Here is a 288,358-nt window from a genome sequence, read left to right on the forward strand (position 1 = left end):
AACAGTGAGGGATGAGTGGAAAATGAAGTGATGTCAAAGTGGATTTTGAAAAAATAGAAAAGGAGGTTTAAAAGAGGTGGGAATGAACTATGGAGAGCTAATGAAAATGAATGGAAATGCAAAGGAGGAATGATCTGCTTGTGATTAGGAAAAACGGAGTTTGTAGTGAAAGTGCCCAAAAACCCCTAGGAATGAACTAGGGTTTCACTTTTGGAGAGGTAAAATTATGTTTTGAGGTTGATTGAGTGTTTAAAATAGCGTAAAAAACATGTATATAGGTGTAGGGAAACATTTTACATGTTTAAAAACCAAGAAGTAAAAATGGCCATCATCAACCTATCATTTTTCATGAAAATTTAACTACAAAACCCTAATTGGAAAAAGCATTGGCATGAGATGATTTTGAAAAGAGAATAAGGAATAATAATGGTGTACTTGTTTCTTGGCTTAGGAAGCAATGAAATCAGGTTATCAAGCCAAAAAATTGAATTTGGGAGAGATTTGGGTGTTTTTAGGGCACTCTGGCCAGTGTGCGGTGCAGTTAGGCTGTGCGCAGCGCCATCTTAAAAACCACTTTTGGAGGACTTAAACTGCTCCAAATTGAGAACTTGAAATCATGTTGGAATGATATCAAAGTCTGCTATAATATGGACTCTCAAGAATGTAATTTTGACACTCCATTAGGGAGAACAAATGATTTTCCCAAGGTCTCTCCACAAACTCAGGGTTTCTCTAACAAAAGCGCAACGCCAACTTGAAAATCACTTTCGGATGCCTTCCACTAATCCAAATTACAAGATGAAGATACCATTGGAAAAATTAGGATGTTTGCTACACAATAGAGTCCTTAAGTACTGCCAAAACTTGCTCCAAACCCCTGCAAATTGTCTTGAATTAAAGTAGTCCACAAGTGGAGCAACTCTCCCGTAGCAAGTGTAGTTTGGGTATTTATTTCCAATCATAATACCTGTGCATAAAATGAAGGTGGTTTTTGTTCCTTGGACTATAATGGACAAAAACTACTTTTCCTTTTGTAAAATTCTTCTGCATTTGGTCAAAAACATATTTTGAAGCAAACATGTCCCTATGAGAAATGATGAGGTGCAGTAGTGTACTGCGACATTGTCTTATTTGAAATAAAACATTACCTTTACCTTTATTTTTCTTTCCCTAAGATGCTAACTCCATTTATCGACTGAATCACATGATGGACATGTTTTTGTTTTAACATATGGTATATTGATTACACATGGAGTGAAACCCTAGACCATGACCTAAAATGAGGAATATAACCATTTCATGACCCAAGAAGCTTGAAGGAAGATATGATACCTCGAAGAAGACAATGACCAAGATGAGTGATGAAGACCATGAGTAAGTGAAGGGAGCAACAGTGACCTAGACACAACAACCAGTGACCAAATTTTCCTTTGGAGACTCACTGAAATGACAAAAATTTGACCTGGCATGCTAACAACACCTTGTAAGAGCATATTTGGTCACTGATGGCAGGCTGAACTGACTGACACTAACATTGGCTCCAACATGGGATGGCAGCTCCTTGGAGGTGTAAAGAACACCATAGACCAAGTAGCCTCATCCATTGGGCATGGAGTCAAACTGCAAAGACTAAATTGAAACCAAAAACTGACTAACTAATTTACCTTGACAAAACTCTAAAACTAAATAAACTTACTTATGGACGCAGACCATTGGGATCTTAGGGCCTTAATCTCAGGCTTCAAATCCTGATGATAATCGCCTTGTTGCTAAAGATCTATATACAATCATGTGTAATGATCCCTCCAGTGTAACCAATCCAGCAAATGGATACTTACTTGAATCCTACTCACACTTTCCTTGTGTAGGCAGACAAAAGAAAAGCTAGGTAACTCCAAATTCCATATGGATTCAACACCTGTATTGACAAACTTGAAAAATTATTCCTCTACTGATGACTGCAATAAACTCACCAGAGGATCATGTAAAGCATACAACATATGCTTTTATGGATGATTTAAAATAGGAAAACAAACCTCATTCCAAACTATTGATTTGTCTATGTGCTAAAACTGATCACCTTCATCAGTGAATGTTGCAACATTGACCTTCATTACTGGTTGTAACGAATATGCCATAGGATCCTAAGAATCATGAAAAATTGAGTCTTGTTTATTTGGAGGAATAAAGAAACATCCTTCTATTGTAATTAGTTGCTCTTCGTGATGAATTTTGGGAATAGTGTGCTCTTGGTCTTCAAAAAACTCTGAACATATAGATGGACAAGTTTCATATTGAAACAAAAATTCAAGAAATTAAATATTTGGAGAGAAATATGATTGACACTCCTCATCAATGTATTTGTCTCCTGAACACTGATGAATACCTTCATATAATTCAAGGGAATGAATGTGACCTTCATCAATTGATTGCTGATCAATATTATCTTCAGTCAAAGAAGACATTGTTTGCTGGAAGTTTTCCTGAATACAATTCTCTTCTGCAATATGCTTTAGAACAAACTCTTCTCTTTCACTGCTCTTTTCTTGATCCTTGACAATATGATCAGTTTCATTTTTAGCTGCATAAATCGTTGTCTCTTGGAGATGTTCTTGTGGATCATAAGATTGTTGAAAATCAACAAATGATTCTTCAATGATATGCTCAATTAATTTTTCCGGATGATTGGCAAGAGAACTTTGTTCGACAGCCACAGTGCTAAGGTATACACCCACAAGATCTAAAATAACCTGTTCTTTTTTATTATTCTCCTCTTCTTGATTAGTTTCAGGCTGTTGAATTTCTTCCTTTACCTCTAGCTAATCAGTCCGTTGTGTCACTTCCAGAATTGTTTCATGTGGGGAATATTTATGAGCATCTTGGCAATATTCATCATCTGATTCTTCATCAATCAAAGGGGAGGCTACCATGTGCTAGGTTTTATCTCATGTATCAAAGTGATTAGCTTCTTCAGATTTTTGTTGGGAATAAAAATCATAAAGGGCCTCTATGATTTCATAATCTAGACATTCTTCATCACCAAAAGCATTTTCAAGGTATTGAATGAATTTTTCACAGGATTCACAACAATCTTCGAACAACAAAAATGAATCATGAAATTTTCCATAAAAATCAAAGAATGTTGTGTGGAAATATTTAAGAGAGTATAAGCTACCTGTCTTCAATCCTTCATACCAAGATCTTGCTTTTCCTTCTAGGGTAGCCGTAAACATTTTCATCAAACAATCCTGATGAAACCTGATCTCGATCTTATGTATATGCCAATGAAATTTGATTAGATGCAGAATAGCCTCATCTTGGCCATCCTGACCTTTAAACTTTGACAGCCCTGTTTTCCAATATATGCAAGGAATACAATTCAAAAAACCAAGAATATGAGCTCGATTGATAGGAGAATACATTCGAGCAGTTGAATCCATTTTGAAAATAGTTAATTCACCAAGAAGTTCTTCAAACTACCGGTTTTGAACAGTGGAGTCACCATGAGAATTCTAATTCTTTGGATTCTTCGACATTGGAGTCGCGAGGTGAAAGATGCACAACCTTTCCTGTGTCTAATCACTATTCACTATCAACGATCATATCTGATCCTTGTTGTTCTTTCCAAGGGAAGATATGATCTTTCGTTCCTCGGCAATGGCACCAAAAATGTTATTCCTTACAATTTCCTAGGCTGGAAAGGAGATTGAGAAGGGTAACCTGTTGGGGCCTTAATTTAATTTTGAAAGGTTTTGACCAGTTTTGACTGACTGAAGGGTGGGAAAGAGACATATGGTAGTAACGGTTGGTTGGCGGAACGAACAATTGTGGAGGAGTGGTGGCAAGGGGGTAGCAGAAAGCAAAGGCAGCCGAGGAGGCAGGAAGGCGCAGAAGCAGCCAAGGGAGAAAACAACCGAGCGATAATTGGTAGTCCAGGTAGCCGAGAAGGACATAAAAGGGAAGACAAGAGAGGAAAAAGGTTGTTGCTAGACCCACTAGCAGAAGAAGGAGTCAGTTGCAGGTGAAGGGATACACAGTTGCAGAGGCTGAAGGATAGAGAGATGGGATCAGAGGGACTTGGTTGCGGAACCAATCCGAACCCGAGCGACTCAGCTGGGTACTTTATGTAATGTTTATGTCAAATGTCAGATCATGCTATAATATTTTATGTTAAGTTTAATATAAGACAGATCCAATGTTGGTTGCGACCTCTGGTGTATTTGGACCTGATGCTTCCCGTGTCTATTAAAATTTTGAATAGCCTATCAGTTGCATGTAGATGGTAATTCATAGATTGATTCAAGGATGTTGTTATCTCTGTGTTCTCTATAATGGATATATGTGTATGATTCAAGGATGTTGTTATCTATGTTTCTCATATAATGTATATATTTGTTTGTCATTGACTATGCTCGATTGATACTTCTTCGACCCCATGTTGAACCCTTCTCCCTTTTGGTCGCAGCGCACCTCGGGTGAGACTCCTTGCCTTTTGGGGTAAGGTGAAAATGTTGGTGCTATCCTAGACTACAGTGGACCACTCACCTACTGTGCCCAAACCCAAGGTCTTCCCCCTCATGACTCTTTTGAGCCAAAAAATGGTTCCGTTGCCGGGACCCGAAGTTGCAAGAACTGGTTCATAATATGGTATCAAGGGTATTTAAAAGAGAAATCAGAGATTGGTGGAATCATAAAGTAGATCAATTTGTGGAAGATAAATCTACCTACAGGAATCAAATGATCGACAAGGTAAGTGAAGGGATTTTATACGCCGGTGGCATCAATGACCAGTATGAAATTTTCTAGTGCAAGTTCCTCGAGGACCTATACAATTGGTTGAGGGAGCTGAAGAGGTAGAGTCAGTCATGTGGATCAGCACCAGTTTGCCATAATTGGAGTTCTTCTGATATTTCACTGCTACAATAGCTGGATAACGATTAGATGAGAGCTATCGATTTTTGGGTGAAGACTACGGTGGAAGGGTATGTGGTAGAGTTTACTGCGGAGAGCTACCAGTTTTTCTCAAAAGTGGAAGTTGTGTTTGACTCTGGGCTAAGAGGGGAATTGATAAGAGAAGTCCCGATGTGGATTAAGATGTTTATGGTAGAGGAAGGACTGCTGCCTTTACCCACTACTGGGATGGAAGCGTAAAACCCCAGTACCGGGGGAAGGAATTAAAGGGGGAGATGCTGCCTACTGAGGGATAGGGATGCTACTGCGGGGATGGATGTGGAAGGATTGAGAAGAGCTAGGGATGTTAGAGCATAGAGGAGGTCATTGCTAGTAGACAAGTGGCAGGAAAGAGTGGCTCAGGCTCTAGGGAAGAGAAGGAGGGGTCCCCACCAAATAGGAGTGGTGATGGGAAAACCCCGAGTTGAAGAAGAGGGAGAAGACGGTGCTAGGAAACCCAAGTGCAGGAGAGAGGGATGTCAGAGTTGGGGAAATGAAGAAGGACATTCCCTACATTTTGTGGAACTAGGATCGCAAGAGGGACCCGAAGGAGAACCGTCTCGAAATGTTTCTGAAGTAGAGTCACAACATGGGATGGACGGGGGACATTCCCTACTGTTACAAGGAAAAGTGTCTACATAGAACTGTTTATCCCACTAAGGTGTGGTAGCTACCTTAGAAACAAAAAAAGTAAAGCTACTTTCGTTTTTCCTTTATGAAATATAGATGAGAGAAGAACAAAGAAGACCAACCTCTGTCTTGCGCTTATCTCCCAGTTCAATTCCTCTCTCTCTTGATAGTCTTTCGCTACTTGCTCCCTTTTACGTCCAGCTTCACAGAGTACCTGTAGGATCACAGTAGCATAACACTATACAAGAACATGGATCTATAATCATTAACAATCTAGGATCAAATGTAAATTGACCATACAGATGCATAAAACATAAATGACACAAGAGTATGGAGGAAAAACTTGAATATCTTTTATTAATAATCAAGAAAGAGCCAAGGGAGCTACAACCAGTTGTTCTGACCCAGCATCATCCTCTCAGCAGGTAAGCCCTTCTTCACCTCATACAAAGCTTAGATCACCCAACACTATGATGTTGTCTCAAGAAACTAACAACAATTCCTTACAAGATGCAAAATTCCAGCCTCTGGATCTCTGGGATGAGGGATCCATATATAGATATCTGTAAGGGAGATGAGTCAGCTTGTGATTTGATTAGTTTCTTCCCTCTGATAGTTCTTGCTTCCACTTGGATATTGATGATCTGTTACTCATCCTTGGTCGAATTCAGAGAGGCAAGTGTCACAAGAGAAGTTTCTGGAAGATTCCATGCCTCTCCACCTCGTGGATTGACACTGCCATTTGTCACTTCTTGCCCATCGCACCCCATAGAAGGGCTTTTTGAAATGAAACGCACCCACAGAGTGTACTTAGGTGAGATGCAACGCACTTTGCCTATGGAGTAGCTGAAATGATCCTGTTTTGACCAGTTCTGAGCAGTTTTTCATGGAGAACTTCTGGGAGAAGCTGTAATCAGCTGACCTTGTTCCTTTAGGGGTTAGAACAAAACTTTTAGGGACTTAGGAACCCTTGGTTTATGGACATTTTATGTCTGGGGTTGCAGTGCCCAAAAATGTCTATAACAGTTTCCCCCTAAAGCATGAGGTCGTTAATCTTCTGATGTCGGGTGAAATGCTTTACTATGAGGATCCGAAGTTCTTTCAAGCTGGGAGGAGACCTGTAATAAGATACAATACAATACATTATCTTCATAATATTTTCATGATCTAGCTGAGGTGGGAATTCCCATGCTCAGCTTTATAAATTCATTTTCATGTACATAGGACAAACAATCGTCTGAGTGTAGACTGATGATTCTGGTAGAGCCATCATCCCTTTGATTGGATGATTATCTGTGCAGCAATGATGTACATTTGATGTCTTTATTTCCCTGAATATATATCGTAGCCCGGATGGATGAAACTAGATCCAGGTTCTTCAATCTCATTCGATCTTCACTCGAAGTACAAGTCTATCCATGTGAGAGATATTCTGGAGTCGAACATGGAAAGACATCGCCTGATTACCGGCCAATGATGTAAGCTGTTAACAGGCGCGAGAGGAATCACCAATAATGATAATGACCCTCAAGGTATTGCAGTACAATTCACATGGTGTGAATAAAGGACTTGGCATCGAACACCACGCAAAATCTTTCGATCGAAGGCCATTGATGTAAACCTGTCGCCGGAAGTGAGAAACTTGCCATTGAGGCATGCAAGCTTCAAAGTACTGAACGGGGTGTTCCTAGATCAAATTCTTGGATAATGAGTTGATGTTGACAAGAAGAGATCTGTCACAGGAGGGCCTTAATGAATCCCACATCAATGACACGGAACGGAGCAAATGATTTTAATGGAGGTGAAAACGATCTGACGACATAAGGTTCGGGATGGCGGTCATGAAAGAATGGAGTGTAAATGTATTGTAGCGGGTGAGACACAAGTGAATTCTCTGAATGACTTCTCTTGAACATATCGGCGACACTGATGTGATGGATTGGTAGCATTAACCCCAAATGTGGATGGTGTGATGGGACCATGGGGATGTGGCCGGTGAATGAAACAACCCCACCCGACTTGGATGTGGAGTGAAAGTTTCATGTTTAAGAGTGACTTGCTACCAACAAAGTTTCTTCAAGTTTTCTTCCCAATTTTTCCCCAGTCATTGCTGACCAGTACCTCTTTATTTTTGTCAAGCTTGAGGAGGATAACATATGCTTGTTCTATAATTTTCCCTTTGGGTAAACCCATCGCTATGTTTTAACGAGCCTAGCGATAGTGAAACTCTTTCTTGTCCGCTATGGACAAGTTTGTTGCTATTAAGTTTTAACGAGTTTAACGACAAAGATAACTCGTTCCTTTTAAATTTTAGAGAGTCTGAGAAGGGACGTAAAGGAAACTCCAAAATTCCTTTTTCGTCATCTAATCCCTTAAGTCCGAAAAAGTATAAAACAATATAGAAGGGATGAATTTTCGATACTTTTAACGAGCCGAACAAAACAAGCACACAATCTTTTTGTGTAATAATCCCTCAGGTCCAAAAAGATTAAAATCTAAAGGAGGGATAGCACTTTCAGTCCTTTAACGAGCTGGAGAGGCCAATGGCTCGGAAATCGTTTCATATTTTACGAGTCAGTTGAAAAGAGCTTAAAGGAGACTCGGCTTTTGAGGAACGAGTGATAAAATTGGGTAGCAACTGATTCCAGGTAAGGTTTGGAATTTTCCAATCACGGCAGTGTTACAAGGATGGCTAGTTGGATCACTCTTCACAGCTGTTCCTCAAAAGGGGTAAACAACCAAATGGAAGTGAATGATAGGCCAATACAGAGTGGAGGTGATGATGAGAACATGACCAAGGCTTTAAAGGCTGAAGTACTACATTCACGATGGTTATTTACCGGGAAATAGTTCATTTTTTAATGAGCTTAAACGTGGGGAGAAACATTTTCTCATGACTTATGTTTATTTTTTAACGAGCTTGAACTATGTGCTAAAACTGCTCGATTAATCCAGTCGTATAATAAGAATGTCTCATATATGAAAACGACAATTTTTAGAGTTTTTCCCCACATCCTTTCTTTATGCAAGTTAGGAAACGACCAATCCTACGAGTTTAAAGGGTTAGAGGACCTACAAATTTAAAAAATAAATAGTCGCTCTTCGCTTGCATGCCAAAAGGTTTGCATGCCCCCAGGTATAAAACAGAGTTTCAAGGTCACCTTTCAAATCTCCAACAAAACATTTGTTTTATCAGGAAAGGTCTACCTCTTTCAGGCTACCAAAGATTTTTCTATTCACAGCGCAAACAAAACACTTCTTTGGCGATGTCTACTGAAATATACAAAGGTGAGACAATCCACTCACATAACTTTGACGAGGGAATCTTATTCTAGTGTAACCCCCTTTTCCAATCATGGACAGGAGTACAGACTAGTCATATATCTCTCGCGGAAACCTACCCTATACCCAAAGTTTTCCTGCAAAAGAAGACCAGGGTGCATGCCCCCTGGGTTTCAGTCATGTCCTCGAAATCACTCGCGCTCATCAAGTGGACAGACTGGAGATTGTTGAGACATTCCTTGTATGAAAAGACCATTCAGGGATGGCATATGACTATTTGCTCTATGTGATCCGGGAAATGAAAGCTGTTCTACGAGCTTGACCACTCTTCCTTCATGCGGAAAACACATTACTCTAAAGAGTGATGAGACAATGGCTCCCATGCAATAAATATAGTCTCGCCCAAGGAGTAGATTATAATCCAGGGGCCCTTGAACTACCATTATGTTCATGTGAACGGTTTTCCCTCTCAATGTTATGGGCACATTGGGAAGGATCCCTAACGGTCGACTGGTTCCTCTGTCAAAGCTTGTTGGATTTCTCATCTCAGGCAAAAGCGATGGCAAACCAAGCGCTTTCCAAGCAGTCGAGGAAAAGATACTCACAGAAGCCCCTTCATCTATGATGGTACCAGCCATAACCATTCTATATATTTGAGCAATAATTCGGAATGGTACACTAGCCGGTAAACGAGGTCTGCCTAGTTGATTCTAGTCTAAGGAAACAACTAGGTTGCTTGGAGGTGGGACCGAATAGATGGCCGGGTATGACTCTGACGAACTTCCTTCCTGCGGTAAAGGAATGGGTAAATTTCCCCCATGTTCATCGGAGTCTGTGCCTACGAAAAGATAATTGGATGGTGTCATCCTTATTCTCTTCTGTGACTGTATCATCTGAAGATGGAACCTCTGAAGGCAAGACTGGGTCAACTGCCGCCTCGACCTTTTGACTTTCATCTGGTATGGGTTCAGATGGTTTGTCTTTAATGATAGACGCTTCGGCTGAACACCTGGGCGGGTCAGCTGGATTTTCAACTAGTGACGGACTCGGCAAGATTTTTTTATATCTAGGAGGAAGTCATAACGGTGAAACCAGACGATCGTCCAAAACTCTTTTAGTCTCGTCTAAGAAGGGACAACGGTGGATGGCATGATCACCTTCGCACAGTTTACAAGGAAATCAATATTTTCCTTTTTGTCCTGGGGCTTCACTTTCACTAGTCGACGGTGTGTTTTCAACATGATCATCAGAGGTTGATGACATCGGGTTGTGCAAACGAGGAGACCAGTCCCTTAAGATCTAAGGGATGCAGGGAAAATCTCTATGATAGTGGTCTCCTTTGCAAATGACACATGGCGATTTAGGCCTGGTCGGTGCAGTGTGTGGATTTTCACTAGACGACGCTTGGTTTCCCCCTTTCGCTTTTGGCTCCTTCTTCTTCTTCTCTTTCTTCTTCTTTTCCTTCTTCTTCTCAATACTTCATTTTTCGCTTTACCAACCCCATCATGCGAAGAGGAAGGAGGAGAGGAAGAATTGGAGGAAGTAGAAGGTTGGTGGGTAACTCTGGATTCGTCTAGTTGCTGACTCGATTGTTTAGGAATTGCGGTGTTTGAATGACAGAGGTTGAGAAGAGCCATACGGGCAAGCCGATTGTCAATCCTGGAAGCGACAATGTGGCCATATGGGGTGCACCAACATCTCCCCAAGAGGAGAAGGGACTAGGATTTCCTCCAAGGGGAATTCCTTGGTTGGTGGATTCCATTTTCTCAACCTAAGATCAATGTAAGAAAGGATGATGATTATTCCGTTTAAAACAAATTTTAGACGCTTTGACACAACTTGTTTTTTCAATTTTAAAGAGTCGAGAGAAAACAAAAGATGACTCTAGTCGCCTTCGATTTTTAATGAGCCTGAAGTGACAAGTGCTCAGATGGACCTTTTCCGTTAAGGAGTCTGAAAAGGAATGAAAAGGACTGCTCTGGAAATCTAGGTAGAGGGATTACCAAACCAATCGCAAAACTGTAGAATACTTTTTACGGTATGGCAATCAATCTTCCCGAATGTTGTGTTCAGTGCATTGCCGATCGATAGGGCGGCAGACACGGCTTCCTATGGATAAAGGATTAAGCCTATTGTGGTCTCCCAAAATATACTCAATGGTACATGGGAGCACAAGTCCGTACTGGCACTTATCATCTCAAAGTGGAGGAATCACCCAACCATCAGTGAGAACAACAGTTACCAGGCTTTACGACGCCGGAATACATCTCTAGCCTAGACTTCTAGATGTTGTGCGTTAGGTTCCAAAGCGTTGTTAGATTCATTAAATTTATTTTATAGTTGATCTTGCTTAAGAAATTTGCCTTTCAGGTTCACCGTGAGATGTAGATGTACTATTCCTAAAATGCAATCTAAGATGATAAACAGTCTTTTATCTTCTTTGTGCAATGAAAATCCTAGTTACTAAGGAAAGAGAGACAGTATTCTTTCACAAAGAGCAAAGAGCACACACTAAATGCACTGTCCTAGATCAAACCAATCAAACAGTCTAAATGAAAATGCACATGCATGTATTTGTTTTCAGCTTTCCTAGTATGTGAATGGTAAAAAGAAAGCTAATGCACAAATCTGAATTACTTTTCAAGAGACAATTACTAACAAGTTTCTTTTCAAAATAAAAAATGGAGACAATCACAACACTTTACGATTTGGAAATGAATACTTGCTTTCGACACTAGAAAAACTACAAATTCAGACCAAATACAATAGTAACAGGGTAATCAACTATCAATAGCAACCAAACTCTTTCCTATGACTGAAAACGACACTTGCGACACTTTCAAATCAAGGGACGACAGTACAATTACGTTACTTTTTGCAAAGGAGAACTGAAAATGACTCAACAAATACACAAAAACATTTACAGTTATTTTTCACAATGGAGGCAGAATATCAGCAAGGAAAGGGGTTTCAAATAGAAATATACTGATTACAAACAGCAAAACTCATGAATGGAACTGAAAAGCATGAACACAGAAACCAAAATTGAGGAACAATGCCTAGTCTGATCAGTGCACCTATAACACAGGGAACTTGAAATGCAGCGCACCTACTACACTCGGGAAGTGCGCTGAATTTTAGATTCACAGAACACAGCCTGCGTTGGGCTAGAGACGAGACTTTGCTTGGGTTCCGGGTCACAATTTGCAGTTCAGTTCAGGGGTTTTGGCCGAGCAAATGGTAATCAGTAAACCAACAATCAGGGGTAGATCTAAGGAGGATCCAAGAGATACCATGAGGGCAATTAGAGAGTTTGTGAATCAGTTGTTTAATGCATAAGCAAATCCCAGAGATTGATTGAAGTTGCATTTATCTACTTTGAATTTGCATAGCAAATGCAGTTCGAAAGATACCTGGCTTGACTTCAGGCTCCGTCTGTAAGTTTATAAAATAAAAAAGAAAGAAGATAAACAAACGACCTAGTCGCTCCCTAGTGGAGTCACCATTTTGTTACAGGGAAAAGTATCTACACAGAACTGCTTATCCCACTAAGGTGTGGTAGCTACCTTAGAAACAAACAAAGTAAAGCTACTTTTGTTTTTCCTTTATGAAATATAGATGAGAGAAGAACAAAGAAGACCAACCTCTATCTTGTGCTTATCTCCTAGTTCGATTCCTCTCTCTCTTGATAGTCTTTCGCTACTTGATCCCTTGTACGCCCAGCTTCACAGAGTACCTGTAGGATCACAGTATCATTAATACAAGAACATGGATCTATAATCATAAACAATCTAGGATCAGATGTAAATTGACCATACAGATGCATAAAACATAAATGGCACAAGAGTATGGAGGAAAAACTTGAATAGCTTTTATTGATAATCAAGAAAGAGCCAAGGGAGTTACAACTAGTTGTTCTGACCCAGCATCATCCTCTCATCAAGTAAGCCCTTCTTCACCTCATACAAAGCTTAGATCACCCAACACTATGATGTTGTCTCAAGAAACCAACAACAATTCCTTACAAGATGCAAAATTCCAGCCTCTGGATCTCTGGGATGAGGGATCCATATATAGATATCTGTAAGGGAGATGAGTCAGCTTGTGATTTGATTAGTGTCTTCCCTCTAATAGTTCTTGCTTCCACTTGGAGATTGATGATCTCTTACTCATCCTTGGTCAAATTCAGAGAGGCAAGTGTCATAGGAGAAGTTTCTGGAAGATTCCATGCCTCTCCACCTCGCGGATTGACACTGCCATTTGTCACTTCTCGCCCATCGCACCCTATAGAAGGGATTTTTGAAATGAAACGCACCCACAGAGTGTACTTAGGTGAGATGCAAAGCACTTTGCCTATGGAGCAGCTGAAATGATCCTGTTTTGACCAGTTCTGAGCAGTTTTTCATGGAGAACTTTTGGGAGAAACTGTAATCAACTGACCTTGTTCCTTTATGGGTTAGAAAAACACTTTTAGGGACTTAGGAGCCCCTTGTTTATGGAAATTTTATGCTTGGGGTTGTAGTGCCCAAAAATGTCTATAACACCTCCAGGTTGCGGAAGTAGAATTGAAACATCAGAAACCATATCGGCATGAGAAAAGAGATGACAATAATGTGGGTGATGGGATAAGGAGGTTGTTCGATGAGGAAGAAGCATCCATCAAAATTCAGCAGCCCCAACCCCGAAACATAAGTGGCATTTTCCCCAACCTTCCTTTGGTACGTTATCACAAACCGGAGGAATTTGTCATTAGTTTAGCCAAGGTAGCTCGAGTATATAGTGCGCGTGAGAAATATAGGGCCAGTCTCAAAATTGGAAGTAACACAAGAACCAACTATAGCAGTAACTTAGGACTACAGGGATCTCGAAAGCCGGGAAGCAAAGGTTTTGTGTTGTTAGCCCATACTTAAAGTAGTATGGCGAGGTCATTTACTAGATACCCGGAATTTGTAGGAAGGGGGACGAGGATGTGGAGCAACATTGGTACTTGTACGAAGCCATATAGAGGGCCCGTCAGACTCGAGATAACGTCCGGGAGGGGAATTCTAGACCATGCTAGGAGAAAGGGCTCTACGCTGGTTCATAAAGTGGGCAGAGAAGAACCAGAATCCCACAATAGATGATATTAAGAGTGGATTCATGCAAGAATTCATGGTGTCGCAGATAGACTAGCAGGGGTTATCAAAGCTATGGGAAATTAAGTAGAGGGAGGTTGAGATGGCTTGGGAGCTCATGCAAAGGTTTAAGGATTCCATCGCTAAGTTGAGTTACACCCTGGACCCAAATCACCAGTAGGACTGGTTTATCAAGGCACTCTTGCCTTTGACCAAAACACCGCTAACACAACAAAAGATAGGAACCCTGCAGGATGCATTGGAGCAAGCATCCCGAATAGAAGCTATGGTGGGATACCCCCATGAATACTAGGGAGGCATGGGCCTATAAGATCTGGCAATCACAGGCTTGCAAATCCAGATCAAAAACTTGACCGAGAAGCTGAGGGATCTCCAGCCTGTACGACTTGCCAGGCCCAATGTTTGGTGCACCCACTGCCTGGTGGAAGGGCATGCTGTGACAGAGTGCCCATAGTTACGGGGAGTTAATCACCCTAGGTGGGTGGCGGGGTCATTAGGGGCCCCTCCCACTGTAGGGCTTGTGGCAGTTGGACTATAAGGACCCTTCCCAGGAAGGAATAACTAGGATTTTTGCGAGATTTGTAAGGCATATGGCCACCTGCCAAGGATGTGCCTAATTCTACAAAAATACTCTAATGTCCCCAATAACAATTAATGTGATTTATATGCATCAACAACTCATCAGACAGATCAGTACTAATCGTTGGACGCTCTACTAGAAAGACTGGACAGATCCACGTTCAGGGTCAATGAAGCGAGTCGAGGAGGGTGATGAGGAAATGGATGCGAAGGAAGAACGGGAGGAAGAGGACCCTTAAGGTGTTACAGTTGCGACTAGGAAGGACATGTCGCCAAATAATTCCGATTCCCGAGGAGACCCTGGTGTTCACAGTGCAGGGTTAACACCCATGCGACGGAGGACTACCTAGAGCTCCTTGTGAAGTGGGAAGAGAGAACTCGATAGTGGGGGGCCAACTTGGTGAATGTTGAGGCTCGGACCGACGATGGCCTCCCCACAACCAATATCAATATAGTCACCCGAGGAGGGAAGAAGACAAGGGAGGACCACTATGCAGAGGACCCCCCTTCGATCGTTAAAGCGGCGTCACCACAAAGGGCATATTAGCCCGATATGGACACCCAAAGATCACAAGTCCACATGCCCGATCACACCCAGCCAATTGGGGAGTGGTTTAAGTTGTTCTTGAAAATTTTTGAGGATGATGCCATGCTGAAGGTATTGTGGAAAATCTTAAAGGTCGCAGTATCCATGGAGGAAGGGGAACAAGGAAAATTGTGTGCAACCTTTCCAGAGAGAGCCTCCAGGAGAGTGAAGCGGAATAAGAAAAGGAGTAGAAAGGAGTTTCGAATCAATGCACAAGTGGCAGGGTTCCAAATAAGGGACACCATGCTAGACTTAGGGTCAGATGTAAACATCTTACCCAGGAAGACTTGGGAGGCAATGGGGAAGCCACAGCTGAAGTACTCACCAATTCAATTAAGAATGGAGAATCAGTACTGCATACTGCCCATCGAGAGATTGGAAAATGTATAGGTTGATGTAGTAGGGGTGAAAACGCACACCGAGTTCGAAGTAATTGACATTATGGGGGATAAAGACCTGTATCCAGCACTCTTGGGGATTGACTGGGCATATGAAAACTACGCTGTCATAGATTTTAAGAAGGAGCTGATGATTTTTGAAGTATATGGGCTAAGGGTGATCTAGCTGTTAGACCCATACTAAGGACCTAGGTTTATAGAGCCAATAGATGACAAGGATGAACCAGGGACGTTTGACCAGCTATATATGCTCACAGTGGGAAAACGGGAGGACTGCATAAATCCTACAACTGGAGGATTAGTTAGCTAGAGAAGCATTCAAAGCTCGGATATTGGTTTAGAAGTTGCATGGGATGCATGGCAACATGGTGGATATGAACTGACAACTCGACGATGTGCAATGATAAGCCAAGCAAACTGGGGAGACATGGGAATGGTCAACTACCCAAAGTACTATGGCCTTGAGCTGGTAGATCATTTTTTAGACAGGGTGGACCAGGACATACCAGAAGACCAAAGGATTCCCTTTCTAGACATCATGCTTATGGCAACGCTAGAGAGATGGTGGAAGGCGCACTGCAAAGTATTAAAAGACTGGAGGGACACTAAGCAAGCAATGAAGGAGAGGTTTGGCAGGGAGGCAGATCGGCCACAAGATGAAGGGAAATACACGGGAGATTCAAGTCCCGAGAAGCACATCAAAGACTGCACGACCAACTGGGAAAGCTAGGGACTGCTAAGGAATTAGTGGGTACATGCGTTTATACATACCCTCAGCACTGTCCCTCGAGCTTGGTATATCCAGGAGGAGCTATGACGATAGACAACTAGTTGGGGTACCTTGGAGGCATAGTTCGTCAACAATTTTTCATTCAAGGGAAATGAGGCACAAATGACAGAGGTACTCTAGGCAGTAAGAGGGGTTTTGTTCACCTCAGAGACGTTAGTTGATGGGGGGAAAAAAGGAAACTTTCTGTAATGCTTGTACAATATGGAACTATCAGGATTTGTGACCTGCGACAAAATAGATGTGGAACCAGAGGAAGACGGATTGGAAGGGTTCAGACACCTGGCCATTGAAGAAACAGGAGGGGGAAGAGGTATTTGGGAGAACCCTTCGATAGAAGGTGCCCATCTCCTACTAGTGAAGCTGAGAAAATATCATGTGGGGACGGACGATAAGCCCAAGATAGCATCGGTGGGAGATTACTGGGACGAACAAACCACCAAAGAAATTTTTGACTTATTGCAAGAATATTAGGACCCATTCCCAGCGTCAGTGGCAGAACTCAAGGGGATAAAAGGTAACTTGGGAGAAATGAAGATTGTTTTGAAACCAGGTGTCAGGCCAGTAAAGCACAGACCATACTGACTGAACCCAAGGGTAAAAGAGAAAGTTCAAAGGGAAATTGACAAAATGTTGGCTGCAAGAATCATATTTCCGGTAGATGAATCCGACTTGATAAGCCCCATAGTTATTCAGAACAAGAAATATGCAACCGAAATCAGTGTATGCATCGACTACAGAAGCCTGAACAATGCATGCGTGCATGACCCGTTCCCCACGCCATTTAGCAACAAAGTCCTAGACAATGTTGTGGGGAATGAAGCATAATCCTTCACAGATGGGTTCTCAGGTTACCACCAACTTCGAATAGCTGAAGAGGACAAAAGGAAAAAAACTTTCATGATTGAGTGGGGGTCGTACACATACAATGTAATGCCATTTAGATTGAAGAATGCACCACCAGTCTTCTCAAATATTGTCATAGCTGCATTCTAGGATTATATTCATAAGTTCCTAGAAGTTTTTATGGACGACTGGACAATATACAGCCTCTTGAAGAAGCATACTAGCTTATTAAGGGTGATTTTCGAGAGGTGTAGGCAGTTGTAGATTTCCTTAAATCTAAAAAAATACATTTTTGCAGTTCCCTTTGGGACTCTACTGGGCCATATCGTCTGCAAGGATGGAGTTTGTGTAGACCCCGTCAAGTTTGTAGTGATTTCCCACATGGATCCACCGCGTAATGTGAAGCAACTAGGGGAAACTCTGGTTCACACAGGGTACTACAGACGGTTCATCAAGAATTACACATCCATAACAGCCCCGATGGAAAAAATTCTAAAGAAGATGGAAGAATTCATCTAGACTGCAGACTGTCAAGCAGCTCTGAATAAACTGAAGGAAATATTAGTAAGTGCTTGTTATAGACATATTTGGGCACTGCAAACCCAAGCACATATGTCCATAAACCAAGTGCTTCTAAACCCCTAAAAGTGTTGTTTCATACCCTAAAGGAACAAGGTCAGCTGATTACATCATTTCCCAGAAGTTCTCCCTGAAAAAATTGCTCAGAACTGGTCAAAACTGGACCATACACACTGTTCCATGCTGAGGGTGCGATGCATCTCACCTATTACACACGGGGGGTGCGATGCATATTGGAAATCCCTTCTGTAGGGTGCGATGAGTGAGAGTAGACAAATGGCAAAAGAAGTTTTCTAGGTGGAAACTCAAAGAATCTTCTAGAAGCTGCTCATATGACACTTGCCTCTCTGAATTCACCTAGGGATGAGTAAGAGATCATGAAATCTCCAAGTGGAACCAAGAACTATCAGAGAAATGACACTAATCAAAATCCCAGAAGCTGACTCACTCTCCTGAAAATATCTATATATGGATCCCTCATCCCAGAGATCCAAAGGTTCGAATTTTGTAATTTGTAAGGAAATGTTGTTGGTTTCTCTTTGAGACATTGTATTGTTGGGTGATCTTGCTTTGTATGAGGTGAAGAGAGATTTCATGCTAGGAGGATGATGCTGGATCAGACAGCTTGGTTGTAATCCTTTCTTCTACTACTTCTATCAATAAATCTATTTGAGTTTTCCTCCATATGCTTGTATATCTTTGAATCTTGTATTTGTATATGCATTTATATGGTTAATGTACATCTGATCCTACATTGTTTATGGTTATAGATCTCTATGCTTTGATGGTATTTTGCTGCTTTGACTCTATAGGTGTTCTTTGAAGTAGGACAATTGAGAAAGGAGTGGTGAAGGCTCTATCAAAGGAGAGAGGAAACTGTAAGGAGACTAGCGAAAGACTGATGTTGGTACTCTTTGCTTCTCTCTCATCTATCTCTCATAAAGGAAAACACAAGAAACTTTAGTTTGTTTTTTTCTAAGATAGCTACCCATCTTAGTGGGACTAACAGCTCTGAATGGACACTAGTTTTCCTGATAACAACATCCCCATATTAGTGTACCTTGACTGGAACAAAATGTTCCACGTACACATTGACACATCTGGAATAGCCCTGGGAGTGGTCTTAGCGCCAGGAGAAAGGATGGACCATCCAGTATACTATGCTATCAGAAATCTCTCTACGACAGAAAGGAACTACACAACAACAAAATGGGAAGCTTTGGCGATGGTCTGCTCTCTCCAAAAGTTCAGGCACTACTTACTTGGTGCGTCGTTCAAATTATTTACAGACCATTCCGCACTGAAGTACTTAGTAAACATGACAATACTAGAAGGAAGAATATTCAGGTGGCTTTTACTATTCTAGGAATTCACGTTTGAAGTGGTTGTTAAACCTGACAGATTGAATGTAGGACCAAACCACCTGTCGTGTCTGGATACAGGGGAGAATGAAGGAGAAGTACATGATTGGTTGCCGATGCCGAAATATTTAGGATAGAGGTGATTCCCGACCACCTAGAAGAGATTGCTACATTGCTAACAACAAGTTGTTGCCTAGAGGGATACACGACAACACAGAGATGACACTTGGTGGTCAGAGAAGCAGATTACCATCTCATCGTGAGACACCTCTACAAAATGGGGTTGGACCAAATTCTCAGCTGCTATTTACTGCAGCATGAAAGAAAGGACGTCCTATGGGAGTACCACGTAGGAATCGCGGGAGGCCATGTAGGAGGCAAGGCCATTGCAAGAAAGATACTACATGAAGGATTATGGTGGCCCACTATCCATAAGGATTCCAAAGTATTTTCCAAGGGGTGCGATGTCTGTCAAAGGGTTGGTAAGCCTTCGCGACGCGATGACCTACCACTAGACCTGGTCCATATAGTGCATATCTTTGATAAGTGGGTAGTAGACTCCATTCGACCAATCTCTCCACCAGCAAGACACTCGCAAGCCCGATACATAATTACAGTGACAGAATCCCTCACCAGATGGGCAAAGGCCACGCCAGTGAAAGACTGCACAACAGAAAAAGCAGCAAGGTTCATTTTTGAAAATATTATTTCAAGGTTCGGATGCCCAAGGAGCCTCACAAGTGACTAGGGAACCCACTTTTTGAATCAAACCATTGAGACTCTACTAACGAATTTTATGGTTCAACATAATAAGAGTAGTCCTTATCATCCGCAAGCCAAGGGTGCAATAGAAGCACTTAACAAAATACTAGAGAAAGGGCTAACAAAAGTCATATCTGCTAATCGGGACAACTCGGATGAGAGAATTCCAGTGAGTCTATGGGCATATAAGACAACAGTAAAAAGACTACAGAAGCAAACTCCATTTTAGCTTATGTATGGCAGAGAAGCAGTGGTACTAGTAGAATTTATACTACCCAGCATGCTCATTTCAGAATCTACAGGAATGACGGATAGCAGTGCCTTATGGGACAGGCTAAGCAAGCTGAAGGAAGTCGATGAAACCCGGTTCCTAGAAAAGTTCCATAAATCACTTGAGAAATGAAGAAAAAAGGCTTGGCACGATAGGCACATCAAGAAGAAGTCATTTGAAGTCAAAGACTAGGTGCTTCTTTATGACAGCAAGTTCCAGAAGTTCCCAGGAAAACTGCAGATGCACTGGTTAGGTCCATTCATAATCGTCGAAATAAGAGAATCGGGTGTGGTAAGACTCGCACAACTGGATGGAGTCCTACTACAGGGATGGGTGAATGGCACGCGCTTGAAGCCCTTCCATAAGTAAAAAAAATAAAATCAAGATAATAAGGTTACGGCAAAGATTAGGATTCTACAACCCATTTGTGGTTGGAGGGGGGGTAGTCTTAGTGGTCACATTGGTATTCCTAGTCAGTAGAGACAGTGTCCACACATTTCATCCTAATCAATAGAATACGTGTAGGTCTGAACCTTTTCCAGAATTGATGACCAAACAAGTACTTGTCCCATCCACCGTAGTAGTAGTTATTTCCCGATTAAGTAATTAATAAGGAAACTGTCAATATAGGGTCACAAAATCTTTCCCATTAAGCATAGAATTAGTTAATAAATAAACCCATCATGGCAAAATTGCCATGCAGACCACTCTGTACTTTCCAGACCACGTCATAGTTGTCACGTCCAAGCTGGCCAATGGTGACAAGATATAGCTAGAATACATGGAAAGGTCGCTAGAGTAATTAGTTGATTAAAGCCTCATTAGTCAGGGGATGTCATGTCATATTTGGCTACTTAAATTGCAGTAGGATGCAGGGGACTCTAGAATTTCAAATCACAAAAGAATTCTAGGATCGCTCTGAAGAACAGGAGCAGAGGACAAGAAACAAGAAACCTCTAGTACAAATAGTTTACTGCAGAAGAGAAGAGATAGAAAAAGGAATAACATCAATCCCATAGAAACTCTCTTGATGTATGAATTGAAGTAGTGGATGACTTGTATGGGAAGTATGATAGGTTGAATTTGATCGATAATGACTTCATAGATGGTTTCCAGTTTCTGGCAATGAAAAGGGAGATGTATGTGGAAGTATTTCAAAGGGAGGATGGCACCAGGACCTCGAGAATCAGAGAAGAATTCATGGGGATACAAAGGTCCACGCTCTTCCACTTGAGAAATTTTCCCGTATTTGGCACCCAATTTGCTGCCATGTAGTGCACAAAATTGCTAGAAAGCAGGATGCATGGAGGGTCGCTATGGTTGGACAAGGAATATCCCATCCATGTGGAGGATATCAATCGACTCACCGGGCTGGCCGAAGTTGGAAACGTAGTCAGCACAGCATTCTAGGTCAGGGTCAAGTGGGGAAGAAGCAGACGTAGGACAACATCTATGCCAGATATAGGACAAAGTGAGGTGGGAGGCGTGCAAAATTGGACAAGATTAACAAGGATAATATCAGTTTTTCTTGCTATCTCATTGCAGGTAAAACAATGAGGCATTTAAAAAGGAACGAGTGCACCTTGGATACCATTTTAGTTGCAGAACAATGTTGCCAAGGAGAAGTACACAACTGGTCAGCTTTCGTGCTCAGTGAACTATTCAAGGCTTGTGAAGATGTGTACAGGAGGAGCACTAGGTTTGTGTTCGGGTACCTTTTAATGGAAGTTGCAATGTGGAAATGGAGGCCACCACCAGAGAGGAAAATGCAACCATTATCAAAGACCATCCAATTGCGCTCAGGTATGAATCGTGGAAGGGATCAGGGGATCCCAACACAAAGAAAATCAATGAGAAAGCATTCAAGCGCTGGTATGAGTAGATGTTGGACACCATTTGGTCCACTAAGAGGATACCCACGGTTCTATTTGATGAATTCTCAGACGAGTTCTGTTTTGGAGCCTTCCACGCACACACTTACCTAAGACCATTGTGTGTCAACCTGAGCATGTTTAAGTTGAAGCCATAGAGGTTTAGCATGACAGAGGAAGCGTTGCGTAGAGAGGTGGAGTCTTGGCCAGGAGTGGCCTACGAGGTAAGGGAAGGGAAACCCAAGTACCTTTTCGGAGCCATGATGCCATAGGGCTGAGAGGGAGATGGGGCAGAAAGCAGTTGGAAGTGGGCAGCTGATGAAGTACTCCAGCCGATGCTGCTCTAAATGGAAGAAAAGATGTTCGAACTAAGATGGACAGTCACCAGCTTCAAACCAGGTGAGAGTAACTATCCTAAGCACTTTCAAGGTTCCACCATGGTTTCCCCCATTATAATGCCACCACTCCCTATGATGCTTCCCTTGGGAGTAGCTTAGGCTCCCTCCCAGATCACGGTCACCAAACCTCAGAAAAATAGAGTCATCGGAACCCCAGCTACCAAAAATTCGGCTAATAAAAAGTCGAAAATTAACCTGCCAACTCTAATTGTCGACCTCACTGTTGAGGTTGAGTAGTCAATCCTCACAACCACCACAGTTGAATAAATCCATGCCACTACATCCTCCACATTGGATCAGTCACGGGAGTTGTCCCTACAAACTGCTTCCACTTCCACAACCCTATTTGAGATCCTTCTATTCGGTCACCAAAGGACTATTGCAGAAGCAGAAGTTTAGTCGGCTGGCCGGATAGAGGGCACCACCTCGATCATGGGAATGCCACCAATGGAGAGTACATCACCAATGCTTGGGTTGGACCGAATAGCATGGAGACACTTGGATACCATTTGGTAGGGGGAAAGGACTGAACCATACTTGCCAACTCTCCCTATAAATCTCACAGTGCCGCCAAACCCTAGCATTATTCCAAGCACCCCATAGTTCACTCCACCATCACAACAAGTCCACTCACCTGCCTCCCATCTTGACAAATCCATTTCGAGTGGCCTACCCCTATAGCAGTAGTTCCCGGAACCAAGCACAATGCAGGTTGATACACTCCATCACTGCTCATCGACCCAATTATTTTCATTCATTCAGTAAACAGCACACAAGGACGAGAGCCTCCATGAGGACATGACTAAAGAGCACGAACAATAGATGAAGCAGTTGCATATGGTGACGAAGGAGCGAGATCGCCTACGGGAAGCAAACATGAAAATGCAAGCCAAGGTTGATCAGATTACACAACTGTTTAGATCAATATGGTCGATCGTCACCGAGGCCAACACTGAAGCACCAACGCATATGACTGCTTGCATGTTGTTCGACTGATACGATCACATATAGGCAGTGTGCACGTGCCTGGCAGCCACCAATGCTGAGATGAGGCAAAAGCTAGAGACCATAAGGTCCACATTGCCAGATCTAGTAGAAATTTACACGCGGATGGTTGAGGGAAAGGTCAGAGAACTGGAAGTGAAAAAACAAGCCTTGGCCGAGGTCCTCACCAACGGATATGCCCTAATGGAAAAGTTTGACGACTGGTCAGGCAGTTTAGCAATAAAGAACCACTTGGTTTACCTTTTAAGAGAACAAATTCAATCACTATTCACTAGCACAAGGGATTGTACAGACCATACTCAGCTACAACAGATCAATGAGAAAATCGAAATCCTCGAGGCCCAGGTTGACAACATTGAGGACGAGCTAGAAAAGACAAAACGGATAATGAGAGATTTGCGGCCTCCTGTTCGAATGCAAGTTCTACTCTTGAAGGAGGCATGTGACTCCAGTGGCTACCAATGAAATGATGCATAGAGCAAACGGCCAACAAACCTAACATCACAATCGGCTGAGGCGTTCACTGAAGGCGGTGATGCAATTCTCACCAACTGGGACCTGGCCCTTCAAATATACACTGACTTTAGGAAACAAACAACAGCCTTAGTCCCAGAGTTGGAGCATTCATTTGCAACAAGGGAACCACAAGGGCAAGAAGGGGCCACAGGAACAAATGCCATGCCGCAAGTCGGGATTGAGGAAGAAGAGGCACCCACTCCGAAAGCAATGATGAAAGCAGTAGAAGTGTTAGTAAAACAAACACCAGAGACAACACCGGTAGTAACGTAGCCACCACTTGTAGAGCACATGGAAGTAACATCAGGACTGCTAGAGGTCAAAATGACTTTACATGGGGACGAGTCAAGAAATTGTGGTCGGGGCCTGTTGGGGCATTCATTTAATTTTGAAAGGTTTTGACCAGTTTTGACTATTCGAAGGGTGGGAAAGAGACAGATGGAAGCAACGGTTGGGTGGCGGAACAAACAGTTTCGGAGGAGTGGTGGCAAGGTGGCAGTGGAAAGAAAAGGTAATCGAGGAGTTGGGAAGGCGTACAAGCATCCAAGGGAGAAAACAACCAAGTGATAACTGGCAGTATAAGTAGCCGAGAAGGACATAAAAGGGAAGACCAAAGAGGAAAAAGGTTGTTGCTAGACCCGCTAGTGGAAGAAGGAGTCAGTTCCAGGTGAAGGGATACACAATTGTAGAGGCTAAATGATAAAGAGCTGGGATCAGAGGGACTTGGTTGCGGAACCGATCCGAACCTGAGCAACTGAGTCGGGTACTTTATGTAATGTTTATGGCAAATGCCGAATCATGCTATAATATTTTATGTTAAGTTTAATATAAGATAGAGCCAATGTTGGTATATAGTGTGTATTTTAAAATTTTGAATAGCCTATCAGTTGCATATAGATGGTAATTCATAGATTGATTCATGAATGTTGTTATCTTTCTTTCCTCTATAATGGGTATATGTGTATGATTCAAGGATTCTTTTATCTCTATTTCCCGTATAATGGATATATGTGTTTGTGATCAATTGTGCCCGATTGATATTCCTTCGACCCCATGCTAAACCCTTCTCCCTTTTGGTTGTGGCACACCTCGGGTGAGAGTCCTTGCCCTTCAGGGTAAGGTGAAAATGTCGGTGCTGTCCTAGACTACAACAGACCACTGTTGTCCTCCTATGCCCGAACCCAAGGTCTTCCCCCTGATGAGTCTTTCGAGCCAACATAACCTCAAGCCACTTCAGCTCAGTAGCTAACCCTACTGAGCATGAGAGGGATCCCTCTAAGTCTCTTATCAGTGATATGACTTTAAAGCAAATGAGTTTTAGGATATATATATATATATATATATATATATATATATAGATATATATATATATATATATATATATATATATATATATATATATATATATATATATATATATATATATATATATATATATATATATATATATATATATATATTTGTTTGTTTGTTTGTGAAAATTTGGGTTTTAGGGTTTGCTGAACTTAGGGTTTGGAGCCACAAATAGGTCTAGGTTGCAGGAGTGTAGGAGAAAATATGAGAAGGACCTAGATATCGAAAGCCATGGTATATTTAGAATATTGTCAGTGTAGTATAGAAGAGAAAATTGAGAAGAAACTAATGAGCATAAGTAAACATGATTTCATTAGCTTAGGAAGAAATAAAAATAACTATGAAAACCAGATAACAAAGCTTGAGAAACAGGAATTCTGTATATTTCACTGTAAGGTATGCATAGAAAGAAGAGGTATCATGTAGATAAAGATGTTTCAACCTTTATAAAACAAATAGATGAAGAAAAAACACCATGAACTCACTGGGCTAGAGTTCCTTGAAAATAGCTGCAACTGTCTTTGTATTAGCTAAAAAGATGATTACATGCAAGCTTCCTCCAAAAAAGGTCCAACCATTTTCTCTGAAAGAGAAATGATGCATATAGACTGTCTTAGACCACTTTCCCACATTCACGAGTTGAATTCCTTGGTGGAGGAAATGACTCCAAGATTCTCTCAACAATAGGTGAGAGTGAGAAAGTGAAACTCAAACAATTCTTGGAGAGTTTGTTTAGGAGTTTGCTTCCTTTATGAGGCCTAATAAACATCAAAAAAACCTATGATGTACATTTATTCATGCCTACATCACCTAGCCTCGAAACTAGTGCCATTACATAAAGAGGTTGGACTTTGACTAAGTCAAACTAGAAACTATAAATTTTCCACAGTGAAATTTACAAATTAAAACACAGAAAAGTGTAGAAGCGCAACGCCGAATTTGAGATGAATTTTAGGTGACTTCCAGAGGTGAAAATGAAAATATGAGAGAACGGTAAACTAGCCCTTCAAGTCTAGTTTCCAGAAACGTTTTAATTTTTGAATTTTTACTAGGGGAAGGCTTTCACACGTCCATTCTCCCATGGTCATCCCAGGTGCGCAGTGCTTGTCAAAAAAGGGTCTAGAATGCTAGTTTTCGCCACTTTTTTGCACTTTTCTCCAAACCTGAGCCACCTCTATAAAATATCAGAAAATGGGTTTTTAGAGGATGACAAGATATTTCCAAAAATATAAACTTTTCTTGAAATATATGCCTGAGGGAAAACTGCAGTGCTGCTGTTGGTTTTCTGAATTTAGCTCCAAAAGTCACAAAAAACCAAAAGTGTTCAGAATTTGCACAAAATTGGCTAGGAGCTGTAAAATTATGTATGATAAACCTTCATAGATTCTTTAGTAAGCATCTCCAAGTTTCCCTCATCCTTTTGGTCCTTTTTGGCTTCTTTGAGCTTGTTTTCAAGCTGTTTGACCTTGACATTGGCGATCATGTTTTTAGCCTGGTAGTGGTGCACCATATGTCTAAGAAACTGATTATCCTTGTTTTCCTTCTCAAGGAGCTTCTCCAAGTGTTCATTCACCCTATTGAGCCAATACTCCTTGTATTGATTGACCTCAAGAGAAATTCTATCCTCTAGGTCTATGTCTTCATTCAACAAAATGTGTTCTTCCTCTTCTTGCAATGCCTTATTTAGGCTCTTTGTTCTTGGCCTTTTCCTCTTACCTATCCCTTTCACTCCTTCAGGCTCACTTGACTCTATGATTTATTTGCCCTTGCCAACCTGTTGCAATAACTTAGTTTGTTCTTTTTCCATGATCAATTCCTTTGCTTTGAGCTGACTATTCTCCTGTTCAAGGAATGAAATGATGTATCTAGCTCACACCATGTTGACTGTAAGCTCCTTGATCTAATAGTCTTTATCTTTGACTGTCTATTGCATACTTGAAGTCTGATCCTCTACCTCTAAATCAGCTAGCTCAAACTCATGCTCAACTGTGTCTCTATCTTTTTCTGCAGATCCCTGTTTTGTTGATGAGGAAGGCTTGGCCCCTTTCTCACCATGAGAAGCAAACTCAAGCCTCTTTCCTCTCTTGTACATTCTGGTCACCTCAGACTTATGTGCTTTGGTTCTTTCAACTGATTTGTTTGATAACTCTACTTCCATAGGATGTGCTGATGTGTCTTGGTGATGGCTTGGTGAAGTAATCTCATTTCATTTTTGAAGCCCTAGATGATAGGAGAGGGGAAAAAATAGTGAGGGATGAGTGGAAAATGAAGTGATTTGAAAGTGTAGTTTGAAAAAATGGCAAAGGAGGTTTGAAAGATGTGGGAATGAGCTTTGGAGATCTGATGAAAATGAGTGGAAAAGAAATGGAGGAATGATATGCTTGTGAGAACGAAACACAAAGTTTGTAGTGAAAGTGCCTAAAAACCTGTAGGAATGAACTAGGGTGAAACTTTTGGAGAGGTAAAATTATATTTTGAGGTTGATTAAGTGTTTAAAATATCTTAACAAACATGTATATAGGTTCAGGAAAACATTTTACATGTTTAAAAACCAAGAAGTAAAAATGGCCATCATCAACCTATAATTTTTCATGAAAACTTCACTACAAAACCCTAATTGGAAAAATCATTGGCATGAGATGATTTTGAAAAGCGAAGAAGGAAGAATAATGGTGTACTTATTGTTTCTTGGCTTAGGAAGCAATGAAATAAGGTTAACAAGCCAAAAAATTGAATTTGGGAGAGATTTGGGCATTTTCTGGACACTCTGCCCCATGCGCAGCGCAGTTAGGTTGTACGTAGTGCAGTGTCTCTCTATGCAGTACCATCTTAAAAACCACCTTTGGAAGACTTAAAATCCTCCTAATTGAGAACTTGATAGTGCGTTGGAATGAACTCGAAGTATGCTATATGATGGACTCCTCAAGAATGTAATTTGGACACTCCATCAGGGAGAAAATTTGATATTTTCCAAGGTCACTCCAAAAACTTAGGGTTTCTCTAACAAACGCACAACGCGAAGTTGCAGAGAACTTTTGGATGCCTTCCCCTAATCCAAATCACAAGATGAAGGTAAAATTGGAAAGCTTAGTATGTCGACTACATAGTAGAGTCCTTAATCACTGCCAAACCAGATTCCAAACCTCTGAAAAATTGCCTTGAAGTCAAGTTGTCCAGAAGTGCAGGAACTCTCCCGTAGAAAGTGTAGTTTGGGCATGTATTCCCAATAATAATACACGTGCATAAAATATAGGAGGTTTTTGTTCCTTGGAATATAATTCACAAAAACCTCTTTCACTTTTGTAAAATTCTTCTCCATTTGGTCAAAAGCATATTTTGAAGCAAACATGTCCCTATGAGAAATGATGAGGCATGGTAGAGTACTGCAACATTGTCTTATTTGAAATAAAACAATACCTTTACCTTTATTTTGCTTTCACTAAGCTGCTAACTCCCCTTACCTACTAAATCACATGATGGACATGTTTTTGTTTTGACATATGGTATATTGATGACACATGGAGTGAAACCCTAGACCATGAGGAATTTAACCATTTCATGACCCAAGACACTTAAATGAAGATATAATACCTCGTAGAAGACAATGACCATGATGAGTGATGAAGACCATGAGTAAGTGAAGGGAGCAACAGTGACCTAGACATAACCACCAGTGACCAAACGTTTATTTGAAGACTCATTAAAATGACAAAAATTTGACCTGACACCCTAACAACACCTTGTAAGAGCATAATTGATCACTGGTGACAGGCTGAACTAAATGACACTAACATTGGCTCCAACTGGGGATGGCATCTCCTTGGAGGTGTTAAGAACACCGTAGACTAAGTAGCCTTATCCATTGGGCATGGAGTCAAAATGCAAAGACTAAATTCAAACTAAAAATTGACTGACTAACTGACCTTGACAAAACACTAAAACTCACTAAACTTACTTATGGTGGCAGACCATCCGGATCTTAGGGCCTTCACCTCGGGCTTCAAATCCTGATGATAACCACCCTCTTGTTGAAGATGTATATACAATCATGTGTAATGATCCGTCCAGTGTAACCAGTCCAGCTAATGGCTACTTACTTTAATCATACTCACACTTTCCTTGAGGAGGCAGGCAAAAAAAAAGCTAGGCAACTCTATATTCCATATGGATTCAACACCTGTATTGAAAAACTTGAAAAATTCTTCCTCTACTGATGATTACAATAAACTCGGCAGAGGATCATGGAAAGCATGGAACATATGCTTTTCTGGATGATTTAAAATAGGAAAACAAACCTCATTCCAAACTATTGATTTTCCTATGTGTTGAAATTGATCACCTTCATCAGTGAATGCTGCAACATTGACCTTCATTACTGGCTATAACGAATTTGACACAAGACCTTGAAAATCATGAAAAATTGGGTCTTACTGATTTGGAGGAATCAAGAAGCATCCTTCTATTGTAACTAGTCTCTCTTCATGATGAATTTTGGGAAGAGTGTTCTCTTGGTATTCAAAACATTCTGAACATATAGATGGACAAGTTTCATCTTGAAACAAAAATTCAAGAATTTTAATATTTGAAGAGAAATATGATTGACACTCCTCATCAATGACTTTGTCTCCTGAAAACTACTGAATACCTTCATATAATTCGAGGGAATGAATGTGACCTTCATCAATTTATTGTTGATCAATATTATCTTCAGTCAAAGAAGACATTGTCTGCTGGAAGTTTTCCTGAATACAATTCTCTTCTGCAATATGCTTTAGAACAAACTCTTCTATTTCACTGTTCTTTTCTTGATCCTTGAAAATCTAATCAGTTTCATTTTTAGTTGCATAAATCACTGTCCCTTGGAGATGTTCTTGTGGATCATAAGATTGCTACAATTAAATAAATGATTCTTCAATGATATGCTCAATTACTTTTGCCTAATGATTGGCAAGAGAACTTTGTTTGATAGCCACAGTGCCAAGGTATACACCCACAAGATTGTTCTTTTTCATTATTCTCCTTTTCTTGATTAGTTTTAGGTTGTTGAATTTCTTCCTTTACCTCTAGCTGATCAATCTGTTGTGTTTCTTCCAGAATTGTTTCATGCGGGGAATATTTATGAGCATCTTGACAATATTCATCATCTGATTCTTCATCAATTATAGAGGAGGCTACTGTGTGTCAAGTTTGATCTCGTGTATCAAAGTGATTAGCTTATTTAGATTGTTGTTGGGAAGAAAAATCATAAAGGGCCTCTATGATTTCATAATTCTAGACATTCTTCATCACCAAAATCCTCTTCAAGGTATTGAATGAAGTTTTCACATGATTCACAACAATCTTCGAAAAACAAAAATGAATCATGAAATTTTCCATAAAAATAAAAGAATGTTGTGTGGAAATCTTTAAGAGAGTATAAGCTACCTGGCTTTAATCCTTCATACCAAGATCTTTCTTTTCCTTCTAGGGTAGCCATAAACATTTTCATCAAACAATCCTCATGAAACATGATCCTGATCTTATGTATATGCCAATGAAATTTGATTAGATGCAGAATAGCCTCATCTTGGCCATCCTGAACTTTTAACTTTGGCAGCTTTGTTTGCAAATCTATACAAGGAATACGATTCAGAAAACTAAGAATATGAGCTCGACTGATAGGAGCATACCTTCGAGTAGTTGAATCCATTTTGAAAATAGTTAATTCACCAAGAAGTTCTTCAAACTACTAGTTTTTAACAGTGGAGTCACCATGAGAATTCTAATTCTTTCGATTCTTCGACACTGGAGTTGCCAGGTGAAATATGCACAACCTTTCTTGTGTTTGATAATTTTTCACCATCACCAATCAGATCTGATCCTTGTCGATCTTTCACAGGGAAGATATGATGTTTCATTCCTCGAAAACAGTGCAAAAAATGTTAGTCCTTAAAATTTCCTAGGCTGGAAACGAAATCGAGAAGGGTAACGTCAAACCACTTCAACTCAGTAGCTAGCCCTACTGAGCATAAGAGGGATCTCTCTAAGTCTCTTATTAGTGATATGACTTTAAATAAAATTAGTTTTAGGCTAGATATGTATATGTTTTTGTTTGTTTGTGAAAATTTGGGTTTTAGGGTTTGCTGAACTTAGGGTTTGGAGCCACAAATAGGTCTAGGATGTAAGAGTGCAGGAGAAAATATGAGAAGGAGCTAGATATCAGAAGCCATAGTGTATTTAGAATATTTTTAGTGTAGTATAGAAGAAAAAATGTATAAGAAACTAATGAGCATAAGTAAACATTATTTCATCAGCTTAGGAAGACATAAACATAACTATGAAAACAATATAATAGAGCTTGAGAAACAAGAGTTTTGTATATTTCACTGTAAGGCATCCATAGAAAGAAGAGATATCATGTAGATAAAGATGTTTTAACCTTTAGAAAACAAATAGAGTGAAGAAAAAACACCATGAACTCATTTGGCTAGAGTTCCTTGAAATTAGCTGCAATTATCTCTGTATTAGCTGAAAAGATGATTACATGCAAGCCTCCTCCACAAAACGTCCAACCCTTCTCTCTGAAAGAGAAATGATACATATAGACTCTCTTAGAGCACTTTTCCACCTTTAGTATTCGAATACCTTGGTGGAGAAAATGACTCCAAGATTCTCTCAACTAATAGGTGAGAGTGAGAAGGTGAAAATCAAACACTTCTTGGAGAGTTTGTTTAGGCGTTTGCTTCCTTTATAAGGCCTAATAAACATAAAAACAACCTATGATGTACATTTATTCATTCCTACATCACCTAGCCTCGAAAATAGTGTCATTACATAAAAAGTTTTGACTTTGATGAAGTCAAACGCGAAACTAGAAATTTTACACAGTGAAATTTACAAATTAAAACACAGAAAAGTGCAGAAGTGCAACGCCGAATTTGAGCTGATTCTTAGGTACCTTCCAGAGATCCAAATGAAAATATGAGAGAAAGATCAACTAGCCCTTGAAGTCTTGTTTCCATAACGGTTTTAATTTTTGAATTTGGACCATGGGAAGGCCTTCAAATGTCCGTTCTTCCATGGTCACTCCAAGTGCGAAGCGCCTGTCAAAAAAGTGTCCAAAATGCTAGTTTTTTACCACCTTTTTGCACTTTTTTCCAAAACTGGGCCACCTCTATAAATCTGAGCAAATGGGCTTTTAGAGGATGGGAAGATCTTTCAAAAAATATCAACTTTTCCTAAAATATACGCTTAAGGAAAAAGCGCAACACCAAGGCGTTGCATTTCTGGAGCTGCTGATTTTTTGAATTTAGCTCCAAAAGTCATTGTGAACCAAAAGTGTTCAGAATTTGCTCAATATTGGCTAGGAGCTATAAAAGTATGTATGTTAAACCTTCATAGATGCTTGAGAAAGCATCTCCAAGTTTCCCTCATCCTTTTGGTCCTTTTTGGCTTCTTTGAGCTTGTTTTCAAGTTGCTTGACCTTGACATTGGTGATCATGTTTTGAGCCTGGTAGTGGTGTGCCATATGTCTAAGCAACTGATTATCCATGTTTTCCTTCTCAAGGAGGTCCTCCAAGTGTTCATTCACCATTTTGAGCCAATACTCCTTGTCTTGATTGACTTCAAGAGTAATTTTGTCCTCTAGTTCTATGTCTTCATTCAACATAATGTGTTCTTCCTCTTCTTGCAATGCCTTCTTTAGGCCCTATTAGCCTTATCGGAATGTGGCCTAAAATGGATCCAAAACACTACCAAAGTCTTCAAAATTTTCTTAAGGATCATTCAAAGATCAAAACCAGCGTAAGAGAAGAACCCTTCGTAGGGTGGAAAAACACTATCAGGAGGCAAAAACCCACGAAAATAGTGAAAAAACAGAGCTATCAGTGGTGGCAATAGTCAAAGCACAGTAGCCGTCAGATTTGGCCGATTAACAGCCCAGATCTAATTGGAAAATCGCAATCGGCCAACACAGAGGAGGACTTAAGGTTGGGAGGAAGACACCCTCGATCAACGATCTCCGATGATCGGATCGGCGGGTCGCAATATGCGAAGGAAGCTTGCGGATTAAGGGCAGACCGAGTGGAACTTGCGATGGCGATCAACGATGCAATGTGGATTGTCAATCAAGCGTGTAGATTGACAGCCCACGTCACATCATAGGATCAGTATCAGAGATTAACAAATCGCGGTAGCAATGGCCCTAGGCATGATCGATATGCGATTACGATCAGATCGCATCGCTATATCGTAGAGGAACAATACCATGGGGCGGGGCCTATGCACAGGTGTATGTGTGACCCAACGAATCGGACCCGATGGTATTATAAGTATTATTTCATAAGATTTCAGGTCCGTAGGAAGGCCATTTTCAATGCGTTTTCGTAGTTTGACGTATTTTAACGAAATACAAAGGGAACCTTGAAGTAGCCCAAATGCGATAAGACCCAGACCAGAAAGGGTTCGGAAAAGGGAAATATATAATATTTGAAGTCTGGAGGGAGCCATTTTCATGTTATTTTCATGATTTTTGTATTTCTAGAATACAAAGAAAATACACAGGGAACAGGTCATGTGCGACATGTGATAATGACCCAAAGGGTGGACCCGATAGATGAATAGACCATATTTGAGGACTTTTGAAGTCTGAAATGTTGAGGGCTTGGCGGGATTTATCACATTTGCAGCTTTTTCTGTTTAAAACAAAAAACAGTCATTGTTCACATTTAAAAGGATTATAGAGGCCCAAAGACCCATTCCATCACGAAACAGAGGCCAGGAAACAGTTGCTGGGAGATAGAGTCCGAGAAGCGATCATGGGGCATCAACAGCACAGCTCATCCAAGCCAACAAATTATCATGGAGCATCGCTTGCATGAGCGAGCTCCCAGACAGCGCAATAAACTAACAGAATGCAGTTACTCTGCTGTTAGAAGAAGAAACCCCCGAGCCCACACTTGCACAGTCAGGGCATCAAACAGTTAAAGAGACATAGGGATAGATTAAGACCTCTTGAGCCTCAAAAGGCTTGGGAGCATTGTAAAAAGGCCTATAAATATTTGAAAGTTCAGAGTAATAGAGGTTCAACTTCTGGAGACTGTGGAGACTTTGCGATTCAAGCTTCTCATCTTCACTCTAGCAATATAAGCTTCTTTTGCTGTTATATGTTCAATATCCATTTCTCTTCTATTCTAAGCTTGCACTTGGATAGTCTATTCATGATTTCTTCTATGTCTAATGCCAGATAACTGTCATCTTATCTTTGCATTGATAAATTGGATTTGCAATTGAATAGGTTATTCGTGTTTCTTTTGTGTCTAATGCTAGATAATTGTCATCTTATCTCTGCGTTGATAAACTAGATTTGAAAGCTTCATTTACTGCCTATAGTTAGCCATTAATATGTGTTTATATACGCATCTGATGGTACGGTTAGTATTCTCCATCTATCCATTGAATCTAAAAACTATTGAGCACTATTGGTCTAAAGCCTTGTAAAGCTTAGGGTGTTCATGCATGTCTTGAGTAAAAATAGGGTTGAAATGGTTATCTGGCTTGATCCAAACCATCATCCATTCCAATAGTTCAGAGAACAATATTGAAGATTATATGTTACCAGGCATCTCCGAGCTGCAACCTAGGAGAGTTTCCTGGAGTAATAACATAATTGGTGTTGTTGCCAGGGAGAGGAGACTGAAGCTCAGCTTCCCTGGGAGATGACAAAGATCCAGCTTTGATGATAGACAAAGTCTGGACACTTTTTCGGTTGTAATCATCTATCTGGTGACTCTACTGAAGGATGAACCTCTTGGCAACTCCACTTCATAGTTCTGGCTTAGTTTGTGAGGCATACTTAGAGAAATCCTCAGAAGCCACAAGCTGACCCAGTACCTGATCCGATGCAGGAAAGTGTTCCCTTTACGGACAAAGGAAACCCCTTTAGCCATAGAGTGGGTCTAGTCACAAACAAGGACAAATCAACAATAACTTTCCTTAAACAGTCACAGTTGGAGGCCTACCTCAACCGGTGGTCGATGGAGTTCCATTGCGCTGCTCCAACTTCCGCTTCCTTCTCCTAATGAGTAATCAACCTGAAACAATGCAAAGGAAATACAACAAAGCACGTAACTGGAACAACAATGATCTATTTACTCACAAAGTCAAGAAGTCATGAGCTATCAAGTACATTACATACAAGACATAGGAAAACATCATTGATTGCATTAATAATGAAATAAGAGTAAGCTTACAACCAAAGTCTTGACGTCACAAGCCTTCTCAGAGGGATCTAGCTAGTATGTTCCTCAAGCATTCACTCTTTGAAGATGGATCTTCCAACACAGAAATCTCTCTCACTCACAAGTTTTACACAAGATTAAGAGCACTTCACAACCTTCCTCAATCTATCAACAATCCCACATTTGTCACACTCACACCAGCTATTTAGCAAACTCACAAATACTAACAGCACTGCTCCACAAGCTAACTATCAGCAACCATTCCAAAAGCTAGCAGTGAACAACAATGGTGAGAGTTTAAATAGGAGAAGGAGTCTCCATGAAAGGTGGAAGAGTGAGCTTATCTCCAAGGAAGGTAGCACAAATGACAGAACAACCATGCCAGAGAAAGGAGGGCTATACAAACTATGCCAACAACTAGGTCCGGAGTCATCTAGAAGGCCGAATGTTGGAACAAATTTTCCCAATCTGGATCATTGCGGGTACATAACTAATCTTCTACGCTGACATCGCTATTGAATAACGTAGCTAATCAGGTCATCACTGAAGATTACAAGCGACCTCGCGCTGGCACATAAAATCGGACCATCGCAGGAATCAGGTGTACTTCCACAATGGCAATGCTTCTTGACTGTTTAGGAGTGCCCTTCAACGCATTTATTTAGCTAACAGACGTGATGAGGCAGATAACTTAGGAAAAGTGGGTCATTTGGCAACATCAGAGAGCATTTGTCTAATATGAGCATGTATGATTTGGACACATGACATAGTAGGAAGACTGGAGTGAAGACAGTGAAAAATTACTATGTAACATATGCCCCCCTAAGGTATGAAGCCCAAGAGAGAGGGAGGGGTGAAATGCTTTACGAAACTGATTGAGCTAGAACACCATCTGGAAGAACCTGCATGCAAGTACAACTGATATCTCTGATAATGAAGTACTTGCAGTCTAGGCATGGGCACATCCATCCAAAAGACATATGAAATAGGTCTGTGGTATGGACGTAGCCATCTAGCTAATGAGACCATGATAATGATAAAGGTATGGTCGCAGCCATCCATGAAGACTCAAGTATGGACGCAACCATCCATCAATGAGTCATGCAATCATAAAACAATCCACGCAGCCCGAACATATGTAATCTAAGTTCGGGGTCTTGAACCCATCCTATCATAGTACAAATTCTAGCATGCGAATAGATGTGCTGAAGTCGAGCATGATATAAAATCGCTTGATTACTGGTCAATGATGGAAACCGTTAACACGTGCGAGAGAAACCACCAATGATGCCAATGGTTCTCAAGGTACTGTCTAGCACAATCCATGAAGTGTGAAGAAGGAGCTGAAGTCAAACACTCATGGAATCACCCAATCGTTGACCAATAATGAAAGTCAACCGTCAGGTGCGAAGAACTTGCCATTGAGGCATGCAAGCTCTAAGGTACCAAAGGGGATCTCTAGATCAATCTCCTGGATAATGAGCTGATGTCGATAGGAGATGACCCATTACAGGAGGGCCAAAATGTTTCCCCCATTAATGACATGAGATAAGGAACAAGTGGTAGATGGTGAAACAGAGTATCAGAGGAGAAGGTGAGGGTGTAAACTGTAGAAGGATTATACTCTTGAACATGTTGGCAACACGACTCCGGAGGGTGGCAACATTCAGATACCAAGGGATCAGAGGCTTGATGGAGACGGTGTGAATCAGATGGAATGAGGCTAAATGACAACCCAAAACCGCGGAAGGCCAAATGACGATGTGTGGATGTCCCAACCCAACAAAAAGCAAAAGTGTTGATGTTCAAGAGTGACTAGCTGCCATAGACAATCAATGATAAACCTGTTGTTGAGTCCAACCTAGTAATAATTTTAATGAGTCCTAGGAAGGAAAAGCTCGAGTCTTGTCATGGTGATGAGTCCAATGTCATCAGGGTTTAACGAGTCTGACATAGGTGAAACTCAGAGTCTTTTTCATGTTTAGAGAGTTTGAAAAAGACACGGAAAAGAAAACTCTAGGGGGGTCCTTTTTCGTAAATTTGTGTCTCTCGAGCCTGAAAAAGTATAAAATGATACTTGAAAGAACCACTTGACCATTATGATTGATGAGTACTTTTCATAACTAGTGACTTCAACTTGAAAACGAAAAAAGCGGTCATAATCACGTCGTTTCAGAACCGATAACGAGCTTGAAACGACGAAGGCCCAACAATCTTTTCGTTTTTTACACGGTTGGAAAAGAGCTTAAAGGCGACCGCCTATTACTTCTTTTAATGAGTCAAGAGGAACAACTCGGCTATCTTTTCATTTTTCAAGTCGAAAAAGAGCTTAAAAATGACTTTTCGGATCAAGTGCTCACGAAGCTGACATAATTCCACTACCTGAAGCTCTGCACAAAGTACATCAAACGTGAACCCATTCGATATAAAATGAACAATATACATAGAAACATAGTTAAAAAACCATATTTTGACTCACCATGTGACAAAAATGAGAAAAAACCCACATTTACAAAATATAATTTTTAAATTCCAAAAAATTACTATAAAAAGGGGTTAATCCAACCATTTTTACCATAGTTACTGTTCATTGCACTGTGGAGCATTTTGGAGCACCAGAGTTGGCGAGCTAAATTTGGCTTTTTTCGTCCATCATTCACCCCGAAACCTGTTCCAGGTAATTAGTCCTTGTCCTGCGCTTCAATTCCATACCTTTTTCATGCATTTTGAACGTTAAATGTGTTGGTTTAGGCAGTTTTTTGGACCAAGCTCTGTCGTTCGGTCATGGCGGGTATAGCCTTCGGGTCCGCAATGGCCCAAAAAATTAACACATAACGTGCTTCGATCATCATGGAAAAGTGATGTACTTCTGCAATGACCATGAAAAATACAACTAGCGACCTCACGTCATCATGTCTGTTTTAATAACAGACGTGATGACGATGTGAACTTATTTTTTATGCAAATTACGCGTTGAATTTGGTAAACGAAGTGCTAATTCGATTTTTCTCGTCATGTAGGTGATGATGGTGTTTGTCTAGCAAGAACAAACACATGATGAGAATGACATAGAAGCTTTCGCCGATGTGGGGTGCCAAAATTCATTACGAGCATGTGGATTTCTCAAATTCTTCCTAACTCCGCATCTCTGATCACAACCTAATTTATTGGAGGTACTAATCCGGGCCTAGAAACCCATAGATGGGAAATTCATCATCCGAGGCCAGGATATCAAGTTTGACGCTACAAACATATATTTTTTGACCGGGTTGTCCCGTCGAGGTGAGAGGCCCATTCTAGAGGGGCAGCGACTCAGGGGTGATTCCTTAGAGATGCTGATGGCTCAAGTGTACCCACGGGCATGCAAGACGAGGAGTGGGAAGGTGGCAATCCTAACAGTGGACGACGTATTCCTTCATGCTATGCTTTTCATGGTGACATGGGCAACGAGCTCCCAAGCCCAACATGAGGCTTCGAAGACCCATCTCCGGCTGGCTCTCGAATGTCTCAATCCAACCATGTTTAACTGGGCAGAAACAGTGACGACGAACATGAAGAGGCAACTCACCAACTGCCGTCGAGGAGAGACGAAGCAGTTTGGTTATGGATCCATCTTAGTCTTGCTCATGCTAGAGCGGGTGCTGGCATTGCAATTACAGGACATGGATTTGGATTTGCCCAGACCACGTGAGACTAGGGCCACATGGTGGGCACATGTCATGCCACGAGGAGGTGGCAGATGACTAGTGGCATGGAGGACTCTGTTCCGAGAGTGGCTGGAGTGCCAGATGATCTTCGTGAAAGATTGGCCATATGCCGGCATGGGCTTCTACGGAGATCCTGGCATGCAGCTGCCCGCTGGAGAGCAGTGGGATGACGGTGGTAAGACACTTGATCACATTTTTTGCATTATTATTTTTATGATGTTTTTTGAATTTTCATGTATATGTCCTAATGACGAATGCTATGGTATGCAGATGTAGGACTAGTGAGACCCATCAGGCTGGCTCCAGAGGCACAGAGGGATGTGCAGGGCATTGCAGCACTAGCCTTGGCTCCTCCAGCTGATGATACGGTGGAGACAGTGGCCCGGAACCTTGAGGGCCTAACAGAAGGGATTCTAGATTACATGGGGATCGAGGAGGTCCCCATAGCATTCCAAATCCACACAGTAGGAGTGTAACCCAGGGTACATCGCCTGTTGAGGCGGGTAGCATGGGTGGTGGTGTGCTATAGAGAGCACAACCCACCTTAGTAGTTGCCTAGGTTTTTATTTCCTGCTGGTGATTTTTTGAGAGACATGTGTCTCAGATGTATGGAGAACACAGACTCTATTTTGACATGTACACTTATTTTTTGAGCGCTTCGGTGTGCCACACGAGATATATATACATATTCATATGGTTATTATTGTGTTTTACATGCTTCTTTTATGTTGTTTTGATTATATGTTACGCAAATGTCTGTCTAATACATGATTAGCCAATGCATCAGTTAGCGTGTTTAATCATCATGGAATATGCTGATATGTAATGAAATCAAAGTTCCTCTCTAACAATTTAACATGTAAATACAACCTTAAAATCCAATGGTCTCTAACATAATATCACCCATTGAGCTGGTGGATGACAAGCTGAGAGTTTAGGTTCACAACCAATGTGGGAATACTGAGATTAATTGCCTCAGCCAGTAACTCAATAACAACACTATATTCAGCGACATTGTTCGTGGTACAACCTAAAAAAACACCTTGAAGGTCTATCAACTCACCATGAGGATCATAGATCACGCATGCCACAGAAGACAGGTTGCGGTACTACGACAGGCACCATCAACAAAACCAACGTAAGGTGCACCAGACATCTGCACAAGAAGCAAGAGACACAATAAGCGGCAATCACACCTACACACCAAGCGAAAACATGAAAACACTCACACAACACACCTGCTAAAACACACGTATGTACAAACCAAAGTGCATGAAATTCATGCATAATACTTTTTCAAGTAAAGCCCATTTCAGGGCTTATCGAGAGGATTCGCTTCATAATCAATTAGCTCGTAGGACCCTTTCTGCAAAACTCACTTTACAATATAAGGCCCGTGCTACATGGGCTCAAATTTTCCTACCCCCAGCTTATCATTCGCTTGATCGTAGAGTAGGACTAAATCTACTTCAACAAAAGAATGAGGATGGACAGTATGATCGAAGTGAGTTTTCACTCCTTCTGTGCTTCAATAGCTAGAGAGGCTAGCCGACGGGTCTCGTCCAACTGCTCTAGGTAGAGAAGGCATTCTTCTACGGAGTAGTGTTGGGGAGTAATTCGATGGCTAATTTCAAAGAAGGGATCTCACACTCGATGGGAAGGGTAGCCTCTAGTCCGTAAAGTAATTGAAATGGAGTGAAACCGGTGGCATCCTTCATGGAAGTTTGGTAGGCCCACAAGGCGGAGAACAACATCAAGTGCCAGTTAGAATTGTTCATGCCAACGGTACGTTGAAGCATCGTAACTAGAACCTTGTTGACGGCTTCTACTTGGCCATTGGCCTGAGGATAGTAGTCAAGATATCATGCCGTAAGCCTAGCTGGGTTGTTAGCTCAGTCATCATGTGATTACGGAAATGCTTCCCGTGATCATTGACGATAACCTGAGGGACTTTGAACGATGAGATAACATGATTAAAAAATAATTGCGATGCGGCGTGACCATCTTTAGATAGTGTGGGCATCGCCTCGACCCATTTTGTGAAGTAATCAGTGGCAATGATGATATCCCCATGGCCCCCGGCCGAGCGAGGGTTACAGGTCATATAATCAATGCCCCATTTTGCAAAAGGGCCGACGGTAACAACAGGGTGCAATGGAGCAGGAGGCGCACGCATCTTCTGCTGGTAGATCTGGCACTCATGACAGGAACAGACGGCAAGAATGCAATCCTTGAAGATGGAGGGCCAAAAATAACTGGTGCGGAGGATCTTTTGAGCAGTAGCATATCCGGACATGTGACCACCACAGGCACCAGAATGGTAGTCGTTTAAAACTCTCTTAGCTTCGTCGAATTTTAAGCAATGGCAGAGAACAGAGTTGGTGCTGAGATGGTACAAAGTGTCCCCAATAATATGATAGGGCTAAGACTGATGACAAATCCATTGCAGGCATCCTTAGACACTTTGGGATGGAAAGAAGACGTCTGCAGATAGACAATGATATCCCTGTATCAGGGATTGAGGGTGCTAATTAGGAACAGAGTTTCATCCAGGATATGGTCCTCTGACCGAGAGGGCACGGTAGAAGATGGAAATGAGCAAACAAACTCAGAAAGACTTTGCAATTGCTGCAAAGAATCAGGGGGAGGAAGATTCAGAATAGCCTCGACTTTAAGGGGATCCAAACGGATGCCCTCTCGGGAGATGATAAACCCGAGAAGTCTGCCTGACTCAATGTAGAAGACACACTTATGAGGATTAAGCCTGATGCGGTAGTGTCGACAACATAGAAAGATTTCACGAAGATGAGCGGGATGGTATTGTCATTTTGCTAAATGAGCTGGTAGGTCATCTAGGTACGGTTGCACAATGTGTCGAATATCATGGAATGTGTAGGACATTGCGCGTTGGAAGGTAGCACCGGCGTTTTTCAAACTGAAAGGGAGCTTTTTGTAGGCAAAAGTGCCCCACAGACAGATAAAGGCAGTCTTGTGCTGATCTGCGGGCGCAATATTAATTTGGTTATATCCAGAAAAACCATCCATGAATGAATACATTTCACTCCCGGCACACTCATCAATGAGCTGGTCAATGAAGGGTGTGGGGAAGTTATCCTTGCGACAGGTTCGATTAATATCTCAGTAATCAACACGGATTCAGATAGTACCCTATTTTTTAGTCATAGGGATGATATTGGAGACCCAATCTGTGAGTGGGATGGGGTAAATAAAACCAGCCTTAAGAAGTTTTTCAACTTCCGCTTTAATAGTCACAGCCTTTCGGGGGTGCACGGGGTGTAGATGCTGGCGGACAGGCTTAGCACCTAGACATGTAGGTATCTCATGCACCACGATGCTAGGATCGATGCCAGGCATTTCTTCGTAGGACCAAGCAAAGACATCACGAAATTCACGAAAAAGATTAGTATAGAGCTAAATCTCCTCCAGAGTACAAGTGACTTCGACATGGATATGCTCAACAATCCCTGGTTTAATAGAGATGTTGATCCTCTGGGTTTGCATGTTGTTTCCCATGTTCCCTTCAGAAGACACTTGATAGACTTGAACAGGTGTCTGAAGGGGTTGGGATGGGAGACAAGGAGCAAACCGCTCGAGACAGGTAAGCATTTCCTGGTGGGCAGGGAGAAACGAGGAATGATGGTGATGATCGGACCAAGGGGGTTCCTCAAGAGACATGATCTCGATAATAGCTTCATCAGAAGGAAATATTTCCTTTAAAGGGTCTCAAGAAGTGTCTTCTCCAAGCCAAGGGGAATGCGCGTACAAGTTAAGAGCTCTGCTCAAAAGAGAAGGTTCAGAAGGTGGAGCCGATGTAGTAACAATTTCGACGTAGTTGAGCTCGACAAGACTCAATGGAATCTCATCGCCCCATGAGTCTATCTAATCAGCGAGAGGAAGGACCCAAGGATTAGAGCGAACAGAGATCATATTAATAGGAGCGACGTTAGGAGGTGGGAGTGAAAAAAAACCCATAAGGGCAGGATCTTTAAAAAGTCCGGTTCCCACACTCTCACATGGGATAGAGGTATGCTCCACAAAGGGCACATTGCCTTCAGAAGGGGAGGCGAAGAAAGACAGCTAGTCTACTGTGACAATCTTCCCCTGATGAGGGAAACGAATGACGCAAAATAGAGATGAAGCCAAGGCTCGCATGGCGTATGTCTAGTTGTGTCCCAGAAGGAGGTTGTAGGTAAGATTAGCATCAACAACTTCAAATTCCACTTCGACCGTCTTCCCTTCCAAAGTAATGGGCAAACATTGGAGTATATCGTAAGGGCGAGATTCTCTCCCATCAAAGGCTTCCAAGGTCGTAGGAGACTGGCTCAGAGTCCGAGAACCAATATCTTTCCAACAAGAAACAGACATGATACAAGTCGAAGCGCCTTCATTAATGACTGCATGATGAATCGTTTTGGAATTGATGATGACCTGAATAAGGAAGTCAATTTGGTGAGGCAGTCTCGGTATATGGCTTTCTAGGTCAAAAGTAATCAGATCTGAGTCAGTCGGGTCAATGCCACCGATGGTTGATAGCAAGGACTTCCTCTAAGAGGGGCAGCTCTGGAGAACTTCTAAAGTGAACATAGCTGAAGGAGCCTGGGCTAAGTCCTCAACGATGCTATAGTGCTAAAAATCACGAGCATTAGGGTTGTAAGAAGATTTCCAGAGTACACCTTTAAGAGGGGGTCGGACGGACACCTTGGTGCTAGGTCTCTCGATATGGAGTGGACCAGAACTGGGTGGAGGAGTGCTAGAGGGAACCTCAGGCTCTTTCCTGGCAGGCGACGGATACTCTTTTGCGCAAGTACTAATGTGGACGGGAATCGTCCCAGCCATAAATACTTGAGAACCAAAGGGAGAAGAGGATTGGGATGGATCAACCACCATTTTCATTTGCTACGAGGGAAAAGGCTCTTTAAGCACAGCAGGAGTCTCGAGAGTACCTTTCAATAAACGACTAACTTCAGACTGCATTGGACAGTTTTGGTATAGTGATCCTCGTCATAGATAAGACAAGGATACTTGGGCTTGCATTTGGCACCCTCCTCGGGTGGAGGTTTAGGGGAATCTTGCTTAGGTTGATCAGCTTTATTCTTTCCTTTTCCCTTCTTCTTTCCTTTTGAGGCTTTGTCCGTCATGGTGGACCGGATGATGTTAACCGTGGAAGAATTACCAGAGTTGGATACAGCATGAGAAGTATTTTCATTCGGAGAATTCGACTTTTGCTTCCCAGGGTTCGTGGAAGATTTCTTAGAAGGCAGATTAACAGAACCAATGACACCATCAACGGATGGTGTTGGCGGGGCTTTGGAAGTTCCAGATCTTGAGGCATCAAGCAAATAATCATATAGCATACCAGACTGGGAGTAAAACAATTCAAGGTACTGAGCACGTGTAATAGCCTGCTCTTCAGTTACACATGCCCCCATAGCAATGTCCAATGCTATCGGACCGACAAGTGAGGTTGTGAACCAGTCGGTGAGAAGCTGATCGGGAATCCAAAACTTAATCAAACGACAATGCTGTCTCCATTCATGGATATGATTAGAGATATGCGTAGCCATTGTTTGTTTCAAGGATGTCAGGAGGTGTGTGCCCGTTTCATATCGAATCGGCAACTAAAAATGAGTTAAAAATGCCATAGCCAATGGGTTAAAATCCTGAAAAGATCCATGAGCTAACTGAATATACCATTTAGCAGCAGAGCCAGTGAGGGTCCTTTGAAAAAGGCGGAGCCAGATGGAATCATCAAGCCATGGATTCGACGAACACCATATATGATAAGTCATGACGTGGGCTTGGGGATCTTCTCCAGCTTTACCATCGAATTTGGGACAATCACCAGGAATCTTAGTTGGAACCGGGGGCCAATACAGATTAGGAAGAATAGGATCATTTATCAGTTTGGACACATCTGGTAATTACAACGTTGCTAAAAACGGTAAATGAGGGTTAAAGGACATCTGAGGCCATGGGTAGTAGGTACTACTAGAGTTCCAGCCGGTTGCTGGTTGCCCCCATTGATTTTGTCCAGATGTATTTGGCCCAGGAGGGTTTTGTATGTAGGGATTTTGTCCATAGGGGTTATAGGATGGTTGACCCTGGATTTTCCCCCCAGCATTCCATTGATTACCAACTTGGCTTGCAGGAGAAACATAGGGTTGCTGATAATTTTGATAAGGACTCACCTGCAGTTGTTGATAATTTTGTTATGGGGCAAATTGAGTTTGCCCTTGGGATTGTTAGAAACCATAACGCAGCTCGGCTCCAAACTGAGCCTGGGAGCCAGGCTGTGTTTGATAGGCTAGTTGAGATTGAGATCCAACTTGCATTTGAAGACCGGATTGGGTCTGGAGCCCGGCCTAGGGCTGAAAACTAGGTTGAGCTTAAGAAGCAACAATCATTTGAGTGCCCGGTTGAGCAGGCCCAGATGGATGTCCTTGAGAGGATTGAGGCTGAACCATCTGGCCAGAGGGTTGACCTAGTTGAGATTGAGATTGACCCATTTTCCCAGAAGGTTGAACTTGCTGGGTGTTGGGTTGTCCTTGCACAACCGAGCGCTGTCCTGATGGACTAGATGGCTGAGCGGACTAGACAGTTGGTTGACCTGACTGGATTTGAGGCTGACCAACTTGTCCAGATGGTTGACCAGACTGGACAGTGGGTTGGCCTTGCTGAACGTAAGGTTGACTGATTTGCCCAGAAGGGTAGCCTTGCTGGACACTAAGTTGGCCTTGTTGCATGTAATGTTGTCCCGGATTACCAGAAGGTTGAATGAAATAGGTAAAAGACGGACCACCAGAGGCCGAAGGTTGTCCTTGGAAGGGTTTTCCTTGTGGGCCTCCAGGTTGCCCTGGATAAGACTGTCCGTAATACTACTGCTCATAAGAGGGTTGCGCGTAAGACGACTGGCCTTGATAAGGTGGTCCTTGAAAATTCACATGAGATACTTGGCCACCGCCATAACCAGTGGTGGTACAAGCAACGGATAACGGGACCGTGACCTCAACTGCAGGCTGAGATGGAAAATGTCCTCAATGATAGATATGAGCCCCTCTAGAATCGTAATAATGAAACAGATTTTGAGGATCCGGATTCTGAAGGGCATGCAGATATTGATCGTATGCCCCCCTGTTGGAATGGAACTAGAAGAAGGTGGGGCACTTAGTTTAGGATCAACAAATCTGGATACGGATGCCGACAAGCCACTATTTGCCGACCCAGAAGAAGGTCTAGTAATAGAGGTCACAATGGAGGATGCAATAATGGCACCAACAACAGGGGTTGAAGAAGCTACACAGACAGACAGAATAGTCGAGACTGAGGTGATAGACACATTGTGAATTTGAGGAATAAAAGACTTTGAGGTTAGAGTGGTGGTGTTAGACCACATAGAACTCGTAAGGGAGGTCCTAGAACCCATAACATCCCTCAGAACCTTAGAGCATAAAGGCAACATGACACCAAGGGGGGTGATACGAAAAGGTGTAGTTTTTGTTGATACGGGAAGTTCACTGCTCGTCGCAACGGATTCTTCACTTGTGACAAGGGATGTGTCTTCCATATCAGAAGAAGACATTGGGACCGAAACGCTAGGAGGAGTACCAGGAATATCTTCTTTGGAAGGCTCCCAAACAGGGTTCCAGTGAATATCATAAGTCTCATCCTCTGGAGCACGAGAGTTAATCGGTTGGATACTCGGAATAATAGGGAGAGTATCACTAACAATCGGTACCTCAGGAGCAACAGAAGAAGGAGACCCTTGGTCACTTGGAACATGAGACGGGATCGATGATTCCGCCAGGATGATGATTCAAAAATCCTAGGAAAACTAACGAGAAAGGACCCTACTCAAGCTAATGCAAACAAGATCTAACAGGGTAAATGTGAATCGTGGCCGAATAAATTTTAAGACACAGGAACAGAACTTGACCTTTTCATCTTTAAAGAGTCGAGAAAAGGAAAAAAGATGACTCTAGTTGCCTTCGGATATTTAATGAGTCGGAAGTGACAAGTGCTCAAATGGATCTTTTCCTTTAGGGATTCCGAAAAGGAACGAAAGTGACTACTATGGAGAACTAGGCAAAAGGTTTACCAGACAAATCCGTAAAACTGCATATACACCTTGGCAGTCATATGAAAACCAAGGACTTTTCGTATGGCAGTCAATCTTCCCGAATGCTGTGTTTGGTGCATTACGGCTTGTAAGGTGGCAGACATGGCTTCCTATGGATAAAGGATGATAACCTAGTGGGGTCTCCCAGCATATACTCGACGGTACATGGGAGCAAAATTCCGTGCTAGACCACTATTGAGTCACAGAAGGAGGAATCATCCAACCTTGAGTGAAAACAAAAGTGACTAGGTTTAATGACGTCGGAGCACGTCTCTAACCTAGACCTCTAAATAGTGTGCATTATGTTCCAATACGTTGTTAGATTTATTCAGTTCATTTTAGAGTTGATCTTGGATTATGTTTCAGTTTTTAGGCCTTACCGTATGTATATAACAAATCCTAGGATGTAGCTAGAATGAATGAAATATCCTTTTTCTTTGATGAACACCTACCTACGGGAGGGTAGAGAGATCATTCCCAAACAAAGAAAACCAAGACAACAAAAATAGTCACTCAATGCAAGAAGACATCAATTCCTAAAGTGCACAGATACTACTGATGAGAGATTCAAACATTCGCTTTCCAATATGTAAACTTGAAATGAAAATTCACTTTCACTTTCATATACTAAATGAATGCAATTCTTTTGATTTTGATGTCTCTAATTCTAGAAGAAGCAAGTAAGCAACAAGAAAGTGTGGAAAAACGGTTGATCCAAACAATTGTATTCTATGTTCGGGTAGTGAAGAGAAATTGAATCAATGCCAGAGATCGGTTCAATAACAGTCACTAAACAATTAACCAAAAGCAAGCAAAGGGGAAGGCTCAATCAAACCAACAGCAAGCTGCAAACAAATCTTTGAGCAAACAAGCAACCAAGCGAAACTGATCCAAGAGACTTGAAACAATGAAACTAGGTCAGAGAAGCAAAAAGAAAGATTCATTCAACAAAGCCCACAAGATAGTGCCTCAACCTATAAACAATGAAAAGCAAGTCATCAAACAAGTGAGAATAGTAAGGGACTAGCAGGACTGATGGACTCAGGAGGTAGAATTGAAAAAATCAATTCTACAGCAATCAGTGTGGGTAATACATGAGCAACAAGCACTGATAAAGAACACACCGCAGCAACAGAGCGATGTTAGTGTGGAAGGACACGACTTTTCTGTGATGGGCCAATTTACAGAACCGTCATGACTGTTAGGTGTAATCACGCGATGAACAGGATATCACAAAAGGGTGGACGCGATGACAACGCGACCGTTAAATTTAAAGCCGCGATGATGTTCAAAATAATAACAGGTGAACCAAAAACTCCCAAATCAAAGACAGTCAATATTCAATCAAATAAGGGACTTTCCCAGATCAGGCCAGGAAACTCAGAAGACCAATAACTAATCCCAAAAACTTCAAAAGAGACCAAAACAAAAAATCAAGACAAGATTACACAAGAAAAGAACAAAGGCCAAATCTCCCTAGCAGAGTTGCAAATTTGTGATGCAGGAAAGTGTTCCCTCTGCGGACAGAGGCAACCCCTCTAGCCCTAGAGTGGATCTAGTTACAAACAAGGAAAAATCAACAATAACTTTCATTAAACAGTCATAGTTGGAGGCCTACCTCAACTGGTGGTCGATGGAGTTCCGTTGCGCTGCTCCAGCTTCCGCTTCCTTCTCCTAATGAGTAATCAACCTGAAACAATGCAAAGGAAATACAACAAAGCACGTAACCGGAACAACAATGATCTATTTACTCACAAAGTCAAGAAGTCATGAGATATCAAGTACATTACATACAAGACATAGGAAAACATCATTGATTGCATTAATAATGAAATAAGAGTAAGCTTACAACCAAAGTCTTGACGTCACAAGCCTTCTCAGAGGGATCCAGCCAGCATGTTCCTCAAGCATTCACTCTTTGAAGATGGATCTCCCAACACACAAATCTCTCTCACTCACAAGTTTTACACAAGATTAAGGGCACTTCACAACCTTCCTCAAGCTATCAAAAATCCCACACTTGTCACACTCACACCAGTTATCTAGTAAACTCACAAATACTAAAAGCACTACTCCACTAGCTAACTATTAGCAACCATTCCAAAAACTAGTAGTGCACAACAATGGTGAGAGTTTAAATAGGAGAAGGAGTCTCCACGAAAGGTGGAAGAGTGATCTTATCTCCAAGGAAGGTAGCACAAATGATGGAACAACCATGCTAGAGAAAGGAGGGCGATACAAACTATGCCAACAACCAGGTCTGGAGTCATTTGGAAGGCTGATTGTTGGAACAAATTCACCCAATTTGGATCATCGCGGGTACATAATTGATCTTCTGCACTAACATCTCTATTGAATAATCTAGCTAGTCAGGTCATTGCTGAAGATTACAAGCAACCTCACACTGGCACATAAAATCGGACCATCGAAGGAATCAGGTGTACTTCTGTGATGGCAACGTTTTTGGACTATTTAGGAGCATCCTTCAGCGTGTTTATTTAGCCAATAGACGCGATGAGGCAAATAACTTAGGAAAAGTGGGTCATTTGGAAACATCAGAGAGCATTTGTCTAATATGAGCATGTATGATTTAGACACATGACACAATAGGAAGACTGGAGTGAAGACAATGACAAATTACTGTGTAACACCTGACCCTGCAAAAATCATCAAAGAAAGAAAGGTGTTGCATAAAGGAGCATCAGGTTCAGGTAAACCTAAACAATCTTCCATATCTCTTCAAGAAAATCCCGCAATAGAACAAATACATGTTGATAGTATAGCATCTAATACTAGTAGTGAAAAAAAACTCTCAGAGATTCGTAAAGCTCCTTATTCTTTAAGTTCTCCTTTTGTTGTAAGCCTAAAGGAAACCTCACCTCCTATCCATCATACTACTTTAATCTTATCAGTCACTCCTTAGCCCTCTATCATTCAGATTGCCAGTACCCTTATAGCCACCATAGCTATGGTAGGACCACAAGCACCTATCAAATTGGAAAGTATCATAGCTGCTAGATATGGACCTCTAGTACTACCCACTCCTTTGAATGCCATGCCTACTGTTGTTGGGAAAAGTATCTATTCAGAATGCCCCTATCCCACTCTAAGGTGTGACAGTGCCTTAGAAACAAACAAGGAAAACTACTTGATTATTCTTCTTTATGAAATGTAAACGAAGAGGAAGGATAAACTAACCCGTGTCTTGCGCTAGTTTGTTGATCCAATCGCTCCTCTCTTCAATAGTTCCCAGCTCCCTACTCCCTTACCGGTCCAGCTTCACCAAATTCCTGCAAGATCACAAAAGAGAGAAACTACAAGAAGATATAGATTTACATTCATAAAAATCTTAGGATCAGATTAAGCTAAACATGCAAATATAACAAAACATCATTGATACACAACATGTAGGAGAAACTCAAATAGTTTTATTGATATGATAAGAAAGTCCAAGAGGAGATACAACCAAGTGAGTCTCGATCCAGCATCTACCTCCCAGCAAAGGAATCCCTTCCTCACCTCCAACAAAGCATAAATCACCCAATGCACTAATCTCAATCTCAAACCAACAGCAATTCTCTACAAAGTACAAAATTCCAGCCTCCTGGATCTCTGGGATGAGGGATCCATATATAGATGTAAGCAGAGAGGATGAGTCAGCTTATGTTTTGACTTGTGGCTTCTCTCTGTCAGTTGTTGCTTCCACTTGGAGACTGAGAGCCTCTTACTCATCAGTGGTCGAATTCAGTGAGGCAAGTGTCACTGGAGAAGATTCTGGAAGCTTCCATTGTCTCTCCACCTCGTTGAATGACTCTGCCACTTGTCATTTCCTACTCAACGCACCTGGGTAGTGCATTCAAGTGCGTTGCAACACACCTAGACAGTGTATTTGGGTGCTTTGCAACGCAGGCAGCTAGTGGAGCATCTGAATTGATCTTGATTTGACTAGTTTTGAGCAGTTTCTGGTGGAGAACTTATGGGAGAAGTTGTCATTGGTTGACCTTGTTCCTTTAGGGGCAGGAACAACACTTTTAGTGACTTTGGATCCCTTGTTTTATGGACATTTCATGCTCAGAGCTGTAAGGCACAAAAATGTCTATAACACCTACTAGAGAATATCAAAAGTATAGGCCTAAGTTTACTGGGACTGAAGGTGTTACAGCTGAAGAACATCTTGATTCATTCTATAGCTATGCTGAAAACTTGGACATTAGTGAAGATGATGTGTGGATGAGAGTCTTTGTCCAAAGCCTAGATGGAGAGGCTAGAAAATGGTTCAGAGAACTAACCCCAATATCTATAGCAGATATTGGGGTTTTAGATGATGCATTCCTAAAGTGTTGGGGGGATAAGTAGGATCTCCTCTACTACCACACTAAGTTTGGGAACTTAAAGAGGGAAAATGGTGAGTTGCTATCTGATTTTAATAAGAGGTTTAACCACATGTACAACAAGATACCAGCTGAAGTAAAAACCACCATTACCTCTACTAAACTCACCTATGCCAATGCTTTTGATTCTGAATTTTGCCTACTGTTGAGGAAGTAGAATCAAACATCGTGGCTACAGAGAAGCTCAAGGGAAATATTGATAGAAGAAGACAGAGGGGTGAGTCTTCATCATCTTCAGATCCCAAGATCGATAAAATGACCAAGATGATAGAGTCATTAGCCTATGAAATCTCCAATTTAAAGGTTGAGCAGCACTGTGGGAAAGGAAGAGTTCCTAATACCTTTGCTCCTAGAAATCCAAATCCATATACAAGAGCTAATGAGCAGTTGTAGATTCTGCAAAGAAGAAAAGATGCCAACGAAGACTAAAGGGTGAAGACCCCTTTTCAAAATGTAGTCATGGAAGAGGAGTAGTTTGATGAAGATGATGAGATCCATTGTATGGAAGACAAAGGCAGTTCCCCCATTTTGACCTTAGTTGCCTATGAAAATTCATTATTCAACGAGCATATCAACCAAGAATGGGATGGTGAAGCTGTTCTGCAAATTTAAGATTAGCATAGATATAATCTGAGGTCGAAGATGAATAATTCCAAGGAAACTCTTGATCAAAGAGCTGCTGTCCTTGTAGTACAACAAGCTAATAAGCAGAGGTGACCGGAAGTTGATCCCATCATCCTCAAAGCTCCAGCTCACGAGGTAAGAGGCCTTAACAAGTCTTCTTCTCCTTTCAGTTTTCAATCAGAAATTTAGAAGCTAAGAATACATATACCTCTGATTGAACTAGTGAAGAATGAGTCCTTCAAGAAATCTATCCTCGAGGCCCTTGAGCCTAAATCCATCCAAGCCTCCACTAACTATGTAAATCTGCAAGATGACAAATCAACTATTATTTTCAGCCCAATGAATGAAAATTGTGAAGAAAGATCCCCATCATTCTATGTCTCTCTATCTATTCATGATAAAATTCTTCAAAATTGCCTTCTAGACACCGGAGCCAACCATAATCTAATGCCCAAGGCTATCATGGATAAATTGGTCTTGACATTACCAAGCCTTATCATGACCTGTTTTCTTTTAACTCTAGAAAAGTGAAATTTCTGGGATTAGTCAAGGGCCTAGCCATCACTTTGTCTCAGCTGCCCATGAGGAGCATGATGATGGATATTGTGGTACCAGATGTACCCACCAAGTTTGGCATGTTTCTTTCCAGAGGTTGGATCAAGAGATTAGGGGGAACATAGAAAAATGATCTGTCCTATGCTACTGTCCTAGTTTTTGAAGGTGAAAATAGGAGATTGTACAGAGAGGCTCAATTGGCTTATATCATCAGTGATGAGAAGAATCCCACTAATCATCCCATCTATGCTATTGACACTAATTTTGGAGCTTATTTTCTTTAGATTGAAGAATCTCAGTTGGCCTCGACGCAGCTTAAGAAACCAGTTTTCCATATCACAGAGGAAGAAGCCCCACAGATTTGGGACATGTTCTTTGATGGAGCTTGCTCTAAGGAAGCTGCAGGGGCAGGTGTAGTCCTTGTGTCCCCCCCACAAGAATGCATCCATTTAACTTTCAAACTAACTTTTCAGGTCACCAAAACATTCCAAACAAAGCATCCAAGGTTGAAAGCATACAGAGATGAGGTGAAATATAGACCATCTCTGCCTGACAATGTCAAATACTGGAAAGTTTTTGAAGAGGATGATGAAATTAATCGGCTTTTACAAGTCTTCGATGAATTTGTTGAAATTCATCAGAAGAAGATCAAAGAAACCTTTGATAGAAAGGTAAAATGGGACAATTTTCAGTTTGGTGACTGGGTTTTCAAATAGGATGCGTTGAAGGAAAAGAAGGGCAACCATGGTAAATTTGATGGCCTATGGATAGGTCCATTTTTCATCCCTCAAGTTCAGATGAGCAACATTTTCATTATGCACAATTTAGAGGGGGAAGGTGTTTTTGGTAGCCCAGTAAATGGGCGGTTCTTCAAACGTTATTTCATTTAAGGCTTTAAAGCCTTGGTATTGCAAATATGTTTTTTCAGTTTTTATTTTGTTGCAAAATAAACTCCATGCCTAATGGAACATTAGGAGGAAGATTTTATTTTGGCTTTATAAGAAAGGCATTGTTCTATAGTTCTTGAAACCTCACAGGGAGGCTTTCATCCCCAAAAGGAGCCAGTGTTAGCCTTATCGACATGTGGCCCAAAATGGATCCAAAACACTACCGAAGTCTTCAAAATTTGCTTAAGGATCATTCAAAGATCAAAACCAGTGCAGGATAAGAACCCTTAGCACACAGAAAAACACTATCAAGAGGCAAAAACCCAAGAAAATAGTGAAAAAGCAGATCTATCAGCAGTGGCAACAGTCAAAGCACAGTAGCCGTCAAATCTGGCCGATCAACAGCCCAGATCTAACTGGAAAATCGAAATCGGCCAACACAAAGGAGGACTTAAGGATGGGTGAAAGACATCCCTGATCAACGATCTCCGATGATCGGATTGATAGGTCGCAATCGGCGGAAGAAGCCAACAGATTAAGGGCAGACCGAGTGGAACTTGCGATGGTGATCAACGATGCAATGTGGACCGTCGATCAAGTGCGTAGATCGACGGCCCACATCACATCGCAGGATCACTATCAGAGGTTAACAAAACATGCTAGCAATGGCCCTAGGCATGAGCGATATGCGATTGCTATCAGATTGCATTGCTATATGGCAGCGGAGCAGCACCATGGGGCGGGGCCTATGCACAGGTATATGTGTGACCTGACAAACCGGACTCGACAGTATTATAAGTATTATTTCATAAGATTTCAGGTCCACAGGAAGGCCATTTTCAATGCATTTTCGCAGTTTGACATATTTTAACGAAATACAAAGGGAACCTTGGAGCAGCCCTGATGCGATAATACCCAGACCCAAAAGGGTTCAGAAAAGGGAAATATATAATATTTGAAGTCCGAAGGGAGCCATTTTCATGTTATTTTCATGATTTTTGTATTTCTAGAATACAAAGAAAATACACAGGGAATAGGCCATGTGCAACATGCGATAGCGACCCAGAGGGCGGACCCGATAGATGAATAGACCATATTTGACAAATTTTGAAGTTTGAAATGTTGAGAGCTTGGTGGGATTTCTCACAGTTGTAGCGTTTTTTGTTTAAAACAGAAAACAATCATTGTTCACATTTTAAAGGATTACATAGGCTCGAAGACCCATTCCATCACAAAACAGAGGCCGGGAACAGTTGCTGGGAGACAGAGGCTGAGAAGAGATCATGGGGCATCGACAATGCAGCTCATCCAAACCAAAAAACAATCATGGAGCATCGCTTGCACGAGCGAGCTCCCAGACAGCGCAACAAAATAACAGAATGCAGTTACTCTGCTGTCAGAAGAAGAAACCTCTGAGCCCACGCTTTCCTAGTTAGGGCATCAAATAGTTAAAGAGACAGAGGGATAGATTAAGACCTCTCAAGCCTCAGAAGGCTCATGAGCATTTTAGAAAGGCCTATAAATATTTGAAAGTTCAGAGTAATAGAGGTTCAACTTCTGGACACTGTGGAGACTTTGCTACTCAAGCTTCTCATCTTCATTCTAGCAATATAAGCTTCTTTTGCTATTATATGTTCAATATCCATTTCTCTTCTGTTCTAAGCTTGCACTTGGATAGTCTATTCATGATTTCTTCTGTGTCTAATGCCAGATAACTGTCATCTTATCTTTGCATTGATAAATTGGATTTGCAATTGAATACATTATTCATGTTTATTTTGTGTCTAATGCCAGATAATTGTCATCTTATCTCTGCGTTGATAAACTAGATTTGCAAGCTTCATTTATTGCATGTAGCTAGCCATTCATATGTGTTTATATATGCAACTGCCGATACAGTCAATATTCTCTATCTATCCATTGAATCTACAAACTATTGAGCATTAGTGGTCTGAAGCCTTGTAAAGTTAAGGGTGTTCTTCAGTAAAAATAGGTTTGAAATTCTTATCTGGCTTGATCCAAACCATCATCCATTCCAATAGTTCAGAGAACAATATTTAAGATTATATATTACCAGGTATCTCCGAGCTACAACCTAGGAGAGTTTCCTGGAGTGATAACAGGCCCTTTGTTCTTATCCTTTTCCTCTTACCTTTCCCTTTTGATCCTGCAGGATCACTTGACTCTATGATTTCTTTTCCATTTCCAACCTACTGCAATAACTTGGTTTGTTCTTATTCCATGATCAATTCCTTTGCTTTGAGCTGACTATTCTCCTGTTCAAGGAATGAAATGATGTATCTAGCTCTCGCCATGTTGACTGTAAGCTCCTTGATCTGATAATATTTATCACTGATTTTTTTTTGCATAATTGAAGTCTGATCCTCTACCTCTAAATCAACTATCTCAAACTCATGCTCAACTGTGTCTTTATCTTTCCCTGTTGATCCCTGTTTTGTTGATGAAGAAGGCTTGGCCCCTTTCTCACCATGAGAAGCAAACACAAGCCTCTTTCCTCTCTTGTACATTCTGGTCACCTCAGGCTTAGGTGCTTTGGTTCTTTCAACTGATTTGTTTGATAACCCTACTTCCATAGGATGTGCTGATGTGTCTTGGTGATGGCTTGGTGAAGTAATCTCATTTCATTTTTGAAGCCCTAGATGATAGGAGAGGGGAAAAAATAGTGAGGGATGAGTGGAAAATGAAGTGATGTGAAAGTGGAGTTTGAAAAAATGGAAAAGGAGGTTTGAAAGAGGTGGGAATGAACTATGGAGAGATGATGAAAATGAGTGGAAAAGCAATGGAGGAATGATCTGCTTGTGAGAAGGAAAAATAGAGTTTGTAGTGAAAGTGCCCAAAAACCCCTAGGAATGAACTAGGGTTTCACTTTTGGAGAGGTAAAATTATGTTTTGAGGTTGATTGAGTGTTTAAAATAGCTTAAAAAACATGTATATAGGTGTAGGGAAATATTTTACATGTTTAAAAACCAAGAAGTAAAAATGGCCATCATCAACCTATCATCTTTCATGAAAAATTCATTTCAAAACCCTAATTGGAAAAATCATTGGCATGAGATGATTTTGAAAAGTAAAGAAGGAAGAATAATGGGGTACTTACTTGTTTCTTCGCTTATGAAGCATCAAAATCAGGATAAAAAGAAAAAAAATTGAACTTGGGAGAGATTTGGTTATTTTCTGGGCACTCTGCCTCGTGCATAGCGTAGTTACGCTATGTGCAGCGCAGTGTCTCTGAGCGTAACACCATCTTAAAAACCACTTTTGGAGGCATTAAATTGCTCCAAAGTGAGAACTTGATAGCTCTTTGTAAATATCTCAAAACCTGATATAATATTGACTCCTCAAGAATGTAAGTTCGACACTCCATCAGGGAGAAAAATTGATTTTTCCAAGGTCACTCCAAAAACTCTGGGTTTCTCTAACAAAAGCATAGCACTAACTTGCAGAGAACTTTTGAATTCCTTCCACTAATCCAAATCACAAGATGAAGGTAACATTGGAAAGCTTAGGTTGTTTGTTATAGAATAGAGTCCTTAAGCACTGCCAAACCCGCCTCCAAACCTCTGAAAACGTTTCTTGAAGTCAAGTTATCCAAAAGTGCAACAACTCTCTCGTAGAAAGTGTAGTTTGGGCATGTATTTCCAATCATAATACCTGTGCATAAAATGAAGGATGTTTTTGTTCCTTGGACTATAATGGACAAAAACTTCTTTCACTTTTGTAAAATCCATCTCCATTTGGTCAAAAACATATTTTGAAGCAAACAGGTCCCTTTGAGAAACGATGAGGCGCGGTAGTGTACTGCAACATTGTCTTATTTGAAATAAAACTTTACCTTTACCTTTATTTTTCTTTTCCTAAGTTGCTAACTCCCTTTACCCACTGAATCACATGATGGACATGTTTGTTTTTTGATATATGGTATATTGATGACACATGGAGTGAAACCCTAGACCATGACCTAAAATGAGGAATTTAACCATTTCATGACCCAAGACACTTAAATGAAGATATGATACCTCGAATAAGACAATAACCATGATGAGTGATGAAGACCATGAGTTAGTGAGGCAGTAGCAGTGACCTAGACACAACAAAAAGTGACCAAATTTTTCTTTGAAGACTCACTGAAATGACAAAAATTTGACCTCACACCCTAACAACACCTTCTAAGATAATATTTGATCACTGGTGACAGGCTGAACAGACTGACACTAACATTGGCTCCAACTGGGGATGGCAGCTTCTTGGATGTGTCAAGAACACCATAGACTAGGTAGCCTTATCCATTGGGCATGGAGTCAAAATGTAAAGACTAAATTCAAACTAAAAACTGACTGACTAACTGACCTTGACAAAACTCTAAAACTGACTAAACTTACTTATGGCAGTAGACCATCGGGATCCTAATACCTTCAACTTAGGCTTCAAATCTCAATGATAACTGCCTTCCTACAGAAGATGTATATAAAATCATGTGTAATGATCCCTCCAGTGTAACCAATCCAGCAAATGGCTACTTACTTGAATCCTAGTCACACTTTCCATGAGCAGGTAGCCAAAATAAAAGCAAGGCAACCCCAGATTCCATATGGATTCAAAACCTATATTGAAAAGCTTGAAAAATTGTTCCTTTATTGATCAATGCAATAAAATCAACAGAGGATCACAGAAAGCATGCAACATATGATTTTCTGGATGATTTAAAACAGGAAAATACACCTCATTCCAAACTGTTGATTTGTCTATGTGTTGAAACTGATCGGCTTCATCACTGAATGTTGCAAAAGTGACCTTCATTACTGGTTGTAACGAATTTTCCACAAGATCATGAAAATCATGAAAAATTGGGTCTTGCTGATTTGGAGGAATCAAGAAACATCCTTCTATTGCAACTAGTCACTCTTCATGATGAATTTTGGGAAGAGTGTGGTCTTAGTTTTCAAAAAATTATGAACATATAGATGGACAAGTTTCATCTTGAAACAAAAATTCAAGAAGTGAAATATTTGAAGAGAAATCTGATTGACACTCGTTATCAATGTCTTTGTCTCCTAAACACTACTGAATACCTTCATATAATTCGAGGGAATGAATGTGACCTTCATCAATTGATTGCTGATCAATATTATCTTCAGTCAAAGAAGACATTGTTTGTTGGTAGTTTTCCTGAATACAATTCTATTATGCAATATGCTTTAGAACAAAATCTTCTCTTTCACTGATCTTTTCTTGATCCCTGACAATCTGATTAGTTTCATTTTCAGCTGCATAAATCGTTGTCTCTTGGAGATGTTATTGTGGATCATAAGATTGCTGCAAATCAACAAATGATTCTTCAATGATATGCTCAAATTACTTTTGCCTGATGATTGGAAAGAGAACTTTGTTCGACAGTGACAGTGCCAAGGTATACACCTAATCCTTCATACCAATATCTTGCTTTTCCTTCTAGGATAGCCATAGAAATTTTCATCAAACAATCCTCACGAAACTTGATCCTAAGCTTATGTATATGCCAATGAAATTTGATTAGATGCAGAATAGCTTCATCTTGGCCATCCCGACCTTTAAACTTTGGAAGCCATGTTTTCTAATCTATACAAGGAATATGATTCGGAAAACCATGAATATGAGCTCGATTGATAGGAGCATACCTTTCAGTAGTTGAATCCATTTTGAAGACAGTTAATTCACCAAGAATTTCTTCAAACTACTAGTTTTGAACAATGGAGTCGCCATGAGAATTTTAATTCTTGGGATTCTTTGACATTGGAGTTGCCAAGAGAAAGATGCACAACCTTTCTTATTTCTTATCACTATTCACAAGCAGCAATCGGATTGGATCCTTCTCGTTCTTTCCCAAGGAAGATAGGATCTTTCGTTCCTCGACAACAATGCCAAAAATGTTAGTCCTTACAATTTCCTAGGCTGGAAAGGAAATCAAGAAGGGTAACCTCAAACCACTTCAACTCAGTAGCTAGCCCTACTGAGAATGAGAGAGATCTCTTAAGTCTCTTATCAGTGATATGAATTTAAAGAAAATCAGTTTTAGGCTAGATATATATATATATATATATATATATATATATATATATATATATATATATATATATATATATATATATATATATTTTTGTTTGTTTGTGAAAATTTGGGTTTTAGGGTTTGCTCAAGTTAGGGTTTGTAGCCACAAACAGGTCTAGGCTGTAGGAGTGTAGGAGAAAATATGAGAAGGAGCTAGATATCAGAAGCCATGGTGTATTTAGAATTTTGTTATTGTAGTATAGAAGAGAAAATGTAGAAGAAACTAATGAGCATAAGTAAACATTCTTTCATTAGATTAGGAAGACATAAACATAACTATGAAAACTAGATAACAGAGCTTGAGAAACAAGAATTATCTATATTTCACTTTAAGGCATCCATAGAAAGAAGAGATATCATGTAGATAAATATGTTTTAACCTTTAGAAAACAAATAGAATGAAGAACAAACACCATGAATTCACTGGGCTAGAGTTCCTTGAAAATAGCTGCAAATGTCTCTGTATTAGCTGAAAAGATGATTACATGCAAGCCTCCTCCACAAAATGTCCAACCCTTGTCTCTGAAAGAGAAATGATACATATAGACTCTCCTAGACCACTTTCACACCTTCAGGAGTTGAATTCCTTGGTGGAGGAAATGACTCTAATATTCTCGCAATGAACAGGTGAGAGTGAGAAGGTGAAACTCAAATAAACTTTTAATGAAATAGATGCCTGAGGAAAAAGTACAGCGCCAAGGCATTGTGTTTCTGGAGCTGTTGATTTTCTGAATTTAGCTCCTTGATTTGATAGTATTTATCTCTAATTATTTGTTGCATACTTGAAGTCTAATCCTCTACCTCTAAATCAATTAGCTCGAACTCATGCTCAACTGTGTCTTTATCTTTCATTGCTGATCCCTATTTTGTTGATGAAGAAGGCTTGACCCCTTTCTCCCCATGAGAAGCAAACACAAGCCTCTTTCCTCTCTTGAACATTCTGGTCACCTCAGGCTTAGGTGCTTTGGTTCTTTCAACTGATTTGTTTGATAACCCTACTTCCATAGGATGTGCTGATGTGTCTTGGTGATGGCTTGGTGAACTAATCTCATTTCATTTTTGAAGCCCTAGATGATAGGAGAGGGGAAAAAACAGTGAGGGATGAGTGGGAAATGAAGTGATGTGAAAGTAGAGTTTGAAAAAATGGAAAAGGAGGTTTGAAAGAGGTGTTAATGAACTATGGGGAGCTGATGAAAATGAGTGTAAAAGCAATGGAGGAATGATCTGCTTGTGAGAAGGAAAAACAAAGTTTGTAGTGAAAGTGCCCAAAACCCCTAGGAATGAACTAGGGTTTCACTTTTGGAGAGGTAAAATTATGTTTTGAGGTCAATTTAGTGTTTAAAATAGCTTATAAAAATTTATATAGGTTTAGGGAAACATTTTACATGTTTAAAAACCAAGAAGTAAAAATAGCCATCATCAACCTATCATTTTTCATGAAAAATTCACTACAAAAACCTAATTGAAAAAATCATTAGCATGAGATGATTTTGAAAAGAGAGGAAGGAAGAATAATGGTGTACTTACTTGTTTCTTGGCTTAGGAAGCAATGAGATTAGGTCAAAAAGCAAAAAAATGGAACTTGGGAGAGATTTGGGCATTTTCTGGACACTCTACCCCATGCGCATCTTAGTTAGGTTGTGCGCAGCGCAGTGTCTTTGTGCACAACGCCATCTTAAAAACCACTTTTGGAGGCCTTAAATTGCTCCAAAGTGGGAACCTAATAGCTCATTGGAAAGATATAGAAGTCTGATCTAAGATGGACTCCTCAAGAATGTTTTGATTTTTCCCGAGGTCACTCCAAAAACTCAGGGTTTCTCTGACAAACGCGCAACACCAACTTGCAGAGCACTTTTGGTTGCCTTCCACTAATCCAAATCACAAGATGAAGGTAAAATTGGAAAGCTTAGGATGTCGACTACATAATAGAGTCCTTAGTCACTGCCAAACCTAGCTCCAAACCTCTGAAAAATTGTCTTGAAGTCAAGTTGTCCAGAAGTGTAGCAACTCTCCCATAGCAAGTGTAGTTTGTGCATGCATTTCCAATCATAATACCTGTGCATAAAATGAAGGAGGTTCTTGTTCCATGGACTATAGTGGACAAAAACCTCTTTCACGTTTCTAAAATTCTAGTCCATTCGGTCAAAAAAGTATTTTGAAGCAAACATGTCCCTATCAGAAATGATGAGGCATGGTAGTGTAATGACACATTTTCTTATTTGAAATAAAACATTACCTTTACCTTTATTTTTCTTTCCCTAAGCTTCTAACTCTCTTTACCCACTGAATCACATGATGGACATGTTTTTGTTTTGACCTATGGTATATTGATGACACATGGAGTGAAACACAAGACCATGACCTAAAATGAGGAATTTAACCATTTCATGACCCAAGACACTTAAATGAAGATATGATACCTCGAAGAAGACAATGACCATGATGAGTGATGAAGACCATGAGTAAGTGAAGGGAGCAGTAGTGACCTAGACGCAACAACCAGTGACCAAATTTTTCTTTGAGAACTCACTGAAATGACAAAAATTTGACCTGACACCCTAACAACACCTTGTAAGAGCATATTTGATCACGTGTGATAGGCTGAATTGACTAACAATAATACACCGTAGAGGGAGAGGGTGGGAGTGAGTCCTAAGTTAGTTGGGAGAAGTCCCCATTCTGTTAGGAACACACAACACAACACGACATGCACAACTTTTGATGGAATAGTCCACACGGATGCGACAGTCACAACACACAAGGGAGGATAACACGTATACCACTCAATAGATTAGTCTGCGTGAATACAATGATTGTTATAGCAAGTTCCATGTGAAAGGTTTGTTTGATGTTCGGGAGAGTAGTCTACACGGGCGAGACAGTGTTAACAACATGTATAACACATTTTCATTAAGATATGTGTATTACAACAAGAGAATTAGTTCAAGTGTTAAACAAAAATTCAAGTAACATGCATTACAAGTGTTACGGCTTAGTCTTACAACAGATTCAATACATGTGTGAAAACGTGTTGGCCTGCTAGCAGGCTTCTGAATTAAGCGAAAGTTCCAAGACACATCGTTACACCATACATCACTAACCCAACGTGAGGGGCATTGGAGCCACTTCTTACTCCTGAAAGAAAAGATAATAGACTCTCTTGGCTATGTGGGAGGAGCTGAGGTGAAAAGTCTTGTGCATGTACAAATGAGGGTGTATTTATAGCCAAGGATGAAACTGACCCTTGTGGATATTTGACTACCCTCATGACTGTTTGAATTCCATGAATTTTCGACTTTGCATGACCCTTGATACAACAAGTGCATCTCTTAGACTTCCACGTTACAGTACATTGATTTGACAACATGGTCCACAGTGGAGATGTGGATGTCATGACTCATGACACAACTCAACATGATAGTGCTAGTACATTCATGTTGCTATTGGAGTGCATGTCGAGCTATAGTGCTGTTGGGTGATGGATGTATTCATGGTGTGTTATAGCTTCACCTCCGCATGGAAAGGTGCACAGAGTCTTCGATGCTCGTTGGATTGCTTGATGTTGCTTTGGCGCATTGCTCCTTTCTTGTATGTTGGAAGGCTCAACATGCTTGTCTGTTCATGAAAGGTGCATGTTCATCTGTTCATCCTTACGTGAGCACATCTTGCATGTCTACTTGTTCATCCATCTTTGAACACTATTGGCTTGTATGGGCCTGACCCAGGTTCAAAGGTGATTTAGCCAAGCAAATCCTGGTACTACTGGCCCTTTCAGCAATAGTCCACGAAGCACGGACTGAGGTCTCACATGAAGTAGTATGGGAGGGTGCTATAACTAGGTTTCCGCACTGTGGGGATGTCTGATGGGCTTCTAGAGGTTCGTGGTCCAATCCATCACTACGCACACTTGCTAGTCCTTTGCAACTCGTGCTGCTATTTCCACGCAGCCCTACTCGGGGCGCGACCCGTATAATACCCAAGTTCCTTGCTACTTAATTGATTACTTAACTTGTGTGTGTAAGATTTATGGTTATTACAACATATTTAGCAATCATATCAGTGCACGCGATACATAAACCAGTATAAACCTAAAGAAGATAATGCTCAACAAATACACGGAAATAAGAATCAACTCCTCTTTATTAATCTTCAATCCCGATTACAGATTCGACACCGCCCTACGCACTCAACTGCAAGGGTCCACGCACTCAGCTGTGGACTCTACTAGGCCTCTGCGCACTCAGCTGTAGAGCCTCTTCCTACCACTATGACCCAAGACACTTAGAACCCTACTCCAAGCTCAGACCATTCCTTCGCTACTCACTCCATTATCTACTATTTTTTCAACTTAGAGCCTCGCTCTATTTATATAATCCCATGGTCCACAGACCATGGGTAGGCCGACATGACTTTACATTACACTACATTACTTTAGGGTAGACAACCTTATGACTTAACCTCTACTTCACGCTCTGTGCCCGCAATTTGCTGAGTCTTACAAAACCTTTGACGAACACTTGGGATTTGAGCCCCAAAACATGATGTGTGGGCATTCCATGCGCAATAGGCCCCCAAAAAAATCATCATGACCTGTCCCGAGTCACTCTGTTGGTGTGACGATCTTGGAATGGATCCCCTACAACTGTTCCCGTACTGTTTGGAGGTCCGTGGTGTAATGTTCTGTTGTTTTCTGGACCTGCTGCATGCGTTCTTCTGTTGCTTCTTTGTGAGGCTCCGCTATCTGTCTTAGCGCATATAGTCCCTGCATCTACATGAGCTTGCCCTCAATCTTGGCCGTAATGGTGAAGGCCTCATCAATCCAAGGCTGGATGCATGCTTTGAGAAGGGCCTCTTTCTATCTTGCAGCATCCACCTACTCCTTCAGTGCCCTTTCCTGCTACATCTTAGCCATTCGTTGGGTGAGGATGACTATCTGTGCCATTCCCTTGAAATTTTCATACTGCAGCTGCAGATCGCGCAGCTCTATTTCCAGGTGCTATATGTTGGGGTCCTCCTACAAGGTTGTGAGGACATCGAACGCTTGGTCAAACATAGTGGTGTAGTCCTGCACCGCCCTTCCAATTTCTTCCAATCCTGTCTGAATTGTGCTAACGCATTGTTCTTTAAGTTCTGGAGGAGTGGAAGGTTGTGCCTTCATCTGCAGCTCAGCAATCTGGAGGTTCAACTTCAGCTGCACCCGTGTTGTTTCCTCGCACGCGCTTGGGACTTCACTTGCCAGACAGTGGATCTGCATCTTAGTTGGTAGGTCTGCGGTGATGGATAGTTTTGGAATGCGTCGGCATGCTTCATCCACTATTTGCATGATTTTCCGACTCTGTGCCACTAGATCATCACACTACACGCTGAGCTGTTCGATGTTGATCTTCTACTCACTCAATACCTAGATCGCGTAGCCTTCCCAAGCACATAGCTCCATTGTTATGCCGTGCTGCAACTAGTACAATGTGTCTCGCGAAAGGGAAGCCAAATTTCGGCCAAGTCCCTTGATCCAGCCCACTACAACTCTGTCCTCCTTACTCTCCGTTGTTAGCATTCCTTCCAACAACACTATGGTGTTGGCCATTTTCGTGTGCAGCAGCTACTCCGCTAATAATATACCTGTGGTACGTTGGCGGCTACTGTTCCTTCCTATGGGAGCCACACATGAAGTTCCTGTAGCTGTGCCCTTAGTGCCCACAACACATTCTATTGCTCCATCATAGTTTCCTAGAGAACTTCCCTGGTGACCTCACGAATTGTGTCGTCGATGTCATAGAGGTCACCCTCTGTGAATGTAATTGGTTCAATGTCTAGTTTGGAAGCTTTGGCCTTCTTTCATGGGCCTGATCTTTCCGTAATGCGCGGCCGTTTCAGCTATGTAAATGTTGTGCTTGGGTCTGCACCTTCTGTTATGTCCTATACTCCTTGTCATGCAGAAAAGTTTGGGCCCCCTTCCTCCTGCATCGTGGTGGTCCCTGTTGCCTATGTTGTTGCTGCTTTGTTGGTGGCCTTTGCTTGCTCTGCGGCTGCTTTCGCTGCCTCGCAGGTAGCCCTTACCTCCGCGGCCAACTATTCATTGTGATTTTGTTGGGCCAAATGGGTGATACACAGCTTGATGGCATCCTTTTTCTTTTGTGTCGCTGTTCTATCCTGCGCTGCTAGATCCGAGGTGCGCCACTTGGGAGGCCATGATTCAAGTACGGAGAAGATGGCATCATCAATTGCGATGAAAGGAAGTTTGGTCCATTTCTGTGCTAGATCCTTACATGCCTTGATATACACATTGTGCATATCCTCCGTAAAGTCTGCAAAGCTTCGTAGACTGTTATACACTGTGGGGGATAGGCATGGCCTCCTGTTAATCCACATCCAGACACTTGCCTCCATGAGCACCCAGAAGATCTTAGTCTCGCGGATCTGCGTGGCATCCTTCGTAGCCCAGAGCGATGCATATTTTTCAACCTCTAGCAAGTCCTGTTCAATATGAGGGAACTCACTGTCCTCAGGAAGTTCCCCTTTTACCAATAAAATAGACAAGAGAAACCACACGTAGTGGAAGATCTTTCCCTACTCTTGAGCTTCCTTGCAGTTAATTAGGAATTCTTCGTAGAGGAACTCAGCCCAGTTGAATTGGACCCCCTCCACGCATTTTTTTGCCAGTGCAACTACTGGCGTTGGTACCTCATCTCCACGACATTTTCTCATCACCTTCCCAGCCAGGAGTTGGGTGGCTACGCACACCCCTTTATCTTTAATGCTACTGATTGCATAGCCCCTCTTCTTCTTTTCCAATTTGTACTTCTTTTTCATGGCCTTTGTAAGCGCCAAATCTCCAGTTTTGTTGGCTATTTCTGTGGGGTCCTTTCCCTTATAGGGAAGCCGAGAAACCCTGTGGATAAGCTCCATCGTGATGGGAATAGGCCATTCTAGCCATAAGTACCCATCATGCACTAGGGAAAGCAGCTGCCTGACGACGAAGATTGTGATTGGTGCATGGTGAAAGTACGAAATCCATAGTAGGTGGAGTAGTCTGGCCTTCTCCACATCATGCAATCATTTTTGTGGCTTTAGCATTGTAACTGACCCATCCTTGCTCTGTTTCATGAGATTCTCAGTCTCTAAATGTGGGAGCTTCTCACTGTCTATGCGGTCCCAGTCTTCAGATTTCATTATGGGCACGCGACCCAAGGCTGAGCCCTCAAACAAAATTCCATTTGGGAGGAGTGGGGTTTGGAGTGCGCTCTTAGCGGCATCCAAATCCTTGGGTACCTTAGCTTTCCCTTTCCACGGAGGAACATACTCAGGAAACTTTGCTGCAACACGCACCGGCTGGATGTCTTCTTCCATTTCTTCATCAGCCTTTATCTCATCTACAAGAGCCTGTAGGTCCTCCTCCTCATCATCTATCTCAGTGGTGACTACCTTGCCCTTTTCTTCCATGAAAAGTTTACCAAACTGCGGATTTCATGGGGACATGCAGACTAGTCGTGATGCCTGTTTATCCTTCTTGGGCGGCAGTGTCCGAGGTAATTTCGGAATTTGCAGCACATCCCCAACCTGCACCGTATGGTTCTTCGCAGCTTCCTCGGTGGTATTCTCTGCAAAACCCAAACCTCTTTGGGTAGCTGTCATCTTGTTCGAACTATTTGTGTTTGTTCGCGAATTTGGGGGCTCAAATACCGCTTGGCGCTCAACACTCTGTGCTCTTCGTAATAGCTCAAATCTCAAATGAACAAACCTTGTCTCATGGCTAGCATTTGGAGTTTTATAGCGTCTTTTGAATTTGAATTTGACCGTTCCACCTATTTCTGAGTCATTAATGCATTCTTGGCAGCAGATCGTCCCAAATCTTGTCCTTAATTCGTGTCTTAAATGCCCATCGCTCCCTCCTTTTTGCCTTAAATCAGACATCCCATCATGAAAAGTGGCGCCAATGGTCACTTCCCAGCCTACCCACGCAGCAGTGCAGTCCCCTATGCGCGGTTGTGATCCTTGTGACATGCTGGTTCTGCGTGCATCTCCGTTATCGTGTAGCTCCCAAACAGACTCTTTTATAGTCTCACGCTCTCTTTCAACTGTCTAGAGTGCTGAGACTGTGCTCCCTACGGCTAGTCAGGTAGTCGCACCACCTGTGCAAGACTTCAACTCGCCTTCCAGCATAGCCCACAAAAACTCCTCAATTGTTTGCGCGACCGCCGATGCTATGCGTTCTACCATATGTAGTGCACACCCCTGGTTACTGTGTTTGGTGAGGTGCATTTGTAGCCATGGAAACATAGTCATAAATTCATGGTGACATTCTTCTAACGCAGTGGTACGATCACCTGTATCTTGCCTTGTCATCCTTGGTTTATCGGCAAGACATGCCTGCGTGATCTCATTTTCCAGCCTCTTGATCTCAGTGTCCATCAAAATGCTTTTCTTCCTCAATTGTACCTGGTCCTTTTCGAGTGTGCGAAGTCTAAGGTTCCCTCACCGGATGGCCTCGTGAATCCTTATATGTTCTACCTTGCATAGATGTGTGACTTCTTCCTTCTCGTCATTGTGCACTATCACTACTATAGGGTTCAGTACGTGTGGATTCCCTTTTGTATTTTCTTCAGTAAGTACTGTCTCCATTCTATTCCACTCTTTTGGAATTATCTCTGCATTCAGGGTTTTACACATGGTCCAATAGGCCCATCGAACCGTTGGCATGCGTATGTCCCAATCATTTCGTCTCACCTGGTGAACCTTGTTTAGTAGTCTAGACACCCTATCGAAGGTTTCATCACAAAGAACTAGTAGCGCACGTTGCCTTTCTTGCTATTGTGCTTTGTTCTAATTCGTTATTCTAGGGCTTGTGTGCACTTGTGTAGGTTTTACAGCATATGTTTGTACCCATCGAGAAAGGTGGGCATGCAAGTTGTTCCGCCCCTATTGACTGAATTGCTTTTGAAGCTAGGTTTTTCCAAATTGAAGGTGCATCATCCTTCTGTGTCTGCGCTAGTCCTTGAAATTTCCTTTATGGGTACCCCACCATCATGTGGGTGTTGCGTGCAGTTCCCACTTCAGCGCATCGAACTGCTGTTGTTCTGGTACTGCACTTTCGAATTTTCTCAGAAATTCGTCCACCGCTGACAATCCATCGTATGTCGGCAACTCCCTTGCCTTTGTTGTTATGCAATGCAATGACCTAATCATCATGTTGCAGTTTAGTGTTGCTACTTCATGCAATCGATTCTGCCATCACTCTATCTCTTCGTATGAATCCAAATTGCAGGAGCTTTCGCACTCCTTCGGTTGGATCCAGCAGTACTACTACGCGTAGTGACTTTTTCTCAAAGGTCATCTTGCGCTTATTTAGATTTATGAATCGATTCATATTGGTAGACCAATCTATTCCTAGTAGCGTGGGATAAGGATTGTTGTCATCGAAAATCTCTATCACTTTAAAATCCGCTTGTGCGCTCACGCCTTCAATATCTACTGTCACCCCATGCAATCTTCCCATGGGCAAAATCTTCTGTTGGTTCGCCATTCATAATTGAATAGGGGACCATTGTAACGTAGGCCTGCCCATGCGTTCCCATGTTTTCTTTGGTAGTACATTCACGTTTGAACCCAGATCCATGATTACCTGATCCATTTCGTACTCGCCTATTTGCGCAGTCAACCTCATCTCCCTTCCTATGCGCAATACATGCTTTCCGAGTTTTCACACCACGCATGGTTCTCCTAACCCTGCACACATAGTGATAAGTTCCTATAGTCCTTTGACTACCTTGCTATCGTGCAACAGTTTCATGCATGTATCCATAAAGGTAGTGATCATTGAAGGATCCATCCCTGGTTTTAGTTGATTCTTACTACCTGAAGTGGAGGCCTCCGTGAAGCTCTTCTTAGCTTCCATGAATGTCTCCTTCAAACGTTCTAAGTCAAAATCTAGTTCCTTTGTAGGAGCCTTACGAACCCACGTGCTTTCTTTTGGCTACTTCCCTTTATCATCTCCTATGGTCATACCACACCTGAGCATCATGCCTACATTTGGGTCTTCTTCGCGCCGTTCAAACATCATCATCTGTAAATTCTGGGTCGGAGGGGGTTGGAGTACCCCCTTTTCATGCATCTTTGCTATCAGTAAAGGGAAATATTCTGCCTCATGATCAAACTTATTACAGTACCAATATGATATCATAGTCGGGTTCGTACAAGCACGGGCATAATGTCCTGGCCCTCCGCAATTGTAACAAATTATCTGGCCACGACCCCTTCCTGGTCCCATTCCACCTTGACCCTGACCACACCCATGAAACCCAGCGTGTGCCATCCCTGCATTTGGGTTGAGGGTTCGTGTTTCGGCCTGCACCTTGTAGGTAGGATTCCGATCCATCATTAGTTCATAGCTTCGTCAGGTGTGTTTTTCATGGCCTACCGACCTGTAGAAATTACAAAACAATTGCTGAGACATCTATGTATACCTCTGCAACAGATGACAATTATCCATGGTGTGTTTTTCTCCTATCTGGAAGATTGTGCACCATAATGCAGATGTTGCACTCAGCCCTACCTGTGCCTCTAGTCTTAATGGGCCCTGCCAAGTAGTTTTCGAACATTGGACAATGGTCCTTGTCGTGCCCTTAGCCTTTGCATTTTATGTACCATACTTCCTTGCACACCTCCAGCCAAGTTTTCCTTTCCTGTTTCAAACTTTGCATCTCTAGACACAGATTCTACAGTTGCACATGGATTTGTTGGACTCCCAACCCAGGGTCTTCTATATGGGTCTCATGCAATCTCATTTCCATTTCCAACGCTTAGACCTAGGTGGAAAGTTTTTGCTGTGATAGTGCCATCCTTAAGTGTGGCGTAAGAGAGGCCAAAAATCATGCGTGATGTTGTGCATCTGTTAACGTTATATTGGCTTTGCAGATTGTACTCTTCAGCCTTTGGTCCAGATCCCAGGGGGTCTCACCTGGGAGCATCACGATCTCCTTAAACCTGATGATTGATTGTGTCTCTGATTTTGGCCTGCTAAATTCCCTGTTCAACGCAGTTTGGATCTTTGCAATTCCTACATTCGGGTGGTCAATAGAATGCTTGATATAACACGTTAATGTGCGATCCTGTAGCATGCTCACCAGCATATCCTTTTTAATATTTTCATCCACGATGCCTTGTGCTTCCCATACTGCTCTTACCATGAACGAGAATTGGTTCGGATCTTCATTTCCTACTCCTCTGAACATCGGAAGTTTGATCGCACTCGGCATACTGAACTACGGTGGTGGCGGAGGCAGAGTGGGTGGAGATGGAGGTGAGGGGGGTGAAATGGGTGCAGGTGGTAACCGTGGAATTATTTGTCTTATCAAACTGACTGCACTTCTCAGAGAAACTTTTGTGAGCTCCTCCTCATTTTCCCGCGAGGGTGAAATTAAGGGACTCTTTTTCAACTCATCACTACTTCCGCTTCTGTAGATCTTCCCCCTTCGTGTAGTCCCAAACATTAATTTATTCACATAACCCGCTTTTCACAAAATATCATCTTAATCCAAGTGTTCAAAGATTTAATATACTTACCTCGCAATCCCTTAAGATAACGTTGCTCTACCTCACTGTAGCTAACAGTCATGTCTATTGCGAACTTAGTGATAAATCCTCCTATTATTCGGTCGAGCCAGTGGTCCACAGCTCACACTATCTTATCTTTTGATGCTTCTAGTCTGTGCACTAGTTCCGTAGTACACACTATTGGTTTGTCGAGCCTACACCTTCCCTGACTATCTGCTAACTTCGCGATCCACTCATATAGCTCCAATGGAAAATATGCGAAGAAAATTTCATGGATTTTCGTGTGTAATTAGCACTCCAACCATTGTTCCTTAGACACTTACGGAATCCTGTTCTCCTGTGCCGCGAACTCGTGAATCTTCTTGTCCAACCACTCTTCAATTTCTTTCTTCATTGGATTCCAGTGGAATGACATTAGACATCATTTATGTAGATCCTGGTCCCATCATCAGAACCATTTATTGGCTTGTATGGTCCTAACCCAGATTCAAAGGTGATTTAGCCAAGTAAATCCTGGTACTATTGCCCTTTCGGCAATAGTTTGCGGAGCGCGGACTGAGGTCTCGCTCGAAGTAGTATGGGAGGGTTCTATAACTAGGTTTCCACACCCTAGGGATGTCTGATGGGTTTCTGGAGGTTTGCGGTCTGACTCATTGCTACGCGCACTTGCTAGTCCATTGCAACTCATGTTGTTGTTTTCGTGCAGCCCTACTTGGGGTGTGACTCATATAATACCCAAGTTCCTTGCTACTTAATTGATTACTTAACTTGTGTCTGTAAGATTTATGGTTATTACAAAATATTTAGCAATTATATTAGTGCGTGCGATACATAAACCAATATAAACTTAAATAAGATAATTCACAAAAAATACACAGAAATAAGAATCAACTCCTCTTTATTAATCTTCAATCCCGATTACAGACTCGACACTGCCCTCCATAGTTAGCTGCAGGGGTCTGCGAACTCAGTTGCAGAGCCTCTTCCTACCACTATGACACAAGACACTTAGAACCCTACTCTAAGCTCGGACCATTCCTTCGCTACTCTCTCCATCATCTACTATCTTTTCAACTTAGAGCCTTGCTCTATTTATACAATCCCACGGTCCACAGACCATGGGTAGGCCGACATGACTTTACATTACATTACATTACTTTAGGGCTGACAAACCTATGACTTTACCTCTACTTCGCGCTCCGCACTCGCAATTCGTGGAGTCTTACAAAACCTTTGAGCAACACTTGGGCTTTGAGCCCCAAAACATGATGTGGGGTGATTCCATGCCCAACAAACACATCTTTGCATGATCATTTGTTCACAAGAAAATCTCATCACATGCATCGTTTGTTGTTCACTGGTGAACCTGTCCTTCTGCATGTTCTCCATTCATCGTTCCGCCATGTTTGTTGGTGTACCTATACCTGCAGTCACTCATGACGAGATGACATCAAATCCAAAACCCTCCTAGTCTACCATGACACATGATCATTTTGGATGCAAGTGACCGGGAGAGGTAGCAACGTTGTGAGGTGGGATGATGGCTCTAGGCACTGTGGATGAAAACGATGCAAGAGTCACCAGGTGATGAAGATGGGGAATCTGAGTCGACAGTGACTGTCTGCGAGGTTTGGCTCGACTTGAAGTAAAAACTGTGTAAATATTGGGAGGAACAGTCTGGGCTGTAGGAAGGCAAGGCAGACAAGATCTATGCACTTTCCACATCAAGTGGGCAGTGGGGGTGAGACAAAAAAATTTGTGCAATTTCTGATAGAAACAGGTCGGGCTACAGGGAGGATTGACATACATGATTTGCACAATTTTCTGAAGGAATGGGCCGGGAGCTTGTCAGCCAAAAGTATGCAATTCCTAGAGGGAAATGGCAGTTGGCTAGTGGGTCACTTGCAACAGAAAATACACAATTCTTGAGGTGAACTAGTAGTCAGCTGCCAGGAGCTTGGTAGCAGAAACTGCGTAATTCTTGGAGGGAACTGGTAGTCTATTGGAAAGAGAAACTGCACTGAGGCTAGGAGGTCAGCCTGTTGATCATCTTTGCGCAACTTCTGAACCGAGTGGACAGCTGGGAAGCGGAGGGCCTGCTCATGAAAATTGTGCAATTTTCTGGATGAACAGCTGGTCAACTCTGGGGAGGACTGGTTGGAAACACAGCGCAATTTTCTAAGGGAGACAAGGATAGGAATTAGGTGTTTGTCTGACCTTTTTGCGCAATTTTCCTAGCCAGCAGAGTGGGAAAGGTTTGCAGCCTCTGTGCCATTTTTTGGGGGAATGAGACCCGGGGTGATTGCCAAGTCAAATCCTCTGTTTGACTAGTTTGAAGGATGATTCATTGCTTGTGGGCAACGCAACTTGAAATGACTTGCTTGGTGCTTCTGCGTTGTTCTGGGTTGCAGTCGATTGAGTTGATAACGGGGTCATGGTCCAGCTATCAGAAGGGAGACCGATCGTCAAAACTTTAGCAAAACACCTAAGTTAAAGATGCACATGTGATCTTACAAACACACACCAACTTGACTTGACAACGAGATGACCCAAACCATCTAGACACACATGCTCAACATGATTGATTGACAGTGTGAGCGACAAGCAACAAAACTTGTGATTGATTGTTGATCGACCGTGATGATGGTTGTGCAACAATGAGTGTGACTTCGTGTGTGAGTGCGATAGATGCTTTCATAGCGAACAAAACATGTACACACGAAGTGAAGACCTTGAGCATGACCAGAACATGGTCGCAAGCATGACTTTGATATCAACATACAAAAACTTGGATAGAATGAACAAGCAATACAGATGCGAAGACTTACACAGGCTCATGGAGTGAACCCGAGTGTGTGCATTCATCAAGTGAAACTCTCAAGGGAGGCTCTGAAATTGGGTGTAGGCCAAAATTTTGGAGGGTGGTTGTAGTCGTTACAACACTTGGTGACACACTGGTAGAACTCCAGCTTATCTATTTGGTTCATTGATAGCACAGGGCCTTGGTATTTTAGGGAGTATTGAATCGCTATTGATCTAGATTTAAATAGGAATGCAACAAATTACAGAGATAACCATAAACACAGAGATGCAGCGGAAATAATACTTCATTTAATTAATGTACAATACTGAAATATGCTTACAAACATAAATGGAAATAAACCAGCTAGGGCGATGGTATCTTATCTCTGAGAAGAGATGTGGTGGCTACATGCCTCTGAACTATGTTACAATGAGGCTTGAAGGCCAATTTATTGTTGAGAAACAATGGAAAACCCTAAACATCCAAAAACTTAACCCTAGAAGATGAAACACCAAACTGTGGGCCCCATTTGGGTAAATTGGTACATCAACTGCCTGGGGGCGTAACTTTGGCATACGATCTCCGTTTGAAGTGCACAATATCTCATTAGAAAGATCTATCCAATAAATCTAACTTTGGGAAGAGAAACATCGGCCCATGGACCCATGTTGCTCCCCTTTTCCCCAAAAAACGTCGTTTAGGGCCTCAAAATGGCTCCGAAAGTTTAGGACCCAAAAAACTGCTAAAAATAGTAAATTGTGCTACAATTAAGGAAATTAAAAATCTGAAAGAAACAATGGTGGGGGTCCAACTAGACTTGGCAGGTGGCCACCAATATCCACATGGGTCATTCCTCCCCCCTTAGGAAGCAATGGTCCCCATTGTGTTGAGTTCCTCCATGAGATGAGGAAACTTCTGCTGAACTTGGTCCCTGGTGAGCCACTTGCCCTGGTGAAGGACTTGGCCTGCTTTGACAACTCGATACAGTTGGATATTTTGCTGGCGAGTGTGCTTGATCTGTGTTTCCATGATCTGATCAGTTGTAGCTTGTTCCATGCAATTTGGATTTAACTCTGTCGGTGTGAGTTGTTCTGCAATGTCCGATGTGTCTAGTAATGGTGGAAAGTATGGTAGAAGGGGGTCCACATTGAACACTGGGCGCAGGCCAAGGAATGGGGGAATGTTGAGCTCAAATGCATTGTTTCCCACAACTTTGGTAATGGTGTAAGGACCATATCAGAGTGGTCTGAGTTTCCAATAGGCTCTGGTAAGGCGTTCCTTTTGCAAATGCAACCAGAATTTGTCACCCACCTGAAACTTGTGTGGCACCCAATGTTGATCATGTCACTGCTTGTACTTGGCATTTGATTTCTCCAGAATGTCATGGAACTGCCGGCGAATATGTTGGATGTGCTCAATGAAGTTGTTTGTCTTATTTGTTTCAGACTGGACATGAGCCGAATCTGCGTGAGTAGCTACAAATGGCATGGCCACATCAATGGAACATAGTGGCTGGAATCCCAAGCCCACCTGAAAAGTGATGTGGCCACTCGAGCTATGGAGAGCCCGGTTGTAGCTGTGCTGAACGTATGGGAGGCTCTTGTCCCATGTGCGTGGATGCTTTGAGTTGTACATGCGCAGAATGTGTATGATCATCCTGTTGACAACCTTTGTCTGGACATTAGTTTGAGGATGGAAGGCTGTGGACTTAGTGAGTTTGGTGTCAAGCATCGACCAGAGATTGGACGAAAATGTACAGAGGAACCTGCTATCCCGATCTGAGATGATAGACTATGGGATCCCAAAGTATACCCACACTCGTTCAAAGAAGAGTTTAGCAGTGGCTTTTGCTGTGATATTCTTCTTGTAGGCCACCATAATTGCCATCTTCAAGAACCTGTCGACAACCACAAAAACACAGTCGTTTCCATGCTTAGTGGAAGGAAGGCCTAACATGTAATCCATGGAGATGGATTCCCAAGGTCGACTACGGGTAGGCAGTGGGGTATAGAGGCCTTTCCTCTTGATGGTTGGTTTGGCAATGGTGCAGGTAATGCATGATCTGATATACTTGCTGACATCCTATCGAAGATTCGTCCAATAGAAATACTTCTACAGTACTGCCACCATTTTCTCGACCCCGAAATGCCCAGCAACCCGACTGTAGTGTGCTTCCCAAATCATCTTGGCACGCTCACTTGAAGGAACACAAAGGTGACCCAGGTGGCATAACAAGGCATCCTGAAGGTGAAAATCTGGAAATGCTGACCCTACAAGAGTGTCTGGTATGTGTGGCCGAATTCTGGGTTGCTTTTGTACAGAAGTGACCAATCAGAAGTCTCATGCCCGCAAGAGTTGAGCACGATGGTTAACAGCATGATCGGTGGTCGATTGAGGCAATCTGCAACATTATTGATGCTTCCCTTCTTATACTTGATATTCAAATGGAACTGTTGCAGGTATGTGGACCACTTCTGATGGCGATCATTCTGCAATTTCCCTTGGGTCTGTATGAACTGTAGGGGTCGGTGGTCTGTGTGGATGGCCGTTTCCTTCCCCAAAATGTAATGCTTCCATTGTCGGTAGGCCTGAACAATAGAGTACATCTCTTTGTAATAAGTGGGATACTTCCAGATTATGTCTAAAAGTTTCTCACTTTGATATGCCACAGGATGCCCATGTTGAGTAAGGACTTCCCCAATGGCTTAGCTAGAGGCATCTGTCTCGACCTCAAATGGTTGTTGCAAGTCTGGTAATGCGAGCACGGGTGCCAAGCAGAGGCGATATTTCAATTCTGTGAATGCATTCTGTTGAGACTCAGGCCAAAAGAATTTTTCTTTCACTCCTCCCTTGGTGACTTGACTCAAGGGCCAAGTGATATGAGAAAATCCCAACACGGACCTATGGTAGAAGTTGGCAAGACCTAGAAAGCTGCGGAGCTCTGTCAGAGTGGTTGGATATGGCCAATCCCGAATGACTTGGATCTTGGCTGGATCCACATGCACCCCTTGTTCATCAAAAATGTATCCCAGATACTGAACCTAGGTCATGCCAAAAGTGCATTTCTCCAAATTGGCACATAACTTGTGTTGCCGCAGTGTTTGGAGAACCTATTGGATGTGTTGGAGGTGCTCTTCCCAACTCTGGCTGAAGATCAAGATGTCATCCAAGTATACCACTACAAATGAGTTGGTGAATGGCTACAAGATGTCATCCATTAGCCTCATGAAGGTTGCAGGAGCACTCGTCAATCTGAAAGGCATAACCAACCATTCGAATAGGCCCTCCTTGGCTTTGAAGGTAGTTTTCCACACATCGGTGGGTTCGATTGGTACCTGGTGATATCTTGACTTCAAATTGATCTTGCTGAAATATTTTTCGCTCTTCAGTTGGTCCAGGAGGTCATCAATCTATGGGATAAGGTACCTATTACAAACAATGATCTTGTTCAGCGCCCGATAGTCAATATAGAGTCTCCAAGTCCCATCCTTCTTTTGTACCAACACAATCAGGCTCCCACAGGGCGATGAACTTGGACAGATGTGACCTTTCTGTAGCAGCTCCTAAATCTGCCTCTTGATTTCATCATTCTCCAGAATGGAGTGCTGATAGATTGGTCCATTGGGCAGCGACGCACCTGGGGTTAGATCGATGGAGTGCTTGACCTGACAGTGCAAAGGAACCCCTGTGGGGGAGGTGAAGATGTCCTCGTACTCCTCCACAGCCTTGTCCATCTGTAGTTTTTGTACAAAGGGGCCCTATCTGGAGGTCATGGCCATCTTCTTCTTCTTTCTGTGAGGGCGTGTCTTTAGGAAAACAAATTTCTCGATTTTGGAAATGAGCTTACTACATTATTTTGCAGTAACCAAAGAGATGGTGGCAGGCAGTGGTACCTATAGTATCCTGTACAACTTATTTCCCAAAGTAACAATAAGAGTACAGGGCCTTGATTCATACACAACATGTCGCTCCCACAAGTATGGTTGTCCTAATAATACATCACAAACTTCAAGGGGAGCAATGTCACACAATACCTCATCTGTGAAGGGCTTGATGTTGTATGGAAGGTGACACTGTTGGCTCACGTGAAAATCCCATCCTCGGTGAAGCCACCTAATGGTGTATGGTTGTGGATGTGCTGTGATCGGTAAGCCCAACCGCTTCATGACCTCTGCCAAAATGAGGTTCTTTTGGCTCCCGTTGTCGACAATGAACTATATAGGGGAGCCCTTTACCCACATCTGGGAGTGGAAGAGATGCTCCTCCTTGTCTGGATCTTCGGGTTCCTCCTTCTGGATCTTCGTGGCGGCAATGGTGGCATTGGGCTCCGCATCGATAATCTTCTTCCCTTTATCATTCCCCTTGTCGAGTTTTGACTCAGAGTTAGAACATGCATATGATTCTGAAACCTTTAGCTTGGCCACTAGTGACTGCTTGGCCCGACACTCACTTTTGTTGTGAGTGGAGCTCTTATGGAACTCACTCCATTTTTCCATGTCCTTTTTCGGTGTTGTAGCACTATTCTTTGCTCGTAGCTTTGGCAGGTTGTCTTGGGGCGCCCCGCCTTGGCTTTGCCCTTTGTTCTGAAGTTTGGGGGCACCTTTCCCTTGCTTCAGATTCGCAGATCCAAAGTCTTGCTTCTTCTATTTAAACTTTTTCTCGACCTTGATGGCATATCGGTATGCCGTGCTGAGCGAGATGTTCAGGAATTCTATTTCCTCCTAGATGTACTTGTGCAGGTAACAGTGGTATTTGAGTATCAAATGTTGATCTGAATCCTTGATAACAAAATTTGTGCGAAGGGTACGGAAAATATTGGTAAACTCTGGCATGTCCCGGTCCCTTCCCTGCCGCACCGTGGTCCACTTTATGTACTGATCCTCATAGCTTCTGACAGGGTAGTACTACTCCTTGATGGCATCCTGGAATGAATTCCAAGTGGGTGTGGCTGAAAATAGTGAGCCTGTACTTTCATCCTTTTGCTCGCAGTACATTTCCCACCAGTCCTTGACGTGGGGGGCTACTTTGAGAAGAGCAAAAATAATATTTTCCTGACCGGAAAAATCATGAACAGAAAAATAACCCTCTAGCAGATTTAACTATTTATCGACAAAATTTGCATCTATCTGACCCTCAAATATGCAAATTTCAAAATTAACTTGTACCTTAAATAGTGTGGTATTTCCAGAGTAGCTGTTGGAAGCCGATGCATCGCCCCCAGGTAGCCGCTGAAGGATCTGGGAAAAGTTGTCCATCATCACATTCCTTTGTCTCTCTAGGGCCTCTTCGAGCATGATTTTGAGAGGATCTCCTACCCCCTCATCTTTATTTTCATCCGCCATGGGAGTCCATTGGGATTTACGAGGCTGGTCTTGCAAAGGTTCGACCAGTTCAAGCCCTAACTCCTTATATCCCGACCTCATTGGGGACATGCAAAGAAAAACAAAGAAAAAGCAGACCGCTCTGATACCACTGATCTAGATTTAAATAAGAATGCAAAAAATTATAGAGATAACCATAAACACAAAGATGCAGTGGAAATAATACTTCATTTCATTAATGTAAAATACTGAAATATTCTTACAAACATAAATGGAAATAAACCAGCTAGGGTGATGGTAGCTTATCTTTGAGAAGAGATGTGGTGGCTACATGCCTCTGAACTGCGTTACAATGAGGCTCGAAGGCCTATTTATTGTTGAGAATTAATGGAAAACCCTAAACATCCAAAAACCTAACCCTAGAAGATGAAACACCAAACTGTGGGCCCCATTTGGGTAAATTGGTACATCAACTTCCTGGGGTCATAACTTTGGCATACGATCTCCGTTTGATGTGCACAATATCTCATTAGAAATATCTATCCGAGAAATCCAACTTTGGGAAGAGAAACATCAATTTATGGACACATGTTGCTCCTAGTTTTCCCAAAAAAGGTTGTTTAGGGCCTCAAAACAGCTCTGGAAGTTCAGGACCCCAAAAACTGCTAAAAATAGTAAATTGTGCTACAATTAAGGAAACTGAAAAGCTGAAGGAAACAATGGTGGGGGTCTAGGTGGACTCAGTGGGTGGCCACCAATATCCACTTGGATCAGCTGTGCGGGTTGCTTCGGCTTCCCCACTTACCCCATGGACACACATGGTTCGCCTTTTGCCAACTCAATCAAACACAATCAAACGTTCAGCTTGATCACAATGTTTCGAATTCAGGAAGGGTATTTTAGCTGGTGAGTTGAATATTTTAAGAGTATGAGTTTTCATCTCTCGTGTTGCTCCTTTGCTAGTAGGCTTGGATAGTACCCTGACAGAGTCACGCAGGAACAAACACATTGCTCCACTTCCAGCGAGCTTGGTCAATACCCCGGTGGAGTTGCACGCTTCACCTCTTTGTGCAGGAAGCCTTTCTCTTCATTCTCCTTTGTACTTTTAAAAGAGGAATGTGCATAGGAACTTATTTATTTTTTGGTCAGAAGAGGGATCCTGACTTATTGAGAGCAGAGGAGGTTGTTCCTTCAGAGAAGCATGTAAGACCTCTGACATAGGTTTTTTCGTTTAGATTTTCCCCTTCTCCATTTCTACTAGTTGGATGAGCTTGAACACACAGAGTAGAAAGCTGATTACAAGAATGATACTTCCCATTGTGGACACAGGTTCATGGTTGGAAAAAAACTATTGTACGCAGCTCATATTTTTCGTCAATACTTCATCGACCGAAGGTTATAACCAAGCACAGAGAAGATGGATACAAGACTGGCCAAGTGTTGTAGTGTCACAAGTCTCTTCAAATCTCAGCCACATTCTTTATTCAAAAACCAGAACGTAGTAGTTGGAAAAACTTATTTCCATAAAAAAAAATAGTAAGGTATCAAGCAAACAAAAAAAATGAAATAAAAAATAGTAAGCAAAGCAAACAAAGTGAAAACAACAACAAGCAAGCAAAGCAACCAAGTCAGCAAGCAAACAAACATGCAAACCAGAAAGAAAAGGCAAGCAAAAAAAGCAAACACTACTCCTGCTCCTACGTTAAACAGTCTGGTTTATGTGAAATGAAATTTCCAGTGAAGCCACCTTAGGTGTACCTGACCTGCAGTCACAAATATACGAGCGATTAAAACAAATAAAAAATAGTGTGCAACAGAAAAGGAAAAAACTTGAAAAACTTGCACATGAGAGAGAAGGTATCTCCTGTGGGTGGAAGAAAGTGTCACAAACACCCAACACACACACTTACCTCTTCCGTGACTATCGTTTTTCATCAAACCTCAGAGGCCTTTTACGAGTGTGTGTTGTTCTGCACCAAGTTTCTCAGTGAGTGCGAGGAAGGATTGAAGCTTGTTACCTGCAACACGACTCGCCAAGGAAGATTGTTCTAGCCATTCAACGATTGGATCATAAAATTCGTGATGGATGTTTTGAAATATTAGTGATCTTTGAGAAGATGGATTCCTAATTCGAGAGAGGGGATCACGATGGGAATGTGATACAGATATATAGATCTGGTCATTCTCATCAGTCATGTCAAGACAGTGAGGGCATTCCATATCCATCAATGCAGGTCAAAGTGTCTCACTTGCTTGACAAAAGTCTAAGAAGAAATATGTTAGATGGTGAAGATCATAGTCCTTGAAGTGACTTCCATCAGATGTATTTTTGGGAAAATAATAAATTGCATAACATCCACCCAAGATATAGGTGAAATCAATCCAGTCAATTGAGATGTCGAATTCCTAGTTTGACATGAAAAAAGAAACCTTTTGAACAATCATGTGAACTCTATGAATGAGGGAACAAAGTTCGTTGTGCACTAGGCATGATAAAACACCCACCTTCAACTGGTGAAAAAGTGCGCATGCATCATGGTCATCATAGAAATGTAGAAAGGATGGGAGCACTGTGAATGTGTGAAACTGGTTGGGGTGTGGCAAAATGAGAGTAACTTGATTCGCAGGATAGGTTGTGTGATTTTCATCACACAGGGAAATTGTTGGTGTGATGAGTGGGCAAATTTGACGTGCAAAATTTGAAAAAAGACCAAGGAGATGATTATGAGAGAGAACATATGATAAGTATGATTCTAGATAGAGATAGTATTTGAGATGATCAAGTTCACTATCCCATGATTGGATGAGGGACGGACACTCCCAACTCGAATTGGATGTAAGAGAGGTGCATGAAGATAGACATGTTGTAACGAACTCGTGGATTCGATCATTAGAGAAAATATGAAATTTTGAAATATCATACCCCGAATAGTAAATATTCTTTACATGGGAATCCATGCCGAGTGTAACCATGTAGATAGACAGATTATGCATGAGAAATGAGATCTGATTTGGTTTGATGGGCTTACCAGAGTCATGAGGTCCTCACATAACCATCAATGGATGTTGAAGTGCTTCGACTCCCTAGCATCTCCTGGAAATTTCTAGAATTGAAAAATTGAATTTTTGAATGTGAACCAGAACATGCAGGGCTTGAGGATGGTTCTTGCTACTGATTTCAAAACTTCTCTTAGGATCGCAACCATCTCTATCACAGGCTTCATCAAAATTTTCAGCAAGCCGAATGGACAAGCTATCTTCATGCAACACACGAGATGATGATGAGTGGGAAGAGTCCTATGCGTCGAGACTATTTTCATCATGGACAACCTTATTTCCTTGTGTCGATCAAGGAGATACCTCAAAAGATGAAGAAGCAAGAGAATGTGGAGTGTCTCCGACAAATGTTGATGCATTGTGAATGATAGGACACACAAGAACATGAGGTGTAGAGGAAGCTTCTATATGGATGTATGCTTTGACCAGTGTGCATTCCTCATTTAAGGTAGAGTGTGTCACACGGAATGAGTCATTCTTGCAGACAAGACTGACCTCCCTAGTATCTAATGATATCTAGTGACAAGGAAGCCAATCAAATTCTATCTTTCTCTAAATATGCAATTTATAAACAAAGGCAAACAAGTGTTTTAGGCCTAGCTTGGGTCCAATGCAAGTTTGTGGAATCCTCGCTCCTTTGATCCAAATGAGATCCTTTGTAGTGAATCTACAAACACAAACAAGCACACAAATTAAATAGCACCTGAAAAGCCAATATAATAAAGAATACTTATCATGATGATCAAGGAATTCATGAAACAAATCACATAAGACAATTTGTTGAGAAAAATGAATCTGATTGTATTAATTCAAATCAAAGAATAACTTTACAACCTGTGCCTTGATGCTATACAAGCTCCTCCCAGGGTCCATCAAGAAGTCTCCTCTACTTTGACAAGTTTCACTCTCTTCCCAATGAAGCCAAAAGGTATGTTATCTCTCCTCTCAAGCTTAACTAGGAAGTCTCAATTCCACCAGCATTTACCTTAAAAAATGTTCAGCTTTTAACCTCCTTAGCAACCAGCCCAATACCTTAATTTATAGTGCAATGGAGGGAAGTTACTAGGTCCATCTTCAAAGCGATAAAGCCCTCCTTCAAAGGGATAGCTCCTCTCATCAAGGGATTAGCTCCTTTACTTTTGGGATGCTTGAACCACCTAGGAGCGAACCATCCACGTCAAAATTCCTTCTAGAATCATCTAGAATTAACCCAAAGTGAGTTTTTAAGAATAAACTTGCGCCTTTTTTACTTTCACAGGGATCGACACCCACTCCTTTAGAGACAGAGCAGGCAGGTCCGCAGGCAATAGTGAGAGAAAGTGCAGAACTAGAGGTTTATTGATTTTTAAGGTCTTTCTCTCATTTTCAAAGCTTGACATGAAGAGCTGAGGTTTGAGACTTTCTTAGGAGGAAAGTATGAATGATGATAGACCCATACTGACTACAAATAGTCATGGTGACAATATTTTGTGTAACAGATTGCCCCCTAAAGTGTGAAGTCTGTAGTAGATGAGGATTTCATTTATCATCTAGGAAGAGTGAAGTACTTTATCATTTCGAGGATCATCTTGTGGAGAGCCCGGTTGGAACCTGTAAAAACATTCAATGAAAAATATATATATGAGATCATATCATCGCTGAGGTAGGCATTCCCATACTCAGATCAAAACTGACTAGAAAACTAACTACTGCTCTGATATAGGAATGATCTTGTAATACATCACAAGTATAGACACATGTAGACATAGTATGGACACAACCATCTGTTTATGAATAGTCCACTATATAATGAATACAAAATTCCTCGCAACCTGGATGGTGGAAACTAGATCTAGGGTCTTCATTTCTACTTCCCGAAACAGTACGATTCTATCCATGCGAATGAATGTGTCGAAGTCGAACATGGTAGAAACCACTTGATTACCTGTCAATGATGTAAACTGTTAACAAGTGTGAGAGAAACCACCAGTAATGTGAATAGATGTGTTGATGTCGAACATGTCATGGAATCCTTTGATCGAAAGTCGGTGATGCAACCTATCGTCGAAGGCGAGAAACCTGCCATTGAGGCATGCAGATCCCAAGGTACTGATGATTTCTAGATCATCTTTCTAGATAATGAGCTGAAGTCGATAGAAAGCGATCTGTCGTAGGCAAGCCCACAACACGAAATCATAGATCAAGTTTTAAGAAATTTAGTTGCAAGGACTGAGTCAGGGATGGTCAAAATGGATGACAGATATTTTGCAGATGAATGGATTATTTGCACTGACCTCTTGAACACATAACGACACAACAGATGGTTTGGTGACAATTGACCCAAACTTAATACCAAGAAACCGGCTGAAGACATTCACTATGGTTTGATCAACTGTTAGGAAAAGGATTTCCCAACCCAGGTGAATAAAAGTGTCGTGTTCGAGAGTGGTTACAAAGTATGACAAACAGGCTCATTTTTCTCTCTTTTCCCCCACCATTTCTGGCAAGTACCTATTTATTTTTGACAAGCTTGAGGAGGATAACATTTTCTTGATTATAAGTTCATCCTTTGGATGAGTCCAACTTAGTTTAAATTCGAACCCTAAGAAGGAGTGGTCCATTCCTGTTTGTAATTGAACAGGTCCTTTACTGTTAAATTTTAACGAGTCGAGTATAGGAGAAACTCGACGTTTTTCAATTTTAGAGAGTCTGAAAAAACTTAAGAAGACTCCATGGTTGTCCTTTTTTGTAAATTTGTGTCTCCCAAGCCCGAAAAAGTATAAAATAATACTTGAGAGAACCGCTTGATCATTACGACCAAGGAGTACTTTTCATAGTTAGTGCCCCTGATCTAAAAAAGTAAAAAAGCGATCAATGACACGTCATTTTATAACCAATATTTAATTTGAAACGACAAAAATCTGGCAATCTTTTCATGTTTTTATGGTCAGAAAAGAGCTATAAGTGGACCGTCTTTTTAGTTCCATTTTAACGAGCTTAAAAAGAAAAACTCGGCAATCTTTTCATGTTTTAGGAGCCAGAAAAGAGCTTAAAGGTGACTCTAAGGTTTTTTCATCAAAAATGACTAATTTCGCCTGAAAAATCCGTTATCCTGAACAAAAACTCAAACATTACTCATACCTGTTTAAAATGGATAAAAAAGCTGCAAAAGTTACCTATTTAAAGTGAAACATAAAAAATTAAAAACTCATTTATTCAAAAAACTTATAAAAAGGGCTTTTGTAAATTCATTTTTACCGTTTGAGTTTTGGGTGAGAAAATAGAGCTTTTGGTCACAAACTTCCCGTGAAGATTGCGGAAAATCCGTCTGTTGGAATCGAATGTCGTCTCCTCCAGGTAATCTACATCATCCTACTCTTTAATTTCATCCGTTTCATATCTGTTTTTAGGCTTTAATTTCATTTTTTAAGGGATTCTTAGGTTCAAAACCCGCACGCGGGGGCCCGCAGGCACAACGCAGGTAACCTGCGGACCCTGACTTTTTTGTAACGGTAAAAAAGTCAGGGGCCTGCACCTGCCGTGAAGGCAAGGTGCGGACCCATGCACTGTCTCTAACAGAGAGGGTGCGGTCCCCGCAGCAAGGGTTTTTAAACCTAAATTTCTCAAAATTCACCCAAAAACTTTGCTTTTAGACATTCTAATTCGCCTTTTTGTTGCAGGTAGAGTATACATCATGCTTGATTGGTGAGAACGGGAGCATGAGGATGTAGATCTTGCCGCGATAAATACTCAACCTTTGATTGTTGCTTTGAAGGCATGCGGCTTATATAAATTCTGGGCCATACCTGGCATGAGGGCCCAGGTGGACTTTTTGCAGTGGCTAGTAGACAGGTGGAGCATAGAGGACCAGTGCTTCTTCATTGGTGGTCACCAGCTTGAAATGGAGCTGGAAGACATTTAATTTTTGATTGGTTTGGCTAAGAGAGGTAAACACTTGACTCTATTCGGGACTAGGCCAGGTGGCCAGTCTGTCGATAGCCTCCGGCTAGAGTTCTGTAACAACCAAACTAGAGACAAAGGGATAGATATCAAAACCATATCCCTTCATGAACTCAAGGTAATTGTGTTTTGCTGTTACTAGGCTCTGTAGGAGTGCAACACTACATGTAGCCATTGGATCCCAGATGCGGATGGCAGTAGACTGCTTTCGAGGCACCATCTTCAACTGGTGTGATGCTGTGTTGGCTAATATAAAAGGCCAACTGACTAGAGCAAAGAACGGACAATTGAAGACCTTTGGATATGGTGCTTTAGTCGTGACCTTGCGTCTGGAGAGGGTTTTAATGTTGGTCCCACGGCACCTCACTGTTGGAGCTCGACATCCTCGAGAGCCCAAACTGATGCAATGGGTTGCGGTTATGGCCTGTCATCCTGAGGAGGGAACAGAGGTCGTTCGATTCAATCTTGAGTATTTCCATTGGTTGGAAAACTAGGTTTTTGTTATTCAAGACTTTCCTTACACTGGGGTAGATTTTTGTGGTGACCCAGACATGGCTCTTCCACCAGGAGAGCAATGGGATGACTCAAGTAAAATCATTTTCAACATTTTGTAATTTAATTTTTTTTTGTTTTTATGTCGTCCCAAAAGTGATAGTAAAAGTTTCAAATGCAGATTTAGGTCCACGGAAACCAGCCGCTCTCCGGCCCTATGAGAGGAAACAACCAGCTGCAGCAGCACTAGCCCCATAGGACGAATCAGTAGAGACCTTCGCCCAATTGGAGAGCCATCTAGAGCATTTGACAGGAGACATTCTGAAGACCGGCATAGATAACATTCCTCTTAGGCTACATCGCTATGTGATTGGGGTCCCATGACCTTTCAGGAGGTTCCTTTGTAAGGTGGCTTGTACAATGGTTTCTTATCGAGATCATCACCAGTGATAGGATGATCGCCTATTGTAGACACATATGACATTTTTTTCTTTTTGTACTATCATTTTTGCTGATCATAAGGTGTTTTTCAACCTATGATCGAAGACGATGTATATTTTGACACACTCCTATATTATACTATATCACTATTACCGGCTTATATTGTAAAACATGTTATGGAATGTTTCTAAATTTACTTGTATATTGCAAATGTCTATTTAACATTCGAGAAGCAATTGTATCTGCTAATGTATTTAAATATCTTGGAATATGCTGATATTCAATATAGTCAAATTCACGTTCCAAGAGACGCACTCTAAAAAATAATCTTAATAACACTGGATTTCTAATGGCATATACTCTATTAAGCTGTAATACAACAAGTTCAGAATCTAACCTCACTATCAAACTATGAATCCCAAATGAAATAGATTCAGATAATAACTCAATCACTGCACTATACTCGGCAATGTTGTTCATTGTTTGACCAAGGCTTACCCCATGCAGTGATACCAACTCTTCAGAGGGCGAATAAATAACCCAAGCTGTGGAAGAAATGTTCCGTGTATTACGACAAGCACCATCAGCAAAACCAATGTATGTTTGGAGAGGCATTGACATCTGTAATATCAAGAGTAAAACCAAGATAAGCAGGAATAATGACGAAAAACACTCTCTAAGCCAAGCACACTTTTTAAACTAAAACACACCAGCTAGAAAGAAAACTAACCTAACTAAAAATCTCCACACCCAGGTTTAAGCATAATACCTCTTCAGGTAAAGACCATTTCCGGGTTTACCTAAAGAGACCCCGTCAAAGTCTACCAATTCATAGGCCCCTTTTGCTAGCTTTTTCTTAACAACATAAGGACCGTGCCACATGGGTACGAATTTCCCCGCGCCTAATTTATCATTTTCTTGATCGTACAATAAGACTAGGTCTCCTTTCGAAAAATTTCGAGGGGTAACATTTCGATCATACTGAGCTTTAATACGTTTGGCATGAGTTTCAATCGCTAATGCAGCATCATGTAAATTCTCATCTAGCTGAGCCAAGTATAACAAATGTTTTTCCTCTTCGGAAGTGGCTGGAAGTAACTCAATGGCCATTTGCAATTACAGGATTTCGCATTCAATGGGTAAAACAGCTTCCAGACCATAAACTAGTTGGAAAGGAGTGAACTCGGTTGACGTTTTTACTGAGGTTCAATACGCCCAAAGCACTAAAAATAGCATGTTATGCAAATTCGACCTATGAATCCCAATAATTCGTCGGATCATGATGACTAGAACTTTGTTGATGGTTTCAACCAGACCATTAGCTTGTGGATAATATGGAGTTGAACTGTCGTGACGCAAGCCAAGTTGGCCTATAAGTTCAGTCATCATCATGTTTCGAAAATGACGCCCATGATTAGTGATAATTGCTTGTGGAACACCAAACCTAGCAATTATATGATTGAAAATGAAAATCGCAGCTGTTTTTCCATCTGCCTCAAATGTAGGCATCGCCTCGGCCCACTTGGTAAAATAATCTATGGCAAGGATGATATACGCATGCCCCCCGTCCGAGTGAGGGTTACATGTAATAAAATTGATACCGCATTTTGCAAATGTACCGACAGCAATTATAGGGTGGAGAGGAGCAGGTGGATCGCGCATCTTTCGATCAAAAGTTTGGCAGTTGTGGCATTTTTGGACCACGTTAATACAATCTTTAAACAAATATGGCCAGAAATAGTCAGCTTGCAATATCTTTTGGGCTATGGAAAACCCAGAAATATGACCACCACATGCTCCAGAGTGATAGTCATTCAGATTCCTTTCAGCTTCCTCATGATTTAAACAATGTCGAAAAACAGAGTTCGCCCCACGACGATAAAGTGTATCTCCAATAATTTTGAATTTTTGGGACTGGAATCGTATTTTTCGACGTTCTGACCTTGAAATTTTTGGCCGAAAGGATTGGGTCTGGAGATAAACGATGATATCCCCATACCATGGATCTAAAGTGCTGATTAGAAACAAGGATTCATCCGCAATGGGATCCTTTGCCACAGTTTCCGTGTCAGCACGCGGGAAGTCACACATTAACTCCCCAAAAACTAAAGATTTCTTCAACTTAGACTTTTTGAATTCCAAGTCGAACTCTTGCAGGATGAAAATCCATTTCGAGTACTTGCCCCCTAGCAATTGTTTGGTCAAAATATAGATCATAGGGTTGCAATCAGAAATTACTGTAGTTTTACGTAGTAAAATGTAATGACGAAAACGCTGGATAGCTTAAACAGCTGCCAATGCCAATTTCTCCACATGTGAGTATTTTAGCTTAGTTGGATTTAAAGTTCGACTAAGGTAATATATCACATGTTCAGTACCGAATTCATCTTCCTGAACTAACACCATCCCGATGGTGGAATTTGAGGCGGCGAGATACAAGAAGTAGTCCTGGTTGTAGTTGGGAGGATGCAATAACGGTGCATGGGTCAACACGTGTTTTAGTGCATCAAACGATTTGTCAGCTATCTCATCCCAAAAGAATGGAGTATTCTGTTTCAACAACCGGGTAAAACCATTTGTGATCTCGGCGTAGTTAGGAATGAATCGACGTAAAAAGTTTGCTTTCCCTTGCAAACTTTGGAGTTGGTGATGACTCGAAGGAGGAGGCAATTTGACAATAGCTTCAACCCAGTGGAGTCACCATTTTGTCACACGGAATGAGTCGTTCTTGCGGACAAGACCGACCTCCCTAGTATCTAATGATATCTAGTGACAAGCAAGCCAATCAAATTTTATCTTTCTCTAAATATGAAATTTATAAACAAAGGAAAACAAGTGTTTTAGGCCTACTTTGGGTCCAATGCAAGTTTGTGGAAGCCTCGCTCCTTGGATCCAAATGAGCTCCTTTGTAGTGAATTTGCAAACACAAACAAGCACACAAATTAAATAGCACCTAAAAAGCCAATATAATAAAGCATACATATCATGATGATCAAGGAATTCATGAAACAAATCACATAAGACAATTTGTTGAGAAAAATGAATTTGATTGTATTAATTCAAATCAAAGAAGAACTTTACAACCTGTGCCTTGATGCTGTACAAGCTCCTCCCAGGGTCCATCAAGAAGTCTCCTCTACTTTGACAAGTTTCACTCTCTTCCCAATGAAGCCAAAAGGTATGTGATCTCTCTTCTCAAGCTTAACTAGGAAGTCTCAATTCCACCAGCATTTACCCTAAAAAATGTTCAGCTTTTAACCTCCCTAGAAACCAGCCCAATGCCTTAATTTATAGTGCAATGGAGGGAAGTTACTAGGTCCACCTTCAAAGGGATAGCTCCTCTCATCAAGGTATTAGCTCCTTTACTTTTGGGATGCATGAACCACCTAGGAGCGAACCATCCATGTCAAAATTCCTTCTAGAACCATCTAGAGTTAACGCAAAGTGATTTTTTAAGAATAAACTTGCGCCTTTTTGACTTTCACAGGGGTCCACACCCACTCCTTTAGAGACAGAGTGGGCAGGTCCGTAGGTAATATGAACAGGGGGTGCGGGACCGCAGGCAATAGTGAGAGAAAGTGTGGAACCAGAGCTTTATTGATTTTTAAGGTCTTTCTCTCATTTTCAAAGCTTGACATGAAGAGCTGAGGTTTGAGACTTGCTTAGGAGGACAGTATGAATGATGATAGACCCATATTGACTGCAAATAGTCATGGTGACAATATTTTGTGTAACAGAGTGTACATGAGATGACAATAGATCATCTGATGTTCTTGGGCGTTCATCACAACATACAAAAGCATGGGAGTGATGACAGCCCAAGACTAGAGGTTCATGAAAATAATTGATTGTGCATGATTCGAGGATCAATCAAGAATGGGAGCTCAATGTTGTGAGAGGAATTGATTGTGTCTTCACCATCCTGCTGCTCCACTTGTATGATGAGACTGCCTTGCACATGACTGCAACTTGAGCCAGCAACTAGAGAATCAAGAGAGTGCACAAAACTAACTTGTGAAGTAGATCGCTCAAGCGAGTCATGGTGCAAGGAGTCATGGCTTATAGATGATGGAGGATGGAAGATATGTAGATTAGACTCAAGGCTTGGGTTAAGAAGGGTGATGTCCTCTTGCAGAATGGAGGGATGAGTTTTTTCCATAGGCTTTCCTAACCGTTCTGGAGTTTCCTCCGTTGGGGTGGGAGACAGCTAAGAAGATGGATTGGGAACATGTTGTGTTGATTTCTAAGCTTTGTACTTGTTGTGAGGGGGAATCCTCTTTGAGACATGAGGTGTCTCGTGATCCATAAGAGTTGATGAAGAAGGGAAATTAGGAAGTTCACCATTTTGGGAGACATGAATCAAGCGTTTCAGATCTTGGCTCATGAAGTCAAGATCCACAAACTACTCAGGAATTTCATGTCATAGGTGAAGGAAGTGGGTAACAAAGTCCTCAATTGATTCGCCAGGATTCATTCTTAAATTTGAGATTCTTTCATAGATATCGTGGTGGTCACACTCATGGAAGGCTTGATGGAGCTCCTTGAGGAAAGTGAGAAGGGAATGGACGGAAGCAGGTGGAAGGGTATGACAACACTGATTAGCTTGACCTTCAAGGGTGAGGAAGAAGAGTATGCAAACAAGCTCATCACTATCGATTTCATTAGATTCACAGAAATGAAGAAAATTAGAAATGTTCTCGGTTACGGACGTTTTGGCCTCACCGTCAAACTTTAAGAAAGACAAGTGATCGAGAAGCTCATCGAGGATTGATAAGTGATTAAGGGAGAAATGGGAGAAACACCCTGGGAGCACGAATTATTTATTATTCATTGGGTAAGAGATTTAACCCAGATGTACAAGCTCATCTTGTCAACTGGCCCTCCTTCTAGCACAAAAATGCTGACGGTGCTGGACCCGCCAACATCAGAGGATCTTCTTGATATGAAGTCCCAACTAGACCTCACACTATTTGGTGTGGGATTCCCATCCAGTACTATGGCCTGGTTGTGATTATCTTAAATATTTCCTTAACTCTTACTTGTCAGCACAGGAGAGTGGTCTATTTTTTCTTCCGAGAAGTGAAGTTCACGTGCCTGGTAAGTATAAGTGTCACTTGTGTTAATGGTTCTTTTGCCGTAGAGGGAGAGGGTGGGAGTGAGTCCTAAGTCGGGTGGGAGAAGTCCAAACTCTGCTAGGAACACACAACACAACAAGACAAGTGTAGCTTCTAGCAGAACAGTCCACACGGATGCAGCAATCACAACACATGAGGGAGGATAACACATATAACACTCAGCAGATTAGTCCACGCAAGTACAACGGTTTTTATAGCTAGTTCCATGTGAAAGGTTTGTCTGATGTCCAAGAGAGTAGTCTACATGGGCAAGACAACGTTAATAACATATAAAAGACATTTTCATTAACATATGTGTATTAAAACATTTGAATTAGTTCAAGTCTTAAACATAGGTTCAAGCAACATGCATTACAAGTGCTAAATATTAGTCTTACAACAAATTTAGTACATGTGTGAAAACGTGCTGGCTTGTTAGCAGGCTTTTGAATCAAGAAAAAGTTCCAAGACACATCGTTACACCATACATCACTAACCTCGTGTGAGGGGCATTAGAGCCACCGATTACACCTCAAAGAAAAGATAACAGACTCTCTTGGCTATGTGGGAGGAGTTGAGGTGAAAATTATTGTGCATGTACAAATGAGGGGGTATTTATAGCCAAGGGTGAAACTGACCGTTGTGGCTATTTGACTACCCTCATGACTATTTGACTTCCATGAATTTTCGACTTTGCATGAATCATTGTACAACATATGGGTCTCTTGGACTTCGAGGACACATGATCAGTTTAGATGCAATTGACCGATAAAGGCACCAAGGTTGCGAGGTGGGATGATGGCTCTGAGAACTGCTAATGAAAACTACACAAGAGTCACCAGGTGATGAAGATGGGAAATCTGAATCAAGAAAGACTATTCATGAGGTCTGGCTTAGCTGGAGGGAAAAACTGTGAAAATTTTGGGAGGAATAGTCTGGGCTACAGGAAGGAAAGGAAAACAAGATCTATGCACTTTCTGGAAAGAGCAAGCAGTGGGGGATAGACAACAAAATTTGCGCAATTTCTGAGAGGAACAGGCCGGGTTGCAGGGAGGATTGGCAGATAGGATTTGCACAATTTTCTGGGGGAACGGGCTGGGAGATTGGCATCCAAAACTACGTAATTCTGGGAGGGAATTGGCAGCTGATTGTTGGGTCACTAGTAGTAGAAATTGCATAATTCCTGAGGGGAATTGGTAGTCAGCTGCCAAGAGCTTGGCAACAGAAACTGCACAATTCCTAGAGGGAACTGGTAATCTGCTGCTTGGAGTTGCTGACGAGAGAAACTGCACTGAGGCTGGGAGGATGGCCTACTCATCATCTATGTACAATTTCTGAGCCAAGAGGACTGCTGGGCATTGGAGGGCCTACTCATGAAAACTATGAAATTTTCTGGATGAGAAGCCGGTCGACTGTCAGGAGGATTGGTTGGAAACGTTGTGCAATTTTATGAGGGAGATAGGGATGGGCACTAGGTATCTATCCAGCTTGTCTGCACAATTTTCTCAGCCAACCAAGTGGGCAAGGTCTCCGGCCTCTGCACAATTATTGAGGGGAATGAGTCTCGTGGTGACTGCCAGGTCAAATCCTATATTTGACCAGCTTGAAGGCTGATTGATTTCCTGTGGGCAATGCAGCTTGAAATGACTTTCTCAGTGCTTCTGCACTATTCTGGGTGGTAGTCGATCAAGTCGATGACGGGGTGATGGTTCAGCTATCAGAGGGGAGTCTGATCGTTGGAACTTTAGTAAAATGACTAAGTGTGTGAATGAGTGAAAGATGCACATGTGATCTTGCAAACACACTCCAACATGACTTGGCGACGAGATGACCCAAACCATCCAGACACACATTCTCAACATGACTGACCGATGGTGTGAGAGACAAGCGTGACACTTTTGATTGATCATTGATCGACTGTGATGACGCTTGCAGAATAGTGAGTGTGACTCTGTGTGTGAGTGCAACATATCCTTTCATAGTGAACACAACATGTACACATGAAGTGAATACCTTGAGCATTACTAGAACATTGTCGCAAGCATGAATTCGATATCAACATGAAACTTGGATAGAATGAATAAGCAATGTGGATTCAAAGACTCACACAGGCTCATGGAGTGAACCTGAGTGTGTGCAGTCATCAAGTGAAACTCTCAAGGGAGGCTCCGAAATTGGGTGTAGTGTTGAGATTGCAACAAGATGATGGAGCTTAGTGAAAAGAGTCGCCTTCACTAAGTGGCCCCACAGGCAAATTATGGCGCAAGTTCTATTTTTGGATCCTAGCAGGGATGATCACAGTAGGAGTGACCACAACAGGGATGATCACACTAGGAGTGACCACAGCAGGAGTGATCACAGTAGGAGTGACCACAGAAGTAGTGATCACAGCAGGAGTGATCAAAGTCTATTTTTAGACTGGCTGTCCAAAATAGAAAAGTCAAATATTATTGTCTCATAATAATATTTGGACTATAAACTTGATCTTATTCTCTTGGAGCACTTCAGTTTTAGCTACAGATGTGGCACATGTAGCTGTCAGAAGGAAGTACGCTTTCTTTGTGGGTCATTTAAGTTGTTGCATGCATGACTTCAATTAGAACTCAATCAGTTGAGTTTGGTGGAGTTGATTGTAGAGTTGATGGAGTTGTGTTTAGTTTGACTTGGTTAAACTAGTTGTAATTAGTCTAACTGCAAATAGACTAATGATGAGTTGTTAAACTAATTATTAACTCATAATGCAACTATAGAATACATCAGTTAACTCAGTTGCATGTCAGTGCATGTTTAGTTCAACAGGGACAGGTGTTAGAGAATCAGATTGCTATCATTTGTGACTATAGTTGTGCATGAGGATTTGCACAATCAAGGGATTGAGTATGCCAATGAGTTTGCTCATGTATTTTCCCAGTATTATAGCCTTTTCACACATCTAACATAGTGTGAGTAGTTTTTTGGAAGTGAAATATGAGTTTGGTAAACCATTCTCATTCATTCTTGAGCAGGTATTGAGAAATGGAGGCAGGCAAGCAGTGGAATAGATTTGGAGATCAGATCTTAGCTGTATTTTGTGTAACAGGTGGAGATGGTACTGGATTTCTTGTGATAAGAATTGTACTTTGTAATGTTACATGGTCTCAATCATTAATATACAGATAGTTGGGGTTTTTAGCGAGATTCTTTCCCCAGGTTACATACTGTGTTAATGTGTGAATGCTCTTGATGTTTTATTATTATTGATGCTGCTATATTGATGATCAACGTAGAGGAGCTTATGTATTGTGTATGTATTCCTCAATAGTACATGATCAGGATAATCTCTGTTGAATATATGTTAAATTATTCAAAATTTCTACATGGTATCAGAGCTAGATAATTGTAGAAAAATTTCTACATGGTATCAGACTTGTTGATCATCAAATCTACTATTCAGGAAGTGTTTACATTCTATTTCTTCAGGCAGAGTCTGTAATCAGGCCAGGTAGCCTCTGGATTCATTCTTCCTTTGGAAGGTGAGATATCCGGTGAATGCCTATACAGTCAATCTCTGTACGAGAAATATTGTGTTCTCACGAATCTTAGATCCGAGGCGGTTGAGTTGGTTGCTGGTGGAATTCGAATTTGCAGCAGTGTTTTCTTGGTGGAAACACAACAACGTCTTTCAACAAGTTGCGATTGGAGTATGCTCTTGAGGGCAGCTCAAACTATATTGCATGGAAGGATAGGATGGAGGCAGTATTGGATGATAACAGGCTGAAGGAGTTCAAAGATTCGTGTCATACAGAAAGAGTTGTTAGTGTGGACACAACCGACCTCCCTAGAAGCCTAAGACTTTCTAGTGACAAACAAGACAAATAAGAGAAATCCTTCACTAAATATGCATTTACAATATGAGAAATCAAGTGTTTAGATCCTACCTATAACCCAACGCTGTTGTAGTAGTCCAGCTTCGTTGATCCGGATGAGCTCCTCCTTCTCTTTGAAACCTGCATTCACTAACAATCAAACGATTAAATAACACCTGAATATCACATAAAATAAAACATATTTAACATATAGACAAGGGAGTATATGAAACAACTCATAAATAACAAATTGTTGAGAAGAATGGACTTATTTGTATTAAAAGGTAACAAAAGGAACCATTACAACCTGAGCCTTGGTGTTGTGCAAGTCCCTCCCAGGGTCCACAAGAGTTCTCCTTTACTCTGATCAGCTCACCCACTTCCAAATGAAACAAGCAAAGATGGTAATATCTCCTCACAAGCTTCTACAAGGAAGTCCTAATTCCAGCAACATCTACCCTTAGGAATGTTTAGCTTTCAACCTCCCCTCCCTTTGGCCCAATGCCTGTATTTATAGTGCTCTAGAGGAAGTTATTCAGGTCCACCATCAATGGGATAAGCCCCTCTTTGGATGGGATAGCTCCCCTCTTGATGGGATAAGTTCCTCTTTAGTAGGGATACATGAACCATCTAGAGGCGCTTCATACACGTCAAACAAGTTTCTAGAAGACTCTAGAAATGACCACAAGTAACTTTTTTAAGATGAAACTCGCGCCTTTTGACCTTTACAGGGGTACACACCCACCCCTTTACATACAGAGCGTACAAGTACGCAGGTATTGTGAACTTGGGTTGCGTACATGCAGGTAAGGCTAAGAGAAACTGCGTACCAGAGATAATTGACTTTAAATGACTTTTCTCTCTTTCTTGAAGTTTGACATGAAGAGCAGAGGCATGAGACTTGCCAAGGAGGATAGTATGATAGTGGATGGAGCCATACTAACTGCAAATAGTCATGGTGACATTTTTTAGTGTAACAGATTGCCCCCTAAAGTGCGAAGCCTGTAGTAGATTAGGGTTTTATATGATTTAGGAATGGTGAAGTACTTTATCATTTCAAGGAGTATCTTGCGGAGGGCCCGGTCAGAACCTGCAAATATTCAACACAAAATACATATATAAGATGATATCATCGCTGAGGTAGGCATTCCCATACTCAGATTGAAAACTTTAACTAACAATCTAACTACTGCTCTGATACAAGAATGGTTTTTCAATACATCACAATGGTAGACTTTTGTAGACACAGTATGGATGCAGCCATCTGTTTATGGTTAGTATACTATATAATGAATACAAAACTCCTCGTAGCTTGGATGGTGGAAACTAGATCCAGGGTCTTCATCTCTACTTCCTGAATTGGTACGATTCTATCCATGCGAATAAATGAGTTGATGTCGAACATGGTAGAAACCACTTGATTACCAGTCAATGATGTAAACTGTTAACAAGCGTGAGAGAGACCACCAGTGATGTCAATGGTTCTCAAAGTACCCAGCACAATCCATGAAATGTGAATGAATGGGTTCATGTCGAACACGTCACGGAATCCTTTGATCGAAAGTCAATGATGTAAAATGTCGTCAAAGGCGAGAAACCTGCCATTGATGCATGCAGACTTCAAGGTACTGACGATTTCTAAGTCATCTTTCTAGATAATGTGCTGATGTCGATAGAAAGCGACCCGTTGCAGGCAAGCCCACAACACGAAATCATTGTTCAAGTTGAAGAAATGTTGCTGTAAGGACTGACTCAGGGATGGTCAAATGGATGACAAGTATTTTGCATATGAATGGTTTATTTGCAGAGACCTCTTGAACACATAACGACACGACAGATGGCTTGCTGACGATTGACCCAAAGTTAATACCCAGAAACGGTTGAAGACTTTCAAAGTGGTTTTATCAGATTTAAGGCAAAGGATTTCCCAACCCAAGTGAATGAAAAGTGTCGTGTTCAAGAGTGGCGATAAGGTTCTTCTGTAACAAAGGATAGCAAATAGGTTCATTCTTCTCTCTTTTCCCCCACCATTTCTAGCAAGTACCTCTTTATTTTTTACAAGCTTGAGGAGGATAACATATGCTTGATTATAAGCTCATCCTTTGGATGAGTCCAACTTAGTTTAGATTCGGACCCTAAGAAGGAGTGGTCCGTTGCTGTTTGTAATCGAACAGGTCCTTTACTGTGAAATTTTAATGAGTCCAGTATAGGAGAAACTCGGCGTTTTTCAATTTTAGAGAGTCTAAAAAAACTAAAGAAGACTCCAAGGTGAACTTTTTCGTAAATTTGTGTCTCCCAAGCCTGAAAAAGTATAAAATAATATCTGAGAGAACCGCTTGATCTTGCGACCAAGGAGTACTTTCATGATTAATGCCTTTGACCTGAAAAGTAAAAAGCAATCAGAGGCATGTCGTTTTATTTCCAGTATCGAATTTGAAACAACAAAAATCCGGCAATCTTTTCTTGTTTTTACGGTCAGAGAAGGGGCTATAAGAAGACCGTATTTTTAATTCCGTTTTAACGAGTGTAAAAGAAATGCTCGGCAATCTTTTCATGTTTTAGGAGTCAGAAAAGGGCTTAAAAGATGACTCTGATGTCTTGGTTCGTGAAAAATGATGATTTTACCCTAAAGTCCTTTTGTCTTGCACAAAAACAACACATTACTCATACCTGTTTAAGATGGGCAAAAATACATTGAAAAATATCCTTTCATGGTGAAAAATAAACAAAATTAGCATTCATTTATCCAAAAAAACCTATAAAAAGACTTTTTACCATGTCATTTTTACCATTTTACTGTTGAGGGTGAGAAAAGGGCTTTTGACAAGAAACTTCCCGTGGACTTTACGGAGAATCCGACCGTCGGAATCGAGCGCCGTCTCTTTCAGGTATTTCACAACATCCTCCTCTTCAATTTCATCCGTTTAGAATTCTATTTTAAGTTTTAGTTTGATTTTTTGGAGGCTTTGGGGTTTTAGGGTCCGCTTTTCGGGGGACGCAGGTGCACCATGGGTGACCTGCGTACCCCGACATTTTCGTATATGGGAAAATGGTCGGAGTACGCAGCCCACCTTCATAACAGCTGCGTACCCATGCTCTGTCTTCTGAATGCGGGGTGCGTACTCCGCGCAAAGCGGATTTTCAAAACCCAAACTCAAAACCTAACCATCAAAATTTGATTTAATGAATTCTATTCAATGTTTTTTGGTCTGTAGATTGCCCACCATGCTAGATTGGCGTGAAAGAGAGCACGAAGATGTCGATTTGGCCGCAATAGGTCATCAACCTTCCATTGATGCTTTAAAGGCGTGCGGTCTCTACAAGTACTAGGCCATACCTGGCATGAGGGCCCAGGTGCCATTCTTAGAGTGGCTGGTTGATAGGTGGAATATTCAAGATCAATGTTTCTACATCGGAGAGCACCAGCTCGAGATAGAGCCCTCCGACATATATTTTCTCACTGGCTTGCCTAACAGGGGCGAGCAACTGTCTCTATTCGGGACTAGGCTGGGTGGCCAATCCCTTGCTAGTCTCCGGCTAGAGTGGTGCAATAATCAAAACCAGGAGAAGGGGATAGAAATCAAATACATATCCCGACCTGAACTTATGGTAATTGCCTTTACAGTTACCAGACTTTGCGGTGCTGCCGCTTTGCACATAGCCACTGGTTCCCAAATGCGGATGGCTATAGATTGCTTCCGAGGCACCATTTTCAACTAGTGCGATGCTGTGTTGGCCAATATGAAGGGCCAACTGACTAGGGCAAAGAACGGACAATTGAAGACCTTTGGATATGGGCCTTTAGTTGTGAGCTTTTCCCTAGAGAGAGTTCCAATGTTGATCGCCCAGCATCTTACTGTTCCAGTTGGGCCTCCTCGGGAGCCTAAGTTGACGCGGTGGGTTTCGGTAATGGCCCGGCATCCTGACGAGGGAACGGGAGTTGTCTGATTTCTTGCGGGTTACTTTCACTGGTTGGAGAGCCAGGTCTTTGCGATTCAGGATTTTCGTTATGCCGGAATGGATTTTCGCAATGATCCGGACATGGTTCTTCCACAGGGAGAACAATGGGATGATAGAGGTACTTTGTTTTTCACAAATTTTTAAATTATCTATTTTTTTTTGTTTTTTATATATCGTCTCAAAACTGACAGCAAAAAATTTTCAAAATGCAGATGTAGGCCCACGGCGTCCAGCCAATCTCTGGGCTTTTGAGAGAAGAGTACGAGTTGCACCAAAACCAGCCCCACAGGATGCGGCCGCAGAGACCTTAGCCGAACTGGAACAGGACCTAGAGCATCTCACGGCGGGCATACCAGAGACGACTATAGACGATATTCCTATCCGACTTCAGCGCTATGTAGTCGCAGTCCTAGGACCTTTCAGGAGGTTCCTGTGTAGGGTAGCGCGGGCAGTGGTCTCATATAGAGAGCACCACCAGTGATTGGCTAGTCACTTTTTGTAGACACATGTGACATTTTTGGTTTTTTGTACTTATCATTTTTGTCGATCATAAGGTGTGTTTCAACCTATGATCGAAAACGATGTATATTTTTGACACACTCCTATCTATATATATCATTATTACCGGCTTATTTTGTTAAACATGTGTGAAGAAATGTTTATAAATTTACATTTATGATTGTTACAAATGTCTATTTAACATTCGAGACGCCATTGCATCTGCTAATGTATTTAAAGACCTTGGAATATTATGATATTCAATGTAATCAAATTCACGTTCCAAGAGACGCACCCTCAAAAACAATCTTAATAACACTGGATTTCTAATGGCATAGACTCTATTAAGCTGAAGTACAATGAGTTCAGAATCTAACCTCACTATCAAACTCCGAATCCCAAATGAAATAGATTCAGATAATAATTCAATCACTGCACTGTATTCTGCAATGTTGTTTGTTGTTTGACCGAGGCTCACCCCATGCATAGAAACTAACTCGTCAGAGGGCGAATAGATAACCCAAGCTGCGGAAGAGATATTCCGTGTACTACGACAAGCACCATCAGAAAATCCAATGTACGTTTGGAGAGGCGTCGACATCTGCAAAATCAAGAGTAAAACCAAGATAAGGCAGAATAACGACGAAAAACACACTCTCTAAGCTAAGCACACTGTCTAAACTAACAAAACACACCAGCTAGAAAGAAAAATTAGCCTAACTAACCTAACTGAATCTCCATACCCACCAGTTAAGCATAATACCTCTTTAGGTAAAGTCCATTTCTGGGCTTACCCAAAGAGTCCCCATCAAAATCTACCAGCTCATAGGCCCCTTTTGCTAGCTTTCGCTTGACAATGTAGGGCCCATGCCACATAGGAACGAATTTTCCAGCACCTAATTTATCGTTAGCTTGATCATATAATAGCACTAGGTCTCCTTCCAAAAAATTACGAGGGGTCACGTTGCGATCATATTGAGTTTTCATCCTTTTTGCGTGAGTCTCGATTGCCAAAGCAGCGTCACGTCGAGTCTCATCTAATTTAGCTAAGTATAACAGACGCTTCTCCTCTTCGGAAGTAGCTAGGAGTAATTTGATAACCATTTGAAGTGATGGGATTTCGCATTCAATGGGAAACACTGCTTCCAAACCATAAACTAGTTGGAAAGGAGTGAACCCTGTTGATGTTTTCACTGAGGTTCGGTATGCCCAAAGTGCTGAAAATAACATGTTATGCCAATTCGACTGATGAATACCAATGATTCGTCAGATCATGATAACTAGAACTTTGTTGATGGATTCAACCAAGCCGTTTTCTTGAGGATAATAAGGAGTAGAACTATCATGGCGTAAACCAAGCTGGCTTGTAAGTTCTGTCATCATAATGTTTTGAAAATGGCGTTCATGGTCAGTGATTATCACTTGTGGGACACCAAACCTAGCAATAATATGATTGAATACGAAAATCGCAGCTGTCTTGCCATCTGCCTCGAATGTAGGCATCACCTCGGCCCACTTAGTAAAATAATCAACCGCAAGGATGATATACGCATGCCCCCCGGCCGAGTGAGGGTTACATGTAATAAAATCGATACCCCATTTAGCAAAAGGACCAACGGCAATTATAGGGTGGAGAGGAGCAGGTTGTGCGCGCATCTTGCGACCAAACACTTGACAGTTGTGGCATTTTCGGACCGCAATGATACAATCTTTAAACATGGACGGCCAGAAATAGCCAGAACGCAACACCTTCTGAGCTGTGGCATACCCAGACATATGACCGCCACATGCTCCAGAATGACAGTCATTCAGAACCCTTTCTGCCTCTTCATGAGTTAAGCAACGACGAAAAACCAAGTCTGCCCCACGACGATAAAGAGTATCTCCAATAATTTTGTACTGTTGGGACTGGAATCGAATTTTCTAACGTTCCGACTTTGAAGCTTCGGGCCGAAAGGATTGGGTTTGGAGATAGACGATTATATCCCCATACCACGGATCTAAAGTGCTGATGAGAAACAGAGATTCGTCTGCAATGGGTTCCTCTGCCACAGTTTCCGTGTCAGCACGCGGGAAGTCACACATCAACTCGAAAAAACTAAGGATTTCTTAGACTTGGACTTCTGGAACTCCAAATCGAACTCCTGCAGGATAACAATCCATTTGGAGTACTTGCCCCCTAGCAATTGTTTAGTCAGAATATAAATCATAGGGTTGCAATCCGAAATCACTGTAGTTTTACGGAGAAGAATGTAATGACGAAAACGTTGGACAGCCTGAACAGCTGCCAGGGCCAGTTTCTCCACATGCGAATATTTGAGCTCAGTGGGATTTAACGTCCTACTAAGATAATATATCACATGTTCCGTTCCGAATTTGTCTTCCTGAACTAAGACCATTCCAATGGTGGAGTGAGAGGCGGCGAGATACAAAAAGTAGTCCTGGTTGTAGTTGGGAGGATGCAGCAACGGTGCATGGGTCAACGCGTGCTTCAGTGCATCAAAAGACTTCTGAGCTATCTCATCCCAAGAGAATTGTGCATTTTGTTTCAACAACCAGGTGAAACCCTTTGTAATCTCGGCGTAGTTAGGAATGAATCAACGTAAAAAGTTTGCTTTCCCTTGCAAACTTTGGAGTTGGCGCAAACTCGAAGGAGGAGGCAATTTGGTGATAGATTCGACCTTCGCGGGATCGACGCGGATACCGGCTTTTGAAATGACAAATCCTAGCAATCGTCCCACTTCTATGCAGAAGACACATTTGTGTGGGTTCAAACGAATTCGATAATGCCGACACCTCATAAAAATAGCGCGTAAGTGGACAAGGTGATCAGCTCGATGTAAAGAATGAGCAGGCAAATCATCGAGATACGGTTGCACAATGTGCTTGATGTCGTGAAACGCGTAAGACATTGCCCGTTGGAAAGTGGCTCCAGCGTGCTTAAGTCCAAAAGGTAATTTGCAGTAAGAAAATGTCCCCCAGGGACAAATGAAAGCCATTTTTGGTTGGTCGGCAGGTAGAATATTGATTTGGTTGTAACCGGAAAAACCGTCCATAAAGGAAAATATTTCACTGCCGGCACAATCATCAATTATTTGATCGATATAGGGCGTAGGATAGTTGTCTTTTGGACAAGCACGATTTATATCCCTATAGTCGATGCATATTCTTGTTGTTCCTTGTTTCTTGTTAACCGGAACAATATTCGATACCCAATCCGTTAACGGGATCGGATAAATGAAACCTGCTTTCAACAACTTTTCGACTTCTGCTTTAATCGCAGCCGCTTTCCTAGGGTGTATCTGACGCAGACATTGCCGAACGGGTTTAGCTTCCGGGTAGGTCTTGATTTCATGAACAACAATGGAGGGATCAATTCCTGGCATTTCCTCATAGGACCAGGCAAACATGTCGCGGAATTCTTGAAATAGGACCTTGTATGTTTGAATTTCGTCATCTGTACACAAGGCACCTATATGAATGTTTTCAATAATTCCGGTTTTGACTGAAATGTCAATGGCAATAGTTTGGGAAATGTTTCCCAAATTCAACTCTGAATCAGGATGTTTCATGGGATTCTGAGCATCCTTGACATATTCAGTTGTAAAAATTGATGAAAAATCATTTTCAAAGTCATCACCCTCAGGTAAAATTGAAGATCGATGATGAACATCTTCCCATGGTAGATCGTCTACACTTAGGATTTCGCGAAGTTGTTCGTCAGATGACACATCTTCAGGAAACGTTATCCATTCCGAGGTCGATGTGAAAAGTGATTCCTCACGGGCCACATTCATTTGGTCGATTTGGGTTGAACTTGAGTCGGAAAAAGACCGCACGGCCTCATAAGCAATTTCATATGGACTCAAAGGCATTGCATTACCGAATGAGTCTATCTCAGATTCAGATGGGACAATCCAAGGATCATCATAGATAATAGTGTCTGAAGTAATCATATGAATGGTTGCGAATGAAGGGTCTGCGTTGATTGGAGGGAAAGGAAAAGTTCCCAGTAAACCGGAATCTTTAACTAATCCTACACCAACATCCTTGTAAGGGATAGTCGTTTTACCGACATGCTGGATACTCTATGAAGAGGCTGGGTCAGATGAAAAGTAAGCCAGCTGGTCTATGGTCACGATCTTACCATTATGTGGAAACTTTATAACTCTGAAGATCGATGACACGACCGCTGTCATAGCGTAAGACCAACTGCGACCCAAAAGAAGGTTGTAGTCTAGAGGGGCATCAACCACCTCCACATCCAGACTAACGGTTTTTCCTTCAACCCCTATAGGAAAATCCTGTAGAATGCCAAATGGATGGAACCCACGGCCATCAAAGGCCTTAAGAATCATCGGGGATTGGTTCAGTGAAGGAGAGCCAAGCGATCTCCAACACTGAATCGACATAATACACGTAGAATCTCCTTCATCAATTACAGTCCGATGAATTGGCCTGTTTTTGACTATCACTGGAATCTGGAAAGCCATCTGATGAGGGAGACGCGGTGTACTATTTTCTAGATCAAAGATTATCAGGTTCGGGTCCTGAACGTCAACAGCTCCTATAGCCGACAAAAGTAATTTTCTCTGTGCTGGGCATGATTGCAGCACTTCTAAAGCCAACATTGCTGAGGGTGAAACAGCTAAATCCTCAACAATGTTGTAATTCTGGGCTGCTCTCGCATGTGGATTGAAAGCAGACCTTCGAAGTACACCCTTGGCGGGCGGTTTTATTAGTAAGTCAGGGTTAGGTTTCTCGATCTGTAGTGGATCGGAACCGGGAGCTGAGGTTGATGGATTTGAACGAGAAGATTTTGCTTCTTTCGATCCATCAACAGGACTTTTACTACCATAATCTTGTGATCGAGTCGCAATCCATACATGAGACATCATCAATATGGGTTCTTCACTGGCACTCGAGGAAGAGCCTATCATTTTACTCTCCTGCTTTGGAAATGGATCTTTCAAAACAGCAGGAGTTGGGGAACCCTTAACGATTATCACAACCTCTACACGATGAGGGCAATCTCTTGTGAAATGATCTTCTTCACAAATTAAACAAGGATAGCATGGTTTGCGCTTTTCGTCATTAGATTCCGACTTCTCTTTTTTCTCCTTTGGAGGCTTGTCTGCTTTATCCTTCTTCTTGCCTTTCTTCTTACCACCGTTTTTTGATTTAGCCGTAGATGACTCTACAGCGTGAATGTCGGCGGTAATTTCAGGAGAAGATTCTCCTGTCGGGGAGTCTGGTAAGGTTATTATTGGAGAAGAATTCTTTGAGGATTTCTTCTTACTTTTAGTATTCACCGTACCAATCATGCCATCAGCTGCATGAGACCCCGAAGGAGCAGCAGCGATTTGATTCGACTTAGGAAGATCCGGGATCTTCTCGTGCAACGTACCCGACTGAGTGTAAACTAAGTCAAGGTACTGGGCTTGAGCAATGACTTGCTCCTCAGTAACTACTCCGGCCTTAGCTACATCTTCAGTAATCTTTGGTAATAGTGATTTTACAAACCATTCAACTAAGATTTGGTCCGGAATAAAAACTTTCACTAATCGTCGTCGACGTCTCCATTCATGTATATGATCAGAAATATAAGTGGAGGTCGACTGTTTTGAAGAAGTTAATAGCTCCGTGCCGTTATCGTATCTGACCGGCAACTGAAAATGAGTTAGGAACGAGGTAGCTAACTGACTAAAATTGTAAAAAGAGGCCCGTGGTAACTCAATGTACCACTTGGTCGCGAGACCAATGAGCGTAAGCTGGAAAAGACGTAAGCGGATCGAATCATCCGAGATGGAATTTGAAGCACACCAGAGGTGGTAAGTCATCACGTGATTGGACGGATCCTCTCCAGACTTACCTTCGAACTTGGGTATATCACTGGGCAACTTATTTGGCATTGGCGGCCAGAACGGAAGATATTGTATTAGATCGTTCGTTAGGCGCGTCAAGTCGGGTAAATCCAAAGTTGCGATAAACGGTAATTGCCGATTAGGATCCCTAAAACTTTGGGTCACAAGACCAGTCCCAGGAGGAGGATATCCAGGATAACTCAGAACCGGAATCGCATTCGGGATATTATATCCTCCTGGAAAACCAGGATTAACCGGACCGTACTGGGGTTGTTGAGGTTGTTGATAAGTGTAACCAGGATACGGTTGATACTGGTAAACCGACTGTTGGACAGCGGGACTGAATTGGTACTATCCCTGGTACTGTTGATAGGTAAATTGAGGTTGACTTGTTACAACAGTACTTAAACTAGGCTGCCCTACAGGCATCTGGACCGTGGTTTGAATCGTAGATCCAAACAACGCTAAAGATGTCTGAGGAGTGGTTGCAGAGACAGTAGAAACCGGAGCTGTCGATACTCCAGAAGTAAGTGCGGTAGATGTTGTGGTAGTTGCAGCAGTCGTTTGAGATGGAGTACTAGGTGCAATTGGCGGCTGCGTAACTACTGAAGTTACAAAAGTTTGAATATTTGACTGGACAGGTTGCGGTTGCTGGGGTGAACCAGAAACTACGGGTTGTCCAGTTTGAGGTACCAACTGTATACTTGGCTGCAACACCTGTTGACCTTGTGATGGATCCCACACTATCATTCCAGGGTATTGACCCATAACAGGTTGAGGATACTGAGATCCATAACCGGATTGAGGATAGGATTGATAACTGAAAGGCACAGTTCCCATACCTTGAACATATGACTGACCTTGAGGTGGTTGATAACCTTGACTCGAGTATTGACCTTGAGGTTGATAACCTTGGGGTAAATACTGATACTGGGGTTGACCTTGACCTTGAGGTTGATACCCTTGAGGTAAATATTGATACTGAGGTTGACCCTAGGGTACATATTGAGGCTGGGGTTGACCTTGAGGAATGTATTGTACTATGGGTACATACTGTCCTTGAGGTTGCCCCCCAGACGCAATTTGTGTACCTTGAGGTTGCCCCCCAGGCGTTAATTGAGGCTGCCACCTAGGCGGTAATTGGCCACCTTGAGGTTGAGAACTGGGAACTGAACCTGACATCATGTAAATGTGCCCTACACCCAACGGTTTATTACCATTATTTCCAGCTAATAACCCATGATCAATGGGTTGAGGAGATGCCCCTGCAAAGGTACCAGAAAGTGACTGATCCCCGGAGGGAACAAAAGGACCGCCGTACAAGAAAGATTCAAGAGATTGAGTGAACACGGACGACTGACCAGACATATTTACAGGAGTATAAATACCTCCAGGTGGAAAAGGAGTACGAGGTGGAGAAAAACTTATCCCTGAGTTGTCTAAATAATTGGTTAACGAAAGGTACCAAGTAGTACCTCTAGGAGGACTGTAAAAGATAGATTCACGCTCCCTTAGATCAATAGTAGGTTGATCTTCAAGGATAGATACGCCTAATTCTTCCTCTGGAGCAAGTTCTTCAATAGCTATCAAACCAGTAGGAAGATTTTCGGTGATGACTCTTTCTACCCTAGGTGAATCTGGTGCACTAGAAGTTGGAGTAACAGGTTCAGATACTTCAGGTTCTTCGCCTATATCACTAGTAGATGAAAAACTACCAGCAAGCTCAGAAACTGCAATTGCTTCAGGATTATAACCTGTTTCTAGACCTTGGTAATCTGGATGGACTACCAATGACGATTCTCCTTCTTCAGGTGAACCTACTTTACTGCCACTAGGAGTTACAAGGACCTTTAAACCTTCGTAATGACTTGGGACGTCTTGAGGAGGTTCACCCCGAAGTCTACGAGATTTCCTCAACAATTTGGCCACAGAAACAACCTCAGGAGACTTGCCCTGAAGTCGACGGGACTGTCTCGGTAATTCCGCCACAGTTAAAAACTTTTAACTACTGCACACGCAAACAAAGTAAAATCTCAAAGCAAACCACCTAAAGTCTCTAAAGAACCAAACAAATTTGAATCACACGCCTAAAGAATCTAGGGCGTCAAAACAAGCACAAACAGTAGCCTTCCAGACCAAAAACGCTAGTTGGAGATGAAACCCAACATCGCCGGATTCAGTACAGAAGTGGCGGGTGGAACAGTTACCCCGGAAACCTGCTTAATGAATAGACCGGCACAAGTTCCTCCACTTTAACCGTCTCGAGTGAAGTGAACCCCCCGGAAAATCCAAGTGAGTCTAGCCGACATCTGCTCCAGGTACAGTGGGATCTTCCCTCCACCGTCACCTCGGTAGAATCCTAAAGATAATGGTCACTAAGGTTACCAATAGTAACAAATGCACCTGGGGGAACAGTCTACACTCCGACAGCACGCAAGGGTAGAGTATCAAGCTCAATCCCCTTGCCGTCTCCTTGACAATAATTCAAGGTTTACCGACAAGTAACCCCTGGCTCCTCGACAATGGTTAATCCGAGGTTTACCGTTTGTAATACGTGCGTGTCTGGCGTCGTTCCCAACGAGGGAGGATTGATCCCCTCACTGGTTCGGACACGAGCTCGTGCTTCTCCTTTAAGAGGAGCTTTCCCAAAGTACAAATGAAACAATTGGATTAATTCTATCACAAGATAAGCTACTTGTTTGGTTTTGTTGTCTTGAAGAGTTAATTACTCTCCTACTCCAAGACACTAGCCTGATCTAAATTGGTGTTTCAGAGCCCTAGTAGATAAAAGTTACTAAGTTGATTTTACTTTAAGCGTTAATTTTATGGTTTTTCTTAAAGACAAAAAGGTAGTGGAGATGAAAACTGGTGGTGTGTAGACTCGACTCGCAACCACTACAAAAATGCACCTAAGATGATTTACACTACTTTTCTTTTTCAATGAATCTCCTAGCTAAGAGAGTTGGAAAATGCAAATTTTATAGAAAAAAACTTTCTTGGCAAAGACAATCAAAGAAACAATTACTTATCTTTTCAAAACGTATAACTCATGACCACTAATTACCTCACGAGATTTTCTTTTCTCTCCCAAAAGACTACAAATGCTACCAAAGAAAACTTTTTCCAAAAGAATCTTTGTGTTTTTTCTATATTAATAAAGCATGTAAAAACTATTTATCAAATGAAATTTAACAAATCTAAGACAATCAAATCAAATTCACTCAAAAGCAAATTAAAAGGAAATTTACCTAAAAGCAAAAAATAATGAGGACAAAAGCCTACAAGGATAATTCCCGGATGTTTTACTCAGTCAAAATGTAGCTAAGGATCAGTTCATGCAGAATCATAAACTAATCAAAAAACAAAATCGAAATCTTTTTGTTCTTTTTTCTCAAGAATGAAATTCAAGGCTTTATCAAACAAACTTTTCGAGATTCGCAAAGAGAAGACACTAAAGTAGGTCTCTCACAAGGGTGACTTCTATGACAGGCCCGACTCCTAAGAGGACTGATCAAAACCAGGGAGATACAAAGTTTCACAACCTCTAACGCCAAAGTCACTACAGGACCAGTTAAAAATCAAACCCTAAGGCAAAATCCCTATGAATTCCACCAAAACCCTCGACACTAACGGGACAAGTTCAGGTGAAGATCTCTGACAGTAAACCAATGGATCTGGGCAGTAAAAACAATTTAAAAACAAAATCTAAAGAGCAAAAAGAGGAAAAATGAAATTTTCTCAAATTTGACAGGGGTACGCAGGTGATCTGTTGACACAGGCGCGGGGACGCCCTGTGCACAAAGACGCAGTGCGTACAAGTACGCACTGTGCCTAACTCAGAGACTGCGTACTGCTGGCAAAGCTAAGAAAAATAAAAATCTAATTTGACTCTAAGCTAACCCACCCAAATACACAGTTAGACAGCCAAAAATCAGAAAACAAACGATTTTTCTCAGACCAAAATATCAAATCAAAAAGAACTCAAACACATTAATGGATTCCCTAGTGGAGTCGCCATTTTGTCATACGGAAAGAGTTGTTAGTGCGGACACAACCGACCTCCCTAGAAGCCTAAGAATTTCTAGTGACAAACAAGACAAATAAGAGCAATCCTTCACTAAATATGCATTTACAATATGAGAAATCAAGTGTTTAGATCCTACCTGTAACCCAACGTTGTTGTAGTAGTCCAGCTTCGTTGATCCGGATGAGCTCCTACTTCTCTTCGAAACCTACATTCACTAACAATCAAACGATTAAATAACACCTGAATATCACATAAAATAAAACATATTTAACATATAGACCAAGGAGTATATGAAACAACTCATAAATAACAAATTTTTGAGAAGAATGGACTTATTTGTATTAAAAGGTAACAAAAGGAACCATTACAACCTGAGCCTTGGTGTTGTGAAAGTCCCTCCCAGGGTTCACAAGAGTTCTCCTTTACTCTGATCAGCTCACCCACTTCCAAATGAAACAAGCAAAGATGGTAATCTCTCCTCACAAGCTTCTACAAGGAAGTCCTAATTCCAGCAGCATCTACCCTTAGGAATGTTCAGCTTTCAACCTCCCCTCCCTTTGGCCCAATGCCTATATTTATAGTGCTCTAGAGGAAGTTATTCAGGTCCACCATCAATGGGATAAGCCCCTCTTTGGATGGGATAGCTCCCCTCTTGATGGGATAAGTTCCTCTTTGGTAGGGATACATGAACCATCTAGAGGCGCTTCATACACGTCAAACAAGTTTCTAGAAGACTCTAGAAATGACCACAAGTAACATTTTTAAGATGAAACTCGCGCCTTTTGACCTTTACAGGGGTACGCACCCACCCCTTTACATACAGAGTGTACAAGTACGTAGGTATTGTGAACTTGGGTTGCGTACACGCAGGTAAGGCTAAGAGAAACTGCGTACCAGAGATAATTGACTTTAAATGACTTTTCTCTCTTTCTTGAAGTTTGACATGAAGAGCAGAGGCACGAGACTTGCCAAGGAGGATAGTATGACAGTGGATGGAGCCATACTAACTGCAAATAGTCATGGTGACAGTTTTTTAGTGTAACAATACGGATGTCCCAAATCCTACTGATGCTACTCAAGCTAATGCTTGGCAAAAGAAGACTGCAAAATGTCGAAGGATTCTGTTGGAGGGCGTGAAGGATCACATTGTGTCCAACCTCCATGGAAAGGCTACTCCATATTTGATGTGGAAATAATTAACAGAATTATTCCAAAGCAAGAGTGAACAGAGGAAGCTGGCGCTCAAAGATAAACTCAGAAACATCAAATGCGAGAAGGGTTACAGTATGCCCAAGTATCTCACGAAGTTCACTTAGTGTCGAGATGAGCTGGGAAGTGTGGGGGTTACTGTCGATGATGAGGACTTGGTGAGTTTGGCTCTCCTTGGTCTTCCGAAGAGTTGGCATTCCTATCAGGATTCTGTCAATGGTCAGGAAAAATTGCTAGGATTGGGAAAGACTATGGTCAGATCTTGTGCAGGAGGAGATCAGGCGGAGTACCAGGGACGAATCTTCGTCCAAGGGAGCTGATGAAGAGAATTGCGCTTTGGCTACCAAAGCAAAGAAAGGAAAGAGCAAGAAAGCTTCTCAGTCTGGTGTGAAAGGCAAGAAGCAAGATATGTCCAAGGTGAAGTGTTTTCACTATCACCAGCACGGACACTATGCCCCTAATTGTCCGCAGAAGAAGAAGAACAAGTAGGCTGTTGGATCTTCAATAGGAGAGGCTCTAGCCTCACAATTTGAGCTTGATTTTTCATTGATCGCATGCTTGGTTTCAAGTGTGATGGGATTGGTGTGGTTCTTGGACAGTGGTGTGTCTTTTCACATGATGGGAGATAGAGATTTGTTCTCTGATCTGGAGGACAAAGATCTTGGAGTGCACATCGAGATGGGCGATGATGGTAGATACAGTGTGACTGGTATCGATACCATTTCCTTTGAGAGGGAGTCTGGTAAACCCTTCGTATTGAAGGAAGTCATGCATGTTCCAGGTATGAAGAAGAATCTTATCTCAGTGGCGATGTTAGAAGACAAGGGGTATGATGTTGTTTTCAGTGAGGGAAAGGCCTTCCTGCGCAGCAAGAAAACTGGTGAGACCCAGAAGATAGGGGTTCGAGTGAGGAACCTTTATCAGTTTCATGTAGATGGATGCGTAAAAATGGTGGGCAAGGTAGAAGGATTGGTGAGCTGGGATGATGGTGAGTTGTGGCACAGGAGATTGGGTCACCTTCACAATGGAGCCTTGAAGATACTGCAACAAATCACTACAGGGCTTCCTAAAGGCACACTTGCGCAGTCAGATCAGTGCAAAGGGTGTACTTTGGGGAAGTTTATGAAAGCCACCTTTCATGAGAAGGAGAGTCGCGCCACGACGATCGTTGAGATAATTCACACAGACATGTGTGGACCTTTCTCAGTTGCTTCGACAGAAAAACATAGGTATTATGTGATTTTTGTTGATGATTTCTCTCGTAAGTGTTGGATCTTCTTCATGCAGAAGAAGAGCGAGACATATTCAAAGTTCTGCAAATTCAAATCACTGGTCGAGAAGGAGTCGGGGAAGAAGGTGAAGACTCTTAGGAGTGATAATGGTGGTGAATACATCTCGGACGAGTTCAAGGATTTCTGCAAGGTAGAAGGGATTCATAGAGAGCTCATAGCTCCCCATAACCCACAACAGAATGGGGTAGCTGAGCAGAAGAACAAAACGATTGTGGGTGCCGCACGAGAAATGTTGCATGATCAGGGCCTACCCCTTCACTTGTGGGCAGAAGCATGAAATACAACACTTTATGTGCAGAACTGTTGTCCTCACAGGATACTTGGCATGAGTACACTCGAGGAGGCTTATTCTGGTAAGAAGCCTGATCTTTCTCATTTGAGGATTTTTGTTGCTAACGTTTACATGCATGTGACGAAGGATGCCAGGAAGAGGTCGGAGCCGACTGCAGAGGTTGGGATATTTGTGGGGTACATTGATATGCCACACAACTATCATGTGTGTTTGCCAGATAGTGGTAAAACTGTCATGCGACAGGATATAAAATTTCAGGAGGAGAAAGCCATGAAGTGTTTTCTTGAGAGGGAGCTACACTTACATGCAGATGAGGAGATATTAGTTCCTAAGGATCAACTAGATCAGCCACAGGACGAGGTTCATGGAGTGGAAGAGACCACTCATGCAACGCTAACCATCAGAGGGTGAAAGCGCTTGACAGAAGTTGAGCGACTAGCTCAAGATGTAGAGAAAGTTGTAGGACCACCTACAGCCCAACGTAGGTAGAGATAGTCACCTGATCGGTACACTAGATACATGGTTCTTATGAGAAAGTGTGTTGTGACTGAGCCATCCTCTTTAGAGGAACCTGTGGATGATCCCGCATGGGTAGACGCCATGGTGGAAGAGTATGATTCTATTGTCAGAAACAATGCATGGGAGATTGTTCCTAGACTGGAAGGGAAATCAGTGGTGGGTTCGAGATGGATCTAAAAAGTTAAGCAGGCAGCTAACGAGAGTGTAGAGAAGTACAAGGTAAGATTTGTTGCCTGAGGCTTTTCACAGATAGAGGGGATCGATTATGAGGAGACCTTTGCACCTGTCGCAAGGTATTCTTCCATATGGACGATTCTTGCTCTCTCAGTGCAGATGGGATGACACATTCATCAGATGGATGTGAAGACTGCGTTCCTCAATGGAGTCATTGAGGAGGAGGTTTACATTGAGTAGCCCGAAGGCTTTGAGGTCTTCAGCAGCGAGTCGCATGTGTGCAGGCTCAAGAGAGCGTTGTATGGGTTGAAGCAAGCACCACATGCTTGGTACACACAAATAGACAACTATTTCACAGGACTTGGATTCTCCAAGAGTGAGGCAGATCCTAACCTATACCAGATTGTGGTGGAGGGTAAGTTGCTTATCATTGTACTGTATGTTGATGATTTGATTCTGACGGGTGATGAGCTTTTGATATTGTCATGCAAGAAGGATCTTGCTACAGAGTTTGAGATGAAGGATTTGGGCCTCCTTCACTATTTCCTAGGATTGGAAATATGGCAGTGCAATGGTGTACTATTTGTTTCTCAAGGAAAGTATGCTCGGGAGATACTGGAGAAGTTCAACATGCATGGTTGCAAGCCTGTTGATACTCCTCTTCCTGGAGGTTGGAGGAAGGAGGATGCCACTTCGAGAGAAGAAGTGGATGCCACTGTTTATCGACAGTTGGTGAGGTCGCTGATGTATTTGGTCAATGCACGACCCGATATATGCTATGCAGTTAACCAGCTTTCACAAGCTATGGTTAAGCCTACCAAGCTCTTCTGGAAGGCGGGGAAGCATGTATTGCGTTATTTGAGAGGCACATCGGGATATGGATCTTGGTACAGACAGGAGGATGTAGATTGGGCAGCGAGCTCAAGAGGCTGAGTATATGGCAGCAAGGACATCAGGTACCATCATATCAGAGATTGTGTGCAGCAGAGGATCATGGTGCTTTCATACATTCCAAAGGAGAATCAGGATGCTGATATTCTGACGAAGGCTCTCACCAGGAGAAAATTCGAATACCACCGAGGCAGGATAGGGGTTGCTGATAATCCATATCTTGTCGAGAGGGAGTGTTGAGATTGCAACAAGATGATGGAGCTTAGTGAAAAGAGTCACCTTCACTAAGTGGGCCCGCAAGCAAATTATGGCGCAAGTTCTATTTTTGGATCCTAGCAGGGATGATCATAGCAGGAGTGACCACAGCAGGGATGATCACAGCAGGAGTGACCATAGCAGGAGTGATCACAGTAGGAGTGACCACAATAGGAGTGATCACAGCAGAAGTGATCAAAGTCTATTTTTAGACTGGTTGTCCAAAATAGAAAAGTAAAATATTATTGTCTCATAATAATATTTGGACTATAAACTTGATCTTATTCTCTTGGAGCACTTCAGTTTGAGCTACAGATGTGGCACATGTAGCTTTCATAAGGAAGTACACTTTCTTTGTGGGTCAGTTGAGTTGTTGCATGCATGACTTTAGTTAGAACTCAATCAGTTGTGTTTGGTGGAGTTGATTGTAGAGTTGATGGAGTTGTGTTCAGTTTGACTTGGTTAAACTAGTTGTAATTAGTCTAACTGCCAATAGACTAATGATGAGTTGTTAAACTAATTATTAACTCATAATGCAACTATAGAATACATTAGTTAACTCAGTTGCATGTCAGTGCATGTTCAATTCAACAGGGACAGGTGTTAGAGAATCAGATTGCTATCAGTTGTGACTATAGTTGTGCATGAGGATTTGCACAATCAAGGGATTGAGTATGCCAATGAGTTTGCTCATGTATTTGCCCAATATTATAACCTCTTCTCACATCTAACATAGTGTGAGTAATTCTTTGGAGGTGAAATATGAGTTTGGTAAACCATTCTCATTCATTCTTGAGTAGGTATTGAGCAGTGGAGGAAGGCAAGCAGTGGAATAGATTTGGAGATCAGATCTTAGCTGTATTGTGTGTAACAGGTGGAGCTGGTACTGGATTTCTTGTGATAAGCATCGTACTTTGTAATGTTACATGGTCTCAATCATTAATATACAGATAGTTGGGGTTTTTAGCGAGATGATTTCCCGGGTTACATACTGTGTTAATGTGTGAATGCTCTTGATGTTTTATTGTTATTGATGATGCTATATTGATGATCAACGTAGAGGAGCTTATGTATTGTGTATGTATTCCGCAATAGTACATGATCAGGATAATCTCTGTTGAATATGTGTTAAATTATTCAAAATTTCTACATGTAGGCCAAAATTTTGGAGGGTGATTGTAGTGCTACAATAGGACCCTTTAAGATAAATAGCATTTCACTGTTGATTCGAAGCATGATCAATGTGCAATATGTTTTCCCTTTTGTAACCTCATTTCATAAGTTGTTTTTCCTTCTCTGAAATAGTGTAATGAGATTGTTGGTTTCTCCTTGGTTCATGGATTTACCCTAGCTGCTAAATAGAGAACAGTGCCTGTGTGTATTACATATTTACTTGTGTTGTTCAATAACCTACAATATTTGTACTAACTACATATTTACTTGTGTTATTAGATTAGCCTACATTACATGTATGAGCACAACCTTTCTCACACTGTTTTGTAATATAGGTACCCACATCATAGGCATGAAACCTCAACAGGTACTCCATTGTTTCTATCACTCCACCTCCTCCCTCTTCCATATTCTGATTGGAAAATATTTTCTTAGGATTCTGTGTTTTTACAACCCTATACATCGAATTCCATATTTCTATTGCAACATTGCTCCTTAGGATTTTGTTTGTTAGAGCCCTATGCATCTACTTCATTCCTTCCTTTCCTCCTCTCCACCATTTCTACAACTTTAGTTTTAAGTTGTCTCATTATGGTGTGTCGGCCACTAGAAGAAGACACCATTTCTCTTTGAGATTACCCCAAATATACCGCCATCATTTGGATCCATGTGTTGGCTTGGAACTACTTCAATGAAGGCTTATTGAAGCAAGCCCATTCTATTACCTTTTTACGTGACAATTGGAGTGTTGAAAACCCCTCATAGATTATATCTTAAGCACTCCTCTATTTTTAATGTCCTAGGCACTAGTCTACTATTAACCCAGAGGTTGTATCTAGGAGGCTTTCTATCTCCCTTGCAGCCCTTATGTTGCTGTGCAATTTGAAGCAACAACATATTTCTGGTGTCGTTGCCCGGGAATGGATTATAATATTTTTCCCTGGGTATGACAAAATTTTACATTCCCTTTGTTAGCTGAGCAGGGGAAGTGTGGGTCGAAGATTTCTCACCTTGGAGACTCCAATGTCCATTTCTCTAGTTGATCATCCTGGCTTTAAAGTAGCCTAATACTTACTCTGATGCTACAGTTGCCAAAAATTTCCCTACTTTTGTAACTGAAATCACACATATAGGGAGGTTTCTCAGATCGCCCTTTTTGCATTCCTGGCCAACCAATTTGTCCCACTAGATTTCTCTTCTATTTCTGGTTATCCCAATGATGTCCCTATAGTTCATGTGTGGAATGCCTATTTGCCTAGATTCATGGGAATAAAGAGAGATGTCCTAACCAACACCTCACATATTTTTATGAAATATTGGAGCAACAAGGTATTTATCTTGAAGATGTACAAATTAAGTTGTTCAAGTTTTGTTTAGAAGAGGATGCTAGTGTTTGGTTTAAAACGATACCTCGTGGCACCATATCTTCCTTGAAATGTTTTCATACAACATTCTATCAATATTTCAAAATATTTTACCCACCGAATACTTTATTTGAAGATTGTTATGTGCATTTTAACGATGAAGACATTCCTGAGGTTGAAGACCCTATTGAAGATGTTTGTGGAGCTCTGCTCCATGAAAACATCCACTCGCATCAAGAAGCATCAATAAATGAGCGAGAAAGAAAGGAAGGAAATATTGTCGAGCTGCCAACAAGCCCTCAGGGGTTTGATTCGACTGAATTTGATGTTCCTCATTCCTAGGATGAACACAACTTTGGTGAAGATTCAAGTGTTGCAGAGCAACAACCCCATTCATGGGAAGCTACATAAGGAGATGAGGCCTACCAGGAGGTTAATAAAGAGGTTCCAATTTAAAATGCACACCCTTCACATGGAGATCAAGATCAAAAACCTCCTCCCATTTATGATGTATACTGTTCAGAGGAGGATGAGATGGTCATGGAGGTCCAGAAGGATTTGTTTACCCGCAAGTGGGGAGAAAGATCCCAACATCAAGTTTTTCAAGGATAACAAAATGCTGAAATACCATGTAGAGTCTGTTATTGTCTTTCACAGAAGGATTACTGCCAGGAATTCTCAACAAACTCTCTAGTTTACGACTCTTACAGTTCATAAGCTGAATATTCTATTGCAAATTTCCAAGAGTGTAGGCCCTTTGAAGAATGGGTAGTAAAATATAAGCAACAAGCTTTTCTTGAAAGACCTAAGGTTGAGGAGATGGTAAGTAATTGTGGCTCCCCTGACCAAGAGGATATTGGTTATCAGATTGGTCATGAAAATGAGGTAGATGAAAACTTTCCTTGTCCATTCCATGACCCTGTGGCTGAGTACATGGGCATATTATTAAGCCAACAACATAGGTTATGTCTAGAGCATGCATCAAGCTTTTCATTTGTAGATTTTTCATGGTGCTTTCTTGTTTTAATTTTTTTTTTCCAACGACATGAAGGCATAAGGTCTAGTACTCAAATTCTGACCTTGCTCCATTGGAGGGTTGAACTTGCTTAGGTAATTGAGCCTTGTGCATAAGTAGGAATGTACATAAATAAGCTCACTACTTGAGAATTTAATTTTTAGTTGTTAGAATTTTTTTTTCTGCATTTTAGTTTGAGGTGGAACTGACTCCTTGTAATGAAAGTTTCATGGAGATTTTATGTAATTTCAAATATTTCTAACTCGATTCCCAGTGGTGAAGGATATTGTTTTTCTTGTTCTCAGCACCTTGCCAACAAGGCACTGTCCCCAGTTGGAGCCAATGTTGTCACTCACTACATCATAAGGTTATCAATTGCCCAATGTACAAAAAAATAGTGAATTTTGAAGCCATTTCCCAAGCCACAGAAGCTCTCAAGGTCGAATCAATCCCTCTCCACTACATATTTCTCGTGATAATATTTCCAACGATATATAGAAGTCCAAAAATGGACTTCTAGATCACAAGTTAGAGCATTTTGAAGATGGGGGTTATCTTTCCTTGAAATGAAAGAGGAGCACATTGGAAGGCCCCGGCCATAGCAAATCCTGCATTCCCGCAATATCACAGTCCCACAGTTCAGCAATCCTGCATGCTACAGGTCCCGTAATACTGCAATTCCATAGTCCCATAGTCTTGCAGTCTCGCGATCCCGCAATCCCGCAGTCCTGTGATCCTACAGTTCCACGATCCCACAGTCCCGCATTCTAGTAGTCCTGCAATCCCATAGTCCTATGATGGGTCATCCTTAAGTAATTGCGGGGGTTGAAACACGCCAATAACACAAATCGTCAATAATTTAGGCTCTCAGTGTTAAATCGCCGGGGAAGTCTGAAATCATTTAACAAAGGAAATGCATGCAAAAATAGGAACGGGAAACCCCCTTTCTATCTCTTCCAAGGGGCCTCATGGTACAATTCCATTGGCCCATATTTGTGACATGACAACTGACATCATCAATTACGTGGAAGTGCGGTAGTGATGTGGCAGTATGAGTGACACATGGCACCCAGATTCAGCATTTATAGGGGTCCTATACGGGCATTTCCGGGTGACACGTTTCACCACTCACAGGGTGACACATGGTAGTGATGACATCACCCCTCCGCAAATCGAAAATTGGTGATCTCACACAACAAAATTCATTCTTCCGCCAAATTTCATTCCCAGCCTGCGTTTTCGATATACGGGAACTCCCTGGATGCAATATTTTATATACTAGAGTTATAGGGATGTCGAGTCCATCCTTTTCAAAATCTGCATGCTCATTCATCACTCTATCCCGTAGAGGTAAAGTGCTATTAAGTGCTAGGATGTAGGATTCCAAGTAATAAAGGAAAAAGGCCTCGAGGATGGGAGCCTGAAGGCCTTAGCAACCGAGGGCTAAGCCCCTGGTCATAGCCCCTGATCATATGATAAGAAAAGCAGAAAGGGCCTAAACCAAAGGGCCTGAGGGGGAACACAGCTCGTATATTCGTAATATTTCAAAGGAAAAATCCCCAATTACAGTGAGGCACCGATAGTACAATACAGGGCATTGAAGGTGTATGGCTCGACAACTAAAGTAATGAATTAAGTATGGTGTGGCAGTAGATGAGTATGGGGGGAACTCACAAAGACTTAATTTCTCGGCAGGGAGACTCACTCCTCTACACAACAAAGGACCACTGAGACAGGCACTTGCAGTGACCCACTCCTTATTCCATGGAACTGGTCATCCATGCGACAAAGGAAAAAATGAAAGAACATGGCTCTGCAACAGAGAAGCACATCACATCATGGAAGTGACTTTACCAGAGGCCATTCACAGGGACAAAAGAAGGGACACTTCCTCTGTCATCCTCCAATTTTATTTTTAGTTCTGCAATTTCCATTTATTTCCAAGAAGGGATCGAATCCCAATTGTAATTGTTTTGGGCAACAACACCTTACATGGGCCGAGATAGCTAGTCTAGCAGACAGGTCAAGCTCTAGCTCAGATATTTTGTAAACTATAATTCCAACTCCCCCTCTTCTTATAAAAAGGGGGAAGCAACATTTCAACAAGTGTTGGCTGGTTCCGCATTTTTTTACCTGCAAGTTTTGAATTCTAAGATGCCATTTTGGTTCAATTTATTTTTTCATGGGGGCTTCACTGATATAGTGCTGAATATATGGACTAGTTATTTGGACTCTTTAAGATAAATGGCATTTCCCTGTTGATTCCAAGCATGATTGATGTGCAGTATGTTTTCCCTATTGTAACCTCATTTCATAAGTTGTTTTTCCTTCTCTAAAATAGTGTAATGAGATTGTTGGTTTCTCCTTGGTTCATAGATTTACCTAGTTGCTAAATAGAGAAAAATTCCTGTGTGTGTTACAGATTCACTTGTGTTGTTCAATAGCCTACAATACCTGTAGTAACGACATATTTACTTGTGTTATTAGATTAGCCTGCAGTACCTGTATGAGCACAACCTTCCTCACACTGTTTACTAAGTACTCCACTGTTTCTATCACTCCACCTGCTACCTCTTCCATATTTATATTAGAAAATTGTTTCTTAGGATTCTATGTTGTTTACAACCATATACATTGAATTCCATATTTCTGCTGGGACATTGTTGCCTAGTAGTTTGTTTTTTACAACCCTATGCTTCTATTTCCCTACTTCCTTTCCTCCTCTCCACCATTTCTACAACTTCAATTTTAATTTGTCTCATTGTTGTGTGTCAACCACTAGAAGAAGAGGCCATTTCTCCTTGATATTTCCCCAAATATACCACCAGCATTTGGATCCATGTGTTGGCTTGAAACTACCTCAGTGAAGGCTTATTGAACCAAGCCCATCCTATTGACTTTTTACGTGAAAATTGGAGTGTTGAAAACCCCTCATAGATTATGTCTTAAGCACTCCTCTGTTTAAGATGTCCTAGGCAGTAGTCTACAATCAACCGAGAGGCTGTCCCTAGCAGGCTTTCTATCTCCCTTGCAGCACTTATGCTGTTGGTGCAATTTGAAGTGACAATAGGGACTACCATGTTCAACCTCACTGTAGAATGGTTGAGCCAAATCTCTCTTCAGTCATTCACCCACATTCCATATTCCAAGCATGAATGTGGGATCTCATAAAATACATAAATCAAAACTCATCTAAGGCTTCCAGAGGCCATCCAGTTCAACCCATCAAACAACGATTCCACCTCATGGTTATACATCACCAAAACCATCATTGGATTGGTCTCCATCCAAGCATTTTAGGCCTTCTAGAGCACTTTTCTAGCAAAGGCTTCCAGAACTAGTAACTCAACGCACAACTTATAGAAGGCTTCTAGAGCGTTTGCCCAACCAAGGCTTCCAGGACTAGTATCTCAACCCACAAAGGGATTCTAGATCATTTTTCCAACCAGGGATTCCAGGTCTAGTAACTCAACCTAAGCTATTATAGGGCTTCCATAGCATTTTTTCAACGAGGGCTTCCAAGACTAATAACTCAACCCAAGCTAAGAAAACATGAGAACCAACCATAACAAAACAATGAAAGTAAACCCACAATCACCATGGATATCCAGGAAATGGAAAGGCTAGGCAACCCACTGTCAATCCAGGCAATCCTCCATTCCAATGAAAGATCACAACCAAGAAACCACATGCATATGCTAGGCATGCCAAAACTAGTGGAGAAACCATACATGAAACTTGGTACTTGCAAGCAAATATTATGTAGTTGTTGATGTTGATGCCTTCTTGCACTTTCCTGCTCTTCCTTTGCTTTCTTTATCCAAGAATCCAAGTATGCCACACCCTCCAAGAGCACCCCAAGAAATCTCTAAGTATCCAAGAGTATGAGAAAGAGAGAGAGAATAATGAGAGAGCTCCAACAATGAACTGACAAAAAGTTACCAACTGATCCTCAGAAGCCTTTTTATGGATGAGGCCTTTATTTTATTCATTTTCCATAATTTACTTCATTTTCCTCCTCACATGCAACCTGGGACCTTTCACATCCTTTTTCTCCTAATTTCCATTATTTTCATAAATAAATGTGCCAAAATTTCTTTTAATGCCTTACCCATTGCCTTTTCCATTTTCCTTAACCATAAACCTCAGAAACCTGCTAAAAGAAGACATACTTCTTACGAATATTTATAACAAAACTCGATGCAATATTCATAATGGAAGATCTTCTCAAGACAAAACATCAAGACAACATGTCAATATACCGCATAATGGAGATTTATAACACAACTCATTATGGTATTTACAATGATCATCCCGCTGAGTTCCAAGTCATATAACATCACAACATCATGATAATGTAACCACATGATAAAATAATAAGATGACACCCATACCACATGATGGAGCTTTATAACATAGCTTGTTACATTATTTACATCCATACACAGGTGTACATATAGCAACATGATCAAAATATAGATACCAAAACATATGCCAAATCATATATCAAAGCATATATAAAAAGATATAATAAACACCATGTCTAAGTATATATTAAAACATCATATAGCATATATCAAACAATTATAAAGCATATATCAACCACCATAAAGTAAATACCAAACCATCATAAAGAATATACCAAACCACCATAAAGGAAATACCAAACTATCATAAGCAAATACCAAACCACCATGTCAGTTTGCTTTACCTCAACTGAAAAATAAGGAAGGATACATAGCCTGCATTTGATCTTCCATATCCCATGTAGCTTCATCGGGCCCAAAGTTCTTCCATTGCACTTTAAATTGCTCTATTGCTTGGTTCTCGAGCATGAGCAACTTTTTATGCAATATACACTAAGGCTCCGGCTAGAATTCTCCATCTGGTTCCACCTGCAATACAGACTAGTCAATCACATAATCAACATCCTTAACATACTTCTTAAGAAAAGATACATGGAAAACATCATGGAATTTCACTATCGGAGGTAATGCATGTTGATAGGCTACTGGCCCAATACGCTCAATAATATTGAAGGGTCGAAAAAAATAGTGGTGCTAACTTGGCACATGAGCCAATATGAAAGGAGCTCTTCTTCGATTTGATGTGCAAGTACACCTGTTCCCCAACCTGGAACTCCTTGAATAACCTGTTCCTATCTACATATCTTTTCTTCCTATCTTATGCTACTTTTAAATTCTTCTTGATCACCTGCATCTCCCATTCCATGTCTACCACCATATCTACACTAATCAATACTCTGCTAACTAGATCACTCCAACTAATGGGAATGTTACAACTTCACCTATATAATGCCTCAAAAGGAATCATCCTCAATGACTCCTGATAACCGTTGTTGTATGCAAACTCGACCAAAGGGAGATAATCTTCCCACTTGTGTTGCGTATGAATCACATACATCCTCAACATGTCCTATAATATCCTATTGACCTTGTCTATATGTCCATCTGTCTGCGGATGATAAGTTGTGGTGAAGGCCAACTCTATGCCCAAACTTGAAAACAAATCCTTTTAAAACTTGGAAGTGAACTTCACATCCCTATCTGACACAATCTTCTTTGGAACTATTATTGCATAATTTACCACCTTGTATACTTGATGCTTTGAGTGATGGCCTTGGGCAACCCTTTCCCTTCAAACTTGGTCCAAATATAAAAAAATATTATTTTAAATTCCATACGCAATTCTGCCCTACAAAAAGCACATGCACATGTGGGTTCAACTATACCCAACCTGTGTATATGATTTAAAATATGAAAACAATATGAAATCCCTATTTTTTTAGTGGGGTTTACGGGTTACACCAAAAGCCTACCTATAGGAGCCTGTGGCCTAATTGTTTCCCAACTGAAAAAATGATTTTGAGGTGATATAAATACACTTGATGGGGAAGGCCTAAGGGGAGAAAAATATAGGATATTCATATTATATCCTACTTTTCATTGATCAAGTACGATTTATTCCTGTGCCTCCTGCACTCCTAGATATAGGAAACCTCCCTTTCCTCATTGTGATGTCCATATCCTTTATATGGAATCCATGTGTATGCATTTGGAAGAGGATTGTTGAGGTTTGGGCTAGACAGATCTAGAGGAAGGTTTTGATTGGAGTCGTGGACAAATCAGGTTGTACTCTTCCACATTCTTTTGCAGTCATCAATAAAGAATCCATGTATTGTTCCCGATGTTAAGATATTAATGCTTTAATTCATGTTTTAATCTCACTAATGTATGATTTAATGTTTTATAATTATATGATTATATGATCTAACATTTATATCTGTTACACTAAAAAATGTCACCTTGACTACTTACAGTTAGTATGGCTCAAATCAACAGTCATGCTACCCTCTTAGGCAAGTCTCATGCCTCTGTTATCCATCTCAAACTCAAAAGAAGAGAGAAAGTCTTGTAAAAATCATGTTTATCTCTGGGGTCGCAGGTTCTCTCTAGCCTTATCTGCGGGGACGCTGACCATGTTCACAAAATCTGCGTCCATGGACGCTCTGTATGTTAAGGGACAGGTGCGTCCCTCTGTAAAAGGCAAAATGCGCGAGTTTTATCTTGAAAAAGTTACTTGTGGTTACTTCTAGAACATTCTAGAGGTCGGTTTGATGAAATGGATGCGCCTCCAGTTGGTTCATGTATCTCTATTAAGGGGGAACTTATCCCATCAATAAGGGAGCTATCCCACCCATAGAGGGGGATGATCCCATTGATAGTGGACCTGAATAACCTCTTTACAGCACTATAAATAAAGGCATTGAGCCAAAAGGAAGGGAGGTTGGAGCTATACATTTTCTTTGGGTAAATGCTGCAGGATTTAGGTCTTCCATTAGAGCCTTTGTGAGGAGAGATTGTCTTCACTTGATTCTACTTGGGAGAGGGTGAGCTTTGTCAAAGTAGAGGAAAACCCTTGATGGACCCTGGGAGGAACTTGCACAACACCAAGGCCAGGTTGTAAGAGTTTCTTTGTTTCGTTATTAATACAAACTGGTTTATTTTTCTCAATAGCTTGTGTTAATGAGTTATTTCATGTGTTCCTTGGTCTGCATGTTGAATATATGTTTTATTATATGAAATACAAGTGCTTGGTAATTGTTTGATTGTTTGTGGTTGCAGGAATTGACTTGAAGGAGGAGCTCATCCGGATCGTCAAGAACGAACTTCAACAACAGCGTTTTGGAATAAGGTAAGCCTAAACACTTGTAGTTTTCATGTTGTAAAAGGTGTATTTAGAGAAAGATCACTCCATTTTGTCTTGTTTGTCATTAGAACGTCTTAGACTTCTAGGAAGGTCAGTCGTGTCCGCACCCTTGACAGATTCCGTGTGACAAATTGGCGACTCCGCTGGGGAATCCATTAATGAGAGAGTCTTTTCCTTTATATGAACTTTGCTTTGAGAAAATCATTTTTATTTTCTGGTTTTTGACTGTGAGAATTAGTATTTGGGTGGCTTAGCTGTAGATTTAGTTGGCTTTAGTTTTTCTTCCTTTTTCCAGAAGGACGCAGTCTCTGTGTGCTGCACAGTGCGTCCTTGGACGCGCTGTTGTCGACTGCACAGTGCGGGGCCGCACCTGTGACAACGGGTGGCCTGCGTCTTCCTGTAAAAGTTAAGAAAATTCCATTTTTGCTTTAAATTACTTTTAGATTTTGTTTTTTCTTAGTGTTTTCTGCCCAGATCCTTTAGTACCCTGTCAAGAATTCTCACCTGAACTAGTTTTGTGAGCTTTGAGTGTTTTAGTGGTTTTCAACGAAGTTTAGACCTAGGGTTTGATTTTTGGAAAGGCTTTGTAGTGACTTTGATAGTAGAAAGTTGTCCAGCCTTAGATATCTCTGGTTAGTCAACCTTCTTAGAAGTTGAGCCTGTCGTAAAGTCTCCTTGTTTGAGCAACTTGTCATTTGAGTTGTTTTGGGTCAAATTTCGAATTACTTGTTTTTAAAGTATTGATTTCCATTTTACAAAAAGGACAAAAAGATTAGAATTTTGTTTTGACTAGTTTTTGGTTCTGCAATAAGCTAGTCCTTGATTTGATTGTGATCAAGTAAAACACCTTAGAAATAATCATTGTTAGTTTTGGCCTCGTTAAGATTGCTTAGAGTAAATTTGCTTTTAGTTTGCTTATGAGTGCATTTTCATAGATTTTAAGAGTTGTTAAGATTGATTTTTGGTTACATTAGATTTACTTGCTTTATTAAAAGAAAAATACAAAAACATCTTCTTAAAAAGTCTTGTTTCAAGTAGCTTTTTGTTTTCAAAAGAAGAAAAGAGTTTTTTCGTGCATGTAAAGAGAAGTTATGTTTTTATGCTTGGAAAAGAAAACGAATTGTTTCTTTGATTGTCTTCAATTAAGAAGTTGCTTTTATAAAGATTGCATTCTCTCAACTTTTTAGTTAAGCAATTCATCGAAAAAGTAAAGTAGTGGATAAATCATTCTAGGTGCATTTTGTAGTGGTTTCGAGTCGAGTCAACACACCACTAGTTTCACTTCCATCACCTTTTGACTTAAGAAACAACCTTAAAAGTAACGCTTAAATTAAAATCAATCTAGTAATCTTTATTTTTCTAGGGCTCTGAAGCACCAACATAGCTTAGGCTAGGGTCTTGGAGTAGGTGAGTACTTAACTCTCCAAGACTACAAAACCAAACAGATAGTCTATCTTGAGTAGAACAAATCCAATTGTTTCAGTTACATTCTGGGAAAGCTCCTCTTAAAGGAGAAACACGAGCTCGTGTCCGAACCAGTGAGGGGATCATTCCTCCCTCGTTGGGAACGACGCCAGGCAGTACGTATTACAAACGGTAAACCTCGGATTAACCATTGTCGAGGAGCCAGGGGTCACTTATCGGTAAACCTTGGATTGTTGTCAAGGAGCCGGTAAGGGGATTGGAGCTTGCTACTCTGCCCTTGCGTGCTGTCGGAGTTTAGACTGTTCCCCCAGGTGTAATTGTTGTGATTGGTAACCTTAGTGGCCATAATATCTAGGATTCTACCCAAGGTGACGGTGGAGGGAAGGTCCCACTGTACCTGGAGCAGACGTCGGTTATACTCACTTGGATTTTCTGGGGGGTTCGCTTCACTTCGAGACGGTTAAAGTGGAGGAACTTGGTCCAGTCTATTCATTAAGCAGGTTGCCGGGGTAACTGTTCCACCCACTATTTCTGTACTGAATCCTGCGAGGTTGGGCCTAATCACCAACTAGCGCTTTTGGTCCGGAAGACTACTGTTTGTGTGTGGTTTGACGCTCTAGATTATTTAGGCGTGTGCTTCAAATTTGATTGGTTCTTTAGAAGACTTTAGGTGGTTTGATTTGAAATTTTTTACTTTGATTTCGTGTGTTGTAGTTAAAATCTTTAATTGTGGCGGAATTACCGAGACAGTCCCGTAGACTTCGGGGCAAGTCTCCTGAGATTGTTACCGGGATAGATTTGTTAAGAAAACTCCGTAAATCGCGGGGTGAATCTCCTGAAGACATTCCGGGTCATTTAGAAGGGTTAAAGGTCCTTGTAACTCCTCCTAGTGGCAGTAGAGTAGGTTCACCTGAAGAAGGAGAATCTTCCTTGGTAGTCCATCCAGATTACCAAAGATTAGAAACAGGTTACAATCCCGAAGCTGTTACAGTTTCCGAGCTTGCTGGTAGTTTTTCATCTGCCAGTGAAACAGGCGAAGAACCTGAAATTTCAGAACCTGTTACTCCAACTCCTAGTGTTCCTGATTCACCAAGAATAGAAAGAATTATCACCGAAAATCTTCCTGTTGGATTAATTGCTATAGAAGAACTTGTTCCAGAGGAAGAAATAGGCGTTTCTGATTCTGAAGATCTAATTACCCTTGATCTAAGGGAGCGTGAATCCATCTTTTACAGTCCTCCTAGAAGTGAATCTTGGTACCTTGCATTAACCAATTTTTTAGACAACTCAGTAGGTTTTTCTACACCTCGTACTCCGGTTCCACCTAGAGGAATTCATTCTCCTGTAAATATGTCTGGTCAGTCATCTGTGTTTTCACAAAGTCCTGAATCATTTTTACATGGCGGTCCTTCTGTTCCTACTGGGTATCAATCACTTTCTGGTACCTTTGCGGGAGCATCTCCTCAACCTGTTGATCATGGGTTATTAGTTGGAAACAGTGGTAATGTACCATTGAGTATAGGTGAAGTTTATATGATGTCAGGTTCAACTCCCATTAACCAACCTCAAGGTGGCCAATTACCGCCTGGGGGCAACCTTCGTTAATGCCTGGGGGGCAACCTCAAGGTACTTCATTTGTGACTGGGGGGCAACCTCAAGGGTATCAACCCCAAGGGTATCAACCCCAGCCTCAATATGTACCCCAAAGTCAACCTCAGTATCAGTATCAACCTCAAGGATGGCAACCTCAAGGATGGCAACCCCAAGGGTATCAACCCCAAGGGTATCAACCTCAAGGATACCAACCTCAAGGTCAAGGTCAACCCCAGTATTCGTATTTACCTCAAGGTTATCAACCTACGGGTCAATACCCTGGTCAAGGTTATCAACCACCTCAAGGGCAATCATATGGGACTGCACCTTACAGTTATCAACCCTATCCTCAATACGGCTATGGATCTCAGTATCCTCAACCTGTTACGAGTCAATACCCTGGAATGTTAACATGGGATCCGTCACAGGGTCAACAGATGTCGCAACCAAGTATACAGTCGGTACCTCAAGCAGGACAACCTGCAGTTCCTGGTCCACCCCAGCAACCGCAACCTGTCCAGTCAAGTGTTCAGACCCCTGTAACTTCTGTAGTTACTCAGCCGCCAATTGCACCTAGTACTCCACCTCACACGGCTGCAGCAACTACCGCTTCATCTACCATGCTTACATCTGGAGTATCGGCAGCTCCGGTTTCTACTGTCCCTGTAACCGCTCCTCAGACATCTGTACCGTTGTCTGGACCCACGGTTCAAACCACAGTCCAGATGCCTGCAGGTCAACCTGGTACAAGTACGGTTGTTACTACTCAACCTCAATTTGTTCAACCTCCGTACCAGGGACAGTATCAACCTGGGCAAGCTGCCCAACAACCGGTTTACCAGTATCAACCGTATCCTGGGTACAATTATCAACCACCTCAACAACCCCAGTACGGTCCGGTTAATCCTGGTTTTCCAGGAGGATATAATATCCCCAATGCGAATCCTGTTCCTAGTTATCCTGGATATCCTCCTCCTGGGGCTGGTATTGTGACTCAGAGTTTCAGAGATCCTAACCGGCAGTTACCATTTATTGCGACTTTAGATTTACCCGACTTGACGCGCCTAACGAACGATCCAATTCAATATCTTCCGTTCTGGCCGCCAATGCCAAATAAGTTGCCCAGCGATATACCCAAGTTCGAAGGTAAGTCTGGAGAGGATCCGTCTAATCACGTGATGACTTACCACCTCTGGTGTGCATCAAATTCCATCTCAGATGATTCTATCCGCTTACGTCTTTTCCAGCGTACACTCATTGGTCTCGCAGCCAAGTGGTACATTGAGTTGCCACGGGCTTCTTTTTACAACTTTAGCCAGTTAGCTACTTCATTCTTAACTCATTTTCAGTTACCAGTCAGATACGATAATGGTACAGAATTATTAACTTCGCTAAAACAATCGACATCCACGTACATTTCTGATCACATCCATGAGTGGAGACGTCGAAGAAGATTAGTGAAAGTTTTTATCCCGGACCAAATTTTAGCTGAATGGTTTGTAAAATCATTATTACCAAGAATTACTGAAGATGTAGCTAAGGCCGGCGTAGTTACTGAGGAGCAAGTCATTGCTCAGGCACAATACCTTGACTTAGTTTACACTCAGTCGGGTACGTTACACGAGAAAATTCCGGATCTTCCAAAGTCAAACCAAATCGCTGCTGCTCCTTCGGGATCTCATGCCGCTGATGGTATGATCGGTATCGTGACTACGAAGAGTAAGAAGAAGTCTTCCAAGACCTCCAATACTCCAATTATCACTTTGCCTGATTCTCCGACAGGAGAGTCTTCTCCTCCTGAACTTACCGCCGACATTCACGCTGTAGAGTCATCTACGGCCAAATCCAAAAACGGTGGAAAGAAGAAAGGAAAGAAGAAGGCTAAAGCAGACAAGGCTCCAAAGGAGAAAACGGAAAAGTCGGAAACCAATGACGAAAAGCGCAAACCTCGTTATCCTTGTCTTATTTGTGAAGAAGATCATTTTACGAGAGACTGCCCTCATCGGGCCGAGGTAGTGAAAATAGTTAAAGGTTCTCCCACTCCTGCTGTGTTAAAGAATCCATTTCCCGAGCAGGAAAATAAGATGATAGGTTCTTCTTCGAATGCCAGTGAAGAACCCATTTTGATGATGTCTCATGTCAGGATTGCGACTCGATCGCAAGATTATGGTAGTAAGGCTCCTGTTGATGGTAAAGAAGCAGAATCTTCTCACTCTAACCCATCAACCTCAGCTCCTGGTTCCGATCCACTACAGATCGAAAAACCTAACCCAGACTTAGTGATTAAGCCGCCCGCCAAGGGTGTACTTCGAAGGTCTGCTTTCAATCCACATGCGAGAGCAGCCCAGAATTACAACATTGTTGAAGACTTAGCTGTTTCACCTTCAGCAATGTCGGCACTCGAAGTGCTGCAATCATGTCCAGCGCAACGAAAATTGCTTTTGTCGGCTATTGGAGCTGTCGATGTTCAGGACCCGAACCTAATGATCTTTGATCTAGAAAGTAGTACACCGCGTCTCCCCCATCAAATGGCTTTCCAAATTCCAGTGATAGTCAAAAACAGGCCTATTCATCGGACTGTGATTGATGAGGGAGCTTCTACGTGTATTATGTCGATTCAATGTTGGAGATCGCTTGGTTCTCCTTCGTTGAACCAATCCCCCACCATCCTTAAGGCCTTTGATGGCCGTGGGTTCCGTCCGTTTGGTATTCTACAAGAATTGCCTATAGGGGTCGAAGGTAAAACCGTTAGTCTGGATGTGGAAGTGGTTGATGCCCCTCTAGACTACAACCTTCTTTTGGGTCGAAGTTGGTCATATGCTATGACAGCGGTCGTTTCATCGGTCTTCAGAGTCATTAAGTTTCCACATAACGGTAAGATCGTGACTATTGATCAGCTGACATACTTTTCATCCGACCCAACCTCTTTAGAAACTATCCAGCATGTTGGTAAAACGACAATCCCTTATAGGGACATTGGTGTAGGTTTAGTTAAGGATTCCGGTTTACTGGGAACTTTTCCTCTCCCTCCACTCAATGCAGACCCTTCGTTCGCAACAATTCATATGATCACGTCAGAAAACATTATTTATGATGATCCTTGGTATGTTCCCTCTGACTCTGAGCTAGACTCACTCGGTGATGTTATGCCGTTGAGTCCGTATGAGATTGCTTATGAAGCTCTTATGTCTTTTACCGACTTTCATTCAACCGACCAAATGAATGTGGTCAGTGAAGAGTCACTTTTCACCTCACCCTTAGAACGGATAACGTTTCCCGAAGAAGTGTCATCTGACGAACAACTTCGCGAAATCCTAAGTGTAGATGATCTACCATGGGAAGATCTCCATCACAGATCTTCGTTTTTACCTAAGGATGATGCATTTGAAAATGATTTTTCATCTATCTTTACCGCTGAATATGTCAAAGACGCTCAGGATCCAACGAAACATTCTGATTCAGAGCTGAATTTAGGGAATATTTCTCGTACTATTCCCATTGATATTTCAGTGAAGCCCGGAATCGAGGAGAACATTCATATAGGTGCCGCATGTACTGAAGAAGAAATCCAAACTTACAAGGCCCTATTCCAAGAATTCCGCGACGTGTTTGCCTGGTCTTACGAGGAAATGCCAGGAATCGATCCTGCCATTGTTGTTCATGAAATCAAAACCTACCCGGATGCTAAACCCATTCGGCAACGGTTGCGTCAGATTCACCCTCGAAAAGCAGCTGCAATCAAAGCCGAAGTCGAAAAGCTGTTGAAAGCAGGTTTCATTTATCCGATCCCGTTAACGGATTGGGTATCGAATATTGTTCCCGTCAATAAAAAACAAGGAACAATAAGAATCTGTATCGATTATAGGGATATCAATCGAGCTTGTCCAAAAGACAACTATCCTACGCCTTATATCGATCAAATTATTGATGATTGTGCCGGAAGTGAGATGTTTTCCTTCATGGATGGTTTCTCAGGTTATAATCAAATCAATATTCTACCTGCCGATCAACCAAAAACGGCATTCATTTGTCCATGGGGGACATTTGCTTATTGCAAATTACCTTTTGGCCTTAAGAATGCCGGTGCTACTTTTCAACGGGCCATGTCTTATGCATTTCATGACATCAAGCACATTGTGCAACCCTATCTCGATGATTTGCCTGCTCATTCTTTACACCGAGCTGATCACCTTGTCCATTTACGAGCAATCTTTATGAGGTGTAGGCATTATCGAATTCGGTTGAATCCCCACAAGTGTGTTTTCTGTATAGAAACAGGTCGATTGCTGGGATTTGTTGTTTCCAAAACCGGCATTCGCGTCGATCCCTCGAAAGTCGAGGCTATCATCCAATTGCCTCCTCCTTCGAGTTTGCGCCAACTCCAAAGTTTGCAAGGGAAAGCGAACTTTTTACGCCGATTCATCCCTAACTACGCCGAGGTCACTAAAGGTTTTACACGGTTGTTGAAACAGAACGTACAATTCTTTTGGGACGAGATTGCTCAACAATCTTTTGATGCACTGAAACACGCGTTGACCCATGCACCGTTATTGCATCCTCCCAACTACAACCAGGACTACTTCTTATACCTCGCAGCTTCGCATTCCACCATTGGAATGGTGTTAGTTCAAGAAGATGAATTCAAGGCAGAGCATGTGATATATTACCTTAGCAGAACCTTAAATCCAACTGAGTTAAAATATTCGCATGTGGAGAAATTGGCCCTGGCAGCCGTTCAAGCTGTCCAGCGTTTTCGTCACTACATTCTTCTCCGCAAAACTACTGTTATTTCGGATTGCAACCCTATGATTTATATCTTGACAAAACAACTGCTAGGGGGCAAGTACTCTAAATGGATCGTCATCCTGCAAGAGTTCGACTTGGAGTTTGAGAAGTCCAAGTCTAAGAAATCTTTAGTCTTCGCGGAATTGATGTGTGATTTCCCGAGTGCTGACACAGAGACTGTGGCAGAGGAGTCCATTGCGGACGAATCTTTGTTTCTTATTAGCACTGTAGATCCGTGGTATGGGGATATAATCATCTATCTCCAAACCCAAACCTTTCGGCCTGAAGCTTCCAAGGAAAACCGTCGAAAAATTCGGTTTCAATCCCAGCAATACAGAATTATTGGAGATACACTTTATCGCCTGGGGGCAGACTTAGTTTTTCGACGTTGTTTAACTCACGATGAGGCTGAGAGAGTTTTGAATGATTGTCACTCTGGAGCATGTGGCGGTCATATGTCTGGGTATGCCACAGCTCAGAAGGTGTTGCGCGCTGGCTATTTCTGGCCGTCTATGTTTAAAGATTGTATCCTTGCCGTCAGAAAATGCCACAACTGTCAAGTGTTTGATCGCAAGATGCGCGCTCCACCTGCTCCTCTCCACCCTATAATTGCCGCTGGTCCATTCGCCAAATGGGGCATTGACTTTATTACTTGTAACCCTCACTCGGCCGGGGGGCATGCGTATATCATCCTTGCGGTTGATTATTTTACTAAGTGGGCCGAGGCGATGCCTACATTCGACGCAAGCGGCAAGACAGCTGCACTTTTCGTATTCAATCATATCATAACTAGGTTTGGTGTCCCACAAGCAATCATTACGGACCATGGAAGCCATTTTCGAAATGTCATGATGACTGAGCTTACAAGCCAGCTTGGTTTGCGCCACGATAGCTCTACACCTTATTATCCGCAAGCCAACGGTTTGGTTGAGTCAATCAACAAAGTTCTAGTCGTCATGATTCGACGGATCATTGGTATCCATCGAACGAATTGGCATAACATGTTATTTTCGGCGCTATGGGCATATCGAACTTCAGTGAAAAATTCAACAGGTTTCACCCCTTTTCAGCTAGTTTATGGCTTAGAAGCTGTGTTACCTATTGAGTGCGAAATCCCATCACTTCAAATGGCTGTCGAATTACTTCCAGCTACTTCCGAAGAGGAGAAACGGTTGTTATACTTGGCTAAATTAGATGAGACTCGACGTGACGCTACTTTAGCTATCGAGACTCACGCGAAACGAATGAAAGCTCAGTACGATAAAAATGTAACCCCTCGAAGTTTTTCGGAAGGAGACCTAGTACTATTATATGATCAAGCTAACGATAAGCTAGGTGCTGGAAAATTCGTTCCCATGTGGCATGGGCCCTACATTGTAAAGCGAAAGCTAGCAAAAGGGGCTTATGAGTTAGTTGATTTTGATGGGGACTCTTTGGGCAAACCCAGAAATGGACTTTACCTAAAGAGGTATTATGCTTAAAATGATGGATGGAGAAATTTTTAGATAGGTTAGATTTCCTTTCTAGCTAGCAAGTGTGTTAGTTTAGTCAGTGTGCTTAGCTTAGCAAGTGTGGTTTTTCGTCATTATTTTGGCTCATCTTGGTTTTACTCTTGATATTGTAGATGTCGACGCCTCTCCAAACATACATTGGATTTGCTGATGGTGCTTGTCGTAGTACACGGAATATCTCTTCCGCAGCTTGGGTTATCTATTCGCCCTCTGACGAGTTAGTTTCTATGCATGGGGTAAGCCTCGGTCAAACAACGAATAACATTGCAGAATACAGTGCAGTGGTTGAATTATTATCCGAATCTATTTCATTTGGAATTCGACGTTTGATAGTGAGGTTAGATTCTGAACTTGTTGTATTACAGCTTAATAGAGTTTATGCCATTAGAAATCCTGTGTTATTAAGGTTGTTTTTGAGAGTGCGTCTCTTGGAACGTGAATTTGATTACATTGAATATCAACATATTCCAAGGTCTTTGAATACATTAGCAGATGCAATTGCTTCTCGAGTGTTGGACAGACATTTATAATAATCATGCAAGTAAATTTAAAGACATTTCATCATACATGTTAAACAAGATAAGCCGGTAATAGTGATATATAGATATAGATAGAAGTGTGTCCAAAAATATATACATCGTCTTCGATCATAGGTTTAACACACCTTATGATCGGCAAAATGATAGTACAAAAAGTCAAAAATGTCACATGTGACTACAAAAGTGACTAGTCAATCACTGGTGGTGCTCTCTGTACGACACCACTGCGCGGGCTACCTTGCGCAGAAATCTCCTAAACGGTCCAGGGACCGCGACTACGAAGCGCTGAAGCCTCATAGGAATATCATCCATAGTAGTCTCAGGTATATCTGCCGTGAGACGCTCTAGATCATGCTCCAAATCAGCTAGTACTTCTGCTGTCGCATCCTGTAGGGCCGGTGCCGGTGCAGCTGGATGTCGTCTGTCGTAAGGCCGGAGATTGGCTGGACGCTGTGGTCCAACATCTGCATTTTTAAAATTTTACTGTTACTTTGAGACGATATATATGAAAAATAAAAAAATACATAATTAGAAAACTTGTGAAAATGAAAGTACCTCTGTCATCCCATTGTTCTCCCTGTGGAAGAACCATGTCCGGATCACCTCTGAAATCCATTCCGGCATATGGAAAGTCTTGTATCACAAAAAGCTGGCCCTCTAGCCAGTCGAAGTAACTGTCTGAGAATCGAACCACTGCAGCACCCTCGTCAGGATGCCGGGCCATCACCGCAACCCATCGAACAAGCTTTGGCTCCCGAGGACCCAAGTCATCAACAGTGAGTTGCTGAGGGATCAGCATAGGAACTCTCTCCAAGGCAAAGCTCACGACTAGAGGCCCATATCCAAAAGTCTTTAGTCGTCCGTTCTTTGCCTTGGTTAGTTGGCTCTTCATATGAGCCGACACAGCTTCGCACCAGTTGAAGATGGTGCCTTGGTAACAGTCAACTGCCATCCGCATTTGGGATCCGGAAGCAATGTGCAAGGCGGCCGCGCCACAAATCCTGGTGACCGTAAATGCAATAACTCTAAGTTCCGCCAGAGCGATGTGCTTTATCTCCACGCCTTTTTTATGGCGAGTCCCTGGTCTGCACCACTCCTCGCGGAGATCATCAAGGGATTGGCCACCCGGCCTGGTCCCCGCAAGGTTGAGTTGCTCACCTCTGTTTGGCAAGCCAGTGAGAAAGTATACATCCGAGGGCTCTATCTCGAGCTGGTGCCCTCCAATGTAAAAACATTGATCTTGAACGTTCCATCGCTCAACCAGCCATTCCAAAAATCTTACCTGGCCCCTCATGCCCGGTATGGTCCAATATTTGTACAATCCACATGTTCTTAAGGCATCCAGAGAGGGTTGGTGGTTAATCGCAGCTTCATCGTCCTCTACGTGCTCTCTCTCTCTCCAGTCTAACATGTTTTAGGTCCTGCACATCAAAAGAGTCAATTAGAAATTAATTTGAGAAATTTGGTGGTTTTTTGAGAGAGTTGGGGTTTTGAAATGCGCCCTTTGCGGAAGACGCACCCCGGCTTTGTAGCACAGGGCGTCCGGACGCAGCTCGCCTGAAGGCGGACTGCGTCCCCCGACCTTTTTCCCGTGTGAGAAAAAGTCGGGGGACGCGGGTCACCCGAAGGGCACCTGCGTCCGCCGAGGGGCGCATTTTGAACCCAAAACCCCCCCAAAAAATGAAACAGAGACCAAAAACAAAAAACTAAACGGATAAAAATGAAGAGTGGGATGTGTAAAATACCTCGGTGAAGCGGCGTTCGATTCCGACGGTCAGATTTTCCGCAGCAACCACGGGAAGTTTCTTGTCAAAAGCTCCTTTTTCAACCTCAACAGTGAAACGGTAAAAATGACATGGTAAAAGGTCTTTTTATAGGTTTTTTGGATGAATTAGTTCATTTTTTACCATGAAAAGATGTTTTCAAATGTATTTTTGCCTATTTTAAACAGGTATGAGTAATGTGTCGCTTTTGTGCAGGACAAAGGGATTTCGAGGGAAATTGTAATTTTTCACAAACAAAATTTCAGAGTCATCTTTTAAGCCCTTTTCTGACTCCTAAAACATGAAAAGATCGCCGAGTGTTTCTTTTTCACTCGTTAAAACGGAATTAAAAGACGGTCCCCTTTTAGCTCTTTTCTGACCGCAAAATCAGGAAAAGATTGCCGGGTTTTTGTCGTTTCAAACTCGATAAGGAAATAAAACGACGTGTCTTTGATCGCTTTTTACTTTTCAGGTCAACGACACTATTATGAAAGTACTCCTTGGTCGCAAGATCAAGCGGTTCCCCCAGGTATTATTTTATACTTTTTCGGGCTTGAGGGACACAAATATACGAAAAAGTTCAACGTGGAGTTTCCTTAAGTTTTTCAGACTCTCTAAAAATGAAAAACGCCGAGTTTCTCCTATACTGGGCTCGTTAAACTTTTACAGTAAAGGACCTGTTCAATTACAAACAGGAACGAACCACTCCTTCCTAGGGTTCGAATTTAAACTAGGTTGGACTCGTCCGAAGGATGAGCTTATAATCAAGCATATGTTATCCTCCTCAAGCTTGTTAAAAATAAAGAGGTACTTGCCAGAAATGGTGGGGGAAAAAAGAGAAGAATGAACCTATTTGTCACCTTTTGCCTCAGAAGAAACTTTATTACCGCTCTTGAACACGACACTTTTCATTCACCTGGGTTGGGAAATCTTTTACCTCACAGTTGACCAAATCACTTTGAAAATCTTTAACCGGGTTCAGGGATCAACTTTGAGTTATTCGTCACCAAACCATCTGTTGTGTCGTTATGTGTTCAAGAGGTCTGCAAGCAAAACTTTCATCTGCAAAATACTTGTCATCCATTTGACCATCCCTGAGTCAGTCCTTACAGCAACATTTCTTCAACTTGAACAATGATTTCGTGTTGCGGGCTTGCCTGCAACGGGTCGCTTTCTATCGACATCGACACATTATCTAGAAAGATGACTTAGGAATCGACAGTACCTTGAAGTCTGCATGCATCAATGGCAGGTTTCTCGCCTTTGACGTCAGTTTACATCATTGACTTTCGATCAGAGGATTCCGTGAAGTGTTCGACATCAAAACATCTATTCACATTTCACGGGTTGTGCTTGGTACTTTGAGGACCATTGACATTACTGGTGGTTTCTCTCACGCTTGTTAACAGTTTACATCATTGACTGGTAATCAAGTGGTTTCTACCATGTTCGACATCGAATCATTTAATCACATGGCTAGAATCGTACCAATTCGGGAAGTAGAAGTGAAGACCCTGGATCTAGTTTCTACCATCCAGGCTGCGAGGAGTTTTGTATTCATTGTCTATGTAGACTAATCATAAACAGATGGCTGCGTCCATACTGTGTCTACAAAAGTCTATAAAAATGATGTACTGCAAGATCATTCCTGTATCAGAATAGTTAGTCCATTAGTTAAAGTTTTGAATCTGAGTATGGGAATGCCTACCTCAGTGATGATATAATCTTATCCATGTATTTTGTGTTGAAAATTGCAGGTTCCAACCAGGCCATCCACAAGGCAATCCTTGAAATGATAAAGCGCTTCACCCTTCCTAGAATTACAAAACCCTATTCTATTCCAGGCTTCGCACTTTAGGGGGCAATCTGTTACACTAAAAAATGTCACCTTGACTACTTACAGTTAGTATGGCTCAAATCAACAGTCATGCTACCCTCTTAGGCAAGTCTCATGCCTCTGTTATCCATCTCAAACTCAAAGAAGAGAGAAAGTCTTGTAAAAATCATGTTTATCTCTGGGGTCGCAGGTTCTCTCTAGCCTTACCTGCGGGGACGCTGACCATGTTCACAAAATCTGCGTCCATGGACGCTCTGTATGTTAAGGGACAGGTGCGTCCCTCTGTAAAAGGCAAAATGCGCGAGTTTTATCTTGAAAAAGTTACTTGTGGTTACTTCTAGAACATTCTAGAGGTCGGTTTGATGAAATGGATGCGCCTCCAGTTGGTTCATGTATCTCTATTAAGGGGGAACTTATCCCATCAATAAGGGAGCTATCCCACCCATAGAGGGGGATGATCCCATTGATAGTGGACCTGAATAACCTCTTTACAGCACTATAAATAAAGGCATTGAGCCAAAAGGAAGGAGGTTGGAGCTATACATTTTCTTTGGGTAAATGCTGCAGGATTTAGGTCTTCCATTAGAGCCTTTGTGAGGAGAGATTGTCTTCACTTGATTCTACTTGGGAGAGGGTGAGCTTTGTCAAAGTAGAGGAAAACCCTTGATGGACCCTGGGAGGAACTTGCACAACACCAAGGCCAGGTTGTAAGAGTTTCTTTGTTTCGTTATTAATACAAACTGGTTTATTTTTCTCAATAGCTTGTGTTAATGAGTTATTTCATGTGTTCCTTGGTCTGCATGTTGAATATATGTTTTATTATATGAAATACAAGTGCTTGGTAATTGTTTGATTGTTTGTGGTTGCAGGAATTGACTTGAAGGAGGAGCTCATCCGGATCGTCAAGAACGGACTTCAACAACAGCGTTTTGGAATAAGGTAAGCCTAAACACTTGTAGTTTTCATGTTGTAAAAGGTGTATTTAGAGAAAGATCACTCCATTTTGTCTTGTTTGTCATTAGAACGTCTTAGACTTCTAGGAAGGTCAGTCGTGTCCGCACCCTTGACAGATTCCGTGTGACAATATCACAAACATGCTTTTAACTATTGTTGGTGTATGAGATTTTCTTGAATGGGTTGTAGGTTTTGAAGCATTGGAGGAAGCAAAGGGTTTGGAACCTACGGGAACGACCTCAAACATAGGACCTTCGGGTAATACTTATTCTTCCTACTTTTGTAGTTTAAGTATTAAGATTGTTTGTTTGTTTTATTCTTCTTGGTATATGCCCTCTGCTCTGTTGGGGTGCTCAACCCATACCCTAGGCTGTATTATCCCTGTAACAGAATTGGTGACTCCATTGGGGAATACTTCTAGTATTTCCTAGTTTGGGTTGTTTCTTTCTTGATGTGGGCCTTCTTGTTTGGTTTCTTGTATTTCAAGTATCTTTGACTTGTCTGCAACCTGGGAAAAAGGTCTGATCTTCTGGATCAGAACTAAACTTTTTATTTTTCCTTACTGACTTTTATATACGCGAGTTTTATTTTACACTGTAGAGTATACACTAGATTTTGTCCAAAGAAACACGTGTATACGCATGTTTCCTTGAGAACATTCACGTATACACTCGGGTCTATTACTGTATAATCGCGTATACCTAGTTTTAATTGAATTTTTCAAAATTTGAGTCTAGTAAAGGGTTTTCCCTGATGTTTCGTGTTTCTATTTAGTCACTGATTGTCTTGGGAAGGCCTGCTTCTGACATATTTTTAGTTTCCTATCTCTCTTTGTGAAAAGACCTAGTCAACCTAGGGTTTTGTTTTTGGTAAGGTGTTGGTTTTTATTTTTGGGTTCAAGGCTTCTCTGTGAAAGTCTTGGTTGTTCTAAGCCTTTGGAATAGAGAATTGGTTTCCATTCGTTTATAACCCAAACTTTGCATTACTTTTCCTTGCTCTCCTGAAACTTGGAGTTCTTGGTTTTTGAGAAATTTTTCTTACTATCTTGAAAATTTTTCTTGGTCTTCTTGAATTCCTTCTTGTTTGTTGGAGTTTGTGTGATGCTCTTCAGATCATTTAATTTGAGTTTGTAGCCTCTTGTCACTTTAATTCTTATCATGCTTGTGATATCTGTGGCTTGTGAAGTTTGAGGTTCTTTATGCTTGAATTTGATCTTGAAGCCTTTAGTAGTTTTTGTTTACTCAAAAACTCTTTGTGTCCTTAAAAAGAAAAAGATAAAAACATTGTTTTGTTGCCTTTATTTTTCCGTTTTTGGTTTTTTTTCTGGTCTCTTTATCATTTTGAGCAAATGTGAGGTCTTTTCATTAGGTTGAATTCCCTTGATTTTGGGAAGATTTTGTAATTGAATTTGGTCTTCCTTTTGGTAAGTTTGGCCTTTTGATCATTTTGAGAAACATATCTACTTGTTTCTAGAGTAGTCTTTTGAATCTTGCATTAAGCATTTAGTTTGCATTAGGATAGTTGCAATGTAAGCATTTTTAGTCTTTTTTGTAGATTTTGAGTGTGTGAGCATGTAGTTTGAAAAAATAAAAATAATTTTTTTCTTTCATAGATTGTTCGTAGAACCTTGTAGAAATATATTTTGATCAAAATAAAAAAGATTCATGTGCATGTAGCCTAGTTTTCTATTGATTTCTTTTGCATCCATAGCATCATAAAGTTGAACTTCCATCTTACCCTTGACCTAAGAAAAGCCATTAAAATCAAGCGCTTAATTTAAAATGAACTAGATTTTCGTTTATTTTTCATAGTAACATCAACTAGTCTAGGTCATATTAGGGCCTTGGAATAGGCGAGTGTAGAGTTAACTATCCAAGGCCACTCTAAATTTAAAACATAGAATTTGATTAAAAGAGTGAAATACAGTGTCATGAAGTTGACCAGGAAATCTCTTCTCTTCTGGGAGTTAAGCGCGAGGGCGAGTGAAGGCAAGAAAGAGAGATATCCCCTCTTTGACTTGTTGGATCCTGACCAAAGACTACTCCGCCTGGCTTCCGAAACGAACTAGTGACCTTAGTTTCCTTTTATAGGGACCACATAGGTGACTGTGGGGGGAACAACTGTGGTACCTAAGGCAGACGTTGTATGACTCTCAATAGTACTTCTCGAGGGTGCCCTTGTGAAGCTTGGGTACTTGCATTGGCAAAGGATTTATATTGGAGGTCAGCGTAGCTATTCCTGTTACCTTTGCTGGTAGGCTTGGGCCGTCATTATCCCAAACTATCTTCGAAAGGTCCTTTATATCACTTTCTTGTATTTTGGTGTCTTTCCTAATCACCTAGAGTGGAAATACCTGAAAGTAGCTTGATCGATTGTATCTTTAGGGACATTTCATTGAAGTGCTCTTTGATTGTAGATTCCCATAGATTTATAATTTTTTGAGTCTTTACAATTATCATAATAATTAAAAGTGGTTGATCGAGCAATTCGTCATTCTAGGAGGCTTTGTGGGCTCTCAGCTATAAGTGTCCAGCCTTCTTCTAGAAGGTGTAGGAGCAATTCTGCTGGTGATTTTCAATTAATAGCAGTGAACACATCGAATATTGATCCTACACATTAGGTTATAATTTCACAAGGTAAACCTAGTGCAAACGTGATTTGGATAGGGATACTCCTGTCTTTTCGAGGGCCCTCTTCCAGTCAGAAGACGAATTTGAGGTTGAAGAGATTCTTGAGTCACCTGTGACTCCTTCTTCACCTCTTCCTCCAAGTTATCCATACATTCTATTGTATGTTGGGACCCTGACTCACAGGTCAGAAAATCCTGGTTTGTATCATCCATTTCCTTCGATGGCCACTACTGGGAGCACAAATCTGTCTATGAGTGCTACTAGTGAGCATACTCTTCTTCTAGCTCAAGGAGGAGGTACTATTACTATATCTAATATCACTCCTACTACTACAATATTTGGCTCTACTTCCATTCCATCTTTGAGTGGGGGTAGCCAATATTTTTCTTCCCACACTGGTTCCTTCCCCTTTGGGATGCCTTCTAGTGAAATTCCCTCGGTTCCTCTATCCATCCCATTCGTTTTTTCCACAACTATGATTTCTATGGCTAGTGGTTCAAACTCTTTTCAGGGTTTTCCTTTTGAAAGTGGTCACATACCTCATTCTAATCCTTCTTTAGGATCTCTTCCTTTTTCTGTTGAACGTCAAAGGTATAATATTTTTCAAGGGTGCACTAACCCTGCTTTTAGTGGCTTAGGAACCAGAAATAAGTTTTCTTTTGGTCAATAGGGGAAAATGCCTTACTCCTCTATAAGTTCCTTTCAGGCTTTTTCTCCCTTCGCTAATGCATGGAACCCTTACCAAGGGCTCTCGTTTCCATTTAATACTTCGCTTGGGGGAAATATTCCTGGTTATGGTAACTTTATGGCAGGAATTGGTCAAACTCCAAATTTCTCTAGACCATAAGGTTTTCCTTACGGTTGATTTCATTCTAGGAGCAATCCCTGGCAGCTATTGGCTCTACAAATACAAGATATTCATTTCAGATGGTTGGGAATCCGTCTCATAGTGGGTGGAATTATCAAGCTCATTCGCGCTTACCATTCCTGGAAACCCTAAATTTTCCAGATCTCTCAAAATTGACAAATGATCCCATGTGATATAATTCGGCATGGCCTCTGGTTCCTACCAAATTTCCATCGGATATTCCAAAATTTGAAGGAAAGTCTGGGGAGGATCTGACTGACCATATAACAACATTCCACTTATGGTGTTCATCTAGCTCCCTAATTGCCAATTGAATCAGGTTGAGATTGTTTCAGCACACCTTAACTGGAAATGTTGCTAAATGGTATATATAGAGCTTAATGTGGGTACCTTTGCTTCGTTTGGTGGATTGGCTACTATGTTTTTGAACCATTTTCAATTGCCTGTTCAGTATGATGCTGGAACTGAGCTATTGGCTAGTTTCGAACAAGATATGACGACTCACATTTTTGACCATATTCAAGAATGGTGGAGAAGGAAGAGGCTCATCAAAGCCTATATTCCTAATGTATTTCTTCTCAAATAGCTTTTAAAAGATTTAAATCTAGAAATTTCTAAGGAAGTATCACTCTCCTGAGTATTCTCTGAAGAACAGGCTATCTTTAGAGCCCAACAATTAGAACTTATATGTTCTTAGTCTGGGATTCTTGAGAAGATTTTTCCTGATTCTCCTTGATCTAAGATCGATTTAGCTAAACCGAAGCTAGGTCCCCATGCCGACGGGATTTCTAGATTGATCAATAGTAGCACGACTAACCTGCTAAGTTAATTGCAATAGTTGTCTTTACAAATTGCTTCTTCAATTCAGGCATCACCATCAGTGTCTATTCCTTCTCAACCTTTAGCTATTAATGTTGTCCAATATTCCAACCCCAAAGGAAATCAAATCTGATGGGAGGAAAAAGGGATGAGATAAGAAGAAATATAAGGATGGGAAGGGTAATGCGAACAAACCCAATAATAATATTGGGGAGGGTAAGAAGGAGTCAAAAACGAAAGTTAAGTTTCCTTGCAAATTGTGTAATGGAGAACATTTAACTCATATTTTTCCTAAGGTTCAGGATGCCCAATGTCTATTAGTGCCACAGGGTTCTTCTAGCTCCTAGGTAGTTCTAACTAACCCTTTCCCCAAGGGAAACAAATGTTTGTTGGTGCGAATGCCAGTATTGGAAACCACACAGGGGGCTACTAGGAAGGGGGAAATCCATCAAATGTATATATGATGAGTACTTGATCCAGGTGGATATTGGTGGCCAGCCACCAATTCCTCTTGCACCCCCACCATTGCTTCTTTCAGCTTTTTAGTTTCCTTAATGGTAGCACAATTTACTATTTGTAGCAGTTTTTCGGGTCCTAAACTTCCGGAGCTATTTTGAGGCCCTAAACGATGTTTTTTTGGGAAAACTAGGAGCAACATGGGTCCATGGACTAATGTTGCTCTTACCAAAGTTTCAGTTCTCTGATAGATCTTTCTAACAAGATATTGTACGCATCAAACGGAGATCGTTTGCCAAAGTTACGACCTCAGGAAGTTGATGTACCAATTTACCCAAACGGGGCCCACAGTTTGGTGTTTCATCTTTTAGGGTTAGGTTTTTGGATGTTTAGGGTTTTCCCATGTTTCTCAACAATAAATAGGCCTTCGAGCCTCATTGTAACACAGTTTAGAGGCCTGTAGCTACCACATCTCTTCTCAAAGATAAGCTACCATTGCCCTATATGGTTTATTTCCATTGTTGTTTGTAAGCATATTTCAGTGTCTTACATTAATGAAATGAATTATTATTTCCATTGAATCTCTATGTTTATGGTTATCTCTGTAATTTATTGTGTTCCTGTTTAAATCTGGATACCAGACACTCTTGGAGGGTCCGCATGTTCTAGATTTTCACCTCCAGGATGCCTTGTCATGTCGCCTGGGTCACCTTTGTGTTCCTTCAAGCGAGCGTGCCAAGATGATTTGGGAAGCACACTATAGTTGGGTTGCTGGGCATTTCAAGGTCGATAAAATGGTGGCAGTACTGCAAAAATATTTCTATTGGCCGAATCTTCGACAGGATGTCGGGAAGTACATCAGATCATGCACTACGTGCGCCATTGCCAAACCAATCGTCAAGAAGCAAGGCCTCTATACCCCGCTACCTACCCCTGGTAGACCTTAGGAATCCATCTCCATGGATTACATGTCAGGCCTTCCTTCCAATAAGCATGGAAACGACTATGTTTTTGTGGTTTTTGACAAGTTATCGAAGATGGCCATTATGGTGGCCTGCAAGAAGAATATCACAACAGAAGCCACTGCTAAACTCTTCTTTGAACGAGTGTGGGTACACTTTGGGACCCCACAGTCTATCATATCAGATCAGCATAGTAGGTTCCTCAGTACATTTTGGTCCAATCTCTAGTCGATGCTGGACACCAAACTCACTAAGTCTACAGCCTTCCATACTCAAACTGATGGCCAAACGGAGGTTGTCAACAGGATGACTGAACACATTCTGCCCATGTACAACTCAAAGAATCCATGCACATGGGATGAGAGCCTCCACTATGTTAAAAATAGCTACAACCGAGCTCTCCACAACTCAACTGGCCACAACCCTTTTTAGGTGGGCTTGGGATTCTAGCCACTCTGTCCCATTGATGTGGCCATGCTGATGCTACTCACGCAGATTTGGCTCATGTCTAGTTCAAAACAGATAAGGCACATAGCTTCATTGAGAACATTCAACATATTCACCAGTAGGTCCATGAAATTCTAGAGAAATCAAATGCCAAGTACAAGCAACGTCATGATCAACATCGAGTGCCACACAAGTTTCAAGTGGGTGACAAAGTTTGGTTGTATTTGCAAAAGGAACGCCTTACCAAAGCCTATAGGAAACTCAGACCACTTTGATATGGTCTTTACACCATTACCAAGGCTATGGGAGACAATGCATTTGAGCTCAGCATTCCCCCATTCCTTAGCCTGCACCCAGTGTTCAACATGGACCACCTTCAACCATACTTTCCACCATTACTAGACACATCCGACATTGCAGAACAGCTCACACCCACAGAGTTAAATCCAGAGTGCATGGAACAAGTTGCAACTGATCAGATCATGGAGACATAGATCAAGCACACTCGCCAACAGAATATCCGACTGTATCGAGTTGTCAAAGTTGGTCAACTCCTTCATCAGGGAAACTGGCTAACCAGGGACCAAGTTCAGCAGATGTTTCCTCATCTCATGGAGGAACTCAACACAATGGGGACAATTGCTTCCTATGGGGGGAGGAATGATCGAGCTGGATATTGGTGGCCACCCACCAAGTCCACTTGGACCCCCACCATTGTGTCTTTTAGCTTTTCAGTTTCCTTAATTGTAGCACAATTTACTATTTTTAGCAGTTTTTCGAGTCCTGAACCTCCGGAGCTATTTTGAGGCCCTAAACGATGTTTTTTGGGAAAATTGGAAGCAACATGGGTCCATTGACCAATGTTTCTCTTCCCAAAGTTGTAGTTCTCATATAGATCTTTCTAACAAGATATTGTATTCGTCAAATGGAGATCGTATGCCAAAGTTACAACCCCAGGAAGTTGATGTACCAATTTACCCAAACGGGGCCCACAATTTGGCGTTTCATCTTATAGGGTTAGGTTTTTGGATGTTTAGGGTTTTCCCATGTTTCTCAACAATAAATAGGCCTTTGAGCCTCATTGTAACACAGTTCAGAGGCGTGTATCTGCCACATCTCTTCTCAGAGATAAGCTACCATCGCCCTAGTTGGTTTATTTTCATTACTGTTTGTAAGCATATTTTAGTATTTTACATTGATGAAGTGAAGTATTATTTCCGTTACATCTCTGTGCTTATGGTTATCTCTATAATTTATTGCATTCCTAATTAAATCCGGATCAGTACTCATGTCAATGTTGCTACAAGATCACATGATTATGGTGAACCGGAATCCTCTAAGGTTAAGGCCGCTCCCGATGTTCCATAGCCAGTCCATATTGAGAGGCCCACAGTTGAGTCTATACCTCAGATGCCGAAAGGCTTTGCAAATCGTTCGACGATTAACCCTAATGCCATTGTGTGGTGTAGGTAAATTCTCAGTGCTGACAAAAACAATTCCTCTAGCCCAAGATAGCAGGTCTAGCCACAAACAAACAATCTATGGAAAATCTCCTTAAGCTAGAATCAAATAAGACTTAGAACACTATTCTACTTGGTGATGATCTTGCTTCCTTACTCCAGCTATCTTTCATTTCCTTCCTTTGAATGCCTGAAATAAGAAAACAAATAGCAAACAACAAACATGATAGCTTACAAATTATATTCAACCTACTTAATAGGTTAAGGAACATTAAGCCATAAAGATGTAAGATAACACTTCACATAGGAAATCAATCAATAGTTGTATTCATATAAATTCAGAAAGAGATTACTACCAATGCCTTGACATTGTTGGTCTCCTCCGATGTATTTGGGTTCCCTTACTTCTGCTAGCATCTCATGGATAGCCTCAACAATGGAAGTTTTAAGGCTTCTTCCCTTTAGTCTAAAACCAAACCAAACACACTATTCTCCCTCAAACATACACTAGAAAGCTACAAGCTATAGATGTCTTGTTGATCATTCAAACTCACTCCAAAACTTGTTTAGATTGGGAAAAGAGAGGTTTATATAGCTTGGATGGAGGGGAAATGGTTCCTCTCATCATGGGAGAAGGCCTTATCTCTTGGGTTTGTTCCATCCTAATAGGGGAAAGGAGCCCAAATTGACTTGCTCAACTCTATCAAGCCCAACCATCTACCAAACTTCTGTTACAAAGCTTCTAGACATGGAAGCTTTGACTCCATATTTAAAAAACTTGTCAAAAGATGATTGGCATGACTGAAAGAGGGCTCAGTCGCTTCGTACGGTGCTAGTGCTAGTTTTAATATTTCCAAATTGGCACGAGGAGGAAACTGGTTGGTAGCGCCGGTCTTGTAAACTGGGGTAAAAGGAAGATTGTTGGGAAATGATGCAAAGGGAAATTATTCTTCTCATGAAGAGGGACATATTGGGAGTTTCCTCATGATGGGGAAGCATGTAGGGTTCACTATAGAGGTCTTCCAAGATCATGGATGGGGAGTATAGGGACAGTGACAAAATGTTGTGTAACAGATTCCCCCTAAAGGATGAAGTTCAAACTAGAGTGAGGGGCGAAATGCTTTACAAGTGGATGTGGGGAACTAGAGTCCGCCATCAGAAAACCCGCAAGCAAGCATAGATACATATACATCACTGAAAACTCTGACAAATGATACATAAATCGTGGTATGGATGCAGGCATCCAGAGAATGGTCATGTAAATGGATCTAAGGTATGGGTGCAACCATCCAGTAGAGAGGATCATAACAAAACCAAGATATGGTCGTATCCATCCATCTGAAAGATATATGCATATTAACATCATCATGTCACATCGCCTCGCAACCTAGACTGGTGTAATCTGAGCCCAGGGTCTTGCACTCCAACGAACCATCCGTGGGTCTCCTGGCAATGGAGGTTCCAACGCAGCAAGCTGGTAGTGAAATAGCGAGACATGCTCAAGAAAGAAGGTCACTATAATGGAACCGTAGCAAAAATGCTACAGGTTTCCCACCTTAGCTTTTGATAGTTGGCGCTTAATGTTTACCTTCATGGCTTCTGCAAAGTTGAGGATAGTTGACACTATACAGTCGATAGCATATTGAAACTTCAACTTGTTGGTTGCATGTTGTGCTTGAGCCCCAACCACTCTATTTATGGTCAACGTCAACACTCTCAGCACAAGATTTTGAACATTCATGATCTCTACCTTGCCGCTCTTTGATTTTAGTGCTTTCGGGTAGCGTGCTGCAAGTAACATGGTCACACTTGCCCCAATAGGCCTTGACCCATATAGATTGACTAGTTCCCCTCTTCAGGACAGTCCTGTGATGAAATAAATGTCAAGTGTCTCCAACTTTAGTTCTTGGTCCTGAATAATAAAGACTTCCGATTGATATCCGAGAGATTGATCAGATACCGTAGCAATTCGGTTTGAGCCTACAGAGATAAGGCCTTCTCCCATGATGAGAGGAACCATCTCCCCTCCATCTAAGTTATATAAACCTCTCTTTTCCCAAGCTAAACTAGTTTGGAGTTAATTTGAAAGATCAACAAGACATCTATAGCTTGTAGTTTTTTAGTGTATGTTTGAGGGAGAATAGTGTGTTTGGTTTCCCTTGAGACTAAAGGGAAGAAGCCTTAAAACTTCCATTGTTGAGGCTATCCATGAGATACTAGAAGAAGTGTGGGAAACCGGAGACGTCGAAGGATACTAGCAATGTCACAGCATTGGTTGTAATCTCTTTTTGAATTATATGAATACAACTATTGATTGATTTCCTACATGAAGTGTTATCTTACATCTTTATGGCTTAATGTTCCTTGATCTGTTAAGTAGGCTGAACATAATTTGTATGCTATCACGTTTTTTGTTTGTAGTTTGTTTTCTTGTTTCAGGTATTCGAAGGAAGGAAATGAAATATAGTTAGATTAAGGAAGTAGGATCATCACCAAGAAAAATAGCGTTCTAAGAAGTAGGCCCTCTTATTTGATTCTAGCTTAAGGAGATTTTCCATAGATTGTTTTTTTGTCGATATGTTGTAGCATATTTTGGTTTTGGTAAGTTAGCATCAATTAGTCAAAAAATGAAAATCATTCCTAAAAATGTTAAGTTAGGATATGGACAAAGAGAATATTGAATCAAAAAAAGTTAGGGATATTTTGATGAATAAGTCCATATCAAAAAAAATGTTAGAATAGATGCCCTAAAAAAGGAAGGCAAAAATAAAAAATGTTAGATTAGAGAGAAAAGAAAAAATAATAAATTCTAAAAGTGTTGCAAATCCAAATGCCACTACTCTCAGTCAAAGTTTATTTTTGCAAATAAAAAGTTGTGTGCAGATTGTTTAAATGCCACACTAGTTCATACAATCCAATTATATAGTTTAATCATGATTGGATTTGATTTAAATTGTTTGTCAATAGGTAGCAAATAAAATTGGCTCAACAGTTTAATTTGAGCCAATGGAAGCAATAAGCAGATAGAAGTAGATTAAAAATTAAAAGAAAAATGTTGAGTTGCTAGTCTAAATGCACTCGGGTGACTAAGATTAAAAAAATGTTAGGAAAGTAAGGGTAGGTAGAGAAATGAAATTGGAGCATGATAGGATTTTTATCCTAAGTCATAACATAGAATACATGTGTATATGTTGATTGGTTTTAATTAACCATAAATTGTAAATATCAATGTTATTTGTGATATTCGAACTTTATTCATTCATTAACCATACCCCATACCCTTCGCATCTCACATCCACTATAACTCTCGACCCCACCATCACTTTCTGCCTTGTCACATTAAAAGTCGTTCACATATTTTTCATCCTGCACACTCCCCTGAGATCTGACGGTCTACCTTGGTCCTCAGCCCTCCTTTGTTGTCTGAACTTTATCGGCAGGGGGTGGGGGGTGGGGGGGAGGGGGTCCAAAGTCAGCAGTTTTGGAAACCGCCCTCCGAAATTACTTTTCCTCCATCCTAGTATTTCGGGACTTAAAATCCTAAAACAACTTACTACCTGCACTTACTTCCGAACACAGTTTTCATTCAACCATTTACCTTTTCTCCTGCATCATCATCCACATCTAGCCCATGTCACTTCCTCCGTCCAATCAGCTGCCACCTATTTGTACATTATTCATTTAATTCCCCATTCCTGCTCATACATCAATATTCCATTGATCCGTTAATAAGCCCCATTGGAGAATTAATGACAATTTAACCGTTGATTAATGGACCCACTCCATGTTTTTCATTATAAGCCTTGTTTTTCACAAAAACCGTTACACAGTGCATTCTCATAATTTGCTGGATATTTGAAGCTTGTAGTCAAAATGATAGATTCATCATTCAACTGAATTTTCAATTCTGTTCAGAACCAAGCCGACATCCAGGTCCACCTAATCCATTTTCAGTTATACTGTTTTTCTATTATTACTGTGTTTCAAACCAATTCTTCCCATTTCCGTCAAGTTTAGCTTGCAATTCACTTAACAAAATGCCTCCTAAGGGAAAGGAAATTGCAGAAATCCCAAATCCCCTCATTCATCCACAAGTTGACTTCCATCATACTCCCCTGGTCGACAGAGAATGTAAAATCATTGAGTCTTCCTCTCAATTTGATTTATATGAAATCTATTGCTAGATGGACTATCAACTAGTTGATCAAACAGATGAAATAGGACTTTAGGACTCCCACCTTCTTTACTACATTTTCCCTCAGATACATAGAGCACCTGAATTTGTTAGGAAATGCCATGAATCCTATGATCCTAGTCAAAGAGCTATCATTTCACTTACAGGAGAAATCCTTTGTTTCATCAATGCTCAGTCTATTGAACAGATGTTGTAGGCCCCAACTATTGCACCAATCCATCCTTTTTCTCATGAAAGCCCGATAGAAGTGTTGGGACTGGGTGCCCCAAAGAGAAATTTTAGGGCTAAAAGCCCATGTTTTGGGACAATTTTGTAATAAAGTGTAAAGTCTCCACATTTTGTATTCGTGGAGCACAAAGGTGTCAAGAGTCATAAAGGGTTGTCTGCTCTTATTTTGTAAAGTGTCAAGTCAGCTGTAAAGATCTACCCATGGTCTGTAGACCATGGGATTGTATAAAAATGAGTTAAGTAAGTAAGCTCTAGGTAGTTAGAATGAATTAAGCTTTGGGAAGTTTTGGTAGAAAATTCTAAGTGTTTTTGGGTCTTAGTGTAGGGAGAGGCTTTGCAGATGAGGGTGCAGAGGCCTAGGGTGGAAGTCTCAGCTGAGTGTGCGTACCCCTGTAACTGTGTGCACAGGGTGGATAGAGTATGTAAGAAACTGGAAGATATCAATAAAGAGAAGTATTCCACAATTTCTGTGTATTTAGTCTTTGTTAATGCATCTGATTATATTGTGATCTGGGTTTATATTACAATGCTTACTTGATGCATGAATTTATGTGATTATATTTGTTAATTGAACGCAAGTAAGAATATTAGTTTATGCGACAATAACTGTAATTGATTGGTGGAATAAGTAGAACACTTGAGATAACTCAGGAACCTATATAATACATCATCATATCAGCGCTAAAGTACCTAAACCATTGGTTAAGGCTGTGCAAAGGTCAACTGTATGCATTCGTGGAGGTGCTGAAGGACAAGATAAAAGGTAGAACGATAATCCCTAAAGCTTAGCCACCTACATGAAGGAAGGAGCAGGAGGTATAAACTGACATCACTACCATCTCAAGGTGTGGAAACGTGCTTCCAACATCCCCCCATACTGCTTCGGGTGAGACTTCAGTCTGCGCTCCGCGGGCTGATGCTGAAAGGGCCAGTAGTGTAGGGATTTGTTTGGCTGACTAATGCTGAACCTAGGTCAGGAACCATGAAGCCAACAAATGGTTCCGCTACCGGGACCAAAATCTACATGAGAGGCATGTGATGTCATATCACTAGAATCTAACTAAGAAATATATTGAAGATTGGTTGGATAGGAAGATCCAGTAATTCACGGTGCAGGAGAACATAAATCCATGGCAGACAAAGGAACAATGGCGAGATAGATACCGGTATACAGAAATCCATGAGATCTTTTTCTGTTCCTTTCTAGTTGAGTTATATGAGTGGATCGCGAAGATAATGGATAGCCAAGGAAGGCGGAGGCTTGATGGTACTATTGTTTGGACCCCAGAGTTGGTACAGAGACTGGAAGCCTCTGAGGATAAGATCGCTCACGCTATCGATGATTGGATTGATTGTATAATAGGAGGGTTTGTCACAGAATTCACAGTTGATACCTCAGTCAGTTACAAGGAAGTGGAGTGACGCTTTTTTGAAGGTCCACGAGGTAAGTACTTGAAGTCTTTAAATACTTGGAATAAGATGTTATTGTGCGAAAAATGGGTTATGGAGCTACCTTGATGTATGGAGCTACGTAAAGTGGAAATACTTACAAGAAAAAAGGAAGAAAGGGTCCTGAATATAGCCCACTAATTTCACCTCCTTCGAGTGAAGAAGAGGGAGTAGTGCAGGATTCTCCGTGAAGTGCAGTTCATTTGATAAAATAAGGGATCCTGCGACTACCACCTCCACCCACACCACCTTCACCTTCACCACCGTCACCTGTGACTTTTCCCACACCACCACCACCTCCACCACAGTTCAACATGGAGAATTCAGTGAAGCTTCCTTTGTTTATGGGCTTGGGAAATGAGCACCTGGACCAATTCTGGTTCGTCGTAAAAGTTGTATGGGAAGCTCAAAGATGATCACATGAAGAAGGCGACGTTGGTTAGTGCTTTTTAGGATCGTGTGTTAACTTAGTACATCAAATACTCTAACGATAACCCAAATGCTGGTTTGGTAGAGATCTAGACCACGTTTAATAAAGAGTTCAATAGGCCTAAATTCGAGGCGCAGTCGATTGTGGGATTCAAGGAAATCGCGATGAAACCAGGTGAGACCCCTTGGGAGTTGGATCAGAGATTGAAGTGTAAAAGCTATGAAGCTAATATGAATTTAGCAGATAGGCAACACTGCGAGTGGTTCATGGCTTCGCTCCTGCCTCAACTAAGGGTTGCTATGTCACAACAAAAGATTACGACTTGGGCAGAGGCCTTGGAGATTGCAATAAGACTGCATGAAACACCAATGCAAGATCTGAGTCTGGGGGTTCAGTAGATCCATGCATAGTTGCAAAATATTTGCCTCGAAATGCAAATTCTGAAGCAGGACATAATAGTTTGGCTAGAGGCACGCAAAGAGATATGGTGCCTAAAATGTAAAGGATAGGGGCATGAAAAAGACCACTGCCGAATCTTTGCAAACTATATTGCAAGGGGAGGACTAATGCCTTTGAGGCCGGAAGCCCAATCAGGACCGAGCATGGGGCCTGTGTTGTGGTGCTCTATATGTCAGGTAGCAGAGAAACATATGACTGATAATTGTCATTTGCTGCAAAAGTTTGTCCAAACACCGCAACAACTTTTCTACAAATTCTATAGGTCGGTAGGGCATGATGAGCGCAATTGCCGAAGTTATGAATTGATGATGGATAGAACACCTGCCTATAGAGTTTAGGCAGAAATGCGACCTCTTGACTAGAGTGTTGGGATGGTGTGGACATGCTTTCAAGGATGTGGACGAGGCCAAGATGGAGGAGGACCTAGCAGAGGTCGGGGATAGCTGATCTATTACAATTATGGAGGACCAGAAAACTATGCCCTCGAATGCACTAACCCAACGCATCCAGCGTACAAATATTGCACTTAGTTTTATCATGAGACTGAGTACAGTCCTACATTGATAGCAAGGATACGCAACAAATAAGTGCTACCCATGCAGCCAACTGAGAACCTCCAGATGGTGAGGGCTGAACCTCATGAAGAAGATCCGAATGTGAATATAGTGCTCCGAAGTGGAATTGCAATGGGTGAAGATAAGGGAAAAAAACCTGAAGACAATGTGTAGGTTCGCAAAGCTCCAGAGAAGGAGGCTGAATTTGATTTGGTGTGCGCATGCGAAATGTTCAGGGAAGCAAAGAAGAGCTTTGCTGAGGCCTCTACCTCAGGGAGTTAGGATAAACATGTTCAAGAAATGGAACCTTCTATGCTTACAAACTTTCTAGAGTCCCACACAAAGATGTTGCGCGATAGCAAGGCTGTGAAGGGGTTACATGAAATTATAAATAGATGTGTTGGAAACACTTCGGGTGAATTGCGCGTGGTACAGAAGATCGGTAAGCATAAGGCAATGACAGGATGAGAAATGAGACTTACCGCATAGATAGGAGAATACGAAATGGATCAAGTTATTCTGGATCTGGGGTCAGACATGAACATTTTGCCGAAGCAGACTTGGGATCAGATGGGGAGACCCACACTGCAGTGGTCTCCAATTCAGTTAAGGATGGAAATTAGAAGAAGATCATTCCCATGGAATGGCTACAAGGAGTAATTGTAGATATTGAAGGCGTGAGCACATTGGCTAATTCTGAAGTAATATAAATTGTGGATGATAGCAACCCCTACCCTATGCTCCTTGACATTGATTGGGCTACGTAGATGAACGGGGTAATCAACCTAAAGAAATGAAAGATGATATTTGAAAATAAATCACTTTGCCTAATAGTACCCCTAGATCCTGCTGAAGGATCGCGCTATACTAAACCATTCTGTGAATATGAAAGCAATGACAATTTGGACTGCATATATAAGATAATAGTGCGAGACCAAGATTGGGTGAATCTGACAATGGATGGACGAATTACATGGGGTCGTGAGAGTTCCTGCAACTCAGACTTGGATGAGGAATTAGAGTGTTGGCTAAATCAGCTACATGAAGTAACCACGCTGAGCTGTAACATGATGACTCGGTCACTGTGCAGTGTGTTGTCAAAGGTAAGAAATGCACCCACTTATGATGGCTTGAATGATGTGGATGTGTTTTTGTATGCATTTGAGAGGGAAGTACCAGAGAAGCAGTGCTTCCAGGCTTTGGACTGGGCCCTGTGTGGTACGACCGCAAGATGGTGGGGTACGCACAAGGGTAGTTTTGATGATTGGCGCAAGTGTAGGAGGATGATGAGAACACGCTTTGGGAAGCTGAATGCATGAGTGATAGACATGATGGGAGGATGATCTGCGCGCTCACTTTGCCAAATGGGCTAAGGCCTGTGGAGTGAAGCCCCAACCTGAATGGGTGCACTTGTTCTATCAAACCCTGTGGTGAAGCAAAATTATAAGTGCGGACACAAACAAATTCCTCTAAGCCGATGATGGGTCTAGCCACAACAAATACATTCTATGCAAGATTTCCTTAGGTTAGAACCAATTAAGAGGGCCTACCTCTTACTACGCTTATCTTGTTTGATGATGTCCTTGCTTGCTTTCTCCAACTATCTCTCGCTTCCTTCTTCAAGCACCTGAAACAAGTAAACAAAAACAAGCAACAACCGTGATAATAAACAAATTGTAATTAAACCTACTTGACAAGTCAAGAAACATTAAGCCATGAATATGTAAGATGAAAAAACATGTATGAAATCAATCGATAGTTGCATATATATTGAATCAAAGAGAGATTACAACCATTGTCTTGATGTTTCCGTTCTCCTTTGACAAGACCAGGTTCCCACACACTTTTGCTAGCATTCCATGATGGCCTCAATCAACAATAGTTTTAAGGCTATTCCCTTTAGGCTTCACTTCAAACCAAATCACACTTCTCCCTCACAGAACTAGATAGCTGCAACTATAAATAGCTTGCTATTTTACTCCAAACCAAAATAACACTAGCACACCAACATTAACACTAGCTTGTGCTTGGGAAGAAGGGAGACTTATATAGGATGAATAGATGGGAGATGGATCCTCTTCTCATGAGAGAAGGTCTTATCCCTTGAGGGAGTTCCATCATTATTGGGGAAAGGAGCCCAAACAGAGATCCTTGACCTCATCTGGCCAAACCATTTACCGTACTTTTGTTATGAAGCTTCTAGAGCTGGAAGCTACAACTCTTAATTTAAAAAACTTTCTATAACAGGACTGGTGCAACTGGAACACAGCTCAGATGCTCCAGTCGGCACTAGGGACAATGCTAATCTCTGCACATCGGTGCGGGGAAGACAAGGGTCATTAGCAATAGTGTTGGGCAGTGGATCCCCCCATAGCAAGTTTTTGGGGTTTAAAGCCCACGTTTTGGTCAATGTAATGTAAAAACCCCACAAAATTCAAGCACAAAGCGCGAGAGTCTAGGGTTGTCCGCTTTAAAATAATGTAATTTAATATAGAATATGTCGACCTACCCATGGTCCATGGACCATGGGAGTGTATAAATAGAGTGAGGCTCTAAGTGTAAAGTCAGTCTTAGCTTGGAAAAGTAATATGGGTTTGGAATGAGGAATTCGCTCTGAGTATATAAGTTCGAGTCTTGGGTCGTAGTAGTAGTAAGAGGCTCTGCAGTTGAGTGTGCAGAGGCCTGGTAGAGTCCGCAACTGTGTGTGCGGACCCCTGCAGCTAAGTGCTCAGTGTGGAGTTGGGATTGTACTGGAACATAGGATTAATAAAAGATAAGTTGATTTTGAAATATTGTGCATCTACTCGTAGATTTGAGTGTTTATTCTTCTATTATATCTTTGCATCTCATACAGTTTGATAATTGTGCGCACTTGATATGAATGTTGAATGGTTAATAAGAATATTGGGTACACAAAATTAAGTCAAGATCTATACTAATAGCATAATAAGGATAAAGGATCTAGATAGCATCTCTTCGTGCTCTTTACAGAGCTACACAGAAGTAGTCGCACAAGTTTTGAAGGTCAGATGGCTGCGCGGAGTAGTGCAGGCATGCAGGTTGGGTTCGCGAACTTCGTAGACCTCATCAAGACATCCCTAGGGTGCAGAAACCTAGTTCCAACACCCTCCCATACTATCTCGGGTGAAACCTTAATCCTCACACCATGGGTTGTTGCCGAAAGGGCCAGTAGTTTCAGGATTTGTTTGGCTAAATCACTTCTAAACCAAGGTCAGGCCCCAACAAGCCAACAAATGGTTCCATGGCTGAGACCGGGATCTGCCTAAGGGATGTCTGATGTCATGCCATTGGAACCCTACGAAGGAAGAAATTGAAGAGTGGTTGGACAAGAAGCTTCACGAGTTTGTGACATAGGAAAATAGAACTCTGCAGCATTTCGAGAAGAGGTCGCTGGATCGCTACGTATATATGGAAATCCACGAGATTTTCTTTGCATCCTTCCCTTCTAAAATATATGAGTGGATCGCGAGTTTAGATGATAGCCAGGGAAGGTATAAGATCGATCAACCGATAGTGTGGACTCTAGAATTAGTGCATAGACTAGAGACATCAAAAGATAAGATCGCACGTGCTGTGGACCATTGGCTCAACCGGATAATAGGAGGGTTTATCACTGATTTTTTGATAGACATGACCGTGAGCTACAGCGAAGCAGAAAGATGTTTCCTCATGGGACCACAAGGTAAGTATGTTAAATCTTTGAATACCTAGATTAAGATGTTGTATGTGCAAAATAGGTGATGCAAATACATTAATGTTTGGAACGACACAGAGCGGAAATATCTACAGAGGTAGCGGGGAATTAGGAAACAGTCCCTTAATTTCACCTTCGCGAGAGAGAAAGGAAGAGCTCGCTCCAGTCTCTCTGAGAAGTGAGGTCAGTTTGATAAGGCAGCACATTCCACAGTTACCACCTCCACTTACGCCACCACCTGCTTCACCTCCTTCACCTACATCTTCACCCACCCCACCTCCACCAAACCCACAGTTCAGCATGGCAAGCACAATCAAGCTACCCATATTCAGAGGAGTAGGAAATGAGCATCTGGATCAATTCTGGTTCGTGGTAAGAGCAGTGTGGGAAGAACAAGAGGTTACGGACGACAACATTAAGAAGGCTACATTGGTGAGCGCAATGCAGGATCGCGCGTTGACATGGTATATCAAGCATTCCAATGATCACCCAAATGCAAGAATAGTAGAGATTCAGAATGCACTGAACAGAGAATTTAGCTGGCTGAAAACAGAGACGCAGTGAATCAGCAGATTTAAAGAGATCTCGATGCTTCTAGGCAAGACCCCATGAGATTTGGATCAGTGGCTGAAGAGTACGATCTACAAGGCTAATATGACGCTCACAGACATGCAGTACTGCGCATAGTTTGTGGCATCCTTGATACCGCACTTGAGGACAACGCTGTCACAATAGAAGCTTTCAACCTAGGTCGAAGCATTGGAAATAGCAATGAGGTTGAATGAGAACTTGATACAAGACCTTGGGTTGGGAGTTCAACAAATCCATGCGCAACTACAGAATCTATGCTTGGAGATGTAGAGTTTGAAGCAAAATAGGGCATTGTGGCCAAAGGCGTGTGATGAAGTATGGTGTATAAAATGCAAAGGTTTGGGCCACAACAAGGATCATTGTCCAGTATTCGTGAACTACTTGGCAGGAGGGGGGCCGATGCCGTTGAGCGTAGAAGCACAGGCAGGGCCAAGTATGACACCTGCGTTATGGTGTGTGATCTGTCAGATAGGAGGAAAACACATGATGGACAATTTTCATCTATTGTAGAAGTATACATAGACTCCGTAGCAGCTATTTTGTAATTTCTGTAGGTTAGTGGGCCATGACGAGCGTACTTGTCGCATCTATGAATTGATGATGGAGCGAACCCCAGCCTATAGAATGCAGATAGAAATGCAAGGCCTTGACCCAGCTGTGGAGATGGTGCATACTGGATTTCACGGACGATGTCAAGGATGAGGAGGAATCAGGCCAAGAAGGGGCCACAGACAGTTAATATATTACAATTGCAGAGGACCAGGGTACTATACTCGCGATTGTACCAACCCAATAGGAATATCTTGTTCATACTGCGATCAGTTTGATCATGAAATGATAGATTGTCCTACGTTGATCGCACAGATGCATGAGAAAGGGGTACTCCAGCCTACTCTGAGCCAAAATATCCAAATCATGATATCTAAACCACGCGAAGAAGACCCAAATGTGAATATGGTGCTCAAAAGCGATGCGAACAGAGGGGAAGATAAGAGGAAGCCACCTAAGGAAGATACATGGGTTCGCAAGGCTCCTACAAAGGAACCTGAGTTTGACTTGGAATGCGCAAAGGATACTTTTATGGAAGCTACGAAGAGCTTCGCGGAGGCCTCTTCTTCAAGTAGTAAGAATCAACCAAAACTTGGAATGGATCCTTCTATCCTTTTTAGAGACATGCATGAAGATGTTGCGTGATAATAGAGCAATTAAAGGACTACAAGAGCTAATCACTGGGCGTGCAGGGTTGGGTGAACCGTGCGTAGTCCGGAAACTCGGAAAGCATACATTGCGCACTGGAAGGGAGATGAGGTTGATGTCGCAGATTGGTGAATATGAAATGGATCAGGTAATCTTGGACCTGGGGCCCGATGCGAATTTGTTACCTAAGTAGACATGGGAACGCATGGGCAAGCCCATCTTATAGTGGTCCCCTATTCAATTACAAATGGTGAACTAATAGAAGATTTTTCCCATGGGGAGGTTCCAAGGGGAAACAATTGATATTGAAGGCGTGAGCACACAGATAGACTTTGAAGTGATAGAGATTGTTGATGACAACAATCCTTATCCCACATTGCTAGGAATAGACTAGGCCACTAATATGAATGGAGTCATCAATCTGAAGAATCAGGAGATGGTATTCGAGAAAAAGTTCCCATGTGTAGTAGTTCTGCTAAATCCAGCTTAAGGAGTGTGCTACACTGAACCTATGCGCGACGATGATAGCAATGATGAGCTAGATTGCATTTACTAGATAACGGCCAAGACCAGGATCGGGTGAGCTTGACTGCAGATGGGAGAATCTTGTGGGATTGCGACAATTCCTGTACTTCAGATTCAGATGAAGAAGTAGAACGCTGGTAGAACCGGTTGCACGAAGTGACATTGCTGAACTGCAACATGATGATTAGATCATTGTGGTGCGTGACGATAGAAGCAAGGGAACTGCCAACATATGAAGGGGTAACAACGGTGGATAAATTCTTAGAAAAATTTGAAAGTGTAGTACCGGAATAGTAGTGGTACAATGCACTGGAACGGGCATTGCGCATGACACCTGCACGTTAGTGGAGTACACATCAGAAGACCATTGGAAACTAGCGCGAATGTAGAAGACAAATGTGCTTATGGTTTGGAAGTCCCCAACGTCGAACGAGAGTCGGGTAGCCAGGACGAAGCAGCTTGCATGCCCACCTGTGTCGATGGGTGCAGACATGTGTTGTGCAAGCACATCCTAGACTAAGGATTGAAAATTGGAACCAGACATCGCAGCAGGAAAAGCGATGCGCATTACAACTATTCCATGTCGGAGCATTCAAAAAGCTATGCAGAATCATGAACAGAGTTTACCAGACGAAACGAACTGACTGGGACCTGCGTACTAGTGGTTTGATGGGCCTATAGGGCCATAAGCAAAAACCAGAGCATGGAGATGACCCCAACATTGGCGAGAAGAGACGAAACCATAAGAGCAGAGAAGAATCCCCATACAACAGCTCCCACAGTTGGGATAGCATGCGAGGACCAGAGCAAAGAGATTATGCAGCCACGCGAGGACGAACATATGTAGATTCAAGAAGCCATTCAGCGAGGGAACCTTGAGCTTCGTGAACTCGAGAAATATTGGGTACGAATGAAGTAGAAGAGCATGATAATTGATGTAGATATCAGAAAATTGGAAAGTGAAATTACTCAAGCATTACGCGTCGATCGAAGGATAGGACAATGTATGGGTAGCCCTACCACTGCACTAGAATATTTTCCCTGAGAGTTTTTGGGTATACTACCATGGCTACACCTTGTCAAACAAAGTAACAAAGGAAGTGCACTGCATAACGAAGAACGTGAGGCGCTGACTAGCGCGAGGGTAACTAAAGAAGGCTTGCGGACAGGGTTGGAAGGTGACTTGACGCCTAGCACTAGTAGTGTGACCACCTGACTATCTGTAGAAAGCACAGTCTCAGTGCTCCAAGCAATTGAAAGAGAGCATGGGACTATAAACAAGCATGTAGGAGAGCTACGGGGGAAAGAGGTTATGCGCAGGGTCAGTATGTCATAGGGGTTGCGGTCACACATGAGGGGCTGCGCTGCTACGTGAGTAGGCTGGAAGGTGACCATTGATGTCACTGTTCATGACAAGAGGTCCAATTTAAAGCAGAAAGGAGCGAGCGACGGGTAATTAAGACAAGAATTAAGATCTAGATTCGGGATGATCTGCTGCCAAGAAGGTATTAATGACTCAGAAGTGGAGGGATGGTTGAATTCAAATTCAAACGATACTATAAAATCACTTGGGCTAGCCTCGAGGCAACACTTGGTTGTTTAGTATTTGAGCCGGTACAGATCATTGAGCACCAAGCACTCTTGCCAACCTTGAGTATGCGATCGAACGGATCCAGTGTAGACACGATGACTGCTGGGAGAACCAGAGTACGATTCGTGGAAGTTATCCCAGAGCCTCGTATGATCCAGGAGGAGCTTAGAGAGGCAACATCTGCACCAGAGGTTCCGAAGTCACCATGCACACCGTGACCATAGAAAGACAAGCAGACGATAGAGTCAATCCAAGTATCACCATAGAACCCACGGTTTAGTAAACTTTCAATGGAAGAGAAGGGAAAAGTCGTCACCCTTGAAACAGAGGAGGAGGAGGAAGATTTGCAAGACCTGATCTCCCAAATTGAAGCATAGGACGATGAGGCAGAGAATGTCTCCCAAGTGCCATCGATGATAAAGTTACCCCCTACAGCCCCCCGTGGAAGGGGAAAGCAAAGATACCAAAGGACCTGGAGGCCACGAAGAGTGCGCTCCAGATCCCACTCCTTGCTAATGAAATGAGGTTTGAAGGTCCATCGTTGGGATGGGTACCTAATGAAGTTCGAAGACTGGGACCTCGCAGACAGTGAGAAGTTCCCACAGTTGGCCGTGGAGAAATTACTGCAGCAAAAATGGCTACACAGTGTAGACAAGGCTGGGCTACTCCATCTACGATGGACACCCCACAACCACCATGCGCCCATCACTATTTTTGTCATCTAGCAACTACTGTTACTAGTACATGATGGGTATCTCTGGCTGGAGGAGCCAATTGCCATCACGACCGATATAATTCACCGTATTTCTTAGCTGCCCATCAAATTAAACGACCCCACAGCCATAGCAGGAAAGAGTGGTGACTTGGCCCTTGCAGAAGCTATGAAGGCCAAATATAAGCTGGAGAAGAGGAAGCGAGGGTACGTAATCACAAGCATCAATGACCAAGGGGTGTGCCTAGCCACCCAGCTATTGGCCGACAAGCTTATGAGGAAATGCCGCGCAGACGAAGTGCCAGTGTCTGTAATTGCGTTGGCAGAGCAATGCGTAGAGGGGGTCCAGTTCAACTAGACACAGTTCCTCTGTGATGAGTTCTTGACAAACTAAAGGGAGGCCCAGGAATAGGGTAAGACCTTCCACTATGTATGATTTCTCTTATTCATCTTGTTGGTTGCAAGAGAGTTGCCAAAGGGTAGCTAGTTTCCCACAGTTGAGGGTCACCTACCCAAAGCCTCACGATACACCTTGCTCTGGGCAAAAAAAGGTGCGACGAGGATTCACGAGATAAAGGTGTTTTGGGTGTTCGTAGAGATGAGCATATGAACATGGATCAATCGTAGGCCACGCTTGTCCCCTACAGTCCGTAATAGCTTACAGAGTGCGACAGAGTTCAAGGTGGATATTCATAACCTGTATATCTGGGTGCACAAAGATCCTGCATGAACATGGGAAAAGCTCCCGTTCATCGCAACGGATGATGTGATCTTTGCGGTAATGGAGTCCTAGCCTCCGGAGTGGCATGCCCCGGACTTGGCAGAAATGGAAAAGATCATAGCACAACAGTGAAAGAAGGAGACCAAGCTACGCATTGCGCAACTGGAAGAGAGAAGGCGCCCAGAAGAAGAAGCCGCCACAGAGCAGAAGGTAGCTGAGTTAGAAGTGGTAGTGTAGATGTCAGAGACCACAACTGCAGCCACCAAAGAGACCGAGGAAGGCCAAGAAATGTCCATAGAGTATGACATACAGGGGGAGGCAGAGATAGAGGAACGCACAGAACCGGCACAAAAATTGACCCAACTCAAGAGGTCACGCGCCCATGAGAAGCTAGCCTCGCATAAAAACAAAAAGGCCATAAAGACCTGCATCAACCCAATCTAGCTCACCGAGGGAAACTTTCTTGACATTGGCGAAATAGTTCGTGATGTCACTAAGGATGCTTTTAACAAATTAATGACAGAGCAGAAAACTGTGTTGGGGGTGCTTAGAGTGCAGCTGAAGGCATTACAGGTGCGACACTCAAGAATGATGGCACCACACGTTGTGGCAGGTACATCCAAAGCCAATTCGATGTTGCGTGCCCACACCACGAACATTTTTGTATTACTAGAAGGTGCAGTATTAGCAGCGCAAAAAGTCAAATGAAGGGTTGGGGGTTGAATTTGGCTGCCCTTCCCAGAGAAACCCTATACCAACTACAGGATGGGGTAACTGTTGAGCTTCACGCCAGGGAGGGCGGCACCCTCCAGGTGTTGAGTGAGAAGAAGTTAAATTTAGAACAGCTCAGCTTGCAGTGCGACAAGCTAGTCGCACACACCCAGGGATTGGAACAGGCTGTGGAGGAGGCCTGTAGTAGCATACTAGAGTTGGCTATGCCGGCGGTACTCCCAACAGCAAAAAAGATTCACCAGCTAGCAGCTAGAGTCCGCAAGACCCAGGAAGAGGCCACGAAGGTTCAGTTGGAGCTGAACTTGCAGATCACTGAGCTATGGCTTAAGGCGCAGCCCTCTACACCCCCCGAAGTCAGAGATAAGTGCCACCATTCCACTCAATCGGGGTTGGAAGCAATAGAGCACACTATACAGGACTGCACGGGATTTTTGGATCAATCCCTCTTCATGCTCACCTCATTGCAGGAAGATCCAACCATACAGTGTCTGGAGACAGAAGCATGGGAGTTATAGGAGGCATATGACAATATTAGGGGGACCGCACAGACAGTCAGCCTTACTCAGCGACTTGCCAAGATGAAGGAGGCCCAAGCTCTAAAGGAACAGGTGGACGTCACCTTCCATAAAGAAGCAGTGCTTAAAGCACACATCCAGCCTTGGCTCGAGGAAGCATTCACGGTCACCGCCACGATCGAGGGAAAGCTGGCACAGATGCTAAGTACATATGCATTAAGGCAATAAGGTGCCCCTGAAAATGATGCATTAGAGATTCACACACAACTGATACAACGAACAGCAGAAGAGTGTGTTGTAGACATAAGTGAAGTGCAGAAGTTGTTGGATGGACTCCACACGAAGATCACCGCACCAGCTGAGTGACTTGGGATGAGTCACGATAATTGTGTTGGGGGCTTGTTGGGCAGCGGATCCCCCATAGCAAGCTTTTTTGGCTTAAAGCCAAATTTTTTATCAATGTAATGTAAAAACCCCGCAAAATGCAGGCGCGGAGTGCGAGAGTCTAAGGTTGTCTACCCTAAAATAATGTAATTTAATATAGAATGTGTCGGCCTACCCATGGTCTGCGGACCATGGGAGTGTAGAAATAGAGTGAGGCTCTAAGTGTAAAGTCGGTCTTAGATTGGAAAAGTAATATGGGTTTTGAATGAGGAATTCGCTCTGAGTCTGTAAGTCTGAGTCTTGGGTCATAGAAGTACTAAGAGGCTCTGCAGCTGAGTGTGGAAAGACCTGGTAGAGTCCACAGCTGTGTGCGCGGACCCCTGCAGCCGAGTGCACAGGGCGGAGTTGGGATTGTACTAGAATATAAGATTAATAAAAGATAAGTTGATTTTGAAATATTGTGCACCTACTCATAGATCTGGGTGTTTATGCTTCTATTATATCTTTGCATCTCTTACAGTTTTATAATTGCGCGCACTTGTTATGAATGTTGAATGGTTCATAAGAATATTGGGTACACACAATTAAGTCAAGATCTATAATAATAGCGTAGTAAGGATGAAGGATCTAGATAGCACCTCTTCATTCTCTTTATAGAGTTGTGCGAAAGCAATCACACATGTTGCGAAGGTCAAACATCTGCGCAGAGCAGTGCAAGTGCGTAGGTTGGGTTCGCGAACTTCCTAGACCTCATCAAGACATCCCTAGGGTGTGGAAACTTGGTTCCAACACCCTCCCATACTACCTCGGGTGAGACCTCAATCTATGCACTGCGAGATATTGCGAAAAGGGCTGGTAGTTTCAGGATTTGTTGGGAAAAATCACTTCTAAACTTGGGTCAGGCCCCAATAAGCCAACAACCAGTATTGTAAACTTGGAAAAATAGAAGTTTTAGGGGAAATGGTGCAAAAGGGAATTGAGCTTCTCATGAAGAGGGACACAATGAGGGTTTCTTCATGAAGGGGAAGCATGTAAGGTTCACTATAGAGGTCCTCCAGGATCAAGGAATGGGGAGTACAGGGACAGTGACAAAATGTTGTGTAATAGATGCCCCTTAAAGCGTGAAGGCCGAACTAGAGTTAGGGATGAAATGCTTTATGAATTAGTGTGGGGAACTGTAGTATGCTATTGGAAAACCTGCAAGAAAGTACATATACATATACATAACTAAGAATTCTGTCAAATGATATGTGAATCGTGGCATGGATGCAGCCATCCATTAAAGAGGATCGTAATGAAACCAACGTATGGTCGCAACCATCCAATAGTGAGAAGAATCACATATGATAACTCATGGTATGGTCGCAACCATCCATCTAAAAGAGACATGCATATCACCATAAACATGTCACATCACTTCTCAACCTAGACTTTTGTGATCTGAGTCTAGGGTCTTTCACTCCAACAGGACCCGATCAAAGTACAAATTCTAACATGCGAATAGATGTGTTGACATCGAACATGCTAGAAAGTCGATTGATTACCAGTCAATGATGTAAACTATTAACAAGCAGGAGAGAAACCACCAATAATGAAAATGGTCCTCAAGGTACTATCAGCACAATCCATGGAATGTGAATGGAGGAACTGAAGTCAAACACCCGTGAAATCACTCGATCGAAATCCAATGATGTGAACTTGTTGTTGGGTGCGAAGAACTTGCCATTAGGGTATGCAAGCTCTAAGGTACTGAAAGGGAGTCTCTTGGTCAACTTCTCGGATAATGAGTTGAAGTGGAAGGAAAGTAATCGTGTTGAAGGAGGGCCATAATGTTTCCCACATCATCGACACGAGACGAAAGGATGCAAAATAATTTTGGATGATATAGAGAATCAAAGGTAAGTGTAACTGCAGAAGGACAACTCTTGAACATATCGATGACATGACTAGAAGTTTGGCAGTTTTTGGATCCATAGGATCGATGGTCATGATGACGTGGGAAAGATCAGATGGAAGGCAAAAATGAATGGGCCAACCCATGATGGTCAATGATACAGAGGAGGATATCCCAATCCGACATGAAGCATAAAGTGTCATGTTAAATAGTGAGTTCTCGACACAACTGATAGATTTCCAAATTTTCCCCCACCATTTCTGGCAGGTATCCCAATTATTTTTAATCGCAAGCTTGAAGGGGATAAAATATGCTTGCACTATAAGTTCATCCTTCGGACGAATCTGACCTAGGATGTTTAACAAGCCCTATGAAGGAGAAGCTCATGTTCATCATGACAACGAATACGATGTTGTTTAATAGTTTAACGAGTCTGACAAAGGTGTCACTTGGTATCTTTTTCATGTTTAAAGAGTTTGATAAAGACATGGAAAAGCAAACTCCACATGGTAACTTTTCGTACATTTGTGTCTCTCGAGCCTGAAAAGGTAGAAAATAATACGTGAGAGAACTGCTTGACCATTTCAGTCAAGGAGTACCTTTTTCATAAATAGTGCGTCCCAGCCCGAAAAAGTGGTAAACTTATACTGGGCACATGATGTTTCACATCCGGTAACAAGTTCGAAACGACAAGGGCTCGGTCATATTTTCACTTTTAAAGGGTCGGAAAACATCTTGAAAGCGGATCCCCCATTTTATTCTCTTTTACGAGTAAAAAAAGAAAAATACTCGTCAAAATTTTCATATGAGCTTAACGAGTCGAGAAAAGAGCTAAAACGTGACTCATCATCATCGTCGAACATCCATCACCTGTCGCTACACAAAATGTTAAAGTGTATTATGAAGTTATTGAGGCAAAATAGGTTAAAATATTTACAAAAACCTGATATTTTCATGAAAAAATGAATAAAAAGGAGAAAAGTAAATATGTTTTTACCATTTACCATTTTACCTTGTTGTGAAAAATTTTTACTCGCTTTTTCCCTAATTGTTCCAGAGCAGATTGCACGAGATCTAGGAGGTCATTCGATGAGCCATCAGTTACAGGTAAGAGCTAAAGCCTTGAGCTCCATTTTCATGTCCTTTTCCCTATTTTTAACCATTTTTTTTGTTTTTTTAGGGGGTTTTGAAAAAACGTTTTGCACCCTCGATCGAGGCAACTTCTGGGCATGGAATTGGATTGGTCGAGGATGATTAACAAAGCCAGTCATGTCATTGGCGCAACTATTTTTAAGAGAGATGCATCGGTGCCGTGAATGGGGAAAAAACTATTTCCTCAAAAAATGACCATTAAAACTCAAAATCTATGGGCCAAACATGATTATTGACTCAAATTAATGGCTTTTGCAGGAAAGAATCGCCAAAAATGGTGGTCTGGAAAGAACAGGAACATGAGGATGTTGACACCCAGGAAATGAACGCTCCAAATTGCCTGGAAGCTTTGAGGGCTTGCGGGCTCCTCAAATTCTTTCTTACGCCAGGGATGCAGGCCCAACCTAAGTTGCTTAAATACTTGATTAGTGTTTGGGACATTAATCAGGAAATATATGTCATTGGTTACCAAGAGCTGGTGTTGGAAAGTTCATATATATACTTCATCACTGGATTGTCCCGAATGTAGGTTTTAACCCTATACAGAAATTACCTTCATACGAATTCTAAAACAAAGAAAATAAGCAATGCGAGAGCATAACACATAAAACACATATACATAGAGATTTTCCCTTGGATCCCAAAATCAGGAATACTAGCTTGATTTTTCATTATTTTCCTTTCAATGTTACAATACATATTTATACATGCCGAAGCATACAATACCATGGACCGAAGACCATCGCGTCCAAAACCATGGACCGAAAACCATCATGTCCAAAACCATGTGTGAAAAACCAAGCACAAAACCATAGGTAGGTCTTCCCATCCTAATATAGGGTCCAAAAAACATTTTCTTGGGGAGCTGCCCCGAACCCCATAGAGGGGGGCTACCCGCCCCCCGCTACGTAATCGGTGCAAAAAAGGGGTACTCCACCCCCCCTCTAACCTCCCGGTTAACTACGTTGGCTAATCGTGGAAAGAATATAACACAACCCAACACTAAAGAGGGGAATCAGTGAACCTGTATGGGTCATGACTGATTGGGGCAAGCATATCTTCATTGCTTGTTGAACACTACCTTGAGGCCTTGAAATCCAAGAGTGGGAAGATAAAGATTTCCAGTGTTTGGGATTTGATGCTGAGAGTGTGTCTGTTTACCATCAATAGAGTGGCGGGGTCCTAGGCAGAGCATGAGACCAACAAGTCAAAGTTCTTGTATAATATCGACTGTACAACTCCTACAATCTTCAACTAGGACGAGGCCATGAAGACAACATAAAGCGTCAACTGTCCAAAGCTAAGGCGGGGAATTTGAAGTAATTTTGCTTCGAATCTATGCTCATGACCGTTTTCTTGGAATCGGTGCCACTGTTCCAGTATCAGCTGACTGAGGTGGATCCTCCTATGCCATGCGATCTATGGATGGCCCGCTGGAGTTGTTTGATTCCCAAGATCACTAGGGGTTAGCACATGTCATAGCGACCTCCATTCTTTTCATGGCTATGATGATAGAAGATCATCATGGAGGACTAGCCATACAGTGGCATTGACTTCCATTGAGATCCGGATATGCCCTTACCAAATGGGGAGGATTTTGATGATGAAGGTAAAAAAATCAACTTTTTAATTTTGAGATTTTTTAATTGTTTTTGGCATATATGTGCTTATAACATTTCTCTTGTCAATGCAGATGTTGGACCAGAGCAGCCCGCTGGGATGTCCCCAATAGCTAGGCACGTCCCCCACCCAATTGATGCTGCCGCTCCTTACGAGGCCATGAAGACAACATAAAGCGTCAACTGTCCAAAGCTAAGGCGGGGAATTTGAAGTAATTTTGCTTCGAATCTATGCTCATGACCTTTTTCTTGGAATCGGTGCCACTGTTCCAGTATCAGCTGACTGAGGTGGATCCTCCTATGCCATGCGATCTATGGATGGCCCGCTGGAGTTGTTTGATTCCCAAGATCACTAGGGGTTAGCACATGTCATACCGACCTCCATTCTTTTCATGGCTATGATGATAGAAGATCATCATGGAGGACTAGCCATATAGTGGCATTGACTTCCATTGAGATCCGGATATGCCCTTACCAAATGGGGAGGATTTTGATGATGAAGGTAAAAAAATCAACTTTTTAATTTTGAGATTTTTTAGTTGTTTTTGGCATATATGTGCTTATAACATTTCTCTTGTCAATGCAGATGTTGGACCAGAGCAGCCCGCTGGGATGTCCCCAGTAGCTAGGCACGTCCCCCACCCAATTGATGTTGCCGCTCCTTATCAGGAGGGGAGTGACAACGAGGAAGAGATCGCGAGGAACCTTGAGGGGTTGACTCATGGTATCCCAAAGTATGCTCATGTAGGAGACATTCCACATCAGTACCAGAGACACACTATGGGAGTCTCAGATTGGATCTGCTGATTGCTGATTCTCATTGCACGAGCCGTATCATGCTACCATGATCACCGTGTTGATTAGTTCCTAGGTCCAGCACCTATATTTTTCAGGCCCACATGCCATGGATATATGAGGCCTACGAGCCACCGATGTTATTTTTGACAGACATATTATTTTTTGGGGTTCTGATCTATCAAACATTATCTCCATATATATATACATATATAATTTATTTTCTTGTCTACTATGATACAAATGGTTTGTTTTATCTTTTCACATGTTTCGTAAATGTCTATCCAACACATAATTAACTAATGTATCTGTCAATGTATTCATGCGTCTAGGAATATGATGATATGTAATGTAATCAAAATGTATTTCTAGTAGACAAATACGGAGATACATTCTCAATATTTGAGGGTTTCTGATGCAATATTGCCCATTGAGTTGAAGGATGACAAGATATGAATCCAGGTTGACAACTAACTCTCTAATGTCAAGAGCAATGGCTTCTGAAAATAGTTTGATGATTGCACTATATTTAGCAATGTTGTTAGTTGTGTGACCTAGACAGATACCTTGAAGGTCAATCAACTCACCGTTAAGGTCATAAATAGCCCATGCCACGGACGATAGGTTTCGGGTACTACGGCAAGCACCATCAACGAAACCGATGTGAGGAGTCACAAACATATGCAAAGCAAGAAAAGCATAGTAAACAGGAAAGTTGTTTGAAAACTAACACACAAAACCACACTGCACAAAAATGAATGACACACTAATGTACATAAGTGACCATGCAAGATGACCTAAGCATAGTACTTCTTAAGGTAAAGCCCATTTCAGGGCTTATCCAAAGGATTTCCTTCATAATCAATAAGCTTATAGGCTCCTTTCTGCAAAACACGTTTCACAATGTAGGGCCCATGCCACATGGGTTTGAACTTGCCTGCCCCCAGCTTGTCATTAGCTTGGTCATATAATAAGACCAAATCACCCTCAGAGAATGCGCGAGGGGAGACCGACTGGTCAAAATTGGATTTGACCCATTTCTTTTGTGCTTCGATGACCAAGGCAGCAAGACAGTGAGTCTCATCCAGTCGTTCTAAATATAAGAGGTGTTCCTCCTGAGTTGATGTTTTAGGGAGGAGTTCAACAACTAACTTGAGTGAAGCAATCTCACATTCGATCAACAATGTTTCTTCTAGACCATAGATGAGTTGGAATGGTGTGAAACTAGTTGTGTCTTTGGTTGAGGTTCAGTAAGCCCATAGAGTTGAAAAGAGCATGAGATGCCAATTTGACTTGTGCATCCCAATAGTACATTGAAGCATTGTAACCAAAACCCTGTTCACGGCTTCAACTTGGCCGTTAGCTTGATAGTAATATGGGGTCGAGCCATCATGGTGCAAACCCAATGTGGATGTCATCTCAGCCATCATGTAATCTCTGAAATGGGAGCCGTGGTCTATGACAATGGCTTGAGGTATGCGAAACCTGGAAATAAAATGGTTGAAAAGGAATTGAGCTATCGTCTTACTGTCTGTAGAGTATGTAGGCATTGCTTTGGCCCATTTGGTGAAATAATCGACAACGACGATAATATACCCATGCCCCCCAGGCAAACGAAGGCTACATGTCATATAATTGATGCCCCATTTGGAAAAAGGACCAACGGTAATGACGGGGTGTAGGTGAGCGGGTGGGGCACACATATTGTGTTGGTAAATTTGGCATTCATGTCACTTGCGAAGAGCAACGATGCAGTCCTTAAAAATAGATGGCGAGAAATAACCAGCATGAAGGATTTTTGAGCGGTAGCGTAATTAGACATATGACCACAACATGCCCCAGAGTGGCAATCATTGAGAACTCTTTTAGCTTCCTCGATCGTAAGGCATCGGCGAAGAACTGAATCGACACTGACATGATATAAAGTATTGCCACTAATACGGTAGGGTTGGGAGTGATGTCGAATCCTTCGACGATCATCCTTAGTCAACGCGGACTGAAGCATGGACGTCTAGAGATACACAATGATATCACAATACCGAAGATTAAGGGTGCTAATTAGGGAAAGAGTCTCATCTGGAAGCTTTTCATATGCATCAGCAGGAAGAGGCCTAGAGGGAAGGGAACAAATAAATCTGGCAAAAATGAGTGACTCCTTAGATTTGGTAGTAGTAAATACCAAATCAAATTCTTGCAGGATCATGATCCATTTAGAATATTTTCCCCCAGCAACTGATGAGTCAGGATATAGGTCATGGGGTTGCATTCAGAAATCATTGTATTCATATGCAAAAGGATGTAGTGCCGAAGGTGTTGAATAGCTTGGACGACAGCCAAAACCAACTTCTCGACATGTGCATAACACGTTTCAGCGTCAAGGATATTACGACTAAGGTAGTAGATCACATGTTCATTGCCTTCGTTGTCATCTTGGACTAAGACCATAGTGATAGTGTTGGGGAACGCAACTAGGTAAAGGAAGTAATCTCGATAATAATCCAGCGGATGCAATAGAGGAGCATTTACGAGGATGGCCTTGAGATCATCAAAATATTTTTGGGCCACCTCATCCGATACAAAGGGCGTTCCTTGTTTTAGCAAGTGGGTAAACCCTATAGCTAGCCCAGCATAATTGGGTATAAAACGATGGAGAAAATTGGCCTTTCCTTTCAAGCTCTAGAATTGGTGTAGTGAAGATGGAGGGGGGTAAATTTACAATGGCCTCAAATTTTAATGGATCAAGGCGAATACCATCCCTTGAAATGATGAAGCTGAGGAGTTTTCCAGATTCTATGTAGAAAACACATTTGTGCGGGTTTAACCGAATGTTATAGTGTCTACAACACATAAAAATCTGCCAAAGATGGTGTGGGTGATCTTGGTGCTTACGAGAATGAGCGGGAAGGTCATCCAAGTAAGGATGGAAAATGTTGTGAATATCATGAAATGCATAGAACATTTCCTGCTGAAATGTAGCCCCAACGTTTTTGAGGTCGAAAGGGAGATTTTTGTACATGACTGTACCTCACGGACAGATAAAAGCCATCTTTTCTTGATCGACTGGTGCAATGTTGATCTGGTTGTAACCAGAAAAACTATTCATAAAAGAAAAGGTCTTGCTCCTAGCACATTCATCAATGATTTGATCAATGAAGGGAGTAGGATAGTTATCTTTAGGACAAGCATGATTGAGATCTCGATAATCAACACAAACACGGATTGTGCACTATTTTTTAGCCACCAGGAAAATATTAAACACCCAATCTGTAAGAGGGATGGGATAGATGAAACCAACTTTGAGATGTTTTTCAACTTCACCCTTAATAGCGGCAGCCTTCTTTCTTATGCCAGGGATGTGGGACGAACCAGAGTTGCTTCGGTACTTGATTAGTGTTTGGGAAATTAATCAGGAAATATTTGTCATTGGTGACCAGGAGCTGGAGTTGGAAACTTCATATATATACTTCATCACTGGATTGTCCCAAATGTAGGTTTTAACCCTGTATAGAAATTACCTACATATGAATTCTAAAACACTGAAAATAAGCAATGTGAGAGAATAACACATAAAACACATATACACAGAGATTTCCCCTTGATCCCAAAATCGGGTCTACCAGCTTGATTTTTCAATATTTTCCTTTCAATGTTACAATACATACTTATACATGCCGAAGCATACAGTACCATGGACCAAAGACCATCATGTCCAAAACCATGGACCGAAAACCATCACGTCCAAAACCGTGTGCGAAAAACCATGCAAAAAACCATAGGTAAGTTTGCACAACCTAATATAGGGTCCAAAAAACATTTTCTCGGGGCGCTGCCTCGGACCCCGTAAAGGGGGGCTACCTGTCCCCCCTCTAACCCCCTAGTTAACTACGTAGACTAGTCATGGAAAGAATATAACACAACACAACACTGAAGAGGGGAATCAGTGAACCTATATGGGTCATGACTGATTGGGGCAAGCATATCTTCATTGCTTGCTGAACACTACCCTGAGGCCCTAAAATCAAAGAGTGGGAAGATAGAGATTTCCAGTTTTCGGGATTTTATGCTGAGAGTGCTTTTGTTGACCATCAATAGAGTTGCGGAGTCCTAGGCGAAACATGAGACCAACAAGTCAAAGTTCCTGTATGTTATCGACTGTACAACTCCTACGATATTCAACTGGGCCGAGGTCATGAAGACCAACATAAAGCATCAACTATCCAAAGCTAAGGCAGGGAATCTAAAGCAATTTTGCTTCGAATTTGTGCTCATGACATTTTTCTTGGAATGGGTGCCACTATTCTAGTATTAATTGATTAAGGTGAATCCTCCTGTGCCATGCAATCCACGGATGGCCTGCTGGATTCGTTTGATTCCTAGGATCACTAGGGGTCAGCACATGTCATATTGACCTGCATGCTTTTCATGGCTATGATGATAGAAGATCATCATGGAGGACTAGCCATACAATGACACCAACTTCTGGGGAGATCCAGATATGCCCTTGCCAGATGGGGAGGATTTTGACAATGAAGGTAAAAAAATCAACTTTTTAATTCTGAGATTTTTTAATTGCTTTTGGCATATATGTGCTTATAAAATTTCTCTTGTCAATGTTGATGTTGGACCAGAGTAGCCCACTGGGATGTCCCCAATAGCCAAGCGCGTCCACTGCCTGATTGATGTTGTCGCTCCTTATCAGGAGGGGAGTGACAATGAGGAGGAGATCACGAGGAACCTTTGGGGGTTGACTCGTGGTATCCCGGAGTATGCTCGGGTAGGAGGCATTCCACATCAGTACCAGAGACACACTATGGGAGTCTCAGATTGGATCCGCTGATTGCCGACTCACATTGCACGAGCCGTATCATGCTACCATGGTCACCATGTTGATTAGTTCCTAGGTCTAGCACCTATATTTTTGAGGCCCACGTGCCATGTGTTACACAGTAATTTGTCACCGTCTTCACTCCAGTCTTCCTACTGTGTCATGTGTCCAAGTCATACATGCTCATATTAGACAAATGCTCTCTAATGTTGCCAAATGACCCACTTTTCCTAAGTTATATGCCTCATCATGTCTGTTGGCTAAATAAACACACTGAAGGGTGCTACTAAACAGTCCAGAAGTGCTACCATTGTGGAAGTACACCTAATTCCCGCGATGGTCTGATTTTATGTGCCAGCGCAAGGTTGCTTGTAATCTTTAGCGATGACCTAACTAGCTACATTATTCAATAGCGATGTTAGCACTAAATATTAGTTATGCCCCCGTGATGATCCATCTTGGGCGAATTTGTTCCAACAGTCGGCCTTCCAGATGACTCCAGACCTAGTTGTTGGCATAGTTTGTATCGCCCTCCCTTTTCTGGCGTCGCTGTTCCATCATTTGTGCTACCTTCCTTAGAGATAAGCTCACTCTTCCACCTTTCATGGAGACTCCTTATCCTATTTAAACTCTCACCATTGCTATGCACTGCTATTTTTTGGGATAGTTTCTGATAGTTGGCTAGTGGAGCAGTGTTGTTAGTGTTTGTGAGTTTTCTACATAGCTGGTGTGAGTGTCACAAGGGTGGGATTGTTGATAGCTTTTGGAAGGTTGTGAAGTGCCCTTAAGCTTGTGTAAAACTTGTGAGTGAGAAAGACTTGTGTGTTGGGAGATCCATCTTCAAAGAGTGAATGCTTGAGGAAAATGTTGGCTGGACCCTTCTGAGAAGGCTTGTGACGTCAAGACTTTTGTTGTAAGCTTACTCTTATTTCATTATTAATACAATCAATGATGTTTTCCTATGTCTTGTATGTAATTTACTTGATAACTCATGACTTCTTGACTTTGTGAGTAAATAGATCATTGTTGTTCCAGTTACGTGCTTTGTTGTATTTCCTTTGCATTTTTTTAGGTTGATTACTCATTAGGAAGCGGAAGCTAGAGCAGCGCAACGGAACTCCATCAACCACCGGTTGAGGTAGGCCTCCAACTATGACTATTTAAGGAAAGCTATTGTTGATCTATCCTTGTTTGTGACTAAACCCACTCTAGGGCTAGAGGGGTTTCCTCTGTCCACAGAGGGAACACTTTCCTCCATCACAAATTGGAAACTCCACTGGGGATCCTCCCGAAGCTTCCTGTTACTTTGAGGGGAAAAATCGTCTATATAGACGTCATGGTTGTCCAAGGTGCTTTAGATTTTAGTCTTCTCCTTGGCTGTGACTATGTTTATGCCATGGGGCCCCTTGTCTCTTCAATTTTCCATGTGGTTTGTTTTCCACACGACGGAAGAATGGTGACCATAGATCAATTATCATTCTTTAGTCCCCCGGTGCCTCCTACGCTGCTGTCATCCCCTATCGATTCTTGCTCGCAAGTAGTGCCTTTCTTGCCACAGGTCAATTATGTGGCTACCTGTTTCGTCTCTGCTTCTGCTGATGATCATGCAGATGGTCGCGTACATCATGTATTGGGGGCATTGGAACCCAATCTGTCATTGGTGCATCATGACATGTTTTCCTCCTAGAGTGTGTTTCTTCCATCCCGCGAAGACCTCTTTGGAGCCATGTTCTCATATGGCCCATGAACAGGAGTTCTGAGGATAGTTCTGATCATGTGTCGACCTCGTTAAAAAATGAAACAAGGAGTTTTGAGGATAGTTCTTGATGTTGTGTCAACCTTGTTAAAAAATGAAACAAGGTGTCATGAGGATAGTTTCGATCTTGTGCCAACCTACTTAAAAAATTAAACAAGGTGTTCAAGCATAGTTCTTGTCTTGTGTCAAGCTCGTTCACAAATGAAACAAGGGGTTCTAAGGATAGTTTGTTCCTGTTTCAACCTCGTTAAAAAATGAAACAAGGAGTGCCAAGGATAGTTCTTTCCTTGTGTCAACCTCGTTAAAAAATGAAACAAGGAGTTTTGAAGATAGTTCTTGATCTTGTGTCAACCTCGTTAAAAAATGAAACAAGGTGTCACGAGGATAGTTTCGATCTTGTGCCAACCTCCTTAAAAAATGAAACAAGGTGTTTGAGCATAGTTCCTTGTCTTGTGTCAAGCTCGTTCACAAATGAAGCAAGGGGTCCCGAGGATGGTTCGTTTCTCGTGTCAACATCGTTAAAAATGAATCGACGGTTATGAGGATAGTTATTTTATTGTGTCAGCCTCATTAAAAAATGAAACAACTCCTCCTTTTCCAAATCGAGTCTTTGATTAAGATCTCATAAAATCCAAGTTGAGTCTTTCCAAGATCTCGAATGTGAACCTTCATTCCATCCACCTCGTTGAATGCAATGAAGCTTAGGGGCATGTACCTCGATTTGCGTTATTATGCTGGGGGCATGCGAACTTATATAACAAGCATAGTTTTTCGTTTCAAGCTTGTGTAAACATGAAACTGAATCCAAGCAGAGTTCTCCATGGTTCAAGCTTGCGTAAAAATGAACCCACACCCGATTTACATCTCGTGATTTCTGTTTATCTGATAAATTTTTCTAGATGAGCCTTGGTTGTTTCATTCCATCGCCACCATCTCTTTGGCTAATCATATGCTTTCACTTGATTGTTTATCCTTTCCTGAGGAACTATAGCAATGAGTGGTTTTATTAGCTAGCCTCTTGACCATTACATGTTTTGAGCAGTTCCACCATTGCCGGAACCAGTTGCTACCCTTTATAACAGTCGTTCCTCTAGGACGAGTCTTCGTTAAGCTATTTTCTGACTCGTAAAAGATGAAAAGATTTCCGAGTATTTTTCCCTTTTTGACTCGTTAAAGAGAATAAAAATTGAGGTTCGCTTTAAGTTCTTTTCTGATGGTTTAAAGATGAAAAGATTGCTGAGTTTTCCCTTTTAACACATTAAATGGAATAAGAGGCGGTCACCTTTAAGATATTTTCCGATCGTGTAAAAACGAAAAGATTGCCGAGTCTTTGTCATTTTAAGCCCTTTATTGGTTTCGAAATGACATGATTCTAACTACTTTTCTACTTTTTTGGGTCAAAGTCACTAGTTACAAAAAGTATTCCTTGATCGTAATGGTCAAGCGGTTTTTTCGAGTATCATTTTATACTTTTTCGGGCTCGAGAGACACAAATTTATGAAAACGTACCCCACTGGAGTTTTCTTTTCGGTGTCTTTTTCAAACTCTCTAAACATGAAAAAGACTCCGAGTTTTACCTATGTCGGACTCGTTAGACCCTGACAACATTGAACTCATCACCATGATGAGACTCGAGCTTCTCCTTCCTAGGGCTCGTTAAACTATTACTAGGTTGGACCCAACAACAGGTTTATCATTGATTGTCTATGGTGGCTAGTCACTCTTGAACATCGACACTTTTGCTTTTTGTCAGGTTGGGACATCCATACATCATCATTTGGTCTTCTGCAGGTTTGGGTTTTTATTTAGCCTCATTCCATCTGATTCATGCCGTCTCCATTGAGCCTCTAATCCCTTGGTGCCTGAATGCTGCCACCCTCCGGAGTCGTGTCGCCGACATGTTCAAGAGTATAATCATTCTGCAGTTTACACCCTCGTCCTCTCCTCTAATACTCTGTTTCACCATCTACCACTTGTTCCTTATCTCGTGTCGTTGATGGGGGAAACATTATGGCCCTCCTGCGACGCATCATCTCCTGTCGACATCAGCTCATTATCCAAGAGATTGATCTAGAGATCCCCTTTGGTACCTTAGAGCTTGCATGCCTCAATGGCAAGTTCTTCACACTTGATGGTCGACTTTCATCATTGGTCGTCAATTGGGTGATTCCACGAGTGTTCGACTTCAGCTCCTTTTTCACACTTCATGGATTGTGCTAGACAGTACCTTGAGAGCCATTGGCATTATTGGTGGTTTCTCTCGCGCTTGTTAACGGTTTTCATTATTGACCGGTAATCAAGTGATTTTCTATCATGCTCGACCTCTGCACATCTATTCGCATGCTAGAATCTACACTGTGATTGTATGGGTTCAAGACCCTGAACTTAGATTACATGTGTTTGGGCTGCGTGGATTGGTTTATGATTACATGACTCATTGATGGATGGTTGCGACTATGCCTGAGTCTTCATGGATGGTTGCGACCATACCTTTATCATCATCATGGTCTCATTAGCTAGATGGCTACGTCCATACCACAGACCTATTTCATATGTCTTTTGGATGGTTGCACCCATGCCTAGACTACATGTACTTCATTATCAGAGATATTGGTTGTACTTGCATGCAAGTTCTTCCAGATGGTGTTCTAGCTCAATCAGTTTCATAAAGCATTTCACCCCTCCCTCTCTCTCGGGCTTCATACTTTAGGGGGTATCTATTACACAGTAATTTGTCACTGTCTTCACTTCAGTCTTCCTACTATGTCAGGTGTCCAAGTCGTACATGTTCATATTAGAAAAATGCTCTCTGATGTTGCCAAATCACCCACTATTCCAAAGGTTTCTACCTCATCGCATCCATTGGCTAAATAAACATGCTAAAGGGCACTCCTAAACAGTCCAGAAGCACTGCCATCGCGTAAGTACACTTGATTCCTGCGATGGTCCGATTTTATGTTCCAGTGTTAGGTCGCTTGTAATCTTCAGTGATGACCTAACTAGCTGCGTTATTCAATAGCGATGTCAGCACAAAAGATCAGTTTTGGACCTGTGATGATCAAGATTGGGGGAATTTGTTCCAACAGTTGGCCTTCCAGATGATTCCAGACGTGGTTGTTGGCATAGTTTATGTCGCCCTCCTTTCTCTGGCGTGGTTGTTCCGTCATTTGTGCTACCTTGTTTGGAGATAAGCAAATTCTTCCACCTTTCATGGAGACTCCTTCTCCTATTTAAACTCTCACCATTGCTATGTGCTGCTAGTTTTTGGAATGATTGCTGATAGTTGGCTAGTGGAGTAGTGTTGTTAGTGTTTGTGAGTTTGCTAGATAGCTAGTGTAAGTGTGACAAGTGTGGGACTGTTGATAGCTTGAGGAAGGTTGTGAAGTACCCTTAATATTATGTAAAACTTGTGAGTGAGAGAGACTTGTATGTTGGGAGATCCATCTTCAAAGAGTGAATGCTTGAGGAATATGTTGGCTGGACCCTTCTGAGAAGGCTTGTGATGTCAAGACTTTGGTTGTAAGCCTACTCTTATTTCATTGTTAATGCAAGCAATGATGTTTTCCTATGTCTTGTATGTAATGTACTTTATAGCTCATGACTTCTTGACTTTGTGAGTAAATAGATCATTGTTGTTCCGGTTACGTGCTTTGTTGTATTTCTTTTACATTGTTTTAGGTTGATTACTCAATGGGAGAAGGAAATTGACGTTGGAGCAGTGCAACGAAACTCCATCGATCATCGGTTGAGGTAGGCCTCCAACTATGGCTGTTTAAGGAAAGCTATTGTTGATCTATCCTTGTTTATGACTAGACCCATTCTAGGGCTAGAAGGAAATTTGTGATGCAGGAAAGTGTTCCCTCCATAGACAGAGGCAACCCCTCTAGCCTTAGAGTGGGTCTAGTCACAAACATGGACAGATCAACAATATCTTTCCTTAAATAGTCATAGTTGGAGGCCTACCTCAACCGGTGGTCGATGGAGTTCCGTTGCATTGCTCTAGATTCCACTTCCTAATGAGTAATCAACCTAAAACAATGCAAAGGAAATACAACAAAGCACGTAACCAGAACAACAATGACCTATTTACTCAGAAAGTCAAGAAGTCATGAGCTATCAAGTAAATTAAATACAAGACATAGGAAAACATCATTGATTGTATCAATAATGAAATAAGAGTAAGCTTACAAACAAAGTCTTGATGTCACAAGCCTTCTCAAAAGGGTCCAGCCAGCATGTTCCTCAAGCATTCACTCTTTGAAGATGGATCTCCCAACACACAAGTCTCTCTCTCTCACAAGTTTTACACAAGATTAAGAGCACTTCACAACCTTCCACAAGCTATCAACAATCCCACCCTTGTGACACTCACACCAGCTATGTAGCAAACTCACAAACACTAACAACACTGCTCCACTAGCCAACTATCAGAAACTGTCCCAAAAACTAGCAGTGCATAGCAATGGTGAGAGTTTGAATAGGAGAAGGAGTCTCCATGAAAGGTGGAAGAGTGATCTTATCTCTAAGGAAGGTAGCACAAATGATGGAACAACCACGCCAGAGAAGGGAGGGCGATACAAACTATGCCAACAACCAGGTCTGGAGTCATCTGGAAGGCCAACTGTTGGAACAAATTTGCCCAAGTTGGATCATCGCGGGGGCATAACTGATCTTCAGCACTAACATCACTATTGAATAACGTAGCTAGTCAGTTCATCACTAGAGAATACAAGAAACCTCGCGCTGGCACATAAAATCAGACCATCGTGGGAATCAGGTGTACTTCCGCGATGGCAACACTTCTGGACTGTTTAGGAGTGCCCTTCAGCGCGTTTATTTAGACAACAGATGCGATGAGGTAGATTACTTAGGAAAAGTGGGTCATTTGGCAACAACAGAGAACATTTGTCTAATATGAGCATGTATGACTTAGACACATGACACAATAGGAAGACTGGAATGAAGACAGTGACAAATTACTGTGTAACAGATGCCCCCTAAATTATGAAGTCAGAGAGAGTGAGAGTGGTGAAATGCTTTACGAAACTGGCCGAGCTGGAACACCATTTGGAAGAACCTGCACGCAAGTACAACTGATATATCTGATAACGAAGTACATGTAGTATAGGAATGGGCGCAACCATACAAAAGATATACGAAATAGGTCTGTGGTATGGATGCATCCATCCAGCTAATGAGACCATGATGACGATAAAGGTATGGTCGCAGCCATCTATGAAGACTCAGGTATGGTCGCAGCCATCCATCAATGAGTCATGTAATCATAAACCAATCTACGCAAACCGAACATATGTAATCTGAGTTCGGGGTCTTGAACCCATCTGATCCTAGTACAAATCCTAACATGCGAATAGATGTGCTGAGGTCGAGCATGATACAAAGTCGCTTGATTACTGGTCAATGATGAGAAATGTTAATAAGCACGAGAGAAGCCACCAATAATGCCAATGGTTCTCAAGGTACTAGCTAGCACAATCCACAAAGTGTGAAAAAGGAGCTAGAGTCGAACACTCGTGGAATCAACCAATCGACGACCAATGATGAAAGCCAACCGTCAGGAGCAAAGAACTTGCCATTGAGGCATGCAAGCTCTAAGGTACCTTGAGAACCAAGGTCTAATCTTATCTTCTGTCTTATTTGTCTGCGGCTGGGTTCTACGAGCAAGTAAAATATGGCTCCGAGCTTCACAAAAATAACTGGTGGCTCATCCGCCTCTGGAGGGCAATCTCCTGCCCATATCGTGAGTGAAGCCCCAGCTCCCACTATCCAAGTGGTCCAGGACTCACTCGATGAAGCTTTGAAGTTCTCCGAAAGTGCCCTAATTTGCTGGTTCAATGGTTTTTGGCCGCGGCTGATAGCACTCCACAATTGGATCTCGAAGGTATGGAAGCCTATCATTTCTGATGAAATTAATATCTACCCCTGTGCTAGAGGTTTCTTTATAGTAGATTTTGAAAATCCTAAAAGCAGACAATGTATTCTAGATTCCAGCCCTTGGTTTTGGGAAAAATCAGGCCTATTCATGAAGCCATGGAACCCATCATTCGATCCCTCTACAACAGTGATAACCTCAGCACCAGTTTGGGTGAGATTGCCAAGCCTACCCTTACATCTCTGGAATCTCTCCTTGCTAAAAGCCATCGGAAATGTAATTGGGAAATTTTACTGCAGGTGCCCAGAAACAGAGGAATATGCCAGAACCACCTATGCACGCATCTATGTGGAAATGGATTTTAGCGCCGGTTTCCCAGCTGAAATAAACCTAACAAGTAAAGAATATGTGTGGAACCAGAAGCTTAATTATGAAAGTGTCCTCTTCAGATGTCGATCGTGCTTTGAGACGGGGCACCTAGCCAAAAATTGCCCAAAAGCCTCTGAGAAAAATTTTGCTAGAAAAAACCACCACAGATCTACATGGTGGGAAGGAGAACAAAAAGAACACTACACTGTCATCAAAGAAGAATATTCTAGAGAAAACTCTGAGTCACAAGAAATCAAGGAAGAAAGAAAAAACTCTCAAAAAAAGCAAGGAGAAAGCCCGCCCCAACAAATCAACAGTTATGAGGATTTGAATACCGCAGAAAATAAATCTTCATTTAACAGCAAAGCAGATCTCCAAAACCAAGCTTCTTCTCCGACTATTTTCAAAAGAACGAACACAATAGATCGCGAAGCTAAGACACCAATGTCCCAAGAACCAGAAGAGATGAAGGAGATGCAAGACAAAGGAAGTTGGAAGACCGTAGAGAAAAGAAAGAAAGCTATAACACCAATCTCGCCAAGAAAGTCGAGGAGCCAGACAAGTAAAAATTAAGAAAATTGTAGGTCCGATAGACCGATTTGGTCTCAGTGGATGTTAACCATCATCATCATCATCATCATCACCAAAGGGGATCTCTAGATCAGTCTCCTGGATAATGAGCTGATGTCGATAGGAGACGACCCATTGCAGGAGGGCCATAATGTTTCCCCCATCAACGACATGAGATGAGGAACAAGTGGTAGATGGAAAAATAGAGTATCAGAGGAAAAGGCAAGGGTGTAAACTGCAGAAGGATTATACTCTTGAACATGTCGATGACATGACTCCGGAGGGTGGCAAAATTTAGATACCAAGGGATCAAATTCTCGATGGAGATGACATGAATCAGATGGAATGAGGCTAAATGACAACCCAAACCTGCAGAAGGCCAAATGACGACGTATGGATGTCCCAACCTGACAAGAAGCAAAAGTGTCGATGTTCAAGAGTGACTAGCTGCCATAGACAATCAATGATAAAGCTGTTGTTGAGTCCAACCTAGTAATAATTTAATGAGCCCTAGGAAGAAGAAGCTCGAGTCTCGTCATGGTGACGAGTCCAATGTCGTCAGGTTTTATTGAGTCTGACATAGGTAAAACTCGGAGTCTTTTTCATGTTTAGAGAGTTTGAAAAAGACATGGAAAAGAAAACTCCAGGGGGGTCCTTTTTCATAAATTTGTGTCTCTCGAGCCCGAAAAAGTATAAAACGATACTCAAAAGAACCACCTAACCATTATGATTGAGGAGTACTTTCCATAGCTAGTGACCTCGACCCGAAAAAGTAGAAAAGTGGTTGGAGTCACGTCATTTCTTAACCAACAACGAGCTTGAAACGAAAAAGCCCAGCAATCTTTTCGTGTTTACATGGTCGGAGAAGAGCTTAAAGTAGACCGCCTTTTTAATTACATTTAACGAGTCAAAAAAGGAAAATCTCGGCAATATTTTCATATTTTACAAGTCAGAAAAGAGCTTAAATGTGACTCGTCCTAGAGGAACGAGTGGTATAAAGAGTAGCAACTGGTTCCGGCAATGGTGGAACTACTCAAAACATGTAATGGTCAAGAGGCTGGCTAATAAAACCACTCATTGTTGCAGTTCCTCAGTAAGGATAAACAACCAAGTGAAAGCATATGTGTTATAGCTCCAAATCTCACTCTTATGGTTTGTGATGCTGCACTCATGGCCTAGGGCAACCCCTCCTTCCAGACCTGGTCCAAAAATTTAAAAAATAGTGTGTTATCCCTTATACGTGACATTACCCTGAGATAAACGCGTGCATACGTGGGTGGGTGTATACCCAACCCGCGTATATGCCTTAAAGCACTTAAAAAAATATAAATCTCCTTAATTTCGGATGGAGATCGCGAGTTTTACCTGTTGGTCACCTGTTAGTGCCCGTGGCCCAAATGTTCCCAACGAATTCCCAACAAAAAAACTACTTTGGGAGAAGTATAAAAAGGCTTCAATGGGAAGGCCTAAGGGAGGAGAGAAGAGAGAGAAAGGTTATTATGTTGAGATTTCCCTGACCAGGTCTGAAGATCATTGTGCCTCCTGCACTTCCCCCATTTTTACAAGAAACCCTTGTTTCCTTTTGTGATGATGTCCATTTTCTACTTGTGATATCATGGAGTAAGTCATGGAAGGAGTTTGTTAAAGGCTTGAGACGGGACGAATCCGAAGGACGGTTCCGCTTGGAGCCTGCGAAAGGATGACTCAGGTGAAATTGTTCCTTTATGTACTTTATTTGTCTATAATAAAAGAAACACATGTCTTTGTTCCTGATATAAATCTTCTTCATGTTTATGATATTCATGTTAGAATTCATATGTGAATGGTTATTTAATTGCATAACTAACTACCTTTCTTTATAATATGAAGATGGTTTCTTTATAATGTTTAGTCCATATACTATTGTACTTACTTGAATTGGTTGTTTTGCAGGTCAAAGGAGAAAAAGGAAATCCAAGAAGGGTTTGGACCCTAGAAGGACCTTCTCAAACGTAGGACCTCAGGTATGCCCCTTATCCTAGAGTTTCCTTATATTAGCACAATGGCTTTGTGGAAGTGTGTTTCTCTATATAGACAACTTTCAGTCTGCTAAGGTATCAGCCCAAGACCCTAGGGGAACTTTTCCCTTAACAGAATTGCCGACTCCACTGGGGACAACATCATTTTTGTTCCTAGTTTGGGTGTGTTCATGCCAACCAAGGCTCAGCTACCTGTTTGCTTGCTGTTGATGTGTAGTCTGCTCTTGAATTGTAAGTTTAGTTAGTTTCTTCAGACTATTTTTTATTTTTTCTTGAAATCTTTTATATACACTGTTTTTCTTGCTTACAGAAGCGTATATACGCATGTTTCCTTAAGTTAACCCACGTATACGCAGGTTTCCTTAGGCACAGTCGCGTATACATGCAATCTATACATCAGTACAGTTGCGTATATCGTGCAATTTTCATGATTTTTTAAATCTTTTGTTTCTGAAGGTCTATCTGCTGGTTTGATTTAGTCCTGAACAGTTACTTTCCAGTGTCAATTGTTAGTTTTACAGCAAGTATCTGATTTCAAATTCTCTCTGATTGTGAAGTGTTGGTCTTATTTTTTTCTTTGCAAGTGTCATCGTTTTGTCAAGCACAAAGGATTTCTTGTTAGGAGTCTTGGCTGCTCTGTTTTGTCAGAGCAGAAAGGCTGATCTTAGCCTTTGTGTCAAATCTTGTTTTGGTGACCTTTTGTGTTTTCTTGTTAAAACTACTTTTTGTGACCATCTGCTTTTCTTGTTTCATGAAAGTTGTTGATTGACACTTTCTTGAAAATTGTCTTTTTGATCTTTTGGTCTTTGTTGCCAAAGCTTTCATTTCTGCTTTTGATTGTCAAGAGCATCTTTAAACACATTTATTTTTGTTGAGTTTTCATCCGTTGTGTGTTGTCAACTTGCAAAAGTGTTTGTTGCCTATTCTTCAATCATAAAGTTTCAGTCTTGTTGAGAGCATTTTTGAAAAGACATTTTTGTTTTTTCTTTTGAAGAAAACTTTTTGAAAAACTTCGTTTTGCTTTATTGAACTTTATTTTTATTTGGTTTCCTTTTAACGAATGAAAGTGCATTTTTGTTTGTCTTGAAACTTGTTTTTAGTGTTTAGACGAAATGAATGGTAGTAACTCATATTCCATCTAAACATTTTAAGTGGAAAAATAAAAATTGATAAGCAAAGCAACTTTCGTTTCTTGATTTAAGAGTAGTTTTGAGTCTTGCATCAGCATGTACTTGTTGCATTAGGATAGATTTGAACATCTTTTTAGGCATCCATAGCTTTGTTAACTTTTGTGAGTGTGAAGCTTGAGTTAAAGAAAAGGAAAGGAAAATTTGTTTTATTTGAAGTTCCTCTAAACCCTATAGAAATTTCTTTTCATCGAAAAACGAAAACAAGTGCATTTGCATGTAGTTTGGTTTTTATTAATTTCTTTTGCGTCAAAACACCACTAGTTTCACTTCTGCTTATCCCATGACTTAAAGAACAACCTATTTTAAAATCAAGCACTAATTAAAATTCACTAAAACATTTTTATTATCAAGTTAGATACACCAACAAGTTTTAGGATTTTAGGGCCTTGGATTAGGTGAGTGGAGAGATAACTCTCCAAGGCCATTTAAACTGTCAAACATAGAAGTCTGAATAGTGAGTGAAAATCCAATAGCATTAGGAAGACCAAGAAAGCTCCGGATTTGGGTGTTAAGCACAAGGGTCTGTGAAGACAGGGAAGAGAGATACCCCCTCCCCTACTTGTTCGAACTTACCTCACGACTATTCGGCCTGGCTTCTGCAATGAGTTGGTATCCATAGTTGCTACTCCTAGGGATCTACACAAGTGGCTGTGGAGGGGAATCCCATCGTACCTGAGGTTGACATTGCATCACTCTCAACGGTACTACTGGAGGGAACCCTTGTGAAGCTTGGGGGCTTGCACTGGCGCAAGCTATTGTTAGGAGGTCAGCGTAACTTCCTATGTTACCTTCGATGATAGGACTGGGCTATCATTATCCTAGACTATCTTCAGAAGGTCCCTTAATTCACTTTCTTTTATTTTGGTGTCCGGTCCTAATCACTCGGAGCAGAAATACTTGGAAGTTGTTTGACTAGCTGATATCTTTAGGGACTTTATATTGTGTGCTCTATGCTCTTAGTTGGCCTAGCTTTCAATTTTTTGAGTCTTTAGTTAGATCTTAAAAAAAAATTCAAAGTGGCTGACCGATCACCTAGACGGTCTCAAAGACTTCGTGGTCTTTCACCACCAAGTTTAAAGCCTTCTCCTAGAAGGCACAGAGGTAATACTGTTGGTGGGTTTTGTGCCATGGCAGCTGATGCATCAGGGATTGATCCTCCTCTCGGGGGCATTAGTGTTCAAGTAAGGCCTGGCACTTCCGCAGAGCAAGAGAGGAACACTCTAGTTCTTTCTCGAGTTCTCTTTCAAACAGAGAATAACATAGAGGTAGAAGAACTCTCAGAGTCGTTAGTGGCTCTGAATTCTCCCCTACCTTCTAGCCATCCGGAAGTATTACAATACGTTGGGACTCCAACGCATAGACCGTCAAGTCCAGGTCACATTACACACTTACCGTCGATGACCACTACTGGAAGCATGGCTTCTACTACAAGTGCTACAACTATGATGACTCCAACATCGATATAAGGGGGAGGAACAATTTCCAACTCCTCTGCTTCTTTGTTTGGGTCTTTTGCTAGCACATCTTTAGTTGGGTCTACCTCCATTCCTTCCACGAGTGGAAATTTCCAAACCAATGCTTTTAGTTCTGGATTCTTCCCATTTGGCACCCATTCACAGGGTATTCCGTCAGTTTTGTTTAGTTCCACCACATCCGTGATGGGTGGATCGGCTTCATTCTAGGGTTTTCCTTTTGGAAGTGGTCATATACCACATTCCAACTTGACAGTAGGATCTATGCCTTTTTCTACTACAGGACAAAGCAGCAATCCTTTCCAAGGTTGGACTAACCCTGTGGTTACTGGCATGGGAATTGGGAATCTGTTTTTCAGCCAACAAGGGAATAGGCCGTACTCCACAATTAGTTCGTTTCAAAGTATTCCTCCCTTAGCTTCTACTTGGAATCCGTATTAGGGGTTATCAACTCCTTATAATCCTTTAGGAGGAAGCTTTGCTGGTTATGGAAGCTTTGCGGCCGGAGTTGGTCAAACTCTGAGTTTTGCTGGATCACAAGGCTTGGCTTTTGGTTCAGCTGGTTCTACTGGTTACTTTGGGCAACCTGGTCCCTTCCAAAATCCAGGCCAATCTTTTTAGAACTTTGGGAGCTCCACCCAGTCTAGGTGGAATCCCCAAGGTCCTCCTAGGCTTCCGTTTCTGGCAACTTTGAACTTGCCAGACCTCACTAAGTTAACAAATGATCCAATGAAATACAATCCGGCCTTTCCTCCGGTGCCAACCAAACTCCCTTCGGACATTCCAAAGTTCGAAGGGAAGAGCAGTGAAGACCCAGGCGACCATGTAACCACATTCCATTTGTGGTGCTCATCGAACTCCCTTATTGATGAGTCAATTAGGTTGAGACTTTTTCAACGCACCTTGACTGGTAGTGCGACCAAATGGTATATAGAGTTGCCAAGGGGCAGCTTTACATCTTTTGCTGACTTAGCTAATATTTTCTTAAATCATTTCCAATTGTCTATCCGTTATGATGCTGGAACTGAACTTCTCACCACTTTTCATCAAGATAAGGCAACTCACATTTATGACCATATTGAGGAATGGAGATGGAGAAAGAGGATCATTAAAGCCAAAATCCCTCCGGAATACTATCTTGAATGGTTTTTGAAATCTTTACAACCTGAGATCTCTAAGGATGTCTCCATGTCCAGAGTCTGTTCTGAGGAGCAAGCCATTTTTAGGGCCCAGCAATTAGAATTGATCTACTCTCAGTCTGGGATCCTACAAAAATACTTGCCAGATGCTCCTAGATCTAAGGTTGATATAGCCAAGTCGAAGCCAGGACCCCATGCAAATGGGATTGTTGGGTCTATAGACACAAATGCGGTGAACTTGTTGAGCCAATTGCAAGAGTTGTCTTTGCAAACTGCTCCTAACAACCAAGTCACATCGTCTAACCCTCTGGCTTCCCAATCATCTTCGATTAATGCCGTCCAATCTGATAACCCCAAAGGAAATCAAAATTCCAATGGTAAAAAGGAAGGATGAGGTAAGAAAAAGAACCAAGATGGGAAGGCTGACGCCAATAAATCCGGCAACAATGCTGGTGGTGGTAGAAATGAGTCTAGAAAGAAATTCAAGTTTCCATGCAAGTTATGTGGTGGAGACCATTTAACGCATCTCTGCCCCAAGATTCAAGATGCTTAGTGCTTGTTAGGGCAGAAACGGGATTCTAGTTGTCAAGCTGTCTTCACCAACCCTTTTCCCCAAGGGCAAGAACTTCTTGCTGGCGCTAGTTCAAACCCTGGTACCTTTGCAGGGGGCAACCAGGAAAGGGAAAAATCATCATATATTTTCATGATGGGTTCTCACGCCAATGTGGCCACATGGTCACGCGATTATGGTGAAGGTGAAACTTCCAAGGGTAAGGAAATTCCTGAAACTAACAACCCACTTCATATTGAGTGACCCTTTGTGAAGACTATACCACGGGTACTGAAAGTGTCCGCTAAACGTGCGACTATCAACCTAATATTAGGGCAGCCCAGAATTACTCCATCGTTGAGGATCTGGCTCAGAGTCCATGTGCTATGTCCTCTTTAGAGGTTCTCCAGTTGTGTCTTGCTCAAAGAAGTGCCTTGTTGTCGGCAATGGGGGCAGTAGATCCAAGCAATTCCTTAGCTCTCACTTTTGATATGAGTAATGTCAAAAAGAGACTTCCTCATCACATGGCTTTCCAGATAAAGTCTACCTACCAGAAAACGAATATTTTTCGGACGGTTGTAGATGAGGGAGCTTCCACATGTGTCATGTCTATGTCATGCTGGAAGGCCATTGGATCACCGTTGGTTGTTCCTTCACCTACCCTCTTGATAGCATTTGATGGTAATTCTCATAGGCCATACGGGATTATCCCGACCTTTCCTATGTGTGTTGGAGGGAAGGTCGTTAATATTGAAGTAGAAGTCATTGACGCTAACCTAGACTACAATCTCCTCTTAGGAAGGAACTAGGTATACGAAATGGAAGCTGTTGTTTCGACTCTGTTTAGTGTCATTTGATTTCCTCATGAGGGAAAAATTGTTAAGGTTGATCAATTGGACTATTCTCCAGTCAATCCTCGAGCAACTTCGTACTCTACTATTCCCTTAGTGGATAACCCCCGTCTGCCTACTGAGAATCTAGGAGTTGGGACGTACTCTTCATTGATGGGTACGTTTGATCTTCCCCCTCCTACGGCTAGAATAAATAAAATTTCATCCTCCCGGGACCCTTTATGGAAAGAGTCTATTCAAGCTCTTTATTTTTTGGATCCTGGACCCTTATCTTCATCTGCGACCATATCGGATGATGGCAAGGTGGGTGAAATAGAATCTCTTACGTTTGCAGTAGAGCCTAGATGAGATTTTGTCACCAACTCTGCAGACAACCATTCTACTCCTTCCTTTGTGAATGACATAGATGGTGATGTGGCTCATCCTCAGAACCTTGATTCCACTTCTGCGTTGGATTGCTCAGATATCATTTTCCCATCTAATGAAATGATATTCGAAGCAATGACGACTATATATCAACCTTTGGAAGATTTACATCGTTGGTCATGTTTTCATTCCCCTTCGCATGAAGTCGAATCCAAGTCCTCCAGTCTGACTAGTGATGTTTGTATGGTTCCTTTGGCTCCAACACAGTTATACGCTGAAGGAAGTGTATTTATTGGTTCGATAATTGTACCGATAAACATCCCTAGGAACAAGTGGGCGGAGCCCCCTGATGGGCTCTACCTAAAGAAGTACTTTGCTTAAGTAGGAGTTAGGTAATGGCTTCTTTTTACATTATGTATATTTATACATATCTCATCGAGAGTTTTTTGATATCAACACTTTTTGGTCTACTGTGGCAGGTGTTGATGGATGACTTGGTCTATTTTGGGTTTGCTGATGGTGCTAGTTGCCACACTCGGAATCTTGCTTCCACAGCTTGGGTACTCTACTATCCAACTGGTTAATTGATGGTATCAAGGGGCGTATGCATTGGTCCCGCTTCAAACAACATGGCTGAGTATAATGTCGTCATTAATTTACTATCCGAGGCAATTTCTTATGGAATAGACTCGTTGGTAGTTTATCTTGATTCACAATTGATAGTGTCATAATTGAACAACATTTATTGGGTAAGGGATCCACGTTTATATCACCAATATTTAAGGGTGAGGTTGTTGCAAAGATCGTTTACTTATATTACTTATTTGCACATTCCAAGATCTCATAATTGGTTAGCTGATTCTATCGGTAATCAAGCATTAGACTGGCATATCAATCATTCATCACAATAAAATCAAGCATTAAAAAGTTGAACTATATATCTATATATATATATATATATATATATATATCATAAAACATCTTGAGTGTACATAATTTTTTCCAAAAAATATACAAAATTGGGACTCAAATGCCCATAATCATGTCTGGTATATCTAGTGCCCCGGCTCAGGATGAGCGGCTAAGTAGGTAGCTATCACATTGGCCACACGCCGAAAAGTGCGAACTTAGTCACGTGGCATGCGAACCACATGACGCTGCATATCCTCAGGAAGGTCCTCTACAGCAGCCATCAGTACTCGGTGACTTAGTCTCACCAAGTGTCGTTGAACGGTATGTAGAAGTCGTTCTGTATCAGCAGCCATCTCTTCGGCTCCTCGGTCGCGCCCTCCGTGCCGCGGAAACCCATCTGGTCGTACTGGCCCAATATCTGGAACATGATCATCATATTAGTCATTTGAATCCCATCAAAAAAAATTTCAAAATTCATTACTATATTTGAAAAATCCAAAAAAATCATAAAATAAAAAATACTTACCAATGTCGCCCCATGTTGTGGTCGGTGGTAATGCTAGATCGGGATCTCCTCGGAAATCGAACCCAACATAAGGGTGGTCATCTATGGCGATGATCTGCTGATCCCACCAGGTAAAGAATTCATCATCAAATGCAGTCCATGGAATGTCCCCACCCCTTAGATGTTTCATTAGGCCGGCCCACCTACCCATGCATGGATCTCGTGGGGTGCTGATGGAAACTGCTACCCTAGGGCAAAGTGCTGGGACCCTCTCAAAAAAGAAATAACACAGAATAGTTCCATATCCAAAGTTTTTGGTCTGCCCCCTATTGATAGAAGTGAGTTGGCTCTTCATGCTAGCCAAAAGAGGAGTACACCAGTCAAATACAGTGGTGAGACAGTCAATTGCCACGCTCATGGTTAGCCGTGATGCCTGGTGCAGAGAAGCTGATCTGTTCACTCGAGCTATGGTGAACAGGATTATCCTCAGCGGTAAACTCGCCACATGTGTGATGGAAATTTGACTTCCAACCTTTTTTGGATGTCTCGGCTAATATATCTGTATGTAGTCCTCGACCGAGAGATAGCTCTGTGTCCTGCCCTAGGAACGTACTACCTCTCCCCTTCGGGAAAGGCCTATGATGAAATAGATATCTTCCACTTCTATCCTGAGTGGCATCTGGTCAATCATAAAGGCATCATCCTCGATATTCAAGTAATCAATGAGCATCTCAAGCAGACGTGTGTTTGCTTTCATGTTCGGCAGTTTGAAGAATTTAAGCAAACCACATCCCCGTAGGGCATCCAAAGCATTAGGATCGTTGATGACTTCATCATCCACCGCGGTATGCTCTCTTTCTCGCCAAGTGACCGGCATCCTGAAGAAAATATGATTTTCAACCGTTAGTTTTTGTTTAAAAATGTTTGCAGCGTATACGTGAGTCCCTTTGCACAAAGTCGCATATAGGGTCCGCGTGTACGTGGGTTTCATATTACCAACCCACGTATATGCCACGGTGAAATTTTTGGAATAAAATTCAACAGTAAAACATTAATTAAAAATTCTTAAACTAGTCACAATCAATTGCAAGACAAGTATAAGAGTTACCTGGAGGTTTTTGAAGAATCTGAACGGTTGAATTTGGCGTTTGGGAAGTTTGCTTCTTTTGCTCCACTTCTTTGCTCTCAAACTCAAATGGTGAAAATGGTGAGTCCAAAAACTCTTTTATAGGTTTTGAAAATGCAAAATTTTTTCAAAATTTTATTTTGTTTGGCCTGATGTGAATTTTAACTTGGGAGCTTGGAATGTCGAGAATGGTTTGATTTTCAGGACATTTTGGATTTTTTTTCGATAGTTTCGAGATGATTCCATGACTACTGACCCGTCATGGCAGGTATTATTTTCTCACTGGCATATAGGTTAGGGACACCATTTTTCCATTGCATTATGCATACTAACCTCCATTTGTCGATACATCTGCCATAGTTTCGATCCCATAATGTTATGGTTCGTAATCCATCTTCACTCGCCAATTCTTTAAATCATGACACGATGGTAGAAGCAATCCTTTACATGGGCATCGTAGTTAGCACCTCACTGACATTTGTTGCCCATGCTACTCCGATTTGAGTAGGCTTGGGAGTCCTCTGTAGTCCCACCATGACTTATGCGATGAAGACTCATTCTTCTTTTCTCCTTCGCTTCGTTCTGGCCTTATATCCTAGAGGCTACTTTGTGTTGAGTTGCACTATTGCATTGCATGTTCACTATTTGCACCTTTTGGCCTAGAGTTGGCTTCACTTGGACTCGTGTTTAAGCCAAATTTTGACCATGACGACTGCAAAATCAACGTTGCATACCTTTGGCTTATGCAGCTTGACACACCTTGACCCATGGAAGGAACACACCTTTGAGTGTCATTGACCATTTTTCACCTCCCTGCATTGAGCATAGGAATGTTCCATTCCCAGGAACTAGATCATCTATTTCACCGACACTCATTCTTTCCACTGTACCATACCATTCTTTTATTCTTTTTCCAGCTTAAAAGAAAAAGGCAAAAAAATCATATATGCCCAAAAAGAGCGGGAATAGGATAGTATTTCCATTTATTGTTGGCAGCTAGAGTCAGTCGTGTCGCCCTTGAACAAAGCACTAAAAACAAAGTCTCCTCCATTTGGGTGTGATTTAGTTTGACTTAGGTACACCTTAACCTTGTTATTGAGCTAGTTCTCCCCCGATTGGTTATCTCTTCCAATCATATGTAGGGTTCGTTCGTGCTTCCTGCATGACGAACTTATACAGAGTCATCATATGCTACCACATAGTCACATTGAGTCGTGCTTTTGTTCAAGGGAAGTTAGCTTGAGTCGGCCTCTCTGTGGTGTCTCTTGACTCATTTTTCAATCGGCCATCGCTGGTTGTCAATGTCTTGTCTATCATCACATCAGTTATATTGGTCCTTTAGTCGTGTCGGTTTGAGAAGGTCTCCATTGACTTCTTGCTGGTGGGTCTTGTCCTTATCGACGATGACATCTTGCTCTGAGGACAGGCCTAGGGCTGCACCCTAGCTCTATTTTCATTATTGATAGGTCACCTTGTGCTCAGCATCGATCAGTATCATGGGTCTTTGACTGAGTGGTTTCTTTTGTGTTTGACATCAGCTTTCATTATCACACATTGGGATTCGTGCAGTACCTTGGTTTTCATTTGACCCTATTGGTGGATACCTCGCCTTTCTGTTAGCTTCCATTATTGGTTGGTTCATAGGGTTTCTGTCGTGCGCTAGCCACATCTTGTGTACGCCGGAAACGTACTTCAATTGGGTCACTACATCTCTTTCATCCGATTCCTTCCACATTATTGGCCTACGAGTTACACTCGCACTAGATTGATGAAGGATGCCTTAATTCCTTCCTTCTAGCGGATCTTTCCCTATCGACTCTGACTCATTGCTCTGGGGCAAAGATCTAGAGTCCATTTGGTAGTACCTTGGGGTTTATAGTCATTAGTGGTAGATCCTTCACTGTCGACAGTGGGAAACCATCATTGTCTCCTGATCAATAGATTCTTACAGGTGTTCGACTCCAGCTCATCTATTCACACTTGTTAGATTGTACTGGGTACCTTGACGCTCATTATCACTATCGGTGAGTAGTCTCGCGTTTGTTAACGGTATACATAAATGACCGATAATCAAACGATTTCTCACAGGGTCGACTTCAGATCATTTATTCCCATGGTGTAGAAATGTACCACGACGGTCAGTGAAGACCTCAGGTTGTATCAGCATTCATTTGTTCACTTGACAGTTGCTCCTGTTACTACTAGTTGATGCCATTCGACCTTATATGTTGTAGTCAGTCATGGTGACATTTTATATGCTGGCACCTGAGTTTGCAGTGTAGTACCATCCTATTCCATCATGTTCAGTTGGTACCTTTTGTGATCAGTTCTCGATATCAGTGATCCGGTTCATCCTCCAGCATCATTGACATTCTTGTATGTGATATTCAGACATGTACTTGTTCTATCATGATCAGATGATCCATTATGTTTTTCCAGTTATTTATACTTGTATACTTAGTGGATCCGCTTGTACTTGATATGCGGACATGTTTTACTTTTTCTAAGCATGGGTATGCCTATCTCAGACAGTGTTTCTTTCTGATCTCCTTTTGTGGCTTGGCAGGCTAAACTCTGGTGAAGTCCGTCTCGGTTTTTGACATATTTCCTTTCCATGTACTTGCTTAATACATTTCGGCCATCATGTACCCCTTCTGACTTCATATATTAGGGGGCATCTGTTATAGCTCCAAATCTCACTCTTATGGTTTGTGATGCTGCACTCATGGCCTAGGGCAACCCCTCCTTCTAGAACTGGTCCAAAAATTTTAAAAATAGTGTTTTATCCCTTATACGCAACATTTCCCTGAGATAAACGCATGTATACACGGGTAGGTGTATACCCAACCCACGTATATGTCTTAAAACACTTAAAAAAATATAAATATCCTTAATTTCGGGTGGAGATCACAGGTTTTACCTACTGATCACCTGTTAGTGCCCGTGGCCCAACTGTGCCCAATGAATTCCCAACAAAAAAACTACCTTGGGAGAAGTATAAAAAGGCTTCAATGGGAAGGCCTAAGGGAGGAGAGAAGAGAGAGAAAGGTTATTATGCTGAGATTTCCCTGACTAGGTCTGCAAATCCTTGTGCCTCCTGCACTTCCCCCATTTTTACAGGAAACCCTTCTTTCCTTGTGTGATGATGTCCATTTGCTACTTGTGATATCATGGAGTAAGTCATGGAAGGAGTTTGCTAAAGGCTTGAGATGGGACGAATCCGGAGGACGGTTCCGCTTAGAGCCTGCGAAAGGACGACTCAAGTGAAATTTTTCCTTTCTGTACTTTATTTGTCTATAATAGAAGAAACACATGTCTTTGTTCCTGATATAAATCTTCTTCATGTTTATGATATTCATGTTAGAATTCATATGTGAATGGTTGTTTAATTGCATAACTAACTACCTTTCTTTATAATATGAAGATGGTTTCTTTATAATGTTTAGTCCATGTACTCTTGTACTTTCTTGAATTGGTTGTTTTGGAGGTCAAAGGAGCAAAAGGAACTCCAAGAAGGGTTTGGACCCTGGAAGGACCTTCTCAAACGTAGGACCTCAGGTATGCCCCTTATCATAGAGTTTTCTTATATTAGCATAATGGCTATGTGGAATGTGTGTTTCTCTGTATAGACAACTTTCACTCTGCTAGGGTATCAGCCCAAGACCCTAGGGGAACTTTTCCCTTAACAATATGATTGACCAAAGAGATGGTGGCAATGGAATGAAACAACCAAGGTTCATCTAGCATAATTTAATGGATAAAAACAACAATCACAAGGTGTAAATTAGGTATGGGTTCATTTTTACACAAGCTTGAACCATGTAGAATTCTGCTTGGATTCGGTTTCATGTTTACAGAAGCTTGAAATGAAAAACTATACTTGTTATGAGTTCGCATGCACCCAGCATAATGACGCAAATCGAGGTACATGCCCCCCAAGCTTCATTACATTCAACGAGGTGGATGGAATGAAGGTTCACTTTCAAGATCTTGGAAAGACTTGACTTTGGATTTTACGAGATCTTAATCAAAGACTCAATTTGGAAAGGGTGTTGTTTCATTTTTTAATGAGGTTGACACAGTAAAAGAACTATCCTCATAACCCTTGTTTCATTTTTTAACGAGGTTGACATAAGATCAAGAAACTATCCTCGGGCACCTTGTTTCATTTTTTAACGAGGTCGACACAGGAACAAACTATCCTCGTAACTCCTCTTCATGGGCCACACGAGAACATGGCTCCCAAGAGGTCCTCGCAGGACGGAAGAAACACACTTTGGGAGGAATACATGTCATGATGCACCAATGACAGATCAGGTTCTAATGCCCCTAGTACATGATGTACGAGACCATCTACATGATCAACAACAGATGCAGAGACAGAACAGGTAGCCACATAATTCACCTGTGGCAAGGAAGGTACTTCTTGCGAGCAAGAACCGAGAGGGGATGACAGCTGTGTAGGAGGCACCGAGGGACTAAAGAATGATAATTGATCTATGGTCACCATTCTTCCATCATGTGGAAAACATACCATACGGAAAAGTGAAGAGACGACGGTCCCCATGACATAAACATAGTCACGACCAAGGAGAAGACTAAAATCTAAAGCACCTTGGACAACCATTACATCTATATAGATGGTTTTACCCCCCAAAGTAACCAGAAACTTTGGGAGGAACCCTAAAGGCTGACTGGTTCCTCCATCAAATACCAACAGATTCTGTGTGACTCGCACAAGCTATGGGGAGCCCAAAGCTTCCAAAGTAGTGGAAGGCATAAGACTGACAGATGCACCCTCATCTAAGACAGTGCCTGGTATTGCCTTATCATAGGCATGTATTGTAATATGGAAAGGCAAATGGGATGGAAGGCGGAATGTAGTCAAATGAATCCAGTCAAAGGAAACGACTGAACTACTTGGTGGGGGAATCGTATGATTTCCCCCCTGCTCTACAGGAACAGAAGGAGGACCCCCTTGATCAGTGGGGATAGGAGGGTCATTTTTGGACTCAGGAGAATCTAATGAGACGAGAAGAACACGAGCATGATGATCTTCCGAAGCAGAGTAATCAACAGGTGGTGAACCCAAGTCGACACTCTTCCCGACCAATGGTTGGTCTGGAACAGGCTTAACACAGCCTGGCTCGGAAGGAGGAGGATGGGAAAGAGAAGAATCTAAGTCAATCTCTTTTTCAATCGAGAGAGGGTCTGAAGAGAGCCTCTGATAACCAACGGGAAGTTGGGGTGAAGAAGCTGTAGGACTTTCCAAAACGGCGGAAGCTTTATCCATGAGCGGACAAAGGTGAAGGGGATGGTTGCCTTCACATAGCCTATAGGGGAATCAAATCTTCCCTTTCTTCTTACCATTCCCAGTTGATAGGGTAGCGTCGTCATGAGCATCAGAGGACGATGAGGCATGAGTTGGATCTTGAAACCATACTTCTAAGATCCTAGGAATGCCAGGACAATCACGAAGAAGACGGTAACCCTTACACAATTTACAAGGAAACTTAAACTTCTGCGGAGGAGCAGAAGGTGGTTCAGCCTGAGATATACTCATATCAGTAACTGCACTGGTGGCCTTGCATTTATCAGGCTTCTTCTTCTTGTTAGTCTCCTGGTTACTAGATATGGAGCTTTCACCAGGCGAAGGAGGAGAGGAGAAGGAAGAAACAGGGGAAGAAGGCATAGGCTCAACCTTGGAATCAACATGTCGTGGTTCAGACAAAGGAGACGGTGGAATAGGAGTCATGACGCTTGGGACCACCAAGGTTGAAAACAACCATATGGGCAAATCGATGGTTAACCCGGGCAAAGACAATGTTACCATATACGGAGCACTGACATTTCCAAATGAGGGAAACATACCAGGATTTCCATCTGGGGGAAAACCTTGGCCGGCAGACTCAGGGGATGTTTCCATCGAGAACGAGAAAGAACCCTACTCAAGCTAACGCAAACAAGATCTAACAGGGAAAATGTGAATCGTGGCCGAATAAATTTTAAGACACAGGAATAGAACTTGACCTTTTCATCTTTAAAGAGTTGAGAAAAGGACAAAAAGATGACTCTAGTCACCTTCGAATATTTAATGAGCTCGAAGTGACAAGTGCTCATTGGACCTTTTCTTTTAGGGAGCCTTTCTAGTGTAGACCTCTAAATGTGTGCGTTATGTTCCAATGCATTGTTAGATTTATTCAATTCATTTTAGAGTTGATCTTGGATTATGTTTAAGTTTTCAGGCCTTACCATATGTATATAACAAATTCTAGGATGCAACTAGATTAAATGAAATATCCTTTTTCTTCGATGAACACCTACCTATGAGAGGGTAGAGAGATCATTCCCAAACCAAGAAAACCAAGACAACAAAGGCAGTCACTCAATGCAAACATACATCAATTCCTAAAGTGCACAGATACTACTAATGAGAGATTTAATCATTCGCTTTTCAATATGCAAGTTGAAATGCAAATTCACTTTCACTTTCGTAGACTAAATGAATGCAATCTTTTTTATTTTTATGTCTCTTAAATCTAAAAGAAACAAATAAGCAATAAACAAATGTGGAAAAACGGTTGATCCAAACAATTGTAATCTATGTCCAGGTAGTGAAAAGAAATCGAATCAATGCCAAGATTGGTCCAATAACAATCACTAAACAATCAACCAAAAGTAAGCAAAGGGGAAGGCTCAATCAAACCAACAGCAAGCCACAAACGAATCTTCGAGCAACCAAGCAACCAAGCGAAACTGATCCAAAAGACTTGAAACAATGAAACTAGGTCACAAAGAAAGAAAAAAAAGATTCATTCAACAAAGCTCACGAGTGACTCAACCTATAAACAGTGAAAATTGAGCCATCAAACGAGTGAGAACAGCAAGGGACTAGCAGGAATGATGGAATTCTACAACAATCAGCATGGGTGATACACAAGCAACAAGCGTTGATAAAGAACACGCCGCAACAATAGAGCGATGTCAGCGCGGAAGTACACGACTTTTCTGCGATGGTCCGATTTACAGAACCATCGCGACTGTTAGGCGTAATAACATGATGAACAGGATATCACAAAATGGTGGATGCGATGACAACATGACTGTTAAATTTAAAGCTGCAATGATGTTCAAAATAGTAACAGGCGAACCAAAACCTCCCAAATAAAAAACAGTCGACTCTTCAATCACATCAAGGGTGTTCCCAGATTAGGGCAGGAGAATCAGAAGACCAATAACTAAGCCCCAAAACTCCAAAAGAGGCCAAAACAAAGATAAAGACAAGAGTAAACAAGAAAAGAACAAAGGCCAAAGCTCCTCCCCAGCGGAGTCGCCAATTTGTGATGCAGGATAATGTTCCCTTTGCAGATAGAGGCAACCCCTCTAGCCCTAGAGTGGGTCTAGTCACAAACAAGGACAGATCAACAATAGATTTCCTTAAACAGTCATAGTTGAAGGCCTACCTCAATCGGTGGTCGATGGAGTTCCGTTGCGCTGCTCTAGCTTCCGTTTGAATGATCAACCTGAAACAATGCAAAGGAAATACAACAAAGCACGTAACCAAAACAACAATGATCTATTTACTCACAAAGTCAATAAGTCATGAGCTATCAAGTAAATTACATACAATACATAGGAAAACATCATTGATTTCATTAATAATGAAATAAGTGTAAGCTTACAACCAAAGTCTTGATGTCACAAGCCTTCTCAGAAGGGTCCAGCCAACATATTCCTCAAGCATTCACTCTTTGAAGATGGATCTCCCAACATACAAGTCTCTCTCACTCACAAGTTTTACACAAGATTAAGGGCACTTCACAACCTTCCTCAAGTTATCAACAATCCCACACTTGTCACACTTACACCAGCTATCTAGCAAACTCACAAACACTAACAGCACTGCTCCACTAGCCAACTATCAGCAACCATTCCAAAAAATAGCAGCACACAGCAATGGTGAGAATTTAAATAGGAGAAGGAGTCTGCATGAAAGGTGGAAGAATGAGCTTATCTCCAAGGAAGGTAGCACAAATGGCCGAATAGCCACGCCAGAGAAAGGAGGGTGACATAAACTATACCAACAACCAGGTCTGGAGCCATCTGGAAGGCTGACCATTGGAACAAATTCGCCCAATCTGGATCATCGCGGGTCCAAAACTGATCTTCTGCGTTGACATCGCAATTGAATAACGCAGCTAGTCAGGTCATCGATGAATATTACAAGCGACCTCGTGCTGGAACATAAAATCGGACCATCACGGGAATCAGGTGTACTTCCGTGATGGCAGCGCTTCTAGACTATTTAGGAGCGCCCTTCAGCGCATTTATTTAGCCAATAGACGCAATGAGGAAGAAATATTTGGAACAATGGGTCATTTGGCAAAATCAGAGAGCATTTGTCTAATATGAGCATGTACGACTTGGACACGTGACACAGTTGGAAGACTGAAGTGAAGACAGTGACAAATTACTACGTAACACCATGGATATATGAGGCCTATGAGCCATCGATGTTATTTTGGACAGACATATTATTTTTTTGGGTTCTGATGTATCAAACATTATCACCATATATATATATATATATATATATATATATATATATATATATATATATATATATATATATGATTTATTTTGTTGTCTACTATAACACAAATGGTTTGTTTTGTCTTTTCACATGTTTCATAAATGTCTATCCAACACATAATTAACTAATGTATCTGTCAATGTATTCATGCATCTAGGAATATGATGATATGTAATGTAATCAAAATGTCTTTCCAATAGAAGAATATAGAGATACATTCTCAATATTTGAGGGTTTCTGATAGAATATTTCCCGTTGAGTTGAAACACAACAAGTTGTGAATCTAGGTTGACAACCAACTCTCTAATATCAAGAGCAATGGCTTCTGACAACAGTTCGATTACCGCATTGTATTCAACAATGTTGTTAGTTGTGTGACCTAGATAGATACCTTGAAGGTCAATCAACTCACTGTTAGGGTCATAAATAGCCCATGCCGCGGATGATAGGTTCCGAGTACTACGGCTTGCACCATCAGCGAAACCGATGTGAGGAGTCACAAACATCTGCAAAGCAAGAAAAGCATAGTAAATAGGAAAGTTGTTTGAAAACTAACACACAAAACCACACTGCAAAAAATGAGTGACAAACTAATGTACATAAGTGACCATGCAAGATGACCTAAGCATAGTACTTCTTGAGGTAAAGCCCGTTTCGGGGCTTATCCAAAGGATTTCCTTCATAATCAATAAGCTCATAGGCTCCTTTCTGCAAAACACATTTCACAATGTAGGGTCCATGCCACATGGGTTTGAACTTGCTTGCCCCCAGCTTGTTATTAGCTTGGTCGTATAATAAGACCAAATCACCCTTAGAGAATGCGCGAGGGGAGACCGACTGGTCCAAACAGGGCTTGACCCATTTCTTTTGTGCTTCGATGACCATGGCAGCGAGACGGCGAGTCTCAGGGAAATTTTAAGAACCATCCTAAATTTATATGTATAATAAATGGGTGAATCCCCATGATACATAGGAAAAATGGGAGGCAATTTTATCACTAATATAATATGTATATATATATATATATATATATATATATATATATATATACATATACATATACATATACATATACATATACATATATAAATTTGGTGAATCTCTCACCAAATTATATTATCTTGTAAAGTCATGGCAAATATTTCACTGAATTATAAAATCTTGTAAGATCTTGGAAAATCTATCACTGAATAATAAAACATTGTGAACTCTTGGCAAATGTTTTTTTAAAGTATGAAACCATATATGATAATAATAAAACATATTCATTAAACTGTAATATACTAACATACATGTTTTGGAAAAAAGAAACATAATTTTCACTTCCTACAAACAATGTTGCAAGTTTTAGTGGCCATGTTCGTCATGGTAGGAGAGATTAATGTTTTCTCTACCACTTTTGTCAAGCTACCACTTTTGCCAAGCTATCAAATTTCTTTCTTATTCCATAGACTCCCACTACGAGATAAAAAAAAAGACACATCAAATTTGTTTACCCCAACATGCCAACAAGTAGTAGGTATCCCAAAGGCCTGAAGGGGATCTAATGGGAAGAAGTGACCGTTGTCAAAAGTCTTCCAATCAATATATAAATATATAAATGTAGATTTATTATTATTTTAATTGGAAGTCATCAATTAAATAATAAAATTTAATTACGTCTCTCCTATTCTAAATTTCTTATTAGCATAATTCACTACCTTCATACCATTTTTAACGGTGTTGTAACATGTGGATTAGTTTCCTTTTTGGTGCACAATCTTCGCCTTTTAGGACAATATGGTGCAGTGACCCAACTCCTACGGATCATTACGACAAACTAAGAATAGCAGAGAAGATGAAAGGTTGTACAAACCAGCATATTTTTCAAACAACTAATCTAAGATCAGTTCCTTAACTTTTTCATGAAGATATCATATTGAGAATGTTTGAAAAATGATGGGAAATCTGGGCAGCGACTATCTCTCTTCTACGAGGGTGATGCAGATTTCATTGTTTTGATTTTTTTTTGTTGAATTAGAAAAACCAATATTAATGGAGATATTTGTATTTCTTACTAAATTTTGTGAAGTGACTAAATTTAGCTTTAACCATTCACCTTAAGATTTTTTTTACAATATAATTTCCTAAGCCTATTTAATATCTTCATTATCTTAAAAACCAACTTATATCCATCTTAACTCCACATCTACCACTCTTAGAGGGATGAAATCTATTTATCCCTCCTAGCACTTGGTAGACTCGGAATTAAGATGGATCTAAGCTGATAGAATTTCCTCTTTAAATATTCTATGCTCACATGAATACCATGGTACTACCATGGGTCAATACAATGGGTTATCATAAACCTGGAGCTTAAAAACTAGTATTAGTAACTTATAAAAATTAATAAAATTAATAATTGACTTTTTTTTATTTATTTTTATTTTAACCACGTTAAACTGTTTAAGTGACATTAAATTACAAGATCCATTGTTACTCTTGATCTACCAAGCCCCGAGAGGGATCAAATATTTTTTCACTCTATGTTAGTTTGCATATCACGATATTTGATCCAGAGTAAAGATGTATCTATGCTAGCCTTTAAATAGGTTACATTCCATGTGAATACCATGGATCAATACCATGTGCCATCTTTATTTTTATTAATACTAATATTAGGGTTAATCATGTTTTTTTTCATGGTATTAATAATAATTTGGCCCATGGTATTTGGCCCATAGACTTCACCTAAATATAACACATTTTTTGAGTGTTCGTAAATATAAGGTGGCTTATGGAGTAAATATAAATTATTTATTTATTTATTTACCATACCTCTCGTTTATTTATATTTTTATTAATTTACCATACCTTTTTTTATAAATATGGTATTTGGCCCATAGGACTCAATTAAATAAAACCTCTTTTTTTAGCTTTCTTATATAGAAAGAGGGTTATGGACTAAATATAGAAAGAGGTTTTATTTATTTACCATACCTCCACTTTACTTATATTTGTATTTATTTACATGCTTGCGTGTTCGTAAATATAAGGTGACATATGGAGTAAATATTAAAAAAATGTTTTATTTATTTACCATACCTCTAGTTTATTTGTATTTTTATTTATTTACCATACCTCTGGAGTAAGCATAAAAAGAGATTTTATTTATTTACCATACCTCCACTGTATTTATATTTTTATTTATAACTACCATAAATACATTTTCTTGAAAATGAGGGTGAATGGAAGATTGTAACTTCCAATTTCAAGGGCTAAATTTATTTTTTTTACCCTCTCCCTTAAAATAAGGCGGGCTAACCTCCATACCTAGTTTTTTCATAAAATAAATTTAAGGCAATTTGTAACAATGCACTATGATATAAAATATTCGCCCAATAAAATTATAAAGCCCCTTAATTTAGCCCAAGGGAAAAAATTCACCCCTAAAATTTTCCATGGCGAATCTCATCCAGTCGTTCTAAATATAAGAGGTGTTCCTCTTGAGGTGATGTTTTGGGGAGGAGTTCAACAACTAACTTGAGGGAAGGAATCTCACATTCAATCACCAATGTTTCTTCTAGACGATAGATGAGCTGGAATGGTGTGAAACTAGTTGCGTCTTTGGTTGAGGTTCGGTAAGCCCACAGAGTTGAAAAGTGCATGAGATGCCAATTTGACTTGTGCATCCCAATAGTATGCTGAAGCATTGTAACCAAAATTCTATTCACGGCTTCAACTTGGCCATTAGCTTAAGGGTAATATGGGGTCGAGCCATCATGGTGAAAACCCAATGTGGATGTCAGTTCAGCCATCATGTAATCTTTGAAATGGGAGCCATGGTTTGTGACAATGGCTTGAGCTATGTCGAACCTAGAAATAACATGGTTGAAAAGGAATTGAGTTGTCGTCTTACCATCTGTAGAGTATGTAGGCATCGCTTTGGCCCATTTGGTGAAATAATCCAAAGTGACGATAATATAGCCATGCCCCCCGGGCGAATGAGAGTTACATGTCATATAATCGATGTCCTTGGCAAAAGGACCAACGGTAATGACGGGGTGTAGGTGAGTGGGTGGGGCACGCATATTGCGTTGGTAAATTTGGCATTCATGACACTTGCAAACAGCAAGGATGCAGTCCTTAAAAATAGACAGCCAGAGTGTGGGGCGATAAAAAGGTGTCTTGTGAACTCCCAATTACCTCACATTAATTATCAACCCAGGGACGACTTTTTATTTCAAGAGTGTACTCTGTCTGAGGCGGCTATTTTCTTAAGAGCAATGTTGTGCAATATAGAGATTAAAACCCACAAGTAAATGAAAGCTGGAAACAAAATCTAAAGCAAGAAACTGAAATGTTCTAAACTAAATCATTCATTCAAACAACCATCAATCGAGGATATGGTAGCAATGACTCAGTCCTCTAGAAATTGATGAAGGAAAAGGAATTAGAGTATGGATCATGGATCTGGGAACATAATAGCGTCTGCTGTGTCTCACGACAGCCTTGACCCTCCTCCCACACTAAAGGAATAAATGCAAGGAAAAGGAATGGCAAAAAGCAGCATGAAACGAAATGGAAAGCAGTAAATGAAACAGCAATTAAAAGAACTAAATCTCGCGAGTTAAAACTGAACTCTCATTCCGCAATCAAATAACAATCGGCAAAAGCAATTCCAATGAACTTTACTTTATGAGACGATATTTACAAATGAATTATGGAACAGCAATAATCAAATGAAACAACAGCAATCAAATGGAACAGCAATCCTTAATGAATTACAAAATAACAACTATCACCCGTATGTACATGATTTACATTAATATAGCAATCTGAAAGTATTGAATGATATAACTATATTTCTGAACGAAGGAACATTGTCCTCAAGCCTCACAAATACTATTTCACATGGATCGGATAACAGTAACATTCATACCAACGTTCCGCTACGGAAATAGCTGAGAAATGCAATTCGAATAGATCCACTTATACAATGCAGAGACATGAGAGAAAGAACTCCTTCAGATATCAATTATAATGAGGCATAGTATATCACATATAAAGAATGTATCAGATTACTTAATAACAGAAATGAACAAACCACACGCAATTTACCATATAATACAATAGCGGCAAGTGTCCGTTGGAGCCGGGCCCGTAGCTTCCAATGGCACCGCCGTAAATTATTTCAGATGCAGGGAGAAAGTAAATGCCAAGCCTTTTATATTAACGCATCAATGATAATACAGCAACACTAATTCCCAAAGAGATTCGATCGTCTGAGTTCTGAAACTTAGAATTACAAAAACAGTCCTCTTCCCCCGTCTCTGATCTTGGGTTTCATTTAAATAGAGAAATATCAGAGCATGGATAATTACAAAATGATTTGTTTTACAGAATTGGATGGATCCTAACCAATTGATCAACCAGATCAAGGCGAATTTTGGCTTTGCAGTTAAGATTTGGAGGGCGGCCGCAACAGCAAATCTTAGAAAATCGTGCTCAAAGAACCCTGCGTTTCTCCCTGTACAAGCTGAATTTGGGCAAACTGTTTTTTTCGAAGATAATTGGGCCCGTTCTGGACAAAACCCATGTTCCGGATTTTCCAAATTCGTCTTCATTTGCTCAGAATCTTAACCGCAAAACTGTCACTCCTTAAACCAGCGAATTTCTGAGTTGGCTGATTTAAAAATCAAATCTTCAATCTGGAAGTTACTTTGGAGGCTAAAAATGGCGAATGATGTTACAACCAACTTATTAGAACTATCATTGATAAATTAATGCATAATAATCAATTTATTAAAAATAAAAGAGAATAAATAATATTCATCCATGAGAGCATAAATTATTTATAAAATGGATTTAAATGATAAATTATAATAAATGTCATGATGAAGAATGGTGGAAATGGGTGGAATAAACGTTCACAAGTGACAATAATCATGGCATATTAACGACCCTACACACCCCCACACTCAATATGTTGCATGTCCTCATGCAACGAAAACTGAATGTATTGCATGTCCTCATGCAACCCAAAGACAAAAACCATGTGTTAACCAAGCAATAAAAATTGGAGAATAACTGAATGCTTCCTTAATTAATAAATATTCAATTTTAGCAATCTTGATGAAGGCATAACAATTTTTACATTGACATTCAACTATATGTATGAAGTTGCAGCAAAATATGATATAAGTAACAACAAACTTCATTAAGCATTTTCTCAAAACTACAAACCAGATTTTGTTGAAATGTTGCAAGTAAATTTACAATATATGAATGTCTCTATGATCCAAAAATCAAATCGTTTTGATGCACGGATCATGAGATATAAACAAAATGGCTGTAGGTGAGAGTGCATGATTTCCGAAATTTTATGAACCAATATTTCTTGAAATTATCTAGGTATGTGTATTTTAATAGTATGTTTGTGTTTCCTAGAGATCACAAGAATTGAGTTCATAGTTTTTGAAAATATGGGAAATCAATTTCCGCACTGTGTAAAAATGAAATTGTATGCCTTAAAGGAGAAAGAAAATAGAAAACATCCATCATGCATAGCAATTCCTCCCCCTCTCTGAAAAATTAGCATGTCCTCATGCGATGCGAGAAAACAAATAGAGGTGGTTGCTACCAACTGTTGAATTCTATGCTTGGTGTAAAACAACATGGAATAAGGGAGGTGTTGAGAATAAATAAGAATAGCAATGGATGATAAAGAATATGAATGTCGTGGTCATAAGAAAGAAATGAATGAAAAGAACACTCCCCCACACTCGAAAATGACATGCTGCTGAAAAAGGGGAAGTGGTAAAGATGTGGAATGAAAGATGACAAATAATGCTCAAAATGGATTTTTATTAGATTCTCCTAAATTTATAATAAATTAGAAAACTATGCAATTTTACCTCAAGTTTTACCTCCAAAAATGTGGAATGACATATAAATACTGGCAGTTGTTGAAGCTGATGTAGGCAGAGTTGGTGCTGAAAGTGATGCAAAAGGTGGAATCCAGGTAAGCACATAATGTATGAAAAATTGTTCATGTTCGCAAGTTGCTCGAGCCGCGTCTGTTAGTTGCAATAGTGCGGTCATGCTGTGAATAGAATTTTTCCCATACTTTTTGTTCTCCTGTAAACAAAGCACTATTTTGCATACAATGTGCTTGAATCCATAGTGTTAGCTTTGAATAGCAACAGAGAAAATGCATGCAAAATTGCAATTAGAAAAACTTATGTATACATGCAATACTACTATGTTGTCAAATCAACAAGGTATGGCAAAGTGTAGTAATCATATCGCATGCAACCCCATAATGCATACATTCCCCCTCCAATTGGAAAATGGGTCCCATAACCATAAAGCATATGAAAGGGGTGGTGCGGACGGCAAGGCAATGGAGTGAACAATATATCAGTAAGTAAAGCAGAGTACACTTATCAATGATAGGACGGTGAAAATTATGGTTATGTTGAGAGCAAAGTGTGTAAAGATAGTTATGAATAAGAGATAGGACGCTTTGGATTGATGATAGGTTATACAAAATGAAAAAGGACAACAATGTGCTAAAAAGATGCTTTGCTGACGGTATTCTAGCTGAAAATGATGTGAGTGATCATAAAACAATTTCCCATGCATAAAGGTTCAAACAGGGAAAAAGTTAAGGAAATAACTTCTCTGATAAAAAGAAAATAAGAAAAGGGTATTATAATAATAATTGACGAAAAGATATAACTTCAATACCATAAGCAGAGCCGCTGCTGCCAGCAGGCGTCCATAGCCTCGGCAGGGTTGCTTTTTAACCCATATGAGCCAGGATCCTCAATTTATAAATGGAGAGTTTTAGTGTTGTTCTACAGAAGAGATCAGTGTGCTGGCGTGGTAACCAGACAACCACACTGCCATTCACTAGGGGGTAGCAAAAGTGATCAGGCCGGCTCGTGATGAGACCTCCTGTTCCAAGGATAATTTGGCTATCCAATGGATCATAACCCTGGTGTGGTGGCCATAATGGGAATGTCACTTTGTTACAGCCTTATGAACATGGTAGGCTGGCTCGTAATGAGACCCCCTATCCTCCATCTGCGAACAAAATTTTGTTGTTATTTCACATTTTTATGATAAAAAGAGGGAGGCTCAGTACTCCTTAAGAGCAGGGATGGCGGAAGAAGTTGAACATGTCAATATATAAAAAATATACCCATAATCTCATTTATTACAGACAGAGAAGATTATAACCAGGAAGGGTGGAACCAGCATGGTATTAAGATGATCAATCAGTATCATGTACAACAGAGAACAATGCAGTAAATGAATATATAAATAATTGTGTCCTTTTTTAAAAAGAATCTATCATCAAGGAGCTGTCCTTTTAAAGATCATAACGTGAATAATATTAACTTTGCTTCAAAAGAATCCATAATTCCTGTCCTCATAAAAGTAGTGTACTTCATGTCATGAAAGAGAATCAGGAGAATGTGGTTGAGCTGAACTATGAATAATCCTACAAGAGAAAGGAAAGGGTTGCCCTCAAAAATATTCCCAAAGTGTTGCTCTTTTGAATGAACAACAAAAACACTCAAAAAGTGGTGTTCCGTGTAGGGAACATCAAAGAAAATGCACACCAAAAAACAAAAATACACACAGAAAACGTGAAAATGCAAATGTCGTTCCTTTTGAAAGAGAATAATCCATGCAAGTAAAAACTCGAACAGCAAAAACTCAAACTGCTGTTCCTTTTGAAAAAGGAACAGCAAAAAACTCAAACTGCTGTTCCTTTTTCAAAAGGAACAGCAAAAACTCAAACTGCTGTTCCTTTTGAAAAAGGAACAGCAAAAACTCAAACTGCTGTTCCTTTTGAAAAAGGAACAGAAAAAAACTCAAACTGCTGTTCCTTTTGAAAAAGGAACAGCAAAAAACTCAAACTGCTGTTCCTTTTGAAAAAGGAACAGCAAAAACTCAAACTGATGTTCCTTTTGAGAAAGGAACAGCAAAAAACTCAAACTGTTGTTCCTTTTGAAAAAGGAACAGCAAAAAAACTCAAACTGCTGTTCCTTTTTCAAAAGGAACAGCAAAAACTCAAACTGCTGTTCCTTTTGAAAAAGGAACAGCAAAAACTCAAACTGCTGTTCCTTTTGAAAAAGGAACAGAAAAAAACTCAAACTGCTGTTCCTTTTGAAAAAGGAACAGCAAAAAAGCAAAAACTCAAACTGATGTTCCTTTTGAGAAAGGAACAGCAAAAAACTCAAACTGTTGTTCCTTTTGAAAAAGGAACAGCAAAAAAACTCAAACTGCTGTTCCTTTTGAAAAAGGAACAGCAAAAACACACCAAATGTTGTTCCTTTTGAAAAAGGAACATCAAAAACACGCACTGCTGTTCCTTTTGAAAAAGGAACAGCAAAAACTCAAACTGCTGTTCCTTTTTCAAAAGGAACAGCAAAAACACACCAAATGCTGTTCCTTTTGAAAAAGGAACAGCAAAAACAGACCCAACGTGAAAGTGCAGGAGTGCTGTTCCATTTCGAAAAGGAACAGCAAAATGTAAAAGTGCAAAAAGTGTTGTTCCATTTCGAAAAGGAACAGCAAAATGTGAAAGTGCAAAAAGTGTTGTTCCATTTCGAAAAGGAACAGCAAAATGTGAAAGTGCAAAAAGTGCTGTTCCATTTCGGAAAGGAACAGCAGCTGTTCCATTTCGAAAAGGAACAGCAAAATGAACTGTGAAAAAGGAACAACAAAATGAATGGCTGATCAAAAAAAGTGTTATTCCTTTAGAAAATAAAAAACGAAAATGATGTTCCTTTGAAAAAGGAACAGCAGGAACGACAAAAATGCACACAAATGCTGTCCCTTCAGAAAAGGAACAGCAAAATACACAACCATAAAATGCAAACACGCAAAGAGTGAATTAGCTGTTCACTGCAGTGATGTTGAGGATGAGTTGCACTTTGAATGAAGCAACACCTGAAACACAAAATATAAGATAAATTAGAAAAGAAACAACAAAAAGCAGTATGTAAATAAATAAATTGAGTTGCAACAGCTATGATGTTATGTCAAAAAAATGATCTATTTGAAAAATGTTTTGGCAGCAGTGACAAGACATGAATCTTGAAATTGAAATCAATTCTTCATTTGTTCTATTATGAATCCGTTGGGTAATGATTTGGATAAAATTCCTTTGTTTTATAAAAATTTGTTTGAAAAATCACTCGTCCATAAGTTGACCTTCTTTATTTTCCCAGGACCTGCAAAAAACGAGTATCTACCTGCAATAAAACATTAAATCATGGATAAAGAGAGGTGATCGGGCTCCCCTAATCCAAGAATTATGCAAAAAACAACAAGTAGTTACTCTGTATAACAAATCCATAGAGAAAATAACAAAGTAAAATTTATTTGTTACCTGCGGGAGAGCAGTGGTCGACCATACTAACCAACAGTGTTTTAATCACAACTTCTTTGTTTTTCGTCCAAATTGAGTGATTCCAAAGCCAAATGAGAGCTAATTCAAAGGTGTATCTCCAATAGAAACAGGTTTTAAAAACTCAATGATATGATATGTCAAATTTGTTTAGAACAACCTGCATAATAGAGTCATTTTCGATTACCCGGCTTAGACCAACAGTTGATATTTCAAGCGTAACTTTTTCGTTTGATGTCGGATTCAAATGATTCAAATTGGAAATGAAAGTAGATTCATTTATTGATCTCCAATAGAAACAGGTTTTGAATACAAGAAGAATTGATAGGTCAAATATTGTAAGGAACAGCTGGAAAGACATAGTTTTAAGGGTGCTGATTTATGATAGACAGTCAGTATTTTGATCATAACTTCCCCATACGATATCGAAAATGAGTGATTCCAATTGCATTGTAAACTATATTCGTAGGGGAATCTACCATAGAAACATGTTTTAGAAATTCATTCATTTAGGCCTCCAAAAACTGACTGTCCCAACTTTGTTCCTGAGCTGCCCGTTAGACATCCGGTCAATGTTTTGGCTCTAACTTTTTCGTTTCAAATCAAAATTGAGTGATTCAAATTGGGTTAGAAAGTAGACATCAAGGGCTACCTAGGATAGAAACAGGTTTTAAAAATATTCATTTTTGGTCCCTCAAAACATGACTGTCCCGACGGTTTTTCCAGAAAGTTCATCAAGCCCGCAAGCCAAAAAAATGAAATTCAAGCATTTTTTCAAATTGGTGATAAAAATGAAAATGAGTGTTTGTAGAACTTATTATTTCAATTATGATTCATCCACATACACAAATTATAAAAAAAAAATTATCACCGATGTTGATTTGCATAGCATGTTGCAACAAAAACCCTAGTTTTTTACAAAAAATAAAAAAAAATGTGCTTGTTTTATTTCGTTATTTATTTTATTTTCTCCACTATCCTACTCTTCTTTGAGAATTGATTATGTTTATGTATAAGAGTATTTCCAGTGGAACCATGTTATAAATAAGGCCTCTAGTATGCACATACCCAAATTTGAAAAATACATGTTGATAAAAATTAGGGTATGAGAAGCCAACTTCCCTTGAAAAGATGGAGTCAAAAATTGTTGAAGTGTGGAGCAATGTTGCAAACAAGTGATGGAGTGAAACCAATCTTCAATGTATGCGTTACTTTGTTGATTTCTCATATCCATCAGATCATGAAGTCCTTGGTCTTTTAAAATAACTTGTTGATGCATCCTACAAGAAACCCTAGCTTCTACAATTTTTGCATTTGAAACATTCTGAATCTCATTGTAGGTTTTCTCTAATGACACATGTGAGATAGAATGGGTGGGAAGGGTGGGTAAATTTTCCAGCTCAACATTGTAAGCATGTTGTACTGGTTTATTATGGTGAGGGTGTGAAATTAGTTGAGCAGGAGCATTTTGATGATGTGGCTGATTGGGTTGTGTGAATGGGCAAGCAAGGTGTTGTGAAAGAGCTGGTGGAGTATATGGAGAATGTGCTTGTGCTACAAGATGAGGGAGAGTAGTCATGCCATCATAAGATGAACCATGCCCAACATGTAAACAAGATAGGTGGTTATATTGAAATTGACATGGCTGCCCTAACACATTAGCATTCCATAATGGATTATGCAAGTATGACAATGAAGAAAGAGTGTTTTGAACCATACCTATAGGCCTTGTTGCAGCTTTCTTACCTCCTTGATATGCTACTTCCATCCTAGGTAAGGAAGAGTGAATATCTATAAGATGCTCCTTTCGGTCATGAGAACAAAACATTTCATCACATTCTTCATTTTTATGAACCTGCAAAACATCCAATTTTTCATTTAGAGAGCTAATAAAATCAACTTTAAAATGTTCAAACAACACATTGATTTCAGCTCTTATGTCTCCTGTTCTTGTAGCAGATTTGGAAAACAAAGAAAAAACATCTCTAGGATTCTTACCAGCCTTGGAGATTCCTCTTGAATACCTTATGCACAACTCACAAACATCATCATATGATAACTGAAAAACATCACCTTTTCCTATCAGATTTAAAAGTTCTAAAAATTCATCTTTGATTCCTTTAAGAAGGCGTGTTTTTAAGATCTCTTTTTCCAAATGCTTATATTTTGATTTTTGAAGGTTATAATGAAATTGATCTACATAATCCTCCAAACTTTCATCTTCCCCTTGTATCATATCGAAAATATCTTCATTGGCTTTGCAATAGTCTTGGTACTTTTTCAAGAATATGTTCTTCATGTCCTCCCATGATTGGATGCAATTCCCACCTAGGCTCATGAACCATCGAAGAGCTGCTCCTTTTAGAGTAAGAGGAAACACTTTCAATTTTTGATCATTAGTACAATAATCATATCCTCTACAAAGTATTTCAAACTCAAACAAAAATGTATGTGGATCTTCATTTGCTAAACCATGAAAATTTGGTAAAGATGGGGGAATTATGTGCATTTGTGTTACTCCTCCTAGATCTTTGATAGGAAATTCAAAAGTAGAAACGTGAGCCATTTCTTACCATAGTTTAAGACGTTCTTCATGTGTTTCTTCGAGGCTCCTTCTTCAAATGTTCCTGTCAATCGGTTAGTGAAATGGGTGGTGCTTACATCACCACTTGTGTGAGATCATGTGATTCATTTTTTTTTTTTTAAATTCCTATCTTTTTTTCTAATCATTCACAAAAATTCAAACATCTATTTCTACCCTAGGTTCTTTAAGAGTCCTGCTGGAAAGCGGACGGTGGAGCAGGGCTTTTACATGCTCCGTACGCAGGTTCTTACCTTCCGTTTTTAAGATCCAACTCTTCCCTAGCAGGCACTCATCAGATTCACACTACTCTTTAGAAATGGCTACACTCTTCCCTGGCAACGACGCCAAAATGTGGGGCGATAAAAAGGTGTCTTGTGAACTCCTAATTACCTCACATTAATTATCAACCCAGGGATGACTTTTTATTTCAAGAGTGTACTCTGTCTGAGGCGGCTATTTTCTTAAGAGCAATGTTGTGCAATATAGAGATTAAAACCCACAAGTAAATGAAAGCTGGAAACAAAATCTAAAGCAAGAAACTGAAATGTTCTAAACTAAATCATTCATTCAAACAACCATCAATCAAGGATATGGTAGCAATGACTCAGTCCTCTAGAAATTGATGAAGGAAAAGGAATTAGAGTATGGATCATGGATCTGGGAACATAATAGCGTCTGCTGTGTCTCACGACAGCCTTGACCCTCCTCCCACACTAAAGCAATAAATGCAAGGAAAAGGAATGGCAAAAAGCAGCATGAAACGAAATGGAAAGCAGTAAATGAAACAGCAATTAAAAGAACTAAATCTCGCGAGTTAAAACTGAACTCTCATTCCGCAATCAAATAACAATCGGCAAAAGCAATTCCAATGAACTTTACTTTATGAGACGATATTTACAAATGAATTATGGAATAGCAATAATCAAATGAAACAATAGCAATCAAATGGAACAGCAATCCTTAATGAATTACAAAATAACAACTATCACCCGTATGTACATGATTTACATTAATATAGCAATCTGAAAGTATTGAATGATATAACTATATTTCTGAACGAAGGAACATTGTCCTCAAGCCTCACAAATACTATTTCACATGGATCGGATAACAGTAACATTCATACCAACGTTCCGCTACGGAAATAGCTGAGAAATGCAATTCGAATAGATCCACTTATACAATGCAGAGACATGAGAGAAAGAACTCCTTCAGATATCAATTATAATGAGGCATAGTATATCACATATAAAGAATGTATCAGATTACTTAATAACAGAAATGAACAAACCACACGCAATTTACCATATAATACAACAGCGGCAAGTGTCCGTTGGAGCCGGGCCCGTAGCTTCCAATGGCACCGCCGTAAATTATTTCAGATGCAGGGAGAAAGTAAATGCCAAGCCTTTTATATTAACGCATCAATGATAATACAGCAACACTAATTCCCAAAGAGATTCGATCGTCTGAATTCTGAAACTTAGAATTACAAAAACAGTCCTCTTCCCCCATCTCTGATCTTGGGTTTCATTTAAATAGAGAAATATCAGAGCATGGATAATTACAAAATGATTTGTTTTACAGAATTGGATGGATCCTAACCAATTGATCAACCAGATCAAGGCGAATTTTGGCTTTGCAGTTAAGATTTGGAGGGCGGCCGCAACAGCAAATCTCAGAAAATCGTGCTCAAAGAACCCTGCGTTTCTCCCTGTACAAGATGAATTTGGGCAAACTGTTCTTCTTGAAGATAATTGGGCCCGTTCTGGACAAAACCCATGTTCCGGATTTTCCAAATTCGTCTTCATTTGCTCAGAATCTTAACCGCAAAACTGTCACTCCTTAAACCAGCGAATTTCTGAGTTGGCTGATTTAAAAATCAAATCTTCAATCTGGAAGTTACTTTGGAGGCTAAAAATGGCGAATGATGTTACAACCAACTTATTAGAACTATCATTGATAAATTAATGCATAATAATCAATTTATTAAAAATAAAAGAGAATAAATAATATTCATCCATGAGAGCATAAATTATTTATAAAATGGATTTAAATGATAAATTATAATAAATGTCATGATGAAGAATGGTGGAAATGGGTGGAATAATCGTTCACAAGTGACAATAATCATGGCATATTAACGACCCTACACAGAGATAACCAATGCGAAGGATTTTTTGAGCGGTAGTGTAACCAGACATATGACCACCACATGCTTTAGAGTGGCAATCATTGAGAAGGTTTTCAACTTCCTTGATCGTAAGGCATCGGTGAAGAACTGAATCGACACTGACATCATATAAAGTATTGCCACTACTACGGTAGGGTTGGGAGTGATGCCAAATCCTTCGACGATCGTCCTTAGTCAACAGAGACCAAAGAATGGATGTCTAGAGATACACAACGATATCATTGTACCACAGATCAAGGGTGCTAATTAGGGAAAGAGTCTCATCTGGAAGCTTTTCATATGCACCAGCAGGAAGAGGCTTAGAGGGAAGGGAACAAATCAATCCGGTGAAAATGAGTGACTTCTTAGATTTGGAAGTAGTAAATACCAAATCAAATTCTTGCAGGATCATGATCCATTTAGAATATTTTCCCCCAGTAACTGACCAGTTAGGTTATAGGTCATGGGGTTGCATTCAGAAATCATTGTAGTCGTACGTAAAAGGATGTAGTGCCAAAAGCGTTGAATAGCTTGGATGGCAGCCAAAGCCAACTTCTTGACATGTGTATAATGTGTTTCAGTGTTGAGGAGATTATTACTAAGGTAGTAGATCACATGTTTGTTGCCTTCATTGTCATTTTTGACTAAGACCATAGCGATAGTGCTAGGGGCCACAACTAGGTAAAGGAAGTAATCTCGATAATAATCTAGTGGGTGCAATAGAGGAGCATTTATGAGGACAACCTTGAGATCATCAAAATATTTTTGGGCCACCTCATCCCATACAAAGGGTGTTCCTTGTTTTACCAACTGGGTAAACCCTATAGCTAGCCTAACATAATTGGGTATAAAATGACGGAGAAAATTGGACTTTCCTTTCAAGCTCTAGAGTTGGTGCAATGAATATGGAGGGGGTAAATTTACAATGGCCTCGAATTTTAGTGGATCAAGGAGAATACTGTCCTTGGAAATGATGAAGCCGAGGAGTCATCCAGATTCTATGCTGAAAACACATTTGTGCAGGTTTAACCGAATGTTATAGTGTATATAGCGTAGAAAAATCTTTTGAAGATGGTGTGGGTGATCTTGGCACTTACGAGAATGAGCAGGAAGGTCATCCAAGTAAGGATGGACAATGTTGCGAATATCATGAAATGCATAGGACATTTCCCGCTGAAATGTAGCCCCAGCATTTTTGATGCCGAAAGGGAGATTTTTGTATGTGAACGTACTCCACAAACAGATAAAAGCTATCTTTTCTTGATCGACCGATGCAATTTTGATCTGGCTATAACCAGAAAAATCGTTCATAAAAGAAAAGGTCTCGCTCCCAGCGCATTCATCAATTATTTGATCAATGAAGGGAGTAGGATAGTTATCTTTAGGACAAGCATGATTGAGATCTCGATAATCAATGCAAACACAGATCATGTGCTATTTTTTAGTCACCGGGACAATATTGGACACCTAATATATAAGAGGGATGGGATAGATGAACCCAACTTTGAGAAGTTTGTCAACTTCACCCTTAATAGCGGCGGCCTTCCTAGGTTGCACTGGGTGGAGCCATTGGTGAACAGGCTTTGCATGCGGAGTTGGTATTTCGTGCACTACAATGCTAGGATCAATGCCAGGCATTTGTTCATAGGACTACGTAAACACATCACAGAATTCCTGAAAAGAAAGAGTATAAGTTTTGATCTCATTCAGAGAACAAGTTACCCCAATATGAACATGTACAATGATACCAGGTTTGATAGACATATCAATCGACATCGTTTGGGTAATATTACCCAAATTTCCTTCTGACCATACTTCATGAGTCGTCATCGGTGGTGTAAAAGAAGAAGAGGACTCTTCGAGAGCAGTAGACATCACCGCTGGATGAGGTAGTAACGAGGAGCAATGATGAGTATCGATCCAAGGTGGTTCCTCAATAGACATGACTTCCATGATGCCTTCATCAGTGAGGAAATTCTCGGATAAGGTATTAGGCGATTCCAAAGCGCCTGTTAGTAGTTAGAATGAACCTCCAGGCTAAGAAGAGGCAATCTCGAGGTAACCACAGACCAAGCTTTTGATCTGGCATCTAGCCCTACCAGACCAGAGAGGGCTCTCTCTTTGCCAAAAGAATGTGGCTGCAATAAGTGAATCTTAGGCTAGCTATGAAGTACAGGGATTTAATTGAAAGTTGAGGGTCGAAAACAACAAGAGAAGGGACCATCGGGCTATGGAATTGAGGCTAGTTTCTGCTGGCAAACTTGGGGCAAAGTAAGTGCAATGTTCAGCCAGATAAAAGATATAAATGAGAGAAGGAAAGAGGAGAAAGCCCACTGTAGTTTAGGCATCAACCAATTGATGGATCTACAGTGGCAGCGTTAGAAGAAAAAGAAACACCGGGTTACTCAACAGAGCATCTAACAAAGGATGGAATCTGCAAAGATAACCACTACATTTAACAAGAAAATCATTGCGAAAGGAGCATCATGCATGGATGGATTCCTAACACTTCCATTAGATAATGTTTTAACAAGAATTAGCAGAAAAAACAAGGTATGTAAGTGATTTTACAAGGAACACATGCTAGATATTAAACACCGTGATGGATCCAAAATCTAAAGGGTAGAAACTGCTCAATTAAAAATAATATTCAAAAAAAGCTTTACACAGTCCAAATCATCTTTCCTCTGCTAAAAAATTTAAACCTCTTACACTCTGAAATTCATAAAATATATACAATTAGCTCATCCCTGTACTAAGGGAGTTTAGCTCAACCATCTCCCTCAAGATAGAATCAGTTACATTAAATTTGGACCGAATTTTAAAGATGAACTCGTATCGCTTGAACCATAACACCTATTACAAAAAGGAAAGAGGTTTTTGTAGGTAAGGTCATTTTTGAGTAAAAACTTCTCTCAAAATTTGGAAATTCATTTTCAGTTGCTCGGAATCTGTGACACACTATAATCTCTAAAATAGGAAATCATTAAATATTTAAATATGTAAAAATAGGCTGTAAAGATCTAGTCAAATATTCCAGTTCATGACACCTGTGAATAAAATGAAAGAATTTTTTGTTATATGGCTCATGTTTTAGAAAAACCTCCTTGGGTCTCTCAAAATTACTTTCCATATGTTGTAAAAGGGTGCCGCACTAAAATGACTAAAACAGTAAAACAAATGCAAAATTTGTTTTGTTTTAATGTAGGCTTCAAATATCACTACATATCTCCCACATAGTAACACCTGCGCATAAATTGAAGGAGGTTTTTGTTATTTGGTATGTGATTCAAACAAGCATCTATAAATTTTTCAAAATTCATGTTCATTAATTCAGAAAATGATTTTGTAGTAAACTTGTCCCTGTGTGCAGCAAATGACCTCAAAACATGCATAACCAAGAATCAATCATTCATTTCAATCATATCTTCTAATCTAAGAACCGTTTTCAGGTGTATGATATACCATTGGAAAGATATTTCCGAGCCACTTTTGATGAACATACTTAGGATATGATTTTCACTGAAACTCATGTACAAAACATATCTGAAAACCAAACATAGTAAGAGCCCATTTTGATCCCTGGTGATAGGCTGCGAAGACTGGAACTAATATTGGCCTTATTGGGGATGGAAGCTCCTTGGAAGTGTCAAGAACACCATAGACCAAGTGCCTCATCCATTTGGAAATACAGTCACAAACAGCTGCAAACCCGAATAACTTATAGCAACCAAAAAAACACACATACTGCAACTTGTACATTAGGAAACTAAAAGAAATGCTGAAAACTGAAATGCTACTTTGGGCAGCTTATTTATGTACAACCCTACTCTGCTTTGGTGAAAATCACTAGATCAAGTGATGCTATAATGCCAAATTAACCAATCAAGCAACTGTAGTAATGATGATGCTTGGAAGTGCTTGAAACAAAACATAAATGTAAATGTTGATAGCCATACATGCACAAAATGAGTGTGGCTCTGTAAAAGGAAATCTAGCTTTTTATTCAACTGAATTTTTTTTTCCATATATGCCGCAACAGGATCAAAGAAACCAAACTCTTCTTTGGGTTTAGAGAAATACCGAACTTCCTACATTTCTGAAAGACAATCCTCAAGTGGTGCAAGTGCTCATCATCAAAACCAAAAAATACTGTCAAATCATCTAAATAAACAACCAAGAAAACATCCTTCTCATTAGCAAAAGCTATGTCCATTGCCCGTTGAAAAGTGGCTCCGACATTCTTCAATACAAATGGCATTTTGGCATACTGAAAAGTTCCCCAAGGTGTTGTGAAGGTAGTTTTGTCTTGGTCTTTCTCATGCACCAAGATCTGATTATAGCCTGAGTAACCATCAAGTAGTGACATCCATGATGCTCCAACTACTCTTTGCAGAATATGGTCCATCTTAGGAAGTGGATAATTATCCTTTAAGGATATTTTGTTGAGGTTCTGGAAATCTATGCACACTCTTATTTCTCCGGTCTTCTTTTGTACCAGGACCAAATTTGAAATCCAATCAGAAAATCTAATTGGAACAATGATGCCAACTTTAAACAATCTATTTACCTATTTTTCGATGGATGACAGCAGCTTTAGATTCTTCTCAACTTCTGTCTGAAGGGCTTTTGATCCGGCTTGATATGAATAATATGCTGAATGATATCCTTTCCATACACCTTCAAATCTGAATAATCCCAAGCAGAGACATTAGAAAATTCAGAAAGTAATCTAACATACTTAGCCTTTACTTCAGGAGACAATGATTTTGATAACTTTACAAGCTTGGGCTTGTCAGCTGTTCCAAGATTTACATCTTCAACTCCTTTGTCTATAGGAATCAAGGTTTGTTTTCTTTCCACACCATCCTGATCAAAAAGCTCCTCTAAAGGTATGAGACCTCTAGGAATAATTTTATCCTTCAACTGTAAAACCTCCATCTTATTTACCTCAAGATCTTGTTCATCGGAATCACAATCATCATCAATGCAAGCATTCTTAAACTTTCCTTCATTTTGCAATAATTTCATTATCATCCCAAAACACTTTCCAATACCTCAAGTTATCAGGAACAACAGGTCTATGTTTGACATGAATTTCAAATTTGTTGCTAGAATTCATTGGAATCTTCAAATTGTTGGCCGCAGTGGCGAGTGAATCTGCAATGATGTTTTGAGTTCAAGGTACTACTATCAAGGTATATTCAGGAAACATCCTCAAAATGTCAAGAATTGAATTTCTATAGGCCCTCACCTGCATATGTTTTTCTTGATATTCTCCCTTTACATGTTTAATGACGAACTATGAATCACCATAGACAGAAATCCTTTTCGCATTGAGCTTCTTCAAAATTTTTAGACTTGAAATCAAAGCCTCATACTCCGCTTAATTATTAGAGAAATCAAAGGATAACTTGTAAGAAGATACTCTAACATTACTTGGAACTTTGGTAGGCTGGAAAGCTGGGCTTCGAATCCAAATTCCAATACCAACACCGTCCTTACCCACATTGCCATCGAAGTCCATGCTCCAAAGGCCGGCTTCATCTTCTAGATTGATCCAAATGGATTCGAGAGAACTCTCTAACTCTTCATAAACCCTTTAAGAATCATGCCCATTGCCAAAAATCCCTTGAAAGATTGAAATTATCACAAAAGGGGCACCCTTAGTAGGGTAGAAAAACACTATTCGAAGGCCCAAAACCCATGAAAACAGAGAAAAGAAAGTATCGGCAGCTTTAATGCAACATTGAACTAGAGCTGTCGGATCTGGCCGATCAACGGTCTAGATCCAATTTTCGGGGGCTATTGGCACTATCGGCGGAGTCCACATGACGGCTGCAATTGCAATCAACATAGATCAACGAAGACCGTCAATCAAGCACGTAGATCAACGGCCCATGGTAACGCACGCCATCATAATCAGCAAATGTAGAGGAGCGATTACAATCGGCGGGGGTCATGTGTGATATGCGATATCACATCGGAACATTAGGCGGGGCCGATGACAATGATGGAAGTGATATTATGGACCCGATAATACAATAGGTGGCATTGCATATATTTTGAAGTCCGGAAAACTAAGTTTTCCTTTGTAAATTACATTTTCATTTAATAAATGAAAAGCTAAGGAAAAAGCACCGATGCGATGTCATGGACCCGAAAGGGCTTATTAACAGTATCAAACAGTATTTCAGGGCTAGAATGCAGGATTTTATAGTGTTTTAGTGCATTTTCACAGTTTGACATATTTTCAAAAATACAAAGGAATGGACCCTCCCGATATGCGATAGTGACATGTGGGTGGATCCGAGAGGGGAATGAAGTGTATTAAAGGACTTTTGAAGTCCAAAATATCATGTTTTTGGTAGAATTTTCCTGTTTTATGCATATTTCTCTTTGTTGATAAAAAGCAGCTGCGTTTGGGAATCTGACGGATTTCAAAAGGACACAGGCACTCTTACGTTACGGAATCGGTGGCCACCTCCCCTTTAGGCATTATGCCATACTTGGGAAACATTGTAAGAGGGATTTGAGTGGACAGAGGCTTGGGAGACTAAAGGATGAGGAGAGGAAATGAACAGGCAGTCTAGAATGGCTTTAAAAGCCATAGACAGAGAGAAAACAGATAGGTAGTGTTGCAAGCAAGTGTGAGATAGAGTGAGAACAATGATTGAGAGTTGTGGGGGAGTCTGTGTACTTAGAGGAAGCTTGAGGGATTCAAGCGAAGCTCTTGTAACTGCATCTGTTGTGTGTGAGACTCAAACTAAGCTCACTATTGTAAAAGCTCTTTTTGAAGACTTAATAGAGAGGCCACCACTGAAGGCTAGACCAGGAGATGTAGCCCAGGAGTATTGGGTGAACTCATTAAATCTGTTATGTTTTATTTGTTTGTCTTTTATAGTCTTTAACTGCTTCAAAATCTATGTATATCGCAATTTGATCGATCCATTGCACAAAATAACATAGGCACATCCATGCACATAAGTCTGTAATACCTTATTATTGTCTTAGATCTCATTATCAGATCATAGATGTTGAAATTCTGTTTCCTTCTCAACTTTACCTTGGCTGATCATTTCATTTTTCTGCTCTTCACTGACCTTTTGCTATTGTGTAGCCTCCTCAGAAGAAATTTCTATTTTTTCTTTTTCTTGATTAAGGACTGCTCTAAAATTCACATCATCTACTTCTACAAGCTGAATATCTACATCATTCAATCTACTATCAGAGTACAAAACAAAGGACTCTAAATCAGTATGTACAATATTTATTGGATGATTCACAAGCTTCTTTTTACTAGTTATCATATACTTCATTTTCTTTTCCCGGTACAACTTCCTCAATTGACCGAAAACTGAGATGGTAGCATAAGATAAGTCAAGTTGTAAAGTGCCTTTGACCATACCGAATCGAGGTGGTATATCAACAACTACCACATCCATCAAAATATTTTTGGCTAGGATTTGATTTAAAGAAACCACCAGATCTTTGATGAGACCAATGCAACGAACTCTACTGAAACTAGAGGAGTAAAAATCATGATATTTCCGGGTGATATCTAGGCCCAAAATTTCCATAATGGCTTGAGGCATCAAATTATGGGAAGCTCTGGAATCTAACATGGCATTATGGAGAATGTACTCATGCAGTCTAAGACTCATATAAAAGGGAGGAACTTCACTATGTTTAGGCTGACCTTCTATGGCTAGACCAAAAATAAGTTCAGGATGATCATCTTAGACATTCACCATGTATAACAAAGGATCTATTTGCAATATTCTGGATACATGGTGTTTATAATTTCTATTCTTAACCAGCTCAGTTAAAGGAATGGACACTTTCAATTTAGCAATTTCACTTTCTAAATTAAAAGATGAATATTTTTCTACCTCTTTAACACCAATGTCCTTCTTATCTGCTTTCTCTTTTGCTACATTATATTTTTGTTGATTGTTCTTATCGTTTGTGACGCTTGTTTATGGCACTTTGCTGCGACTCAGATCAACAAGCTATTTCCATTTCTTCTAAATGTTTGAGGAATCATTCTTGGATTTCACATCTTTTCTTTTCTGAATGGGATTGACCAGTACATATTTGCTCATAAAAGAATATTGCCTCTGCTGTGAAGACAAAGAATTCATATAACCATGTTGATAATCATCAGACTCAGCCTCCAAAACCACATCATTTGCTAAGATGTAATCTTCATCCCTTTGTATGTTTGGAACTTCTACATATTATTCATCTTCAGTCAGAAATATAGGCATACCATCAGTAGTGAAAAAGTGATTTGTTTCAATAACCGGATCTTCGTCATCTTCTTCTTCTATACCTTGAACATAATTCTACTGTAAGGGAGTTCTGATCTGCTATTGTTGTGATGGTTGTTCTAGGGCATTTTGTTCTCTCTACTTGATTCAGAATTGGGGCTGCTGCTATCCTCTAAAATTTGGATTTCGGATTGTTGGTTCAGGTCTATCACTGATGGTTAACTGGTCAACCATCCTTTCCACTATTCAAATCAATGTATCCATCTTTACATCTGAAGTAGATGCTTCTTCTTTTATGATCACTCTTTTCTTTGATCTCATTCTTGCTCTTTTGGCTAGCAAGTTTGCTTCTACACTCACTGCATTCTTTTGCATGTCTTCTAGTGTGGTAGGATCTCATTGCCACAACTAATATGCCATATCAGCATCAAAACCGTCTGGAAATTTGGGCAAAGCCAATCCCTCTTGTTATCACAAAATCATGTACTGATGGCTGCTACCAGTTAGATTTTATGTAACTACTTCAGACCAGGCTTTAGACTAAGGTTAGCCTCCTTAGTCAGAGAGGGCTCTCTCACAGATTTGTGATAGGAATTATTAACAAGAAAAGATGGCTAACTCTTCAAACATTTTATGAAAACAAGCTGGTTGGAACAACAAAATAACATCTCTTCCATTGGGCTCATGGAGTCAAATACTTCTGCAGTAAACTATAAACCACTCAATCATAGAAGCCAAGGCATATAATGTTTAACACTCAAAACATCTGTCAAAAAGAACCTCAACTCATAAATATACACAGGAAGTCTGAGCACTAGGTGAATTCAGAGTGATTGCATATTTAGTGAGCTGTAAAATATATAAAGGATAATGACAAAACCACACATATTCTGAGCATTGAACACATGATGAATCTTGGGAAGAAAAAGTAATCCTTATATTACTGTCAAAAAGTCTTTTTACATAAGCTGATAAAAACTGTGTTTTTTCATAAATCTTCAACCCCACTTACATCAGAGTTTTCACTATATATAGGAAAACCAAAACTAAAACTATCTTGAGTCTCCTCAACAAGCATGAGGGGAGAGCTCGATGATCTACCATTAATTAACCTTATCTATTTCTAAACAAACTTATTAAATACATAAGGTATTGTGCTGTAAATACATAGAGTCCTAATTACATTGAAAATCCAACTCTATCTCCTCGTATGCATGATTCTTCTTGGATCCTTGACAGCTGTACAATTTCTGTTGTGGCTGAGATATGTTGAGGAACATTCACTGAACAGGCTGGCCTCGGATGCTAGCTGTATAGATAGCTCATTAATTAGCAAAGATGAGTACCCTATTTTCACGGTCCCTGTCTTCCATTCTTCTTAACCATTTAAAGACCACGCTCCAAGCTCTTTAATCCTTCAATGCCAACGCATAACACCATATGCCTCATGATCTGGATGCCTTGTGGACTGAACAGGTGTACCAACCAAAAATTCCGGTAACCCTACCAGAACCCTAGTAATTCGGTCATAAAGTGCCTTTAGGAAAACTTTAGCAAAAAACCAAAATATTTCACTTTTTCTTCAAAACTTACACCTGTCACTGTTTGAAATGCTATGACAGCCTTGTATGATCTCCCTCCTGTCCTCGAGGCATTTCTTTCAAAATTCGCTGACTTCATCATCAAATTTCATTGTTTTCTTATAAAACAGCGTTCTACAGTAGTTTCGTAGCGCGCTACGAAACTACTGTTTTTGTCAAAACAAACTATATTTATCTTGCAGCGCTTTCTGCTTAAAACTCATGATTTCTTCAGATATTTTATACAGGTGTTAGGGACCTAAATAACTTCAAAATGATGGAAGTTGAACCAAAATTTATCAAAACTTTGAAAAGTACCTTTCCTCTTAAGTCAGTGAGCTAGTTTCCCTAGCTTCTTCTTCAGACTGCTAACCTCTTCCTTCAAAGCCTTATTTTCTGATCTCAGACACAGGTTCAGCTTTCTTACGTGTTTTTCTTGCTTAAGTGCTGGTATCATCCACGAAAATACATCAGACCCTGAGCCAGCTTGCTTCAGTAGACCTGTGCTGCCTTTTAATACAACCCTTCTATAACTAGCATATCTCATTGCACGTTCTCTAGAAAAACTCCTTATCTGGGTCACCTCTTCCTGGGTTTTTCCTGCCTGGTTCTTGATAGCAATGACATTCCCTCCTTGGCTAATAATAACCTTTTTACTTTTGTCTTTACTCCTGGCTGCATGCACTGTTTTAGTCAAAACCTCAAGAAACTCTGTACTAGGCATTTTAACAGCTGCCTCCTCTTTTTGCACTTTCTCGGCCTCTTTCATTTGTCTTCTTGTAATTGGCCTCCGTGGCTTGAACACATATTCTTCACTTGGCTCCTCAAACCGTAACCTTTTCGAAGCCTTTGATTTCTTCATGCTCTCTGGTGAGGATTGGGTTAAGTCAATGTGCATTGGTTGCACTGGCTGGTCCTGCTCAAGCTCCATTGGCTCAATCTGCACTGACTGATCTTGTTCAAGTTCAATTGCTTCAAGTAAATCAGTTAAACTAGCTTTTGACACAAGACTTTCTTCAACAGCAATTGACTTACCCTTCTCCTTGCTTAACTGACCTCTGGTTTTTACTCTTGATACCTTTTCAACTTCACTTGATGCAGGTGCATCCTTCTTCTGTTTGACTTTCTCTTTTGATGATGATTGAGGTGTCTCCTTGATCACCAAAGGCTTCACTGGTTTCTTCAACTTGGTTTTGGACTTCTTCTGATCTTTCACCTCCTTTCTGAGCTCAGCAAGAGTAGGTTCTTCAATTGCTTTTTCTCTTTCCCTAACAGGCAATGGAGTAAGGCATGTCTTGCTCTGAAAGCCAGCCATAAAAATAAAGGAGTCCCAATCTTTACCAATCTTCTGCAAACCATCTAACACTAACAACTTCACCAAACCATGATGAAACAGTGATGTTTCACAGTCATCTTTTTTCAGCTGAATTTTATCACACATTTTACTTAGGCTTCTGAACAAGTAGAAAGGGATATCTATTGATGCTTTGCCTGTGAAATGTAACAAAAGTTTAAAATGATATGAATAAACTTTGTTATACCTCCCTTCGCATGTTAAATATTTTTGGATGCATGTGAGGAGCAGGGCAAAATGTTCCTTCACGTAACTCCTTGGCACAGCTTTTGTGAGATCTTCGTTTACATAAGGTTCCTTCAAAAATTCCTTACAGGGGCTCATGTCGAATTTAAAATTTTTGAACCATTCATGTCCACCTCTAGGAATCTCTGTCACATTAGAAATGGCTTCTGGGGATACAGGGAATTCTAGCATTGACACCTTAGAGTTTAAACCAGTAAAATTCAATGCAAAAGCTTTTGTTACCTCTGCGTGCCCTCCTTGCAACTTCTCACAAAACCTCCAGCAACCAGCACTTTTAAAAGCTCTTGCTACACCTTCATCCTTTAACGTAATATCAAGCCCCTCCGGTTCTGTTCTTTGGCACCTACCGGATCGATGTTCCCTTTTCTCCATTTTTCTTTGAAAACTTTCGGACAGAGAACTAACAGCAGCTTCAACTCAGAATGCAACTTCAAACTTTGGAATGCAGGCTCGCTTGCAATCAGGTCCTTTTAAAAGAAAACTCGGGCTCCCTTTGCGCTTCAACAGTCTTGTCATACAAGCAAATCAGTTTACGCACAAATAACAAATATCATGACACTACCATACATCATAAAATCACTTTGAATGATGTTTATGTGCGTGGTTCTGAACCTCATGGCGGAATGATGACCCATAATGACCTGGAGAGGACATCAACTGACAACATATGGACGGACCTAATGACTCAACCCCCCAGACTTGACATTTCAAGAAAACGCGCTGCAAAATCCCCGAATCCCCGATTTAGTAGCGCAGACAGTTTAAAATTAATGAAATGCGCTACGAAATGGCTGATAGATGACATGCTACGAAAAAACAGAAACATCATTGCGCTGCCAAATTGGCCAATCAGACTGCGCTGTGAAACTGCGCAAAGGACCAATGACGCAAACAAGACAAGACATGCCTTAAACAATTATGATGAAGGATGATAAACGGTTTTTGAAAATGACTCACATCAATACCTTTTTAAAACATTATCCCTAAGTAACACACATAGGAACATAACCACTAGACAACTCTTTTTTTACTATGAAATTTTTTGGACAACATTACATACATTGACTGCAATTTACATTGACTGCAATTCTAAGTGATAACACCTCTGATGGTTTAATGTTGGCTGGAATAGCATTATATACTTCTTTAAACCTCACACAATAGTCTTGCACACTTTCACCGACATTTCTCTTGATGTTCTCATACTCAGACAAAATCTGAAGTGGATTCTTCTTCACCTCCCACCGATCTAGGAATTGCTTATGATGGATTGGTAAAGTGTTGATAGAAGCTACTGGTAAAGCTCTAAAACATTTTCAAACTTCACCCCAAAGCTTTGTACAAACAATCTCATCGACACATCTTCAATTTCTACTTCATGGAGGTCAAAGAAATCATTCATTCTATCAACACGTTGCTGAGCTGTAGTGGTTTAAGTGGCATCAACGAAAGGTATCTTGGTTTGATAATTAGCGGGCATGGCACCAAGATTCTGAGGTAAAACAAGGGGTGCATACCGGGCAACCATAACTCGAGGTGGATTTAAAACAAGGATTGGGCTACTAGGGGTTATGGAGTAGTTGATGGACAACTAGGATTAATAGGTGATTGATGGGGAATGATAGGTTGATGGGGAAGTTAAGGTATGAATGGAGGTGGGGAATGAATTTCAGAGGTTGAAGGGAATAATGATGAACTGAGGGTGGTAGACACCAGTTCAGAAAGCTTAGGGATCTTAGCAGTAGTGAGGGATGATTGAGGGGAATTTAGGATATACTCATAAATTGATTGGTTCGCCTTTTGGAATTCGAGATATGCAATAAGCTTTGGATCTAGAACTATATCGTCAAGTGCACTTTTTGACCTAGTTCTGAATAGAGAAAGGTCAAATGCCAAATCAAAGGGGAGATCTTCTAAAAACAACCACTCATCAGGGCATGAATCTACTCTTATTGAAGGTGTGGGACTGACTGAAGTTTCTTGTTTTTTGATTCTTCTTGAAATCAGGTTAGGACTATCCACTATTGGGGCTAGATTTATATCTGGATTGGCCCTAGTGTATTTTCTCAAAGCTACTGTGCTCAAATTTTGAAGTTTATATATTTCTTTACAACTTTCCAGTTCAGCCTATTAAATTCTAAAACTCATCATCCATAATCTTAAGAATTAAAATGAAAGATATTACTAGGGTGATTAGTCTTTCGTTCCCCAGTATGGTCACCACTGTGTTGTCACTTGAATTGAACCTCAGGCTGAAGGAAGGCAATGCTAGGGTAACCACAAACCACGCTTAGCCAAGTAGCTAACCCTACTAGTCCGGGAGAGGGCTCTCCGTAAGGATCTCAGCCAAGATGACTAGATGAGGTAAATGATTTTAGGCTAGGTATAGTAGCATGAAGTTTTTATTGGATTTTGAAGGGGTTTTGCTGGATCCGGAGGAGCTGGATAGTTTAGTCTAGGGAACTAGTCAGAATTGCAGGGTGTGCAATGGGGCAAGGTAGGCATAGGCTTTAGCACTCAAGGGCTTGATGGGACAAAACTTTTTAGATTGGTGAGAAGTTAATAAGGGAATGTGAAAACCATGAATCCTTCCTAGACTGCAGAAAACATGAAATGGTGAATGGTTTCCCAAGGCAGAGCACTGATACAACGAATTTCGCCTATCAACTTGAAAAAATTCAACTAGAGGGAATGAAATGATTAATGGAATAAATAAAACATATTAACACATGATCACAGAAGAAGAAACTATGCTAAAACTCATACCACATGGATCCCATAAGAATAGTTGCAATTCTTATTAATCTCTTGCCAACCTGCTTACAAAAGGTGTACAATTAAGGTTTGAGCATCCAGCTAAGTCCAACCATTTACAATGAGAAAGAAGAAGAAGATACAGACATGATTTCAACCTCCTCCCATCCTTAGGGGTCAAATCCCTAAGATAAGGAGCTAATCTAACTAATACTGAACAAAAAATAGCAATATAGGCAACTCAACAACTTGCCTCTAAAGGTGAAAAACTGATTCATTTGAGCTCAAACTAACTTCTAAAGCAATGAATCTACCCTATATTACTATTTATCTATCATAATTACATGCCATGTCATCATTTAAAATGGTGAATCATCATCCATGAGAGAGAATCCAAGAACCTAGTCAAAATGGAAAAATATGCCTCCTGAGCAAAATCTGCCCTACGCGCAGTGCCTCTAGCGCAACATGCAACGCCACTTTGAGGTCCAGTTTGGAGGCCTTCGCGGCGTCCAAATTGAGCCCATGATATCTCATTGGAAATATATTCAAGTCTACTTTCTAAAACACCTAGAATTTAGGAATGTGAAGCTCATTTGGCCCCTCAAAACTTGATTCTCCCAAGGCTGCTTCTGTGTGTCCAAAAAGTGGTAGAAAGGTCATTTTTAGGGTTTTTTTTGACCTTTTGGTGGACCATTTCTGCCCCAAAAACTTTGAAACTTGCTAGGGTACATGTCACCATCACTAGAAATCCAAAAATGTAAACCATTTCTTCACTGAGTGCTCCTAGGAAAAGCACAGCGCTGGTGGCATGTCTAGGCCATTTTCCTGTGTGTAGAATTCAAAAATTCGCAAATGACAAAATTTCTCCCAAATTTGCCCAAAATTGGTGAGAAGAACCATCATCAAGTGTCTTGATGAGCCAAGGAAGCTTCAGCAAGCATCCTAAGCCTATCCTTCTCCTTTTTGCCTTTCAAGGCCCGCCTTAGCCTAGCTTTCATTTTCTTGACCCTCATACTGCAAATCTTGTTTCGGGTCATGTAATGATAGGCCATGTGTCTAATCATCTGATTGTCTCTGTTGGCCTTTTGTAGAAGCTTCTAGAGATGTAATTTGACCCTCTCAAGCCAAGTCTCCCTATCGTCTTCAATCTCTTTCTCAATAGGAGTCAAAGTGGCTTGTGCCTCTTTCCCACTTTGTCATTTCATCTTGAGCATTTCCAGCTCCATGAGGACTTGTTTGTCACTCAATTGCTTGTTTTCGTGCTCCAAATATGTGATGACATATTTGTCCCTCTCCATATTGTCTGCCAAAGCTTGTACTTGATCTTCCCTTTCCTGTATGATGATGTCTTTGATGGTTTCTTCGTCCTGAGCCTCTAAGTCAATGATTTCAATTCCATGATGGGTATACCACTACTCCGGCTCATCATGCTCAGTCAAGTCAAAGTCCCTTCAAATCGTCAAGACTCTTCTCTGGCATCATTTCCTTCCCTTTGTGTAGCTGCTGCACCTGTACCTATTGTGTCGATGAAGAAGGCAAAGCCCCTTCCACATCTTGTGGAGTTATCATTTACCTATGACCTAATGAAGAAGGCAAGGTCCCTTCCACCTCCCGTGGAGAAAAAACTTTCCTATCGGCTACAAATAATCTCCTAGTGCCCCTTTGATAGGTCATGTAAATTGGCACCTCAGCAGTTCTAGTCTCATTGGCCTCCTCATTCACCTAAACACTGCTAGAATGTTCTCCTGCTTCTTGAGGCACTAGTGGAGGAATTTGAGGACCCATGAAGATATCATGAGAAATAAAGGTCTGCCAAGAGATGTTGAGGAGACTGAGATGATGATGAATAATGATCTTGATCAGGGAATAGTGATTGAGGCTGCTCGTCTGCTGAGGGTATGGCTTCTTCTAGACAAAATGATCCATCTTCTCAATATTCCTGAATAAGAAGTACGGGAGGTTTAACATCCTCACCCTAGTAAAATGCTTGAGGAGCCTGATGTGATAGGTGTACAGCCTGGAGAATTTTCCCTCACAAGTGAAGTACTTCATGACGATTTTGATCATGGGGACATATTTATCTTCGAGAAATCTGAAAAGAAAAAGTCTCTTTACCTCATTTTTGTGCTGGGGTTTGATATAAGGCTCATAGTAGTGATCATCTAGGTCTTGGGCCTTGTACCACTTCTCCCCTACATTTGGAATCCTGGTGGCAACTGAAATGATGGAAGGTGAAACTGTGAAAGTTACCCCAACAACAGTTACCCTGTTGTCTTGATGATGGGCTACAAAAAGTCTAGTGAGATCTGGGTGGTATTGAACTCTCTCCACCTGCTCACAGAACTCATAGCAGCCAAGATATCTGAAACTTGTGATATCGAAATGAGAGGCCTCCAATTCCCTAAGGTTTGATGGCTCTTCTCTGATAATCCTACCTCCCTTTTGTGGTTTTCTTTGTCGCCTAGCTCTGTCTTCTGAGGTGTCACTACATGTTTCTGGGAAGCTAGTGTCTTTTCGATCTACTAGTCCCACTAAGATGAGTAGCTATCTTAGAAACAAACAATCAAAGCAAATTGTGATTTCATTTATGTATGATAGATAAGAGAGAAGCAAAGGGGTACCAACTTGGATCTTCTTCTTGGCTCCTTGCCTGTTTCCTCTCTCCCTTTATAGAGATTGCCACTCCTCTCCTACGTGTCCCACTTTAGAGAATACCTGTAGAGGCAAAGCAACAAAGCATCATTAAAGCATCTCGATCTATAATACCATACAGTTGCATTCACAAACAACAAGATTCACAAATACACGATTATATGGAGGAAAACTCAAATAAAATCATTAACAGTAGAAGAGAGGATTACAACGAAGCTGTCTGATCCAGCATCATCCTCCCAGCACCAAAGCCCTCTTCACCTGATGAAAAGTAAGATCACCCAACAATACAATGTTCCTTCTCAAAGAGAAACCAACAACACTTCCTTACAAATTATAAAATTCCAGCCTCCTAGATCTCTCAGATGAGGGATCCATTTATAGATGTCTTGCAAGGGTGTGATTCAGCTCTGGGTTTCTGATTAGTGTCATTCCACTGATATTTCTTGGTTCCACTTGGAGATTTCTTTGATCTCTTACTCATCCCTAGGCAAATTCAGAGAGGCAAGTGTCATATGAGAAGTTTCTAGAAGATTCCCTGGGCATCCACTTAGCAAACTGTCTCTGCCATTTGTCTATTCTCACTCATCACACCCCACAGAAGGCTCTTTCAATATGCATCACACCTGGCTAGTGTAGCAGCCAGTATGCATCGCACCTTGACCATGGAGCAGTCAGTATGGTCCAGTTTTGGCCAATTTTGAGTGGTTTTTCAGGTGGAACTTCTGGGAAATGATGTAATCAGTTGACCATGATCCTTTAGGGTATGAAACAACACTTTTAGGGGTTAAAGAGCCCTTGGTTTATCGACATGTGCGATTGGAGTTGAAGTGCCCAAATATGTCTATAACAGTTTCCCCCTAAAGGATGAGGTTCTAAATATTTTGATGTCAGGTGAAATGCTTTATCATGAGGATCTGAGGTATTCAAGCTGGAAGGTGACCTGTATAAGATACAATACAATACATCATCATCATATTATTTTCATGATCTAGCTGAGGCGGGCATTCCCATGCTCAGCTTTATAAATCATTTTCATGTACATAGGACAGATAATCGTCTGTTGTTGGAGACTAGTGATTCTTTATGTGTAGAGTCATCATCCTTTAGCTTGGCTAATCATCTATGCAGCTTCTTTGTACATTTGATGTCTTTATGTTCTTGAATATATCACAGCCCAGATGGATGAAACTATATCTGGGGTCTTCAAACTCATTAAATCTTCGCCCGATGTATAAGTCGATCCATGTGAAAAGATGTTCTGAAGTCGAACATGGAAAGACATCACCTAATTACCAGCCAATAATGTAAGCTGTTAACAGGCATGAGAGGAATCACTGATAATGATAATGAGCCTCAAGGTACTACAATACAATTCACATGGTGTGAATATATCAGTCAATGTCAAACACCACACAAAATCTTTCGGTCGAAGGCCATTGATGTATACATGTCGTCAGAAGTGAGAAACTTGCCATTGAGGCATGCAAGCTTAAAAGTACTAAAAGGGTTGTTTCTAAGTCAACTTCTTGGATAATGAGCTGATGTCGACAAGAAGTGACCCGTCATAGGAGGGCCTTGATGTGTCCCACATCTAAGACACGAAATAAAGCAGATAATTTTCTAGAGGTGAAAACGATCTGATGATACAAGGTTCAGGAACGACGGTCATGAAAAATGGAGAGTGAAGGTATTGCAGTGGATGAGGCATTAGTTGGATGGTGAATTCTTTGAATGACTTCTCTTGAACATGTCGGCGACACTGAGATGGATTGGTAGTGTTAACCCCAAAAGATGGATGGTATGGAGGACCAATGGTGATATGACCGGTGAATGGAATAACCCAACCCAACTCAATCATGGTGATGGAGTGAAAGTGTCATGTTTAAGAGCGATCTGCTACCAATAAAGTTTTTCAAGTTTTCTTCCCTTTTTCCCTAGTCATTGTTGACCAGTACCTCTTTATTTTTGTCAAGCTTGAGGAGGATAACATATGCTTGTTCTATAATTTGCCCTTCAAGAAAACCTATCTCTATGTTTTAGCGAGCCTAGTGACTGTGAAACTCATTCTTATCTGGATGGACAAGTTTGTCGCTATTGTTTTAACGAGTTTAACGACAAAGACAACTCAGTCCTTTTCATGTTTAGAGAGTTTTAAAAGGGACGAAAAGGAACTCTAGCATAATTCCTTAAGTCCAAAAAAGTATAAAATAATACGAAAGGGATGACTTTTCGATTGATTTAGTGAGCCGAAAAAGTCAAATGCTCGATCTTTTGTGGGATAATCCCTTCGGTCCAAAAAGATTCAAATACAAGAGGGATGGTGCTTCCCCTTACTTTAATAAGCTGGAAAGGCCAATAGCTCGACAATCTTTTTATATTTAATGAGTCTAAACAGAGTTTAAAAGAGACTCGTTTTTAGAAACGAGTGGTGTTTTCATGTAGCAACTAGTTCCAAGTAAGTTTGGAACTTCTTAAAACTTTAGCAGTGTGAAGAGGGTGGCTGACAGAACCGCTCATCACAGCTGTTCCCTAAAAGGGTAAAATATCAAGTGGAAGTATATGATTGGCCAAAAGAATGGAGGTGATGGTAAGAACACAACCAAGGCTCAAAAGGCTGATAGCAGGGAAATCACAAAGGTTATTTACCGAGGGTGGACTCATTTTTTAATGAGCTTGAATTAGAAGAAACTATGCTCAATGGCGGGTTTATTTTTTAACGAGATTGAACCTTGCAGAAACATTACTTATTTGGTTTGCATGCCCCCAGCATGATGAAAAGGAGAGTCTCTTGTAACCAGATGGAAATCACTGTGGTGAAGCAGGATGGCTTCATCCAGAATAGACAAAGGTGAATGGTGTGACAAACCAGTGTGACAGAACAATCACATAACCTACAAGGAAACTTATCTTTACAACTTGGTGCATGCCACCCAAGATTCATTTCATTCACCAGACTACTCATGGTTATCAGGTGGATGGAATGAAGGTTCTGTTACGAGATCAAGTGAAAGACTCGACTGGAATTTTACGAGATCTAATCAAAGACTTAACTTGGAATTTTGCTCCAGGGGTCCTTGTTTTACAGTATTTGATAGAAAATAAAAAACTGAAGGATGATTAAGCTCACTTGAATAATCTTCATTGTTATCTTGAAGGTGGGACTGATGGTGATAATCTTCCCATGGCGTCTCTCCTATCATCATCAACTGAATTATTCCTTCATCTATATAATGTATACGATACCAAGGATTGGAAGAGGTACCATACTCTAGAGACCTATCTATCCAAACACTCACTGAGTGTTGATTTGGGTTCACCACCCAGGCCCAAAAAATTGATTGCTACAAATATTCTATAGGGCTTGGGGGCAACACCTCGTGATGATCCACACTATCAAAATGGTTAGAGTTTTTCTTAATCTTTGATGATGTAGAAGATATCATATGATAGGTTTCCATTGTGGCCACTTCCAGCAGATTACTTGGAAGCGGGAGGGCAAAAGCACCCATTAAGGCAGGGTCTTTTAGGAGACCTAATCTGACATTTTGAAGCAATTGAGAGCTTCCATGGATCAATGGAATGCTTCCAGTAGCTTATGAACTGTCGGGGAAAAATATTAGTTGGTCAATGATTGTAATTCCTCCTTGGAAAGGAAATGCAATCTTTCTGAAATATGTCAACACAACAACAACCATAGCATATATCCAGGGCCTACCTAATAAGATATTGTAGTCAAGGTTTCCATCAATGACCTCGACTTTGATTTCTACTATCTTGCCCCCCAGTTCAACTTGCAAGTTACTTAACATCCCGTATGGCATGTATGTCCTTCCATCAAACGCTTTTAACGCCGTTGATGATCATGACAAGGGTGGTGAGCCTAATTTTTTCCAAAAAATCATTGACATAATACAGGTAGATTCCCCCTCATCAATGATTGTTCGATGAACAGTTTTGTTGAGGGCTTTTACCTATATAAGGAAAGCAAGTTGGACCGGTAACTGAGGTTCGTATCCTTTATGATTAAAGGCCACAAAATTGGAATCCACTGCGTCGATCCCACCTATTTCTGATAACAAAGCCTGCTTTTGGGAGGGGCAATTCTATAGTACTTCAAGTGTCGATATAGTGGATGGCGATTGAGCTAGATCCTCCACTATATTATAATTTTGTGCTGCTCAAGCATGAGGGTTAAATGTCGATTTATGTACTACTCCCTTTGGCAGCTGTTACACTAAAATTTGTCACCATGACTATTTGCAGTTAGTATGGCTCCATCAACTGTCATACTATCCTCCTTGGCAAGCCTCATACCTCTGCTCTCCATGTCAAACTCCAAGAAAGAGAGAAAGTCATTAAAAATCTATATATCTCTGGGTACGCAGTTTCTCTTAGCCTTACCTGCATGTACGCACCCCAAGTTCACAATACCTACGTACTTGTACGCTCTGTCTATAAAGCAATGGGTGTGTACACCTGTAAAGGTCAAAAGGCGCAAGTTTCACTCCAAAAAAGTTACTTGTGCTCATTTCTAGAGCATTCTAGAAGCTTGTTTGACGTGTATGGAGCGCCTCCAGATGGTTCATGTATCCCTATCAAAGAGGAACTTATCCCATCAAGAGGGGAGCTATCCCATCCAAAGAGGGGATTATCCCATTGATGGTGGACCTGAATAACTTCCTCTAGAGCACTATAAATACATGCATGGGGCCAGAAGGAAGGAGAGGTTGAAAGCTGAACATTCCTAAGGGTAGATGCTGCTGGAATTAGGACTCCCTTGTAAAGTTTGAGAGGAGAGATTCCCATCCTTTCCTAGCCTTATTTGAGAGTGGGTGAGCTGATCAAAGTAAAGGAAAACTCTTGCTGGACCCTAGGAGGGACTTGCACAACACCAAGGCTCAGGTTGTAATGGTTCCTTTTGTTACCTTTTAATGCAAATGAACTTATTTTTCTCAACAGATCATTATTCATGGTTTGTTTCATATACTCCTTGGTCTATATGATAGATATGTATTGTTTTATGAGTTTATCAGGTGCTATTTAATCTTTTGGCTTGTTAGTGAATGTAGGTTTCGAAGAGAAGGAGGAGTTCATCCGGATCGGCGAGGCTGGACTACTACAAAGTGTTGGACTAAAGGTATGTTAAAGATCCCCTGATTACTTGTATTTGCAATGCATGTTTAGAGAAAGGTAGGATTTATTTGTTTTGTTTGTCACTAGAAAGCTTTTGCTTCTAGGGAGGTCGGTTCTGTCCGCACTATCGACTCTTTCCGCATGACAGCGGCTTTATAGTTAATTCAGGAATGATGGGCGGAACAATTTTTGGCGAAGTTGTTGTCGAACTATTGGGTTGATTTGTAGCCTTGTTGTTCGATGACTGTGGATTCCCGTAGTCTTTATTTCTTGTCGATGTCAAAGCTTCATTTTGCTATTTTGAGATGGATAACATAAGCACTTGGGATGGGGAAGCATGATCGATAGCAACCAGATTAGTTTCTGGGTTTGGAAATGGATCAGTCAATACCACTGAGGTATTTGAAGTCTTTAAAAACTTTGCAATCTCAGCTCGGTGTGGACAATCTCTCGTATAATTCTCCTCATTACATATCAAACATGTAAAATGAGGAGGAGGTTTCTTTTGCCCAGCAAGGTTTCCAGAAGATTTCTTAGGAGTCGAGTCTTCTTGTTTATTATCTTTGTTTTTCCCTTTCTTCTTGTCCCCTGGTTGCTTTGGTTCTTTGCCCTTGTCAGTTGACGCGGAATTAACCTCTGAGGCAAGAAGTTTGTCATTTACTTTTTGGCTAGAAACTGCAAGGGCTTTACCAGATGGAGCCTTTGTGGTTTGCGTACTCGAGGTATCAATCACGCCATCACTGGCATGAGAGTCCCTGTTTGATTTAGGAGGGGGAGGAATGGAAAATTATGGTCTAGGAATATCAGGAATTTTGTCGTAGAGCATGCCAAACTAAGTATATATCAATTCTAGATATTATGCACGAGCAATGACTTGCTCTTCAGTGACAACTCCTCCCTTTACCACATCTTCAGTAATAGAAGGTAATAACGACTTAATAAGCCACTTAGCTAGAAGCTGATCGGGAACATATGTTTTTACCATTCGACGATGACATCACCACTCATGAATATGATCAGATATGTGAGTGGCTGTTGTTTGTTTAAAGTTGGTAAGGAGTTCTGTTCCCATTTCGTACCTTATGGGTAACTGAAAATGGGTTAGAAAGGTAGTGGCAAGGGTACTGAAGTTATCAAACGAAGCTCTAGGCAATTCAATATACCATTTCGCTACCGAACCAGTTAACATTCGCTGAAAAGGGCGAAGCCTAATCGAATCATCATTTAGGGTGTTGGATGAGCACCACAAATGAAAAGTCATTACATGATTCGATAGATATTCACTTGGATTTCCATTGAATTTTGGAATATCAGAGGGAAGTTTATGAGGAATTGCTAGCCACCAAGGGGCATAAGCAATTGGATCATTTGTCAGCCAGTTCAGATCTGGTAATTCTAGAGTCGCCACAAAAGGCAACTGTTGATTCAGGTTTGGAAAAGCATACCCAGGATAACATGGGATCGCCTGAGCAGTAGGTCTTTGCATACTAGAATAATGTATCTTATGCTGATAACTTTGATAAGGTTGATGGGCATAACCATTATAGTATGGTTGTTGATACCCATTTCAAAAATGCGGTTGTCCACTACCTACAAAGCCTTGTTGCTCAGGTCCTTGGTAAGCTTGTTGGAATTGCGGTTGTTGATATTGTACTAGCCATGGTTGTTGGACCATTTACTGTTGCTCAATACTGGATGATTGACCAAGATGTGGGGTGATAGTACCCATTTGAGCCTGAGTCATTCTAGGTAAGGAATCACTAACCTGAGGTTGTCATTGAGCCGTAGAGACAAAAGGCTATTGTATTGCAACCTGAGAGACTTGAGGTTGGCATACAACAGGCAGTGCTTGTACTTGTGACATAGTCGCAATAGCAGGTGTAGTGGGAATATTCGACACAAGTTGATTTGGTTTCATTGAATATACACCTCTTGGTTGTTGAGGCAGTATTGGTATCCAACCACTGGATGTAATTCCAGTTTGACTTGAATTTTGTTGTGAACTCTCATATGGTTATTCTCTAGGAGGGAACAATGAAAATGCATACTGGCCCCCCATGGTGGCAGTCTGGTGCTCAAAGGATAGATTGGTCTTTGAAGACTGGATTGCCCAAATTGAAACTGGTATACAGGATCAATTTGCTGAGTTTGAACATAATAAATGCCAGACAATATTCCGGATGAACAAGTAGGAACAAACCATGTCGTCGAAACAGTCCCTAGGTGGACTCCATCTAGTAATTCATGACTAGTTGGGATAGATGGTATACCAAAAAAAATTGTCAGAGTGGTAGCAGGAAGTTCTGTTGTGGCTGTATCAGATGAGACAGTCCTAGAAGTTAATGGATGTTCAAACATATTTAGCCTATCCAAAAGATTTCCTAGCGATTCGATAGGAACTTGCGATGAAGGATGATTAAAAGAACTAACTTCAGTAGTAGAAGGATATAAGTGGATCCCAGTTCCAAAATGCAATGGGGAACTGGATGGAAGATCCTCTGCAATCTCTTCTATGGAAATCAGTCCAGGTGGAAGAGGTAGACCGTCAGGTCTGTAAAATATTTCTGGAGCTGAAGAAGGTATAGCTTCTGCAGTGATAGATACTGGAGGGGTGACACCTTCTGAATTCTGGAACTCAACTTCCAGATGTTCAGGTAAGTGAACTTCAGTTTCCAGATCAGCCTTAGATGGAGCTGTTTTAGGAATAGAAGTGTCTACCGTTACACTAGGATCAGTTCTAATGTCCTCTTGTAACTAGGGAACTTCTTCTGTAAAGGCAGATGTACCAGAAATGATTGGAGTAACTAGAGTCTCTGATGATGTTGAAACACAAGTTTCAAATAAACCAGGGGAATTCAACTCAGTTAAATGAGACCGTTATGCCCGAAATGGTTTCATTTCCAGAATGAAAGATGATTGACTCACTAGTCTCCGCAAATTACGTGGTTTTGATTGAATTTCTTCCACGATTGCGGATTAATTGATCAACTCAAAATTAAAGGGAAAAAATTATTCCGAATTAAATAAATTTTATGATGCTTTGACATAACTTTGATTTTTAAATTTTTAAGAGTCGAGAAAAAGCTAAAGATGACTCTAGTTGCCTTCGATTTTTAATGAGCTTGAAGTGACAAGTGCTCATATGGACCCTTTCTTTTAAGGAGTCGAAAATTAACGAAAGTGACTACTCTGGAAATCTAGACAGATGGATTACCCAACCAATCACAAAACTGCAATATACACCTTGGTGGTAAATTAAAGAGAAATTACCAAGGACTTTATGTATGGCAGTCAATCTTCCTGAATGCTGTGTTCAGTGCATTACGATGGATATGGTAGCAGACACAGCTTCCTATGGATAAAGGATATGAGCCTATTGTGGTCTCCCAATATATACTCGACGGTACAGGGAGCACAAGTCCGTACTGGAAGTTGTTGTATCAAAGAGGAGGAATCACCCAACCTTCGATGAAAATCATAGTTACCATGTTTTACAACATTGGAACACGTCTCAAGCCTAGACTTCTAGATGTGTTGCGTTAGGTTCGAAAGCGTTTTTATGTTCATTGAGATTTATTTTAGAGTTGATCTTCTTAGAAGTTTGTCTTTCAAGGTTCACCACGTGATGTAGATGTAAAATTCCTAAATATGTAATCTAAAATGATAAACAGTAGTTTATTTTCTTTTAGCAATGAAAATCCTAGCTACTAAGGAAAGAAGAGTACAATTCTTTCAACAGAGAGCAAAGAGCACACACTAAATGCACTTTTCCTAAATCATCTTTCGCACACAGTCTAAATGCAAAATGCAAATGCATGTATTTGTTTTTTGTTTCCTTAATGTGAGAATGCCCAAAAGGAAAACTAAGTACAGATCTGAAATATTTTATTCAAAGCGACATTTCAACAATTTCTTTTCAAAATGAAAGGAAGACTAAAACGACACTTTCGATTTCGAATGGAAAACTGCTTTCGACACTTCAAATATTAACAATTCAAATCAAATACAATGAAAAAAGTACAATCAACTATCTAGAGGAGGAAGACTTTACGACACTCTTCTTTTTTTCTTTTGCCTCAAAATGACAGTTACGACACTTTTTGCATCAAAAACGATAGTTCGATTAAGCTACTTTCAACAAATAAGGACAGTAAATGATGGAAAAAGACTTAAAAACATTTACAAATCCTAATCAATGGAGGCTAAATAATGTAAAGGAAGGAGGCTTCAACAATGAGATACTGATCATAAGCAGCAAAACTACTGAATAGAGCTGAAAACAAGGAGGAAAAAACCAAATTCCAAAGAGAGAAATAGTGTCACTCAGTCATCGCACCTGTCCTTCAAGGAAATCGGGATGCATCTCACCTACAACACACAGGAGGTGCGATGCATACAGGCTGCCAGTTACAAATAGTACGATGGGCTAGGGAGTGAAACTGAGTTTGGTTTTTGCTCAAAATGTGCAGCTAAGTTCAGTTATTTCAGCTGAGCTATGATGGACAGTAAAAAAAAAGTACAGGGGTATGATCTTAGGAGGTTATTGAGCTACCACAAGGGTGCTTAGAATGTTTGTAAGTTAGATGTTTAGTTCATAAACCAACGTGGAGATTGACTGAAGCAACATTCATCTACTTTGTAATTGCGTAGCAAGAGCAGTTCGAAGGCTAGCTGGCTAACTTCAGGCTCCATTTGTAGTTTATAAAGAAAACAACAATAACAAGCAAACAAACTATTCGCTCCCCAGCGGAGTCGCCATTTTGTTTCTAGGAAAACTAGTGTCTTTTCGATCTGCTAGTCCCACTAAGATAGGTAGATGTCTTAATAACAAACAATCAAAGAAAATTGTGATTTCCTTTATGTATGATAGATAAGAGAGAAGCAAAGGGGGACCATCCTAGATCTTCCGCTTGGCTCCTTGCTTGTTTCCTCTCTCCCTTGATAGAGCTTGCCACTCCTTTCCTACTTGTCCTGCTTTAGAGAATACCTGTGGAGGCAAAGCAACAAAGCACCATCAAAGCATATTGATTTATAATATCATAAACAATGCAAAATCAGAAATACATTTACCATACAATTGCATTCACAAATAACAAGATTCACAAATACACGATTATATGGAGGAAAACTCAAATAACTTCATTAATAGTAGAAGAGAGGATTACAACCCAATTGTCTGATCCAGCATCATCCTCCCAGCATCAAAGCCCTCTTCACCTCATGAAAAGTAAGATCACCCAACAATACAATGTTCCTTCTCAAAGAGAAACCAACAGCACTTCCTTACAAATTATAAAATTCCAGCATCCTAGATCTCTCAGATGAGGGATCCATTGATAGATGTCTTGTAAGGGTGTGAGTCAGCTCTGGGCTTCTAATTAGTTTCATTCCACTGATAGTTCTTGGTTCCACTTGGAGATTTCTTTGATCTCTTACTCATCCATGGGTGAATTCAGAGAGGCAAGTGTGATATGAGGAGTATCTAGAAGATTCCCTGGGCATCCACTTAGCAAACTGTCTCTGCCATTTGTCTACACTTGCTCATCGCACCCCACAGAAGGCTCTTTCAGTATGCATCACACCTGGCTAGTGTAGCAGCCAGTATGCATCGCACCTTGACCATGGAGCAGTCAGTATGGTCTAGTGTTGGCCAGTTCTGAGTGGTCTTTTAGGTGGAACTTCTGGGAAATGATGTAATCAGTTGACCATGATCCTTTAGGTATAAAACAACACTTTTATGGGTTAAAGGGACCTTGGTTTATCGACATATGTGATTGGGGTTGAAGTGCCCAAATATGTCTATAACACTACCTGTGTTTGCCTCCTCCTCATAGTCTCAGTCCTCTTGGTCCATGTTTGCAAGGTTGAGGTGTATGAAGGGAATGAGTGACAGTGTTTTGAGGAATGAGGGGATGGGAGATGAGCTTTTGGCTAGGAAATTAATGATGGAGTAGGAAATGGGGGGGAGGGCTTGTTTTGAGAAATTTCCCTTGGGAAAGAGGGATTAAAAGGGATGGGGAAATATGGAATAGGGATAAATGGATAAAGGGATAGGGGATAGGGAAATAGGGATAGGGTTTAGAGCTGTAGTGAGTGATAGGAGGAACAATGATAGTTTAGGGTTTTAGGCATCACTAGGGAAATTTAGGGTTTCATATTTAACATGGAAAATGATGCTTAGGATGTTTGATTTGAAAACCCAAACTGGAGTGAGGGATGTCAAATTATTTGCAAATATGGAAAGAGAGAGAAATTTGAGGTTTGTTGGAAGTTTTGAGGCTTTTCCAGCCTTCTTGATCAACGTGCAGCGCTAGTTCCCAGACACGCAACGCCACCCTGGAAGCGCAGCGCCAATGTAAATTTACATTGAGAATTTTTCACAAACACGTATCACCTGTCTCAACATGCAGAGCAAAGCCTTCAATGCGCAGCGCCAACCTATCTGCCTCAGAAGCATAGTGCCACTCTGCCAATGCACAACACCACTTCTCCACTTCTCCAGAAGTGCAGCGCCAACCTTCCTTCACCCCAAACTCACTCAAGCTTTCTCTTCTTCTCACTTTTTTTGACTCCTTGCTTGCCAATGAGAATAATGAACTTACAAATGAAATGTGGGAGCTTAAATAGGAGTATATTTTGATTTTCATTTGAAAAACTCACTTTCTAATGTTTCTAGTCCGTCTCAAAACTCTGTTTTAATGCTTTTTCTTCTTTGTGTCTTTGTAGGTAGATAAATGCTCAACTTGAACTGATTTTTGCAGTGTTTCTTTGTCTTGTAGCAAGGAGAGATTCTCTGGTGCAGTTGGGATTAGTTATCACATATAGTGACTTAAAATTACATATGAAATAAAAATAAACTCAAAATACTCTGTTTTAATTACATTAGGTTAAAAGATAATTTTTCAGTGGCTATGACCTACAAGCCATCATGCTTGACTTATTCATCGTCCTCATACCCTTGCTGACCTTTATTTACACTTTAAAATCAGGCATCTTGACCTTGGAAATGAAACCCTAAGACCTAATGACACATGCCCTATGACCTAATGGAAACCCTAATGAAAACATGCCAAGTGACCTAATGAAGGCATGATTGCAGATTGACCATGAAACCATGACTGAAGACAACCTGAAGAAGGGTCAACAAGTATACTCTATGAGGGAAAAATTGGATTTTCAGAAGAGAAGACAACCATCAGTGGATCAGCTTGACATGACCTAATGAAATGATGTGAAAATTTCAGTATGGGACCCCTAAAATGACAATGCAAAGAGAAAATTTTGATCCCTGATGGAAGTATGCAGATACTGACGTTAACAACACCAAGCCATGGGGATTGAGAGTACATATCGAGAGAGGTTTTTAAAATAGAAGAATCATAGGATGTAGAACTTGAAGTCGAGACAATTTCCATGTGTTAGCTACCTATACCAATAGGTTTCATATTTCATGATTGGCAATGAAAAGGTCCAAATATGCTCTGCTTTGATGATGCAAAGATCACATATTTCCAAGAGAATACAATCTGTGCTTATAGCTTGATGTGGACTCAATTTTTGATGGATGGTCCAACAGCCTAATCTGGATCATGCCATGTTTTAAATTTCTAGTTGTAGAATAGAGAAAGAAGTCTGTCCAAACTGTTTGATCTTGGCAGACAAGTAGTTTAGGTAGAGAAGAAAGGCTCCCAACAGCTTAATCTGGGACCTTGGAAGAAATAAGGGTAGAAGTAGATAGACCATCAAAAGAAAAAAGCCAAAGAAAAGAAAAGGCAAGTAAGGGTCTGCAAGCCTAAGTGCACCTTCCAAGAAGAAATAAAAAATGCTAGGCAAGTAGATGGGTAGGCAGATGGGGTTGCAGAAGTATCATTCCTTATAATTGAAGGTATGATAAACTATTTCACAAAAGCATGTCTAACTTCCCACTTATCCCCTTTCCCATTCATTACTAATATCCCCTCATCAGTTGTGATTCATGGAAGAATTGATGGTTTTATGGGGGTTCTTAGTCCCTTAAAAGCCACATTTCTTGTCTAAAACTCTTTTCATTTTGCTCTACTCCCTAGGCTAAGTTATTTTCAAACAAACTTAGTGGTATCTCCCCTCATCCACCCCTTTCATCCATATCAACCCTAACTCTATTATATAATTCCCCTATATTACCCTTTCCCTAGTATTATAACACCATGGTGTATAAACCCCAAACATTGTATAAATATCCCTCCCCTTGGCATTATAGCCATATGTTCTCTGTCAGGGATCAAAATGACATCTGGTCACTTTGATAAACCTAAGTCTAACCCCCCTCCTCTCTTCTGAATCCATTTGGCCCATTAAAACCTTCATTTGCTAAGAAAACCTTGGAAAAAACCCTTTACCCATAACCCGCTTTGTATTATGAAATAACACAAAAACCCACTTTTTGCCATTTATCCAAAGTCTCCGCCAGCATTATTTCATTCCGAAAAAATACATTGAAAAACATTACAAAACACCATATCCCTAAGTTTTTCCGCCGGGCGCAAACTCCAAAAAATATGTTATTTTAATCCTTCCCCCGCGTCCGTATCATCTGATCAAATCATCAACCCGTCAACCGTCCGATCGGGCACTTTTGATCGGACGGCTATTATGAATATCGGGTTGGGCCCGAGGTCCGACATTTATCACCCGAGAAACTGTTAGAGGGTGACGTCAGGCCTCTGCCACGCGTCGCCCTCACAGCTTCTCGGGTCGGCCTCTGACAAAACCGTCGCCGTATTGTAAGCGGTCCGAGAAAACCATTACCGCTGTTCCACTTACCACCTGTTTTGCCGGGCTTGCGTCATCCCCACGTCAGAGCCACGTCACTGCCACCTCGCCGTCGCATCAACTCCTTCGTCCGCCCCCGCGCTGATATGGCCGCCACCTCAGTATCCCCATGGACCAATCGCAGCCTGCCACATCACCCAGTGACGTCATGCTGACGTCATCCGACTCCGATCCCACCCGATGACGTCATGCTGACGTCATCCCAAAAACGCGCCAATATTGCCAAAAATCCATATTTAGGCCAAAATGTCATGTTTTTTCCACTTTTGGCAAAAGAAACTCTAGCTATTTCTGGATGCTGCTCACGTTCAAACCAGCGCCAACCTGCTAAAGCTGATTCCAAGACCGTCGACGCCTTCATTGCACCTGCATTTGCAACTCTTACCAGCGAAATTACCAGGTATTCCTCAAAATCATTCCATGAGCCTGGTTTTATCCGTATTTCCTCAAGAAAACTGTTAAGAGACTGTAAAACACTGTTTTCACCATCAAATACACAGTGACTTGCACCCATTTTCAACCAGTGAAGCCATAAACCTCATGCAGAGCCGCATTTGACAAATTAAGCTGAATTCACAGCTAGTTCGCGCAGTCGTGAACTAGAAATTTCAATTGACCAGATTCACCACAGAAAATACTCCTGGTCAGTCCTGCTACTGTTTTATCAATCCTTTAGACAATATTTCAACTGCTGTTTATTCAATTTGCCTTCTATTTCTTACAATTCACTTCCATTGCAAGAAAACATTCCTCTCTGTTGTTCTGCTCGATTGAAACCGGTTCACCTACAGTTCAAAAGCTTCAGTAGCCATGGAGACACCAATAGCCCTGAATGTCCAGCCTCTGAATGCCCCTCATAGGGAAATAGCATGGAAAGCCCTGGGAGATGTGGATTATCAGATGTTAGATTGGTTTCCAATGGGTTCCAAGTTCAATATTCACATGCTCAATGAACTAAAAGCCCAACACCTTGGTGGAGCTGATATTTTAGGGATTTGGGACTCAAATTTGCCCATTTACAACCTCCCTCAAGTAAATGCCCTCCCAGATTTGATCCATAAATGCCAGGAATGCTATGATCCTTGCCAGAGAGCTGTTCTCAGTCCTACAGGCTCAGTTTTGTTCTTTATCACCCCAGAAACCATCAATGAGATGCTACATTTCCACTCTGCAAGGCCATTGACCCCTCTTTCCATGCTGGACTTAATAAAGAAGGGGAGGAATCTGTCAAGTGCCCAGATTACCAAAATTAACCAGTTATTTGTACAGCCAAGCTCTGAAACTATAAGGACTCCTCCTATTGGATATCACTACCTGAATGACTTGGGCAGAATGCTAGTGGATTTGATCAGCTATGTCCTGGGCTTTAAAGGAATTGAGGATGTTGATGAGACTATAATGGCAATGCTGTCCATATTTTCTCCTGGAAAGCCTCCAGCTGTACACTATGACTATGCCACTTATATTGCAGAGAAGATCCATGAACAACTAATGAATCTACCAAGGGAAAGGGTGTTCAGATACACCTCATACATCTACCATCTGTTCTTGTTTTATCAGCCAGACAGTTTCTCCATTCCCCTCAAGAAACTTAATGTCCAGGGGAATCCAAGGTCAGTTGTGTTTTGGACTCCAGTCTTCCATCATGTTTCTCAATCGCCATACACATACTGTGAATTTATAGACCTGTTCATTCACCCAGCTATGACATTGCTGTATGGTGTCCCTCCTCCAAGGTTAACCGATGACATGCAGAGAATTCTCCATCTCTCCAAATCCTACAGCATTGGTGATTGGTATTTTTACCAGCATCACACAGTAATCAGAGTATATGGCTGTGAGTTGGACCCTTTTAGGCTGCCAAGATATGTCCCTATGAGACTTTTTGCCTTAGAATATTTCAGGCAGTTTGGATATGCTGACTACTTCCATTTCCAAAGCAAAAACAAGAAGGTACAACTGAAGGTAAGGAGCCAGCTAGGCCCTTTTTTGTACAACAAAAGAGAGGAGGGATGGAAGGAGGCAGATATGATCCTAGCAAGCCTCAAATTGCAAACCAGTTTCAAATCATCACCTTATGACCGTAATCATTTTATTTCCCTCAGGAGGATAAAACACAAATTGGGTACCTATTCACATATTAAGCTGCCTCATATTGAAAAGTATGCAAATTCTTTAGGCTGGAAAGAGGGCACTCTAGAAGAGCCAATCTCTAGAGAGCAGATACTAGAGAGAGAGGCTAGGAATATGCAAAAGGAGGCTGACTTGGAAACTTGTGGACAGGTTTCCTTATCATATCAAAGGCAAATTGGAGCAGCTGCCTCTTCTTCAACAACACATCAGCAAGCTGCCATGGACACTCAACAAACAAGCAGCAAAGGCAAAGAAAAGCAGGTGGAACAAGAGCAACCACCTCCCATAACTGAAGGGCAAGCAGAAAAAGAGATGGAGCAGCAAGAAGAAGTGCAGCAGCAGGAAGAGCAACAGCAACAACAGGAATCACAGCAAAGAGAAGGGCAGCATGACAGAGAGCAGCCCACACAGCAAGAAGGGGCAGTTGAGGCCCCAATTCTCACTGAGCAGCGGGCTCAAAACATAGTACCTCCTAGGCAAGAAGTAGTTAATGAAACCTCAGTCCTCCAAACTCCACAAAAGGAGGATGTAAGCAGGAAAAGGGACAGAGAGACTCCCTTGACTACATCAACAAGTCATGGTGAGAAGAGGCACAGGATGAATCCCCTTTCAGAGGAAGAGATGCCTATAGGGCAATCTTTGGGTATGGGCCCGCCCAGTTTGGAGGCATCTGCAAGTTCCTTTCAACAGGAACAAGAGAGGACAGTGGGAGGAGAAGTCAGCTCCTCTAGCCAGCAGAGAGAGGGTGAACTGAATATTAAACAGTAGTTCATCGAAATAAAGAAAAGAAATGAGACCATAAAGATATAGCTGTATAACCATTTGTTGAAAATGGCTCCCACGAACCAGCAGCAACTAATGTCTGCATATGATGTCGAGGAGGGCAAGATGATCATGAGTCACTTCATTCCAACTACATTGCAGCCACAGTCCCCTTCAAATTACTTAAGGACCAATCTTGAGGTCCTGGCCAAGGACATCCACCCGATGGATAAAATTGAGTTGCATAAACAAACAGGTGAGATGGTCTATGCTTCCTTGGCAGACAAGACCTTGGATAACTACAGGCTAGAAAATAGCCTTAATAATACAGCTGCCCAACTTGAGTTGGAAAGGGCATCCTCACAAGCAAAGGACAACAGAATAAGGTCCTTAGAAGATATAATTATTGAGATTGGGCATGACCCCAAAGATATCAAGGGCATACAAGAAATATTAAAATTGAGGGATGCAGATATGGCAGCTTTGAGGAGAAAGATCAAACTCCCAGCCACAATTCACCCTCAAACAGATGAAGTAGCTCAACAAAGGCATGATCAAGATGCCACCGCTTTGCTGGTGTCTCTCTACAAGCAGCTTATCCAGACACAAGAAAAGCTGGGAGAATCAGAGGCTGCACAGGCAGCGTTACAAGCAACTCTGAAGCAAAGAGAAGAAGGTCGGACCTCCCAGCCTCCTCCTCAAATCATTAACCTTGAGGAAGCTGCTCCAATTACTACTCCTCCTCCTCAACAGACTGAAAAAGCAGCACCATCTACTTCTGCACCACCAACAACAGAGCAGGCCCCTAGCTTGGATATGCAAAAGCTAAGGAATGAGATTCAGGCCCTGGAAGCTCAAATGACAGAACTGAATGAGACCAGGGAGAAATTGGCCAAAGTAAATGATAGATATGACAAGTCCAAGCAGTCTGTGGCAGAAAAGGGCAGGGAGATAAAAGCCCTCAAAGACAGGATCAAAGAGCTAGAGAATGAGCTCAAATTAGATAAGGTTGTGGCTGAGCTTAAAATAGTGTTGTGGGCTAACATTGGCCAATCTATTAATGACCAATGGCAGTATATTGAAACAATCCATGAGCAGTTAGAGCTCATTCCAAAAGCACAGACTGAAATTCAAAGATCAAGAGCTGCTCTAAGCAATATGCCTGAAATTGCCACCAGGATGATTAATGTGCTTAACAATAGAACAAGTACTCAGTTGGCTGCCATGGGAATTTCAAACAGAACTGAGCACATTCAGCTAATCAAGAGGGTTCTTACACTGAGAAACTTGGTGCAGACATTAGAGAGAAGAACCCAGGACATGCAGACTGAGGTAAACAGGTTTTTGGAGAAGTTTCAGGTATTAGAAAACAGAGGGCTCCCTAGCTTACTGAACAGCGCAGGGAGACTGTTCACTGATGAGCAGTATCCCAAAAGGGTTAATGCATTTGCCACAAGTCAGATCAATGAGAAGCCCAACACCTCAGAGGAAACAGGGCCAGCCACAGGACAGACTCTCTACAACAGAGTAGAAAGTTTATTTTTTATAATGAATGAAATTAAACACCTGTTTGAAGTGCCTCCCAATTTTTATAAATATACAGAGGCAGAGGAGACTATGGATGCAATTCTCAGGCATCAGCTACCTACACTAGAATGGTGGACTAAGGCAATACAGATGATTTTATGAACAGGAAGCCATTCAATAAATTTTGCTCATGGAAAATGTAAATTGTCATACACATGACAGTTTAAAAGAATCAGCATGCATTAAAGATTAAAGCTGAGCCAACTCAGCAGAATTTATGGCCAACAAAGCAAGGTGAGAAGCTACAGGTGTCCAGGCCGAGAAGCTACAGCAGAGCAGCTCCAAAAGCGCATTTCTCAGCATTAATGCAGATCACTACAACCGACTCGTTGGCTTCCAATAGCCAAAATATCTTCTGACAGATAGAAAGATGCATTTATGTTGTATTAAAGGCAGCAATAACTTCTTATCTGCTGTTCTGAACAAAGTTGTTGAAATATTTATTTCTCAGATGACTCAACGCCTGAGATATTTTGTAATACTGTTTGTATATATTTGCCCCTCGCACAAGCTTGCAGGGGTTGTTGTTGATTTCTCTTGAAGAAATTCTTATGCTGTAATCCTTTCAGAGTTTAATAAAGAAAGTGATGGAATTTCTCAAAGTTCTGAAGTGTTGAATGCGTTCTGGTGTCTGTTGAAAACTGCAGGATTCCTGTGTACCTCACAATACAATAAGTTTTTCTGTAACTCTCTTTGTTATGTGTTTCAATCTGTTACAATCCATATATGTTTCTAATTCCTAAGTATTTAGCAACAAAGAAAAAGAATAACCTTCAGGATTTATTCATGCAATACCCTGAGTTCAGTCTATGTTGTTAATGAATGTTTTTCTTCATCTATAATTTTGATAAGTGTAATTCTTAATTGCTGCACTTTCAGAATATATCTTTCACAGTGACCTTTGTTTCAGGAATTCAAGTTTGCTCCTGTGCAACATGTTTCACTTTCACATCACCAGCTTAATAGAGAATTCTTAATTGCTTTCTGTTGGCTGACCATACATCACCACTTAAGTTTAAATTTTGTTTGTTTGAGATACCCAATAGGCCCTGCAGTCTGAACATCATCACTCCAGCATTTCAAAACAGTTCACAGCTCTAGACTCCATTGCCCAATGAAATACTACTCTCTGAACACTACATCTTAAGCACTGAAAGAAGTCCTTCAACCAAAACACAAACTAAAAACCTGAGCATAATAGCTAGCCTAAAACACTATCAAAACAGAGACAAATTATAATGAGAGAGCCCTCTCTGATTACAGTTTGGCTAGAAACTGTAATCCAAAGATTGGTTAGTGGTTACCCCGGCCGTATTCCCTTGGGAGTCATAGGGAACAACCTAGGTGTTAACACCATGTAATTGACTTTGGCGGGACTAAGCTGCATAACCTCACCCCATGTATCAACAAGATCTGGTGAAGGTATGACCCAAGGATCAGATTTAACTAAGACCATGTTGACGAAGACAACATGAGGAAGTGGGAGCGGAAAAATTCCCATTAAGGTAGAATCCTTAAAAAGACCTACCCCTATGCTCTCATAAGGAGCACCAATGTGCTTAACATATGGAACATTGCCATCCAAGGAGGAAGAGGCAAAGAAAGACAGCTTGTCGATAGTGGCAATATTCCCTTGATGGGGAAAACGTATCATGTGAAATAAAGAGGAGGCTACGGCATGCATAGCATGGATCCAACTTTGGCTAAGTAGAAGATTATAATTGAGATTGGCGTCAACAATCTCTAATTCGACTTGAACTCTCTTACCTTTCAGTGATGGAAAGGTTAGGTAAGACACCGAAGGGTCACAAATCGTGCTGATCAAAAGCTTACAAAGTGTTCGAAGATTGGTTAAAAGCAGGAGATCCAATATCCTTCCAACATGAGGTTGACATGATGCAGGTGGAAGCACCTTCATCTATGACAGTCCGATGGATGGTATTCTCATTTATGATTAGCTGAATGAGAAAGGAAATCTAATGAGGGAGGCATGGAACATGGTTATCTAGATCAAAACATATCAAATTGGAATCAGTGGGATCAATGCCCTCGATAGCTAACAACAAAGATTTCCGTTGTGATGGGCAGCTTTGGAGCACCTTGAGAGCTGACATAGTTGACAGCACCTGAGCCAAATCCTCAACAATATTATAGTGCTGAGTGGCTCGGGTGTTAGGATTGTATGAGGATTTCCGCAACACACCTTGAGAGGGTGGTCGTATAGCAGAATCAAGGTTAGGGTGCTCAATATGAAGAGGGCCAGAACTAGGGGTAGAAGAAGAAGATGCAGCTTCTTTCTCTTTCCTAGCTGCCGAAGTAGGAGTTTGATAATATTTCGATCTATTAGCCACATTAATAGGCATACTCATCATGAACACTTGAGATCTTGAGGAAGAAAATGATTGGGGCTGGTCTACCATTTAGGTCTGTTGAGACAGAAATGGATCCTTGAGGACAGCAGGGGTCCCTTTGAGCAAGCGAATGACTTTGGACCATCAATGACAATCCTTAGTGTAATGATCTTCCTCACAAATGAGGCAAGGATACTTAGGCTTCCGTTGTGGACATTCACTAGCAGATGATTTGGGGGGACCCTGTTTTGGGGCATCGGCTTTACCCTTGCCTTTGCCTTTCTTCTTACCTTCCGAGGACTTGTCCGCTGCGGCAAACTAGACAACATGAACCTCTGAGGTTTTACCAGGGCTAGGTGAATTCTGGGAAGAACTATTAGGAACAACATTTGAGACTGACTTTTGTTTGGAAGAAGATTTAGCAGGAGTCTGGGATACTAAACCAATAACTCCATCGACATGAGGTACAACTTGTGACTTTGATGCTGCGGTACCAGGTAATAACTCATACAAAGTGAAAGACTGAGAGTAAACCAAATCATTCGTGGCCCCAATTGCTCACGATATAGCTATGGGTGGATGCGTGACTGAAGAGCAAGCCATCATTCGTGCCAAGATGACTCGCCAATTTGTGGTGAACTAAAATTATAAGTGCAAACACAAACAAATTCCTCTAGCCCAATGATGGCTCTAGCCACACCAGATACATTATATGGAAGATTTCCTTAGGTTAGAACCAATTAAGACGGCCTACCTCTTAGTACACTTATCCCGTTTGATGATTTCCTTGCTTGCTCACTTCAGCTATCTCTCGCTTCCTTCTTCAAGCACCTGAAACAAGTAAACAACAGCAAACAACAACTATGATAATAGACAAATTGTAATTCAACTTACTTAACAAGTCAAGAAGCATTAAGCCATGAATATGTAAGATGACAAAACATGTAGGAAATTAATCGATAGTTGCATATATATTGAATCAAAGAGAGATTACAACCATTGTCTTGATGTTTTTGTTCTCCTTTGACAAGACTGGGTTCCCACACACTTCTGCTAGCATTCCATGATGGCCTCAATCAACAATAGTTTTAAGGCTCTTCCATTTAGGCTTCACTCCAAAGCAAATCACACTTCTCCCTCACACAACTAGATAGCTACAACTATCAATAGCTTGTCGTTTTACTCCAAACCAAAATAGCACTAGCACACCAACATTAACACTAGCTTGTGCTTGGGATGAAGGGAGGCTTATAAAGGATGTATAGATGGGAGATGTATCCTCTTCTCATGGGAGAATTTATTATGCCTTGAGCTAGTTCCATCATTATAGGGGAAAGGAGCCCAAATTAACATCCTTGACCCCATCCGGCCAAACCATTTACCAGACTTCCGTTACGAAGCTTCTAGAGTTGGAAGCTTCGTCTCTTAATTTAAAAAGATTTCCATAACAGGACTAGCATGACTGGAACACAGCTCAGTCACTCTGGCCAGTGTTAGGGACAATGCTAATCTCTGCACATCAGCACGGGGAAGACAAGGGTCATTAGCGCCAATCTTGTAAACTGGGCAAAACAGAAGTTTTAGGGGAAATGGTGCAAAAGGGAATTAATCTGATCATGAAGAGGGACACAATGAGCATTTCTTCATGAAGGGGAAACATGTAGGGTTCACTATAGAGGTCCTTGAGGATCAAGGAATGGGGAGTATAGGGACAATGACAAAATTATGTGTAACACACCCTGGATGTCATCCCGATGAACTGGTACTTGGAGATAGACCTCCGCCATGGCACAAGAGAATGGAATATTTTGTACGAAGGGCTCATAATGACGTTCAACTTTGAAGACAGGTTTTACTGTATTGACGAAGTGCTACAAGAGGTTAAAGCAGCAATCTTTGGGATACCACAGGATCCTTTGGATCTGATTCAACTCGATTGGACTACTCAGCTAAGCCATGCATTGGAATGCTATAACGTCACTACTAAGGAAGAAGATGAGGACCCACAAAAGATTAATATCCCTAAAACCGAGGGTCATTGCGAGGTCGAGGGACTGTCGATCGAGAATCATGATATAACCATGCCACTAAAGACTAAACAGATAAATGTTGGTACGGAGGTAGAGCCCAAATTCGCGAAGATTGGAGATTACTGGGATGACATGATGGTAGAAAAGGTCACCAAATTGCTTCGCGAATACCAATATTTGTGCCCTATCAATTTTACAGAGTTAAAGGGGATAATAGGAGACCTGGGCATTATGAAGATCACGTTAAAACCTGGCACTAAGTTGGTTAAGCAAAGACCTTACTACCTTAATCTGAAGTATAAGGATAAGGTCTGCTTAGAGTTAGATAAGATGCTTGCAGCATGCATCATTAAGCATGTAGAAGAATCTAATTAGGTGAACCCAATGGTGGTACAGGAAAAGAAGCCGAAGGATGAAATAAGGATATGCGTAGATCTTAGGAAGTTGAATGACGCTTGCGTACATGATCCTTTCCCGACTCCACTCACTGACGAGGTATTGGATAATGTAGGTAGCTACGAAACGTACTCCTTCACTGATAGGTTCTTTGGGTACCATCAGATCAAAATCGTGCCCGAGGATAGAAGCAAGACAACCTTCACGACTGAATGGGGATGTTTTCTGTACATCGTAATGCCTTTCAGATTAAAGAATGTGACTGCAATTTTTATGCGCATAGTTATTACTGCATTCAAAGTCTTCATTCATAAGTTTCTAGAGGTGTACTTTGATGACTGTATTGTGTTTGGGTTGGTAAAATGCCATGTGGCCAATTTGTGCTTAATGCTAGATACTTGTCGAAGGTACCATATTGCGCTCAATCTAAAGAAATGTCTATTTTGTGTCCCTTTTGGGACTTTGTTGGGTCATGTGGTATGTAGATAGGGATAGATGGTAGATCTCATGAATATCGTAGTGATACTTAACCTTGAGGTGCTGAGTGTAGGTTTTAACCCCGTACAAAAATTACCTACATACGAATTCTAAAACACATAAAATAAACAATCCGAGAGCATAACACATAAAACACATATACACAGAGATTTTCCCCTGGATCCCAAAACCAGGACTACCAGCTTGATTTTTTCATTATATTCCTTTCAATGTTACAATACATATTTATACATGTCAAAGCATCCAATACCATGGACTGAAAAACCATCGTGTCCAAAACCATGGACCGAAAAACCATCGCGTCCAAAACCTTGTGCGAAAATCATGCACAAAACCATAGGTGGGTCCACCCAACCTAACATAGAGTCCAAAACCAAGATTTTCTGAGGCGTTGCCCCAGACCCCATAGAGTGGGGTTACGGGTACCCCTCAAACCCCTTATGACCCCCCTCTAACTCCCCGGTTAACTACGTGGGCTAGTCATGGAAAGAATATAACACAACCCAACATTCTCCCACTTGTTGTTTTCTTTCCACAGGGGGCCAGAAGAGAGCTTAGTCATTTTTCCAGTCGTACAATGCCCATTGTATCTCTACACCAAGAGAACTTCTCAGAGCTCACAGATTTTTTCAATGTATCTGTAGTATTCTTTAAAGTGTCCACCTTTACCAGCAACACCTTTTTTTTTTTTTCTATCATATCCCTCACAAAGTGATACTGAACATCAATGTGCTTTGTCTTTGAATGATATGTGGGGTTCTTTGCCAAGAAAATTGCACTTTGGCTGTCATAGTCTATCCTTATAGCTCCCTGTACTAACCCCATACTTGAACACAATCTCTGCAACCAAACTGCTTCCTTGCTTGCATGAGTGGCTACCACGTATTCTGCCTCTATAATTGATAGTGCCACTACAGATTGTTTCTTACTCATCCAACTGACTGCACCTCCAAATAGGTTAAACACATACCCACTTGTAGATCTTCTCTGATCCAGATCTCCAATCTAGTCTACATCAAAAAAGCCATGAATACCCAACATTCGTTCCAATCCTGGTATTCCTTGGTAGCACAAACCATAATCACTAGTGCCACGCAAATACCTGAAAAACCGCTTCACTGCTGTCCAGTGCTCCTTTCCTGGTTTTGACATAAACTTGCTCAATACTCCCACTACATGTGCAATGTCTGGTATAGTGCAGACCATTGCATACATCAAGCTACATACTACACTTGCATATGGAACATGGGACATGTCCTCTTCCTCTTGTTGTGTCTTGGGACACTGTTCAATAGATAACCTCACACCTACAAGAATAGGAACCTTCACCAGTTTACTATCCTTCATATTAAACCTCTGCAGTATTGTCTGGACATACTTCCTCTGGTTTAACTAGAGCTTCCTCTTTGCCTGATCTATTTTAATTTCCATTTCCAAAATATAGTTTGCAGCACCAAGATCTTTCATGTCAAATTTGGAGGACAATTGGGTCTTCAAATCTTAGATAATTTCTTTGTCATTTCCAACTAGAAACATATCATCCACATATAAGACCAGATAAATAACACAGTCACCAATTAATTTAAAATATACATAGTGATCTGCTTTGCTTCTAGTGAAGCCAAGTCCTCGTATAAATGTATCAATTTTCTAATACCACATCCTTGGTGACTATTTTAACCCATACAGAGACTTCTTTAACTTGCATACCATTCTTTCTTACCCTTCACCGCAAAGCCTTCAGGTTGCTTCATGTATATTTCCTCTTCCAGATCCCCATGAAGAAAAGTTGTCTTCACATCCATTTGTTTTACCTCAAAATCAAAAGCAGAAGCAACAAATAAAAGTAATATAATAGAAGTTACCTTGGCAACAAGAGAAAAAATATCACCAAAATCAATTCCCGACGCCTGGGAATAACCTTTTTCTACCAACCAAGCTTTGTGTTTCTCCACTTTTCCTTTTGCATTTGTCTTCTTTTTGAACACCCATTTGCTGCCAATGGGTTTCCTTCTAGCCGGCAACTCCACCAGATCCCAACCCTCATTTTTGTGCAAAGATGCCATTTCATCAGCCATGGCCTCTTTCCAGAGTTTTCCATCTTCTAAATCTACTGCTTCCTTCATAGTTCTAGGATCATTGTCAGTAATAGATAAAGCAAAATTTGGACAGAAAGAAGATGGACTATACCTTTCTAGCTGCCTTCTTTCTTGAACTGATCTTCTCACACCCGGAGTTTGTGACTCTTCATCTTTTGATTCCTCCTCTACTGTAGAGTCTGATTCTTCCTCCTTAAGCTCAAACTCTATATTCTCAGGTTCCTTTGGTTGGACTTCATGTTTAATAACATCTTTTACCTCTCTGAACACCACATCTTGGTTGTACACAACCTTCCGTGTGACTAGGTTCCAAAGCTTATAACCCTTTAAACCATCCTGATACCCAATAAAGATGCACTTTTCAGATTTACTATCCAACTTGGTTCATTTCTCCTTTGGAACATGTACATATGAATCACATCCAAATACCCTCAGATGTGAAAGAGAGGGTTTCTTACCAGTCCATACCTCTTGTGGAGTCTTATCCTCCAACGCTGATGAAGGTGACCTGTTGACCAGGTAACATGCAGTATCCACCGCCTCTGCCCAGAATTCATGTCCTAACTTGGCACCACTGAGCATGCTTCTTGCCCTTTCCATCAATGTCTTATTCATTCTTTCTGCAAATCCATTTTGCTGAGGTGTATATGGAGTAGTCTTTTGGCGTGCTATGCCACACTTCTTACAAAATTCTTCAAATTCCTTGCTGCAAAACTCTCCACCATTATCTGTCCTCAACACCTTTATCTTCTTCTCTGTCTAATTTTCCACAAGAGTCTTAAATTCTTTAAACCTATCAAAGGCTTCAGATTTCTTAATAACGAAATATATCCATGTATTCCTTGAGAAGTCATCTATAAATGATACATAGTACACAGACTTACCCAGTGATGGAACCTTCACAGGTCCAAACACATCATTGTGCACAATTTCTAATATTAGTTTCACCCTCTTACTACCAGAGGGGAAACTCACCCGATTCTACTTCCAATATACACAATTTTCATAGAAATCAAAATCGAGAGAGCTGTTACTCATACCTTTACCATGAAGTATTCAAAGGCCCTTCTCTCCAATATGTCCAAGCCTTTGATGCCACAACATGGTCTTCTCTCTAGAGACCACTAGATTTTCTGCTCCACTTTCAAGAACCACAGAACTGTTGCACCCATCAATAATAGTGCTACCTTGCGTCTTGTACAGAGTTCCAATCCGAACTCCCTGCATCAATACCAGTGCTCCCCAAACCATCTTGCAGGTATCCTTCTCGAACACTGTTTTTACACCTGCATCATCCAACTTGCTTACAGAAATCAAATTTCTGGCCAATGCAGGAATATGCAGAACACCCAGAAGTGCTCTAACCCTTCCACCTTGCAGCTTCAACTTTACTTTTCCGCAACCAACGATTCTAGCCTTCCTATCATCCCCTAAGAAGACATCACCACCATCGTATTTCTCATACTCGCAGAACCACTCTCTATGGGGAGTGAAGTGAAAGGATGCAACTGAGTCAATCAACCATGCCTCATGATCTACATGTGTGTGATGTAGGAAAGTGTTCCCTCTGTGGACAGAGGCAACCCCTCTAGCCCTAGAGTGGGTCTAGTCACAAACAAAGATAGATCAACAATAGCTTTCCTTAAACAGTCATAGTTGGAGGCCTACCTCAACCAGTGGTCGATGGAGTTCCGTTGTGCTGCTCCAGCTTGCGTTTCCTTCTCCTAATGAGTGATCAACCTAAAACAATTCAAATGAAATACAACAAAGCACGTAACCGGAACAACAATGATCTATTTACTCACAAAGTTAAGAAGTCATGAGCTATCAAGTACATTACATACAAGACATAGGAAAACATCATTGCTTGTATTAATAATGAAATACGAGTAAGCTGACAACCAAAGTCTTGACATCACAAGCCTTCTCAGAGGGATCCAGCCAGCATGTTCCTCAAGCATTCATTCTTTGAAGATGGATCTTCCAACATACAAGTCTCTCTCACTCATAAGTTTTACACAAGATTAAGAGAACTTCACAACCTTCCACAAGCTATCAACAATCCCACACTTGTCAAACTCACACCAACTATCTACCAAACTCAAAAACATTAACAACACTGCTCAACTAGCCAACTATCAGAAACTAGCAATGCATAGCAATGGAAAGAGCTTAAAAAGGAGAAGGAGTCTCCATGAAAGGTGGAAGAGTGAGCTTATCTCCAAGGAAGGTATCACAAATGATGGAATAGCCATGCCAAAGAAAGGAGGGTGATACAAACTATGCTAACAACCAGGTCTGGAGTCATCTGGAAGGTCGACTGTTGGAACAAATTTTCCCAATCTGGATCATCGTGGGGGCATAACTGGTATATAGTGCTGACATCACTATTGAATAAAATAGCTAGTCAAATCATCGCTATATATTATAAGTAACCTCGTGTTGAGACATAAAATCAGACCATCGTGGGAATCAGGTGTACTTCCACAATGGTAACACATCTGGACTATTTATGAGTGCCCTTCAGCGCATATATTTAGTCCATAGACATGATGAGGCAGATAACTTAGGAAAAGTGGGTCATTTGGAAACATCAGAGAGCATTTGTCTAATATGAACATGTTTGACTTGGACACATGACACAGTAGGAGGACTGGAATGAAGGCAGTGACAAATTACTGTGTAACAGATGCCCTGTAAAGTATGAAGCCCGAGAGAGTGGGAGGTGTAAAATGCTTTACGAAACTGACTGAGCTAGAACACCATCTGGAAGAACCTGCACGCAAGTACGACTGATATATCTGACAATGAAGTAAATGTAGTCTAGGCATGGGCACAGCCATCCAAAAGACATATGAAATAGGTCTGTGGTATGGACATAGCCATCCAGCTAATGAGACCATGATAATGATAAAGGTATGGTCGCAGCCATCCATTAATGAATCATGCAATCATAAACCAATCCACACGGCCTGAACATATGTAATCTGAGTTCGAGGTCTTGAACCCATCTGATCATAGTACAAATTCTAGCATGTGAATAGATGTGCTGAGGTCGAGCATGATAGAAAGTCGCTTGATTACCGGTCAATGATGAAAACCATTAACAAGCACGAGAGAAACCACCAATAATGCCAATGTTTCTCAAGGTACTAGCTAGATCAATCCACGAAGTGTGAAAAAAGAGCTGAAGTCAAACACTCGTGGAATCACCCAATCGACGACCAATGATGAAAGTCAACTGTCAGGTGCGAAGAACTTGCCATTGAGGCATGCAAGCTCTAAGGTACCAAAGGGGATCTCTAGATCAATCTCTTGGATAATGAGCTGATGTTGATAGGAGATGACCCATTTGCAGGAGGGCCATGATGTTTCCCCCATCAACAACATGAGATAAGGAACAAGTGGTAGATGGCAAAACAGAGTATGAGAGGAGGAGGCAAGGGTGTAAACTATAGAAGGATTATACTCTTGAACATGTCAGCAACATGATTCCGGAGGGTGGCAGCATTCAGGTACCAAGGGATCAGAGGCATGACGGAAACGACATGAATCAGACGGAATGAGGCTAAATGACAACCCAAACCTATGGAAGGCCAAATGGTGATGTATGGATGTCCCAATCTGACAAGAAGCAAAAGTGTTGATGTTCAAGAGTGGCTAGCTGCCATGGACAATCAATGATAAACTTGCTATTGAATCCAACCTAGTAATAGTTTAATGAGCCGAAGGGAGGAGTAGCTAGAGTCTTGTCATGGTGACGAGTCCAATGTCTTCAGGGTTTAACGAGTCCGACATAGGTAAATCTCAGTGTCTTTTTCATGTTTAGAGAGTTTGAAAAAGACACAGAAAAGAAAACTCCAGGGGGGTCCGTTTTCGTAGATTTGTGTCTCTCAAGCCCAAAAAAGTATAAAATGATACTAGAAAGAACCGTTCGACCATTATGATCAAGGAGTACTTTTCGTAACTAGTGACTTTGACCCAAAAAAGTAAAAAAGCGATCGAAATCACGTCGTTTCGTAACCAATAATGAGCTTGAAATGACAAAGGCCCGACAATTTTTTTGTGTTTACATGGTCGGAAAAGAGCTTAATGGTGACTGCCTCTTATTTATTTTAACGATTCAGGAGGAACAGCTCAGCTATCTTTTCATTTTTCAAGTCGGAAAAGAGCGTTAAAAATGACTTGACAGTGAGGAGTACTAAAGAAGGTATGTTTTTGGTAATTATTTCAGCATCTTTTCATTAGAACTTACAAACCTTTTTGCATCATGAACTCAGAAAACGATAAGGAATTGTAATAAAACATGTGAAATTAATATGCAAGACGAAAACACTGACAATTGTCATTTCGTTATGCAGGAAGGAGGAAAAATGAGGATTTTCCATTCCAAAGGAAAGGACAAGGATGGGTTAACCATTGTCCCTTTGACAGGAGACCGTATGCAAACAAGGCAAAGCAAATCAAAGTGAATCAGCCCTGGAAAGGAAGTGGAGATATCGGCTCAGCACAGGAAAGGAAAGAGATGACTGAGGACTAACGGTTCAGTGAATCCTCCACCTTCACCATTATAAAAGGGGTAGCACTATTAGCCCGAGAGAGTGGGTTATGTTTTATATAATTTCCTTTAAGATCAAAACTTTGATCATCAAGTCTCGCTAAGAACCAATCTATTGTAATTTCGCTTTATGCATTAATACGAACTTGGTTACTATTTCATCTCTGAGTCTGGAATAACTTCAAGTGGTGTACCCCTGGAGGCTAAGGGCCCGGCCCTGGAGGACACTTGCTCCTGTATTATTATGTTTGGTAATGCGTGGTTTGCTCATCAGCGTGATTCGGTAATATGATGTGTTTTGTTAGTTTACATCACATGCTCTGTTATGTTTACTTTACTGAGATAGAACTATTGCATTGACTCTGCAACGTATCACTGCTCTTCTAAGTGTTGATATAATACTGTCAGTCTTTACAAAATATTGTTGCTATTCAATTACAGAGCCTCTGTGTCATGCACTTATTCATTGGTATTACGGAATTCATCTTAGCAATTATGTTCTTTGTGATTTTTGGATCTATAGACATTGATGTTCCATTCTGAAATGCAGTCGTAATCTTTTATAACTAAGAGTGATAACTGGTTTACTGAGATCAGGTTACTATTAAGGTGTGCTGTGTGCATATATGGTTTTGAAGTACTGTTCTATAATTTATCAATAATCAGTGCTGTTCCATTTTGGTGCGTTGTTCAATTCGTCCTTAAGAGTGAAGGATTTCCATTCAATTCCTGTAGATCACGATTCGTGCATTTGATCTTGTAGACTAAGGTGTTACTGCTTGCTAGACTTAGTTGCTGTTACAGTTTTCTGTTTGCTGTTCTATTTCATATTTGCTGTTCTATTTCAGGTTTGTTGTTCTATTTCAGCTTCGTCATTCCATTTCTTATTTCGCTGTTCCATTTCTTACTTGCTATTCTATTTCCTGTTCTTTTTTATTTTGGTGTGAAGAACGATCCAAGGCTATAATGAGCATTGACATTTACTGCCTGGCTCCCAGATCCACTATCTGTTCTCTGATTTACCTTAGTTCCATCAGTTTACAAAGGGATGAGTTACTGCTACTGAACCCTTGACTGATAGCTTGCTTATTTTTCTGAATGAGTATTTTAATCTTTTGAAGTAGTTTACTGTAAACAAGCATCTGTTTACTCTTGTATTTCTAAACAATATACTACTAGAATTACTCTGACAAATGATAGCCTCAGACCGAGACACTCTTTGAAATAACAAAACATTCCTGGATTGACAACTAATGTGAGGTAATTAGAGGTGAAAGAGACCCTTTTTATAGCTCCAAATTTTGGCGTCGTTGCTAGGGAAAGAGTGTAACCATTTGTTCTTTCAGGTTCTTACACTACTCTGAAAAAAGAACAAATGGTTACACTCTTTCCCTGGCAACGACACCAAAATTTGGAGCTATAAAAAGGGTCTCTTTCACCACTAATTACCTCACATTAGTTGTCAATCCAGGAATGTTTTGTTATTTCAAAGAGTGTCTCAGTCTGAAATATAAGGAAAGAATCTTTTCTAAAGAAATATCAGGACTATTGCAGGTCTAGAGAACTGAAGGATGAAATATTCCAGATGGTAGCTAGACCAAATGAAACATTGGAGGAGTATGTGGAACGTTTTCAGTATAATCTTCAAAGATCTCCTTATGCATCACTACCTTTACCTGATAATGTGTTAAAAACAACATTAATTAGGGGCATGAAGGAACAATGGATCGAAACATTAAATATTATGGGAAAAGGAGATATTTATTAGGAAAATTTTGCTAACATTATTGACTTATGTATCAGGAGTTCGAGAGGCAACACAAGATTGAACCGGCAGAACATGATCGGTTTGTAAGAGATAATAAAATTTCGATAGAAGGAGTAACGCGTGCAGAAATTGGAAATCTATTGGAAAATTTCAAAAATAATATACTAGGGGCGCTAACTACACAACTTGATGTTATGCACGCCAAGCAGAAGCAAATGGAGGCAGAACAGAATTTGGCAATCTTCTGTCCCCAATGTAGGAAGAAACATAGCCATAAGGAGTGTCCATTAGATGCAGTCCGAACATGCGTCCTCTGCACAAAATATCACCTTACGGAAAGTTGTCCCTCACTTCCCAGATTAAAAGCAGTATATAAGGAAGCAATAGAAGAGCCAGAATCGGTATATTTTCTCAACCAACACCGTCAGTGGCAGCGGTGACAATCTGGTATGTTTTCAGACCCGACCTCTTCTTTTCAGTCTCCGCAGTATAATGCTAAAAAATATAATATGTGGCAAAGTCAATCCCAACCCCCACCCCCAAATTGGTCACCTCAGCCGTTTCTGTCATCAACCCCGTGGTTGAATCAGGCAAGCCCATCTGGTTCACCGAATTTTCCCTATACTCCACCATATTGGCAAAGTAACACATACCCACCACAATGGACTCCACCCACTTCACAAAGTTTAGCCTCGCAGACAAACTGGCAAAGACCGATGCATTAGCCAATAGAAACCATGCCGCTCCCTCAACCTACACTGCGAGCCCTACAACAAAATCCCTACTCTAATCTGAGACCGCAACTCCCAGCCCAACCCAACCCCAATCCAAATAACAGACTGGTCCAATCTGTCCAAATAATAGAAACATCAGAAACAGGAGGTGATCTGAGGGAGTGTAATGATCTTCAGTTAAGATCTGACCGTATTATTGAAACTGAGGGAGAAAGGACAACCCATGTTGAAAATCAGTTACCTAGAGAACATCTATCACAAGAAGAGGATGTGAACAAACAACAAACTCATAACCAAACAACCACATCCTCTCCCTCGTTCCCAGAACAATTAATCATACCTCGACCTACACAATATCCTGATTTTGACATTCTGGGAGAATTACAAAATTTGTACATAAAAATTCCATTCCTCCAAGCCATTTAAGACATTATGATATATGCAAAGACTATCAAAGAATTGTGTGTAAAGAAACCAAGGAGGAATGTAGCAAACAATCCAAGAGTCCAAGTAGTTGGCACTCTATCTGACTTATTATCAGGAAAAGAAACGCCCATTAAATACGAAGACCTAGGAAATCCAATAGTCACTGTACAAATTTATGGTCAAACCTTCCCTAATGCCTTAGTTGATCTAGGAGCTGCAATCAACATCTTAACAACTACTACTTGCCAAAAGCTAGGCATTACATCTGTAGAACCCACCTCTACCTTGTTAGAGCTGGCTGACCGATCTGTGGTTAGGCCAGAGGGCACGCTACATGATGTCATGGTATATGTTGACTCCTGGGAATATCCAACTGATTTTCTGGTAATAAATCCCAAAATCCGACTTGATGGACACCCATTGATTTTAGGTAGACCTTGGCTTGCAACTGTCGATGCCTATATTGGCTGCCGACAAGGCAATATGACCATAACAAGGGGAGCGAATATCAAGAACTTAGCCTTATATCCTCTAGCACAGCCAAGTGTCACAATGATCAAAACTAATAAGCACCCTGTATTATACCTTACTGACAACATTAGATCTCCATTAACTATACAAGAGGCAATTGATTTTAAAGATCAGACAAAGGAGGATGCCATTAATAAATTTATTAGTCAAACTGAATCCAGATCCCGCACACTGTGTTACATGATAGAGGTAGCATTCGACAACGAATTAGAAGAAGATCCTCTTAAAGATATACGTGATCAAATGATACCTGTTACCTCTATTGCAAATAGTAAAATTGTGGAAATTGAACTGGGAAAAACCTTAAACATTAATGCCAACCTCACCTCCTAACAAGAAACGAAGCTCATCCATCTGTTGAGGAAATATAAAGAAGCATTTACATGGGACTATCCTGATATGAAAGGAATCAACCCTCAATTATTTACCCACCACATTTACATAGAAAAAGATGCAAGACCTGTTCACCAACCTCAGAGGAGACTTAATCCTCATCTAAAAGATGTGGTAAAAGCTGAACTTCAAAAAATTTTAGATGTGAACTTCATCTATCCTATCTCCGATAGTAAATATGTCTCTCCACTTGTGGTGGTACCAAAAAAGAATGGGAAATGGAGAACTTTTGTAGACTACAGATAACTAAATAAAGCAACACAAAAAGACCACTTCCTTCTCCCATTCATCGACCAAGTATTAGACACTTTGGTAGGAAAGAAATTCTTTTCTTTCCTGGATGGCTTTAGTGGATATAATTAGATCCATATTGCCCCTGAAGACCAAGACAAAACCTCTTTTACTTGTCCTTGGGGAACATTTGCCTACAGAGTTCTACCTTTTGGCTTATGCAATGCTCCTGCCACATTACAAAGGGCTATCCTCAGCATTTTTTCAGACTTAATAAATGAAGGACTTGAAGTATACATGGATGACTTTACACCGTATGGAGACAATTTTGATCCAGCATTGGATACACTGGAAAAAGTCATACAATGCTACATTGCTACCAGGCTTTGTTTAAGCCATGAAAAATGCTATATGATGATGAATGAAGGAATTATTCTCGGACACTATATTTCAGCAGCTGGCATTCAAGTAGACCCATCCAAAATCCAAATAATTTTTCTTATTCCCACTCCTACCACTCAAATGGAGGTACGCAGTTTTCTTGGATTTTCTGGTTATTATAGGAGGTTTATAGAACATTTTTCGCATATTGCTGCACCTCTGTATGCACTAACTAGTAACATTGATTTTCTTTGGACAGAAAAATGTGAACGTGCTTTCCAGGATCTAAAGAAGCTTGTGTCCACAGCCCCAGTCCTTTGAGGACCAAATTGGGATTTGCCATTTCAGATATCATCTGATGCCTCAGATACAGCCATTGGAGCAGTCCTTGGGCAGGAAGAGGATAAAAAACCATATGCAATTTATTATATTATCAAAAATTTATCCCCTTCTGAATTAAATTACACTATTACTGAGAAAGAATTTTTAGCTGTAATACATGCTGTCAATAAATTTAGACATTACATTACTAGATACCTTGTTATCTTGTATACAGATCATTCTGCCATCAAATATTTAGCAAACAAGCCTATCACAAATGGCAGAATAACTAGATGGCTGATTTTATTGCAGGAATTTGATATTACAATCAAGGATCGACCTGGAAAAGAAAATCATGTAGCCGATTTTCTCTCAAGAATGCCCAAGCCAATCGATGCAACAATAGTTGAAGATCAATTTTCGGACGAGCATCTATTTTTTGTTGCTGTTTAAACACCCTGGTATGTTGATGTTAACAGTTACCTAGCAGTAGGTAAACTACCGAAACATCTAACCCCTAATGAACGGAAACAGATTGTTCAGAAGAGTGCTCGATTCTCGTGGGTTGGAGGCTACCTATTCCACACAGGGGCAGACATGCATATCAGAAGATGCATTCGAGAGGATGAAATTTTTGACATTTTAAAAGCCTGCCGTGATGGACCATGTGGCAGACATTTCGCCGATCGCATAATTGGACATAAGGTCCTGCAAACCGGGTATTATTGGCCTACAATTTTCAAAGATGCAAAGAAATTCGTCCAAGCTTGTGACAGTTTCCAAAGAGCAGGACGCCTTGGTTAGTTCGATGAGATGCCCTTGAACCCACAGTTAGTCATTGAACCATTCGAACGATGGGCCCTTGATTTCGTCGGACCAATTAACCCACCCTTAAATAAAAAAACATATATCGTGGTGGCAACAGAATATGTCACCAAATGGGTTGAGGCAGAGGTGTTGCCCGTAGCTACAGAAGATTATGTCATACAGTTCTTGTTCCATATATTTGTGCGTTATGGCCTTCCAAGAGATATATTTACAGACGGTGGACCAAAGTTTGCTGGGAACAAAATAGCTGCAACACTCAAAAACTATCATGTCCAGCATAAAATCACTACTCCATACCACCCACAGGCAAATGGTCAGGTAGAAAGCAGCAATAGAATAATAGAAGCAATCCTAACAAAAACAATCACGTCACATAGACGTGATTGGGCTGCCAGACTACCAGAGGCACTGTGGGCTTACAGAACAACATGGAGAAGTACCACTGGTTACTCATGTTATCAATTAGTGTTTGGAAAGCAACCCATTTTTCCTATAGAATTTGAAATCCAAACAATACGAACAACACAGGAAGTTGGCTTCGATTTAACAGAGGCACAGGTTAATTGATTGCAGCAGATCAATGAGCTCGATTAAATCAGGCTCTCTGCACTCCAAAATACTATAACAGCAGCAAGCTAAATGGCATGATGCTCTCATTAAAAATAAAGTCTTCCATGAAGGAGACTGGGCACTTTTTCATGATTCTAGGTTTCAGGACTTTCTCGGGAAACTCTAGACTCGTTGGTTGGGACCATACGAAATCCAGAATGTACATGAAAATGGTACTCTTACTCTAATCACTATTGATGGTTCTAGATATGCCTTCAAGGCAAATGGCCATCGAGTTCGCCTTTATCGCAAACCACTCACTCGGGAGTCCTTCTCCAGCATCTACGCCAAGACTCTGATACGGAAATTTTGGGGGAGGGAGAAAAGTCTTCCTGACCTGAGATTCATTAAGTAGTTTATCTCTTTTCACAAGTTTGTACATAATTTCTTTTGTTTTTGTATAAATTTTTGAATCAAATGCTTTGCGGTTACTTTTTGAACCAGTAGCAATGTTATTATTTTTGCTGTTCTTTTTCTCAAAGGGAAAACATTTTTCGTTCTGCTATTCCTTTTTCAAAGGAACAACACCTGTTGGATCAGTCATCATTCTGCTTTAATTTTGTTCTTTTTCTTTATTTGTGCTTTCTGTTGTTCCTTTTCCAAAGGAACAACATTTTCGATTTTTGTTGTTCCTTTTCCAAAGGAACAACACTTTTGCTTTTTATTGTTCCTTTTCGAAAGGAACGGCACTGGCATGTCTTGCTGTTCTTTTTCCAAAGGAACAACACTTTTTCTTTTTGTTGTTCCTTTCCCAAAAGGAACGGTATTTGTGTGCCTTGTTGTTCCTTTTCCAAAGGAACAACATTTTCAATTTTTGTTGTTCCTTTTCCAAAGGAATGGCACTTGGATGTCTTGCTGTTCCTTTTCCAAAGGAACAACATTTTTTATTTTTGCTCTTCATTTTCCAAAGGAACGGCATTTGTGTGTTTTGTTGTTCCTTTTCCAAAGGAACAACATTTTCAATTTTTGTTGTTCCTTTTCCAAAGGAACGGCATTTGTGTGTTTTGTTGTTCCTTTTTCTAAAAGGAACACCACTTGTATCCTTTTGCTCTTCCTCTTTGAAGCAGCAACATCCTCGTATTCCTTTTACTTATGCTTTTTCCCCTTGTTGTTTTAAATTAAGGACGTTTACTGTTCTTGTTCTTTCAAGTCTTTTGGAATACAACTATGCACTTATGCAATGGATAAAAAATCACAACATACTGAAATCAGGTGAATTATAAAATCGTTATTTTTATAAGAAATTGTTCTGAATTGGTAAAAGGACAGAGGGAAGGAAATACTTACCTATTGTCTTTTGTTGTCATTGCTTTACTAACTCTGCTCTGATTGGTTATCTTTATCATGTTGGTTCTTTTTAAATCATCTTTGATTATTATTCAGGAATAAGAGCAAAGGGTTTATATCTTCCTATTGAGATGTTAAGACTTCTTCCACCATTCTCACTCTTAAGGAGTGTTGAACCGCACTTTGTGTATAAATGGGATAGTACTTTATGAAAAAGAAAAAAGAAGAGAAAAAATAGCAAACTGACTTGTTTATATAAAGTTGTCAAATGCAGGATAGGGGGTCTCACCAAGAGCCAGCCTACCATGATCATGAGGGAGAGAGCGAAGTGGCATTCCCACTATGGCCACCACACCAGGGATATGGTCCAAAAGGTATATCAAATAAAGAACCCTTGGAACAGGAGGTCTCATCACGAGCAGGCCTGCCCACCTTTCGCTCCTTCCTCATGAATGGCATTATGGCTAACTGGTCACCAAGCCAACATAATGGCCTACATTTTGACATCACACAACACTTCCTAAACATACACAAAGGATCATGGTTCCATCGGTGAAATAAACAACTCTGCCAAGGTTATGGACACCTGTCGGCCGCAGAGCACTATTAATGGTATTGAAGTCACCTTATTTACACCAATAGGTAGTTATTACCACCCTTCTGTTTCTTATACCTTAGTAATCAATCACATAAGACGAATGCATATTATTTTTCAAACCATACAACACATGTAAATCTATTATCACCAATCATGGCAGAGCAGTTTACAATGACCGCATGAGACTCGGAATGTATGGTAGATTTCCTATCCTCCTAGCCTCGCATCGTATCACAACAGTCTCTTACGTATTAAGCGATCCAACTTGATGCCTCAATTTCGGTTATCTGCTACCTGTGTAAACATGGCATATTTCCATACGTTCTTCCTTTATGACTCTGCTTCAGAACAGACCAGCACGCCGCTCCTTTATTTGACAGCCGAGATGGCCTATCACATTGCGGGGGGGAGATTAACATCATCATTCCTTGGATGATGTGTCAGACAGCTATTCCGGAAACTGCGTACTTGGGAATAGCATGGCTCAACGGTATACTATTTTTTATTTTTTTCATGACTTGCTGTTCCTAAGCCATTTCCATTATATATCCTACAACATTAGATTTTGAGCGATTCTCGTGTCCGTCAGCCTCTCTGTGTTTCTAACAGTGTGAACAGTTGCCATTCTATTGTCAAAATTCTGAGATTTCATAGCAAAACCATAAACATGGGAGGGAGATCGATTCGAAGAGAATATCTGGTGTTAACAATCTCTGATGCCGCACGGGAAATCCTGGCAAGAGCCGGGTGGCTAACTTATTTCAACCACTTGCAAGAGTCTAACGAGACTGTGGCAATTGAATTCTTACAAAATTTGCAAGAGGATCACTCCACAGTGAGGGGGAGACGCATAGCAGTCACCGATGACATAATCACAGAGGTCTCGAGACTGCTAATCACTGGGCCTGTATGGACGCTAAAGAAGGAGAGATTGCAGAAGATTATAGAAACCTTCTAGGACGAAGGCCAAAACCTGACAATTAGAGGAAAGGGGGTTCTTCCAGCAGCATTAAGAGAACCGTGGGCGGAATTGGCAAAGACCATTCAAAGCTACATCACTTGTGAGGGAAGAAAAGATGTGGTAAGACCATGACATCTTAAACTCTTAGCTGTACTAAAGCAAAAATGATCTGTAAATTTACCTGCATTTTTGAATTCATTACTTCATGACATTGCACGAAGCATAAAACAGGCATAGCATGTAGAATCAGTTGTTAGTCATCATGGGTTGATATGGTTAATAGTCAGCCATAGCCTTTCCCAGCAGCATAGCAGCTGGGAAGAGCTAATTGCCATAATAGAAAGAAAATTGACCGCACCATCCCCGAAATGTAAACATGCCACCAGTACACCCGAGCGTCCAAAAAAACGGAGGAAATCGGTCCAGCTAGCACGGCTACGAGGGAGGCTGGAGAAGCCCCAAGGAAACACCAGCCAGTCGGTAGAAATAGAAGATGAGCAACCCCCACGATTAGAAGGGGAAGGTGATGAGAAAGGAGAAAAAGAAGAATAAGTCGAGAAATCTGAAGAAGAAGGAGAAAAAGAAGAAGAATCCGAGCAATCTAAGCAGGAGGAGGAAACAGAACAGCGGGAAGGTAGCCCATTGCAGGACCCATTGAGAGAAGATGAATTGGCCAATATGGGCGAATATGGCCAATGTTCCAGCCCAACAGACCTCCATGATGAAGAGGAACCAAAAGGACACTCTGCTCAGGAGGAAAATGCACCTGAAGAATCACATGCAAAGGAGGCAGAAGAAGAGAATCTGCCCGTTCATGATGAGAACATGACAGGAGATGCAGAACAGGAACAACTCGTTCCTAGCCAGAAGACACCAGAAGAAATTCCGGAGGAAATGGGGGCAGAAAAGGAGGTCACCCAAGAAATAGCAGAAAGAGTTAGGGTTATTTCCTCGGAGCCGCTAGAGTAGAACAACAAAGAAGCACCCAAGGAACAAAATCAGGAAGTTAGTCACAGTCTAGGCCGCAGTGAATAGCCTGCTGTTCCTTTTAAGGAAATTCTGGAAATTAAAGAATTGCGAAAGGAATAGCAGAGATTAATGAATATAATAGTGCAGCTCCACCAGCGGATTAGGATTCTAAAAGCAATGAAAAGTGTAAAAAGGACTTCGGGAAGGAAAAATGCAACCACTCTAGCAAAACCCCTCAAGACAAAGGGGAGAAGGACCAGAGTCCATCCTGTTGTTCAAAACCCTGTCGAAAACCAAGCTGCTGTTCCAAATGATGCTGGGAAGCCGACTGCTGTTCCAATTGAAAAGGAACAGCAATGGACTGATATCCACGTTAATATAGAAATGGATGAGATGTTGACCCGCGATAAGGAAATTCAAATGGAGACACCACCTTCGGGAGTGATAAGAGTCATGAACTCAAAATAACGTAATAGGAATATTCAGGTAAAACTCCCGGCCTCCATTGCCGCATGGAAAAGAGATCCAAAAACGGTAACCCTATGAAAGGGTTTGAAGCAAGCTCAGCAAGCAGCAGAAAAGCTTAGAGAGCAAACGGTCCCTCGAGAAAAGTATGAAGAGCTACAACAGCAGCTTAGGAACATCAATCTATCTGAAAGCCAGGCCTTTGAAGGGTGGCGAAGGGAAGAAGAAAAAGTTGCCAAGGTAACTCGTAGATTAGATATAGTTATCAAGCAAATGGATACCTTATGTTCCTTATACAATGACGTCCTAACATGTACAACCCCCGCTAAGAATTATGCCTTGTTTTTAATGGAACGATATTTGCAATTGAAAATAAAGGTTGTTAAAGCAGGTGCTCCCATACAAATTAATACCCTCGATGATTTTATAAACTGCTGTAAACACTACGGGGTAAAAGTTCAGAGACTACTGTGTGAGTTCTATTTGCATAACCTTGTATTAGACCAGGAGACCGAGCTGAACCCTGGCCCTTTTGTTGGGGATATCCAATTACATGCATTTATTTCATTTGGGGTTAATCAAATTAAATCGCTTAAAGCCTATAATGCTTTCCAAAGACAAGAAAACAGATTAGATTTGTGGATAAGAGTTGAGCCTAGGGATCCAGTGCAGTTGTGGAGAAAACATAGAAACCTCATGAATACTCCAGGTGTAATTGAAGCATTAGGACCCATGCACGAGGCAATAATTCGACATGGATTAGAATACTTTTTCTCTATCAAATACCCTGCCATTGATGCGGCTAAATTTCGGTATCAAATCTCTAATCCGAATATCCAGCTCAGGGAACCATCTAAATACAAAAATTTTAAATTAGCCACCAACCGCTTGCACCTTTATGGCGAAGTCATTTTGAGGGTAGGGCCATCCTGGTTAGGATATAGGTTCCAGAGTCCAATTATTTGGCACCGTGCACCTGGGTACCAAGCACTGTATGAGATGGCTGAGGGTCAGACAGGCCATTTCTTTGAACACCTAGTTATGCATCATGGCTGTAGGCCTTCACATGAGATTCCATCTCCAGCCTACTCACTCACTGCCTTACACGTCAACTACAATGTTTTCATGAGGGCATGAAAAAGGGTAAGTAGGGAGGTGTGTGGAGTACTAAAGAAGGTATGTTTTTGGTAATTATTTCAGCATCTTTTCGTTAGAACTTACAAACCTTTTTGCATCATGAACTCAGAAAATGATAAGGAATTGTAATAAAACATGTGAGATTAATATGCAAGACGAAAACACTGACAATTGTCATTTCCTTATGTAGGAAGGAGGAAAAACGAGAATTTTCCATTCCAAAGGAAAGGGCAAGGATGGGTTAACCGCTGTCCATTTGACGGGAGACCGTATGCAAACAAGGCAAATCAAAACATAGCGAATCAGCCTTGTAAAGGAAGTGGAGATATCGGCTCAGCGCAGGAAAGGAAAGAGATGAATAAGGACTAAATCGTTTTATCTATTTCTGTACTTAGATATCTCCGCCTTCACCCTTATAAAAGGGGCAACACTATTAGCCAGAGAGAGTGGGTTATGTTTTATGTAATTTCCTTTAAGATCAAAACTTTGATCATCGAGTCTCGCTAAGAACCGATCTATTGTAATTTCGCTTTATGCATTAATACGAACTTGGTTACTATTTCATCTCTGGGTCTGCAATAACTTCAAGCGGTGTACCCCTGGAGGCTAAGGGCCCGACCCTGGAGGACACTTGATCCTATATTATTACGTTTGGTTTATGTGTGGTTTTCTTATCAGCGTGATTCAGTAATTTGATGTGTTTTGTTAGTTTAAATCACATGCTCTGTTATGTTTACTTTACTGAGACAGAACTATTGCATTGACTCTGCAACGTATCATTGTTCCTCTAAGTGTTGATATAATATTGTCAGTCTTTACAGAATATTGTTGCTATTCAATTACAGAGCCTCTGTGCCATGCACTTATTCATTGGTATTACGGAATTCATCTTAGCGATTATGTTCTTTGCGATTGTTGGATCTATAGACATTGATGTTCCATTCTGAAATGCAGTAATAATATTTAAAAAAAAAGAGTGATAACTGGTTTATCGAGATCAGGTTACTATTAAGATGTGCCGTGTGCATATATGGTTTTGAAGTACTGTTCTATAATTTATCATTAATTAGTGTTGTTCCATTTTGGTGTGTTGTTCAATTCGTCCTTAAGAGTGAAGGATTTCCATTCAATTCCTGTAGATCATGATTCGTGCATTTGATCTTGTAGACTAAGGTGTTACTGCTTGCTAGACTTAGTTGTTGTTACAGTTTCATGTTTTCTGTTCTATTTCAGATTTGTTGTTCTATTTCAGGTTTGTTGTTCTATTTCATATTTGTCGTTCCATTTCTTATTTCATTGTTCCATTTCTTACTTGCTGTTCTATTTCCTGTTCTTTATTATTTTGGTGTGAAGAACGATCCAGGGCTATAGTGAGCACTGACATTTACTGCCTGGCTACCAGATCCACGATCTTTTCTCTGATTTACCTTAGTTCCATCAGTTTACAAAGGGATGAGTTACTACTACTGAACCCTTGACTGATAACTTGCTTAGTTTTCTGAATGAGTAGTTTAATATTTTGAAGTAGTTTACTATAAACAAGCATCCGTTTACTCTTGTATTTCTGAACATTGTATTACTAGCATTACTCTGACAAATGACAGCCTCAGACTGAGACACTCTTTGAAATAACAAAACGTTCCTGGATTGACAACTAATGTGAGGTAATTAGAGGTGAAAGAGACCCTTTTTATAGCTCCACAGACGGATCAAGTGTACACAAAGCTGACATAACTCGACTACCTGTAGCTCTGCACAAAAACATGTCAAACGTAAACCCATTCGATATAAAATGAACAATGTACGTAGAAACATAGTTGAAAAGCTAAATTTTGACTAACCATGAGACAAAAAATGAGAAAAAACCCACATTTATAAAATATAATTTTTTAATTTGCAAAAATTACCATAAAAAGGCGTTAATTCATTCATTTTTTACCATTGTACTATTCATTTCAGCATGGAGCAACTCGGAGCACCAAAGTTGGCGAGCTGATTTCGGCCCCGTTCGTCCACCATTCATCTTGAAACTTCTTGCAGGTAGATAGACTTCATCTTGTGCTTCAATTCAATGTCTTCTTCATGCATTTTTTATGTTAGATGTGTTAGTTTAGGCGGATTTTTTGAGTTGGGCTCCGCCGCTCGGTCATCGCAGGTATACCGTGTTATCACTCAGGTTGTTCCCTTTGACTCCTAAGGGAATACGGCCGAGGTAACCACTAACCAATCTTTTAGCTACAGGTCCTAGCCTACCTGCAACCAGAGAGGGATCTATCTTTATGATTTAGCTTTGTTTTGGTGTAATTTTAGGCTAGTTATTATGCACAGGGTTTTATTTTGAATTTGGTTGGATGATGATTTCAAATAGAACTGATATGCAGTTTTCAGAATAGCTTAGACCATTGGGCAATGGAGTCAATGATTGTTATACTGCTGTAAGTGTTTCTTGTGGAAAAGGTAATGCTACAGAGCCAGACAGGCACCTATTGTACAATTCTTCAAATCTGGGAGTCGATGGCATGAAATCAGGGAATGAAATGCAGTCAAGGATCTTTCACTATGCTGATAGAGGGAAAGTGTGAGAATATTATCTAGGAGCAGTTAAGAATTCCTAAACATCATCCATAATGAGAGAACCAGTTCAAACATGAGCAATTAAGAATTCATATTCATGACTAATTCTGAAGAAAACACAGTTAGAAACAGAGATTGAGTAGAGGATGTATTCAAACAAGTCTTGAGCTATTCTTTATTCTCTGTTACTAAGGTCATGAAACATATGTGAAATTTGCAAACACAGAAAGACAAAACACAGTTTAGAATAACTTATTGTTCCATAAAACGACACAGGAATTCTGTAGTAGAACGCAGTTCATTTCACATCTAGACAACACAGAGAGCATCAACTTTACCAGCAATTTATATTAAAAGTCTGAAAATTTACAGCGTAGCTCTTAGAGAGAATCACCAACCAACCCAAAATACGTTCTATGGGGAGGTATATATACAAAAATAAGATACAAAATATCTAGATGATGAGTCTTCATGTAATAAATTACATCACCAACTCTCCCAAGGAAGTAAATGAGGAATTAAATGTTGCAGTTAATATTGGTATGCTAGCTGTCTTTTTGTCAGAAAATCTTTGACTTTTTGGACCAACAAAGTCGGCTGTGGCTGTGCTTTTGATTTGCGTTTTGGGCTTGTTGTTCCAGCGATTTGCTGAGTCACTGCTTTGACTTGCTCTGCCTATTGTCTTCATGCTCAACTCTGCTGAGCTGTATTTGACCTGTAGCTGACCGAAATCTATAGTTGAACGAAGAAGAAAAAGACCGAAATTACTTGGGCAAAATTTCCAGCATTGCCTGCCACCAATCTTCTCTAGGCAGTTGATGTCTCTGTATCTTTATGAGTGTTTCATCAGCTTCTGTGTATTTGTAAAAATTGGGCTGGAACTCAAAAAGATGATTGATTTCATGCTCAATGTAAAACAGGTTCTCTAATTTATCATAAAGAGACTGTCGTGAGGGAGGCCCTGCTTCTTCTAAGGAACTTGTGGATGCAGTAATCTGATTTGTAACGTAATTGTTTACCCTGGTGGCATATTGTTCACGGGTCAGCAGTTTTCCAGTGCTGGTTGTTAGGCCGGGTAATCCTCTGTTCTGCAAAGCTGCAAGCTTCAGCTTGAAATCATCTACTTCTTCCTGCATTTCCTGACACTTTCTCTCCAAACTTTGCACAAAATTTCTAAGGGTCAGCACCTTTTTTGCTGTTAGAACAGTTTCTGTCCTGTTACTGATGTCTAAGGCTGCCAACTCCTCTTTAGTGTGAGTGTTCAAGAAGTGAATCATTTTGCTGGCCTGCTCAGGCATATTTCCCAATGTTTCTCTAGCCCTTTGAGTCTCAAATTGGGCTAAACCTATCAATTCTATCTGTTCATGCATGGTTTGGATTGGTTTCCATTGCTCAGTAATTGATTGGCTGATTTTGGCCCACAAAATCTTCTTTATTTCAGCCAGGGTCTTGTCCAAAGTTAGCTCTTTCTCCAAGGCTTTTATTTTGTCATTCAAGGCCTTAATTTCCCTTGTTTTTTCAGCTACTGTCATTTTGGACTTATCATATTTTCCTTCTAGATTGGCCCTTTTCTTTGGCCTCTTGGCTTCAGGCTGCTGTGTAGACCCGCTAGCAGGTGTGGAGTCTTCTCTATCTCGCTTCTTACCTCTTTCCTCATTAGCAGGAGTTTGCAATGTTGGAATTTGTGGATGCTTAGTTTGCTGTGAAGGAGCTTGTTCTTAAGTTTGCTCCTTTGAGGTGGTAGGCTGTTCTGATCCGGATTTAGACAGGAACGCAATAAAATATAGAGATAACCATAAACACAAAGATGCAGCGGAAATAATACTTTATTTCATTACTGTAAAATATTGAAATATGCTTACAACCAGAAATGGAAATAAACCAGCTAGGGCGATGGTAGCTTATCTTTGAGAAGAGATGTGCGGCTACCTGCCTCTGAACTGTTCTAAACTGTGTTACAATGAGGCTCGAAGGCCTATTTATTGTTTAGAAACAATGGAAAACCCTTCACATCCCGAAACCTAACCCTAGAAGATGAAACGCCAAATTGTGGGCCCCGTTTCGGTAAATTGGTACATCAATTTCCCGGGGCCGTAACTTTGGCATACGATCTCCATTTGACGCGTACGATAACTCGTTAGAAAGATCTATCCGAGTACTACCACTTTAGGAGGCAACATTGGTCCATGGACCATGTTGCCCCAGATTTTCCAAAAAACGTCGTTTAGGGCCTCAAAACGGCTCCGGAAGTTTAGGAGCCGAAAAACTGCTAAAAATAGTATACTGTGCTACAATTTAGGAAACTAAAAAGACTAAAAGAGACAGTTGTGGGGGTCCAAATGGGATAGGTGGGTGGCCACCAACATCCACCTGGATCATTCCTCCCCCCTTAGGAAGAAATGGTCCCCATTGCATTGAGTTCATCCCTGAGATGAGGAAGCTTCTGCTGATCTGGGTCTCTGGTGAGCTGTTCTGCAATCTCTGATGTGTCCAGAAATGGTGGGAAGCATGGTCGATGATGGTACATATTGAACACTTGGTGCAGGCAAAGGAATGGAGGAATGATGTGCTCCAAAGCATTGCTGCCCGTAGCCTTGGTACTGGTGTAAGGACCATGTCGGAGTGGTTTGAGTTTTTGATGGGTTCTGGTAAGGCGCTCCCTCTGCAAATGTAACCAAAATTTGTTGCCCAACTGAAACTTGTGTGGTACCCCTGTGGGTGAGGAGAAGTTGTTCCTGTGTCTTGTCATGATTGTATCCCTTTGCTGCTGTTGTTGCATGGAGGAACCCTTCGCGGGGGTCATGGATGTGATGGAAATCTTCCCCTTACTTTGGGAGTGAACCAGACAAATGAATTTCCTGGTCTGTGAGATGAGCTTTCTACCTTTCTTAGCGGTGATCAAAGATGTGGCGATAGGTGGGGCTACCTCCCATATCCTGTATAATGAATTATTCAAAGAAATAATTACATCACGAGGCCTGGACTCATACACAGCATGTCGCCTCCACAAGTATGGCTGGCCTAATAATACATCACAAACATCGAGAGGTGTAACATCACACAATACCTCGTCTGTGAAGGGTTTGATGCTGTAGGGAAGGCGGCACTGCTGGCGAACTTTCAGATCTCGTCCTTTGTGAAACCATTGGATAATATACGGCTGCGGGTGCGGTGTAGTCGGTAGGCCCAACTGCTTCACGACCTCTGCTGAAATGAGGTTCTTTTGGCTGCCACTGTCGACAATGAATTGCAGCGGCGAACCCTTCACCCACATCTGTGAGTGGAAAAGACGCTCCCCCTCTTCTGGATCTTGGTAGTGGCAACCGTGGCATTGGGATCTGCATCAATAATCTGCTTCCCTTTGCCATTCCCCTTGTCAGGTTCTGGCTCAGGGTCAAAACATGCATCTGATTCGGAAGCCTTCAACTCGGCCACCAGCGATTGCTTGGTCCGACACTCACTTGTGTTATGAGTGGGACTCTTGTGGAACTCACACCACTTTCCTGTGTCCTTCTTCGGCTTTGTGGTGTTGTTCTTTTCTTGCGGCTTCGACGGGTTGTCTTGGGTCACCCCGCCTTGGCTTTGTCCTTTGGGATTTGGATTTGCAGATCCAAAGTCTCGCTTCTTCTGTTTGAACTTTTGCTCAATTTTGACAGCGTATCGATATGCTGTGCCGAGTGATGAGATGTTCAAGAACCCCATCTCTTCTTGGATGTATCTGTGTAGGCAGCTACGGTATTTGAGTACCAGATGCAGCTCAGAATCTTTGATACCCAACTGTGTACGAAGGGTATGAAAAATGTTTGTGAACTCCGGCACATCTTGGTCTCGTCCCTGCCGCAGTGTGGTCCATTTGATGTATTTGTCCTCATAGCTTCTGACAAGGTAGTACTGCTCCTTGATGGCATCCCGGAAGTCATTCCAAGTGGGTGCGTCTGAAAATAGTGAGCCTGTACTTTCATCCTTCTGCTCGCAGTAGGTTTCCCACCAGTCCTTGATGTGCGGGGCTGCTTTGAGAAGAGCGAAAACAATCTTTTCCTGACTTGAAAATTCATGAACAGAAAAATACCCATCTAGCAGATTTAACCATTTATCTACGGCATCTGCGTCTATTTGACCCTTGAAGATGGGGATTCCAAAATTAACTTGTACCTTAAACAACGTGGTGTTTCCAGAGTCGCCGTTGGAAGCCGATGCGTTGCCTCTGGGTAGCCGCTGAAGGATCTGCGCAAAGCTATCCATCATCGCGTTCCTTTGCCGCTCGAGCACTTCTTCCAGCAATATTTTGATGGGATCTCTTGCCCCCTCGTCTTTCTTCTCATCCGCCATGGGAGGTTGTCGGTATTTGCGGGGCTGGTCTTGCAAAGGTTCGACCAGTTCAAGCCCTAACTCCTTATATCCCGACCTCGTTGGGGACATGCAAAGAAAAACAAAGAAAAAGCAGACCACTCTGATACCACTGATCCGGATTTAGACAGGAATGCAATAAAATACAAAGATAACCATAAACACAAAGATGCAGCGGAAATAATACTTCATTTCATTACTGTAAAATATTGAAATATGCTTACAACCAGAAATGGAAATAAACCAGCTAGGGCGATGGTAGCTTATCTCTGAGAAGAGATGTGTGGCTACATGCCTCTGAACTGTTCTAAACTGTGTTATAATGAGGCTCGAAGGCCTATTTATTTTTGAGAAACAATGGAAAACCCTTCACATCCCGAAACCTAACCCTAGAAGATGAAACGCCAAGTTGTGGGCCCCGTTTGGGTAAATTGGTACATCAATTTCCAGGGGTCGTAACTTTGGCATACGATCTCCATTTGACACGTACGATAGCTCGTTAGAAAGATCTATCCGAGTACTACCACTTTGGGAGGAAACATCAATCCATGGACCCATGTTGCCCCAGATTTGCCAAAAAACGTCGTTTAGGGCCTCAAAACGGCTCTGGAAGTTCAGGACCCGAAAAACTGCTAAAAATAGTAAATTGTGCTACAATTTAGGAAACTGAAAAGATTGAAAGAGACAGTTGTGGGGGTCCAAATGGGATAGGTGGGTGGCTACCAACATCCACCTGGATCATGTTCTGTGATCATTCCTTGTTCTGTATCCATTGGCTCTTTTCCTTTAGCTGTACCTTTTGCTGATGTAGATGCTTCTTGGGCAGCTTGTGAAGCTGCAGCAGTGGATGTGCCTTCTCCAACTTGGTGCAGCAGTTTGAAAGTTACCTGGTTAAAATAGCATTGAGGGCAACTGGACTAGTCCAATGGTGAACGGTGGAGACGAATTCGAAGGTGGCAGCAGCTCAATTGGTCGAATTTTGAATTTTGGAGGCAAACGGGCGAAAATGGCAGCAGCAGCTCTCCACTATGTCCAATGAAAATGACTAAAAAAACTGTCGAAAACACATATTTTTATAAAAATTTGGCACATTTGCGCTTTTGGTGCTTTTCCGCGATGACGTCATCGGTGGGTCCCGGGTATGGCAGGGTGACGTGGCAGCTGACTCGGGCCCCAACGTGGCGGTGACACGGTGGGGACACAGGCAGATGAGGTGGCAGTGACACCGCTCGACAACAGGTGACGCGGAGGTGACATCATGGGGACGACGTGGTACAGGATAGAAGGCGGTTTATGGTTTTATCGGACCACCTTCTGTACAAGGGCGGTAAATGTCAGAGGAGGCCTGACGCAATGAAAACAGGGCACGCATCCCTGCGTACGGTGGGAAAACCACCCTCTGTCGGACGCTAACTCCCGTACGTCGGGGGCGGTCCGATATCAACCTGGAGCATCAGATCTGGGAGAGCGGATCGGAGGGCCGACGGGGCGCGAAGGTGGTGGCAGGTTAACGTACGGGGGCCCACTATATATTTAAATCTCTTATATAGTGCTGCGGGGTTTAGACTTTGGGTTATACGGGTTTATGGGTATGCCTCGGGGGTAATGTTTAATGTTTAATTGAAACATTTAAACAATAAACCTTAGGGAAATGACTGCGGGGGGATAGAATCATAATGTTTTGATGGGTAGAGGAGTAGGTATAGGCTATTAACCTAACCAGAGGTTAGATTAATCCCAGGGTTAGGACGCAGAAGGGTTAATAATAGTCCCAAATGGACTATTATTCCCCAAGACTGAATTACAAAGCTATAGTGCTTTAGGGTGGGATATTTAATATATTTTTTGGGATTTTTACATATTTTTTGTAGAAAATAGGGGTGAGAACATAGGCTAGGGAGCTATATAGTAAAATTAGAAGTTAATATGATTTTGTGGAGTGAAAGTGTAGGGGCATGAAACTAAGTTTATGAAGGAAAACTTAGATATAGGAAGTGAATGGAATGTGGAAGAAAAGGTTTTTACACAAGAAATGTGGCTTCTTTTCCTTAAGAAAACCCAAAACTTGACTTAGTATTTGACAAAATGCAGTGAGAGTAGGACTTATTGGGCAGATCCCAAGGTCCTTAAGGGGTGTTAGTAAGAAGCTTTGGGGGGGGGGGGGTGAAAGGGAGTTAGACATACTTCCATAGTTCTGCCATCAAACAACTGCTTTGACATTTCTTTCATTGGTGAGATGAGCTCTGATTGATAATACATCAGGTGATCCAAACCTTGCTTCTGCAACCTCAAACTACCTACCCAGCCTAATACACCTAACATTTTTTGTTCTTTTTGTTTGGGTGCACTTGAACTAGCAAACCCAGCTTTTCATCTTTTCTTTTGGCTATCCTCCTATCTAAATCTACCCTTATATCTTCCTGGGGCTCAGATTAATCTGTTGAGCACCCATGTTTCTATACCTATCTACTAATCTGCCAAGATTAAATAGTTTGGATAGATCTTTATTCTCTATCTCTAAAACAAGCAATTTAAACCTAGGGAATCCAAGATTAAGCTGTTTGGCCTTCCCTTGAATGTGAAATCCTTTAAAAATGGAACTTTTGTAGCATGGAAAAGATGAACATTTTTGGTACTTCCACTGTCAATCATGAAATATGAAACCTATTGTATAGGAGGCTAACATACCGGTCGGGTCTGCGATGACCAAAAATATTTACACATAATGCACTCCGATCATTGTGGGAAAGTGATGTACTTTCACGATGACCACGAAAAATTTGAACTAGCAACCTCGCGTCATCACATCTATTTTAAAAATAGATGTGATGGCGACGCAAAATTATGTTTTTATGCAAATTACGTGTTGAATTTTTCAAACGAAGTTATAATTCAATTTTTCTCGTTATGCAGGCCATAATGGCATTTGTCTAGCAAGAACGAATGCATGATGATAATGATGTGGAAGCTTTTGCCGATGTTGGGTGCCGAAATGCATTACGGGCATGCGGATTGCTCAAATTCTTCCTTACTTCGCACCTTCAGTCTCAACCCAATTTACTGGAGCTACTGATCCGAGCCTGGAATCCAACAGATGGGAAATTCATCATCCGAGGCCGAGATATCGAATTTGATGACACAGACATATATTTTTTGACCAGGTTGTCCTGTCGTGGTGAGAGGCCCATTCTAGAGGGGTAGCGACCCGGGGGCGATTCTCTAGAGATGCTAATGGCTCAAGTGTGCCCATGGGCACGCAAAATGAGGAGCGGGAAGGTGGAAATCCCGAAAGTGGAGGACATGGTCTTTCATGCTATGCTATTCATGGTGACATGGGTAGTGGGCTCCCAAGCCCAACACGAGGCATCGAAGACCCATCTCTGACTGGCTCTCGAATGTCTCAATCCAACCATGTTTAACTAGGCAGAAATAGTGATGGTGAACATGAAGAGGCACTTATCAACAGTTGTCGAGGAGAGACGAAGCAGTTTGGCTATGGGTCCATCTTAGT

Source organism: Pinus tabuliformis, chromosome 6, assembly GCF_031772625.1.
Source record: "Pinus tabuliformis cultivar Carrire ecotype Pingquan chromosome 6, CPIR1, whole genome shotgun sequence".
In the NCBI taxonomy this organism is placed as follows: domain Eukaryota; kingdom Viridiplantae; phylum Streptophyta; class Pinopsida; order Pinales; family Pinaceae; genus Pinus; species Pinus tabuliformis.